The sequence below is a fragment of the Phyllobates terribilis genome, unplaced genomic scaffold (genome assembly GCF_046119375.1).
Source record: "Phyllobates terribilis strain yellow unplaced genomic scaffold, ASM4611937v1 Scaffold_7__3_contigs__length_470593459, whole genome shotgun sequence".
Lineage (NCBI taxonomy): Eukaryota > Metazoa > Chordata > Amphibia > Anura > Dendrobatidae > Phyllobates > Phyllobates terribilis.
Window position 1 is genome coordinate 30105754 of NW_027362767.1, and position 288358 is coordinate 30394111.

General features: G+C 44.1%; 3 protein-coding genes and 1 non-coding gene across 14 annotated transcripts; 1 reads left to right on the plus strand and 3 right to left on the minus strand.

The window, feature by feature from the left end:
• Positions 1-22362: 22362 nt before the first annotated feature.
• Positions 22363-27573, minus strand: LOC141153495 (uncharacterized). 3 transcript variants are annotated; one of them, XM_073638349.1, is made up of 3 exons: positions 26561-27573; positions 26461-26502; positions 22363-26367 (listed from the first exon to the last, which is right to left on the minus strand). In XM_073638349.1, exons 1-3 carry the CDS (start codon positions 27571-27573, stop codon positions 26277-26279), a joined length of 1146 nt encoding a protein of 381 aa, XP_073494450.1. In that variant the 3' UTR covers positions 22363-26276. The 3 variants fall into 3 exon arrangements, with proteins under 3 accessions (XP_073494450.1, XP_073494451.1, XP_073494449.1); XM_073638350.1 differs by lacking the exon at positions 26461-26502 and having other exon boundaries at positions 22363-26385; positions 26569-27573; XM_073638348.1 differs by having other exon boundaries at positions 22363-26502.
• Positions 27574-28083: 510 nt separating this feature from the next.
• On the minus strand, positions 28084-134546 carry SYNE3 (spectrin repeat containing nuclear envelope family member 3). 9 transcript variants are annotated; one of them, XM_073638343.1, is made up of 45 exons: positions 124810-125024; positions 113502-113627; positions 102937-103093; positions 98293-98465; positions 97838-98147; positions 96144-96302; positions 94817-95161; positions 94602-94738; positions 89823-90000; positions 89426-89608; positions 89067-89210; positions 88619-88753; positions 88367-88516; positions 85643-85815; positions 85356-85439; positions 84927-85001; positions 84470-84565; positions 84303-84395; positions 84123-84221; positions 83920-84018; positions 83735-83839; positions 83568-83660; positions 83382-83480; positions 83171-83269; positions 82977-83081; positions 82784-82888; positions 82582-82677; positions 82386-82490; positions 82195-82299; positions 82013-82111; positions 81819-81923; positions 81627-81725; positions 81436-81534; positions 81264-81359; positions 80681-80764; positions 57814-57888; positions 57646-57699; positions 57143-57229; positions 56905-56994; positions 52887-52970; positions 52548-52686; positions 49632-49766; positions 30209-30364; positions 30026-30064; positions 28084-28279 (listed from the first exon to the last, which is right to left on the minus strand). In XM_073638343.1, the coding sequence occupies exons 3-45, from the start codon at positions 103078-103080 to the stop codon at positions 28085-28087; spliced, it is 5325 nt and encodes a 1774-aa protein (XP_073494444.1). In that variant the 5' UTR covers positions 103081-103093; positions 113502-113627; positions 124810-125024; the 3' UTR covers position 28084. The 9 variants fall into 9 exon arrangements, with proteins under 9 accessions (XP_073494444.1, XP_073494440.1, XP_073494442.1 ...); XM_073638339.1 differs by lacking the exons at positions 113502-113627; positions 124810-125024 and adding an exon at positions 134330-134546 and having other exon boundaries at positions 82784-82882; XM_073638341.1 differs by lacking the exons at positions 113502-113627; positions 124810-125024 and adding an exon at positions 134330-134546 and having other exon boundaries at positions 57143-57208.
• LOC141155683 (small Cajal body-specific RNA 13) lies at positions 134224-134478 on the minus strand. Its single transcript, XR_012247587.1, has one exon.
• Positions 134547-134723: 177 nt separating the features above from the next.
• GLRX5 (glutaredoxin 5) lies at positions 134724-140055 on the plus strand. The gene is made up of 2 exons (XM_073637496.1): positions 134724-135047; positions 139627-140055. Exons 1-2 carry the CDS (start codon positions 134798-134800, stop codon positions 139803-139805), a joined length of 429 nt encoding a protein of 142 aa, XP_073493597.1. The 5' UTR covers positions 134724-134797; the 3' UTR covers positions 139806-140055.
• Positions 140056-288358: the final 148303 nt, after the last annotated feature.

The window sequence follows — 288358 nt, forward strand, 5'->3', positions numbered from 1 at the left end:
TACTGCTTCTATATGCAAGAATATAACTACTATAATACTGCTCCTATGTACAAGAATATAACTACTATAATACTGCTCCTATGTACAAGAATATAGCTACTATAATACTGCCCCCTATGTACAAGGATATAACTACTATAATACTGCCCCTATGTACAAGAATATAACTACTATAATACTGCCCCTATGTACAAGAATATAACTACTATAATACTGCCCCCTATGTACAAGTATATAACTACTATAATACTGCTCCTATGTACAAGAATATAACTACTATAATACTGCTCCTATGTACAAGAATATAACTACTATAATACTGTTCCTATGTACAAGAATATAACTACTATAATACTGCCCCCTATATACAAGAATATAAATACTATAATACTGCTCCCTATAAACAAGAATATAACTACTATAATACTGCTTCTATATGCAAGAATATAACTACCATAATACTGCTCTTATGTACAAGAATATAACTACTATAATACTGCTCTTATGTACGAGAATATAACTACTATAATACTGCCCCTATGTATAAGAATATAACTACTATAATACTGCCCCTATGTGCAAGAATATAACTACTATAATACTGCACCTATGTACAAGAATGTAACTACTATAATACTGCTTATATATACAAGAATATAACTACTATAATACTGCCCCCTATGTACAAGAATATAACTACTATAATACTGTCCCCTATGTACAAGAATATAACTACTATAATACTGCCCCTATATACAAGAATATAACTACTATAATACTGCCCCTATATACAAGAATATAACTACTATAATACTGTCCCCTATGTACAAGAATATAACTACTATAATACTGCTCCTATGTACAAGAATATAACTACTATAATACTGCCCCCTATGTACAAGAATATAACTACTATAATGCTGCCCCTATGTACAAGAATATAACTACTATAATACTGTCCCCTATGAACAAGAATATAACTACTATAATACTGTCCCCTATGTACAAGAATATAACTACTATAATACTGCTCATATATACAAGAATATAACTACTATAATACTTGTCAGGCAAAAGGTATTTCTGCCTGAGTTTTTAAAAATGAGATATGTCTCAAAGAAAAAAAAAAACCCACCCCCTATCCGTTTGTAAGAGAAGACATAGAACTCACTTTTGCTTTCCCCAAACCAGGAATCTTTATGACCCGCCATAAAACCTCAGTCCAGAGCAAGCACTGGTACGAACCAGAAAATCCCTCCAAAAAATCCCATTGTTTAATTGTACAAACGATTTATGTCAATTTTAATCACGCACAGGTCTGACAGAAACATCGGGACCACTTTTTTTGGAATGCTCACCTTTTTCCCATTACAATAGTATAACTTGCATAACTGAGGAATGACCGGCAGCTGAGATAATGAATTCTGAGCTTCTGAGCGTCATAGCAATTTCATATTTGATATCTATCTGCATGAATATTGGTGACGGCCAAGCTGATGTCTCCCTCTTGGATGTGGGACCCCCCCACACCAAGAAATGAAATCTGAAGGATTTTTTAGGTCTTCTGCAACTGGGTGGGCTCGCAAAGCCGAGCCCCCTTGTGAGGTAAATAATGGGTGTCTCCCAGAGTTTTGGCTGCTTGCTAAAAACCAGATCGGCCATTTTTCAAGTCATTCCAACCAGGGACGCCAGACGCATGCACTACACGCTGCGTGAAGGAATCACATCTACTTTCCGGGGAGCCGTCCCCCCCCACAGAATCTGAGACCATCACCTTGTGAAGCAGGTTTTGCTATTACTTATCCCTTTTATTTTAAGAACTGTTTATGCATACATGTAAATTGTCTCCTTTATAATATCTTGTATATATTTTGTAAACACTGCCCCCCTTTGGGAGTAAATCATTATTATTTACCAGTTTCTTTCTTCTTGTCCTATGTCGAGCAAACACGTTCCTCACCCGCTAATTCACGTTACCTAACGGGTACCCGATCCACCTGTTAAGCGATCGGTGGTGGCAGTATACCAGTATTTATGTGATATTGTGGTTTGAGGGTGGCTGGTCGGAGGTATATATACGTTCCTGGAAGGAACTGGTGGTATATATACGTCCTGTCACATCACGTGCCGCAACAGTCGACATAAATTAGAGCAGCTGGACCCGTGCTTATCCTCGGTCAATACCGTGTGTGACCAGCAGGATAAGGGGCGCCAGAGAGCTGCAAGGTCTGACCCAAAAGTGGGTGTCGTTTTCCTGACAATACTGCCCCTATGTACAAGAATATAACTACTATAATACTGCCCCTATATACAAGAATATAACTACTATAATACTGCCCCTATATACAAGAATATAACTACTATAATACTGCTCATATATACAAGAATATAACTACTATAATACTGCCCCCTATGTACAAGAATATAACTACTATAATACTGCTCCTATGTACAAGAATATAACTACTATAATACTGCTCCTATGTACAAGAATATAACTACTATAATACTGCTCCTATGTACAGGAATATAACTACTATAATACTGTTCCTATGTACAAGAATATAACTACTATAATACTGCCTCTATGTACAGGAATATAACTACTATAATACTGTTACTATTTACAAGAATATAACTACTATAATACTGCTCCTATGTACAAGAATATAACTACTATAATACTGCCCCCTATGTACAAGAATATAACTACTATAATACTGCCCCTATGTACAAGAATATAACTACTATAATACTGCCCCTATGTACAAGAATATAACTACTATAATACTGTTCCTATGTACAAGAATATAACTACTATAATACTGCCCCCTATGTATAAGAATATAACTACTATAATACTGCTCCTATGTACAAGAATATAACTACTATAATACTGCCCCCTATGTACAAGAATATAACTACTATAATACTGCTCCTATATACAAGAATATAACTAATATAATACTGCCCCTATATACAAGAATATAACTACTATAATACTGCTCCTATGTACAAGAAAATAACTACTATAATACTGCCCCTATATACAAGAATATAACTACTATAATACTGCTCCTATGTACAAGAATATAACTACTATAATACTGCCCCTATATACAAGAATATAACTACTATAATACTGCTCCTATGTACAGGAATATAACTACTATAATACTGCCCCTATGTACAAGAATATAACTACTATAATACTGCCCCTATGTACAAGAATATAACTACTATAATACTGTTCCTATGTGCAAGAATATAACTACTATAATACTGCCCCCTATGTATAAGAATATAACTACTATAATACTGCCCCTATGTACAAGAATATAACTACTATAATGCTGCCCCTATGTACAAGAATATAACTACTATAATACTGCCCCTATGTACAAGAATATAACTACTATAATACTGCTCCTATGTACAAGATTATAACTACTATAATACTGCCCCTTATGTACAAGAATATAACTACTATAATACTGCTCCTATGTACAAGAATATAACTACTATAATACTGCCCCCTATGTACAAGAATATAACTACTATAATACTGCCCCTTTATACAAGAATATAACTACTATAATACTGCTCCTATGTACAAGAATATAACTACTATAATACTGCCCCTATATACAAGAATATAACTACTATAATACTGCTCCCTATGTACAACAATATAACTACTATAATACTGCCCCTATATACAAGAATATAACTACTATAATACTGCTCCCTATGTACAAGAATATAAATACTATAATACTGCACTTATGTACAAGAATATAACTACTATAATACTGCCCCTATATACAAGAATATAACTACTATAATACTGTTCCTATGTGCAAGAATATAACTACTATAATACTGCCCCCTATGTACAAGAATATAACTACTATGATACTGCTCCTATGTACAAGAATATAACTACTATAATACTGTTCCTATGTGCAAGAATATAACTACTATAATACTGCCCCCTATGTACAAGAATATAACTACTATGATACTGCTCCTATGTACAAGAATATAACTACTATAATACTGCCCCTATGTATAAGAATATAACTACTATAATACTGCCCCTAAGTACAAGAATATAACTACTATATACTGCTCCTATGTACAAGAATATAACTACTATAATACTGCTCCTATATACAAGAATATAACTACTATAATACTGCTCCCTATGTACAAGAATATAACTACTATAATACTGCTCCTATGTACAAGAATATAACTACTACAATACTGCTCATATGTACAAGAATATAACTACTATAATACTGCCCCCTGTGTGCAAGAATATAACTACTATAATACTGCCTCCTTTGTACAAGAATATAACTACTATAATACTGCACTTATGTACAAGAATATAACTACTATAATACTGCCCCCTATGTATAAAAATATAACTATTATAATACTGCTCCTATGTACAAGAATATAACTACTATAATACTGCCCCCTATGTACAAGATTATAACTACTATAATACTGCCCCTTATGTACAAGAATATAACTACTATAATACTGCTCCTATATACAAGAATATAACTACTATAATACTGCCCCCTATGTACAAGAATATAACTACTATAATACTGCCCCTTTATACAAGAATATAACTACTATAATACTGCTCCTATGTACAAGAATATAACTACTATAATACTGCCCCTATATACAAGAATATAACTACTATAATACTGCTCCCTATGTGCAAGAATATAACTACTATAATACTGCCCCTATATACAAGAATTTAACTACTATAATACTGCTCCCTATGTACAAGAATATAAATACTATAATACTGCACTTATGTACAAGAATATAACTACTATAATACTGCCCCTATGTACAAGAATATAACTACAATACTGTTCCTATGTGTAAGAATATAAATACTATAATACTGCCCCATATGTACAAGAATATAACTACTATGATACTGCCCCTATGTACAAGAATATAACTACTATAATACTGCCCCTATGTACAAGAATATAACTACTATAATACTGTTCCTATGTACAAGAATATAACTACTATAATACTGCCCCCTATGTATAAGAATATAACTTCTATAATACTGCTCCTATGTACAAGAATATAACTACTATAATACTGCCCCTATATACAAGAATATAACTACTATAATACTGCTCCTATGTACAAGAATATAACTACTATAATACTGCCCCTATATACAAGAATATAACTACTATAATACTGCTCCCTATGTACAAGAATATAACTACTATAATACTGCACTTATGTACAAGAATATAACTACTATAATACTGCTCCTATGTACAGGAATATAACTACTATAATACTGCCCCTATGTACAAGAATATAACTACTATAATACTGTTCCTATGTGCAAGAATATAACTACTATAATACTGCCCCCTATGTATAAGAATATAACTACTATAATACTGCCCCTATGTACAAGAATATAACTACTATAATGCTGCCCCTATGTACAAGAATATAACTACTATAATACTGTCCCTATGTACAAGAATATAACTACTATAATACTGCCCCTATGTACAAGATTATAAGTACTATAATACTGTCCCTTATGTACAAGAATATAACTACTATAATACTGCTCCTATGTACAAGAATATAACTACTATAATACTGCCCCCTATGTACAAGAATATAACAACTATAATACTGCCCCTTTATACAAGAATATAACTACTATGATACTGCTCCTATGTACAAGAATATAACTACTATAATACTGCCCCTATGTATAAGAATATAACTACTATAATACTGCCCCTATGTACAAGAATATAACTACTATAATACTGCCCCTATGTACAAGAATATAACTACTATAATACTGCCCCCTATGTAGAAGAATATAACTACTATAATACTGCTCCTATGTACAAGATTATAACTACTATAATACTGTCCCTATGTACAAGAATATAACTACTATAATACTGCTCATATGTACAAGAATACAACTACTATAATACTGCCCCCTATGTACAAGAATATAACTACTATATACTGCTCCTATGTACAAGAATATAACTACTATAATACTGCTCCTATATACAAGAATATAACTACTATAATACTGCTCCCTATGTACAAGAATATAACTACTATAATACTGCTCCTATGTACAAGAATATAACTACTATAATACTGCCCCCTGTGTACAAGAATATAACTACTATAATACTGCTAATATGTACAAGAATATAACTACTATAATACTGCCCCCTGTGTACAAGAATATAACTACTATAATATTGCCCCCTATGTACAAGAATATAACTACTATAATACTGCACTTATGTACAAGAATATAACTACTGTAATACTGCCCCCTATGTATGAGAATATAACTACTATAATACTGCTCCTATGTACAAGAATATAACTACTATAATACTGCCCCCTATGTAGAAGAATATAACTACTATAAAACTGCTCCTATGTACAAGATTATAACTACTATAATACTGCCCCTTATGTAAAAGAATATAACTACTATAATACTGCTCCTATGTACAAGAATATAACTACTATAATACTGCCCCCTATGTACAAGAATATAACTACTATAATACTGCCCCTTTATACAAGAATATAACTACTATAATACTGCTCCTATGTACAAGAATATAACTACTATAATACTGCCCCTATGTACAAGAATGTAACTACTATAACACTGCTCCTATATACAAGAATATAACTACTATAATACTGCTCCCTATGTACAAGAATATAACTACTATAATACTGCTCCTATGTACAAGAATATAACTACTATAATACTGCTCCCTATGTACAAGAATATAACTACTATAATACTGCTCCTATGTACAAGAATATAACTACTATAATACTGCTCATATGTACAAGAATATAACTACTATAATACTGCCCCCTGTGTATAAGAATATAACTACTATAATACTGCCCCCTATGTACAAGAATATAACTACTATAATACTGCACTTATGTACAAGAATATAACTACTGTAATACTGCCCCCTATGTATAAGAATATAACTACTATAATACTGCTCCTATGTACAAGAATATAACTACTATAATACTGCCCCCTATGTACAAGAAAATAACTACTATAATACTGCTCCTATGTACAAGATTATAACTACTATAATACTGCCCCTTATGTACAAGAATATAACTACTATAATACTGCTCTTATGTACAAGAATATAACTACTATAATACTGCCCCCTATGTACAAGAATATAACTACTATAATACTGCCCCTTTATACAAGAATATAACTACTATAATACTGCTCCTATGTACAAGAATATAACTACTATAATACTGCCCCTACATACAAGAATATAACTACTATAATACTGCTCCCTATGTACAAGAATATAACTACTATAATACTGCCCCTATGTACAAGAATATAACTACTATAATACTGCTCCTATGTACAAGAATATAACTACTATAATACTGCCCCTATGTACAAGAATATAACTACTATAATATTGCTCATATGTACAAGAATATAAATACTATAATACTGCCCCTATGTAAAAGAATATAACTACGATAATACTGTTCCTATGTGCAAGAATATAACTACTATAATACTGCCACCTATGTACAAGAATATAACTACTATGATACTGCTCCTATGTACAAGAATATAACTACTATAATACTGCCCCTATGTATAAGAATATAACTACTATAATACTGCCCCTATGTACAAGAATATAACTACTATAATACTGCCCCTATGTACAAGAATATAACTACTATAATACTGCTCCTATATACAAGAATATAACTACTATAATACTGCTCCCTATGTACAAGAATATAACTACTATAAAACTGCTCCTATGTACAAGAATATAACTACTATAATACTGCTCATATGTACAAGAATATAACTACTATAATACTGCCCCCTGTGTACAAGAATATAACTACTATAATACTGCCCCCTATGTACAAGAATATAACTACTATAATACTGCACTTATGTACAAGAATATAACTACTATAATACTGCACTTATGTACAAGAATAAAACTACTATAATACTGCCCCCTATGTATAAGAATATAACTACTATAATACTGCCCCTATGTACAAGAATATAACTACTATAATACTGCTCCTATGTACAAGAATATCAATACTATAATACTGCACTTATGTACAAGAATATAACTACTATAATACTGCCCCCTATGTACAAGAATATAACTACTATAATACTGTTCCTATGTGCAAGAATATAACTACTATAATACTGCTCCTATGTACAAGAATATAACTACTATAATACTGCCCCTATGTATAAGAATATAACTACTATAATACTGCCCCTATGTATAAGAATATAACTACTATAATACTGCCCCTATGTACAAGAATATAACTACTATAATACTGCACTTATGTACAAGAATATAACTACTATAATACTGCCCCCTATGTACAAGAATATAACTATTATAATACTGGCCTCTATGTGCAAGAATATAACTACTATAATACTGACCGTGTGTACAAGAATATAACTACTATAATACTGACCCTGTGTACAAGAATATAACTACTATAATACTGCACTTATGTACAAGAATATAACTACTATAATACTGCCCCCTATGTACAAGAATATAACTATTATAATACTGCCCTCTATGTGCAAGAATATAACTACTATAATACTGCCCTCTATGTACAAGAATATAACTTCTATAATACTGCTCCTATGTACAAGAATATAACTACTATAAAACTGCCCCTGTGTACAAGAATATAACTACTATAATACTGACCCTGTGTACAAGAATATAACTACTATAATACTGCACTTATGTACAAGAATATAACTACTATAATACTGCCCCCTATGTACAAGAATATAACTATTATAATACTGCCCTCTATGTGCAAGAATATAACTACTATAATACTGCCCTCTATGTACAAGAATATAACTTCTATAATACTGCTCCTATGTACAAGAATATATCAACTATAATACTGCTCCTATGTACAAGAATATAACTACTATAATACTGCTCATATGTACAAGAATATAATTACTATAATACTGCTCCTTTGTACAAGAATATAACTACTATAATACTGCCCCTATGTACAAGAATATAACTACTATAATACTGCCCCTATGTACAAGAATATAACTTCTATACTTCTCCTATGTACAAGAATATATCTACTATAATACTGCCCCCTATGTAGAATATAACTACTATATACTGCTCCTATGTACAAGAATATAACTACTATAATACTGCTCCTATATACAAGAATATAACTACTATAATACTGCTCCCTATGTACAAGAATATAACTACTATAATACTGTCCCTATGTACAAGAATATAACTACTATAATACTGCTCCTATGTACAAGAATATAACTACTATAATACTGCCCCCTATGTACAAGAATATAACTACTATAATACTGCTCCCTATGTACAAGAATATAACTACTATAATACTGCTCCTATGTACAAGAATATAACTACTATAATACTGCTCATATGTACAAGAATATAACTACTACTATAATACTGCCCCCTGTGTACAAGAATATAACTACTATAATACTGCCCCCTATGTACAAGAATATAACTACTATAATACTGCACTTATGTACAAGAATATAACTACTATAATACTGCCCCCTATGTACAAGAATATAACTACTATAATACTGCCCCCTATGTGCAAGAATATAACTACTATAATACTGCACTTATGTACAAGAATATAACTACTATAATACTGCCCCCTATGTACAAGAATATAACTATTATAATACTTGCCTCTATGTGCAAGAATATAACTACTGTAATACTGCTCCTATGTACAAGAATATAAGTACTATAATACTGCCCCTGTGTACAAGAATATAACTACTATAATACTGCCCCTGTGTACAAGAATATACCTACTATAATACTGCCCCTATGTACAAGAATATAACTACTATAATACTGCACTTATGTACAAGAATATAACTACTATAATACTGCCCCTATGTACAAGAATATAACTATTATAATACTGCCCTCTATGTGCAAGAATATAACTACTATAATACTGCCCTCTATGTACAAGAATATAACTTCTATAATACTGCTCCTATGTACAAGAATATATCAACTATAATACTGCCCCCTATGTACAAGAATATAACTACTATATACTGCTCCTATGTACAAGAATATAACTACTATAATACTGCTCCTATGTACAAGAATATAACTACTATAATACTGCTCCTATGTACAAGAATATAACTACTATAATACTGCTCCTATGTACAAGAATATAACTACTATAATACTGCTCCTATGTACAAGAATATAACTACTATAATACTGCTCCTATGTACAAGAATATAACTACTATAATACTGCTCCTATGTACAAGAATATAACTACTATAATACTGCTCCTATGTACAAGAATATAACTACTATAATACTGCCCCTATGTACAAGAATATAACTACTATAATACTGCCCCCTATGTACAAGAATATAACTACTATAATACTGCCCCTTTATACAAGAATATAACTACTATAATACTGCTCCTATGTACAAGAATATAACTACTATAATACTGCCCCTTTATACAAGAATATAACTACTATTATACTGCTCCTATGTACAAGAATATAACTACTATAATACTGCTCCTATGTACAAGAATATAACTACTATAATACTGCTCCTATGTACAAGAATATAACTACTATAATACTGCCCCTTTATACAAGAATATAACTACTATAATACTGCCCCTATGTACAAGAATATAACTACTATAATACTCCTCCTATTTACAAGAATATAACTACTATAATACTGCTCCTATGTACAAGAATATAACTACTATAATACTGCCCCTTTATACAAGAATATAACTACTATAATACTGCCCCTATGTACAAGAATATAACTACTATAATACTGCCCCTTTATACAAGAATATAACTACTATAATACTGCCCCTTTATACAAGAATATAACTACTATAATACTGCTCCTATGTAGAAGAATATAACTACTATAATACTGCTCCTATGTACAAGAATATAACTACTATAACACTGCCCCTATGTAGAAGAATATAACTACTATAATACTGCCCCCTATGTACAAGAATATAACTACTATAATACTGCCCCTTTATACAAGAATATAACTACTATAATACTGCTCCTATGTAGAAGAATATAACTACTATAATACTGCCCCCCGTGTACAAGAATATAACTACTATAATACTGCCCCTTTATACAAGAATATAACTACTATAATACTGCCCCTTTATACAAGAATATAACTACTATAATACTGCTCCTATTTACAAGAATATAACTACTATAATACTGCCCCTATGTACAAGAATATAACTACTATAATACTGCTCCTATGTACAAGAATATAACTACTATAATACTGCCCTCTATGTACAAGAATATAACTACTATAATACTGCCCCTATGTACAATAATATAACTACTATAATACTGCCCCCTATGTACAAGAATATAACTACTATAATACTGCTCCTATTTACAAGAATATAACTACTATAATACTGCCCCTATGTACAAGAATATAACTACTATAATACTGCTCCTATGTACAAGAATATAACTACTATAATACTGCTCCTATGTACAAGAATATAACTACTATAATACTGCTCCCTATGTATAAGAATATAATTACTATAATACTGCTCCTATTTACAAGAATATAACTACTATAATACTGCCCCTATGTACAAGAATATAACTACTATAATACTGCCCCCTATGTACAAGAATATAACTACTATAATACTGCTCCTATGTACAAGAATATAACTACTATAATACTGCTCCTATGTACAAGAATATAACTACTATAATACTGCTCCCTATGTATAAGAATATAATTACTATAATACTGCTCCTATTTACAAGAATATAACTACTATAATACTGCCCCTATGTACAAGAATATAACTACTATAATACTGCCCCCTATGTACAAGAATATAACTACTATAATACTGCCCCTATGTACAAGAATATAACTACTATAATACTGCCCCCTATGTACAAGAATATAACTACTATAATACTGCTCCTATTTACAAGAATATAACTACTATAATACTGCCCCTATGTACAAGAATATAACTACTATAATACTGCTCCTATGTACAAGAATATAACTACTATAATACTGCTCCTATTTACAAGAATATAACTACTATAATACTGCCCCTATGTACAAGAATATAACTACTATAATACTGCCCCTATGTACAAGAATATAACTACTATAATACTGCTCCTATGTACAAGAATATAACTACTATAATACTGCTCCTATGTACAAGAATATAACTACTATAATACTGCTCCTATTTACAAGAATATAACTACTTTAATACTGCCCCCTATGTACAAGAATATAACTACTATAATACTGACCCCTATGTATAAGAATATAACTACTATAATACTGCCCCCAATGTATAAGAATATAACTACTATAATACTGCTCCTATTTACAAGAATATAACTACTATAATACTGCCCCTATGTACAAGAATATAACTACTATAATACTGCTCCTATGTACAAGAATATAACTACTATAATACTGCTCCATGTAGTATAATCCTCTTGTGCAGTAGAATTTGAGTGCAGATGGTTGCGTCTTCTCGTGGACGGTCAGGCTTCCGGATACTTTCGGTCGCGGTGCCGATCGCTGTGTTTGGTGTGCACTCAGTTTCCAGTAGGACGGGTTGTGTAGATTTTCGGCTCCTGCTGTTTATATTGTGTTGTTTAATCCTCTATTATCATTTTACTGAGAAAACTAAATAAATGAAGCGCTGGAGGGGAAGATAACCTCTGCAGACGAGTTCTTCCTGTACTGACTGAATACTGATTATTTAAGTTCTTTTCTATTGGAATGTGTCGCTTTACTTCTCTGAATCAGTTTGCCGTGTTAGAATTATATAAAATAATATATGATTCTTCCCAGGGTCGTCTAATGCTCCACCCCACACTGACCACCCGGGACCATGTATGTATTATCAATAGTGTCAATCAGTAGGGGCCATACACGTACATAGCACTGATCAGTACCGTAACTTGAAAGTTGTGGGATCCAATGCAAAATCTCCAGTAGGGCCCCCAACTATTGCAAGTTTTTAATATTCATAGTCTTTTTCTAAGGCCAAAGGGACCTTTAGGGGTCCTTAGACTCCATGGCCCTGGTGCAATTGCAACCCCTGCACCTTTTACAGTTATGCGTCTGGTATTGATCACCAAAGACCATTCATTACATACCACTGACCACCAGGGACCATGCATAAACTGCATAGCACAAATCACATGGACCTTTCAGGACTCCAGGATAATCTGCCAGCCATGACTGTCACAGACAGCAGAAAGCATTATAGGCCATGGAGCAGCAGGGAATACTCTGTATAGGAGCCAATGAATTCAATAGCTCATTAATGCTGCCATCTAATGGTGAATCTATAAATTGCACCCTGTGCACCCAGCACAATCTTTGTTTCACTCTTCTGTTATTTCTATTCCTAGTATCCTACAACTCCCATCATCCTCCAGACTTCCAACCTCCTTCTGATAAACTAGAACTGCATTTTCACGTCTTTAACTGGTTTTCTGTTTTATATATATAAAAAAAATCTAAATGTATTTAAAAATTAAAAGTTTTTTAACTTTCTAAAAAAAACCTTATGAATATGTTTGCTGTCAGTGTATGAAAACACTTGTTTATATCCAGAGGCAGTAAACGCTGAGCTCAGCTAGTCCTGTTCTTACCCGGGTAGTGGATACAGTACAGTCTATGAATTAAAGCGGAACTCCAGACTGATACATTGTAGCCAGATCTCCGCAGCTCCTCAGCTGAGAGCAGGACTAGCTGAATACAGGCCCAACTTTTTCAGGAATTGAAGAACCATGAGTGTTCAAGGAGAAACCGCTTCAGAAAACTCCTTTTTTTGTGAGGTTTTTGTAGGAGTTTTTTCTTTTTCCTGATGCTGTTTTGGGCTATGTGCACACTGAGTGTTTTGGAGAAGAATCTGAGTTGAAACTCTCCAGATCCACTTCAAAAACTCAAAGCACATAAAAAATTTGGAGATTTTGCTCAGTTTCCCGTTTCAAAAAAATAAATCAGCAAAAAGTCTCAGTTTGCACATTGACTTAAAGACTTTTGGAAGAGTTTCTTTTTCTTTAAGAAGTTTTTGCAGCCTTTTGATTGGACGGTGCTTAGTTTGGAGAGGAGTATCTTTCAAAGATGTGACATGCGATCTCTTTCCCCTCTAGAAGTTTTTCTAAACCTAAAAAAAAAGCCTCAATTTGGAAACTTTTTGAAGCAAGTTTTGTGGAGGATTTTGAAGAGTTTATTCTACATAAAAAGACCCTCAGCGAGAACCGTTTTACCGTTTCTTAATGTGAACAAGGCTGTTCTCATTCACTGACGGCAAGCAAAGATCTTATTTTTTTAAATGACGTCCTTTGGAATATAATTTTTTGGCAATACCCTCCCGTGTTGCCCTCTCTGCTCACAGACATCAAATATCTAGTAATGTTTTATTGTATTCACCATTCTTCTATGTTTCAGGTGGAGATTATGGGCCCTCCAAAACAAGGGGCCCGACAGTGGCTGCAACATTTGCCTCTCTGGCACTGCAGAGGTTAAGCTCGGCCCGTAGTCGGTGGCTCCGCACATGTGTGCCGTATTTGGTACCTTACATTTGTGCTCCATCCCGCTAGTATTGTCACCTTTTACAGGATTGTGCCGGGGGTCCTGTAAAAGTTTTAGTGCGGGCGTGATGACTTCCCCTGGTGCGGCTCCTCTGCGCAGGCTTTATGTCAGCTCTCAGTCCTCTCCTTCCTGCTCATTGTAGATGTCGGATTTTTGGTTCCCTGCGCCTCCCAGGTGACGCGTCGCCCGCTTTACGGGCGTGAGTGCGGACTCGCTCCGGCTCTTTTGGTCTTGATGTTTACTTTTCTCGGGGACTAAGCCCCTCGCTTGTCCCCTTCCCAACAGATTGGTGCAGCCTTTTATTGGCCCCTGGGAGCCCCCACTATTTGTTCTCAGACTTTTATTGGATTTCCTATAAATTTGGGGGCTCCCGGGGGTTTCCCGATGTGTTTTTCCAGCCTGTTTTATTGCACTGCTGCCTCGCTCTGTATGGATATGCTAAGAGGTTAACGTTTCATTTTCCTCGGGCAATCTGGTGCTGCTTAGGAAACTCCTCGGGGCTCGCTGACGTCTTTTATTTGGCCTGGATGAGTCTTTTTCATCAGATTTCGGACAGTTATTATTACCTCTGGCATCAATGAGACCAAGGTGTTGCCGGATTATCAGATATTCTTTATTATTACACGACCGTATTTCCAATCCAAGCGCTATCAGTTAAAAAACAGACATCACTCGGACCGATGTTTTGTGGTGTGAACGTTCCCTATCAGTGAGACCAGCGTGGTGCCGGATTGACAGACATCATTATTACCCCGGCTACGTTCACACTGCGTCCTGCGCTGCCCCCCCCCCCCCCCCGTCTATTCAGGTCTGCCGGCACATACAGAGGTTTACATTAGAGATAGGACTATCCTCATCGGGGGGCACCTTGTCGTGGTAGGAGGGCTTGTACGCCATGTGAAGGTGGTTTAAATAGGACCTGGATTATCAGATATTCTGGATTATTAAACTATAGATAAGAGCAAACAGGTGCAAGATGATCAAATATTCTGGATTATTAGGCTATGTTGCCACAATGCTATTTATTCAAAAAAAAAAAAAAAAAAAAGCAAATAGACAATTTTACTTAATTGGTGCAACAAATCTGCAACATCAAAACCTCCCCATGGTGGGAACATGGCCTTACACTATCAGTGGGAGCAGGTTGGTTTGCGGATTATGAGCTTCTCTGGATTACACTATGGGTGGAGGTCACACCATCCTCTTCTCCACATTTGAGAAAAACTAATATTCTGATCAGAGCGGCATCAGTTTTTCTCTGAGGTCGGAGAGATAAAAAAAAAAAAAACTTCCTCCACCTTCTTCAATCTGTCAATCCGTGAAAATCCGAGCGCACGATTCTGAAGCGACACTTGGACGTTTCCAATTTTTTTTCGCGGACGTGCGCGGCCTGATATCACAGTGCAATATGTGAAAACCATGGAAAGCGCTCACCCGAGAAAATCTGTCGTGTGCACGAGCCCCTATAAATGGTACAGGGTGGTGCCGGATTGTCAGACATGATTAATTACTATAAATAGGAGCAGGATGCTGATTGATTATCAGATATTCTGGATTATTACACGATTAGTTGGGCCAGCGTGATGCCGGATTATCAGAGATTATGGATTATTAGACTATAAATAGGACCAGGAAGGTGCTAGATTATCAGATATTCTGGATTATTACACGATTAGTTGGCCAGCGTGATGCCGTATTATCAGATATTATGGATTATTAGACTATAAGTAGGACCAGGATGGTGCTAGATTATCAGATATTCTGGATTATTGGACTATAAGTAGGACGAGGATGGTGCTAGATTATCAGATATTCTGGATTATTACACGATTAGTTGGCCCAGTGTGATGTCGGATTATCAGATATTCTGGATTATTGGACTATAAGTAGGACGAGGATGGTGCTAGATTATCAGATATTCTGGATTATTACACGATTAGTTGGGCCAGCGTGATGTCGGATTATCAGATATTATGGAATATTAGACTATAAATAGGACCAGGAAGGTGCTAGATTATCAGATATTCTGGATTATTACACGATTAGTTGGCCAGTGTGATGCCGTATTATCAGATATTATGGATTATTAGACTATAAGTAGGACCAGGATGGTGCTAGATTATCAGATATTCTGGATTATTGGACTATAAGAAGGACGAGGATGGTGCTAGATTATCAGATATTCTGGATTATTACACGATTAGTTGGCCCAGTGTGGTGCTGGATTATCAAATATAATGATTCATTAGACTATAGATAGGACCAAATAAGTGCCAGATTATAAGACATTATAGAGTATTAAACTGAATCAAAAATGATAGAAATATTTTTATTTCAAATCAATCCATTTAAAAATAATAAGAACAGATATTCAAAAATGGAAAGAAGTGATACATTTGGAATAATCAGCTATTTTGAATTACTGAACTGTTTTAGTGCTGGATGATCGGTCTTTCTGGATTATCAGATGCTGATTAAGAGAATGGATCTGGTCGGGGGGCTTGTGTCCACCTTTGCGTGGATTATTATTATTTTTCCTTAATTACAAGTATTTGGAGCTAGTCATCATTTTTGCACTTGGATTTCATTACAAATGTTGCGCTCTTCTCTTTCTTTCTCGGCCCACGAATCGGCTGATGAATGTGCTGAGAGGAGCTCAGAAAAAGACAGATAATAGAGATGGACACGCTCCTGTCAGAGCTCACTGTCAAACTCTCAGTTAACTCATTCTGCAGCCACTGACAGTGCAATACGGAGGTTATAGAAGGCAAAGGGTGTAATGTAAGACAACTGGAAAAATTATTGATTTTTCTAGCCCAAAATAAATGTATTTAAGTAGAAAAATAAATCAAAACTGTCTCCAAATGTGGATGACGCCGACCCCGGGAGATCCAACCTATAGTCTTCATCCACTGCGAGCTCTGTGCCTCCCCCTTCTGGTCAAATCTTGCACAGTGAGGGGTTATAACGGCTCATTTCTAGGTTTATAAGCAGATGCAGCAGTGCAGAAAGTGTCAATGTGGCAGAGCTGAGTTTGTCCTTTGGAGAGATGTCCCTTACATAGGACTGCAGGTTGGAATCACCAGTTCAGCTCTGCTACATGAGATCTGTGGGTACAATACACCTTGATAAGCCAAGTATAATAAATGGGGAAATCTCTGATTTTGGGGGTCACAGGTTGCCCCTCACAACCTTTTAGGGTTTGGTGACGTGCACATTCCAGATGTCCGCCCATCTGTGAATCGCCATATTGCATTAGCGCCGGAGACCGATAACGTGGATTATTTTTACAATTCTCTTCCTGTTACTAAAATAATATCAAGAGTTCCTGGGCAGAATTAAGACTCTGTCTCTTTAAATAAATACAGGTCTGTGATGGGGGGCTATGGAGGGGCACGCATGGGTTCATGGGCCATTATCTGGCTTTCCATGAACCTTTGTCATGGACCCCATATCTTTCTTTACATTTGCCGTTCAGGAGTCCGGGAAAGCTGGGTGACTTCTTCTGCAGATGCTATGACAGGCATAATAATTTGTACAGACCTTACTATGCTGGGGGTACAACTCAAGGCCGTCTGCTTGGGGGCTGCAGACATGAAATCCTAATATATGGGCCTGGGAAAGCTGGGTGACAACTATGATCGCCTTTAAAGAGACAGTAACCCAATAATGCCTCTCATTCAGGAGCCTGGGTAACTTGCTGACAATCCCTAGCGGGGGCTTATATTGTCTGTCACCCAGCTTTTCCAGAAACAGATATAATTAGGATTCTTTTAGCAGAGGGCAGGAATTTGGGGCGTATTTGGTTTTAGGTTAGTAAATCGGGGCGTTTTTGTGAGACCGGAGCGATGGTGTCGCCTGATTGTGGGTCTACGATGGCCAATATAATTGCATTTGGAATTATTGTCACCCAGCTTTCCCAACCAATCTCCTAAGTGTAGGGGATGGGAGTATCTATGCATATCTGGTTAGCATTGAAATTCAGGAGTCTAGGAAAGCTGGGTGACAACAAAGATGGCCACTGATATTGCTTTTGCTTAGTAGATATCACCTTTACCAGCAAATCTGCTTAGTATTTAGCTACATGAGATCATTGTGCTATTGCATATCTGGTCAACATTGCCACGCAGGAGTCTAGGAAAGCTGGGTGACAACTAATATGGCTACTGAAATTGCATTTGCTAAATAGATACCTCCTTTCCCAGCAAATCTGTATAGCATTCAGATGTATGGGATTATTGTGTTGCAGAATGTCTAGGTAGCCTTGCTACTCAGGAGTTTAGAAAAGCTGGGTGACAAGTAATATGGCCACAATTATTGCATTTGTAAATGTCACATCTTTCCCAGAAAATGGGCGTAGTTACATAGCGATATGGATATACTGGATGATAGGATCACTATATCGGGGCAGCTTTGCCATTCAGAAATCTAGGAAAGCTGGGTGACAACCAATATGGCCTCCGTTACTGCATTTACATAAGTTGTCACCCAGCTTTCCCGGTAAATCTGTCTGGTTCTGTAGCTTTGTGACCGTATGGGATGATACAATTACTGCACATCTGGGCAGCTTTGCCATACTGGTAGTCACCCAACTTTCCCAGGCTCGGATATAACTAAAGCATTTTCCGAATCACTTCTCAAGTCATACAGGATATAAAGGGGTTAAAACAAGATTGGCGCAAGGCCCCGTGTGCCCGCCCTGAGCCGTCATGCAAACTGACAGGTCATAATAAGGAACATCACCCGCGGACGGCGGCGGCGGTCTTCATCCCGCAGTTTTGTGCAGATTACAGACGTGTGACGCGCGGCTGTATATTTATTCCGCACAGATATGTCCGTCAGGCCGCGTACGGCGCGGAGATTAGCGGCGCTGGTGTTTGCTTTTCTAAGGAAGCCGACGGCGCAGAGAACGGAGAAGTAATGCGTTACAGATGTGCGCGCAGACGGCTGGCGATTTATAGACTGACGCCCCCCGGGGGGCGCTGTATGCAGAGGTCCGCCGCCCGATAACATCTGCTAGGATCGTTCCATGGAGGGGATTAGGGGCCAATCCGCGGTAATTCTGCGAACGGCGGAGTAAAACCGGATGAAGCGGCGGAGGACGCAGCGCCGGGACGGAGGGTTTATCGCTGTGTCTGGGAGCTGGAATGTCACAGATTATAAAGACTCCGTCCTCGGGGTCAACGCGCCAAAGTATGTGGGAATGAACACGACCACCATCGTCCAGCCCGGCTCTGCCACCATTGCCTGGCTGGGAAGATACGGGAATATAGGCACCCAGCTTTCCTAGGCACAGAGAAGGCAGAATAGACACAAGTGTCCATTATACTCGTCCTCTGATTCTTCCAAATACTGATGTAAAATACTGACCAAATACTGAGTGTGTGAACGCAGCCTAATGATTATTATCTGCCGGGGAGATTATCACCCAGGGTGTAATAACTGCACAGACGTGGCGTGGAAATCAGGGGTCACCTCCCCCACCGCACAGGCTCAGGCCATCGCCGGAGTGCGGCATCAATCTTACACCGTTACCTAATGTACAATATGGAAAAGTATTTGTACAGTCTGTAAAATATAATGACCGGGGGGATATATAAGTGCGAGGCCGCGAGCGATCGCCAGATTTACAAGGCTCTGGTACCGAAAGTGGAAGTCTGCGCCCCCCGGGGGGAGAATGGGGGGTTTCTTATTTACCTGCAGTGTAATATTTTGGGAGCCGGAGACCTGAGTTAAGGAAACAACATGTAGAATTTAATTTGCTGCCCGGATGATGGACGGTGGGGAGCGCGGGGAGCGGCCATCATGGACGGCGAGGGCCGGGATTTATCGCTGCTATTCCCATCAGGAGCCAATGACAGATAACAATAACTTCACCTCCCAGTTCTGGATTTGCTGTCAATGAATTAAAACATCTAAAAGCTGCAAACTTGTACAGACCTGATATTTTACACAGCTGAAGTTTTGCTACAATTGTATCCAGTCTAGACAGTCCTCAGTGAGAGGAACACACAGCACAATGTATCATCGCAGGCAGAATGTAACAAAGTATCAGCCGGTAATCCCAGCTGTTTAGCTCCCAGAGGATCATTGTCTAGGCAGGATACAATTGTAGCAAACTCTCAGCTGTGAGAAGGATTAGAGGTTGTAAAAAAACTGCTCCAATTCACTGCCAGCAAGCAGAGGTTATTCCAACCTTCAGAGAAGATACAATTATTATTTTAGATCTCTGAGTTAAAACTGTTCTGTCAAGATGAGATGATGACAACCAGTATGGTCATCATCAAAGCTTTTATAGGGGTTGTCACCCAGCTTTCCTGGGCTCGGCCTCGAGAGCCCGGCTTTCCTGGGCTCGGCCTCGAGAGCCCGGCCTTCCTGGGCTCGGCCTCGAGAGCCCGGCCTTCCTGGGCTCGGCCTCGAGAGCCCGGCCTTCCTGGGCTCGGCCTCGAGAGCCCGGCCTTCCTGGGCTCGGCCTCGAGAGCCCGGCTTTCCTGGGCTCGGCCTCGAGAGCCCGGCTTTCCTGGGCTCGGCCACGAGAGCCCGGCCTTCCTGGGCTCGGCCTCGAGAGCCCGGCCTTCCTGGGCTCGGCCTCGAGAGCCCGGCCTTCCTGGGCTCGGCCACGAGAGCCCGGCCTTCCTGGGCTCGGCCTCGAGAGCCCGGCCTTCCTGGGCTCGGCCACGAGAGCCCGGCCTTCCTGGGCTCGGCCTCGAGAGCCCGGCCTTCCTGGGCTCGGCCTCGAGAGCCCGGCCTTCCTGGGCTCGGCCTCGAGAGCCCGGCCTTCCTGGGCTCGGCCTCGAGAGCCCGGCCTTCCTGGGCTCGGCCTCGAGAGCCCGGCCTTCCTGGGCTCGGCCACGAGAGCCCGGCCTTCCTGGGCTCGGCCTCGAGAGCCCGGCCTTCCTGGGCTCGGCCTCGAGAGCCCGGCCTTCCTGGGCTCGGCCTCGAGAGCCCGGCCTTCCTGGGCTCGGCCTCGAGAGCCCGGCCTTCCTGGGCTCGGCCTCGAGAGCCCGGCCTTCCTGGGCTCGGCCTCGAGAGCCCGGCCTTCCTGGGCTCGGCCTCGAGAGCCCGGCCTTCCTGGGCTCGGCCTCGAGAGCCCGGCCTTCCTGGGCTCGGCATCTGGGGCCCGAGTTTCCTAGGATCGGCATCTGTAGCTGAATTACTAGGGAAGTCTAGCATTTGATATTCTTCTATAGGAAAGGGCGACAACTCCCATGTGAGCTATAATAGTAGCTATACAGGTTGTCATCCAGTCTTCCCATTAGTGACAGTGCAGCACCTTGTGTAGTGGCCGTGAGTGGTACTGCATGCTTCCTAGTTTTCACTTGTATTATGGAAGAACATGCAGTACCCTTCATGGCCATTACACAATGAATGGCGCTGTGCCACTTGTGATATCCAGGGCCCCCTTTGAGGTTGTGTAGAAAAATGTAATATATGACCGTGCAGTGATCACACAGACAAAATGGGAAGCATTAAAGACCAAAGAGCAGATCTAATATTTTCAGGTATCTTTATTTATACCTTCTCCATGTAAAAAGTCAATTTACAAAGAAAATAGATGAGAATAGAGAAGAGCGTGGAACATGAGCCGCTGATCCACAGAGCTTGCACTCTACTTCATAGACTTGTGTGTGTCCGGAGGTTGTGTGGTGGAGGAGTTATTGAGGGCTGAGAACATAGATGGGGTTAGATGTGGGTGATGGCAACATTGCGACAGAATTCTAAATAATATTCAGATTTTGTGTATTTCGGGGTGCACAGATGAGTATATTTAGGAAATATCCGACCCTCTTGGGATGTTCTTTGATGCACCCCTCCCCTCCCCCTTCCTTGGACTTGTTTTTCCTTCACTTGTTTTCTAGAATTTTAGATTGATTTGAGAGTCCTCAGTGGTTGATACCTTTTAATGGCTAACTGAAAAGATGGTAACAAGTTGCAAGCTTTCCAGACTACTCAGGTCTCTTCTTCAGGCATAGTATAACCCAATATCTGAAGAGTCACATATTTATACACAACAGGGCACAAGAATAATGCAATAGATGAGACAAGTGACGTGAAGCAGACATTTTGGTATTTACATTTTACGATCACATCTTTTAGTATCAGACTAGAGATGGGGGCGCTGTTTCATTGGTGTCAATGGAAAATGTTTGCTAATGACAGTGGTGAAAAGTGGTATTGCAAGTTACAAATGTAATACATTGTAGCAAGATTTAAAGGGGAAGTTTATCTGACATTAATCAGTAAGAAGAAATATAAACTGTAAAGAATATTCAGCTGACATTATATTATCTCTCACACCATTTACAAACTACAGTACCAGAATAAAACTCCCAGCTGAGATCTTTTCCATTTACTCCTCGATGGTCTCCAAACATAAGTTTATATTTATCAGCAGCTGAGCCGTCGCCAAACTACAATCTCACTTTTCAGACCAAGAACTTTCTGTACTTAAAATTCTCTATTACATCCTGAACGCTCTCATTCTGAACTCCTCTTAACTGTCTCTATCGTGTCTAAACCGATCTCAAACTCTCAGACCCACGACTGCTCATCAGACGTCTCATTGTCCTCAGATCTAGAACGGTCTCTAACAGACGTCTCCATCCTCCTCAGATCTAGAACTGTCTCTAGCAGACGTCTCCATCCTTCTCAGATCTAGAACTGTCTCTAGCAGACGTCTCCATCCTCCTCAGATCTAGAACGGTCTCTAGCAGACGTCTCCATCCTCCTCAGATCTAGAACGGTCTCTAGCAGACGTCTCCATCCTCCTCAGATCTAGAACTGTCTCTAGCACACGTCTCCATCCTTCTCAGATCTAGAACGGTCTCTAGCAGACGTCTCCATCCTCCTCAGATCTAGAACTGTCTCTTTCAGATGTCTCCATGCTTCTCAGATCTAGAACGGTCTCTTTCAGATGTCTTCATCCTTCTCAGATCTAGAACGGTCTCTATTAGACATCCCCATAAGCCTCAGATCTAGAACTGTCTCAAGTTCTCAGCAGTCGTCATCTCCTTCACATTCCAAACTGTCTCATAACTACATCCCACCTCCCTCCTTAGCTGTCTCTTTTACACTCTGACTGTCTCTATCTGGAAACATCTCCAGTTTAACCCCTCACATCGCGCATTATACAGCGACCTCAGACTGACGTCTGCATGGGAACAAATTTATTAAAAGCAATTTCCTGAATGAATTTTTAATTTCTTCCCCGACCTCACGGATCAGCGACAGGAAACACTGAACTCATCTGTGCGGCCCACGGACATCGCACCAAAGTCTGCTCATTTAAAGGGGTCGCACGTAATAATTCTGCACACAGATATGCTGTAGACTCCTGAGTACTGATTACACATAGGTGTCTGATCTGTCAGGGAGACTGTTCAGTACAAAGATATTGCATTCGAAGGATCGGGGATATGATGGAGATAGATGTACGAGTGGGGGCGCTGTTGCATAATCACTTATGAGAAATTAGTGCCAACAATAGTGGTGAAAAATGGTACTGCATGGTTTTAAGTCAAGATGTCACGTTTCTCTTTTAGGTCATTTTAGGGGAACATGCGGAGCTCGGGGAATAAGCCGCCAGCTGTAATTAAATTTCCAGGACGCGTCGTGCATGCAGAATTTTTTTTTTCCTAGGTAGTTACTCGTGTTACCTGAAATAATAAAGTCAGACTATTCTCCATCCCGGCAGCAGTTACTTGTCTTACAAGTGAGCAAACTTTTATCTCACTTCTCCGCCCTCCCCAAAACTACTCTGGAATTATTTCTACCGCTGGCTATTAAATACGCTAACGCCGCAATAACCGGCGCATTAATCCGCAGCTTCATATCCGTGCGCGGATTATGTGGCCTAAAAAGTTTCATCAGACAAAACATAAAGTAACAAAGAGACTTCTGCTACTTTACAGGTGAAAGGAACTCTGGAAACTCTGCACCAAGGAAAGCTGGCGGGCAGCAGTATGGCTGCCAACACAGCTCCGATGGGGGTTATCCTCCAGCCTTACTACAACTCAGGTGGCAAGAAAAAGTGTAAAGAAACTACGGTAAAAGGGGCCGTCTGCTAAAAAAAAAAGGAGTTAAATGTCCTAAAATTAGAAACTTCATAATATATTTCAGGTCTGATCTTTCTGAAAAAAAGCTACGCGTGAAGGGGGCCGTCTGACTGCCGATTTCAATGTTAGCCAGCCCCCTTCTCTGTCAATCACAGGCGAGCAGTCAGCCAGCCCCCTTCTCCATCTACGCATCAATCATTTCAGAGAATGGGGCTGGCGGACAGCTCATTTCAATAGCTAAATCAGCCCCTTCTATATCCTTGCATGGCCAGGACAGGAGGGGTTTGGCTCAGTTTTATAAACGAGCAGTCAGCCAGCCTCCTTTCACATACAGCATGGTCATGTCCTGACATAAACCAGAAGTGGACCTGCTGGCACCTGTGACTGGACCTTATAGCCAAAGATTAGTGCAGGACAGGAACGTGTGTTCATTTTGATGGGTAAGCCGACCTCCTTCCACGTTTATGTACAAACCATGACAGAGAAGGGGGCTGGCTTATTACTGGAAGGACTGGTCAGTAAGTCCCTGATGACACAAACCAGAACAGGGCCTGCTGAGACCCAGACCTTATAGCTGAAGATCGGGGAAGTCCAGAGCAGTATGTGAGGGGGGCTGGCTGACTGCTTATTTCAGACCCTAAGCCTGCCACCTTCTCCATGAATTCATCGACCATAGCAGAGAAGGGGGCTGTCTAATAGCTCGATTCAACAGGTAAGCCAGCTCTCTCCATCTGTGCTTCAACCATAGCAGAAAAGGGGGCTGGCTGACAGCTCATTTTAATAACTAAGCCAAGCTGCTTCTCCATCAATATTGCAACCATGACATAGAAGGGGGCTGGCTGACAGCTCATTTCATAGGCAAGCCAGACCACTTCTCCATTTGTTCATTAACCATGACCGGGAAGGAGGCTGGCCTGATTATTGAAACGAGTAGTCATACATTACTCTGGACATACACTGACACAGGACAGAGCACAGGAGCAGTCGTGGACCTGACAGGACCCGGGGCCACTGCCGATTTCTCAAACTTGACATTAAATTACAAATATGCCAATATATTTAATTTTGCTACATTTTGTTTTTGGCTGAACAATCCCTTTAAATGTAAGGTTGCAAAGCATCATGGTCCCTAATATATGTACCACGGTCCATGCTGTATTGACCCAATGCATTGTGGGTAGAGTTGAATTTCATAGGCCACCACTGAGTAGCAGTAACCCTACAGAGGCCGACAACATGCTGGGAGTTGTACTACATGTGAAATTAATGACAGCGTACAAATATTATGGGGTAAGAATGAGAGGGAGCCAAGGCACCGGGACTTGCTAAGATTACAACTCTCATCATTCTTAGTATCTGGATGGAAGCAGTGACCTACGGCGAGGCTTCTGGGTAACAGGAAGCATTAATACAAAATTACAATTTCTGCTAAAAATATTAAAAGTAACAAAGTCTCCCTCCACATCTGTAGAAAGTAACAAAGTCTCCCCTCCACATCTGTAGAAAGTAACAGTTTCCTCTCCACATCTGTAGAAAGTAACAAAGTCTCCCCTCCACATCTGTAGAAAGTAACAAAGTCTCCCTCCACATCTGTAGAAAGTAACAGTCTCCCTCCACATCTGTAGAAAGTAACAGTCTCCTCTCCACATCTGTAGAAAGTAACAAAGTCTCCTCTCCACATCTGCAGAAAGTAACAGTTTCCTCTCCACATCCGTAGAAAGTAACAAAGTCTCCCTCCACATCCGTAGAAAGAAACAAAGTCTCCCTCCACATCTGTAGAAAGTAACAGTCTCCCCTCCACATCTGTAGAAAGTAACAGTCTCCTCTCCACATCTGTAGAAAGTAACAAAGTCTCCTCTCCACATCCGTAGAAAGTAACAGTCTCCTCTCCACATCTGTAGAAAGTAACAAAGTCTCCCCTCCACATCTGTAGAAAGTAACAAAGTCTCCTCTCCACATCTGTAGAAAGTAACTAAGTCTCCCTCCACATCCGTAGAAAGAAACAAAGTCTCCCTCCACATCTGTAGAAAGTAACAGTTTCCTCTCCACATCTGTAGAAAGTAACAAAGTCTCCTCTCCACATCTGTAGAAAGTAACAAAGTCTCCTCTCCACATCTGTAGAAAGTAAAGTCTCCTCTCCACATCCGTAGAAAGTAACAAAGTCTCCCTCCACATCCGTAGAAAGTAACAAAGTCTCCCTCCACATCCGTAGAAAGAAACAAAGTCTCCCTCCACATCTGTAGAAAGTAAGTTTCCTCTCCACATCTGTAGAAAGTAACAAAGTCTCCTCTCCACATCTGTAGAAAGTAACAGTTTCCTCTCCACATCTGTAGAAAGTAACAAAGTCTCCTCTCCACATCTGTAGAAAGTAACAAAGTCTCCTCTCCACATCTGTAGAAAGTAACAAAGTCTCCCTCCACATCTGTAGAAAGTAACAAAGTCTCCCCTCCACATCTGTAGAAAGTAACAAAGTCTCCCTCCACATCTGTAGAAAGTAACAAAGTCTCCCTCCACATCTGTAGAAAGTAACAAAGTCTCCCTCCACATCTGTAGAAAGTAACAAAGTCTCCTCTCCACATCTGTATTGTGTCTCGTGGACAAATAGAAAAGGGAAAACTGGCCATAAAAATGCAAAAAACATTTCATAGAAAAATCCAACTCTTGCTCATTTGCATAAGAAGGTGGAGCTACAATGTAACAAAATAAGCAGGGGTGGTCCTTCAAAAATCTTAAAGGGAAACTTCATCTAAAATGTAAAATATCTTATATCATATTTAAAAAAAAATATTAAAAAGTGGAGACGGCGCCATCTATGGAAGGACGCGGCCATGTGTCTCTGATCCTGGACACCCCCTTCATGTCAGATTTTCCCACAGTCATTTGTGATTGTCAATAGCAGAAAAAAAAGACAATATTCAGAAACAGACATTTACATAAAAAAGCGCATTACCGGGTGTATAAACCATAAATACAATGTATAAAATATAGAACACGCTCCTGCGCCATTCTATTATATATACAACCGCAGCTATATACAGGGAACCTTAACCCCATCATTGCTGGTCAGGATTGGCTAAAAACGCTATGTACAAGACGGAGGAGCAGCTGCCATAATATAGAGATTACAGTATATACTGGACCCTCAGGAGCCGGGGCCCTAAGTGGGAGGGGGCCCGTCATACTTCAGCATCAGGTTAAAGGAACGCGCAAAATTGTTGGACAGGGCGCAGGTCTTGGCTTCTTGTAGAAGAGGGAGAAGAAACGCCAAAAGGAGGAGGAGGAGCAGGAGGAACTGCAGAGGAAGAGCGGCACAGCACACCCGATGCAGGAACGAGCAGAGTCCCCCCGGCACCTGCAAGAAAGAACAGGATACACATCAGGTAATGGATAGGCGGCATTCTCAGTGATGTCACCGCTGATCTCTGGTGATGGATAGGCGGCATTCTCAGTGATGTCACTGCTGATCTCTGGTGATGAATAGGCGGCATTCTCAGTGATGTCACCGCTGATCTCTGGTGATGGATAGGCGGCATTCTCAGTGATGTCACCGCTGATCTCTGGTGATGGATAGGCGGCATTCTCAGTGATGTCACCGCTGATCTCTAGTGATGGATAGGCGGCATTCTCAGTGATGTCACCGCTGATCTCTGGTGATGGATAGGCGGCATTCTCAGTGATGTCACCGCTGATCTCTGGTGATGGATAGGAGGCATTCTCAGTGATGTCACCGCTGATCTCTGGTGATGGATAGGCGGCATTCTCAGTGATGTCACCGCTGATCTCTGGTGATGGATAGGCAGCATTCTCAGTGATGTCACCGCTGATCACTGGTGATGGATAGGCGGCATTCTCAGTGATGTCACCGCTGATCTCTAGTGATGGATAGGCGGCATTCTCAGTGATGTCACCGCTGATCTCTGGTGATGGATAGGCGGCATTCTCAGTGATGTCACCGCTGATCTCTGGTGATGGATAGGAGGCATTCTCAGTGATGTCACCGCTGATCTCTGGTGATGGATAGGCGGCATTCTCAGTGATGTCACCGCTGATCTCTGGTGATGGATAGGCGGCATTCTCAGTGATGTCACCGCTGATCTCTGGTGATGGATAGGCGGCATTCTCAGTGATGTCACCGCTGATCTCTGGTGATGGATAGGCGGCATTCTCAGTGATGTCACCGCTGATCTCTGGTGATGGATAGATGGCATTCTCAGTGATGTCACCGCTGATCTCTACTGATGGATAGGCGGCATTCTCAGTGATGTCACCGCTGATCTGTACTGATGGATAGGCGGCATTCTCAGTGATGTCACCGCTGATCTCTAGTGATGGATAGGCGGCATTCTCAGTGATGTCACCGCTGATCTCTGGTGATGGATAGGAGGCATTCTCAGTGATGTCACCGCTGATCTCTAGTGATGGATAGGCGGCATTCTCAGTGATGTCACCGCTGATCTCTGGTGATGGATAGGCGGCATTCTCAGTGATGTCACCGCTGATCTCGGGTGATGGATAGGCGGCATTCTCAGTGATGTCACCGCTGATCTCTAGTGATGGATAGGCGGCATTCTCAGTGATGTCACCGCTGATCTCTGGTGATGGATAGGCGGCATTCTCAGTGATGTCACCGCTGATCTCTGGTGATGGATAGGCGGCATTCTCAGTGATGTCACCGCTGATCTCTGGTGATAGATAGGCGGCATTCTCAGTGATGTCATCACTGATCTCTGGTGATGGATAGGCGGCATTCCCAGTGAAGTCACCACTGATCTCTGGTGATGGATAGGCAGCATTCTCAGTGATGTCATCGCTGATCTCTGGTGACGGATAGGCGGCATTCTCAGTGATGTCACCGCTGATCTCTAGTGATGGATAGGCGGCATTCTCAGTGATGTCACCGCTGATCTCTGGTGATGGATAGGCGGCATTCTCAGTGATGTCACCGCTGATCTCTAGTGATAGATAGGCGGCATTCTCAGTGATGTCATCACTGATCTCTAGTGATGGATAGGCGGCATTCTCAGTGATGTCACCGCTGATCTCAGGTGACAGACAGGCTCTAACTTTTGATGTACCCAGCTGTTCTTACCCTTCTTACCTTGGTTATTCCTCTGGGCTCTTCGGCTACTTTCATGTTCTGTGAAGAATATATACAAATACTTCATCAGCACAAAGAACATCAGTAAATTCTAAGTGTGAACTTTTCCATTAAGACAAACAAGACAATAGGAAATTCCCAGTAAAGTTCCAATGTCCCAATGAAAATCCACGGATCTCTCACCGTGTGTTTCCCAGAATCTCGGAGCTTGGACTTGTACAACATCCACTGGTAGCGGAGATCCTCCAGCTTCAGCTCCTCCGTCACCGCCATCGACGATCTGCTGCGCAGAACAGACTCAAAGAGATTTTGGCCTTGAGGGACCCGAAGCTGTAAATTCTATAGAAAGAGAAATGATGAAGTATATTATTTATAAGTCACCCAAATAACAAGCAGAAAGCTGAAAGCGCAGCTCTGGAGTATAATATAGGATGTAACTCAGGATCAGTAATGTAATGTATGTACACAGTGACTGCACCAGCAGAATAGTGAGTGCAGCTCTGGAGTATAATACAGGATGTAACTCAGGATCAGTAATGTAATGTATGCACACAGTGACTGCACCAGCAGAATAGTGAGTGCAGCTCTGGAGGATAATACAGGATGTAACTCAGGATCACTACAGGATCAGTAATGTAATGTATGTACACAGTGACTGCACAAGCAGCATACTGGGTGCAGCTCTGATCAGCTGCTAGTCAGTGTGGTGATTGCGGGTGTGGTGGCTGCAGATCCTGCTGTGTGCTCCTGATCTCTGAGAAACCAACACCTCTCCACCTGGGGACCTGCTCGCTCGCTTACCCAGGGAGGGAGCGGGTTTCTGGAATGAGTGAAGGAGCCAAGCCCCAGGCTTCTGCTTCCCGAACCAGGCCGGCGGGGGGGCAGAAGAAACCAGCAACCGGCCTGCACATCAGAGGACTCGGGGGTGAGACGCTCCACCAGGAGTCGCAGCAATGTGGCTCCTACTCCCCCCGGGATTGTGGAGACCCCTAGAAGCCGCAAGGCTTCGAGCATGGAGGAAAAGCCTGACAGCGGCATGCATGATGGCGCTCCTTCCGGAGGAAAGCTGAGTGCTCACGGAGGTGAGGCCGACCTCCCTGAGGGGGGTTGGGCGCTGCAGGGACCACGGGAGTCTGTGTCCACCTATGCCTCCCGGGTCATGATCCACCTCCGTGAGTATGAAGATGCCAGTAAGCTGGTCAGGAGACTTCGGAAGGAGCAGCGCTGCACAAGCGCAAAAGCTGCAGGTGCCTCCAAACCAAGGAAGGCCAAGCTCCAAGCGGAGATAAAAAGACTGACCAGTGAAATTCATCTCCTGGAACTTAGGAAAGCCACCATCTTAGAGCAGAGTGGTCCTTTCAAAGAAAAACGTATAAATGAAGACCGCTTTAGAGAAATGGCTGATACCAGAGAGCAAAGGCAGATGGGGCTGCAGCCTGAGAGCCAGGTGGATGATGAGAGTGATGATGACCAGCAGGAAGCCCCACCTGGCAGCCTGCAAAGTCACCCGCAGGCCACGTGCAGCGAGCTCCCTGCAGGACAGGCGACAGTGACATCCGGTCGCAGTTCTGCCGGCTCTGGGGAGGACAGTGACAGCAGCGGCCAGGGAGGGGCGCTAATGGCAGAGATTAAGCTCCTGGAGTCCCCAGTGTGCCTCCAAAACTTCCATCTTGGTGACGATCTACCAGAAGAGGCACCTGGGGGCCACAAAAAGGCAAAGAAGACCAAGCCAAAGCTGCAGGAAGCGGTAAGCTATGTCTATGCCCCCCTCCCTGTACCCTCTGAGCTCGCTGTATAAGCCCCGTTGCCCAGCCCAGCCCGGGTTCTGATGTGGATCCGATGCAAAGGCGCGAGGAGATTGCACAGCACGGTAGTGAGGTGTAGAGCTCCGTCTCTGCTTGTAGTAGCGGGGACGTAGCAGGAGGTGCATCAGCCGAGAGGCTGGACAGTGAGGGCGGCCCGGCGGCGGGCGTTCCATCAGGCCACGATGCTGTGGTGCGCTCCTCAGTGGGAGGGGGAGCAGCCCGGTGTCGGGGGCAGCTCCGGTAGCCTCGGCGCCTCTGAATGCTGTTGCCGCTGATCACTTAGTTGAGAAGCGGCGGCAGTGTGAGGGGGCTGTCGGGGCTGAGCGTTCTGGTCCTCCCACGAAAGTGCTATTTTGTGTTGGCGTCGCTGGTCTGGAAGATCCTGATGCTAAAGATCAGCGGCGCCTAACAGCAGCTAAAGATCAGCGGCACATTATTCCGAATGCCAAACAGCGGAAATTACCGACGGATGATGTGGAGGGCACACATAAGACCGGGGGTCAGGTCGTCTCCAGTTCCATGGAGGTGACTGAGCCCCTTGTGCCTGATGCGGAGGTCAAAATGTCATTCGCCATTGTTACTGGTCCAGCAGGAATGAATGTGGTGGTGGAGGTGAATGAGGATAATTCATTGTCTAGTGGTGTGGTTGCTGGTTTGGTGGAGGGTGAGATGGAGGTGGGTAATGGTGATGCTGTTGGAGCTGATGTGGTCACTGGTCCGGTTGCCCCCCCGGGGGTGGCAACGCCTGTCCAGAGTTATGCCAGTGTCACCTCCGGGGCAAATAGGGCATCCTCCTCGTCTCCGGGCTTTGGGGACGGCATGTTGCAATGGCGCCTTCTGGAGGCTCTAAAGAAGGGCGAGAGATCAATAATGGTAGAGGGTCGAGAGGTTGATCTATCCTTCTGGATAGAGAGGCATGGCCTCGGGGCCTTCCGAGAGCAAAAAGGGGGGATACAGTGTGGTCCCTCCCAACAGCCGGGCCAGGCAGTGTGCGTAGGAATGTGGTTCGTCTTCGGTGGAGGGGCAGTGATGCATGTCCTCCAAGGTCTAAGGTTGTGGAGTTCCTGCTGAGGATGGGCTTCAAGGCGATTGACATCTACGCCTTGATACATCCCTATTCCATGCCTGAATTTGATGTCAGCTTTGTTCGGCCAGAGGGGCTTGAGCTCTTCTGGGCGAATTAGGAGTTGGCAAAAAATGAGCCCGGCTTGCGAGACTTTGCCATTCAGGCAGTGTCTCGCCAAAACCAGATCAAGAAAGTGACCGTGATGACTCGTAACGAGTCGCTTTCTAGCTATGACATCATGACGTGGCTTGGTCGGTATGGAGAGGTGGTGGAGATGCCAAAGAAAAACCGCGACGAGTTTGGTATCTGGTCAGGGGCCTGGACGTTTATGGTAAAACTTAAGCGTTCAGGTGGTACGGTTGCCCACATTCCATCGTCTGCCTTCCTGGGTAGGGATCGTATCCTGGTCTTCTACCAGGGGCAACCGAAGCTCTGTCACAGGTGCGGCGACCCCACACACTTCAGTGCAAACTGCACTGTGCAGAAATGCGCGTTGTGTGGGGGTGTCGGCCATCTTGCTGCCTCTTGTGTGGAGATTAGGTGCCACCTGTGTGGTGAGTTAGGTCACCCATTCAGCCGTTGTCCTCGCTCCTTCGCTAATGCAGTCGAGACCCCGGTGGGAGAAAGCCATGAGGCCGATTCTGCTGTGGAGGGGACTAGCAGGGGTGGGGGAGCCGAGGGGCCAGGGAAGAAAAGCAATAAAAAGACGCCTGCCCAGCTGTGGCGTCTAGACAAGCGCAGACAGGAGAGGGAGCGGGGCGAGCCCCAGACTACCGGGGCAGCCCCTGTCCTGGATGCCAGTCTTGCTGCTGAGGCCCCGAGGGATGATGAGTTGGATGAGGAGGTCAGGAGGATCCACAGGGAGGAAACTGCCTCTGCTTCAGAATCCTCCCATTATGAAAGTATGGATGAGGATAATAAGCGGTGGCTAGAGAACAAGCGTGAGCTCGGCACCAAAAAGAAGAAAAAGAAGGGAGATAAAACATCTTCTCCCGCTCTGACCAAGGTACCTAAGGAAGGTAAAACTGACTCCCCTCTGGTTGGTCTTTCTAACCGGTTCCAAGCCCTTGATAACATCTCTTCCTCTGAGGAGGAGGCCGAGGGTGAGGTTCCGGCTTCAGCGGAGCTTACAGGGGGCGCCGAGTCTCCTTCTCCTGGGGATGCAGGGTCCTTGGGGGGAGGGACTGGCCCAGAGTCCGGAGACGAGGACAAGAAAAGAAGGAAAAATGTGGGAATGGACACCTCTGTGTCATTAAAGAGGGGGAAGGATTCCTCCTCTGAGGCAGAGGGTAAGGGGAGTAGGAAGAAGAAAGCCATCTAACTCAATCACCAATGATGGCGGTACCCACTCCGTTGACGCTGGCGTCCATTAATGTCGCCAGCATTAAGTCAAATATGGCTAGATTTGCGGCCTTTGATTTTCTCAGCCGGGTTGAAGCTGACATTTTCTTTTTGCAAGAGACCAGGCTGCCAAATATGGCAGAGGTGTTTATAGCTAAGAGGGAGTGGAGACTCGGGCCCTCCTATTGGTCTCTTGCGGCCGAGCCGTATAGCGGAGTGGCGGTCCTTTTTACCGCACCGGTAGAATGCCGACGGGTTATTGAGTTAGAAATGGGGAGGTGCCTGATATTAGATGTCCTCATGAAGGGACAGGAGCTTCGGCTCATTAACATCTATGGTCCCCAATCTAAGTGGGACCGGAAGTGTCTCTTTACGAGGATCAAGTCCTACCTTTTTACGAGTCGGCAGGTCGTCTTTGGAGGGGACTTCAACACTGTCACGAGGCCCCGGGATAGAGGAGGTTCCAGAGACAAGCTGACTTATGATAGCATCGCCCTTAATAGTATAGCTAGTGAGGCTCGCCTGGTGGATGTCCACATCCGGCACACCGCAGGCCACGAGGGGTTCACCTATCATAGAGGTAACTGTAGGTCCAGGATAGACAGGTTTTATTTAAAGGAGGAAGCCGTCTCTTCAGCAGTATCTGTTGTTGAGGTGGAGTTCTCCGATCACTGTTTGATTTTGTTTTCCCTGAATGTTACAGAGACCCCCCGGATGGGAAGAGGCTTTTGGAGGCTCAATTCGTCTCTCTTGGAAGAAGCGGCGATAAGACAGTCCTTTGAGGATTTTCTTCAGAGCCAGGTACCCTTACTGGATCTTTGTAGTAGTAAGTCAGAGTGGTGGGAGATGTTTAAGAAAAGGGTGGCGAGATTCTTCCGCCAGCTCTCGAGCCTCAGGAGCCTGGACAGGTACCGCCTGTATCAGGGCCTGAGGAGGAAACTCGAGCATTTCGTCTCAACTGGAGGTAGCCGCGAGGAGATCTGCAGAGTGAAATCTTTGCTAATGAGGTGTCAGTATGATAGACACGCATCTTTGGTTTTTGAGAGGGATTACGGGAAGTACCGCTCACCCGACCCTTACAGAAACTGCAAGATGTCAGTGAATAGTAAAGTTGTTACAGGACTGGTTGACACTGCGGGGTCCCTGAAAAGATCCAGATCAGGGATCCTGGAGGTCGTCAGATCCTTCTACTCGCACCTCTTGGGGAAGAGGGATCTGGATTGGGATGAGATGTCGGCTTTTCTGGCAGAAGCCGTCCCCGAACCAGGGGTAGATCCCTCTCTTGGCGTTTTGACAGAGATGATCAGGGAAGAGGAAGTTAAGTTGGCGATTGAAGGGCTCGCCCTAAAGAAATCTCCCGGTCCAGATAGCTTAACATCTGAATTCTATAAGACCTTTAAAGGACGCCTTGGTTCCCCTCTTGACTGAGGTATTCAACGAGTGTCTTTCCTCGGGCACTCTGCCAAAGTCAATGAGGAGGTCTGCCCTGATCATCTTGTCAAAGGGTAAGGACCCATCTTGCATTGAGAATTGGCGTCCCATAGCGCTTCTCAATGCAGACAGGAAGGTTTTGGCAAAGGTGCTGTTTAATCGGCTGGTGACATTTGCACCCCGGCTTCTTTCGGGGGCCCAGCATTGCTCTGTTCCGGGCCGCAGTACAATTAGTGCTGTACTCTGTGTCCGAGAGGCGGTGGAGCAGGGTAGGGCTGGTCACTGGAAGGGGTACATGCTGTCATTGGACCAGGCAAAAGCGTTTGATCGGGTTAACCATGAGTACCTCTGGTCTGTCCTTCTGAGGTATGGCCTGCCGGGGGGGTTTGTTGATTGGTTTAAGACCTTGTACGCTGGGGCAGAGAGTTTCCCGCTTGTGAACGGTTGGATTGGCAGCTCTTTTGAGGTTGGGTGTGGTGTTCACCAGGGTTGTCCCTTGAGCCCGCTACTGTTCGTGTTTGCGATTGACCTACTTCTTAGGAGGGTGGAGCGTGGACCGTTGGCTGGGATCGGGATGGACCGGGCAGCACCGGAAGCCACTCTGAGAGTGGTGGCGTATGCCGATGACGTCACCGTTTTTGTTTCCTCTGATGAGGAGGCAGAATGGCTGATGTCAGAGGTAAATCGCTACTCGGAGGCATCCGGGTCTAAGATCAACCGGGATAAGTGTGAGAGTCTCTGGCTGGGAGGAGGAGATCCTGGTTTTGATCTCCCGGACACCCTTCCAAAACCCAAAGTCTCTGCAAAAGTTCTTGGCATCGAATTTGGCCAGGGGGATTACCCCAAACAAAATTGGGACAGCAGGCTAGAGATCGCCACTCAGAAGGTGAACCAATGGAAGAGTTGGTCTTTGACCCTAAGGGAAAGGGTAAACCTGATCAAAACTTACCTGCTCCCTTAGCTGATCTATCTGGGCAGTGTGTGCATCTTGCCAGAGCCTCTCTGGACTCGGGTCTACAGTTTGTTCTTCCAACTGTTATGGGGGAATAGACTGAACCTGGTTAAGAGGGAGGTTACTTACCGTACGAGGAGACTAGGAGGGTTGGGTATGGTCAACCCTGTGGTATTCCTTGTGAATACCTTTATTAAGATAAAGGAAGCTCCTTGACAAAAGGGTTCTGTTGACCCATTTTCAGAGGCCTCTGGCGCTCAGGGATTGCCCAAGTCGGGATCTTGGGGTGGGTCTGCATCTTTTGAATTCTATCAGGATCCCCTCAAAGTTTTGGGACTTGGCTTGGCGCTGCATCCATGGGAAACTGTGTGTGAGGGACAATCTGAAGTGTAGGAACTGTCCTCGGGAGCATTGTGGTACCATGCTTGAAAGTATGGACCACTTCCTGCTTCGTTGTCCCTTTAACACAGAGGTGTACAACAGGGTGGGCGCCTCCATTGGCTGGCCCCGGCTGGCCGGTCTCTCTTATGCGGAATGGGCCTATGGAGCATTCGGGGACCTGGGTGGTCAGGACCGCTGCACCTTATTTCTAGTTAGCGCAGTGGTTAGGTATCACACGTGGAACGCACGGTGCTTAGTATCGACGCAGCGGAAAATCCTCCCAGTGGACGATGTGTTTAGGACCATACTCGGAGACCTGGTGAAGGTGCGTTCTCTGGAGTATGAGAGACTGGGTACACGAAGGACCGCTCTCCTCTGGAGGGGCTTTTCTTTTAGTGTGCCCTAGTCTGGTCATCTCCTCTCCTGGTGGTGGGCTGCTGCTGACACCATAGATTTTTGTTTTTGATCAGTAGACAGTGATGTAGGGCTGCAGGCGCCGAACTTGGGCTTTGTCAGTTGTAGTTATTGTATTGTTTGTTATTCTATTGTTTGTTTCTGTATATATTGTATATATGGATTTGGGTGTAGGTGTTAGGTTGGGTGGTGGGAAAAGGGGGGAGGTGGGTTCATCTTGTGGGACACTGGTTATTTGGGTGAAAAACTGGCACTGCCTGATCTGTCCTATGGACGTTGGACATGGACTGAGGCATGAGGCGCAGGACCAGCTCTCAGGTCAGTGCCGGGGAGGGACTGGTGGGCTCGAGTGTGGGGGGTTTTGTTTTGTCTTGTATATATTTGTATACTAGTATTTATTTTATTAAAAAAAAAAAAAAAGTATATATTAGTTTGTATATAATTTGTCGGTTATTGTTTATTATATTGTTATTATTTGTTTGGTAACCGGACCAGATGTCATGGTGTAGGTAGTTATTATTGTGTATATATGTATAATATGTGTGTGAGGAGAGAGGGAGCGGCTGGACCAGTTCATTACATTGTTTATTTTCTGGGTATTAATTTTGTTATGTTTCTGTTATTATTATTGGTATGTTTTTCATTTTTATAATAAAAGATCTACAGGATGTAATTCAGGATCACTACAGGATCAGTAATGTAATGTATGTACACAGTGACTGCACCAGCAGACTAGTGAGTGCAGCTCTGGATCAGCTGCTGCTCAGTGTGCTGATTGCGGGTGTGGTGGCTGCAGATCCTGCTGTGGGCTCCTGATCTCTGAGAATCAACACCTCTCCACCTGGGGATCTGCTCCCTTTCCTACCCAGGGAGGGAGTGGGTTTCCTGGGATGAGTGATGGAGCCAAGTCCCAGGCTTCTGCTTCCCGAACCAGGCCGGCGGGGAGCAGGAGAAACCAGCAACCGGCCTGCACATCTGAGGACTCGGGGGTGAGACGCTCCACCAGGAGTCGCAGCAATGTGGCTCCTACTCCCCCCAGGACTGTGGAGACTCCTATAAGCCGCAAGGCTTCCAGCATGGAGGAAAAGACTGACAGCGGCGTGCATGATGGCGCTCCTTCCGGAGGAAAGCTGAGTGCTCACGGAGGTGAGGCCGACCTCACTGAGCGGGGTTGGGGGCTGCAGGGACCCCGGGAGTCTGTGTCCACCTATGCCTCCCGGGTCATGATCCACCTCCGTGAGTATGAAGATGCAAGTAAGCTGGTCAGGAGACTTCGGGAGGAGCTGCGCTGCACAAGTGCCAAAGCTGCGGGGGCCTCCAAATTGAGGAAGATAAAACTCCAAGCGGAGGTAAAGAGGCTCACCAGTGAAATTCATCTGCTGGAACTAAGAAAAGCCACCATCAGAGAGCAGAGTGGTTCATTTAAGGAAAAGCTGATAAATGAAGACCGCTTCAGAGAAATGGCTGATAACAGAGAGCAAAGGCAGATGGGGCTGCAGCCTGAGAGCCAGGTGGATAATGAGAGTGATGATGACCAACAGGAAGCCCCACCTGGCAGCCTGCAAAGTCACCCGCAGGCCACGTGCAGCGAGCTCCCTGCAGGACAGGCGACAGTGACATCCGGTCGCAGTTCTGCCGGCTCTGGGGAGGACAGTGACAGCAGCGGCCAGGGAGGGGCGCTAATGGCGGAGATAAAGCTCCTGGAGTCCCCAGTGTGCCTCCAAAACTTCCATCTTGGTGACGATCTACCAGAAGAGGCACCTGGGGGCCACAAAAAGGCTAAGAAGACCAAGCCAAAGCTGCAGGAAGCGGTAAGATACGTATATGCCCCCCTCCCTGGACCCCCTGAGTCGGCGGCAGGCTCAGCTCGCTGCATAAGCCCCGTTGCCCAGCCCAGCCCGGGTTCTGCTGTGGATCCGGTGCAAAGGCGCGGGGAGATTACAGAGCGCGGTAGTGAGGCGCAGAGCTCCGTCTCTGCTTGTAGTAGCGGGGATGTAGCAGGAGGTGCATCAGCCGAGAGGCTGGACAGTGAGGGCGGCCGGGCGGCGGGCGTTCGGTCAGGCCACGATGCTGTGGTGCGCTCCTCAGTGGGAGGGGGGAGCAGCCCGGTGTCGGGGGCAGCTCCGGTAGCCTCGGCGCCTCTAAATACTGTTGCCGCTGATCACTTAGTTGAGAAGCGGCGGCAGTGTGAGGGGGCTGTTGGGGCTGAGCGTTCCGGTCCTCCCCCGAAAGTGCTATTTTGTGTTGGCGTCGCTGGTCCGGAAGATCCTGATGCTAAAGATCAGCGGCGTCTCACAGCAGCTAAAGATCAGCGGCGCATTATACCGAATGCCAAACAGAAATTACTGACTGATGATGTGGAAGACACACATCAGAGACCAGGGGTGAGGTCACCTCCAGTTCTATGTAGTTGGCTGAGCCCCTTGTGCCTGATGATGCAGAGGTCAAAAGGTCATCCACCATTGTTACTGGTCCAGCAGGAATGAATGTGGTGGTGGGTGTGAATGGGGCCAATTCATTGCCTAGTGGTGTGGTTGCTGGTTTGGTGGAGGGTGAGATGGAGGTGGGTAATGGTGATGCTGTTGGGACTGATGTAGTCACTGGTCCGGTTGCCCCACCGATGGTGGCAACGCCTGTCCAGAGTTATGCCAGTGTCACCTCCGGGTCAAATAGGGCATCCTCCTCGTCTCTGGGCTTTGGGGACGGCATGTTGCAACGGCGCCTTCTGGAGGCTCTAAAGAAGGGGGAGAGATCACTAATGGTAGAGGGTCGATAGGTTGATCTATCCTTCTGGATAGAGAGGCATGGCCTCGGGGCCTTCCAAGAGCAAAAAGGGGGGGATACAGTGTGGTCCCTCCCAACAGCCGGGCCAGGCAGTGTGCGTAGGAATGTGGTCCGTCTTCGGTGGAGGGGCAGTGATGCATGTCCGCCAAGGTCTAAAGTTGTGGAGCTCCTGCTGAGGATGGGCTTCAAGGCGATTGACATCTACGCCTTGATACATCCCTATTCCATGCCTGAATTTGATGTCAGCTTTGTTCGGCCAGAGGGGCTTGAGCTCTTCTGGGCGAATTATGAGTTGGCAAAAAATGAGCCCGGCTGGCGAGACTTTGCTGTTCAGGCAGCGTCTCGCCAAAACCAGATCAAGAAAGTGACCGTGATGACTCGTAACGAGTCGCTTTCTTGTTATGACATCATGACGTGGCTTGGTTGGTATGGAGAGGTGGTGGAGATGCCAAAGAAAAACTGCGACGAGTTTGGTATCTGGTCAGGGGCCTGGACGTTTATGGTAAAACTTAAGAGTTCAGGTGGTACAGTTGCCCACATTCCATCATCTGCATTCCTGGGTAGGGATCGTATCCTGGTCTTCTACCAGGGGCAACCGCAGCTTTGTCACAGGTGCGGCGACCCCACACACTTCAGTGCAAACTGCACTGTGCAGAAATGTGCATTGTGTGGGGGTGTCGGCCATCTTGCTGCCTCTTGTGTGGAGGTTAGGTGCCACCTGTGTGGTGAGTTAGGTCACCCATTCAGCCGTTGTCCTCGCTCCTTCGCTAATGCAGTCGAGACCCCGGTGGGAGTAAGCCGTGAGGCCGATTCTGCTGGAGAGGGGACTAGCAGGGGTGGGGGAGCTGAGGGGCCAGGGAAGAAATGCAATAAAAAGACGCCTGCCCAGCTGAGGCGTCTAGACAAGCGCAGACAGGAGAGGGAGCGGGGCGAGCACCAGACTACCGGGGCAGCCCCTGTCCTGGATGCCAGTCTTGCTGCTGAGGCCCCGAGGGATGATGAGTTGGATGAGGAGGTCAGGAGGATCCACAGGGAGGAAACTGCCTCTGCCTCAGAATCCTCCCATTATGAAAGTATGGATGAGGATAATAAGCGGTGGCTAGAGAACAAGCGTAAGCTCGGCACCAAAAAGAAGAGAAAGAAGGGAGATAAAACATCTTCTCCCGCTCTGACCAAGGTACCTAAGGAAGGTAAAACTGACTCCCCTCTAGTTGGTCTTTCTAACCGGTTCCAAGCCCTTGATAACATCTCTTCCTCAGAAGAGGAGGCTGAGGGTGAGGTTCCTGCTTCAGCAGAGCTTACAGGGGGCACCGAGTCTCCTTCTCCTGGGGATGCAAGGTCCTTGGGGGGAGGGACTGGCCCAGAGTCCGGAGACGAGGACAAGAAAAGAAGGAAAAATGTGGGAATGGACACCTCTGTGTCATTAAAGAGGGGGAAGGATTCCTCCTCTGAGGCAGAGGGTAAGGGGAGTAGGAAGAAGAAAGCCATCTAACTCAATCACCAATGATGGCGGTACCCACTCCGTTGACGCTGGCGTCCAGTAATGTCGCCAGCATTAAGTCAAACATGGCTAGATTTGCGGCCTTTGATTTTCTCAGCCGGGTTGAAGCTGACATTTTCTTTTTGCAAGAGACCAGGCTGCCAAATATGGCAGAGGTGTTTAAAGCTAAGAGGGAGTGGAGACTCGGGTCCTCCTATTGGTCTCTTGCGGCCGAGCCGTATAGCGGAGTGGCGGTCCTTTTTACCGCACCGGTTGAATGCCGACGGGTTATTGAGTTAGAAATGGGGAGGTGCCTGATATTAGATGTCCTCATGAAGGGACAAGAGCTCCGGCTCATTAACATCTATGGTCCCCAATCTAAGTGGGACCGGAAGTGTCTCTTTATGAGGATCAAGCCCTACATTTTTACGAGTTGGTTTTGGAGGGGACTTCAACACTGTCACGAGGCCCCAGGATAGAGGAGGTTCCAGAGACAAGCTGACTTATGATAGCGAGTCGCCCTTAATAGTATAGCTAGTGAGGCTCGCCTGGTGGATGTCCACATCCGGCACACCGCAGGCCACGAGGGGTTCACCTATCATAGAGGTAACTGTAGGTCCAGGATAGACAGGTTTTATTTAAAGGAGGAAGCCGTCTCTTCAGCAGTATCTGTTGTTGAGGTGGAGTTCTCCGATCACTGTTTGATTTTGTTTTCCCTGAATGTTACAGAGAGCCCCCGGATGGGAAGAGGCTTTTGGAGGCTCAATTCGTCTCTCTTGGAAGAAGCGGAGATAAGACAGTCCTTTGAGGATTTTCTTCAGAGCCAGGTACCCTTACTGGATCTTTGTAGTAGTAAGTCAGAGTGGTGGGAGATGTTTAAGAAAAGGGTGGCGAGATTCTTCCGCCAGCTCTCGAGCCTCAGGAGCCTGGACAGGTATTGCCTGTATCAGGGCCTGAGGAGGAAACTCGAGCATCTTGTCTCAACTAGAGGTAGCCGCGAGGAGATCTCCAGAGTGAAATCTTTGCTAATGAGGTGTCAGTATGATAGACACGCATCTTTGGTTTTTGAGAGGGATTATGGGAAGTACCGCTCGCCCGACCCTTACAGAAACTGCAAGATGTCAGTGAATAGTAAAGTTGTCACAGGACTGGTTGACACTGCGGGGTCCCTGAAAAGATCCAGATCAGGGATCCTGGAGGTCGTCAGATCCTTCTACTCGCACCTCTTGGGGAAGAGGGATCTGGATTGGGATGAGATGTCGGCTTTTCTGGCTGAAGCCGTCCCCGAACCAGGGGTAGATCCCTCTCTTGGCGTTTTGACAGAGATGATCAGGGAAGAGGAAGTTATGTTGGCGATTGAAGGGCTTGCCCTAAAGAAATCTCCCGGTCCAGATAGCTTAACATCTGAATTCTATAAGACCTTTAAAGGACGCCTTGGTTCCCCTCTTGACTGAGGTATTCAATGAGTGTCTTTCCTCGGGCACTCTGCCAAAGTCAATGACGAGGTCTGCCCTGATCATCTTGTCAAAGGATAAGGACTCATCTTGCATTGAGAATTGGCGTCCCATAGCGCTTCTCAATGCAGACAGGAAGGTTTTGGCAAAGGTGCTGTTTAATCAGCTGGTGAAATTTGTGCCCCGACTCCTTTCGGGGGCCCAGCATTGCTCTGTTCCGGGCCGCAGTACAATTAGTGCTGTACTCTGTGTCCGAGAGGCGGTGGAGCAGGGTAGGGCTGGTCACTGGAAGGGGTACATGCTGTCATTGGACCAGGCAAAAGCGTTTGATCGGGTTAATCATAAGTACCTCTGGTCTGTCCTTCTGAGGTATGGCCTTCCGGGGGGGGTTTGTTGATTGGCTTAAGACCTTGTACGCTGGGGCAGAGTTTCCCGCTTGTGAACGGTTGGATTGGCAGCTCTTTTGAGGTTGGGTGTGGTGTTCGCCAGGGTTGTCCCTTGAGCCCGCTGCTGTACGTGTTTGCGATTGACCTGCTTCTTAGGAGGGTGGAGCGTGGACCGTTGGCTGGGATCGGGATGGACCAGGCAGCACCGGAAGCCACTATGAGAGTGGTGGCGTATGCCGATGACGTCACCGTTTTTGTTTCCTCTGATGGGGAGGCAGAATGGCTGATGTCAGAGGTAAATCGCTACTCGGAGGCATCCGGGTCCAAGATCAACCAGGATAAGTGTGAGAGTCTCTGGTTGGGAGGAGGAGATCCTGGTTTTGATCTCCCGGACACCCTTCCAGGACCCAAAGTCTCTGCAAAAGTTCTTGGCATCGAATTTGGCCAGGGGGATTACCCCAAACAAAATTGGGACAGCAGGCTAGAGATCGCCACTCAGAAGGTGAACCAATGGAAGGGTTGGTCTTTGACCCTAAGGGAAAGGATAAACCTGATCAAAACTTACCTGCTCCCTTTGCTGATCTATCTGGGCAGTGTGTGCATCTTGCCGGAGCCTCTCTGGACTTGGGTCTACAGTTTGTTCTTCCAACTGTTATGGGGGAATAGACTGAACCTGGTCAAGAGGGAGGTTACTTACCATATGAGGAGACTAGGAGGGTTGGGTATGGTCAACCCTGTGGTATTCCTTGTGAATACCTTCATTAAGATCAATATTGCAAACCTCTGGAAAGAGAGGGCAAGTGAAGGATCTACGCACATGGACATCTCCCGGCTTACGCTACCCTGGTTCTGAAGGTAATTCGCCGGTGGGGTCTGGGAATGTGGGAGGTCAGGACTCTGCCAAGGAAGCTCCTTGACAAGAGGGTTCTGTTGACCCATTTTCAGAGGCCTCTGGCGCTCAGGGATTGCCCAAGTCGGGATCTTGGGGTGGGTCTGCATCTTTTGAATTCTATCAGGATCCCCTCGAAGGTTTGGGACTTGGCTTGGCGCTGCATCCATGGGAAACTGTGTGTGAGGGACAATCTGAAGTGTAGGAGCTCTGAGGACAGGAACTGTCCTCGGGAGCATTGTGGTACCATGCTGGAAAGCATGGACCACTTCCTGCTTCCGTTGTCCCTTTAACACAGAGGTGTACAACAGGGTGGGCGCCTCCATTGGCTGGCCCCGGCTGGCCGGTCTCTCTTATGCGGAATGGGCCTATGGAGCATTCGGAGACCTGGGTGGTCGGGACCACTGCACCTTATTTCTAGTTAGCGCAGTGGTTAGGTATCACACGTGGAACGCACGGTGCTTAGTGTCGACGCAACGGAAAATCCTCCCAGTGGACGATGTGTTTAGGACCATACTCGGTGACCTGGTGAAGGTGCGTTCTCTGGAGTATGAGAGACTGGGTACACGGAGGGCCGCTCTCCTCTGGAGGGGCTTTTCTTTTAGTGTGCCCTAGTCTGGTCATCTCCTCTCCTGGTGGTGGGCTGCTGCTGACACCATAGATTTTTGTTTTATTGATCAGTAGACAGTGATGTAGGGCTGCAGGCACCGAACTTGGGCTTTGTCAGTTGTGGTTATTCTATTGTTTGTTTCTGTATATATTGTATATATGGGTTTGGGTGTAGGTGTTAGGTTGGGTGGTGGGATAAGGGGGGAGGTGGGTTCATCTTGAGGGACACTGGTTATTTGGGTGAAAAACTGGCACTGCTTGATCTGGCCTATGGACGTTGGACATGGACTGAGGCATGAGGCGCAGGACCAGCTCTCAGGTCAGTGCCGGCGAGGGACTGGTGGGCTCGAGTGTGGGGGGTTTTGTTTAGCATTGTATATATTTGTATAGTTAGTATTTATTTTATATTAATTAAAAAAAAAAAAAGTTTGTATATATTTGTCAGCTATTGTTTATATTGTTTATGTTTATTTTATTTATTGTTTATGGTTATTATTTTCTTTGGTAACCGGACCAGAAGTCTCTAGTGTAAGTAGTTATTATTGTGTATATATGTATAATATGTGTGTGAGGAGAGAGGGAGCGGCTGGACCAGTTCATTACATTGTTTATTTTCTGGTTATTAATTTTGTTATGTTTCTGTTATTATTATTGTTATGTTTTTCATTTTTATAATAAAAGATCTACAGGATGTAACTCAGGATCAGTAATGTAATGTATGTACACAGTGACTGCACCAGCAGAATAGTGAGTGCAGCTCTGGAGTATAATACAGGATGTAACTCAGGATCAGTAATGTAATGTATGTACACAGTGACTGCACCAGCAGAATAGTGAGTGCAGCTCTGGAGTATAATACAGGATGTAACTCAGGATCAGTAATGTAATGTATGTACACAGTGACTGCATCAGCAGAATAGTGAGTGCAGCTCTGGGGTATAATACAGGATGTAACTCAGGATCAGTAATGTAATGTATGTACACAGTGACTGCACAAGCAGAATAGTGAGTGCAGCTCTGGAGTATAATACAGGAGGTAACTCAGGATCAGTAATGTAATGTATGTACACAGTGACTTCATCAGCAGAATAGTGAGTGCAGCTCTGGAGGATAATACAGGATGTAACTCAGGATCAGTAATGTAATGTATGTACACAGTGACAGCACCAGCAGAATAGTGAGCGCAGCTCTGGAGGATAATACAGGATGTAACTCAGGATCAGTAATGTATGTACACAGCGACTGCACCAGCAGAATAGTGAGTGCAGCTCTGGAGTATAATACAGGATGTAACTCAGGATCAGTACAGGATCAGTAATGTAATGTATGTACACAGTGACTGCACCAGCAGAATAGTGAGTGCAGCTCTGGAGTATAATACAGGAGGTAACTCAGGATCAGTAATGTGATGTATGTACACAGTGACTGCACCAGCAGAATAGTGAGTGCAGCTCTGGAGTATAATACAGGAGGCAACTCAGGATTAGTAATGTAATGTATGTACACAGTGACTGCACCAGCAGAATAGTGAGTGCAGCTCTGGAGTATAATACAGGATGTAACTCAGGATCAGTAATGTAATGTATGTACACAGTGACTGCACCAGCAGAATAGTGAGTGCAGCTCTGGAGTATAATACAGGATGTAACTCAGGATCAGTAATGTAATGTATGTACACAGTGACTGCACCAGCAGAATAGTGAGCGCAGCTCTGGAGTATAATACAGGATGTAACTCAGGATCAGTAATGTAATGTATGTACACAGTGACTGCACCAGCAGAATAGTGAGTGCAGCTCTGGAGTATAATACAGGATGTAACTCAGGATCAGTAATGTAATGTATGTACACAGTGACTGCATCAGCAGAATAGTGAGTGCAGCTCTGGAGGATAATACAGGATGTAACTCAGGATCAGTAATGTAATGTATGTACACAGTGACTGCACAAGCAGAATAGTGAGTGCAGCTCTGGAGTATAATACAGGAGGTAACTCAGGATCAGTAATGTAATGTATGTACACAGTGACAGCACCAGCAGAATAGTGAGCGCAGCTCTGGAGTATAATACAGGAGGTAACTCAGGATCAGTAATGTAATGTATGTACACAGTGACTGCATCAGCAGAATAGTGAGTGCAGCTCTGGAGGATAATACAGGATGTAACTCAGGATCAGTAATGTATGTACACAGCGACTGCACCAGCAGAATAGTGAGTGCAGCTCTGGAGTATAATACAGGAGGCAACTCAGGATTAGTAATGTAATGTATGTACACAGTGACTGCACCAGCAGAATAGTGAGTGCAGCTCTGGAGTATAATACAGGAGGTAACTCAGGATCAGTAATGTATGTACACAGCAACTGCACCAGCAGAATAGTGAGCGCAGCTCTGGAGTATAATACAGGAGGTAATTCAGGATCAGTAATGTAAGGTATGTACACAGTGACTGCATCAGCAGAATAGTGAGTGCAGCTCTGGAGGATAATACAGGATGTAACTCAGGATCAGTACAGGATCAGTAATGTAATGTATGTACACAGTGACTGCACCAGCAGAATAGTGAGTGCAGCTCTGGAGTATAATACAGGATGTAACTCAGGATCAGTAATGTAATGTATGTACACAGTGACTCCACCAGCAGAATAGTGAGCGCAGCTCTGGAGTATAATACAGGAGGTAGCTCAGGATCAGTAATGTAATGTATGTACACAGTTGCTGCATCAGCAGAATAGTGAGTGCAGCTCTGGAGGATAATACAGGATGTAACTCAGGATCAGTAATGTAATGTATGTACACAGCGACTGCACCAGCAGAATAGTGAGTGCAGCTCTGGAATATAATACAGGATGTAACTCAGGCTCAGTACAGGATCAGTAATGTAATGTATGTACACAGTGACTGCACCAGCAGAATAGTGAGTGCAGCTCTGGAGTATAATACAGGAGGTAACTCAGGATCAGTAATGTGATGTATGTACACAGTGACTGCACCAGCAGAATAGTGAGTGCAGCTCTGGAGTATAATACAGGAGGTAACTCAGGATTAGTAATGTAATGTATGTACACAGTGACTCCACCAGCAGAATAGTGGGTGCAGCTCTGGAGTATAATACAGGATGTAACTCAGGATCAGTAATGTAATGTATGTACACAGTGACTGCACCAGCAGAATAGTGAGTGCAGCTCTGGAGTATAATACAGGATGTAACTCAGGATCAGTACAGGATCAGTAATGTAATGTATGTACACAGTGACTGCACCAGCTGAATAGTGAGAGCAGCTCTGGAGTATAATACAGGATGTAACTCAGGATCAGTAATGTAATGTATGTACACAGTGACTGCACCAGCAGAATAGTGAGTGCAGCTCTGGAGTATAATACAGGAGGTAACTCAGGATCAGTAATGTAATGTATGTACACAGTGACTGTACCAGCAGAATAGTGAGTGCAGCTCTGGAGTATAATACAGGATGTAACTCAGGATCAGTAATGTAATGTATGTACACAGTGACTGCACCAGCAGAATAGTGAGTGCAGCTCTGGGGTATAATACAGGATGTAACTCAGGATCAGTAATGTACTGTATGTACACAGTGACTGCACCAGCAGAATAGTGAGTGCAGCTCTGGGGTATAATACAGGATGTAACTCAGGATCAGTAATGTAATGTATGTACACAGTGACTGCACAAGCAGAATAGTGAGTGCAGCTCTGGAGTATAATACAGGATGTAACTCAGGATCAGTAATGTAATGTATGTACCCAGTGACTGCACCAGCAGAATAGTGAGTGCAGCTCTGGGGTATAATACAGGATGTAACTCAGGATCAGTAATGTAATGTATGTACACAGTGACAGCACCAGCAGAATAGTGAGCGCAGCTCTGGAGTATAATACAGGAGGTAACTCAGGATCAGTAATGTAATGTATGTACACAGTGACTGCATCAGCAGAATAGTGAGTGCAGCTCTGGAGGATAATACAGGATGTAACTCAGGATCAGTAATGTATGTACACAGTGACTGCACCAGCAGAATAGTGAGCGCAGCTCTGGAGTATAATACAGGAGGTAACTCAGGATCAGCAATGTAATGTATGTACACAGTGACTGCATCAGCAGAATAGTGAGTGCAGCTCTGGAGTATAATACAGGAGGTAACTCAGGATCAGTAATGTATGTACACAGCGACTGCACCAGCAGAATAGTGAGTGCAGCTCTGCAGTATAATACAGGATGTAACTCAGGATCAGTAATGTAATGTATGTACACAGCGACTGCACCAGCAGAATAGTGAGTGCAGCTCTGCAGTATAATACAGGATGTAACTCAGGATCAGTAATGTAATGTGTGTACACAGTGACTGCACCAGTAGAATAGTGAGTGCAGCTCTGGAGTATAATACAGGATGTAACTCAGTATCAGTAATGTAATGTGTGTACACAGTGACTGCACCAGTAGAATAGTGAGTGCAGCTCTGGGGTATAATACAGGATGTAACTCAGGATCAGTAATGTAATGTATGTACACAGTGACTGCACCAGCAGAATAGTGAGTGCAGCTCTGGAGTATAACATTAGTCTGCGGGCTTTGTGCGCTGTACTATATATTATACCTGTAGTTGACTCTGCCGCCTTTCTATCCCGTCGCTGCCGGCCACAGGAGCTGCACAGATCCGTTTCAGTTTGGAGCTTTCCGCCTGCAGCCAGAGATCGAACTCCAGGAGCAGAGTCTTGTGATCGTTTCCTGCCTGGAGGACAAGACAAGGAGTCAGGAAGCTGCGACTGCAAGTGTCATTGTCTTGTAACATATAATAAAGGAAAGAAGGAAAAACGGAGGGAAAAAAAAAAAAAGATGAGAAAGATCAAAGAATGTGATAAATATAAATGATATAAAATATAACTTCTCCGTATTCAGTTACTCGTTACTATATAAGAGAATTCTCTTCCTAATGAATAAACCTATTACTGATCAAGAAGGACCCAAAACGTATTTTGAGATTGAAAAAAGGAGAAGTGAATCCAGACTGGGGGTCCACAATGTGTCACCAGATCTCCAGCCTGTAACACATGTGCGGGGGGGTCACAGATACTGAACCCATCTCCACACGGTACGGCACTGATACCGTGGTAAGAGGCTCAGACAGGTCTCATCTCTGGGCTCCCGAGGATACAAGGACACATTGCACTCTGCTACATCGTGTCCCCAACATGTCAGCTATACACAGACGGCAGCGCGGTCAGACGCCGCATCCGCCTCACTCATAATAATAGATAACACGCTCATACATCGCTTCTGATGGATCGCCGTCTGTGACGCTCCGCGTGGAGATGGCTCGCCGTCTGTGACACACTGACCACACGAGGACGTCGCACGGCTCAGAGTCTGCGGATCGTCTCTCTCTCTCTATAGAAGTCGCTGGTGACGTTCAGTTCTGGCCCCGACTGCAGATCTAGTAACAGATCATGGTTTGGGTTCTTCTTCCTCAGGATCAGTTATAGGTTTTATTTATTAAAAAGACAATTCTTCTTTATACAGTGACGTGTAACTGAGCGCGGAGAAGAGCCATCATATATAATTTATATTTACTCACATTTTTTGATCTTTGTCGTCTTCTTTCCTCATCTTCCTTCAGTGCAGATTATAGTGATGTACGATGTACGAGAATTACGTTTAGCAGCTATATGGTAATCATCCTCCTCCGCCCCAGCGTCATCGTCCTGTATCCCAGCGTCTTCCTCCTGCGCCCCGGCGTCATCCTCCTGCGCCATCCTCCTGCGCCCCAGCGTCATCCTCCTGCGCCCCAGCGTCATCCTCCTGCGCCCCAGCGTCATCCTCCTGCGCCCCAGCGTCATCATCCTGTATCCCAGCGTCATCATCCTGCGCCCCAGCGCCATCATCCTGCGCCCCAGCGCCATCATCCTGCATCCCAGCGTCATCATCCTGCGCCCCAGCGTCATCCTCCTGCGCCCCAGCGTCATCCTCCTGCGCCCCAGCGTCATCCTCCTGCGCCCCAGCGTCATCCTCCTGCGCCCCAGCGTCATCCTCCTGCGTCCCAGCGTCATCCTCCTGCGTCCCAGCGTCATCCTCCTGCGTCCCAGCGTCATCCTCCTGCTCCCCAGCGTCATCCTCCTGCGCCCCAGCGTCATCCTCCTGCGCCCCAGCGTCATCCTCCTGCGCCCCAGCGTCATCCTCCTGCATCCCAGCGTCATCCTCCTGCGCCCCAGCGTCATCCTCCTGCGCCCCAGCGTCATCCTCCTGCGCCCCAGCGTCATCATTCTGTATCCCAGCGTCATCCTCCTGCACCCCAGCGTCATCATCCTGTATCCCAGTGTCATCATCCTGTATCCCAGTGTCATCATCCTGCGCCCCAGCGTCATCATCCTGTATCCCAGTGTCATCATCCTGTATCCCAGCGTCATCCTCCTGCACCCCAGCGTCATCATCCTGTATCCCAGTGTCATCCTCCTGTATCCCAGTGTCATCCTCCTGCGCCCCAGCGTCATCCTCCTGCTCCCCAGCGTCATCATCCTGCGCCCCAGCGTCATCCTCCTGCGCCCCAGCGTCATCCTCCTGCGCCCCAGCGTCATCCTCCTGCATCCCAGCGTCATCCTCCTGCGCCCCAGCGTCATCCTCCTGCGCCCCAGCGTCATCCTCCTGCGCCCCAGCGTCATCATTCTGTATCCCAGCGTCATCCTCCTGCACCCCAGCGTCATCATCCTGTATCCCAGCGTCATCATCCTGTATCCCAGCGTCATCCTCCTGCGCCCCAGCGTCATCATCCTGTATCCCAGCGTCATCCTCCTGCGCCCCAGCGTCATCATCCTGTATCCCAGCGTCATCATCCTGCGCCCCAGCGTCATCGTCCTGCATCCCAGCGTCATCCTCCTGCGCCCCAGCGTCATTATCCTGCGCCCCGGCCTCTTGTACCCCAGCGTCATCGTCCTGTGCCCCAGTGTCTTAAACCCCCAGGGTCTTGTACCCCAGCGTCATTGTCCTGTATCCCAGTGTCTTATACCCCCAGGGTCTTGTACCCCAGCGTCATCGTCTTGTACCCCAGTGTCTTATACCCCCAGGGTCTTGTACCCCAGCGTCATCGTCCTGTGCCCCAGTGTCTTATACCCCCGGGGTCTTGTACCCCAGCGTCATCGTCCTGTGCCCCCGTGTCTTATACCCCCAGGGTCTTGTACCCCAGCGTCATCATCCTGTGCCCCAGTGTCTTATACCCCAGCATCATCGTCCTGTGCCCCAGTGTCTTATACCCCCAGGGTCTTGTACCCCAGCGTCATCATCCTGTGCCCCAGTGTCTTATACCCCAGCATCATCGTCCTGTGCCCCAGTGTCTTATACCCCCAGGGTCTTGTACACCAGCATCATCGTCCTGTGCCCCAGTGTCTTATACCCCCAGTGTCTTGTACCCCAGCGTCATCGTCCTGTGCCCCAGTGTCTTATACCCCCCAGGGTCTTGTATCCCAGCGTCCTGCACCCCCGGTGTCTGTGCGGCTCCATTACATGCCATATGAGTTCTTACCTTCCTTCCCGTCCCCTCTGCACTTGGAGAATCCACGAGATCCACAGACTCCGCCAGGGACACGAACCTCCGATTCCTCCGGGAGGCGCTGGGATTACTGGGAGATTTTTCTTTTTTCATATTTTCTTCTGTAATAAAACTTTCCAGCAGAGAAGACGCCGTCACTCATCATGTGTGGAGTAATGTAAGGGTTAATTCACATTAGCTGCAGTACTGTGTGAAATCTCCCGTTCCTGCAGATCTCACTCCGACATATGAGACGGAAACTTCTATAAGAAATCTGTGTTGTGTGAATTCACCACCGATCTGTGCTGCACCCGACCCCGGGCCTCCACTCACCTAGAAGTGATCTGTAGATGAGCCGGACTAATCTCAGGTCCAGCTCTGAGCCGCCGCCGCTCCTCCTCCTGGAGACCGCTGGTCCTGGGGAGAGGAAAGAACCATCAGATGCTGGAACCAAAGAATGTACACCAGTACAGACCAGCATAGACCAATAGAGATCATTATAGACCAATACAGACCAATATAAACCAATATAGACCAGAATAAACCAGTACAGACTAGTATAGACCAGAATAAACAAGTACAGACCAGTCTAAACCAGTATAGACCCATATAGACCAGAATAAACCAGTACAGACCAGTATAAACCAATACAGACCAGAATAAACCATTATAGATCAGTATAAACCAATATAGACCAGTACAGACCAGTATAAGCTAATATAGACCAGAATACACCAGTATAAACCAGTACAGACCAGTATAAACCAATATAGACCAATATAAGCTAATATAGACCAGAATAAACCAATATAGACCAGTATAAGCCAATATAGACCAGAATAAACCAATAAGACCAGTATAAACCAATACAGACCAGTATAGACCAGTATAAGCTAATATAGACCAGAATAAACCAATATAGACCAGTATAAACCAGTACAGACCAGTATAAGCCAATATAGACCAGAATAAGCCAATATAGACCAGAATAAGCCAATATAGACCAGAATAAACCAATACAGACCAGAATAAAGCAATATAGACCAGTGTAAACCAGTACAGACCAGTATAAGCCAATATAAACCAATATAGACCAGAATAAGCCAATATAGACCAGAATAAGCCAATATAGACCAGAATAAGCTAATATAGACCAGAACAAACCAGTACAAACCAATATAGACCAGAATAAACCAGTACAGACCAGCATAGACCAATACAGACCAGTATAGACCAGAGTAAACCACTACAGACCAGAATAAACCAATATAGACCAGTATAAGCTAATATAGACCAGAATAAACCAATATAGACCAGAATAAACCAATATAGACCAGAATAAACCAATATAGGTCAGAATAAACCAGTACAGATCAGAATAAACCAGTACAGACCAGCATTAACCAGTATAAACCAGTATAAACCAATACAGACCAGAATAAACTATAGACCAATATAGACCAGTATAAGCTAATATAGACCAGAATAGACCAATATAGACCAGTATAAACCAATATAGACCAATATAAGCTAATATAGACCAGAATAAACCAATATAGACCAGTATAAACCAGTACAGACCAGTATAAACCAATACAGACCAATATAAGCTAATATACACCAGAATAAACCAATATAGACCAGTATAAGCCAATATAAACCAGAATAAAACAATATAGACCAGTATAAACCAATACAGACCAGTATAAACCAATATAGACCAGTATAAACCAATATAGACCAGAATAAGCCAATACATACCAGAATGAACCAATACATACCAGAATAAACCAATATAGACCAGAATAAACCAATATAGACCAGAATAAACCAATATAGACCAGTATAAACCAATATAGACCAGTATAAACCAATATAGACCAGAATAAACCAATATAGACCAGTATAAACCAGTACAGACCAGTATAAACCAGTACAGACCAGTATAAACCAATATAAGCTAATATAGACCAGAATAAACCAATATAGACCAGTATAAACCAATACAGACCAGTATAAGCTAATATAGACCAGAATAAACCAATATACACCAGAATAAACCAATATAGACCATAACAAACCAGTACAGATCAGTATTAACCAGTACAGACCAGCATTAACCAGTATAAACCAGTATAAACCAATACAGACCAGAATGAACCACTATAGACCAATATAGACCAGTATAAGCTAATATAGACCAGAATAGACGAATATAGACCAGTATAAACCAGTACAGACCAGTATAAGCCAATATAGACCAGGATAAACCCAATATAGACCAGAATAAGCCAATATAGACCAGAATAAGCCAATATAGACCAATATAGACCAGTATAAGCCAATATAGACCAGTATACACCAATATAGACCAGTATACACCAATATAGACCAGTATACACCAATATAGACCAGTATACACCAATATAGACCAGTATACACCAATATAGACCAGTATACACCAATATAGACCAGAATAAGCCAATATAGACATAGACCAGAATAAGCCAATATAGACCAGAATAAATCAGTACAAACCAATATAGACCAGAATAAACCAGTACAGACCAGCATAGACCAATACAGACCAGTATAAACCAGAATAAACCAGTACAGACCAGTATAAACCAATATAGACCAGAATAAACCAATATACACCAGAATAAACCAATATACACCAGAATAAACCAATATACACCAGAATAAACCAATATACACCAGAATAAACCAGTACAGATCAGTATTAACCAGTACAGATCAGTATTAACCAGTACAGACTAGCATTAACCAGTATAAACCAATACAGACCAGAATAAACCACTATAGACCAATATAGACCAGTATAAGCTAATATAGACCAGAATAGACTAATATAGACCAGTATAAACCAATATAGACCGGTATAAACCAGTACAGACCAGAATAAACCAATATAGACCATTATAAACCAATACAGACCAGTATAAGCTAATATAGACCAGAATAAACCAATATAGACCTGTATAAACCAGTACAGACCAGTATAAACCAGTACACACCAATATAAGCCAATATAGACCAGAATAAACCAATAAAGACCAGTATAACCCAGTGTAAGCTAATATAGACCAGAATAGACCAATATAGACCAGTATAAACCAGTACAGACCAGTATAAACCAGTACAGACCAGAATAAACCAATATAGACCAAAATAAGCTAATACAGACCAGTATAAGCCAATATAGACCAGAATAAACCAAAATAGACCAGTATAAACCAATATAGACCAGAATAAACCAATATAGACCAGTATAAACCAGTACAGACCAGTATAAACCAGTACAGACCAGTATAAACAAGTACAGACCAATATAAGCTAATATAGACCAGAATAAACCAATATAGACCAGTATAAGCCAATATAGACCAGAATGAACCAATACAGACCAGAATAAGTCAATATAGACCAGAATAGGCCAATATAGACCAGAATAAGCCAATATAGAGCAGAATAAGCTAATATAGACCAGAACAAACCAGTACAAACCAATATAGACCAGAATAAACCAGTACAGACCAGCATAGACCAATACAGACCAGTATAGACCAGAATAAACCACTACAGACCAGAATAAACCAATATAGACCAGTATAAGCTAATATAGATCAGAATAAACCAGTACAGATCAGTATTAACCAGTACAGACCAGCATTAACCAGTATAAACCAGTATAAACCAATACAGACCAGAACAAACTATAGACCAATATAGACCAGTATAAGCTAATATAGACCAGAAGAGACCAATATAGACCAGTATAAACCAGTACAGACCAGTATAAACCAGTACAGACCAGAATAAACCAGTACAGACCAGAATAAACCAGTACAGACCAGAATAAACCAATATAGACCAGAATAAACCAGTACAGATCAGTATTAACCAGTACAGATCAGTATTAACCAGTACAGACCAGCATTAACCAGTATAAACCAATACAGACCAGAATAAACTATAGACCAATATAGACCAGTATAAGCTAATATAGACCAGAATAGACCAATATAGACCAGTATAAACCAGTACAGACTAGTATAAACCAGTACAGACAAATATAAACCAATATAGACCAAAATAAGCTAATATAGACCAGTATAAGCCAATATAGACCAGAATAAACCAAAATAGACCAGTATAAACCAATACAGACCAGTATAAGCTAATATAGACCAGTATAAGCCAATATAGACCAGAATAAACCAAAATAGACCAGTATAAACCAATACAGACCAGTATAAGCTAATATAGACCAGAATAAACCAATACAGACCAGAATAAACCAATATAGACCAGTGTAAATACCAGTAACCTGAATGTCAGCTCCCCGGCCGCGGTTGGGGTCCTGCCAGATGTTACTGGTGGGGGGGACGGACTCGTTCTTTGGGTCGGACGTGAAACCCTGAGGGGTAAAATACGAGGGTCTCGTTCTCATCCGCCACAGACTTACATTAGAGAAATCCCCGGGAGCTCAGAGCCCCACCATCTTCACCTGCTAATAGCCGGGTCACTACGGAGACCCCCAGACACTGAGATCGCACATGACATACCTGCCCCAGCCACAGTTTGTTCCGTGTCCTTGAGGGCCACCGAGTCCATTAACCTCTTCATTACCACTGACAATACAGATATCGAGGCTTTAGAAGACATAATGCGGAGGCTTTACAGCAGCAGACGGGCACTGAGCGCACAGCCGCACCCCACGTGTTGTACCAAGACCGGGGAGCCCTGACCTCCGACCTTCACTAATTCTAGGATCTACCCGGCACCGACCCCTTGTGAAGAATTCCCCTCTTATCCTTCACCTTCCCCGACAATCGTTGTACCCAGCCCCTCCATCTCCTATAGCAGCCCCCCCCAAATGTTCCTGTCCCTGGACACATTGGATATACACCAGTGATAAGGGGCCGGCAGGTCTAATACTCCCCCCCCACCCCCACATTCATCCCACTGGAGAACTTTACAGCCAAGAGCTTTTATCCAGCGTGAGTGGCAGATAACAGGGAGTAATAGCTTGCAACGAGTCTACGTCACTCTGATCATTCAGAATTACCTTCCCGGAGCTGCGGAGGTTTCATCTTCTTGGTCGATTACTCTGAATTCGTAGCTGAAAGACACAAGAAAGATCAATGGGCGAATACAGAAGTTGCCCCAAGTGCGGAGAATCACGTCGCCCTATGGGGTCATTACACGGCCGGTGCCCCCACACCCCGACACTGACCTGGACGCCCCCGACGTCCTCTTGTCTCTGCGTTTGTTTGATCTCCTGGGAGAATTCGATCCATTACCAGAGATCCTGCCGGACACGGAGGATCAGATCACAGGACGTCATATTACAATGCAGGAATAGAGGAGGTCACAGTACATGGTATATACAGTATATACTCACATGTAGAGCGCCAGGGAATTATTGGCATTATAATAATATATATTACACGTCTTTATATCAGGTTATAGGATATTACAGGTTACACAATATTATATTCCACGTCATTATACTGAGTGACACATTATAGACACAATGTAACACATCATATATCTCTGTATGACGCTCATTACAGAACATTATATTGTTACATCATCAGTGACATTACAGGGCAGTATATTATATTATTATATTGTTACATCATCACTGACATTACCGGGCAGTATATTATATTATTATATTGTTACATCTTCAGTGACATTACCGGGCAGTATATTACATTATTATATTGTTACATCATCAGTGACATTACCGGGCAGTATATTATATTATTATATTGTTACATCATCAGTGACATTACCGGGCAGTATATTATATTATTATATTGTTACATCATCAATGACATTACCGGGCAGTATATTATATTATTATATTGTTACATCATCAGTGACATTACCGGGCAGTATATTATATTATTATATTGTTACATCATCAGTGACATTACCGGGCAGTATATTATATTATTATATTGTTACATCATCAGTGACATTACCGGGCAGTATATTATATTATTATATTGTTACATCAGTGACATTACCGGGCTGTATATTATATTATTACATCAGTGACATTACCGGGCAGTATATTATATTATTATATTGTTACATCATCAGTGACATTACCGGGCAGTATATTATATTATTATATTGTTACATCATCAATGACATTACCGGGCAGTATATTATATTATTATATTGTTACATCATCAGTGACATTACCGGGCAGTATATTATATTATTATATTGTTACATCTTCAGTGACATTACCGGGCAGTATATTACATTATTATATTGTTACATCATCAGTGACATTACCGGGCAGTATATTATATTATTATATTGTTACATCATCAGTGACATTACCGGGCAGTATATTATATTATTATATTGTTACATCATCAGTGACATTACCGGGCAGTATATTATATTATTATATTGTTACATCATCAGTGACATTACCGGGCAGTATATTATATTATTATATTGTTACATCATCAGTGACATTACCGGGCAGTATATTATATTATTATATTGTTACATCAGTGACATTACCGGGCAGTATATTATATTATTATATTGTTACATCATCAGTGACATTACCGGGCAGTATATTATATTATTATATTGTTACATCATCAGTGACATTACCGGGCAGTATATTATATTATTATACTGTTACATCATCAGTGACATTACCGGGCAGTATATTATATTATTATATTGTTACATCATCAGTGACATTACCGGGCAGTATATTATATTATTATATTGTTACATCATCAGTGACATTACCGGGCAGTATATTATATTATTATACTGTTACATCATCAGTGACATTACCGGGCAGTATATTATATTATTATATTGTTACATCATCAATGACATTACCGGGCAGTATATTATATTATTATATTGTTACATCATCAGTGACATTACCGGGCAGTATATTATATTATTATATTGTTACATCAGTGACATTACCGGGCAGTATATTGTATTATTATATTGTTACATCATCAGTGACATTACCGGGCAGTATATTATATTATTATGTTGTTACATCATCAGTGACATTACCGGGCAGTATATTATATTATTATATTGTTACATCATCAGTGACATTACCGGGCAGTATATTATATTATTATATTGTTACATCAGTGACATTACCGGGCAGTATATTATATTATTATATTGTTACATCAGTGACATTACCGGGCAGTATATTATATTATTATATTGTTACATCATCAGTGACATTACCGGGCAGTATATTATATTATTATATTGTTACATCAGTGACATTACCGGGCAGTATATTATATTATTATATTGTTACATCATCAGTGACATTACCGGGCAGTATATTATATTATTATATTGTTACATCAGTGACATTACCGGGCTGTATATTATATTGTTACATCATCAGTGATATTACCGGGCAGTATATTATATTATTATATTGTTACATCATCAGTGACATTACCGGGCAGTATATTATATTATTATATTGTTACATCAGTGACATTACCGGGCTGTATATTATATTGTTACATCATCAGTGATATTACCGGGCAGTATATTATATTATTATATTGTTACATCATCAGTGACATTACCGGGCAGTATATTATATTATTATATTGTTACATCATCATCAGTGACATTACCGGGCAGTATATTATATTATTATATTGTTACATCAGTGACATTACCGGGCAGTATATTATATTATTATATTGTTACATCAGTGACATTACCGGGCAGTATATTATATTGTTACATCATCAGTGACATTACCGGGCAGTATATTATATTATTATATTGTTACATCAGTGACATTACCGGGCAGTATATTATATTATTATATTGTTACATCAGTGACATTACCGGGCAGTATATTATATTATTATATTGTTACATCAGTGACATTACCGGGCTGTATATTATATTGTTACATCATCAGTGATATTACCGGGCAGTATATTATATTATTATATTGTTACATCATCAGTGACATTACCGGGCAGTATATTATATTATTATATTGTTACATCATCATCAGTGACATTACCGGGCAGTATATTATATTATTATATTGTTACATCAGTGACATTACCGGGCAGTATATTATATTATTATATTGTTACATCAGTGACATTACCGGGCAGTATATTATATTGTTACATCATCAGTGACATTACCGGGCAGTATATTATATTATTATATTGTTACATCATCAGTGACATTACCGGGCAGTATATTATATTATTATATTGTTACATCAGTGACATTACCGGGCAGTATATTATATTATTATATTGTTACATCATCAGTGACATTACCGGGCAGTATATTATATTATTATATTGTTACATCATCAGTGACATTACCGGGCAGTATATTATATTATTATATTGTTACATCATCAGTGACATTACCGGGCAGTATATTATATTATTATATTGTTACATCATCAGTGACATTACCGGGCAGTATATTATATTATTATATTGTTACATCAGTGACATTACCGGGCAGTATATTATATTATTATATTGTTACATCATCGGTGACATTACCGGGCAGTATATTATATTATTATATTGTTACATCATCGGTGACATTACCGGGCAGTATATTATATTATTATATTTTTACATCATCAGTGACATTACCGGGCAGTATATTATATTATTATATTTTTACATCATCAGTGACATTACCGGGCAGTATATTATATTGTTACATCATCAGTGACATTACCGGGCAGTATATTATATTATTATATTGTTACATCATCAGTGACATTACCGGGCAGTATATTATATTATTATATTGTTACATCATCAGTGACATTACCGGGCAGTATATTATATTATTATATTGTTACATCTTCAGTGACATTACCGGGCAGTATATTACATTATTATATTGTTACATCATCAGTGACATTACCGGGCAGTATATTATATTATTATATTGTTACATCATCAGTGACATTACCGGGCAGTATATTATATTATTATATTGTTACATCATCAGTGACATTACCGGGCAGTATATTATATTATTATATTGTTACATCAGTGACATTACCGGGCAGTATATTATATTATTATATTGTTACATCAGTGACATTACCGGGCAGTATATTATATTATTATATTGTTACATCAGTGACATTACCGGGCAGTATATTATATTATTATATTGTTACATCATCAGTGACATTACCGGGCAGTATATTATATTATTATATTGTTACATCAGTGACATTACCGGGCAGTATATTATATTATTATATTGTTACATCATCAGTGAGATTACCGGGCAGTATATTATATTATTATATTGTTACATCATCAGTGACATTACCGGGCAGTATATTATATTATTACATCATCAGAGACATTACCGGGCAGTATATTATATTATTATATTGTTACATCAGTGACATTACCGGGCAATATATTATATTATTATATTGTTACATCAGTGACATTACCGGGCAGTATATTATATTATTATATTGTTACATCAGTGACATTACCGGGCAGTATATTATATTATTATATTGTTACATCATCAGTGACATTACCGGGCAGTATATTATATTATTATATTGTTACATCATCAGTGACATTACCGGGCAGTATATTATGTTGTTACATCATCAGTGACATTACTGGGCAGTATATTATATTATTATATTGTTACATCATCAGTGACATTACCGGGCAGTATATTATATTATTATATTGTTACATCATCAGTGACATTACAGGGCAGTATATTATATTATTATATTGTTACATCATCATCAGTGACATTACCGGGCAGTATATTATATTATTATATTGTTACATCATCAGTGACATTACAGGGCAGTATATTATATTATTATATTGTTACATCATCAGTGACATTACCGGGCAGTATATTATATTATTACATTGTTACATCATCAATGACATTACCGGGCAGTATATTATATTATTATATTGTTACATCAGTGACATTACCGGGCAGTATATTATATTATTATATTGTTACATCATCAGTGACATTACCGGGCAGTATATTATATTATTATATTGTTACATCATCAGTGACATTACCGGGCAGTATATTATATTATTATATTGTTACATCATCGGTGACATTACCGGGCAGTATATTATATTATTATATTGTTACATCATCAGTGACATTACCGGGCAGTATATTATATTATTATATTTTTACATCATCAGTGACATTACCGGGCAGTATATTATATTATTATATTGTTACATCATCAGAGACATTACCGGGCAGTATATTATATTATTATATTGTTACATCATCAGAGACATTACCGGGCAGTATATTATATTATTATATTGTTACATCAGTGACATTACCGGGCAGTATATTATATTATTATATTGTTACATCATTAGTGACATTACCGGGCAGTATATTATATTATTATATTGTTATTTGTTACATCTTCAGTGACATTACCGGGCAGTATATTATATTATTATATTGTTACATCATCAGTGACATTACCGGGCAGTATATTATATTATTATATTGTTACATCATTAGTGACATTACCGGGCAGTATATTATATTATTATATTGTTATTTGTTACATCTTCAGTGACATTACCGGGCAGTATATTATATTATTATATTGTTACATCAGTGACATTACCGGGCAGTATATTATATTATTATATTGTTACATCATCAGTGACATTACCGGGCAGTATATTATATTATTATATTGTTACATCATCAGTGACATTACCGGGCAGTATATTATATTATTATATTGTTACATCATCAGTGACATTACCGGGCAGTATATTATATTATTATATTGTTACATCAGTGACATTACCGGGCAGTATATTATATTATTATATTGTTACATCATCAATGACATTACCGGGCAGTATATTATATTATTATATTGTTACATCAGTGACATTACCGGGCAGTATATTATATTATTATATTGTTACATCATCAATGACATTACCGGGCAGTATATTATATTATTATATTGTTACATCATCAGTGACATTACCGGGCAGTATATTATATTATTATATTGTTACATCAGTGACATTACCGGGCAGTATATTATATTATTATATTGTTACATCATCAATGACATTACAGGGCAGTATATTATATTGTTACATCAGTGACATTACCGGGCAGTATATTATATTATTATATTGTTACATCATCAATGACATTACCGGGCAGTATATTATATTATTATATTGTTACATCAGTGACATTACAGGGCAGTATATTATATTATTATACTGTTACATCAGTGACATTACCGGGCAGTATATTATATTATTATATTGTTACATCATCAATGACATTACCGGGCAGTATATTATATTATTATATTGTTACATCATCCGTGACATTACCGGGCAGTATATTATATTATTATATTGTTACATCATCAGTGACATTACCGGGCAGTATATTATATTATTATATTGTTACATCATCAATGACATTACCGGGCAGTATATTATATTATTATATTGTTACATCAGTGACATTACAGGGCAGTATATTATATTATTATACTGTTACATCAGTGACATTACCGGGCAGTATATTATATTATTATATTGTTACATCATCAGTGACATTACCGGGCAGTATATTATATTATTATATTGTTACATCAGTGACATTACCGGGCAGTATATTATATTATTATATTGTTACATCATCAGTGACATTACCGGGCAGTATATTATATTATTATATTGTTACATCATCAGTGACATTACCGGGCAGTATATTATATTATTATATTGTTACATCATCAGTGACATTACAGGGAAGTATATTATTGTATTGTTACATCAGTGACATTACCGGGCAGTATATTATATTATTATATTGTTACATCATCAGTGACATTACAGGGAAGTATATTATTGTATTGTTACATCAGTGACATTACCGGGCAGTATATTATATTATTATATTGTTACATCAGTGACATTACCGGGCAGTATATTATATTATTATATTGTTACATCATCAGTGATATTACCGGGCAGTATATTATATTATTATATTGTTACATCATCAGTGACATTACCGGGCAGTATATTATATTATTATATTGTTACATCATCAGTGACATTACCGGGCAGTATATTATATTATTATATTGTTACATCATCAGTGACATTACCGGGCAGCATATTATAGTATTATATTGTTACATCATCAGTGACATTACCGGGCAGTATATTATATTATTATATTGTTACATCATCAGTGACATTACAGGGAAGTATATTATTGTATTGTTACATCAGTGACATTACCGGGCAGTATATTATATTATTATATTGTTACATCAGTGACATTACCGGGCAGTATATTATATTATTATATTGTTACATCATCAGTGATATTACCGGGCAGTATATTATATTATTATATTGTTACATCATCAGTGACATTACCGGGCAGTATATTATATTATTATATTGTTACATCATCAGTGACATTACCGGGCAGCATATTATAGTATTATATTGTTACATCATCAGTGACATTACCGGGCAGTATATTATATTATTATATTGTTACATCATCAGTGACATTACCGGGCAGTATATTATATTATTATATTGTTACATCATCAGTGACATTACCGGGCAGTATATTATATTATTATATTGTTACATCAGTGACATTACCGGGCAGTATATTATATTATTATATTGTTACATCAGTGACATTACCGGGCAGTATATTATATTATTATATTGTTACATCAGTGACATTACCGGGCAGTATATTATATTATTATATTGTTACATCATCAGTGACATTATCGGGCAGTATATTATATTATTATATTGTTACATCATCAGTGACATTATCGGGCAGTATATTATATTGTTACATCATCAGTGACATTACCGGGCAGTATATTATATTATTATATTGTTACATCATCAGTGACATTACCGGGCAGTATATTATATTATTATATTGTTACATCAGTGACATTACCGGGCAGTATATTATATTATTATATTGTTACATCATCATCAGTGACATTACCGGGCAGTATATTATATTATTATATTGTTACATCATCAGTGACATTACCGGGCAGTATATTATATTATTATATTGTTACATCATCAGTGACATTACCGGGCAGTATATTATATTATTATATTGTTACATCATCAGTGACATTACCGGGCAGTATATTATATTATTATATTGTTACATCATCAGTGACATTACCGGGCAGTATATTATATTATTATATTGTTACATCATCAGTGATATTACCGGGCAGTATATTATATTATTATATTGTTACATCAGTGACATTACCGGGCAGTATATTATATTATTATATTGTTACATCATCATCAGTGACATTACCGGGCAGTATATTATATTATTATATTGTTACATCATCAGTGACATTACCGGGCAGTATATTATATTATTATATTGTTACATCATCAGTGACATTACCGGGCAGTATATTATATTATTATATTGTTACATCATCAGTGACATTACCGGGCAGTATATTATATTATTATATTGTTACATCATCAGTGACATTACCGGGCAGTATATTATATTATTATATTGTTACATCATCAGTGATATTACCGGGCAGTATATTATATTATTATATTGTTACATCAGTGACATTATCGGGCAGTATATTATATTATTATATTGTTACATCATCAGTGACATTACCGGGCAGTATATTATATTATTATATTGTTACATCATCAGTGACATTACCGGGCAGTATATTATATTATTATATTGTTACATCATCAGTGACATTACAGGGCAGTATATTATATTACTATATTATTACATCATCAGTGACATTACCGGGCAGTATATTATATTATTATATTGTTACATCATCAGTGACATTACCGGGCAGTATATTATATTATTATATTGTTACATCATCAGTGACATTACCGGGCAGTATATTATATTATTATATTATTACATCATCAGTGACATTACCGGGCAGTATATTATATTATTATATTGTTACATCATCAGTGACATTACCGGGCAGTATATTATATTATTATATTGTTACATCATCAGTGACATTACCGGGCAGTATATTATATTGTTACATCATCAGTGACATTACCGGGCAGTATATTATATTATTATATTGTTACATCATCAGTGACATTACCGGGCAGTATATTATATTATTATATTGTTACATCATCAGTGACATTACCGGGCAGTATATTATATTATTATATTGTTACATCATCAGTGACATTACAGGGCAGTATATTATATTACTATATTGTTACATCAGTGACATTACCGGGCAGTATATTATATTATTATATTGTTACATCATCAGTGACATTACCGGGCAGTATATTATATTATTATATTGTTACATCATCAGTGACATTACCGGGCAGTATATTATATTATTATATTGTTACATCATCAGTGACATTACCGGGCAGTATATTATATTATTATATTGTTACATCATCAGTGACATTACCGGGCAGTATATTATATTATTATATTGTTACATCATCAGTGACATTACCGGGCAGCATATTATAGTATTATATTGTTACATCATCAGTGACATTACCGGGCAGTATATTATATTATTATATTGTTACATCATCAGTGACATTACCGGGCAGTATATTATATTATTATATTGTTACATCATCAGTGACATTACCGGGCAGTATATTATATTATTATATTGTTACATCAGTGACATTACCGGGCAGTATATTATATTATTATATTGTTACATCAGTGACATTACCGGGCAGTATATTATATTATTATATTGTTACATCAGTGACATTACCGGGCAGTATATTATATTATTACATCATCAGTGACATTATCGGGCAGTATATTATATTGTTACATCATCAGTGACATTATCGGGCAGTATATTATATTATTATATTGTTACATCATCAGTGACATTATCGGGCAGTATATTATATTGTTACATCATCAGTGACATTACCGGGCAGTATATTATATTATTATATTGTTACATCATCAGTGACATTACCGGGCAGTATATTATATTATTATATTGTTACATCAGTGACATTACCGGGCAGTATATTATATTATTATATTGTTACATCAGTGACATTACAAGGCAGTATATTATATTATTATATTGTTACATCTTCAGTGACATTACCGGGCAGTATATTATATTATTATATTTTTACATCATCAGTGACATTACCGGGCAGTATATTATATTATTATATTGTTACATCAGTGACATTACCGGGCAGTATATTATATTATTATATTGTTACATCAGTGACATTACCGGGCAGTATATTATATTATTATATTGTTACATCATCAGTGACATTATCGGGCAGTATATTATATTATTATATTGTTACATCATCAGTGACATTATCGGGCAGTATATTATATTATTATATTGTTACATCATCAGTGACATTACCGGGCAGTATATTATATTATTATATTGTTACATCATCAGTGACATTATCGGGCAGTATATTATATTATTATATTGTTACATCATCAGTGACATTACCGGGCAGTATATTATATTATTATATTGTTACATCATCAGTGACATTACCGGGCAGTATATTATATTATTATATTGTTACATCATCAGTGACATTACCGGGCAGTATATTATATTATTATATTGTTACATCATCAGTGACATTACCGGGCAGTATATTATATTATTATATTGTTACATCATCAGTGACATTACCGGGCAGTATATTATATTATTATATTGTTACATCATCAGTGACATTACCGGGCAGTATATTATATTATTATATTGTTACATCATCAGTGATATTACCGGGCAGTATATTATATTTTTATATTGTTACATCAGTGACATTACCGGGCAGTATATTATATTATTATATTGTTACATCATCAGTGACATTACCGGGCAGTATATTATATTATTATATTGTTACATCATCAGTGACATTACCGGGCAGTATATTATATTATTATATTGTTACATCAGTGACATTACCGGGCAGTATATTATATTGTTACATCAGTGACATTACCGGGCAGTATATTATATTATTATATTGTTACATCATCAATGACATTACCGGGCAGTATATTATATTATTATATTGTTACATCAGTGACATTACAGGGCAGTATATTATATTATTATACTGTTACATCAGTGACATTACCGGGCAGTATATTATATTATTATATTGTTACATCTTCAGTGACATTACCGGGCAGTATATTATATTATTATATTGTTACATCATCAGTGATATTACCGGGCAGTATATTATATTATTATATTGTTACATCATCAGTGACATTACCGGGCAGTATATTATATTATTATATTGTTACATCAGTGACATTACCGGGCAGTATATTATATTATTATATTGTTACATCATCAATGACATTACAGGGCAGTATATTATATTGTTACATCAGTGACATTACCGGGCAGTATATTATATTATTATATTGTTACATCATCAATGACATTACAGGGCAGTATATTATATTGTTACATCAGTGACATTACCGGGCAGTATATTATATTATTATATTGTTACATCATCAATGACATTACCGGGCAGTATATTATATTATTATATTGTTACATCAGTGACATTACCGGGCAGTATATTATATTATTATATTGTTACATCATCAATGACATTACCGGGCAGTATATTATATTATTATATTGTTACATCAGTGACATTACCGGGCAGTATATTATATTATTATATTGTTACATCATCAGTGATATTACCGGGCAGTATATTATATTATTATACTGTTACATCAGTGACATTACCGGGCAGTATATTATATTATTATATTGTTACATCATCAATGACATTACCGGGCAGTATATTATATTGTTATATTGTTACATCATCAGTGACATTATCGGGCAGTATATTATATTGTTACATCATCAGTGACATTATCGGGCAGTATATTATATTATTATATTGTTACATCATCAGTGACATTACCGGGCAGTATATTATATTGTTACATCAGTGACATTACCGGGCAGTATATTATATTATTATATTGTTACATCATCAATGACATTACCGGGCAGTATATTATATTATTATATTGTTACATCAGTGACATTACAGGGCAGTATATTATATTATTATATTGTTACATCAGTGACATTACCGGGCAGTATATTATATTATTATATTGTTACATCATCAGTGATATTACCGGGCAGTATATTATATTATTATATTGTTACATCATCAGTGACATTACCGGGCAGTATATTATATTATTATATTGTTACATCATCAGTGACATTACCGGGCAGTATATTATATTATTATATTGTTACATCATCAGTGACATTACCGGGCAGCATATTATAGTATTATATTGTTACATCATCAGTGACATTACCGGGCAGTATATTATATTATTATATTGTTACATCATCAGTGACATTACCGGGCAGTATATTATATTATTATATTGTTACATCATCAGTGACATTACCGGGCAGTATATTATATTATTATATTGTTACATCATCAGTGACATTACCGGGCAGTATATTATATTATTATATTGTTACATCAGTGACATTACCGGGCAGTATATTATATTATTATATTGTTACATCAGTGACATTACCGGGCAGTATATTATATTATTATATTGTTACATCATCAGTGACATTATCGGGCAGTATATTATATTGTTACATCATCAGTGACATTATCGGGCAGTATATTATATTATTATATTGTTACATCATCAGTGACATTACCGGGCAGTATATTATATTATTATATTGTTACATCATCAATGACATTACCGGGCAGTATATTATATTATTATATTGTTACATCATCAGTGACATTACCGGGCAGTATATTATATTATTATATTGTTACATCATCAGTGACATTACCGGGCAGTATATTATATTATTATATTGTTACATCAGTGACATTACCGGGCAGTATATTATATTATTATATTGTTACATCAGTGACATTACAAGGCAGTATATTATATTATTATATTGTTACATCTTCAGTGACATTACCGGGCAGTATATTATATTATTATATTTTTACATCATCAGTGACATTACCGGGCAGTATATTATATTATTATATTGTTACATCAGTGACATTACCGGGCAGTATATTATATTATTATATTGTTACATCAGTGACATTACCGGGCAGTATATTATATTATTATATTGTTACATCATCAGTGACATTATCGGGCAGTATATTATATTGTTACATCATCAGTGACATTATCGGGCAGTATATTATATTATTATATTGTTACATCATCAGTGACATTATCGGGCAGTATATTATATTGTTACATCATCAGTGACATTACCGGGCAGTATATTATATTATTATATTGTTACATCATCAGTGACATTACCGGGCAGTATATTATATTATTATATTGTTACATCAGTGACATTACCGGGCAGTATATTATATTATTATATTGTTACATCATCAGTGACATTACCGGGCAGTATATTATATTATTATATTGTTACATCATCAGTGATATTACCGGGCAGTATATTATATTATTATATTGTTACATCATCAGTGACATTACCGGGCAGTATATTATATTATTATATTGTTACATCATCAGTGACATTACCGGGCAGTATATTATATTATTATATTGTTACATCATCAGTGACATTACCGGGCAGTATATTATATTATTATATTGTTACATCATCAGTGACATTACCGGGCAGTATATTATATTATTATATTGTTACATCAGTGACATTACCGGGCAGTATATTATATTATTATACTGTTACATCATCAGTGACATTACCGGGCAGTATATTATATTATTATATTGTTACATCATCAGTGACATTACCGGGCAGTATATTATATTATTATATTGTTACATCATCAGTGACATTACCGGGCAGTATATTATATTTTTATATTGTTACATCAGTGACATTACCGGGCAGTATATTATATTATTATATTGTTACATCAGTGACATTACCGGGCAGTATATTATATTATTATATTGTTACATCTTCAGTGACATTACCGGGCAGTATATTATATTATTATATTGTTACATCATCAGTGACATTACCGGGCAGTATATTATATTATTATATTGTTACATCTTCAGTGACATTACCGGGCAGTATATTATATTATTATATTGTTACATCATCAGTGACATTACCGGGCAATATATTATATTATTATATTGTTACATCAGTGACATTACCGGGCAGTATATTATATTATTATATTGTTACATCATCAGTGACATTACCGGGCAGTATATTATATTATTATATTGTTACATCATCAGTGACATTACCGGGCAGTATATTATATTATTATATTGTTACATCAGTGACATTACCGGGCAGTATATTATATTATTATACTGTTACATCATCAGTGACATTACCGGGCAGTATATTATATTATTATATTGTTACATCATCAGTGACATTACCGGGCAGTATATTATATTATTATATTGTTACATCATCAGTGACATTACCGGGCAGTATATTATATTATTATATTGTTACATCATCATCAGTGACATTACCGGGCAGTATATTATATTATTATATTGTTACATCAGTGACATTACCGGGCAGTATATTATATTATTATATTGTTACATCATCATCAGTGACATTACCGGGCAGTATATTATATTATTATATTGTTATATCAGTGACATTACCGGGCAGTATATTATATTATTATATTGTTACATCATCATCAGTGACATTACCGGGCAGTATATTATATTATTATATTGTTACATCAGTGACATTACCGGGCAGTATATTATATTATTATATTATTACATCATCAGTGACATTACTGGGCAGTATATTATATTATTATATTGTTACATCAGTGACATTACCGGGCAGTATATTATATTATTATATTGTTACATCAGTGACATTACCGGGCAGTATATTATATTATTATATTGTTACATCATCAGTGACATTACCGGGCAGTATATTATATTATTATATTGTTACATCATCAGTGACATTACCGGGCAGTATATTATATTATTATATTATTACATCATCAGTGACATTACTGGGCAGTATATTATATTATTATATTGTTACATCAGTGACATTACCGGGCAGTATATTATATTATTATATTGTTACATCATCAGTGACATTACCGGGCAGTATATTATATTATTATATTGTTACATCATCAGTGACATTACCGGGCAGTATATTATATTATTATATTGTTACATCAGTGACATTACCGGGCAGTATATTATATTATTATATTGTTACATCATCAGTGATATTACCGGGCAGTATATTATATTGTTACATCATCAGTGATATTACCGGGCAGTATATTATATTATTATATTGTTACATCATCAGTGACATTACCGGGCAGTATATTATATTATTATATTATTACATCATCAGTGACATTACCGGGCAGTATATTATATTATTATATTGTTACATCATCAGTGACATTACCGGGCAGTATATTATATTATTATATTGTTACATCATCAGTGACATTACCGGGCAGTATATTATATTATTATATTGTTACATCATCAGTGACATTACTGGGCAGTATATTATATTATTATATTGTTACATCATCAGTGACATTACCGGGCAGTATATTATATTATTATATTGTTACATCATCAGTGACATTACTGGGCAGTATATTATATTATTATATTGTTACATCATCAGTGACATTACCGGGCAGTATATTATATTATTATATTGTTACATCAGTGACATTACCGGGCAGTATATTATATTATTATATTGTTACATCATCAGTGATATTACCGGGCAGTATATTATATTGTTACATCATCAGTGACATTACCGGGCAGTATATTATATTATTATATTGTTACATCATCAGTGACATTACCGGGCAGTATATTATATTATTATATTGTTACATCATCAGTGACATTACCGGGCAGTATATTATACTATTATATTGTTACATCTTCAGTGACATTACCGGGCAGTATATTATATTGTTACATCATCAGTGATATTACCGGGCAGTATATTATATTATTATATTGTTACATCAGTGACATTACCGGGCAGTATATTATATTATTATATTGTTACATCTTCAGTGACATTACCGGGCAGTATATTATATTATTATATTGTTACATCATCAGTGACATTACCGGGCAATATATTATATTATTATATTGTTACATCAGTGACATTACCGGGCAGTATATTATATTATTATATTGTTACATCATCAGTGACATTACCGGGCAGTATATTATATTATTATATTGTTACACCATCAGTGACATTACCGGGCAGTATATTATATTATTATATTGTTACATCATCAGTGACATTACCGGGCAGTATATTATATTATTATATTGTTACATCATCAGTGACATTACCGGGCAGTATATTATATTATTATATTGTTACATCATCAGTGACATTACCGGGCAGTATATTATATTATTATATTGTTACATCATCAGTGACATTACCGGGCAGTATATTATATTATTATATTGTTACATCATCAGTGACATTACCGGGCAGTATATTATATTATTATATTGTTACATCATCAGTGACATTACCGGGCAGTATATTATATTATTATATTGTTACATCATCAGTGACATTACCGGGCAGTATATTATATTATTATATTGTTACATCATCAGTGACATTACCGGGCAGTATATTATATTATTATATTGTTACATCATCAGTGACATTACCGGGCAGTATATTATATTATTATATTGTTACATCAGTGACATTACCGGGCAGTATATTATATTATTATACTGTTACATCATCAGTGACATTACCGGGCAGTATATTATATTATTATATTGTTACATCATCAGTGACATTACCGGGCAGTATATTATATTATTATATTGTTACATCATCATCAGTGACATTACCGGGCAGTATATTATATTATTATATTGTTACATCATCATCAGTGACATTACCGGGCAGTATATTATATTATTATATTGTTACATCAGTGACATTACCGGGCAGTATATTATATTATTATATTGTTACATCATCATCAGTGACATTACCGGGCAGTATATTATATTATTATATTGTTACATCAGTGACATTACCGGGCAGTATATTATATTATTATATTGTTACATCATCATCAGTGACATTACCGGGCAGTATATTATATTATTATATTGTTACATCAGTGACATTACCGGGCAGTATATTATATTATTATATTGTTACATCATCAGTGACATTACCGGGCAGTATATTATATTATTATATTATTACATCATCAGTGACATTACCGGGCAGTATATTATATTATTATATTGTTACATCATCAGTGACATTACTGGGCAGTATATTATATTATTATATTGTTACATCATCAGTGACATTACCGGGCAGTATATTATATTATTATATTGTTACATCATCAGTGACATTACCGGGCAGTATATTATATTATTATATTGTTACATCATCAGTGACATTACCGGGCAGTATATTATATTATTATATTGTTACATCATCAGTGACATTACCGGGCAGTATATTATATTATTATATTGTTACATCATCAGTGACATTACCGGGCAGTATATTATATTATTATATTGTTACATCATCAGTGACATTACCGGGCAGTATATTATATTATTATATTGTTACATCATCAGTGACATTACCGGGCAGTATATTATATTATTATATTGTTACATCATCAGTGACATTACCGGGCAGTATATTATATTATTATATTGTTACATCATCAGTGACATTACCGGGCAGTATATTATATTATTATATTGTTACATCATCAGTGACATTACCGGGCAGTATATTATATTATTATATTGTTACATCAGTGACATTACCGGGCAGTATATTATATTATTATATTGTTACATCATCAGTGACATTACAGGGCAGTATATTATATTATTATATTGTTACATCATCAGTGACATTACCGGGCAGTATATTATATTATTATATTGTTACATCATCAGTGACATTACCGGGCAGTATATTATATTATTATATTGTTACATCAGTGACATTACCGGGCAGTATATTATATTATTATATTGTTACATCATCAGTGACATTACCGGGCAGTATATTATATTATTATATGGTTACATCATCAGTGACATTACCGGGCAGTATAGTATATTATTATATTGTTACATCATCAGTGACATTACCGGGCAGTATATTATATTATTATATTGTTACATCATCATCAGTGACATTACCGGGCAGTATATTATATTATTATATTGTTACATCAGTGACATTACCGGGCAGTATATTATATTATTATATTGTTACATCATCAGTGACATTACCGGGCAGTATATTATATTATTATATTGTTACATCATCAGTGACATTACCGGGCAGTATATTATATTATTATATTGTTACATCAGTGACATTACCGGGCAGTATATTATATTATTATATTGTTACATCATCAGTGACATTACCGGGCAGTATATTATATTATTATATTGTTACATCAGTGACATTATCGGGCAGTATATTATATAGTTACATCATCAGTGACATTACCGGGCAGTATATTATATTATTATATTGTTACATCATCATCAGTGACATTACCGGGCAGTATATTATATTATTATATTGTTACATCATCATCAGTGACATTACCGGGCAGTATATTATATTATTATATTGTTACATCATCAGTGACATTACCGGGCAGTATATTATATTATTATATTGTTACATCATCAGTGACATTACCGGGCAGTATATTATATTATTATATTGTTACATCATCAGTGACATTACCGGGCAGTATATTATATTATTATATTGTTACATCATCAGTGACATTACCGGGCAGTATATTATATTATTATATTGTTACATCATCAGTGATATTACCGGGCAGTATATTATATTATTATATTGTTACATCAGTGACATTATCGGGCAGTATATTATATTATTATATTGTTACATCATCAGTGACATTACCGGGCAGTATATTATATTATTATATTGTTACATCATCAGTGACATTACCGGGCAGTATATTATATTATTATATTGTTACATCATCAGTGACATTACAGGGCAGTATATTATATTACTATATTATTACATCATCAGTGACATTACCGGGCAGTATATTATATTATTATATTGTTACATCATCAGTGACATTACCGGGCAGTATATTATATTATTATATTGTTACATCATCAGTGACATTACCGGGCAGTATATTATATTATTATATTATTACATCATCAGTGACATTACCGGGCAGTATATTATATTATTATATTGTTACATCATCAGTGACATTACCGGGCAGTATATTATATTATTATATTGTTACATCATCAGTGACATTACCGGGCAGTATATTATATTATTATATTGTTACATCATCAGTGACATTACCGGGCAGTATATTATATTATTATATTGTTACATCATCAGTGACATTACCGGGCAGTATATTATATTATTATATTGTTACATCATCAGTGACATTACCGGGCAGTATATTATATTATTATATTGTTACATCATCAGTGACATTACAGGGCAGTATATTATATTACTATATTGTTACATCAGTGACATTACCGGGCAGTATATTATATTATTATATTGTTACATCATCAGTGACATTACCGGGCAGTATATTATATTATTATATTGTTACATCAGTGACATTACCGGGCAGTATATTATATTATTATATTGTTACATCATCAGTGACATTACAGGGCAGTATATTATATTATTATATTGTTACATCAGTGACATTACCGGGCAGTATATTATATTATTATATTGTTACATCATCAGTGACATTACCGGGCAGTATATTGTATTATTATATTGTTACATCAGTGACATTACCGGGCAGTATATTATATTATTATATTGTTACATCAGTGACATTACCGGGCAGTATATTATATTATTATATTGTTACATCAGTGACATTACCGGGCAGTATATTATATTATTATATTGTTACATCATCAGTGACATTACCGGGCAGTATAGTATATTATTATATTGTTACATCATCAGTGACATTACCGGGCAGTATATTATATTATTATATTGTTACATCATCAGTGACATTACCGGGCAGTATATTATATTATTATATTGTTACATCAGTGACATTACCGGGCAGTATATTATATTATTATACTGTTACATCAGTGACATTACCGGGCAGTATATTATATTATTATATTGTTACATCATCAATGACATTACAGGGCAGTATATTATATTATTATATTGTTACATCATCAATGACATTACAGGGCAGTATATTATATAATTATATTGTTACATCATCAGTGACATTACCGGGCAGTATATTATATTATTATATTGTTACATCATCAGTGACATTACCGGGCAGTATATTATATTATTATATTGTTACATCATCAATGACATTACAGGGCAGTATATTATATTATTATATTGTTACATCATCAGTGACATTACCGGGCAGTATATTATATTATTATATTGTTACATCATCAGTGACATTACCGGGCAGTATATTATATTATTATATTGTTACATCATCAGTGACATTACCGGGCAGTATATTATATTATTATATTGTTACATCATCAGTGACATTACCGGGCAGTATATTATATTATTATATTGTTACATCATCAATGACATTACCGGGCAGTATATTATATTATTATATTGTTACATCATCAGTGACATTACCGGGCAGTATATTATATTATTATATTGTTACATCATCAATGACATTACAGGGCAGTATATTATATTATTATATTGTTACATCATCAGTGACATTACCGGGCAGTATATTATATTATTATATTGTTACATCATCAGTGACATTACCGGGCAGTATAGTATATTATTATATTGTTACATCATCAGTGACATTACCGGGCAGTATATTATATTATTATATTGTTACATCATCAGTGACATTACCGGGCAGTATATTATATTATTATATTGTTACATCATCATCAGTGACATTACCGGGCAGTATATTATATTATTATATTGTTACACTGTATGACGTTCCATGTATCATTGTCGTTATAGAATCTCACATTACAGAATATTATACTATAATCTCATGGAACATATTATACTGTGGTGTATAACAATGACAGGTAATATGATATAGGGGCGTATAAAGTCATCCTCTAATGTAACGTTATACAGTAAAGTGATTTATAACAGACACCTGATATAATGTGACATCAAACGTTATCCAGTGTGACGTGTATATAGGACGAGCTGAGGGGAAAGTGCACACAACAGGGTGACCCCATGTAAGGAGGAGGACATCGCATGGTATTGCTCACCTAGGGGATGCTGCGGAGCCCCTATAGTAAAATCCCACCTGCTGCCGCCTCGTGGCTGGGGAGAGACCCCAGGTAAAAATGGGCAAAAAAAAAAGGAGAAAAAAAAAACACTTGAAAAAAAGAATCCTATTTTATAAGGAGGGACGATTGTGGTTCTTTTATAGAGACGACGCGTTTCTGTCGTTTTTTTCTTAAACTTGATAAAAAAAAGCCTGTTCAGCGGCGAAACGCGTTGTCACAGTAAACGAGCCACAATCGTCCCTCCTTGCAATATATGACTCTTTTTTCATCAAGTGTTTTTTTTATCTTTTTTTTTTGGACATCCACTATGACGTGATACATTATAATATAATTACATGTTGTGCAATGTAAGAAAATATAACGAATGGAATATTCTATAAACGTACAGTGACGCAGTCCAACAGATCAGTACGGGTCTACCCAAGCAATAGAAATCGGTGAATAAATGATATAATAAAGAAATAAATGTGTCGTCCATGAAATGTAGAAGATCCGGAATCTGCATCCGCCGGAATCAGATATGAATACGGGAAGACGATGTGCGACCTCAGCGCTGACACCTGGAGACGATCCCCCCACACAGAACCAGTAACAATGGGGGCTAAATAGCAAGTGACGAGAATACAAAGAAGCGACTCTCGGGGTCTTATTCCGGCGGCTGCAGACTCCTGATCTGCTACATCTCATGGACGAGACATTTATTTTATCATTTCTATTTCTTGGGTAGATCGGTACTGATCTGTGGGTAGATCGGTACTGATCTGTGGGTAGATCTGTACTAATCTGCGGGTAGATCTGTACTGATCTGTGGGTAGATCGGTACTGATCTGTGGGTAGATCGGTACTGATCTGTGGGTAGATCGGTACTGATCTGTGGGTAGATGTGTACTAATCTGCGGGTAGATCTGTACTAATCTGCGGGTAGATCTGTACTAATCTGCGGGTAGATCTGTATTGATCTGCGGGTAGATCGGTACTGATCTGTGGGTAGATCGGTACTGATCTGTGGGTAGATCGGTACTGATCTGTGGGTAGATCGGTACTGATCTGTGGGTAGATCGGTACTGATCTGCGGGTAGATCTGTACTGATCTGCGGGTAGATCTGTATTGATCTGCGGGTAGATTGGTACTGATCTGTGGGTAGATCGGTACTGATCTGTGGGTAGATCGGTACTGATCTGTCGGACTGCGCTGCCGGGGGTTCATAGAATATTATATTCCATTTATTACATTTTAGAATATTACACAACATGTAATTATGTTATAGTGTGTTCCATTATATTACATGTTACATTATATCAAGTGTGGGTGATAAATCACATTACTGTATAGTATAATAGGTTACAGTACAGAGTATTCCTTTATAAGCTTCTATATTATATTACATTCCATGTTATAATAGGTTATAAATACTAAGGTCATATTATGTCATTGTCCAGAATGTTATTATTATTCTATATGCCATATTCACCTGAATGAGCCGTTGTTATCCTGACTCTCTGGCGCTCGATCTCCGTCTGTCTTCTCCTTAGTGCTGATACGAACGACATTGTTACTGTTGTAGATGATATAATATAAGGTTATTACAGTCTGGCATCAATTATATCACATGAATATATTATACTGCAGCTGTGGGGAACTACATCAGGTAATGGTGACACTTCAGGAGCCATTCTCCGAATATCCATTCAAGGCCACGTTCACACGTTCAGTATTCGGTCAGTATTTTACATCAGTATTTGTAAGCCAAAACCAGGAGTGGGCGATAATACAGAAGTGGTGACGAGTTTCTATTATACTTTTCCTCTGATTGTTCCACTCCTGGTTTTGCCTTACAAATACTGCTGATGTAAAGTACTGAACGTGTGAACGTGGCCTTAGAATTACACCTGTTCTGAGGGCAGCTGGGGAGACTATTACATGGCCAGTAATGTCGCTCCTGTAGGGCAACTCCACGATACATCTCCTTGGGTTTCAGGAGAGTGTGTGAGAACCATTATAGATATTTAGTTTTTATTATTTTATCCCGCATATCAGAGGCAGATTGTGGTCACCTTTGTGCGTGTTCCTCATGTCGGGGTGGTTTATTATATCGGGGGCGCGCGTCGGGCAGTCCTGTATTACTGTTCATCACGACATTATAGCAGCTTCTACAAAGAGAAAAATGTATCAGTTTGTGTTGTATGGATAAAACCAAATGTTACAATATCAAGATTTTTTTTTTACCCGGACGAGCCCCCAATTTGTTGAAATCCTTCCTTCCTTGGAGAGCCACTGGTACTGACGTCATCTAAAGAATTGGTATAGAGGCCTTGCCCGTCTTGGCTGATACAGTAATTAATGAATAATGGATATTAATAAAAGGTCTGTGAGGGCATCTTGTGATTTTTACTGAAAATATAAAACATTTTTTTTACCCAGACAAGCCCCCAATTTGTCGAAATCCTTCCGTCCTTGGAGAGCTACTGGTACTGATGTCATCTAGTAAATTCATATGGATGACTTGCCCATCTTGGCTGATAGTTTCCAACAGAAGAAATCCATAATTAATAAATGTTTCTGAGGGTATGCCATGAAGCCCTTAGAAACAACCAAGATTTTTTTTTTACCCAAATGAGCCACCAATTTGTTGAAATCCTCCCTGTCTTGTAGTGCTACCGGTACTGAGGTCATCTAGAGAATCCTTATGGATGACCTGCCCGTCTTGGCTGATACTGGTACAGGAAGTAATCAATAATGGATATTAATAAAGATCTGTGAGGGCATTTTGTGACTTTCACTGAAAATATAACTTTTTTTTTACCTGGACGAGCCTCCAAATTGTCGTAATCCTTCCTTTCTTAAAGAGCTATCAGTACTGATGTCATCTGAAGAATTCATATGGAGGCCTTGCCCGTCTTGGCTGATACAGGAAGTAATGGATATTAATAAAGGCTTTTGAGGGCATCTTGTAATTTGTACTGAAAATATATATTTTTTTTTTACCCAGACAAGCCCCAAATTTGTCGAAATCCTTCCTTTCTTGGAGTGCTACCGGCACTGATGTCATCTAGACAATCCCTATGGATGACCTGCCCGTCTTGGCTGAAACTGGTACAGGAAGTAATCAATGGATATAAATTAATGTCTGTGGGGCTATGATATGAATCCAACTGAAAATATAAAAATTGTTTTACCTGTATGATCCCTCAATTTGTTGAATTCCTTCCTTTCTTGGAGTGGCACTGGTATTGACGTTATTTGGAGAAACTCCATGGATAGCCTGCTCGTCTTGGCTTGTACTTGTACAGGAAAAAATATATACACAGTGAACATTAATAAATGTCCGTGAGGCTATTTGATGATGATCATGAAAATATAAATTTATTTTACCCAGATGAACCCCCAATTTGTCGAAATCCTTCCATTCTAAAGCTATAGGTACTGATGTCATCTAAAGAATCCTTATGGATGATTTGCCCGTCTTGGCTGAAAATGGTACAGGAAACAAACAAAAAAAAATTAATAGATATTAGTAACTGTCTTCGAGGGAATCTTATGATGGTCAATAAAAATATCAACTTTTTTTTTTTACCTGGATGGGTCCCGAATTTGTGGAATTCTTTCCTTTCTTGAAGAGCCTCTGGCGTTGATGTCATCTGGTGAATTCATATGGATGACTTGCCTGTCTTGGCTGATACTTTCCAACAGAAAGAAGTTAATAATTAGTAAATGTCTATGAGACTTTGTTATGAAGCCCATAAATAATATCAAACTTTTTTTTTTACCTGGACGAGTCACCAATTTGTTGAAATCCTCCTTTTCTCAGTAAGCCACCGGAGCTGATGTCATCTAGTGAATTTACATGTTTGACTTGCCCATCTTGGCCGATACTGAAGAAATCAAATAATGGATATTAATAAAAAGGCTATGAAAGCAACTTATGATCTTAATTAAAATATCAAGATTTTTTTTTTTATACCCGGACGCATCCCCAACTTGTCTAAATCCTTCCTTTCTCGTAGGGATTTTGGTACTGATGTTATCTGAAGAATCCTTCTGGATGATTTGCCCGTCTTGGCTGAAAATGGCACAGGAAAAATAAATAAATCAAATACTAGATATTATTAACTTTCTGGGGGGAGGGGGGGGGGATCTTATAATGGGCAATGAAAATGTCAGTATTTCTGTACCTGGATGGGCCCCGAGTTTGTCGAATTCTTTCCTTTCTTGACGAGCCTCTGGCATTGATGTCGTCTGGTGAATCCATATGGATGACTTGCCTGTCTTGGCTGATGCAAGAAGTAATGAATAATGGATATTAATAAATGTCTGTGAGGGCATTGTATGAGGGTCACTGAAAATATATATATATTTACCCGGCTGAGCTCCCAATTTGTTGAAATCCTTCCTTCCTTGGACAGCCACTGACGTCATCAAGAGAATTCATATAGAGGACTTGCCCGTCTTGGCTGATACAGGAAATAATCGATTAATGTCTGTTAGGTTGTTATGGAGCCTCCTGAAAATTAGAAAATTGCTTTACCCGGACAAGTCCCCAATTTGTTGAAATCCTTCCTTTGTCGGAGATCCACTGGTACTGACGTCATCTGAAGAATTTAAATGGATGACTTGCCCGTCTTGGCCGATACTGTTCAAATAATGAATATTAATAAAAGGCTGTGAAAGTATCTATGAAAGTCAACAAAATAACAAGGTTTATTTTTATACCCAGACGAGTCCCCAGTTTGTTGAAATCTTTCCTTTCTCGTAGAGGTTTTGGTACTGATGTCATCTAAAGAATCCTTATGGACGATTTGCCTGTCTTGGCTGAAAATGGCACAAGAAAAAAAACAAAAAACAAATAATAGATATTAGTAACCATCTTTGAGTGGGATCTTAAAATGGTCAATGAAAATATCAATTTTTTTTACCTGGGTGGGACCCGAATTTGTCGAATTCCTTCCTTTCTTGAAGAGCCTTTGGCGTTGATGTCATCTGGTGAATCTATATGGATGACTTGCCTGTCTTGGCTGATGCAAGAAGTAATGAATAATGGATTAAAAAAAATGTCTGTGAGGGCATCGTATGAGGGTCACCGAAAATATATTTACCCAGACGAGCCCCCGATTTGTAGTAATCCTTCCTTTGTCTGAGAGCCACTGACGTCATCAAGAGAATTGATATAGAGGACTTGCCCATCTTGGCTGATACAAGAAGTAATCGATTAATGTCTGTTCGGCTGTTATGGAGCCTATTACAAATATCAAAACTGCTTTACCCGGACGAGCCCCTGAATCCTTCCTCTCTGGGAGGGCCACTGGTACTGATGTCACCTGAAGAATTTATATTGACGACTTGCCCGTCTTGGCTGATACTGGTGCAGGAAGTAATCAATAATGGATATTAATAAATGTGAGATAATACATTTACATAAAGAGGAAGGATACATTAAATAATTAAATGACTATTTAAAGGGATTGTCCGGGATTAGAAAAAAACTTGTCTGTCTTCTTCCAAAAAACACCACCCTCCCAGTCTGCAGGCCGTGTCTGGTTCCACAGGTCACCTTTTTTTAAGTGAATGGCGCAGAGCTGTAATACCACAAACAAACTGTAGACAGAGGGGGCGCTGTTTTTTTTATTTATTTTATTTACAAAAGGCAACCATGATTTTCTAATCCAAAACAACTCCTTAAAGGGGTATTCCAAACAAATGTGTGCATGAAAAACACGGACCTCATAGTCTTCTTTTTGGAGGTAAAGGTCCCGTCTTTCTGCCGGACGTCATCTGAGTCCATGTATGAGACGAGGCTGAGAGAATACAAAATCTATTACATCGGGCAAACTTCCAGATACATAAAATAACACAGAGACGGAGGAGTCTACTACTGCTCTCTGGAGTCAGCCAATCCATTGAACAATATGGTTGGTAGGAATAAAGAGTCTAGAGAGTTGTCAGACAGAAGGTCCCGAGCAGCTGGGTTGTCAGATCTGACTATTGGGATCTGATGCAAAACTTACAAAAAAGGGGTCAGGAGGCTGGAGGCGCTCATATCAGCCTTAAAGGGATATTCCAGCCTCGTCACCTACCCCCATGGACCCCCACAATCGCAGGAACATGAGACTAGCACCCCCGCTCTTTTCTGGTGACAATACACAATGTACCTGGATGTCTGATATCCTGGGACCGCCGGGGGTCTCTGCACAGATTTGGGTCTTGATTTTTGCCGTTCTTTGTCTTCCTCGACGCTGTAAAACGAGACAATCACATTCTGGTTACAGACAGGACACCGAGTGCGGCAGAGCTGAGGACTACATCTGCCACGGAAAAACTGGGAGTTGTAGTTCTAAATCATCAGTGAAGTCTCAGGATGCTGAGAGAGGTACAAAGGAGGAGTCTGCAGCCCCCCGATGTCCCCCTTAACTCCATGGTCACAGCCAGGACCCCTCACCTGCACATCTGCTCATACAGCAGCTGTAAGGATTTCCAGGACTCAATCAGCTGCTTGATTTCCTGCAGGATGAGCGCGGCGCCCTCTGGCGAGGAGGAGTCTATCACCGTCTGTCCTCGAGTCTCCACCAGATGGCGCAGGATTTCCTTTTCTGACAATTCAGCACTCAGCGCCTGGAGATCAGAAGGCAGAAGAGACGCCATCAGTACTGGACCACATATAAGAGGGTATAACAAGAGACACAAACAAACAGTGCATGGAATCCTTCACAGCTGCAATCACAATTCTGCTGGATGAACTCCAATAACGAAACAAGGCGATTAGTTTTACCCTAAACAAATGATTGTACAGAATATGGGGATTTCAGCTCTGGAGTATAATACAGGATGTAACTCAGGATCAGTAATGTAATGTATGTACACAGTGACTGCACCAGCAGAATAGTGAGTGCAGCTCTGGAGTATAATACAGGATGTAACCCAGGATCAGTAATGTAATGTATGTACACAGTGACTGCACCAGCAGAATAGTGAGTGCAGCTCTGGAGTATAATACAGGAGGTAACTCAGGATCAGTAATGTAATGTATGTACACAGTGACTGCACCAGCAGAATAGTGAGTGCAGCTCTGGAGTATAATACAGGAGGTGACTCAGAATCAGTAATGTAATGTATGTACACAGTGACTGCACCAGCAGAATAGTGAGTGCAGCTCTGGAGTATAATACAGGATATAACTCAGGATCAGTAATGTAATGTATGTACACAGTGACTGCACCAGCAGAACAGTGAGTGCAGCTCTGGAGTATAATACAGGATGTAACTCAGGATCAGTAATGTAATGTATGTACACAGTGACTGCACCAGCAGAATAGTGAGTGCAGCTCTGGAGTATAATATAGGATGTAACTCAGGATCAGTAATGTAATGTATGTACACAGTGACTGCACCAGCAGAATAGTGAGCGCAGCTCTGGAGTATAATATAGGATGTAACTCAGGATCAGTAATGTAATGTATGTACACAGTGACTGCACCAGCAGAATAGTGAGTGCAGCTCTGGAGTATAATACAGGATGTAACTCAGGATCAGTAATGTAATGTATGTACACAGTGACTGCACCAGCAGAATAGTGAGTGCAGCTCTGGAGTATAATACAGGATATAACTCAGGATCAGTAATGTAATGTATGTACACAGTGACTGCACCAGCAGAATAGTGAGTGCAGCTCTGGAGTATAATACAGGATATAACTCAGAATCAGTAATGTAATGTATGTACACAGCGACTGCACCAGCAGAATAGTGAGTGCAGCTCTGGAGTATAATACAGGATGTAACTCAGGATCAGTAATGTAATGTATGTACACAGTGACTGCACCAGCAGAATAGTGAGTGCAGCTCTGGAGTATAATACAGGATATAACTCAGGATCAGTAATGTAATGTATGTACACAGTGACTGCACCAGCAGAATAGCGAGTGCAGCTCTGGAGTATAATACAGGATGTAACTCAGGATCAGTAATGTAATGTATGTACACAGTGACTGCACCAGCAGAATAGTGAGCGCAGCTCTGGAGTATAATATAGGATGTAACTCAGGATCAGTAATGTAATGTATGTACACAGTGACTGCACCAGCAGAATAGTGAGTGCAGCTCTGGAGTATAATACAGGATGTAACTCAGGATCAGTAATGTAATGTATGTACACAGTGACTGCACCAGCAGAATAGGGAGTGCAGCTCTGGAGTATAATACAGGATGTAACTCAGGATCAGTAATGTAATGTATGTACACAGTGACTCCACCAGCAGAATAGTGAGTGCAGCTCTGGAGTATAATACAGGATGTAACTCAGGATCAGTAATGTAATGTATGTACACAGTGACTCCACCAGCAGAATAGTGAGTGCAGCTCTGGAGTATAATACAGGATGTAACTCAGGATCAGTAATGTAATATATGTACACAGTGACTCCACCAGCAGAATAGTGAGTGCAGCTCTGGAGTATAATACAGGATGTAACTCAGGATCAGTAATGTAATGTATGTACACAGTGACTCCACCAGCAGAATAGTGAGTGCAGCTCTGGAGTATAATACAGAATGTAACTCAGGATCAGTAATGTAATGTATGTACACAGTGACTGCACCAGCAGAATAGTGAGTGCAGCTCTGGAGTATAATACAGGATGTAACTCAGGATCAGTAATGTAATGTATGTACACAGTGACTGCACCAGCAGAATAGTGAGTGCAGCTCTGGAGTATAATACAGGATGTAACTCAGGATCAGTAATGTAATGTAATGTATGTACACAGTGACTGCACCAGCAGAATAGTGAGTGCAGCTCTGGAGTATAATACAGGAGGTAACTCAGGAGCAGTAATGTAATGTATGTACACAGTGACTGCACCAGCAGAATAGTGAGTGCAGCTCTGGAGTATAATACAGGATGTAACTCAGGATCAGTAATGTAATGTAATGTATGTACACAGTGACTGCACCAGCAGAATAGTGAGTGCAGCTCTGGAGTATAATACAGGATGTAACTCAGGAGCAGTAATGTAATGTATGTACACAGTGACTGCACCAGCAGAATAGTGAGTGCAGCTCTGGAGTATAATACAGGATGTAACTCAGGATCAGTACAGGATATTGTGTGCTCCCATCAACCATGAGATAGCCATTTTCCACCTGCCAGTATTTTAGCATCGCCCCTACCTGATTATCCCTCTCGCCCCAGTTCTTGCCACTGTTTTGGTGTAATTCCAGCTTCTGGCGAGTGACCATGATCCAGTGCTGGAGATTGCGGAGATTATGACTGAACAGCCGGTGGTTGTTTATATTCTCTTTGCTGCTCCGGATCTTGTTCTGATAGGAGGATGACAATGATGAGCAGATCACCTTTATTCCTACAGATCTATGACTGTAGCAGATCCCTCCTATTCTCCCCCTGTGATCGGCAGAGATTACCTCCAGAGACCTCTGTAACTTCAGATAATCCGAGTTCAGCTGCTCGGCTCTGAGCGCGTGGGGCGAGTGGGACTTTGTCGTGGAAATTAACTCTTGGATGGGGGCATGTAGGCGCATTAATTTTTCTACTAATATCTGAAAAAAAACAGCCATAAATCAATATATTATAATGGAATGGCTGCAATGTCTGGACGGCATACGGCAGATTCACTAATCCTAATTCACATCTAGACAGTGCACATGTGACAGATTAATCTCTGTGGCTTCTGCTTGATGTCGCCACTTTTTGGTCCATGTCGGGCCACATTTCTAGCACATTTATCTTAGTAAATCCCCCCTAACGAGTTATTCCTATATCATAGCAATCTCATGTTCTCACAACAGGGGGCGCTGTCATATTGATTTCTATGGAACGTTTCCCAGCAGTCCTATGAACACAAAAACTCACCTGCAGTCTCTGAACCTGCGCCTCCTTCCCAATAATATCCGGCTGCGGCTCATTTTCCTTCAGGCTTTTTACTCGGATGGCGGATATCTTATGATGTAAAGTTTTTAAGGCAGAATCAAACTCTTTTCTCAGCTCAGACAAACCCTGAAATAGAGAGAAGAATCACATTTCATGGTAAAAAGAGAAACTATCATTATATTCATTAGATAAAACACATAATAGACAGAATGTTACAGAAAGAAACATTTTGTGTAAATATTTACCAAACTGTAGCAAGTATTTATGCTGCTAATTCTGCCCATGACCACCAGGGGTCAGTGTTACATTGTCAGGACACAAAATACAAAGTTTGGAAGTACCTGTAAACTTTTCTTCCTCTCTAGAAGATCCCTGTGAAGTGCTTCTCTGTCCTGTTCAGCTGCAGCAATATCCTGCAGGAGCGTCTTGGTTTTCTGGTCACCCAGGACAAGATGGACGCGCTCCTTCTTTTTTCCTAGAGCCGCCAGCTTATCTTGAATTGTGCAGCTTTCTCCAAGTAACTTCTACAGAAAAGAAAATTGTGAGTAGGTCACAGCCTGAAAAAATAGTTACCTGTAGCTGAACAGCGGCTGGGGAACTACAACTCCCAGCGTGCTATCCTAGGATACATAAGGACAAACTGAGAATCAGCAGCTGGAGCCCCACAGGATGGAGACAACTGATCTGTATGTACTATATACGCTCCTCATCTCAGTACAAGGGGCCCTAACATCTCACCTCGATATTGTCCAGGGCATCGCGATTCATGGCGCCATCATTCACAGGGACGGCAGTGGCGTCCAGGACGCTCTCAGCGATCGGTTTCCAGTAGAGGAATTCACGTAGAGGGTTCTGGAAAAGCTGCTTCAGCTCCGACTCCGTGTCAGTGCTCAGCTTGAAGGCCTTACTCTTAGCCCTGGGGAAAAGAGTCATCACAAAGCACAAGAAAGAACAAGAAATCATCACCAGAAGGGTCACTGAAGTCATACGAGCAGTATTATAGTAGTTATATTCTTGTACATAGGGGCAGTATTATAGTAGTTATATTCTTGTACATAGGAGCAGTATTATAGTAGTTATATTCTTGTACATAGGGGCAATATTATAGTAGTTATATTCTTATACATAGGGGCAGTATTATAGTAGTTATATTCTTGTACATTGGGGCAGTATTATAGTAGTTATATTCTTGTACATTAGGGCAGTATGATAGTAGTTATATTCTTACACATAGGGGGCAGTATTATAGTAGTTATATTCTTGTACATAGGGGCAGTATTATAGTAGTTATATTCTTGTACATAGGCGCAGTATTATAGTAGATATATTCTTGTACATAGGAGCAGTATTATAGTAGTTATATTCTTGTACATAGGGGCAGTATTATAGTAGTTATATTCTTGTACATAGGGGCAGTATTATAGTAGTTATATTCTTGTACATAGGGGCAGTATTATAGTAGTTATATTCTTGTACATAGGGAGCAGTATTATATTAGTTATATTCTTGCACATAGGAGCAGTATTATAGTAGTTATATTCTTGTACATATGGGCAGTATTATAGTAGTTATATTCTTATACATAGGAGCAGTATTATAGTAGTTATATTCTTGTACATATGAGCAGTATTATAGTAGTTATATTCTTGTACATATGGGCAGTATTATAGTAGTTATATTCTTATACATAGGAGCTGTATTATAGTAGTTATATTCTTGTACATAGGAGCAGTATTATAGTAGTTATATTCTTATACATAGGGGGCAGTATTATAGTAGTTATATTCTTGTACATAGGGGCAGTATTATAGTAGTTATATTCTTATACATAGGAGCTGTATTATAGTAGTTATATTCTTGTACATAGGAGCAGTATTATAGTAGTTATATTCTTGTACATAGGAGCAGTATTATAGTAGTTATATTCTTGTACATATGGGCAGTATTATAGTAGTTATATTCTTATACATAGGAGCAGTATTATAGTAGTTATATTCTTATACATAGGGGGCAGTATTATAGTAGTTATATTCTTGTACATAGGAGCAGTATTATAGTAGTTATATTCTTATACATAGGGGGCAGTATTATAGTAGTTATATTCTTGTACATAGGGGCAGTATTATAGTAGTTATATTCTTATACATAGGAGCTGTATTATAGTAGTTATATTCTTGTACATAGGAGCAGTATTATAGTAGTTATATTCTTGTACATAGGGGCAGTATTATAGTAGTTATATTCTTGTACATAGGGGCAGTATTATAGTAGTTATATTCTTATACATAGGAGCTGTATTATAGTAGTTATATTCTTGTACATAGGAGCAGTATTATAGTAGTTATATTCTTGTACATAGGAGCAGTATTATAGTAGTTATATTCTTGTACATATGAGCAGTATTATAGTAGTTATATTCTTGTACATATGAGCAGTATTATAGTAGTTATATTCTTGTACATATGAGCAGTATTATAGTAGTTATATTCTTGTACATAGGAGCAGTATTATAGTAGTTATATTCTTATACATAGGGGGCAGTATTATAGTAGTTATATTCTTGTACATAGGGGCAGTATTATAGTAGTTATATTCTTATACATAGGGGGCAGTATTATAGTAGTTATATTATTGTACATAGGGGGCAGTATTATAGTAGTTATATTCCTGTACAAGAGCAGTATTATAGTAGTTATATTCCTGTACATAGGAGCAGTATTATAGTAGTTATATTCTTGTACATAGGAGCAGTATTATAGTAGTTATATTCTTATACATAGGGGGCAGTATTATAGTAGTTATATTCTTGTACATAGGGGGCAGTATTATAGTAGTTATATTCTTATACATAGAGGGCAGTATTATAGTAGTTATATTATTGTACATAGGAGCAGTATTATAGTAGTTATATTCTTGCACATAGGGGGCAGTATTATAGTAGTTATATTCTTGTACATAGGAGCAGTATTATAGTAGTTATATTCTTGTACATAGGAGCAGTATTATAGTAGTTATATTATTGTACATAGGGGGCAGTATTATAGTAGTTATATTCCTGTACAAGAGCAGTATTATAGTAGTTATATTCCTGTACATAGGAGCAGTATTATAGTAGTTATATTCCTGTACATAGGAATAGGAGCAGTATTATAGTAGTTATATTCTTGTACATAGGAGCAGTATTATAGCAGTTATATTCTTATACATAGGGGGCAGTATTATAGTAGTTATATTCTTGTACATAGGGGGCAGTATTATAGTAGTTATATTCTTGTACATAGGGGCAGTATTATAGTAGTTATATTCTTATACATAGGGGCAGTATTATAGTAGTTTTATTCTTGTACTTAGGGGGCAGTATTATAGTAGTTTTATTCTTGTACATAGGGGGCAGTATTATAGTAGTTATATTCTTGTACATAGGGGCAGTATTATAGTAGTTATATTCTTATACATAGGGGCAGTATTATAGTAGTTTTATTCTTGTACTTAGGGGGCAGTATTATAGTAGTTTTATTCTTGTACATAGGGGGCAGTATTATAGTAGTTATATTCTTGTACATAGGGGGCAGTATTATAGTAGTTATATTCTTGTACATAGGGGGCAGTATTATAGTAGTTATATTCTTATACATAGGGGCAGTATTATAGTAGTTATATTCTTGTACATAGGGGGCAGTATTATAGTAGTTATATTCTTATACATTGGGGCAGTATTATAGTAGTTATATTCTTGTACATAGGAGCAGTATTATAGTAGTTATATTCTTGTACATAGGAGCAGTATTATAGTAGTTATATTCTTGTACATAGGAGCAGTATTATAGTAGTTATATTCTTGTACATAGGAGCAGTATTATAGTAGTTATATTCTTGTACATAGGAGCAGTATTATAGTAGTTATATTCTTGTACATGGGGGCAGTATTATAGTAGTTATATTCTTGTACATAGGAGCAGTATTATAGTAGTTATATTCTTGTACATAGGGGGCAGTATTATAGTAGTTATATTCTGATACATAGGAGCAGTATTATATTAGTTATATTCTTGTACATAGGAGCAGCATTATAGTAGTTATATTCTTGTACATAGGGGCAGTATTATAGTAGTTATATTCTTGTACATAGGAGCAGTATTATAGTAGTTATATTCTTGTATATAGGGGCAGTATTATAGTAGTTATATTCTTGTACATTGGGGCAGTATTATAGTAGTTATATTCTTATACATAGGAGCAGTATTATAGTAGTTATATTCTTATACATAGGAGCAGTATTATAGTAGTTATATTCTTGTACATTGGGGCAGTATTATAGTAGTTATATTCTTGTACATAGGAGCAGTATTATAGTAGTTATATTCTTGTACATAGGGGCAGTATTATAGTAGTTATATTCTTGTACATAGGGGCAGTATTATAGTAGTTATATTCTTGGACATAGGGGCAGTATTATAATAGTTATATTCTTGTACATAGGAGCAGTATTATAGTAGTTATATTCTTATACATAGGGGCAGTATTATAGTAGTTATATTCTTATACATAGGGGCAGTATTATAGTAGTTATATTCTTGTACATAGGGGGCAGTATTATAGTAGTTATATTCTTGTACATTGGGGCAGTATTATAGTAGTTATATTCTTATACATAGGAGCAGTATTATAGTAGTTATATTCTTGTACATAGGGGGCAGTATTATAGTTGATATATTCTTGTACATAGGAGCAGTATTATAGTAGTTATATTCTTGTACATAGGAGCAATATTATAGTAGTTATATTCTTGTACATAGGAGCAGTATTATAGTAGTTATATTCTTGTACATAGGAGCAGTATTATAGTAGTTATATTCTTGTACATAGGAGCAGTATTATAGTAGTTATATTCTTGTACATAGGGGCAGTATTATAGTAGTTATATTCTTGTACATAGGAGCAGTATTATAGTAGTTATATTCTTGTACATAGGGGGCAGTATTATAGTAGTTATATTCTGATATATAGGAGCAGTATTATATTAGTTATATTCTTGTACATAGGAGCAGCATTATAGTAGTTATATTCTTGTACATAGGGGCAGTATTATAGTAGTTATATTCTTGTACATAGGGGGCAGTATTATAGTAGTTATATTCTTGTACATAGGGGCAGTATTATAGTAGTTATATTCTTGTACATAGGAGCTGTATTATAGTAGTTATATTCTTGTACATAGGGGAAGTATTATAGTAGTTATATTCTTGTACATAGGGGCAGTATTATAGTAGTTATATTCTTGTACATAGGGGGCAGTATTATAGTAGTTATATTCTTGTACATAGGGGCAGTATTATAGTAGTTATATTCTTGTACATAGGAGCTGTATTATAGTAGTTATATTCTTGTACATAGGGGCAGTATTATAGTAGTTATATTCTTGTACATAGGAGCAGTATTATAGTAGTTATATTCTTGTACATAGGGGTCAGTATTATAGTAGTTGAGTCTTTATTATGTGGTGACGTGTGTAGATACCTCTGATAGTCGCGCATGGCTGAGATGACTCCATCGGACAGCGGCTGGACATCCTTGGAGAATTTGAAGAGATCTTTTAGTTGCACCTTCACCCTCTCGGCTTTGGCTTCTTCTGCGGCCAGTGCAGACTTGGTGGCCTGTGGATGTGGAGACGGCCCGTTAGTCTGTATTACGACCTATGAGCTGCAGTAAATGATATTAACCCTTTCTCTCACATTCAGCGTTTTCCATAGGGCTATTAATTCATCCTCGCTCTTGACCCGCTCCCCGGACTCCAGACTCTCCTCCAGCCTCTGGGTGGCCTTACGAAACTCATTGATGTTGGCCTCCAGTTGTCGGGCGAGGAGGAGGAAGGTGTTGTCCGTGTTGTGAGTCTTCAGAAGCGTCTCCTCCTCTTCGTCATTCATCTGCTTTAACTCTTTCAGGGTTTTGCGCAATTCCTCCAGCTCCCGGCAGATCTTCTCAGCCCCCAGGGGTGACGTGCTCTTAATCACCTCGGCCGACTTCTCCTCCAGGACTCCGAGCTGTTTATTACCGCTCTCCACATCTTTACTGATCTCCTGCAATAGAGAAGACTCTGAAGGAGACAGAGCAGGACCACCTGCCCCCCCCCACAACAAATATGGCTCCTGCAACCGATCGTAATGGGACAATGATTGGTTAGCACACAGAGATCCTCGGGGGCGGGCGACGTGAAGTCCAGCCCCCGCCGACCGTGCAGCAGGTACAGACTTGTTTTATTGAGGGCTCTGATTTGATTTCGCTGTCGTTTATCCGGATCTTAGGAAACAGATGGCGGGAAATGTATGAAGGGAACATAAAGAACGTATAACCCGGGAGGCTCCAATATCCTCTCGTCCTAGTGCAGATATAGGCAAAATAGTCAGGACACGTCTACAGAACATAATTAATCACTGTCACTTTAAAGGGAAAACAAAAATGTGAAATGTAAATTGTCGGAGCTCAGGAATGTTTCACAATGGCAGGAAGCGAGCGGAGGCGACGGCCGGGCGTGACATCGTACAAGAAGTCAGATCTGACATACCTGTCATTATACAACCTGTCACCGCGGACCAGGCATTCCAGGGGTCAGAGATAAGAATGCGGGAGGTTATTACACCGGGAAATCTCATACCTAACCAGGTCCCATCAGTATCTGGTGACCCCCAGATACTGATGATGGGGGTGACGGGAGGGTCACCATATACTGATGATGGAGGGGACGGGCGGTCACCAGATACTGATGATGGAGGGGACGGGCGGTCACCAGATACTGATGATGGAGGGGACGGGCGGTCACCAGATTCTGATGATGGGGGTGACGGGCGGTCACCAGATATTGATGATGGAGGTGACGGGCGGTCACCAGATACTGATGATGGAGGTGACGGGCGGTCACCAGATACTGATGGGATTTACATTTCTCTTTTCTTCACTTTGCAGTTTGTTGATACATAAACTATTATCACTTGTATTTTGGAATCTTCTCCCTTTATTGTTGTTTCCCTCTGGACATTTTCTCCGTCTGTAGAGATCTTTTACCTGCAGGATGTGCAGCCGGTTTTCTGTACAGTCGGACGTTGCTCCTACATAAACCTTCAGCTTCTCAATGACGCCGTTCAGCCAGGTTTTGAAGCCGCTGACGTCGCCCTCGTAGGCCTCGTGATCCTTCCAGATCTTCTCCAGACGTTCCACCCGCTCCTGAAATCACAGAAACCCGATATTTGCTTGTAACACAAGATGAGACTGCGTAAAGGGTTAACCTCGGCCACGTCGCCTGCGGTTCGGTGGATTGCGGTGAACGATGTGAACAAGATTCTCTTAAGTCACTAAACTAAATGCAAACAGACGTGAAACTGAGCAAACAGCCGACAGGAGACTGATCCCAGCCAAAGACGAGCAGCGGCTGGAGACGGGCAGAAGCTGCTGCAGAGCTGAAATCAGAGGGAGAAGCGGCAGACGCTGATCACAGAGCAGAGATCACCAGATCTCCTGGATCCAGGACACGGCCGCATATCCAGCCACCGTCACTATCAGAGATCTCAGTCACTTCTACGGGGGTTGTGCAAATGGTCACTAACCCCAAGTGTCAGAAACCAGATAGGTCACCATGTAATCAGCTACAGGTCACCAGATCACTAATTATAGGTCACTGTTTAATCAGCTATACGTCGCCAGATCGCTAATTATAGGTCACCAGATCACTAATTATAGGTCACTATTTAATCAGCTATACGTCACCAGATCATTATCTACAGGTCACCAGATCATTACCTACAGGTCCGTAAATCACTAAGTAATCAGCTATAGGTCACCAGATCACTGCCTACAGGTCCCCAGATCACTACATGATCAGCTATACGTTATCAGATCACTACCTTATAGATCACCACATAATGACAATAAAATCAGTTAAAGGTCACTAGATCACTATCTTAGAGGTCACCATATCACTACCTAGAGATTATCATAATTTCATGTCTATTTCACCAGATCACCTTCCTCAGGTTAATCCAGGTGATGATATTTTCATACAGGACATCAGATCATCATGCTTTGTTAGTGATCAGATCAGGATCTATAGATCAGCAGATGATCACCCATAGTTTGTCAGATAATCATCCAGGTCACCATCAGTCTGTAGATGTTGGGGAGGTTTTCCACTTTCACCGCATCGCTCCTCAATGACCGCAGCACATAAAACCACCATGTCAGACGGATCTGGGTCTCCTCCGTCCGGGGTCAGGTCTCCATCGCTGCTCTGAACTCTGTGTCCTGGCTGCAGTGGGGACATCACGACTCCAGCGCACATCACCGCTGCAGACAATCACTGAGCTTAACTGCTGTAGATGCATGCCACACTGAGCACAGTGATTGGCTGCAGCGGTGGAGAGCCGTCTCTGGATGTTGGGATGACGAGCTCTCTCTCCGCTCGTTTACATGCCTATTTGAGGAGAACTTCTGTGAAAGTGCAAAACTCCTTTAAGCAAAATCATGTTTTATCCTCCAGTTGCAACCAGAGATGCGTTCACACTTGGCCTACGTTAGCTGAGCTGCTCTTTCAAAGGCGCAACATTAGACATGTATAGATGTGATCCCGGCTCCCACAATGCACTGCTCCCTGACAAACAACTAGGAGAATTCTGGATGCAGCTTTGGATGTGACTGGAGAATTAACAAAGTTTGTATAAAGTTACCGGAGCCCGACACCCCGTTCCCATGCAGCGAGCACAGACCTGCGCCTTCTTCTTTATCTGTATGTACTCGGCCATCATGGCGCTCTGCACGCTTTCCTCCACGCTGGGGTCCCCGATCCGGTTGTACAGGGAGGAGGCCTCCTCCAGCAGCCGGTCCACCAGCCTCGACTGGTGCAGGACGTCCTTCATGAGCACCAGGGCCTGCTCGTACTGCCAGCGCTTCTCCTTCAGGCCGAGCTGCAGCTCCACGTCCGGCTCCAGGGTCAGCGACACGTTGTGAACCCAAAGCGTGAACTCGTCCCGTGCCCGCAGGTACTCGTTCCAGTGCAGCCAGACCCACTCGATTCGGCTGTGGAAGAAGGGGAACGTTGACATTGAGAGATCCAATGCTCCTCGGGGTGTAAAGAACAATGTTCCTATTCACTGACAGCAAGCAGAGGTCCTGAAAGTGCCGAGAAATGGGGGGCGAAGTATAAGGGGTCCACAAGTCTCACCTGTGACAGTGGGTCATGTACGTGGTGGTTTCCTCCAATGAGCCCTTGATTTTGGCCAACTTCAGCTGCACCTCGTGCTTCTCCTCCTCGCTGCTGTCACCCAGCAGGACCTCGGCCTTCATCAGGACCTTCTCCACCAGCAGCTTCCCGTCTCCTTCCAAGGAGCAGATATTCTACCCAGAAGGTAACAAGTTACTCAGAGACATTGTAATATGATACAATGTATAAATGTAAAATGTAAAGCAATGTAAATATGGAACATAAATGTGATACATTATATTTATGTTACTTATATCACATTGTATCATAAATAATATGATGATAAAATATGGTGTAATACATAATGATGCAGAACTGTGATGTCTCAGAATGTAATATAATACGATGTAACATTTTAGAACGTAACAACATAATGTAATAAAAATATAGCCCGATGCTGAGAAGTTATATAAGCTATGGAATAGAAGACAATGTAACATTTTCTAATGCAATTTCAAATAATGTAATATAATATGATACAAGGAGGTTTTATAAGGTAATATACGATATAACTGGTTACACCCTATAATCTCATGTTGTATAATGCCGCATTACTATGATAATAGAATGTAACAGTTTAGAATAGAATTCTGCCGTGGTTTATACTTTACTGCAATGTATCATTTTATAATGTATCGCAAACTTAGAAAAAGTCCAGTAATGCAGCGCGAACCCCATAAGATTTGGGGCTCATGCGGACGAGCGCTGACTGATTTGGGTGCGTAAAATAAAAATATTGGATCCCAAACGGAACATCCGATATTTACGGATACAGGAAACTATATGTGATCATGTACGTTGTTAGGGTAGATGTATGAATGTAAACATCGGACACCAGGACGGCGACCAGAAGAAAAGTAGGAAAACTTGGAGGATTTCTCATACGCTCGTCTGCAGGGGCCTAATTCCATCATGGCTAAAATAGGGAGCCAAAAAATATATAATGGCGCCCTTGATCTCCTACATGTTTCACCAGGTTCTGTCTTCTTCATGGCCAACAGACGGGTTCTGTCTTTCTTTGCAGCCTTCTGAGACCTCACTCCGATGTCTGAGCTTTCTCGTGTGTAAAAACATGACTGAGCAAGGATTGCACACAACACACGGACTGCACACAACAGGCATACGGACTGCACACGACACACGGACTGCACACGGCACGCGGACTGCACACGACACGCGGACTGCACACGACACGCGGACTGCACACGACACGCGGACTGCACACGGCACGCGGACTGCACACGGCACGCGGACTGCACACGGCACGCGGACTGCACACGGCACGCGGACTGCACACGGCACGCGGACTGCACACGGCACGCGGACTGCACACGGCACGCGGACTGCACACGGCACGCGGACTGCACACGGCACGCGGACTGCACACGGCACGCGGGACTGCACACGACACGCGGGACTGCACACGACACGCGGGACTGCACACGACACGCGGGACTGCACACGACACGCGGGACTGCACACGACCGGCACGCGGACTGCACACGACCGGCACGCGGACTGCACACGACCGGCACGCGGACTGCACACGACCGGCACGCGGACTGCACACGACCGGCACGCGGACTGCACACGACCGGCACGCGGACTGCACACGACACGCGGGACTGCACACGACACGCGGGACTGCACACGACCGGCACGCGGACTGCACACGACCGGCACGCGGACTGCACACGACCGGCACGCGGACTGCACACGACCGGCACGCGGACTGCACACGACCGGCACGCGGACTGCACACGACACGCGGGACTGCACACGACACGCGGGACTGCACACGACACGCGGGACTGCACACGACACGCGGGACTGCACACGACACACGGCACACTTTCTCTGTGATTTTCCTCTATGGGTAATTTTGATCAATGACTTAGGTCACAGACAGACGAGTCTCTATGATTTTTAGAGACCACTCGATCCGAAAAATAACAGTGACATGCAGCTCCAGTCTATAATGGATGTGTATGATGTGTCTGGATCCACCGACTTTTCACCCTTAGACATAGAAAAGCCCAAAGATGCAGAGACGATCCCATCAGACCCAACGAATCTACTTCCAATGTGACATCATCCTGCTGAATGATCTGACCGGTGACGTGTAGTGTGAACGGGCGCCTGTCATGTGCTCTGGGGTTTCTGCTCTTTGGTGATTATCTTTATTTATCTCTATAAGGTGTAACTATATATTTTATGTAATTTTATATATTTGTTATTGTTTTTAAGTGTTTCTCGCCCTGTGACATAATTGATCATGAGACATTCAGGTGTGTGGGGGAGGGTGTTCTCATCTCCCATATCGCTCCATCAGAGAGGGGCTGACACCTGCCGCTGGCCATGACGGGCGGACCTGGGCAGACATGTCGGCAGGTCGTGGGCGCCTGGAGTTTTTTGCCATTTTATTATGGGTCCCCTGGGATCGTCTCTGCATTGTTGGACTTTTTCTATGTTTGCGGTGGATCCGGGCAGACGTCTGTGCAACCTGCGCGTCCGGAGCCTGCGAGCGCTGAGCGGAGCCGGGTACACGCTCATTATATGTTGTGGTGACCCTGCGATGTTTTATTATAGGACAGAAAAATATTAACCCGTTTGTAAAATAATAAACTGCGGAATAAAATAACTCGGCAGTATGGGAGGTAAATGCGCCAGATTTTGTAATTTCCGCCAAATAACCGTTTCCTGACCGGCGGCAGACTTATGTGCATTAGACACTCTGTGCCGGATTCATTAAGACTGGCACATTTCATCCTCCAATCAATAATATGTTCCAAAATACTAAAAAGACGCACGCCATTTAATGAGTCAGGCGCATCTCGGCGGTCTGCACCTCCCAGCGCCTGGAGGACATTTCTAGCGTAAGTTACACGTGAGCTTTGATTTGTCGGGCGACCTTCATCACACCCTGTTCCTTCCATTCTTTGCCCAGTTCGGCAGAGACTATCAGGACTGGTGTGAAAATGCCAAAAGTTGGTAAACTTTTGAGTAACCTTGAGTTGTGTAAAAGTTTTCTTATAGAAGTGTGGTGAAAACTTTGATGAATAGCGGCCACCGTGCGCCCCGGCCGACAGGGTGGAAGGGCCCCTCCAAAAAGGGTTTGGATAAGATGTGACAATGTATCAGAATCGTGCCGCACATTTCCACATTTCTGACACAATATCAGCCAACTACAAACGTGGTGTGAACTTAGACCGGTCAGTCTTACACTACTCGAGTTATCGAGCCGCTGTGATTAACTGGCGCGTTTTAGGACTGTGTAAGAACTGTCAGAACTGGTAACTCTGCCCCATTGTGATACAATGTAACATGTTATAATGGGATATAATACGCTGCACTAGATGCTAAAATCAAGGGGCTATCAACAGGATACTGTACTTTGTTGCCTCTGATATTGGGGGGGCCAGGACCCCCTGAGATTGTGCAGTCCCCCCAGTGTTGGCTGCTCTTTAGCTCTGCTCTCTGGACTCCGCGGCTCCAGCTCGGCTGCGCTGTCGGCTCTACCTGGCGGGGTGGGCTGACAGTCTAATGTGTATGGGGCCGAGCGACTCCAGTGATGTCAGGGAAGAGAAGGATTCAGGACGTTGGATTTCTGACCTTCAGGAAGCCGAGCGTTCCTATGTATAGGGGGACTCAGTAGTGATAGCTGTCAGCCATCTATTCTAAATGGGTAAGGGGGCTTTAGGTTGCTGATCAGTTCCTTCCCCATGCTTTACACTGCATTAGTGCTCCAGTAGGGTAGCTGTATGATCAATGAGTCCCACTTCAGCTGCATAGGTAGTGCTAGTTCCATTTTCACACCTCAGAGGCTGTCCCTCCTCCTGCTTTACACTGCAGCTCTGTCCATTCACACTAGCCGGACGCTAATGTTAAATGATTTCTGATTGGCTATTGTTTATCTCCCGTTTAGATAGCCTGACTGCGCACAGAACAATCTGTAATACGAATATCATTGCTCTCGGCAGCCCATCCTGATTACACGATGTGCTGCCAAGAAAGGTATGTTTTTGCTCCTGCAAGCTGCTTACTCTGCACTGACATTGTAGAACGTCAGTGCAGAGTAAAGTGTGGATTGTCCGGACGTTTATATTCAATGGGTAGCAGAACTTCAGCCGGACATACACGATGTGACAGACAATGGATCAGTCTGTCCTGGCAGCCTGCGGACACCCGGCTGCCATGTAAGCATTGATCATCGGATGCTGGGATTTCTGACCTTTGGTTCCTGTATGTCTGTGCCCGGCGAATCCTGCACAGGGCGACCTGGAATGTGAGGAATCCCAGCTGCCTCTCAGATAGTGATGACCAAATCAATGAGCATGCAAAGGGCACAAATCATGGAGGAGCCCCTCTGCTGCTCCTCCTGTCAATATAGTAACGTTTATATTAAGCTCAATGTCATACTTATGCCTAGCAAACTTGTGTGATGACCAATATGGCTGCCATTATAACACCCATCGGTCGTACCCCTGTACTAATTTTGCAGCTGACTGCGCTCTCCTGCAACATGAGCGCCAGAAGCCACCTATGGCGAAACACCAGAACTGACCGAATATAGCACTGATCAGGAGAGGCTGACTCCGTCCTCACCTCTGTCTCCCTGAGCCTGGACTCCAGTGCTGACCGCGGGCCCTGGGTGTTGTCATTCTCTTTCAGCCGCTTGTGGATCTCCTTCATCCAGGCTTCTGCCTTTTCCAGGGACGTCTCAAACTCATCATGTGGCAGCTGCGTCATCGCATGAGAGAAGCTGCAAGACAAGGACACCATGAATCCCAAATAGTGGAATATTCACAAGGCCCGCCCCCGAGGAACACCTGGATTGTGTTTATTTGCATAAACTCCGCCCCTTTTATTTAGTTCACTGGCCAGTAAGCACATTTACAGGAAAAGCCTTTAATGGGGTACGGTGGTTCCTGGATTATCCGATATTCCGGACTAACGGAAGGTGATGGAAAAAGCCTTTTCAAACAGGGGAACCGTGATGGTTTGTTGCAAGGTTCCACAATTAAAGCGGACGTGCACATTTTACTGTCACTCAAATGCATCGAATATACAAAATGAAGCACTTTTATAAAGCGTGTCAATGGAAAATCTTCTACCGTTTTGCGTATGCAGCTCCAATGCAGAGCTATGGGTGTTCATAGCTAAAGTCTGATCCTGCAGTCGTGTGCAGCCTGATAAACTAACCACAATATAGAAGTGAGATGAGGTGGAGAGATGCAGCTGAAGGATCAGACAACGCAAGGATTGGTCACCAAGGAGACACACAGGTTGGTATCGGAGCTGTATACAAGAAACGGTCAGAGGGTTTGTTTTTTTAATCAAGACTTTGCAAAATGGCTTCTATTTATATTTTAGATACATTTGGGCAATAAAAAAATAAAGTTGCAAAAGTATTAACACCCCTTAAGGGAAGGTAGATGGTATTTTACTAAAGCACAGTAGATATTCTTCTGAATTTTGCAGCAGCCAGGCACAGAAGAGGTTAAAAACTCCCCCCTACAGATTTTCTTCCCCCCAGAATTACTCAGAACTCACATCCAAAAACAAGGAAAATCTCTTCTGGAGTGCGACCATGGCGAGAGAGGGGACACCGCCAATAATTAATGTTTTCATTACGCCTCGTTCTGGATTTACCAAAACATTCCCCAGGGATCCTCGTTCTGCCGCTGTGCCTCGCCGCCCCCCCTAATTGACCTCTAGGAATATGAAGGTCATCCCGGTGCCAGTCGGGGGCACCACGGCCTGTTCCTGGCACTGGGATTTGTGCAGATCCTTGGCCGATGCCCCCTCGGAGCGCGGCGCCGCCTGCAGCTCGGCCCCCAGATGCGGCTTCTCGGGACTTTACTCCTATTAGTTCTCACTTTTTCCATCTTGTGCTCAGGGATTTCTTGGAGGTTCAATGAAACTTGTAAAAGAAACATTGAAGATATTAAAATACTTGTTCTTTGAGTCAGAGAATGAGATTCGGAGCCACAAAGCACTTTCCTTACAGGACGTGTAAACTTCTGCAACTGCTCTTGTTGTTACAATGTATCGAATATAAACAGAACTGCGGCTCAGGATCGGGACAGATCTTGTTCTGCTGTTTTGTGTTTACAGCGACCTTGCAATGGAAACTAAGGGAAGAAGAAAGTCGTTGGAGGGGAAAGGTTTAACCTCTTCTGTGCTGTGGAGAGTGCAATCCCCAGCTGAGGGGGTAGAGTGCCCCCTCCATTCCCTTCCTGTGGAATATGTTAATAATATAAAAACAAAAAAATTACTATTCCCTCAAAGGGATCCTGCCAGCAACATTTTTTGCAATGCAAAGCAACAATAGCAATGATCCCTATTTTGTCACAACCCATTTCATCCATGTGCACTGGAAGGCGAATTGATGCACTTGCAGCCTACGCCTCCTCTTCACTTCTTCCCACCTGGTGCCGCCCTCTTCTGCTTGATTGACAGCGGAGTCTCTGCTGCGTGACAAAACCGCTGCTCTTAGATGAAATCTTGTGCAAGTGCCACTCTTGTCTTTGGTCGGCGCATGCAAAACACGAGACTAAAAATTTTGGCAGCACATATCAGTGCATTGCGCATGCACCAGCCGAAAGACGAGCGAGCGCATGCACCTGCTGAGACAAGCGCGCATGCACCAGCCAAGAGACGAGTGAGCGCATGCACCGGCCAAGAGACGAGTGAGCGCATGCACCGGCCAAGAGACGAGTGAGCGCATGCACCGGCCAAGAGACGAGTGAGCGCATGCACCGGCCAAGAGACGAGTGAGCGCATGCACCGGCCAAGAGACGAGTGAGCGCATGCACCGGCCAAGAGACGAGTGAGCGCATGCACAAGATTTCAGCTGGGAGCAGAAGTGACATCAAGCAGTAGAGACTCCACTGTCAGTCAAGTAGCAGACGGTGGCGCAGGAGGAGGAGCCAAGGACAGCGAGAGCCTCTGATTCGCTCACCAGAGCACTTGAGATTCATTTGCATATAGACAAATTTCTTCTTAGAGCAACAGATTGCAATGAAAAGGGTCTCGCTGCAATTGTAGCACAAACTGCTTAGCAAAAATGTTGCGGACAGGTTACCTTTCAGGGGTGTGCATACTTTTGCAACCAATTTACTATTGCTGTGATGTATCCAAGCTAAAACAAATGCAGCAATATGCAACAAGGCGCTAAGATCTCAACCATTTATAAAAGGTATAAAGGTAAACTGTCTACAGCTCCTGCGCAGATTAATACATCTCCATGGTTACAGACAACTAATATTCCCATGTAGTCGTCCGCTATAGTCATCTGTCTATAGAGGAGAAAAGCAAGAAGCATGGCAGCACTCCAGGATCTGACTACTGTGGTACTGTAGTCTGTAACCAAGGAAACACATAGGTCTACACTGGAACTGGGAACACAAAATGGGAGATTTTTAATGTATTTGCAAAATCTTTTTTCTTTTTGTTTAAACACAATGGAACAATAAAAATAATTGCAAATGTCTACACGCCTTTTATAGGGGTGAAACGTGACGAGTCATGGATGTGGACACCTTTGTATCCGCCCGTGCACGTTTTGTATTTATTAACATGTCAGTGTACAGACATATATGAAGTCACCCAGTGGCGAACACAAGTGAGGGCCCCAGTGCAGGAACAGTATATGGGCCCCAGTGCAAAAACAGTATATGGGCCCCAGTGCAAAAACAGTATATGGGCCCCAGTGCAAAAACAGTATATGGGCCCCAGTGCAAAAACAGTATATGGGCCCCAGTGCAAAAACAGTATATGGGCCCCAGTGCAAAAACAGTATATGGGCCCCAGTGCAAAAACAGTATATGGGCCCCAGTGCAAAAACAGTATATGGGCCCCAGTGCAAAAACAGTATATGGGCCCCAGTGCAAAAACAGTATATGGGCCCCAGTGCAAAAACAGTATATGGGCCCCAGTGCAAAAACAGTATATGGGCCCCAGTGCAAAAACAGTATATGGGCCCCAGTGCAAAAACAGTATATGGGCCCCAGTGCAAAAACAGTATATGGGCCCCAGTGCAAAAACAGTATATGGGCCCCAGTGCAAAAACAGTATATGGGCCCCAGTGCAAAAACAGTATATGGGCCCCAGTGCAAAAACAGTATATGGGCCCCAGTGCAAAAACAGTATATGGGCCCCAGTGCAAAAACAGTATATGGGCCCCAGTGCAAAAACAGTATATGGGCCCCAGTGCAAAAACAGTATATGGGCCCCTGTGTATGAACAGTATATGGGCCCCTGTGTATGAACAGTATATGGGCCCCTGTGTATGAACAGTATATGGGCCCCTGTGTATGAACAGTATATGGGCCCCTGTGTAAGAACAGTATATGGGCCCCTGTGTAAGAACAGTATATGGGCCCCTGTGTAAGAACAGTATATGGGCCCCAGTGTAAGAACAGTATATGGGCCCCTGTGTAAGAACAGTATATGGGCCCCTGTGTAAGAACAGTATATGGGCCCCTGTGTAAGAACAATATATGGGCCCCTGTGTATGAACAATATATGGGCCCCTGTGTATGAACAATATATGGGCCCCTGTGTAAGAACAATATATGGGCCCCTGTGTAAGAACAATATATGGGCCCCTGTGTAAGAACAATATATGGGCCCCTGTGTAAGAACAATATATGGGCCCCTGTGTAAGAACAATATATGGGCCCCTGTGTAAGAACAATATATGGGCCCCTGTGTAAGAACAGTATATGGGCCCTGTGTAAGAACAATATATGGGCCTCTGTGTAAGAACAATATATGGGCCCCTGTGTAAGAACAGTATATGGGCCCCTGTGTAAGAACAGTATATGGGCCTCTGTGTATGAACAGTATATGGGCCCCGGTGTAAGAGGAGTATATGGGCCCCTGTGTAAGAACAGTATATGGGCCCCTGTGTAAGAACAGTATATGGGCCCCAGTGTAAGAACAGTATATGGGCCCCAGTGTAAGAACAGTATATGGGCCCCTGTGTAAGAACAGTATATGGGCCCCTGTGTATGAACAATATATGGGCCCCTGTGTATGAACAATATATGGGCCCCTGTGTATGAACAATATATGGGCCCCTGTGTATGAACAATATATGGGCCCCTGTGTAAGAACAATATATGGGCCCCTGTGTAAGAACAATATATGGGCCCCTGTGTAAGAACAATATATGGGCCCCTGTGTAAGAACAGTATATGGGCCCCTGTGTAAGAACAATATATGGGCCCCTGTGTAAGAACAATATATGGGCCCCTGTGTAAGAACAATATATGGGCCCCTGTGTAAGAACAGTATATGGGCCCCTGTGTAAGAACAGTATATGGGCCCCTGTGTATGAACAGTATATGGGCCCCGGTGTAAGAGGAGTATATGGGCCCCTGTGCACGAACAGTCATTTATCATAATTCCCCCTGCATTGGCGCTGGATGTGGCCCCTGACTTTTTGAGCCCCTGTGCGGCCGCACAAGTTGCACCACCTGTATTTCCGCCCTGTAGTGACCCCTCACCACCAGGACCCTCGCAGTCACAGGGGAGGATCCGTTACCACAACACCCTGCGCTCGGAGATAGAGGGAATCCCTCCCGCCAGCGCAGCTTCCTGTGACTCAGTCGTGCCGCGCAGCAGCGGTTTCCTCTCGTTAGTCACAGGCATCAGGACGTCGTTATAAATACATCTGGGCCTCATTAGCAGCAGAGGAGGAAATCTTATTATATCCAGAAAGTAAATGTTCACAAGAACAGTGAAAATGCATCAGATGTCAGAAAAACATAGCATATCTGTCTGTCCGCTTTTCATTTTAAGATAAAAATGATCACAAGTTGGGACCCCGGCAATCAGGTCTTTAGGGGACCTGAATGCAAAAGTGCATTTCCTCTGCATCGCCCCCCATAGTTCTATTGTATGTATGGGATTTGCGGGGTCCTCCCAAATGAGGGACGATCTTGTTGTCTCTCCACTTCTGGACGGAGACCCCCTCCCTCTTCCATGTCCCAGGATTCCCCAGTAGGTTATTTGTTGTATAAAATTCTTTAACCCAGAATAAAAACCTTTTAAAAGAATTTACTAAGATCCAGAATGTTATCAATACCGGAGCGATGAGGGTCCCAGGATCAAAGGGGTCCAGATATTGTGCATGGTACGATCAGCAGACCCCCACCAATCTGATATCAATCACCTATTCTAATGAGAGGACAAAGATATGAAAGTCCTGGGGAAAGCTGTAGTAACCCATCTTTCCAGGTCCGAGTCCTTACTTCTTTATAGCGGCTCCTCTCCAAATCAGGCACCCCAAAAAAAAAAGCTGCAGGAAACAAAAAAAACTTCTCCAAAAAAGCAAGAACGCCTGCGCTGGCGAGGTTTCCACTACAGCATTTATCGTTATTGACCACTTCAAAAAAAAAAACCTCCTGTGTGCCCATAGCCTTAAAGGACAATGAGTCTCACAGCGGCACGTGGCCGGACAGCTGCCAGGAGGAATAATCTCAGCTGTCGGGGGATCACCTGTCAATCACAACCCCGCAGGATGGCACTATGCATTAAAATCACTCAGCAGGATCCGGTCTGGTTCTCATGATGTTCCGCAGCAGCTGCAGGCTATCAGAGGACATGTGTCGTCACACCCGGAGCAGCCTGTCACATGTGCCACCAGATAGTACAACAAGCACGGAGGACAAATTCTCAGCAGGCCCCACAGATGGCGGCCGCAGGCAGAGGGAAAACAGAGCGGCGATCCAGCCCCTCGATACAGATGTCACATTGATTTCTGAAGTGTTAGCTCTATGCGAGCCACAATGCTCCACTCACTGTCAGCAAGCATTGACCACCGGGAAAAGAACCCAAAGCACAAGAGGGATCTGGCCCTTAAATTTGAACACAAATTCATTGTCTATAGGAAAACCTCCAATACAAATAAGATATAATCCTAATCCTGGGACCCCTCCACAATCTGGAACCCCCCACTACACAATCAGGACCCATGACAGTCTGGAACCCCCTACAGCCAGGATAGCCCCCGCATCCATTCCACAATCTGGAGAGCCCCTCACCCCAACAGTCTGGACACACACTGCCCCTACCTCCAAAGATCAAACCCCCCCCCAGCACAACCTGGACCCCATCTGTTCCTAGCATGATCCAAATGCTAGTGATGGGCGGTCGGCCGGGAGCTCATCATATCATTAACCTGCACATAAACAATGTATCTCAGAGGTTGTTACATTGTATCATCAGCCCGGAGACTCTTCCTCCCTTTATCGCACATTTCCTCCTCCTCCTCCTCCTCCCAGGATCTGCGCCATTTCTTATGACAGAATCAATTAGGGCTTTATCATAATCAGGGGGATTACAGCAGCTTTTTCTAGGATGTAGGCGAGACCAGACAACCAGGGCTTAAGACTGGTTAACGCCGTCCCAGGGGGGGATACGATGATGCGGGCGGCATCTGGGCGACAGAACAAGAGAACACCAGCACAATAGACATAAAAATATACATAAAAAACACACAACCAATAAGAATAGATACAACACGTCAATCCAATGTAAACAGGCCGATAATACCAGTATCATTTCCCGATTATCAGTCGGTGTGAACAGGATGATAATCGGCTGATGTAAGAACAAAACGCTCCTTCATTTCGGGAGAAAGGATTTATAAATTTGCTTTAAAATGATCTTCTTGACAGCACGTCGATTTGTGTAACCAGCACATGTGCTGCCGAGAACAATGTTTTTCTGTGCACACAGCAGTGCGGTCTACCTGTCACCTCTCATGTATGGATCTGGTGGTCGTTTATTCGCTGCTGCCGGCCCTTCTAAATAAACCCATACACAAGACATGCAAATAGATACACACGAACGATACAAAATAAATGCGACACAAAACACGTACGAAAAACAGGCGCAAAATAGAAACAAAACAGAAGAAACTAACAAGAAACATAACAGATAAACAGTGGATACAAGACGCAAACACAATTCCCTACACATCAGATACACAAACAAGCAACACATACAAAACTAGATACAAAGAGATAAACACAAGATACAAAACATAAATAATAACGCCCAGCCAGAGCAGGAATTGCACTGCGCCGCTGCTCCGTCACCGGTCAGCAAGGATAGCACAGTGATTTGTTTTGTCACCATGGGTTACATAATGGGGATTGTATTTTTACAAAAAAATGTTGCTGTAAAGTAATAATAATACCTGCAATCCACCTGACAGGTTAATATGTAACTCCAGACGGTACAGAGCTCGCTGCCGCTCTCACCTGCTGCAGTCACTGGCCGCTCGCCAGCTGCACTCCGTAAAATACGATACTTTGTGGCTTTCCAAAGAACAATTAATTTCTAAGGAAATACCCTATCTGTACTTATACAGGGTTACATCATCCAGAGCTGCACTCATAATTCTGGAGACACTGGAGCCGAATCTCAGCATACCCTGCTTGCTCATGCTCTGGTGCTTTACGTTCTGTGAAGGGTCTTCTGTACATCAGATTCAATAAAGTCATCAGATATAGGAAGAACTGATTGTCTGCCAGCTTTATAGGAGCAGAATAGTGAGTGCAGCTCTGGAATATTACACACGATGTCAAGGGGCATTTACACAGAAAGATCATTGTGAATGAAAGCTCCTAGAATCATTCATTTCACGATAATTTTGCAGTGTAAACAGACTGGCGATAATTTCACCCGATGAACAAGCATTTTACTCATCAATTGGATGATCCTTAGTGCAGCACAAAACATCATTCTTCTCAGAGCACATTGTTCTGTGTAAACAGGAATCACCCTGCAGAGAACAACCTACCACAGATCACTCACTGCAGCAAGCACAGAGGAACTGCGAAATAGTTACCTATCCGCTCATCTGAGAATGGCCGATCAGTGGTTAACGCTGCCAGTCTGATCATATAAAATAATATTTACTCAGGATCAGTAATGTAATGTATGTACACAGTGACTGCACCAGCAGAATAGTGAGTGCAGCTCTGGGGTATAATACAGGAGGTAACTCAGGATCAGTAATGTAATGTATGTACACAGTGACTGCACCAGCAGAATAGTGAGTGCAGCTCTGGAGTATAATACAGGATGTAACTCAGGATCAGTAATGTAATGTATGTACAAAGTGACTGCACCAGCAGAATAGCGAGTGCAGCTCTGGAGTATAATACAGGAGGTAACTCAGGATCAGTAATGTAATGTATGTACACAGTGACTGCACCAGCAGAATAGTGAGTGCAGCTCTGGAGTATAATACAGGATGTAACTCAGGATCAGTAATGTAATGTATGTACACAGTGACTGCACCAGCAGAATAGTGAGTGCAGCTCTGGAGTATAATACAGGATGTAACTCAGGATCAGTAATGTAATGTATGTACACAGTGACTGCACCAGCAGAATAGTGAGTGCAGCTCTGGAGTATAATACAGGATGTAACTCAGGATCAGTAATGTAATGTATGTACACAGTGACTGCACCAGCAGAATAGTGAGTGCAGCTCTGGAGTATAATACAGGAGGTAACTCAGGATCAGTAATGTAATGTATGTACACAGTGACTGCACCAGCAGAATAGTGAGTGCAGCTCTGGAGTATAATACAGGATGTAACTCAGGATCAGTAATGTAATGTATGTACACAGTGACTGCACCAGCAGAATAGTGAGTGCAGCTCTGGAGTATAATACAGGATGTAACTCAGGATCAGTACAGGATCAGTAATGTAATGTATGTACACAGTGACTGCACCAGCAGAATAGTGAGTGCAGCTCTGGAGTATAATACAGGAGGTAACTCAGGATCAGTAATGTAATGTATGTACACAGTGACTGCACCAGCAGAATAGTGAGTGCAGCTCTGGAGTATAATACAGGATGTAACTCAGGATCAGTACAGGATCAGTAATGTATGTACACAGTGACTGCACCAGCAGAATAGTGAGTGCAGCTCTGGAGTATAATACAGGATGTAACTCAGGATCAGTAATGTAATGTATGTACACAGTGACTGCACCAGCAGAATAGTGAGTGCAGCTCTGGAGTATAATACAGGATGTAACTCAGGATCAGTACAGGATCAGTAATGTAATGTATGTACACAGTGACTGCACCAGCAGAATAGTGAGTGCAGCTCTGGAGTATAATACAGGATGTAACTCAGGATCAGTACAGGATCAGTAATGTAATGTATGTACATAGTGACTGCACCAGCAGAATAGTGAGTGCAGCTCTGGAGTATAATACAGGATGTAACTCAGGATCAGTAATGTAATGTATGTACACAGTGACTCCACCAGCAGAATAGTGAGTGCAGCTCTGGAGTATAATACAGGATGTAACTCAGGATCAGTAATGTAATGTATGTACACAGTGACTGCACCAGCAGAATAGTGAGTGCAGCTCTGGAGTATAATACAGGATGTGATTCAGGATCAGTACAGGATCAGTAATGTAATGTATGTACACAGTGACTGTACCAGCAGAATAGTGAGTGCAGCTCTGGAGTATAATACAGGATGTAACTCAGGATCAGTAATGTAATGTATGTACACAGTGACTGCACCAGCAGAATAGTGAGTGCAGCTCTGGAGTATAATACAGGATGTGATTCAGGATCAGTACAGGATCAGTAATGTAATGTATGTACACAGTGACTGTACCAGCAGAATAGTGAGTGCAGCTCTGGAGTATAATACAGGATGTAACTCAGGATCAGTAATGTAATGTATGTACACAGTGACTGCACCAGCAGAAGAGTGAGTGCAGCTCTGGAGTATAATACAGGATGTGACTCAGGATCAGTACAGGATCAGATATGTACTTTATGTGACAGTGCTGGGAGGTTTGCAGCGCTGAGTGTGAATACATACTGTACCACTACAATCTAAGTGCAGTCTTTCCTCTCATCATGAGAAGGTGCAGGAACCTACAGACGATGTAACAGTCCGCTGCACAGTACAGACATTGACGGCTCGGTACAGTTATTATGGAGCTGTATTCACGTCGTGCGGCTTCCGGCCCCCATCAGTAATGGTGACATCAGATACAGACGCCCATAACTCCGACATCGCATGAAATAATCACATGAAACAAGTCTCTAGACTTAATGAAAGTTTCCTATTACTGACGCCATTGGCCATGTACAGGGGACATTACCGTTGTTTTCGGGCAGAGATGCTTTACCCTTCCCCTCCAGCCACAGATATGACGTGCTGCGCTGCAGAGCGTGTGCTGCAGAGCGTGTGCTGCAGACTCCGCGTCTTCCTCTTCCCCGACCACTTCCTGTGTTATTTCACAGTAGAGCGAAGCAGAGAAACGTTTTATCATCACAGAAACAGATGCAAAAATCTGAAGACGTTACAGCAACAAAATTGCAAAAATGTTTAATTAAGGATCAATAATAAAAAAAAAAATCCTAAATAATGATTATTCTAGAATTGTTTCCCCTCCCCCCTCCAACGTGCAAAATATAAATCATCCGCACGATTTGCATCTCCGGCTGACACCTGCAAATACAGCAAGGTGGCGGCTCGCCGCGCCCCTGTGCACACACGGATTACACCTCATCTGCATTCATCCCCTATATAATGTGTTTGCAAAGTGAGTATATAGAGAGGGAGGGGAACAAAAAATCTTGAAAAACAAGACGGAGAATTTCATTAACTGCTGAATGAAAACACACGCCACGTGACAGCTGCGGGTATTTCAGGCACGTCCCTCGTAAAATAACTAAAATTCATTACAAAAAAAATAATATGAATAGTCAAAGCAGGAATATTTCAGCAATTTTTTTTTCTTCTTCCAGTGCTGAACAATAGATGAGGCCAATAAACCCCCCCAGCGAGCGCAGGGCGTTCCCGAGGCATTTTGGGCATCGAAGATAATGGCAGCGGATGAAATACCAAACCGCCTACTAAAACCCACAGTAAAAAGGCGGAACGTCGCAGCCCCAGACAAAAACATCCCGGCTGCCAGCTCGTGCTCCGGACTGGATTTAAAGGGACAGTACAACATATTGATACCACATCTGTCACCAATAAATGAGCAGAGGTCAGACTAACAATGTTAAAATGTTTAAACCCAAAATAGACACTATGTGCACAGAGTTTTTTGGAGGGGTTTTTTTTTTTTTTTTTAGTGGCTCTGAAGAATTCCTGGGACGACTCTTCCCTATTCATTTCAATTGTAAAATCACTTTCCTGTTCATGTTCTATGCTTTTTTTTTTCCCCACTTCAGGTGTTGGGAAAAAAAGTCCATGCAACTTTAAGGCACTGCCCAATAAAAAGGCTGCAAAAATGTTCCAGGAACAGAAAAAATCCTCCAAAAATTCACAGAAAGAAGGAGCGATTTCTGAAGCGGTGTTCACTTAAAAACTTGTCATTTTGTATTGGCCCAAAAAAGCCCTTCTAACCTAAGGCGTTGTTCACATGGAGGTCTCTGGAGTGGAGTTTCTCCAAAATTCTTGAAAAACTCTTTTCATTTTCAGACTGATTTATATGGGAAATCCACTTTTGAGCATTTCTTTCCGTTTTGGGGAAATGTTCTCACCTCTTTAGACCCCATTAAGACATCTGATTTTCACGTACGAGTGTTATCCATGGTTTTCAGTGATAGGACTCAGACCTGGGATCGTCTATGGGGCCATTCACAGGTCCATGATTTTTCGTGAACAGAGTTATCTGCAGAAAAGCTCGGAGACGTCAGATTTTGATCCGAGTATTGGATAAAATTTGGCAATGCAAATCTATGGGTCCATGAAAAGTCGGACCACACCTGGACGACATCTGACTGCTGTCTGATTTTCACATAGGAGACGGTGAAGAAACTTTTTTTCTCCATGTATAAGAAAGCGGATGACATTCGGTCCACACTCTGATCAAAATAATTCAGTCCGTTTTTCTCGTACGTGAGAGAATTGGATATCTGAATGAAGCCTTAAAGTGAATCCTGATCGGAGACCTCTCGAAACTACGCACCGTCCAATCAACAGACAAAAAGAAAGAAAAACTCTTCCAGGAGTCTTGAAAAACATTTCAGGAAAAGAAAAACCCTCTAAAACTTCTCTAAGGTTCTGTGAATATGGAGTTTCTGCTCTGAAAACTCTGCAAGACAACTCCAAGTTTTGAGGAGTTTGGAGACTTGGAGGAGGATCGGGACAGTTTTCTTGCCCCCTTTACATGGCGTCTTGAGGACGCCGCTGCAGTCACTGGAGTTTTATCTCCGAAAGCCGCTTTTCCTTAAGAGAATCTGGCAGCATTTCTTACGTCGTTTTCCCGGCAGCTCATCCGCCGGCGTCATTTTACTATATGTCCTATTAAGAAGCCGCCCGAAGAATAAACATGATAATACTTTAGGGATTCCGAACACTGAAGTGTATAAAAGAAGTAACAAAAGACGGAACGTGCGCAGAGAAAGGTGCTTTTTTCATATGTTCATTCTTTCGGATGTAAAGACTTTTCACGCGGCTTCAATGGTGGAAAAAGACGCTGTGTGCACAGAGACCAAGTCTGCTCCAAAAACTCCGTGTGCAAATACTCCATAAGGGGAACGTTTCCTAAACTCATTGTTCTTCTCCGCTTCAAAAAACCTTGGTCTGTGCATCTCCTTATAACTGGAACCTTTAAGTCGTAGGGGTGATGCAACATAGACATAATCAGAGATTTTAAGAGGCAGTTTGGGATTTTTATTAGTCTGGCAACTTTTACAGGTAATGAAACAGAAGGTGGAAAAAAAAAAAAGTTAAACCAGTTGTGTGTGCAGCTATAGGAGGAAGGTGACCATCGCACCGATTCCCGTGATAGGTGACATAAACAGCAGTATTCCTCATGTATGATTGGGGCCGGGCTCCTGCCGCCTCCAGATGCCTCACAGACAGGATAGGAGGACGGATTGTTCTGGGCTCATCACACGCGTGGATCCTTCACTCCCCGGCCACGAGTCACCAGCTTCATAAAGGACCCCGGAGTTTACGGCCAATTGAAGCAGAATAGATGATAATTATAGCGTGCAAACAATGGCTGAGAAATGACGGGACTCGTGGCCGCGGCTCGCAGTGTTGTGACGGGATCTAAGCGGTGACAGCTGCTCCTTACATGACTAATTAAATGCACAATGAATTATTAATACACCTGCAATCAGGACAGATGCAGGAGGCGAAACGCAGACGGTGAGCAGCTCTCGACGCTGCGCGCTTATATGATGATCGGGGTGACAGGCAAAATATTTAGTGCTTCCAGAAGAATGGACCAAGATCTCAGGTCAAATATATGGTGACAACACACAAATATGGGGAAAATACATAATATACAGCCAATGGGGGTTGACCATGTACTGCTGTAAGAGACCGGATAATAGCTGGAGTAAAATACATTTTTCGATCCTTTATGGACCGGAGATTTATAAGGATTTTCACTGGTGGCTTCTATAATGTGTGTGCAGGTTGTGCCTGATAAGAAGGAGCAGGAGACTGTAGGACAGCACGGCTTCTCCAGAGTAAAATACCTGATAACAGAGAGCAATAAAAGTAATATTCATCTGTCCAGCAAATGCTGATTGGATAGAATTCTTAATAGTTGGCTAACCCTGCTGATTTACGTGTGTGGAGGCTCCCGGATCCTTATGCTCCTGCAGGATAAGCTGGAAACAGAGTGTCTGGGTGCAGAGGAGTCCGGAGGAGCACGTGGGGACAGAGCAGTGTGGAGGACCGAGAAGGGGGGACAGGAGACTGGAAGAGTGCGGACAGAGAAGCCCAGAGGGGACTGAGGAAGTGGGGTGGGGGATAGAGTAGACGGTCAGAGCGGGGAAAAGGGGACAGAGGAGTCTGGAGAAGTGGGAGGGGGACAGAGACGTCTGGAGGTGCAAGTGGGGGGGAAGAAGAGTGCAGAGGAGTGAAGGGGGATGGAGGAGACCGGAGTAACGGGGAAGTGGGATGGAGAGGGGGTCAGAAGACTGGAGGAGCAAAGAGGGGGGGACAGAGTCTGAAGCAGCAGAGGTGGGTGGGGTGCAGAGGAGCCCAGAGGTCAGAGGAGACTGGAGTAATGGGGGGGGGGGGGGGTTGGGAGGAAGAGGAATGTGGAGGAAGGAGGACAAAGGAGACTGGAGGAGTCAGGAGGAGTGTGTGGGGGGATAGAGGAGTCAGGAGGAGTGTGTGGGGGGATAGAGGAGTCTGGAGGAGTGTGTGGGGGGATAGAGGAGTCAGGAGGAGTGTGTGGGGGGATAGAGGAGTCTGGAGGAGTGTGTGGGGGGATAGAGGAGTCTGGAGGAGTGTGTGGGGGGATAGAGGAGTCTGGAGGAGTGTGTGGGGGGATAGAGGAGTCAGGAGGAGTGTGTGGGGGGGATAGAGGAGTCAGGAGGAGTGTAAGTGTGGGGTGGATAGAGGAATCTGGTGGTGACTTACTTGTCCTCTCTCCATAGAGGCTAAGACGAGCATGCATGTCAGATTCCAGCATTCTGGGGTGTGCGGCCCTAGAGCAGCATTGTCACCATCCCCAGGAGTGACACATTGTTATTGATTATTGCTGTATATTGGGCATTGGTTACATTGTTGCAGGTGATCCTCTCTGCTTTCTGAACCCGTTTGCTCAGTGTCTCATCCTCATTCTTCATCACTTTGGATGTAAATCTATCAGACTTGTCTTTCTGTGACATTTCCTCATTATAAGGACACATTCACCCCCGGAGGAGGACATTCCTCATCTAGAGGATCCACCCTGTACCCAGTGGCCTGACCACCATGATGGACCCATGTTACATTTTCCCATTGACTTATAAGGGGTTAAACATTAACCATTCAGGGACTTTCTTACATAAGTCACATTCCTCTAGTTTCTCTTATTTACAGATCATTAACGTTTCCATGCAGTGGATACAATTTGGCAATGAGCGACTTCGCCCCCCCAGTTTTCCCAGTGGTCTCGTCCTCGGCGTCAGTCGCTGACAGAGATGAAAAGATCTTTGTTTCGCAGAACTCGTGTTTCTTGTTAGCAATTTTGGTTTCTGTAGCAATTGATATGCGGAATGGATGAAAGGAGCATCTTATCCTAATAGAAGGACCCCCGGAGGAGGAGGGGCGGTGGGTGCAAAATAATCCAAACCGGGGAACTGGGCGACTGATTAATTACGTAAACGCCCTTTATTGCTTCATATCAGAATATTCTGCATCCATGTAGCAATAGGGAAAGTCATTTACAAATAAAAAACGCCTTTGTTCCATTGCCCTCCAGAGCTGTCTTCAAAATTCTGCTGTCAAACATGTGACCTAACGGATCAGCTCCAACTATGTAACTCTCTGGTGGGTTTGGACGGTCACAACATATTATGGACGGTCACATGAGGGTATGGATTATTACAGCGGGTGTATACGTTACAGGATGCCATCATGAGGGCAGGTGAGCCGGGAGCGTCTGAAGTATCCAACACTGGGGCAGATAAATGCTCTACGGACGTCTTCAGATAACATGAGATATCCAGGAGCCGTGATGAGAACTTTCCTCCAAGCAGCAGGTTTCTGGGTGCATTGTCCTCGGGTCTCATCCACTTCCCCATAGAGCACAGCGGGCAACGCTCCAAAGGCAAAGCTCCAGCAGATTCACTGCACATCGATCCATTCAGTATATAACAATTATAAATGCCCCCGGGTCTCGCAGGGATGAGCATCTAATCATGGCGGCTTACGTGACTCAGTACAGCCGTCACGTCACCGCACTGAGTCACCAAATTGTATCTCATTGGGTGTTGTGTACAAGTTGGCACTGGCAGCATTATCACTGATATATCTGGTGGTACTACAAGTCTCAGCACGACTTTGCAGCACGATGAAGATAGTGATTTACTACATCCATTCTGGGCTGCAGGGTCCAGGTTGTGTCTTACACCTGTTTTCGTTGATGATTGTTCAGGTTGGATTGTACAGATATGGTGTGAATTTTGATCTGCAGATACAATCTGCCTACAACTCATAAACAGGAGCACAACTCCCAGCTGACATGAGCACAGGAATGCTGTCTATTTTGCCCAGAGCATGGTAGACATCCCTCCCTGTATAGCGGAGGGGGAGCAAGGAGACCGCGGGATTCCTCCACATCACCATGAAGCCACAATGTCCCTGCAGACGGCTACAATTACACATGGCCGACAGTCAGCGAGCCCCAATACCCCACAGACACGGCAGGGACCCTCTGTACAGTCAGCGAGCCCCCATACCCCACAGACACGGCAGGGACCCCCTGTACAGTCAGCGAGCCCCCATACCCCCCAGACACGGCAGGGACCCCCTGTACAGTCAGCGAGCCCCCATACCCCACAGATACGGCAGTGACCCTCTTTACAGTCAGCAAGCCCCCAAACCCCACAGAACCATCAGGGACCCTCTGTACAGTCAGCGAGCCCCCATACTCCACAGACACGGCAGGGACCCTCTGTACAGTCAGCGAGCCCCCAAACCCCACAGATACGGCAGTGACCCTCTTTACAGTCAGCAAGCCCCCAAACCCCACAGAACCATCAGGGACCCTCTGTACAGTCAGCGAGCCCCCAAACCCCACAAACATGGCAGGGACCCTCTGTACAGTCAGCGAGCCCCCAAACCCCACAGATACGGCAGGGACCCTCTGTACAGACATTGAACCCCCATACCCCACAGACATGGCAGGGACCCTCTGTACAGTCAGCGAGCCCCCAAACCCCACAGATACGGCAGGGACCCTCTGTACAGACATTGAACCCCCATACCCCACAGACATGGCAGGGACCCTCTGTACAGTCAGCGAGCCCCCAAACCCCACAGATACGGCAGGGACCCTCTCTACAGACATTGAACCCCCATACCCCACAGACATGGCAGGGACCCTCTGTACAGTCAGCGAGCCCCCAAACCCCACAGACACGGCAGGGACCATCCACCCTCTGTAAAGCGACACCAGACACAACACAATAAATTATTAAAATGTACTGAATTATTCACACAGACTCAGGTGCTGATACCAGGGAGGCATCACAGACACAGGTGTAAAGCAGGATGAAGAGGTTCTGCAGCAGCTTCAAATTGTAACATTGTATAGAACAAAAATAAATGCCTCATCTCTTCCCATTGTGAATAAAGACAACAGGTCCAATAAAGGTGAAGATATCAAGTTGAGGGTCCCGAGTCCACCCCAAATATCCCCCTAATAATAATCTACATATACTTGTATAACAGCGCCGTATACCTATAATACAGCCCAGGACCCCCCAGCCTACATACACCTATAATACAGACCCTCATGCCACATACACCTTATATACACCTGTACCACAGTCCAGAACCCCCCAGCCTATACCCTATATACACCTGTACCACAGCCCAGGACCCCCTAGACTGCACCCACCCAGCGTACATCTCCATAGACCACTGCTGTATTCAGTACATTTGCCCCTGCACATCCCATTCAATACCCCCTATACCCACACAATGGTCCCAGCACTGCACGCCACATGTACAGTTACGTCCAGAAATATTTGGCCAGTGCCGGATCTCTGTGATTTCAGCTCTGCAGGCCACTATTTTGCTATTCTTGATTTAAAATGAAACAACTGAGCAGAGATCTCGATCTGCGCATGCGCAGCCTCCGGCGCCATTTAATTGACATCCTGCGCAGAAGACAGACTCACACTGCGAACATGCTGCCCACACAATGATGGCGGTGGCGCGGAATTTTAAAAAGGAGGCTGGTCACTGAATAATCAATGACCTGTACAAGAAGCAGAGGAGGCTGGTGGGGGGAGCGGAGAACAAGAAGAAGACCCTGCCCCCATGTCCCACCGCGAAGCATACTGAAGCACAAAAGACTTTTATGAAAACTTCATAAGGTGAGTATTCAACAACCACTGATCGGATCCCTTCACATCAGGTATTAGATTAATCAGCATCACAGCGCCATTATGACCATGCTTTTAGTTTATAGGGTTAAATCCTGATGATGGGTTCGCTTTAAAGGGGTTGAACAAAAATCTCCTGTGAAACGCTTAGGAATTGCAGCCATTTTTCTACAAATCCTCATTTCAGGGGTTCAAAAGTAATTGGACAAATTCACTTTCTGATAAAATGTTCATTTTAAGTCCCTTGTAGAGAATGCTTTGCAGCAACGACGACCTGGAGTCTAGAGCCATGGATGTCACCATCGCTGGTCTCCTCCGGTGTGAGGCTTTGCAGCAACGACGACCTGGAGTCTAGAGCCATGGATGTCACCATCGCTGGTCTCCTCCGGTGTGAGACTTTGCAGCAATCACAACCTGAAGTCTGGAACCATGGATGTCACCATTGCTGGTCTCCTCCGGTGTGAGGCTTTGCAGCAACGACGACCTGGAGTCTAGAACCATGGATGTCACCATCGCTGGTCTCCTCCGGTGTGAGGCTTTGCAGCAACAACGACCTGGAGTCTAGAGCCATGGATGTCACCTTCACTGGTCTCCTCCGGTGTGAGGCTTTGCAGCAATGACGACCTGAAGTCTGGAACCATGGATGTCACCATCGCTGGTCTCCTCCGGTGTGAGGCTTTGCAGAAATGACGACTGAAGTCTGGAACCATGGACGTCACCATCGCTGGTGTCCTCCAGTGTGAGACTTTGCAACAATCACAACCTGAAGTCTGGAGCCATGGATGTCACCATCGCTGGTGTCCTCCAGTGTGAGACTTTGCAACAATCACAACCTGAAGTCTGGAGCCATGGATGTCACCTTCGCTGGTGTCCTCCAGTGTGAGGCTTTGCAGCAATCACAACCTGAAGTCTGGAGGCCATGGATATCACCATCGCTGGTCTCCTCTGGTGTGAGGCTTTGCAGCAATGACGACCTGAAGTCTGGGGCCATGGATGTCACCATCACTGGTCTCCTCCGGTGTGAGGCTTTGCAGCAATGACGACCTGAAGTTTGGGGCCATGGATATCACCATCACTGGTCTCCTCCGGTGTGAGGCTTTGCAGCAATGACGACCTGAAGTCTGAAGCCATGGATGTCACCTTCGCTGGTGTCCTCCGGTGTGAGGCTTTGCAGCAATGACAACCTGAAGTCTGGGGCCATGGATGTCACCTCACTGGGCATCACGTGACCCCGGCTGCAGCCGGCTCCGACATCTATTGATGTCACGTCAAGTTCCAGGAACCCAGCGGCGTGACCCAGTGAAGCGCACCCCCCTGATTGATGGACTGCGGGCAGCGTTCCACCGCACGTCACAGCCCAGCATCCAGCACACTCTTTCCCTCTCCTCAGCACTCATTGGCTGCATGCGCAGGCTGGATGCTGGGCTGTGATACGCCACGCACAGGCACTTCTAACAACGGAAGGTAATTACAAAAAAACTTCTTTCCAAAGTTTAAATTGATGGGGATATTATTTATAGTAGTGGACAACTTCTAAGTTTTGTTTTCAGCCTGTGAAATGCGGCTCGATGGGCTGAGATCTGGTGAGGACTCGGCCATTACAGAATATTCCACTTCTTTGCTTTCGCAGGATGTTTTGGGTCATTGTCCGTCTGTCCTGTGAAGCACCGTCCAATCAACCCTGCTGCACTTGGTTGAATCGGAGCAGAAAGTATCGCCCTGAACACACAGGATTCATCCGGCTGCTTCTGTCTTCAGTCACATCATCAATAACCACTAGTGATCTGGTGTCATTGGCAGCCATGCATGCCCGCGCCATCATACCACCTCCACAATATGTTACACAGGATGTGCTGAGGATCAGGAGCCGCTCCAAGCCTTCTCTAGACAGCATGTTGTGGGTTCACAGCAACAGCTTCCAAATGCAAATACTGCACCTGGAATCAGCTCCAGACCTTTTACCTGCTTCATAGATGATGGATTAACGATGGAATAACCCATTCATCCCATTGAAGAGCTTCGGAGATAATGGTCCAATTACTTTTGGTCACTTTAAAAAGAGGCAGCAACATATTAAAGAGCTGTAATTCCTAAACCCTTCCTCCAATCAGGATTATTATTATTATTTATTATTATAGCGCCATTAATTCCATGGCACTTTACATGTTTAAAAGGGGGTATACATAGCAAACAAGTACAATAATTTGAACAAAAACGAGACACCGACTGGTACAGGAGGAGAGAGGATGTGAATCCCCTCAAATTAAAGCTGAGAGTCGGCACTTTAAGCTCAGATTGATTATAGAACTGGATCAGGAATATGTTTTGGTAAACAGCTAAAATGCCAAAACTTGTGTCACTGGCCAAATATTAAAGCCCCCAAGGTGTCACCCACCATATATCCAATGTAATGTATTCTTGTGTATACTCTTTATACTGAACCCATTATACCCCCCCCCCATTATCACCTTCACTCTCTATATACCCACTGTACCGCATGTGTATGTTCTATATACTGCATCCACAGTGCATCTAATACATCACCATGTACAGCCATTAGTAATGCCCCAGTATTGCTCTAGTACTACAGGCAGTGAAATGCCCCATATACAGTGCAGCCTGAAAAGAGCTAACATGCATCCAAGGCACCACCATAGATCACAGCAGCCCCCAGCCCTGCACCCCCTAGATCACAGCAGCCCCCAGCCCTGCACCCCCTAGATCACAGCAGCCCCCAGCCCTGCACCCCCATAGATCACAGCAGCCCCCAGCCCTGCACCCCCATAGATCACAGCAGCCCCCAGATCACAGCAGCATTCAGCCCTGCACCCCCTAGATCACAGCAGCATTCAGCCCTGCACCCCCTAGATCACAGCAGCATTCAGCCCTGCACCCCCTAGATCACAGCAGCCCCCAGCCCTGCACCCCCTAGATCACAGCAGCCCCCAGCCCTGCACCCCCTAGATCACAGCAGCATTCAGCCCTGCACCCCCATAGATCACAGCAGCATTCAGCCCTGCACCCCCATAGATCACAGCAGCATTCAGCCCTGCACCCCCTAGATCACAGCAGCATTCAGCCCTGCACCCCCATAGATCACAGCAGCATTCAGCCCTGCACCCCCTAGATCACAGCAGCCCCCAGCCCTGCACCCCCTAGATCACAGCAGCCCCCAGCCCTGCACCCCCTAGATCACAGCAGCATTCAGCCCTGCACCCCCATAGATCACAGCAGCATTCAGCCCTGCACCCCCATAGATCACAGCAGCATTCAGCCCTGCACCCCCTAGATCACAGCAGCATTCAGCCCTGCACCCCCATAGATCACAGCAGCATTCAGCCCTGCACCCCCATAGATCACAGCAGCATTCAGCCCTGCACCCCCATAGATCACAGCAGCATTCAGCCCTGCACCCCCATAGATCACAGCAGCATTCTGCCCTGCACCCCCATAGATCACAGCAGCCCCCAGCCCTGCACCCCAATAGATCACAGCAGCCCCCAGCCCTGCACCCCCATAGATCACAGCAGCCCCCAGCCCTGCACCCCCTAGATCACAGCAGGGGGTCTCTGGCCGGTTCCGCACGCTGCAGTCCCGGGGGTCACATACCTTGAGGCTCCGGGCTGGGGGCAGCGGGACCGGATTTGAGCGGCGGCGCAGACAGGAACCTCCCGTCCTCCTGACACTGAGCGGACTGGAGGCGGTGACTGCGCGGCGGCTATATAGGGGAACAGTGGCGCCGGCGGCGGAGGGCAGGGGCAGCACGTGATCACAGGGCACCGGCTGCCGGCACCGTCCTGCACATCGCTGGTGCCGCTGCTCCACCGGCCGAGCTCAGCTTATGGAGGATCTCCTGCCATGTTACACTGTACAGACCGAGCGTTATCTCCTGGCTCCTCTGCACACAGGCAGGCTGAGAGCGTTATCAGTGGGAAGAAAGCTGCTGCCAGACCTGACTGACACATTTCAGACCCCTCTGTGCCTCCAGACTCTTCTGCTCCCCTCTAAACCTTTGTCCCCCCCCAGACTCCTCTGCTCTTCTCCAGCCCCTTGGCTCCACTCCCCCAAACTTCTCTGTCGTCCCCCCTAGACTATGCTGCTTCCCTCCAGACCCCTCTGACCACCCCCCCAGAATCTTCTGCTCCCCTCCAGACCTCTGTGCCACCCCAGACTCTACTAATCCCCTCCAAATCTCACTGCCCCACCCCCCAAACTGCTGCTTCCCTCCAGACTCCTCTGCCCCCCAGACTCTTCTGATTTTCCCCAGACCTCTTTGCTCCTCCTCAAACTGTGCTGCTTCCCTCTGACACCCCAAGACTCTTCTGCTCCCCTCCAAACCCTCTTTGCACCCCACCCCCCCAGACTCTTCTGCTCCCCTCCAAACCCTCTTTGCCCCCCCCCCCCCAGACTCTTCTGATCCCCTCCAAACCCCCTTGGCCACCCCAGACTCTTCTGATCCCCTCCAACCTCTTTGCCCCTCCCCAAACTGTGCTGCTTCCCTCTGACACCCCAAGACTCTTCTGCTCCCCTCCAAACCCTCTTTGCCCCCCCCCCCCCCAGACTCTTCTGATCCCCTCCAAACCCCCTTGGCCACCCCAGACTCTTCTGATCCCCTCCAACCTCTTTGCCCCTCCCCAAACTGTGCTGCTCCTCTCCAGACTCTTCTGCTCCCCTCCAAACCCCTGTCCCCCCAGACTGTGCTCCCTTCCAGACCCCTCTACACACTCCACTACACCTCTTTAAACACCTCTGATCCCCTCCAAACTAATCTCAGTCCAAACAAAAGGTGGCAAAACCAGCTTCAGGGGAGAATCTCTTCCAAAACCATTTCAAGAAGGAAAATCTCCCGAAAGAGATAACGTTCCTGGAGCGATTTCCACTTGAAAACAGTTTTTGACCACCTCTTAAACGACGGGCAGAGTCCTGCTGCACCCAGGCATTTGTTCAGAGAAATTATAGTTAGAAGATCCAGCCGGAAACCATAACCAGAGACTAGTCGGACGGTGCCCCAGGCCGGCTCTTCCCAGCACTGCTGCAGCTGATTGACAGGTCACCTCCGCCTTGTGCAGATAGAGATGTGAGAGACCACCTGCAGCAGCTCTAGGGAGAGTCGGCCTGGGGCACCGCCGGACTAGTCCAGGATGGACAGCGTGGAACGGCTGACAGTTCCCTTAAAGGATTTTTTCATCTTCAAATATGGATAAAATAGCAAAATGTTTTTGAACACAAGAAACCTGGTGATTTTACCTCATTAGAAATCCATCTCATTCTCAAGAACAGGGATTTTTAAGTTTTTTAGTGTACAGCTCATTGCCTGGGCTACCAGTCACCTAAAAGTGGCCGGTCACTGAGGAAGGAACTGTCACTCTCTCTGTTTTAGAGCCTTCGCTCTGAAGCTGCACGGATCCTAAAAAAAATGAGACAACCCCTTTAATCAGCGATCCTAGACGTGTACCACATCCCTTTTATTTTCCCAGTGTAGTCATTTTCTGGATGACCTATCCAAAGAAGGAGCAAACCTTTAAAAGAAATCTGTGACTGGGGCAGAAAGTTTGCATTTGGTGACTGGTCCAGGAGGCTGATGGCCGTGAGTAGAGCTGCCACGTCCAGTGTCCTGGAGGCCAGGGGCACAGTGCAGAAGACAAGACTATGGATGGCACGGGACAGCTGGCAGTCCTGTCAGTCTACGAGGCCCCGACGCTCTGCCAGCATCACCAGGGGCTTCATCTAGAGCGTCTCCTGCCCTTTAAGCTGTTGCTCTCTATAAATAACAAGGCAATAAACGCTGGAGCTCAGAATGCATAAAGCGTCAGGTGTCACAGGGTCTAGAGTGGTAGTAATGGCCCCCGGGCACAACCATGGCAGATGCTGACCAACAGCACCCACCATGTACGAGATTCTGGAGGCCTCCTCTGGTCTAAACTATCCACATCCTTCACGTCGCACTGAGGATGGAGGCATCTGTAATAACCTTAAAGCAGCACTACGGCGTTCTGTGCTTTTTATTTCACCCCCATAGTATCACTAATGTATGTGCCCTTCCCCCAGTAATATATTCACTAGAAGCCGTATTCTGTTCTCAGTGCCGCTCCGGTCGTCTTGTGCCGTTTGTGATATGCCAGATCGCTCTAGTGTTTGCTGGGCGAGCTGGAGGTCACTTCTTAATGTAAGACTATGAGGCAGAACGATACCCTCATAGAATACGATACCCTCAACTAATAGATCACAGACTGCACATGAGTCAGCATTGTGATGCAGCAGCAAAAAAGGCAAACACAGTTCTGGGATGTATTAACAGAAGCATACAGTCTAGATCACGTGAAGTCATTATCCCCCTCTACTCCTCTTTGGTTAGACCTCATCAGGAATACTGTGTCCAGTTCTGGGCACCACATTTTTAAAAAGACATAGAAAAACTGGAGCAGGTTCAGAGAAGAGCGACCAGGATGGTGAGCGGACTGCAAACAATGTCCTACGAGGAACGGTTAGAGGATCTGGGAATGTTTAGCTTACAAAAGAGAAGACAGAGGAGATTTAATTGCAGTCTACAAATATCTGAAGGGCTGTCACAGTGTAAAGGGATCAGCTTTATTCTCATTTACACAAAGAAAGACTAGAAGTAATGGGATGAAACTGAAAGGGAGAAGATAGATTAGAAAAAAACTTTTTGACAGTGAGGTGGTCAATGAGTGGAACAGGCGGCCACGAGAGGTGGTGAGTTCTCCTTCAATGGAAGTCTTCAGAGGCTGGACAGACATCTGAGATGATTTAATGAATCCTGCATTGGGCCGGGGTTTGGACACGAGGACCCTGGAAGTTCCCTCCAACTGTAACATTCTAGGATTCTGTTTGTTGAGACTTACACTGAGATCTTGTGCCGTTATCTCTGACTGGTCAGTCCGAAGCTGCGATCAAAGGATGGCAGAGTGGCGCCAGAAAGAGCAGAAGACGGTGGCTGGTGAATCTATTAGGGTATGTGCACACGATCCTTTTTGGCAGTGCTTTGAATGTAGCATACTTGTGCTACGTCCAAAGCACTGCATGCATGTGAATCCGCATCCTATACATTGCACTGATAGCGTCTCTGCAAGAGAAATTGACATGCTGCGGTCCGTGAAGACGCGCCGCATGTCCATGGGTGAGCCGCAGGAGCACGGAGACGCATAGTGGGCATGGGATTTCTAGAAATCCCATCCACTATGCTCTAACATCTGGCCGCTACAGATTGCACGCAGTGCAAGTGTTCTGCGTCAAATCTGCAGCGTTTACTGACCGTGTGCATGCACCCTTACTAGGGGGCCAGGAACGTGCATTGTTTTCTTTCACCAGGGAGCGGTGGTGAATCTATCAGGGCTGCTGCTTTAATAATTTATTGGAAGCTCAAGATTGAAAACTGCCCAAGAGAAGCTACGAGTAAGACCTGACAGAAAAGAGCAACGTTTATTTACAAATCAAATCTGTAAATACATATATATATATATATGTGTGTGTGTGTATTTGCTAGTATTAGATATTGACTTTAATAGCAGTCAGTATTTATCAAAATATTTTTCTCTATATCCCAATAAACGTTCATCTTGTGGACGTCGCGGCTTCTCATTGATCCTGTGCACGCTTCTAATGCACATACGAGGGCAGAAGAAACAGGAGGCGCAGCGTCCGGGGCCACCGTGCAGAGTGTCAGAAGAGTTTTCCCTGCTCCTCTGCCCTGATCAGAGAACTCATGGACAGTGAAGCAACGTCTCCAGCGGCAGGGCGTACCATCTGTCCCCTGTATATATCTCATGAACGTCCTTTGCATTTTGGCAGCTTAACCTAGAGATTGTTTTCATTATGTTTAGGCCACGCTCAGTATTTTACATCAGTATCTGTAAGTCAAAACCAGGAGTGTGTGATAATACGGAAGGGGTGACGTGTTTCCATTATACTATTCCTCTCCTGGCTTACAAATACTGATGTAAAATACTGAGCAAATACTGAGCATGGCCTTAGAAAGCTTTTTATCTGCAGTATATGAGTGTAAGGCAACTTGCTGATTGGCCTCCTCTGTGGTGACCTCCCTCCTCTGACTACGAGCAGAATGTACCGGATATTATTTTTGCAGTGATGCTTCGGCCGCTAGCGATTTTCTCTCCCTGTACTGACGTCCTCCACAGCTTGTGTTTCTTCACCACCGCCAATCAGTAAAAAGAAAAGCTGCAGTGTAAAGCAATCTCTAACAAGACCAGAAATACATTTCGGACTACGCCTGCCTCCAACAAAGCATCCAAGCCAGCGTCCAGGAACATGACTTTATTTAATGGAGGGGTAATTTCTTCTAAGTGACCCAGAATACCTGCATATAGCAGCGGCAGAGCACGAGCGCGTGGACAGAGTAGAAGATACAGGAGCCGTAGTGCTGCACACCATCACTCTGCCATTCGGGATTCTTGGAAAGCTGGGTGACCGCTGATACTTAAGCTGGTGGAGCACGACGTCGGCTGCGGTATAAACACAGGAACGAGACTATGCGCTCCAGCTGCAATCAAGTAGCGGGTGAAAGTGACGAGTGTGACAGATGACAGATGTCCTCCCCTCTGGATCCTGGCACATGAATAATACGGCGAGACGTCCATATGGTTAATGGGATCACAGAAGATTTCCGTTATTTTTTCCTATTTGATTTGCATTTTAAGACAACTGCGTGCTGTCAATGAACGAGGCCTACCATTTTAGCCCAGCTCATAGCTGAGGCTTTGTTATACTTGGATCCGGTCCAGATATGGTACAAATATCACAAATCTATGTCCTGATACATTATAGCAACCCATCAGCTCCAGAACAGATATCCCAGCACACCCACCAAGGTCCCCTCATCCAGAGTGCCCTCTCCTGACCGATCAGTGTAGCAAGTCAGCGACTATTTACCTTTTCAATAATGCAGGCGTAGACAGAGCGCCACCTGGTGGTCAATGTATAAAACTGCAGAGACCACAGCCACCAGGAGGCAGAAAAAAAAACAAAACAAAACAAAAAATCCGTTCAACGGTCGGGAAACTGCTCAGGTCTGTCACAGAAGCCTGCCGTGGAATATTAATAGGGTGAGGATAACCACACATGGGGATAAATGTTAGTAAAGGCTGTCAGCACAGCAGATATGAGACAGCACTGTCATACTAAATGACTGAACGATTAGAAAGCCAGTATTTGACATGGGTGTAGTGTCCTACCATCAAACAAGGGCAAGAAATGGGTGCACAAATCACTCAATTTCCTCAGTGACTTGTGGAGTCACATCCCACCCCCCCTGTCCAGTACCTCCAGACCCCACAAAAACAACGGACCACAGCATCTAAGTGGTTAAAGCTATAGCAATCCTCCAGTAGTGTAGTAGGAACCTGCAGGGTCACCATGACATGTATATAGCCACACAGATGTAATGAAGAGGGTAAGATTCAATGGAGAAACTGCACCAATCTGCAGAGGTTGAGCAGGGACCACCACTGACCAGGTCTGACTGAGGGCGGCACAGACACAAAGTCAATGTGATCAGACACCAGGAAAAAGAAAAAAACATAAGAGACGACAAATTCACAGTCACAAAAAAAAGAAAAAGTTGCTTTATTTTAGGCTGTACACAAGAGATTACACCAGAGCTGCACTCACTATTCTGCTGGTGCAGTCACTGTGTAAATACATTACATTACTTATCCTGTACTGATCCTGAGTTACATCCTGTATTATACTCCAGAGCTGCACTCACTATTCTGCTGGTGCAGTCACTGTGTACATACATTACTGATCCTGAGTTACATCCTGTATTATACTCCAGAGCTGCACTCACTATTCTGCTGGTGCAGTTACGGTGTACATACATTACATTACTGATCCTGAGTTACATCCTGTATTATACCCCAGAGCTGCACTCGCTATTCTGCTGGTACAGTCACTGTGTACATACATTACTGATCCTGAGTTACATCCTGTATTATACTCCAGAGTTGCACTCACTATTCTGCTGGTGCAGTCACTGTGTACATACATTACATTACTGATCCCGAGTTACATCCTGTATTATACTCCAGAGCTGCACTCACTATTCTGCTGGTGCAGTCACTGCTGTACATACATTACATTACTGATCCTGAGTTACATCCTGTATTATACTCCAGAGCTGCACTCACTATTCTGCTGGTGCAGTCACTGTGTACATACATTACATTACTGATACTGAGTTACCTCCTGTATTATACTCCAGAGCTGCACTCACTATTCTGCTGGTGCAGTTACGGTGTACATACATTACATTACTGATCCTGAGTTACATCCTGTATTATACCCCAGAGCTGCACTCACTATTCTGCTGGTGCAGTCACTGTGTACATACATTACATTACTGATCCTGAGTTACATCCTGTATTATACCCCAGAGCTGCACTCACTATTCTGCTTGTGCAGTCACTGTGTACATACATTACATTACTGATCCTGAGTTACATCCTGTATTATACTCCAGAGCTGCACTCACTATTCTGCTGGTGCAGTCACTGTGTACATACATTACTGATCCTGAGTTACATCCTGTATTATACTCCAGAGCTGCACTCACTATTCTGCTGGTGCAGTCACTGTGTACATACATTACATTGCTGATCCTGAGTTACATCCTGTATTATACCCCAGAGCTGCACTCGCTATTCTGCTGGTACAGTCACTGTGTACATACATTACTGATCCTGAGTTACATCCTGTATTATACTCCAGAGTTGCACTCACTATTCTGCTGGTGCAGTCACTGTGTACATACATTACATTACTGATCCCGAGTTACATCCTGTATTATACTCCAGAGCTGCACTCACTATTCTGCTGGTGCAGTCACTGCTGTACATACATTACATTACTGATCCTGAGTTACATCCTGTATTATACTCCAGAGCTGCACTCACTATTCTGCTGGTGCAGTCACTGTGTACATACATTACATTACTGATACTGAGTTACCTCCTGTATTATACTCCAGAGCTGCACTCACTATTCTGCTGGTGCAGTTACGGTGTACATACATTACATTACTGATCCTGAGTTACATCCTGTATTATACCCCAGAGCTGCACTCACTATTCTGCTGGTGCAGTCACTGTGTACATACATTACATTACTGATCCTGAGTTACATCCTGTATTATACCCCAGAGCTGCACTCACTATTCTGCTTGTGCAGTCACTGTGTACATACATTACATTACTGATCCTGAGTTACATCCTGTATTATACTCCAGAGCTGCACTCACTATTCTGCTGGTGCAGTCACTGTGTACATACATTACTGATCCTGAGTTACATCCTGTATTATACTCCAGAGCTGCACTCACTATTCTGCTGGTGCAGTCACTGTGTACATACATTACATTGCTGATCCTGAGTTACATCCTGTATTATACCCCAGAGCTGCACTCGCTATTCTGCTGGTACAGTCACTGTGTACATACATTACTGATCCTGAGTTACATCCTGTATTATACTCCAGAGTTGCACTCACTATTCTGCTGGTGCAGTCACTGTGTACATACATTACATTACTGATCCCGAGTTACATCCTGTATTATACTCCAGAGCTGCACTCACTATTCTGCTGGTGCAGTCACTGCTGTACATACATTACATTACTGATCCTGAGTTACATCCTGTATTATACTCCAGAGCTGCACTCACTATTCTGCTGGTGCAGTCACTGTGTACATACATTACATTACTGATACTGAGTTACCTCCTGTATTATACTCCAGAGCTGCACTCACTATTCTGCTGGTGCAGTCACTGTGTACATACATTACATTACTGATCCTGAGTTACATCCTGTATTATACTCCAGAGCTGCACTCACTATTCTGCTGGTGGAGTCACTGTGTACATACATTACATTACTGATCCTGAGTTACATCCTGTATTGTACTCCAGAGCTGCACTCACTATTCTGCTGGTGCAGTCACTGTGTACATACATTACTGATACTTTATTATACTCCAGAGCTGCTCTCACTATTCTTCTCTTGGATTAGCGGCTCCCTGGATTCCTGTAATAGAATATGACAGTCAACAGTCTTACATAGTAGCAACATATACAACATTACAGTTATAAGTTTTACTATCCCAACTAACGCCACCACTCTTGATGCTCTTCTGCATGCCACAGAGGATTCCATTGCCTCCGGACTCCCCCTGTTCACCTCAATTATACCATTTGGTTTGGTCCCACGCTGTATTTAAAAGAGGCTAGTCCGGTCCGATGGGAGTCCTCCTTGCAGCATCTGATCCTCCTCTCTGCTAGTAAAAGCCACCCCCCAGCTCTGATGTGGACCCCTTTAAAGCCTGGGACGTAATAGTAAGCACCAGGCTATCACCCCTGGTTCAGTTCAGTGAGGGCACTGAGCGGGTGGAATCGTGATCCACCCATGGCTGTTAACTAGTTAAATGCCGCTGTCAATCTCTGACAGCGGCATTTAACAGCGCCGCGAGGGCATCACTTACCCCGCCCATCAGTGACCCAGTCACATGATCACAGGTCACTGATGGGTGGGGACGACAACCCTGGGTCTGCAGCAGACCCCAGTGGTTGTCATGTACTGATCGCTATGAGCGCCACCTAATGGTCGGCGCTCATAGCACAGGAGAATTTCTGCTACATAGAGGTGATCGGACAGTTGCTGCTTCTAGTCTCCTATATAGACTATAGAAGCAAGCAAAAAGTGTAAAAAATGTTGCAATTTCACCACACCTGGAATTTTTTCCCCGTACAAGATATGGTAAAACCAGTGATGTTGTTCAAAAGTACAACGCGTCCTGCAAAAAATAAGCCCTGACATGGCCATATTGACCAAAAAATATAAACGCTATGGCTCTGGGAACAAGGGGAGCAAAAATGCAAAAACTGAAAATCCCAGGGTCCTAAGGGGTTAAATACAGCATGGGACCAAACCAAATGGTATATCTGAGGTGAACAGGGGGGAGTCAGGAGTCACGGGGCCCGTATCACACCCGTATCTCGGTGTCGCAGGGTCAGTGTTTATCAGGCCTCCTCGCCCTGTAAATAACATCTGGCTGCGTTGCTCTGCCTGTCGGCGGATGGATAATAACACGGCTCGTCATTACCTCCGTGGCCACAGACGCTGCTGTGTGAGGAGCATGGCGCACCGCCGGCCGCTCTCTCGCCGGGGTGTCTCGGCCTCATCACATGTTGCTCTATGCAGCTCCGGAGGCCCAGAGTACAAACAACGCGAGGCCGGAGAGGTGGCTGCAAGGCACGAAGAAGACACGGCCTCCACCAAGATGGCGGCACAGCCTCACTCACCGTCATGGCGCCCAGAATCCTACTGAAGCAGCTGGGCGCGCGTACAAGGCGTCCTCTGATAACCCCGCCCCGCGCGTGACGTATCGGTCACGTATTGGTCCCTTATAGTAACAGACAGCTGCTTTGTCCAATACACGCTCAAGATTCTTTCGACCAATGAAAATCACACGGTGGGCGGAGTTATTGTAGTAACGGAAGCCCGATAGGGCCAGAAAGCTTCTGTGAGAGGTTGTCGCGTGAGAGTGACGTGCGGGTGTCAGTCAGTAGTCATGAGCTGGTGCGTGTCCCGAGTGTCCGCTGCGCTTCGGAGCTCCGGGGTCCGCCGCCTGCTCAGCAGCAGCGTCTCCCGTGAGCACCTGGAGGGGCTGGTGAAGAAGGACAAGGTGGTGGTGTTCATGAAGGGGTCTCCGGCTCAGCCGCTGTGCGGCTTCAGTAACGCGGTTGTGCAGATCCTGCGGATGCACGGGGTGGACGAGTACGCGACCTATAACGTGCTGGAGGACCAGGACCTGAGGCAGGGTGAGTGCTGGAGGGCCAGGACCCGAGGCGGGGTGAGTGCTGGAGGGCCAGGACCCGAGGCGGGGTGAGTGCTGGAGGGCCAGGACCCGAGGCGGGGGCGAGCGCTGGAGGGCCAGGACCCGAGGCGGGGGCGAGCGCTGGAGGGCCAGGACCCGAGGCGGGGGCGAGCGCTGGAGGGCCAGGACCCGAGGCGGGGGCGAGCGCCGGAGGGCCAGGACCCGAGGCGGGGGCGAGCGCCGGAGGGCCAGGACCCGAGGCGGGGGCGAGCGCCGGAGGGCCAGGACCCGGGGCGGGGGCGAGCGCCGGAGGGCCAGGACCCGAGGCGGGGGCGAGCGCCGGAGGGCCAGGACCCGAGGCGGGGGCGAGCGCCGGAGGGCCAGGACCCGAGGCGGGGGCGAGCGCCGGAGGGCCAGGACCCGAGGCGGGGGCGAGCGCCGGAGGGCCAGGACCCGAGGCGGGGGCGAGCGCCGGAGGGCCAGGACCCGAGGCGGGGGCGAGCGCCGGAGGGCCAGGACCCGAGGCGGGGGCGAGCGCCGGAGGGCCAGGACCCGAGGCGGGGGCGAGCGCCGGAGGGCCAGGACCCGAGGCGGGGGCGAGCGCCGGGGGGCCAGGACCCGAGGCGGGGGCGAGCGCCGGGGGGCCAGGACCCGAGGCGGGGGCGAGCGCCGGGGGGCCAGGACCCGAGGCGGGGGCGAGCGCCGGAGATGTGGGGGAGGGGTTTGTGGGGGGGTGGGGCTTGAGTGCATTGTGGTATCTGTAAAGAAATATGGCGCCCTGTGTCTTCCATAGTGGCCTTGCCCTCCGCGCTATGTGCAGTTCGTCCAGGTGCTGGTGCGGCGCCGTGGCCAGGGCACCTGCACTGATCAGATACATAACAGTGAGATTTACCTGTCTTTCCAGTAGGAGGCGCGGGCTATTTTAAGATCCTAGTTTCTTTGAGGCTGCACCCACTGAGCAGGGTCCTGTGTGATCTCTTCCTTCTGACACCCCCTCCCCCCCAATATACAGCATGGAATTCACCCCTATAATCAGGGGAGGGCAATTAACTTTCTAAAGGGGCCACCTGAGACCCTGATTGTTGTGGAGGCCAAAGTTAATTCTGTTCATTATTTTATATTTTTATCACTTACTATTGAGCAGAATTCAGTCTGGTGACCGCTGCTGCTGCTCGTACAGGTTACTATAGGACTGATTGTAGCAACGGGTCACAACCATAGAATTATTATTATAGCGCCATTTATTCCATAGCGCTTTACATGTGAAAAGGGATATACATAGCACAATTACACTAATCTTGAACAAAACGAGTCAGCGACTGTGTACCAGGAGGAGGAGGGAGGACCCTGCCTGCGAGGGCTCACAGTCTACAAGGGAGGGGTGAGGAAACAGTAGGTGGGGGTGTGTGTATATATATATATATATATATATATATATATATATATATATATATATATATATATATATATATATACAGTACAGACCAAAAGTTTGGACACACCTCTTTTAAAGACTTTTCTGTATTTTCATGACTATGAAACTTGTACATTCACACTGAAGGCATCAAAACTATGAATTAACACATGTGGAATTATATACTTAACAAAAAAAGTGTGAAACAACTGAAAATATGTCTTATATTCTAGGTTCTTCAAAGTAGCCACCTTTTGCTTTGATGACTGCTTTGCACACTCTTGGCATTCTCTTGATGAGCTTCAAGAGGCAGTCACCGGAAATGGTCTTCCAACAATCTTGAAGGAGTTCCCAGAGATGCTTAGCACTTGTTGGCCCTTTTGCCTTCACTCTGCGGTCCAGCTCACCCCAAACCATCTCGATTGGGTTCAGGTCTGGTGACTGTGGAGGCCAGGTCATCTGGCGTAGCACCCCATCACTCTCCTTCTTGGTCAAATAGCCCTTACACAGAATATAAGACATATGTTCAGTTGTTTCACACTTTTTTGTTAAGTATATAATTCCACATGTGGTAATTCATAGTTTTGATGCCTTCAGTGTGAATGTACAATTTTCATAGCCATGAAAATACAGAAAAATCTTTAAATGAGAAGGTGTGTCCAAACTTTTGGACTGTACTGTGTGTGTGTATATATATATATATGTGTATGTATGTATGTATGTATGTATGTATGTATGTATGTATGTATGTGCAGCTTATAAGTTACACGACTCCTGTTCAGGCCTTGTAACGTCAGCAACAGCTCCCAACACAACATGCAGCCCCCACACAGTATGAAGCCCCCGCAGCACCCCACACTGTACAATGATCTCACAGAGTGCGGTGTCCCCGCATTCCTCCCTCACAGAAAAATTAAACTACTCCCCGCCCCCCGGTCCTCGCTGCTCCTGGTTTTTGCAGTGCGCTGTAGCGACACTCAGCCGGCGCGGTGTTGTGACATCATTGAGCCCGCGGAGCTCAGACACTGGCACAATGGTGGAAGAGGGAAGAGGGCGCCGTCGCCTCCTGTCGCTGCATTCATCTCTATCCCGAGGATGCAGCTATGATGATCAGATGTTGGGCAGGTGGTGGTCACATGGGCTGGAGGCCACTGTTTTCAGCTCTATGGCTGACTGTGGCCAGCTGGTCACATTTAGTCCAGGTCTGCCCATGAGGGTTGTAGTGTCCGTCCTGCAGGTGTTTCCCTTCTTTATTATCCATCATCATTATATGTACAGAAATCTATGGACTTTACATCAGTTCAGGAGCGTTAAAAGAGGGGCTGATATCAGTCGGCCGGCCCCCCATACATATCGGACCCATCGATATCAGCGGGTTCTTCATTAGCCTGTGTACAGGGCCTTATAGTGTCTGATAGCAGGGAGCAGTAGCCAGGAGATGTCGCTGGGCCACATGTCAGGTGCAGAGCTGTGTGCTGTCTGTGACTTTGTGCTGCCGGCTCCTAATCTCCCAGATCTGCACATAACGGTGACTGTGCAACTTTATCACTGGCAAAGCTGAAACGTCGTCCCCGAGACGTCACCACCGTCCGTATACAGGAGGCAAAAGGCCACCAGAATGGGAACAGCAGCTCTCTTCTCGCCTGTATCTGGGGGTCCCACACAGAGTCCTCCTCTCCGGTGCCCATATTTTTAGGAGCTCTTTTCTGGCTTGTATCTGGGGGTCCCACATAGAGTCCTCCTCTCCGGTGCCCATATTTTTAGGAGCTCTTTTCTGGCTTGTATGTGGAGGTCCCACGCAGTCCTCCTCTCCGGTGCCCATATTTGTAGGAGCTCTTTTCTGGCTTGTATCTGGGGGTCCCACATAGAGTCCTCCTCTCCGGTGCCCATATTTGTAGGAGCTCTTTTCTGGCTTGTATCTGGGGGTCCCACGCAGAGTCCTCCTCTCCGGTGCCCATATTTGTAGGAGCTCTTTTCTGGCTTGTATGTGGGGGTCCCACGCAGAGTCCTCCTCTCTGGTGCCCATATTTGTAGGAGCTCTTTTCTGGCTTGTATGTGGGGGTCCCACGCAGAGTCCTCCTCTCCGGTGCCCATATTTGTAGGAGCTCTTTTCTGGCTTGTATGTGGGGGTCCCACGCAGAGTCCTCCTCTCTGGTGCCCATATTTGTAGGAGCTCTTTTCTGGCTTGTATGTGGGGGTCCCACGCAGAGTCCTCCTCTCCGGTGCCCATATTTGTAGGAGCTCTTTTCTGGCTTGTATCTGGGGGTCCCACACAGAGTCCTCCTCTCCGGTGCCCATATTTGTAGGAGCTCTTTTCTGGCTTGTATCTGGGGGTCCCACACAGAGTCCTCCTCTCCGGTGCCCATATTTGTAGGAGCTCTTTTCTGGCTTGTATGTGGGGGTCCCACACAGAGTCCTCCTCTCCGGTGCCCGTATTTGTAGGAGCTCTTTTCTAACCCGTATCCGGGGGTCCCGAGCGGAGTCCTCTCCGGTGTCCATATTTATAGGGGCTCTTTTCTGGCCCGTATACAGGGGTCCCGCGCAGAGTCCATATCTGTAGGGGTTGTTCTCGTTTGTTAGGTGTTTTGCGCTCGTTGCTGTGATTATCGTGAATGTTATTACTAATTAGAAGCTCGCACTGATTGGCTGATATATGTGGGAACATTTCCATGACTCCGATCCTCTTTGGGAGGTGTCACCTTGTCTCTGCCCTTGACATTCTCCTACTTGTCTCCATGTAACACTGAATGGGTTCACATGATACAATGTAACAACACAGATCGTCCTTAAAGGGGACATGACCTGTAAATCTCCCTATGACTCCTTTCCAAGATCTCTGCTTGTTAGTGAATTATTGTTTGCGTCCAGATCTTGGCTCGTCTCTTCTTGTGCTGCTGATGGCGCAGAGCTGCAGTGCTGGTACTATAACGCTGCCCCAGTGACCATCCAGGTGGGGTGCACATGTTGCTATTGTGCCCACCCTGGATGGAGTGCAATGCTTCCTGGAAAGGGGGATGGGCCATGAGATGTAAGAGAGTAGAGCTATGGGATCTGGGAGGCATTGCCAGCTGTGGCTGATAGCAGAGAACAATAGGTTGCCTTAGCTTTTTGGATTTACAGAGCTTTTTAATATGGAATTTGTAAGCTGAACGTCTTCTTTCTGTCACAGGGGTGAAGAATTACTCCAACTGGCCCACCATCCCGCAGGTGTTCCTGAACGGAGAATTTGTGGGGGGCTGCGACATCCTCCTACAGATGCACCAGAACGGAGACCTGGTGGAGGAGCTGAAGAAGTTGGGGATCCGCTCCGCACTATTAGACGCAGAACCGAGCCAAGAAAAGAAGTAACGGGGGCGCTCCGCCCGCGCTGTGAACTATTTATATGGACCCTCCCCTGAGGCGGCGACCTGTCCCGTCCGCACCGGAGAAGCCTTATGTTTTATGAACTGTTCAGCCGTGGAGTCGGCAGGAGACAAAGCTCACGTTCTTACAGCTCCATCCTATATCTGTAGAGAAGGATTGTATGATTGTCCGGATACTGATCGGAGGGATGTAATGATCGCACTACAGTGCAAATAAATAGAATTATCTAGAATTATCCGCAGCCGCCCGGTGTCCTGTCTGCAGACATTGTCGTGTCATTGATTTCTATTGGAAGAGGAGAAGTTAGCTACTTCCTCCCACACTGAATTCACTATGAAACTACTCCTCCCATCGTTCTATACTACATTTTACAGAAAGATTTAACCAGATGTGTCCTGTATGGTCAGAGGTGTAAGGGGGGGTCTCGCTGTGAGAGGGAACGGGGGGCCACTGAGCCACAGGGTGACAAGACCGACTCCTGACAGTGATTATGGCTCACCGAGAAGCATGATTTTATTTCTCCGTCTCTCACTTTGTGACTTGATCTCGTGACCCTTTGATCGCTTCTGTCGGAGATTTCTGTATTAGCCTCTACAACTGCATAAGAGGTGTCCATGCATTGCTAACCTGAGGGCCACTATTAGGGGCCCCGACTACCCGTACACACTACTGATGGTGTTTAATCAGATTGATGGGGAGACACAGGGGCCCCATATATGTAACAGTGTTTGATGCCGTAGTCTTTACTGATTTTGGCATCTAAGGGGTAAAATGTCATTTACAGCTGCTGAGGGTATGGGCTCAGCGGGAAAGGGTTAATTACAGGGATTGTCCCCTGTTTGGGGTGTAAATATCTAATGGAGACTGGGACTGTCGCATCCTGAGAGTTATCCCCGTTGCTGCCGCTGTCTCTGCTGTGACCAGTATAATAATCGTCATATAGCGCCAACATATTCCACGGTGCAGGATCCTGACAAATGGGGGGGGTGGGGGGGATCAGGTTTTCAGGAAACATGGGCGTGAAGAAAGGAGGGGGATTAGGGGATGTGATGGAAGCCGTGCTTACAACGGAATCGGATTATACAGATTAGCGCATTCTAGGGAACTGGAGCAGCACGAGGAGAGAATGGAGGGGAGAGGACGGCTCCGATTAGCACAGTGCTGGCTGTAGACTGGACCAAGGCTAATATCAGGGGAGAGAAGGATCGGGCACCTCGCCTTCAGTATGACTCATCCTTAATGGTACTGTGGGAGATGAGACTGGTGCAAAGGGGTCTGCAGGGGGGAGCAGAGAATGGTGAAGGACGAGGGGGGGGCCTGAGTATGGTGGAGGGGGAGGGGGCCTGAGTATGGTGGAGGGGGAGGGGGCCTGAGTATGGGGGAGGGGGCCTGAGTATGGTGGAGGGGGAGGGGGCCTGAGTATGGGGGAGGGGGCCTGAGTATGGGGGAGGGGGCCTGAGTATGGGGGGGGGGGCCTGAGTATGGGGGAGGGGGCCTGAGTATGGGGGAGGGAGGGGGAGGGGGCCTGAGTATGGGGGGGGGCCTGAGTATGGGGGAGGACAGGGGGGCTGCGGTGTGGGCCTCTGGGGGGTTTTGCCTGCACTTGATCCGGGTACGTTCAGAGCATTTTCTGCACCAACCATTGATGAGATTCAGAGTTTTGTTGTTCTTTCAGACTCCTCGCGTTCAGTATATGACGGTGTTTGCTCCCATACTGGGGGGTTAAGGGGAAATATCTGCATTTATGTCTCTTGAATTTTTAAGTCCGGGACAGAAGCGATTGACTTGGTGATGACGGAGAGCTTTGGTCTCGTGGTCCCATTCCCCCTCCTCTGTTATCTGCCCCTGCACACTGGACGCTCGCCCTCGCTGCGCACAGGAGATAGCGATTCACTACGGAGATAACGGCGACTGCTCCGGAGGAAGCAGCTGAGAGCGGCGCCGGCCCACAAGGGGGGTACACCCAAACCGGAGCACATGAGCCCCTTACCTTCCCTGGGTCCTGCAAGAGGGATGATCACTCTGGAACCTTGTGTCTTGAAGTCCAGAGTACTGGAGCAGCTCCCACATTCTGGAGGTTCACAGTGTACACCCCTCCGGCTATTCTGACGTCGGCAGCATATACTGCCCGTATTCCATCGCTGTTGGTGCTGTCATATCCTTTTATATAAATGTAGACATTTTGGCAATATTCTTGCACCATCAGCCTTTTTTTTTTCTTTCAACCACGTCTGCTCTTCATTGATCCCCCCAGCAGATGGCGCTGCGGCTGCACGAGTTTAAGGAAAGGATTTGCTGCCACCTATGGTAAAAAGTGGTATAGCAGCTGATGAAAATTGTAATCTCAAACTTGTGACTATACAGATTTTAAAAACTATGACTCTCATCATGAATGCTGGAAGTTGTAGTATCGCAGTAGCTGGAATGTCCCAGGTGACGGCTTTGTATTTAATTAAAGCTAATGAAATCTCCCTGATCTGATATCGCTGAACTGATCAGGAGTCTGGCAAAGCTGGGTGACCAGCGCTGACCTCTCCGGCACTGCTGCACTCGCAGGGATTTACTGAAGATGCTGATGACCAGAGCTGGTCTCTGATCAATAGGTGAATAGATCCCAAGTCTCGCAGGATCGGCTGAATCCATAGAATTGATTGGGAAAATCTATTTAAAGTGACAGTGCGTTCACATATTGAAGAGTGACGGGATTAACCTCTTCACGTCTGGCCATTAATTATGTCTTATTGCAGACATGGAAGATAGTCGGTGTATGTATTTCTCACAGCTGACTGTTTGTTACACTTGTATCCAAGTCTATACAATCCTCTGTGAGAGCAGCCCATGTGATAAACCTGTACTGATACACTGTAACAAATGACCAGGAGCCAAGAAACATTTGTGCTTCTGCAGTGTGTGGTGTAGATTGGATACAAGTGTGACAAACCCTCAGCTAACGCTGGCGGGACGGAGTTTCTTAGGCATTGTCATTTGCTGACAGTAAACAGAGATCTTGAAAAGTAAAAAATCAAAGTGCTAAAACCTTGTCTGTGACGTCCAGAAGGGCCGGACGGGGCCGATCTGCAGATCCGCTCTGACTGATGGAAATGAGCAGAAGTGACGGATGAGTGACAGGCCGCAGCCTGGAGCTGACAGTGTACACCCGGCCGCTGCCACCAGTCATCCCCGGCCGCTGCCACCAGTCATCTCCGGCTCACAGAATATACAAATGTACTCAAAAATATTTTCATCCCCTGTCACACAGATCCTGGAGATTAACAGGAGCGTCACAATCCCTACGACTCCACTCCGCCTGTGATGCATCGGTTGCAGGGGAGATTCATCCTGTCCTTCTACAATTTATAGACCTTGTATCATTGTGTTATTACATATCCAAATAATAATGACACCTCAGTCATAGGTATACGGCGTATTTCCATCAGTGCTGTCTACAGCACATCGTGACCAAGAAACTGCCGTGCCGTACAGTGCCAAGTATACAGGAGCCGTACAATGCATAATAGCCCCACAATATATAATGTAATGTGACGGTGCCCTACACTGCTAAACTGCGATGCTCTGCATGTCCTGACACCTTTCTATCACAGCTGCAACGCTCTGCGTGTCCTGACCCCTTTCTATCATAGCTGCGATGCTCTGCATGTCCTGACACCTTTCTATCACAGCTGCGATGCTCTGCATGTCCTGACCCCTTTCTATCATAGCTGTGATGCTCTGCATGTCCTGACACCTTTCTATCACAGCTGCGACGCTCTGCGTGTCCTGACCCCTTTCATAGCTGCGATGCTCTGCATGTCCTGACACCTTTCTATCACAGCTGCGACGCTCTGCATGTCCTGACCCCTTTCTATCATAGCTGCGATGCTCTGCGTGTCCTGACCCCTTTCTATCATAGCTGTGATGCTCTGCATTTCCTTACTCCTTTCTAGCATAGCTGCGTTGCTCTGTGTCCTGACCCCTTTCTATCATAGGTGTGATGCTCTGCATTTCCTTACTCCTTTCTATCATAGCTGCGATACTCTGCATGTCCTGACACCTTTCTATCGTAGCTGCGATGCTCTGCATGTCCTGACCCCTTTCTATCGTAGCTGCGATGCTCTGCATGTCCTGACCCCTTTCTATCGTAGCTGCGATGCTCTGCATGTCCTGACCCCTTTCTATCGTAGCTGCGATGCTCTGCATGTCCTGACCCCTTGCTATCATAGCTGCGATGCTCTGCGTGTCCTGACCCCTTTCTATCATGGCTGCGATTCTCTGCTTGTCCTGACACCTTTCTGTCATAGCTGCGATGCTCTGCATGTCCTGACTCCTTTCTATCATGGCTGCAATGCTCTGCGTGTCCTGTGATGCTCTGCGTGTCCTGCCCCCTTTCTATCATAGCTGCGATGCTCTGCATTTCCTAACCCCTTTCTATCATAGCTGCGATGCTCTGCGCGTCCGGACCCCTTTCTCTCATTCCATCTCAGTGGTCTCATGTTGCGCTGTTCGCTCCCTCGACAGTGTCCCATAGTATACGAACAGTTAATCTTCAGGTATCGGCTCTGGCATTGACGGCTTTTTATCGCCGCCCAAATAACTTTTAGTCTGATTACAGATTGTGCGCAGCGCTTGTTACTTAATGAGCTTGTTCTGCAGCAGCGCACATAAAGCGATCAGATTGTAGACATTTATTTACACAGTCCCTGCTATTTGTGCAGGTATAAAATATGGCGCAATCACCTTCCCCCGCTCCATAAGTCGAGCGCTCGGTCTCTCCCTCCTCTTCAGGTGAGCGCTCGGTCTCTCCCTCCTCTTCAGGCGAGCGCTCGGTCTCTCCCTCCTCTTCAGGCGAGCGCTCGGTCTCTCCCTCCTCTTCAGGCGAGCGCTCGGTCTCTCCCTCCTCTTCAGGCGAGCGCTCGGTCTCTCCCTCCTCTTCAGGCGAGCGCTCGGTCTCTCCCTCCTCTTCAGGCGAGCGCTCGGTCTCTCCCTCCTCTTCAGGTGAGCGCTCGGTCTCTCCCTCCTCTTCAGGTGAGCGCTCGGTCTCTCCCTCCTCTTCAGGTGAGCGCTCGGTCTCTCCCTCCTCTTCAGGTGAGCGCTCGGTCTCTCCTCTTCAGGTGAGCGCTCGGTCTCTCCCTCCTCTTCAGGTGAGCGCTCGGTCTCTCCCTCCTCTTCAGGTGAGCGCTCGGTCTCTCCCTCTTCTTCAGGTGAGCGCTCGGTCTCTCCCTCTTCTTCAGGTGAGCGCTCGGTCTCTCCCTCCCGTCAGGTGAGCGCTCGGTCTCTCCCTCCCGTCAGGTGAGCGCTCGGTCTCTCCCTCCCGTCAGGTGAGAGCTCAGAAATCCCATTGTTTAGAGTGAGACATCGTGCAAATTCCCCTTCTAAGCTCTGTTCACACACAGTGTGTTTTTTATCTGCTGCAGGTTTTGTTGCATTTTTTGCTGGATTTTTTTGACCACTCATTACTTCCTATGGGTGAAAAAATGCTGCAAATACGCAGCAAAAACGCAGGTGCATTTCCTGCTGCAAAAACACTGAAAGAAGTGACACGCTCTATTTTCCAAAAACACAACCAAATCCCAAAATATGCAGCAAAAAAAACATGATGTGTGAACAGAGAATTCTGGTTTCTCATAGACTTTGCTGGTTCTGCAAAACGCAGCTGAAAATTTGCATAAAAATCTGCTGCAAAACCCAACGTGTGTGAACATAGCCTAAGTCTGTTTGCTGCCTGCAGTATTATTGAGGCAATATGAAATCTTGAATGTCCTGGGCTCATCGGTCACCAGCACGCAGCTCATTAGGGGGATGTGCGCAATGATATACACTTTGAACACCAGGTGGCGCCATACTGTGTGGGTAAATGGCAACCGCCCTTCATTATATTATCCTCTGTGTATTGGATGTGATGACCAATGATCCAGTGCATGTTCGTGCACGGTGTGGCGGTATTATTTGGTATTGTAGGCAAAGCTACTTAGCACCATGTGGAAGTATGTGTGGCAGAACTCCTGCATTTTCACCCTTTTAAATATATAAGAAAGTCCTTACTGCCCATGTCGTGCTCAATGCTCCGTGATCAGGTCAATAACCGCTGACACGGGGACCACCACGCAAACCCACCATACCCCCTCCCTACTGTATGGCGCTCGGGTGCATATACATACATCTAGTTCTATGTAATAGCAGAAGTACCACATAACTAACTTTTAGTCGGGGGGCTATGTCCTATGGGTATTAACCCTTTATAGATGACTAACCGAGACCCCTGTATCTATAGGGTCTGCTATGGTCCCTGTATAACCAGGACGGCCCGTCCTTATAGTGAAGGAGCCTGGGTGCAGATCACAGTTTGGAGCGGCAGTAGACGGATACATTGTCAGTGGCTGATACAGTGTTTCCTATGAGAAGGCTGCTGCAGCCGGAGATATGATTCTGCACCGTGGGGTCTTTCACATGCCAGTTATAGCACCGGCGCCTCCTTGTGGGGTATTTGGGCCGGTGCAGTCACATGGGTCCGCCTCATCCACATCTAACCTCTGACCAAGGAGCCATGAAAATATGATTGAATGTTGCCCCGTCATCTCCAGTGGGGGCGCTGCCTGCAGGCTCATCATTCCCAGCTCATGGATCAGGTTGCCCCCAGAGGCGCAGGCTCTAATCAGCCCAATTAGGAGGAGCTTGCGGGGAGCGGACCGCTGCTCGGTGTCGTTCTGCATCCGATGATTGACAGACTCGTGTCTATCCCAGAGATGACAGATCGCTGCAAGATAAATAAATGATGCGGATCACCCCAGGTCTGCCGCTTATTTGTCAGGATGACCCCAGAAAGCGGGTCCCGGGGGGCACCAGGAAACATTCACATTCACTACAGTAATTTGTAGGGAGTGATTAGCTCTGGAGATGGGAGGGTCGCGGTCAGCAGAGCGGAGACCACCAGGGTGTCACAACTCCACCTGGCCCCGCTCCAGCGATGTCTGACCAAGTCCTGCCACATTCATTCTATGGAGGAGTCATCCACAGCAGAAGCTCTGGGCGATGCAGGCTCAGTCCTGGTGTGGCTGGGACTTGTAGTGCTGCCCACTCTGGCAGTATGGACATATGTGCATACAGCTGGAGAAATCAGCTCCCAGCAGTGGCCAATGGGGAAGCACCACAGCCTCCCTCTGTCTGCAGGGAGTTGTTAGTTACTTGTGACCACCTTCTCAGGTCTGCTGTAGAGTTACACCCAGCTGCTTCACTTAGCGTCTGATCCCTGCTACTGACTGTTGTCGTCCTCCATCACTTGATGATTCTGCGTCTTACTCCGGCCTCCAGTTTTTGATCTTTGCTTCTGAATTGGTCCCTCAGTGCTGATTTTATTCTGTCTCTGCCCTCCCTGGTTTTGATCCATTAAACTAACCTATGCTACCTCGCTCCACCAGCCAGCAGTCGCTCCATAGATGTAACACATGGGGCCGGCGCCAGTTCAGATCAACAAAAGGCAGCGGTTCCACCGGGAACAGCCAAACGGTAGGGCTCTGATTAACCCTTACACAGGGACAAAGCGCATTACACATCTCTCATCCCGTCCTCCTCACTTTATTATTATGTCTCCACTTGTAGTATAATACAGGAGGTAACTCAGGATCAGTAATGTAATGTATGTACACAGTGACTGCACCAGCAGAATAGTGAGTGCAGCTCTGGAGTATAATACAGGAGGTAACTCAGGATCAGTAATGTAATGTATGTACACAGTGACTCCACCAGCAGAATAGTGAGTGCAGCTCTGGAGTATAATACAGGAGGTAACTCAGGATCAGTAATGTAATGTATGTACACAGTGACTGCACCAGCAGAATAGTGAGTGCAGCTCTGGAGTATAATACAGGATATAACTCAGGATCTGTAATATAATGTATGTACACAGTGACTGCAGCAGCAGAATAGTGAGTGCAGCTCTGGAGTATAATATAGGATGTAACTCAGGATCAGTAATGTAATGTATGTACACAGTGACTGCACCAGCAGAATAGTGAGTGCAGCTCTGGAGTATAATACAGGAGGTAACTCAGGATCTGTAATATAATGTATGTACACAGTGACTGCACCAGCAGAATAGTGAGTGCAGCTCTGGAGTATAATACAGGAGGTAACTCAGGATCAGTAATGTAATGTATGTACACAGTGACTGCACCAGCAGAATAGTGAGTGCAGCTCTGGAGTATAATACAGGAGGTAACTCAGGATCTGTAATATAATGTATGTACACAGTGACTGCACCAGCAGAATAGTGAGTGCAGCTCTGGAGTATAATACAGGATGTAACTCAGGATCAGTAATGTAATGTATGTACACAGTGACTGCACCAGCAGAATAGTGAGTGCAGCTCTGGAGTATAATACAGGAGGTAACTCAGGATCAGTAATGTAATGTATGTACACAGTGACTGCACCAGCAGAATAGTGAGTGCAGCTCTGGAGTATAATACAGGATGTAACTCAGGATCAGTAATGTAATGTATGTACACAGTGACTGCACCAGCAGAATAGTGAGTGCAGCTCTGGAGTATAATACAGGATGTAACTCAGGATCAGTAATGTAATGTATGTACACAGTGACTGCACCAGCAGAATAGTGAGTGCAGCTCTGGAGTATAATACAGGAGGTAACTCAGGATCAGTAATGTAATGTATGTACACAGTGACTGCACCAGCAGAATAGTGAGTGCAGCTCTGGAGTATAATACAGGAGGTAACTCAGGATCAGTAATGTAATGTATGTACACAGTGACTGCACCAGCAAAATAGTGAGTGCAGCTCTGGAGTATAATACAGGAGGTAACTCAGGATCAGTAATGTAATGTATGTGCACAGTGACTGCACCAGCAGAATAGTGAGTGCAGCTCTGGGGTATAATACAGGATGTAACTCAGGATCAGTAATGTAATGTATGTACACAGTGACTGCACCAGCAGAATAGTGAGTGCAGCTCTGGAGTATAATACAGGAGGTAACTCAGGATCAGTAATGTAATGTATGTACACAGTGACTGCACCAGCAGAATAGTGAGTGCAGCTCTGGAGTATAATACAGGATGTAACTCAGGATCAGTAATGTAATGTATGTACACAGTGACTGCACCAGCAGAATAGTGAGTGCAGCTCTGGAGTATAATACAGGAGGTAACTCAGGATCAGTAATGTAATGTATGTACACAGTGACTGCACCAGCAAAATAGTGAGTGCAGCTCTGGAGTATAATACAGGAGGTAACTCAGGATCAGTAATGTAATGTATGTACACAGTGACTCCACCAGCAGAATAGTGAGTGCAGCTCTGAAGTATAATACAGGATGTGACTCAGGATCAGTACAGGATCAGTATTGTAATGTATGTACATAGTGACTGCACCAGCAGAATAGTGAGTGCAGCTCTGGAGTATAATACAGGAGGTAACTCAGGATCAGTAATGTAATGTATGTACACAGTGACTGCACCAGCAGAATAGTGAGTGCAGCTCTGGAGTATAATACAGGAGGTAACTCAGGATCAGTAATGTAATGTATGTACACAGTGACTGCACCAGCAGAATAGTGAGTGCAGCTCTGGAGTATAATACAGGAGGTAACTCAGGATCAGTAATGTAATGTATGTACACAGTGACTGCACCAGCAGAATAGTGAGTGCAGCTCTCGAGGATAATACAGGATGTAACTCAGGATCAGTAATGTAATGTATGTGCACAGTGACTGCACCTGCAGAATAGTGAGTGCAGCTCTGGAATATAATACAGGATGTAACTCAGGATCAGTAATGTAATGTATGTACACAGTGACTGCACCAGCAGAATAGTGAGTGCAGCTCTGGAGTATAATACAGGCGGTAACTCAGGATCAATAATGTAATGTATGTACACAGTGAGTGCACCAGCAGAATAGTGAGTGCAGCTCTGGGGTATAATACAGGAGGTAACTCAGGATCAGTATAGGATCAGTAATGTAATGTATGTACACAGTGACTGCACCAGCAGAATAGTGAGTGCTGCTCTGGAGTATAATACATGATGTAACTCAGGATCAGTAATGTAATGTATGTACACAGTGACTGCACCAGCAGAATAGTGAGTGCAGCTCTGGAGTATAATACGGGATGTAACTCAGGATCAGTAATGTAATGTATGTACACAGTGACTGCACCAGCAGAATAGTGAGTGCAGCTCTGGAGTATAATACAGGCAGTAACTCAGGATCAGTAATGTAATGTATGTACACAGTGAATGCACCAGCAGAATAGAGAGTGCAGCTCTGGAGTATAATACAGGAGGTAACTCAGGATCAGTAATGTAATGTATGTACACAGTGACTGCACCAGCAGAATAGTGAGCGCAGCTCTGGAGTATAATACAGGAGGTAACTCAGGATCAGTAATGTAATGTATGTACACAGTGAGTGTACCAGCAGACTAGTGAGTGCAGCTCTGGAGTATAATACAGGATGTAACTCAGGATCAGTACAGGATCAGTAATGTAATGTATGTACACAGTGACTGCACCAGCAGAATAGTGAGTGCAGCTCTGGGGTATAATACAGGATGGAACTCAGGATCAGTATTGTAATGTATGTACTCAGTGACTGCACCAGCAGAATAGTGAGTGCAGCTCTGGAGTATAATACAGGATGTAACTCAGGATCAGTACAAGATCAGTAATGTAATGTATGTACACAGTGACTGCACCAGCAGAATAGTGAGTGCAGCTCTAGAGTATAATACAGGATGTAACTCAGGATCAGTAATGTAATGTATGTACACAGTGACTGCACCAGCAGAATAGTGAGTGCAGCTCTGGAGGATAATACAGGATGTAACTCAGGATCAGTAATGTAATATAAGTACACAGTGACTCCACCAGCAGAATGGTGAGTGCAGCTCTAGAGTATAATACAGAATGTAACTCAGGATCAGTAATGTATGTACACAGTGACTGCACCAGCAGAATAGTGAGTGCAGCTCTGGAGTATAATACAGGATGTAACTCAGGATCAGTAATATAATTTATGTACACAGTGACTGCACCAGCAGAATAGTGAGTGCAGCTCTGGAGTATAATACAGGATGTAACTCAGGATCAGTAATGTAATGTATGTACACAATGACTCCACCAGCAGAATAGTGAGTGCAGCTCTGGAGGATAATACAGGATGTAACTCAGGATCAGTAATGTAATGTATGTACACAGTGACTCCACCAGCAGAATAGTGAGTGCAGCTCTGGAGTATAATACAGGATGTAACTCATGATCAGTAATGTAATGTATGTACACAGTGACTGCACCAGCAGAATAGTGAGTGCAGCTCTGGAGGATAATACAGGAGGTAACTCAGGATCAGTAATGTAATGTATGTACACAGTGACTGCACCAGCAGCATAGTGAGCGCAGCCCTGGAGTATAATGCAGGATGTAACTCAGGATCAGTAATGTAATGTATGTGCACAGTGACTGCACCTGCAGAATAGTGAGTGCAGCTCTGGAGTATAATACAGGATGTAACTCAGGATCAGTAATGTAATGTATGTACACAGTGACTGCACCAACAGAATAGTGAGTGCAGCTCTGGAGTATAATACAGGATGTAACTCAGGATCAGTAATGTAATGTATGTACACAGTGACTGCACCAACAGAATAGTGAGTGCAGCTCTGGAGTATAATACAGGATGTAACTCAGGATCAGTAATGTAATGTATGTACACAGTGACTGCACCAACAGAATACTGAGTGCAGCTCTGGAGTATAATACAGGATGTAACTCAGGATCAGTAATGTAATGTATGTACACAGTGACTGCACCAGCAGAATAGTGAGTGCAGCTCTGGAGTATAATACAGGATGTAACTGAGGATCAGTAATGTAATGTATGTACACAGTGACTGCACCAACAGAATAGTGAGTGCAGCTCTGGAGGATAATACAGGCGGTAACTCAGGATCAGTAATGTAATGTATGTACACAGTGACTGCACCAGCAGAATAGTGAGTGCTGCTCTGGAGTATAATACATGATGTAACTCAGGATCAGTAATGTAATGTATGTACACAGTGACTGCACCAGCAGAATAGTGAGTGCAGCTCTGGAGTATAATACAGGATGTAACTCAGGATCAGTAATGTAATGTATGTACACAGTGACTGCACCAGCAGAATAGTAAGTGCAGCTCTGGAGTATAATACAGGCGGTAACTCAGGATCAGTAATGTAATGTATGTACACAGTGAGTGCACCAGCAGAATAGTGAGTGCAGCTCTGGGGTATAATACAGGAGGTAACTCAGGATCAGTATAGGATCAGTAATGTAATGTATGTACACAGTGACTGCACCAGCAGAATAGTGAGTGCTGCTCTGGAGTATAATACAGGATGTAACTCAGGATCCGTAATGTAATGTATGTACACAGTGACTGCACCAGCAGAATAGTGAGTGCAGCTCTGGAGTATAATACAGGATGATGTAACTCAGGATCAGTAATGTAATGTATGTACACAGTGACTGCACCAGCAGAATAGTGAGTGCAGCTCTGGAGTATAATACAGGATGTAACTCAGGATCAGTACAGGATCAGTAATGTAATGTATGTACACAGTGACTGCACCAGCAGAATAGTGAGTGCAGCTCTGGAGTATAATACAGGATGTAACTCAGGATCAGTAATGTAATGTATGGACACAGTGACTGAACCAGCAGAATAGTGAGTGCAGCTCTGGAGTATAATACAGGATGTAACTCAGGATCAGTAATGTAATGTATGTACACAGTGACTGCACCAGCAGAATAGTGAGTGCAGCTCTGGAGTATAATACAGGATGTAACTCAGGATCAGTAATGTAATGAATGTACACAGTGACTGCACCAGCAGAATAGTGAGTGCAGCTCTGGAGTATAATACAGACGGTAACTCAGGATCAATAATGTAATGTATGTACACAGTGAGTGCACCAGCAGAATAGTGAGTGCAGCTCTGGAGCATAATACATGATGTAACTCAGGATCAGTAATGTAATGTATGTACACAGTGACTGCACCAGCAGAATAGTGAGTGCAGCTCTGGAGTATAATACAGGATGTAACTCAGGATCAGTAATGTAATGTATGTACACAGTGACTGCACCAGCAGAATAGTGAGTGCAGCTCTGGAGTATAATACAGGCGGTAACTCAGGATCAGTAATGTAATGTATGTACACAGTGAATGCACCAGCAGAATAGAGAGTGCAGCTCTGGAGTATAATACAGGAGGTAACTCAGGATCAGTAATGTAATGTATGTACACAGTGACTGCACCAGCAGAATAGTGAGCGCAGCTGTGGAGTATAATACAGGAGGTAACTCAGGATCAGTAATGTAATGTATGTACACAGTGACTGCACCAGCAGAATAGTGAGTGCAGCTCTGGAGTATAATACAGGATGTAACTCAGGATCAGTACAGGATCAGTAATGTAATGTATGTACACAGTGACTGCACCAGCAGAATAGTGAGTGCAGCTCTGGGGTATAATACAGGATGGAACTCAGGATCAGAATTGTAATGTATGTACTCAGTGACTGTACCAGCAGAATAGTGAGTGCAGCTCTGGAGTATAATACTGGATGTAACTCAGGATCAGTACAAGATCAGTAATGTAATGTATGTACACAGTGACTGCACCAGCAGAATAGTGAGTGCAGCTCTAGAGTATAATACAGGATGTAACTCAGGATCAGTAATGTAATGTATGTACACAGTGACTGCACCAGCAGAATAGTGAGTGCAGCTCTGGAGTGTAATATAGGATGTAACTCAGGATCAGTAATATAATTTATGTACACAGTGACTGCACCAGCAGAATAGTGAGTGCAGCTCTGGAGTATAATACAGGATGTAACTCAGGATCAGTAATGTAATGTATGTACACAATGACTCCACCAGCAGAATAGTGAGTGCAGCTCTGGAGGATAATACAGGATGTAACTCAGGATCAGTAATGTAATGTATGTACACAGTGACTCCACCAGCAGAATAGTGAGTGCAGCTCTGGAGTATACTACAGGAGGTAACTCAGGATCAGTACAGGGTCAGTAATGTAATGTCTGTACACAGTGACTGCACCAGCAGAATAGTGAGTGCAGCTCTGGAGGATAATACAGGAGGTAACTCAGGATCAGTAATGTAATGTATGTACACAGTGACTGCACCAGCAGAATAGTGAGTGCAGCTCTGGAGTATAATACAGGATGCAACTCAGGATCAGTAATGTAATGTAATGTATGTGCACAGTGACTGCACCTGCAGAATAGTGAGTGCAGCTCTGGAGTATAATACAGGATGCAACTCAGGATCAGTAATGTAATGTATGTACACAGTGACTGCACCAACAGAATAATGAGTGCAGCTCTGGAGTATAATACAGGATGTAACTCAGGATCAGTAATGTAATGTATGTACACAGTGACTGCACCAACAGAATAGTGAGTGCAGCTCTGGAGTATAATACAGGATGTAACTCAGGATCAGTAATGTAATGTATGTACACAGTGACTGCACCAACAGAATAGTGAGTGCAGCTCTGGAGGATAATACAGGATGTAACTCAGGATCAGTAATGTAATGTATGTACACAGTGACTGCACCAGCAGAATAGTGAGTGCAGCTCTGGAGTATAATACAGGAGGTAACTCAGTATCAGTAATGTAATGTATGTACACAGTGACTGCACCAGGAGAATAGTAAGTGCAGCTCTGGAGTATAATACAGGATGTACCTCAGGATCAGTACAGGATCAGTAATGTAATGTATATACAGAGTGACTGCACCAGCAGAATAGTGAGTGCAGCTCTGGAGTATAATACAGGAGGTAACTCAGGATCAGTAATGTAATGTATGTACACAGTGACTGCACCAGCAGAATAGTGAGTGCAGCTCTGGAGTATAATACAGGATGTAACTCAGGATCAGTAATGTAATGTATGTACACAGTGACTGCACCAGCAGAATAGTGAGTGCAGCTCTGGAGTATAATACAGGATGTAACTCGGGATCAGTAATGTAATGTATGTACACAGTGACTGCACCAGCAGAATAGTGAGTGCAGCTCTGGAGGATAATACAGGATGTAACTCAGGATCAGTAATGTAATGTATGTACACAGTGACTGCACCAGCAGAATAGTGAGTGCAGCTCTGGAGGATAATACAGGATGTAACTCAGGATCAGTAATGTAATGTATGTACACAGTGACTGCACCAGCAGAATAGTGAGTGCAGCTCTGGAGTATAATACAGGAGGTAACTCAGGGTCAGTAATGTAATATCTGTACACAGTGACTGCACCAGCAGAATAGTGAGTGCAGCTCTGGAGGATAATACAGGATGTAACTCAGGATCAGTAATGTAATGTATGTACACAGTGACTGCACCAGCAGAAAAGTGAGTGCAGCTCTGGAGTATAATACAGGATGTAACTCAGGATCAGTAATGTAATGTATGTACACAGTGACTGAACCAGCAGAATAGTGAGTGCAGCTCTGGAGTATAATACAGGATGTAACTCAGGATCAGTAATGTAATGTATGTACACAGTGACTGCACCAGCAGAATAGTGAGTGCAGCTCTGGAGTATAATACAGGATGTAACTCAGGATCAGTAATGTAATGAAAGTACACAGTGACTGCACCAGTAGAATAGTGAGTGCAGCTCTGGAGTATAATACAGACGGTAACTCAGGATCAATAATGTAATGTATGTACACAGTGAGTGCACCAGCAGAATAGTGAGTGCAGCTCTGGAGCATAATACATGATGTAACTCAGGATCAGTAATGTAATGTATGTACACAGTGACTGCACCAGCAGAATAGTGAGTGCAGCTCTGGAGTATAATACAGGATGTAACTCAGGATCAGTAATGTAATGTATGTACACAGTGACTGCACCAGCAGAATAGTGAGTGCAGCTCTGGAGTATAATACAGGCGGTAACTCAGGATCAGTAATGTAATGTATGTACACAGTGAATGCACCAGCAGAATAGAGAGTGCAGCTCTGGAGTATAATACAGGAGGTAACTCAGGATCAGTAATGTAATGTATGTACACAGTGACTGCACCAGCAGAATAGTGAGCGCAGCTCTGGAGTATAATACAGGAGGTAACTCAGGATCAGTAATGTAATGTATGTACACAGTGACTGCACCAGCAGAATAGTGAGTGCAGCTCTGGAGTATAATACAGGATGTAACTCAGGATCAGTACAGGATCAGTAATGTAATGTATGTACACAGTGACTGCACCAGCAGAATAGTGAGTGCAGCTCTGGGGTATAATACAGGATGGAACTCAGGATCAGTATTGTAATGTATGTACTCAGTGACTACACCAGCAGAATAGTGAGTGCAGCTCTGGAGTATAATACTGGATGTAACTCAGGATCAGTACAAGATCAGTAATGTAATGTATGTACACAGTGACTGCACCAGCAGAATAGTGAGTGCAGCTCTAGAGTATAATACAGGATGTAACTCAGGATCAGTAATGTAATGTATGTACACAGTGACTGCACCAGCAGAATAGTGAGTGCAGCTCTGGAGTATAATACAGGATTTAACTCAGGATCAGTAATATAATTTATGTACACAGTGACTGCACCAGCAGAATAGTGAGTGCAGCTCTGGAGTATAATACAGGATGTAACTCAGGATCAGTAATGTAATGTATGTACACAATGACTCCACCAGCAGAATAGTGAGTGCAGCTCTGGAGGATAATACAGGATGTAACTCAGGATCAGTAATGTAATGTATGTACACAGTGACTCCACCAGCAGAATAGTGAGTGCAGCTCTGGAGTATACTACAGGAGGTAACTCAGGATCAGTACAGGGTCAGTAATGTAATGTCTATACACAGTGACTGCACCAGCAGAATAGTGAGTGCAGCTCTGGAGGATAATACAGGAGGTAACTCAGGATCAGTAATGTAATGTATGTACACAGTGACTGCACCAGCAGCATAGTGAGCGCAGCTCTGGAGTATAATGCAGGATGTAACTTAGGATCAGTAATGTAATGTAATGTATGTGCACAGTGACTGCACCTGCAGAATAGTGAGTGCAGCTCTGGAGTATAATACAGGATGCAACTCAGGATCAGTAATGTAATGTATGTACACAGTGACTGCACCAACAGAATAGTGAGTGCAGCTCTGGAGTATAATACAGGATGTAACTCAGGATCAGTAATGTAATGTATGTACACAGTGACTGCACCAACAGAATAATGAGTGCAGCTCTGGAGTATAATACAGGATGTAACTCAGGATCAGTAATGTAATGTATGTACACAGTGACTGCACCAACAGAATAGTGAGTGCAGCTCTGGAGTATAATACAGGATGTAACTCAGGATCAGTAATGTAATGTATGTACACAGTGACTGCACCAGCAGAATAGTGAGTGCAGCTCTGGAGTATAATACAGGATGTAACTCAGGATCAGTAATGTAATGTATGTACACAGTGACTGCACCAACAGAATAGTGAGTGCAGCTCTGGAGGATAATACAGGATGTAACTCAGGATCAGTAATGTAATGTATGTACACAGTGACTGCACCAGCAGAATAGTGAGTGCAGCTCTGGAGTATAATACAGGAGGTAACTCAGTATCAGTAATGTAATGTATGTACACAGTGACTGCACCAGGAGAATAGTAAGTGCAGCTCTGGAGTATAATACAGGATGTACCTCAGGATCAGTAATGTAATGTATATACAGAGTGACTGCACCAGCAGAATAGTGAGTACAGCTCTGGAGGATAATACAGGATGTAATTCAGGATCAGTACAGGATCAGTAATGTAATGTATGTACACAATGACTGCACCTGCAGAATAGTGAGTGCAGCTCTGGAGTATAATACAGGATGTAACTCGGGATCAGTAATGTAATGTATGTACACAGTGACTGCACCAGCAGAATAGTGAGTGCAGCTCTGGAGGATAATACAGGATGTAACTCAGGATCAGTAATGTAATGTATGTACACAGTGACTCCACCAGCAGAATAGTGAGTGCAGCTCTGGAGGATAATACAGGATGTAATTCAGGATCAGTACAGGATCAGTAATGTAATGTATGTACACAATGACTGCACCTGCAGAATAGTGAGTGCAGCTCTGGAGTATAATACAGGATGTAACTCGGAATCAGTAATGTAATGTATGTACACAGTGACTCCACCAGCAGAATAGTGAGTGCAGCTCTGGAGGATAATACAGGATGTAACTCAGGATCAGTAATGTAATGTATGTACACAGTGACTGCACCAGCAGAATAGTGAGTGCAGCTCTGGAGTATAATACAGGATGTAACTCAGGATCAGTAATGTAATGTATGTACACAGTGACTCCACCAGCAGAATAGTGAGTGCAGCTCTGGAGTATTATACAGGATGTAACTCAGGATCAGTAATGTAATGTATGTACACAGTGACTGCACTAGCAGAATAGTGAGTGCAGCTCTGGAGTATAATACAGGATGTAACTCAGGATCAGTACAGGATCAGTAATGTAATGTATGTACACAGTGACTGCACCAGCAGAATAGTGAGTGCAGCTCTGGAGTATAATACAGGAGGTAACTCAGGGTCAGTAATGTAATATCTGTACACAGTGACTGCACCAGCAGAATAGTGAGTGCAGCTCTGGAGGATAATACAGGATGTAACTCAGGATCAGTAATGTAATGTATGTACACAGTGACTGCACCAGCAGAATAGTGAGTGCAGCTCTGGAGGATAATACAGGATGTAACTCAGGATCAGTAATGTAATGTATGTACACAGTGACTGCACCAGCAGAATAGTGAGTGCTGCTCTGGATAATAATGCAGGATTAGTAATGTATGTAATAACTTTACATCAGTAAATGTTTATTTTTGGTACAAAGAAAAACGGTAAGCTCCGACATGACATGAATGAGGCCGGGAAGGATGGGGTTGCTGTGTTGAGTCGATCTCTTCTTATTACTAGCTGGTCTTCTCTTTGAGTCCTGCAGAACAGAGCAAACAAGACGGATTTAAGTCTGGTCAGCGGTGACATCACGTCATCTCGATAATGGGGGAGAAGGATGAGAACTGTCAGTGCTTGAGAAGAAAATCCTCCTGCGCTGAGAACAGAAAAATCCCACTGATCCGTATACAGACGATGCGGCCGTCCCTACAGTCCTCATATGTTTATATGGCATCGATACAGTAAAGTTTACAGGAACCTCCAAAAAGCTGCTAAGTTGTAATAGACAGTGATGATAGAAAGGTGTCAGGGCACGCAGAGCATCGCAGCTATGATTGAAAGGTGTCAGGACATGCAGAGCATCGCAGCTATGATAGAAAAGGTGTCAGGGCACGCAGAGCATTGCAGCTATGATAGCAAGGTGTCAGGGCACGCAGAGCATCGCAGCTATGATAGCAAGGTGTCAGGGCACGCAGAGCATCGCAGCTATGATAGCAAGGTGTCAGGGCACGCAGAGCATCGCAGCTATGATAGAAAGGTGCCAGGGCACGCAGAGCATCACAGCTATGATAGAAAGGGGTCAGGACACGCAGAGCATCGCAGCTATGATAGAAAGGTATCAGGGCACGCAGAGCATCGCAGCTATGATAGAAAGGTGTCAGGGCACGCAGAGCATCGCAGCTATGATAGAAAGGGGTCAGGGCACGCAGAGCATCGCAGCTATGATAGAAAGGGGTCAGAGCACGCAGAGCATCACAGCTATGATAGAAAGGTGTCAGGGCACGCAGAGCATCGCAGCTATGATAGAAAGGTGTCAGGGCACGCAGAGCATCGCAGCTATGACAGAAAGGTGTCAGGGCTTGAAGAGCATCGCAGGTATGACAGAAAAGGGTCAGGGCACGCAGAGCATCGCAGCTATGATAGAAAAGGGTCAGGACACGCAGAGCATCGCAGTGATGATAGAAAGGTGTCAGGACACGCAGAGCATCGCAGCTCCGATAGAAAGGGGTCAGGACACGCAGAGCATCGCAGCTCCGATAGAAAGGCGTGTTCATACGGTCGCAGTTTCGTCTGCCCAATATTAGGCAGGTGATATTCGGTGCACATACCCTCTGTTGCCGTCTTCTCTTCATATGCCGCCCCCCTCCCCCGCCATCTTGCAGTGCGTACAGTATTTCTGGAAGTTTTTGCTGTCAGTGAATCATATATGAGAATACTTCTGGGTCCGGCAGGGTCCGCGCTCACGCTTGGGATTGTGTTATTATCGGGCAGATCATCGCTGCTCTCGGCTTTGACAGAATTTAGCATTTAGGGTTGAGTTGGAAATGAAGCATCCAGCGAGCGGCTGCCAGCTCCATCCTGCAGAGGCAGCAAAATACCCTCACCTGCTGCAACAAGCTTCTATTTCAGCTCATTGTCCTCTGAGGCAAAGGGAGAAGCCTGAGGGGTGACCTGGGGGTCTCGCTAAGAGACAGTGACATACATTGTAAGACACTGCATAGAGCGGATATATGGAGCACATGGGACGGGGGTGATGGGGGCCGCGCCATAAAGCAATGGGATTATCAGCCAACATCTACAGAGGCAATTGTCATGTTGGACGCATAGGCTGCTCGGTGTGTATGTATGGAGACATGGATGTGTATATATATATATATTCTGTACACTGCTCAAAAAAATAAAGGGAACACTCAAATAACACATCCTAGATCTGAATGAATGAAATATTCTCATTGAATACTTTGTTCTGTATAAAGTTGAATGTGCTGACAACAAAATCACACAAAAATCATCAATGGAAATCACATTTATTAACCAATGGAGGCCTGGATGTGGAGTCACCCCCAAAATTAAAGTGGAAAAACATACTACAGGCTGATCCAACTGTGATGTAATGTCCTTAAAACAAGTCAAAATGAGACTCAGTATTGTGTGTGGCCTCCACATGCCTGTATGACCTCCCTACAACGCCTGGGCATGCTCCTGATGAGGCTGAGTATTGTGTGTGGCCTCCACGTGCCTGTATGACCCCCCTACAACGCCTGGGCATGCTCCTGATGAGGCTGAGTATTGTGTGTGGCCTCCACGTGCCTGTATGACCTCCCTACAACGCCTGGGCATGCTCCTGATGAGGCTGAGTATTGTGTGTGGCCTCCACGTGCCTGTATGACCTCCCTACAACACCTGGGCATGCTCCTGATGAGGCTCAGTATTGTGTGTGGCCTCCTCGTGCCTGTATGACCTCCCTACAACGCCTGGGCATGCTCCTGATGAGGCTGAGTATTGTGTGTGGCCTCCTCGTGCCTGTATGACCTCCCTACAACGCCTGGGCATGCTCCTGATGAGGCTGAGTATTGTGTGTGGCCTCCACGTGCCTGTATGACCTCCCTACAACGCCTGGGCATGCTCCTGATGAGGCTGAGTATTGTGTGTGGTCTCCACGTGCCTGTATGACCTCCCTACAACGCCTGGGCATGCTCCTGATGAGGATGAGTATTGTGTGTGGCCTCCACGTGCCTGTATGACCTCCCTACAACGCCTGGGCATGCTCCTGATCAGGCTCAGTATTGTGTGTGGCCTCCACGTGCCCGTATGACCTCCCTACAACGCCTGGGCATGCTCCTGATGAGGCTGAGTATTGTGTGTGGCCTCCACGTGCCTGTATGACCTCCCTACAACGCCTGGGCATGCTCCTGATGAGGCTGAGTATTGTGTGTGGCCTCCACGTGCCTGTATGACCTCCCTACAACGCCTGGGCATGCTCCTGATGAGGCTGAGTATTGTGTGTGGCCTCCACATGCCTCTATGACCTCCCTACAACGCCTGGGCATGCTCCTGATGAGGCTGAGTATTGTGTATGACCTCCCTATAACGCCTGGGCATGCTCCTGATGAGGCTGAGTATTGTGTGTGGCCTCCACGTGCCTGTATGACCTCCCTACAACGCCTGGGTATGCTCCTGATGAGGCTGAGTATTGTGTGTGGCCTCCACGTGCCTGTATGACCTCCCTACAACGCCTGGGCATGCTCCTGATGAGGCTGAGTATTGTGTGTGGCCTCCACGTGCCTGTATGACCTCCCTACAACGCCTGGGCATGCTCCTGATGAGGCTGAGTATTGTGTGTGGCCTCCACGTGCCTGTATTGTGGGGGTCGTGATGACATTCCACTCGTCCTCCAGTCACTCCAAATTCAAACTATGAGCATGGGTCAACCATTCAAAGAATGAGTCAGACAACAAGCTGGTTCAAGCTCAGAGCATGCTCAGAAGACTACTACAGTCAACGTCCTCAGCATTGTTCTGCGTTTATTTTTACATACACAAATCTAAATACACTACATAATGGGAGGGAAAAGGGGTTGTCCGGGGCGGGTTAAACAATGAAAGTCCAGTGTCTGGCCACTCCTGATTGGTCCACATCTCCTTATCTCAGTCTCTGGGCAGATATTGCAGCCGTCAGCTTATAATCTTGTTTCGTTTCTCTGAAATGTCTTGGCAACACTGGAAATGTCTTAGTTTAAGTTTCGATTTGAGTAATTACGTAGCAAGGAAAGCTTATTGTTATATGACACAAAATGGTGGTTAGTACATTAGCAAAAAAGCGTATAAAAGTTACAAAAATATAAAAGTTACAAATATATATATTCTCTTTTACCCTGACATTCCCCCCTAAACACTAAGCTTTCCTTTGCTTCGGGGCCTTTGAGACTGTCCATGTGTGGGGAGAGGGGAGGTGGATTTCTTCACCCAATCATCTTAGAAGCTGCCCCCTTATGGGACGCCCCCAGACAATTGAGCCCTATCCTGGGTGACACATGGAGTTCTCCCAACTGATCCTAAACTGAATCTCTCAATTGGACTTTGTCATGGGGGGGCTGGTCAGACTTGTTCAAAGAAGTGTATTTCTCTATATAAGGGGACTATGCAGCACAGGACCACCAGGCCCAATACTAGTAGACCTCCCATTACTAGACAAACTTGTTGGAGGAATCCCTTGAGCCCTCCCAACCAACTTGAGAAGAAGGAGGTATCTACCCCTGTGTGGTAGCTGTCCACCCTGGGACAGACAGTAAGCATATGGAAAGGATATAGAAGAAGGTAGTCATCTTTTATAGACTCGTTCTGTCTCTCTTGCAGTGGGAGCCGTGAATCCAGGTGCTCTTGCCCTCAAGCTTCAGAGCCGTCGGGGTGGTGAGAAGCACAGTGTACGGTCCCTCGAACCGCGGCTGGAGGCAGTCTTTCCGGACAAACTTCTTCACATACACTAGATCGCCTGGGGTGAAATCATGTACTGCATCACCTGTAGATTCTGGGAGAGAAGCAGATACTGGAGAGCGGGTGTTAGTCAATTCTCTAGACAAAACAATCACAAATTTTACCACTCTATCATGTGTTTCAGACAACTCTTGGGGCCTAATCTCTCCTATCTTGGGTGGGGTCCTAAACAAAATTTTATAGGGAGTCAGCCCATGTTTGGCCTGAGGAGTGTGTGTGATATGATACAATACTATGGGGAGTAGGTCGGGCCAGGGGAGGGGATGATCTTAGGTCATTTTCAAGAGCTGGGTCTTGAGTGTGGAATTCATCCTTTCCACTTTGCCTGAACTGGCAGGATGGTATGGAGTGTGGAGGCCCAAATCTGTTCCCAACATGTTCCAGAGTTCTTCGTAGATATTTGCTGTGAAAGCTGGTCCTTGATCCGATTCTATGACTTGGGGAAACTCCAAATCTGCAGGCAATTTCGGTGATCAGTTTCCTGGCTGTGACTTTAGCAGTCATGTTGACGACCGGGTAGGCCTCGGGCCAGGCTGAGAACATATCCACGGCTACCAAAACGTACTCCTATTTTCTTGCTTTAGGCATTTGGATATGGTCGACTTGTATTCTCTGCCAAGGGTAGTCTGGTTTAGCCAGGTGTTGGAGAGGGACCCGTGCCGTACACGTTGGGTTGCAGGTAGCGCAGACAGAGCAGGATTTTGAGTACGAAGTCACAGTGGAAGAGATTCCGGGTGCAAAATACAGTTTCTTGATATATGCCAAGGCTTGATTCTTTCCTCTGTGTGTAGGCCCGTGAGCCCATGCTGCCACAGCTGAGTACATGCGTCTAGGCAAGCAAGGCTTCCCATCCACTTGGTAAAGAGTCGAGTTGACCTTTGAATCTTTGCGACCTGCCAGCACGGCTCCTGCCGCTTTCCATTGCTTGACTTCTTCAGTGGGGGTCTCCCTTTGTTCCTCACACAATTTTTCTTCAGGCATCCTGACCCCCCTGGATTCCATTCGTGTCTCCGCTGGACTTGTATGGTCTTCCGCCGGCTGTTCTTTGGCTCTTGCTCTAGTGAACGCCACAGCTACGGTTTGCAGGGTTTCTCCTATCTCTTCTTCCTTTTCCTGCCACTTTGATGACACATTCTCCACTGCTGCAGTCTTGGCTGCTTGGTCAGCTAGGTGGTTGCCCCTGGCTTCTCTGGATTCTAGTCTTCCATGAGCCTTGACCTTCATAACAGCAACCTGAATGGGTAGTTCCAGGGCCTTCATTAGGGCCTTAATCCATGAGGCATGTTTCACTGGTGTACCTGCAGCTGTGATGAATCCTCTAGACTTCCACAAAAGTCCAAAATCGTTGCAAATTCCATGTCCATACCTGGAATCGGTATATATATATATATATTCGCCTTTGTTCCTGCTGCCAGGTGGCAGGCCTCTGTGAGAGCCACAAGTTCAGCTTCTTGTGCAGACATGTATGGTGGTAGAGCTTCAGCCTTGAGGACTGTTAGGTCTGTTGTGACAGCATATCCCGTGTGGAACTTCCCTTGAGGGTCTGCGAGCGGATGTGCCACCATATTCTCTGGAGCAGAAGTCTCTTCATGCAAAATTTTTATACAATCATGAGGTTCCACCAATGGACCTTCACCCTCTTCACCTTCCCCCCTAGAAGGTGGAAGCAAAGTGGCAGGATTGATAGTCAGACATCTGGTAAATGTTATATTGGAGGGCAACAATAGGGAACACTGCAGACGCAGGTGTCTTTGGTTGGTGAGATGTTTCGGAAATGTTTGTTGCAGAACAGCTGAGAGATCATGACAGGCCTGTATAACTAGATCATGTCCAAGGACGATATCAGCTGACTTGTCAAGGAGGATGTGAGCAGCGTGGACCGCCTTAAGGCACATGGGGGCAGTTCGGGCGACAGGGTCCAGGCGGGCTGAGTAGTAGCCTAAAGGCCGATACTTATGATCATAGCGTTGTGCTAGAACTCCAGAGGCATGACCTTCCGATTCCGAGGCAAAAAGATGAAATGGCTGAGTATAGTCTAGTAAGCCCAAGGCCGGGGCAGAGACAACAGCCTGTTTAAGGCGGTCAAAACATAGTCTGTGTTGATGAGAAACACGTGGATCTTCAGCATGAAGCCAAACTGAGCCTTCATTCTTGAGACAGTCGTACAGAGGTTGCATGAGCTTTGAGGCATCAGGGATCCATTGCCTGCAGTAAGTGATGAGGCCAAGGAAAGTCTGCATAGCGGAGTAGGTGGTTGGGAAGGTGATATCCATGATGGCTTGTTTTCTTTCTTTAGTCAGATGTCTAGCACCTTGTGATATACAATGTCCGAGGAAAATGACCTTGGGCAGACACCATTGGACTTCGCCTTTCGAGACTTTACAGTTAGCTGAGTGAAGAAACCAGAGAAGGGATTCTGACATCTCTGGCAAATTTTCTTCAGTGCCACAGAGTAAAAGATCATCCACATACCGTAGAAGGGTGACCTGAGGGTTATCTTGAACCCATGGCTCCAGAATAGACTTCATAGAATGAGTGAATTGGTTAGGAGAGTTCTGGGCTCCTTGAAAGGTGAAGGCAAAAAGAAACCACGAATCTTCATGTAAGGGTATACTGAAGAAGGCGTTGGCTAGATCTAACACCGTAAACAAGGTGGCCGTTGGAGGCAGCTGAGACAAGAGGGTGTTTGAGTTGGGTACCACTGGAGTTTCTAAAATGGTAGCTGCATTGACGGCTCTGAGATCCTGAACCAACTGGTATCTTGGAGACTCTCCCGGAACGGTTTTCTTTTTTTACAGGAAAGAGGGGTGTATTGCATGGAGATACACATCTGACAAGGACTCCTGATTCCAGGAGGGAAACGATTTGGGTACCCAAGCTTTGTTCTTGTGCAGCCTTGAGGGGGTATTGTGGCAACCGTGGATACCTGTGTCCAGGCTTGAGGTGTACTCGGACCGGGGGAACCTGCAGGAGGCCGACGTCCTCTGGCCCACTGGACCACAGAGAGTGAGGGAACTGTGAGGTTGTATGGTCATCATCATGAGAGGGAAGGCTTTAAGAACACCGCGGTCTTCAGTCCCTTGTTTGGAATGAGGGTCCCGCAAAAGAAGCTCCATACCATGGTTTCCGAAGGTAATTATTGCCTTCATCCGCTCTAAGAGATCGGTTCCCAACAGATTGACAGGACAAGTTTCAGAGACCAAGAATCTTGTGAGTACTCCGGTGAACGGTCCTGCAGACACAGGGACTGTGGGTGGAGAGGAAATATGTTGGCCTTCCACCCCAACACAGGTGAGGGTATCCGGTGATAGGGATACAGAAGGAGGGAGCTGTGCAGAGGAAATGACAGATGTGGCCGCCCCAGTGTCCACCTGTAAAGTGACAGTCTCTGAGGATGTGGTCAAGGCTACCACACTCCCAACACAACATTCGTCCTTCAGAATCACGAGATTGTCTCCTGTTTCTAGATGATCCCTTGTCATCTCTTCTGTCTTGTTTTCTATATGTGGGAGGAGTATCATCACCTGTGCCTTTAACCATTACCCACTTGATTCCATGTTGGTTGCCAGGGGGTGGGTAGCTTTCTTGAGCTTGATATACCGTGGCAGAAGCGGCTTTCTTCCTTGGCTTAGTATCCTTTTCCATTTTTAGCATGGCTTTTTGGAAAGCTTTGACAATGTTCACTACGTCGTTGAAAGAAGAAGAACGAATCTCGGGCCGTACTCTCAGGACTTCATCTCTGAGAGCGTCTTGTAGGCCATCTACTAGGGCCTGAACCAACAGGGCGGCCTGCGTCTTGACATGAGGACTGTATCCAAGATCCTCAAAATGCATGCTGAGTCTTGCAGCATATCTTTCCACAGATTCATCAGGGTCTTGTTGAACATCTTGTACAGACCCAGCTTGATCTGACAAGCGATCCTGAGCCCAGGCTTTTAACTGTTTCATGTATTCTAGGCCGGATTCATACGTACTAAGGGATCCTGCTTTTGTGGAAACCATGGCCTTTTGAAAGCTCTCCGTTTTCGGCTAAGTGAGCCTGGCATTCTGCAGCCAGAGTAGAACCAGCAGCAAGGGCAATTTTACGAACCAATCCTCCAACATGGCTCATACAGGTGTTTGCAGGGTTGGCTATGGCCCCCACCCGATGTGTAAGGATGTCACCATAGCCTATTGACAGAGTGACAGGGTGTCCTGATGGGTCTACTAGATTCTGGGAACGGCAGGGGTCCCAGACTTCTGAGGGGCTGAGGGGTGGTGTTCTGTCAGCAGTTGCTTGGAGCAAGGGCCGGAATATGGGTAATGAATGTGGGGTGGAGGATGCCATAGGAGACGTATGGGGTAAAGGAGGGGGGGGGCTGGAGTATCTTGAGCCCATCCTTCATCTGGCTCCGTATCGTCTTGAGTAACAGTATGTTGGCGGAAGGAGAGCAGTCTGGCCTGAAATTCTGGGGAGTTGAGGAGGATATCCCCAGGGTTGTGGGTGACTCCCATAGGAAACAGGGGAAGCGTCTCAGCATCGTGAACTGGAGCAGAGGGTGTCACATTAGTTTCAGATGGGTACTCTGGGACTACGGGCTTTTCCACCTGTGCTGGTGGCTGGTAATATGCACCGGACGGATCTAGTAGTGGATATAGGCTGGATTGGGGCTTTACGGGCCTCCCACAACAAGTAAAAGGTGTAGTAAGATGGCCGTTGGAGGGAGGAGGGGGGAGTGGGGGTGGGATTGTTCTTGGGGGCAGGCTGGGCATCGTGCCATGGGCGGCCCGCCCAGAGTGGGTTTTGCTCTCCACACACCCGACACGTCCACCCCTCCGGTGATTTGTTGTTGGCACCATTATAGGGCGGTGGCTGAAGGCTCGGTGTAGTGACAGGCATCAACGGGGTTACGGCCAATTTAGGGTCACATAACAAATCACATTCTGTAGCTTTCATGTATCCGAACAAAGGCTCGGCATTCTCTGTCCCCTTCCTGCACCATCTACTCTAAGATGTGCTTGCAGAAATCCTCACCCAACTTTCCCAACTTCTGTGTAACACATTCATAAGCTTATCATATTCTACAAATTCCTAACATTCTTCTTGCCTTCTTGCCTTCCCGTAACTCCACTAATTGGCTTAACTCCTACAGCAGCATTCCGCAACTTACGAAATCTTTCAAATTTGAATATACACAACATTTTCTTATAGAATGCAATGATCTGTCGCGACTCAGATCACTGGTGCAGCCGACAGGTCGCCACTCCTCAGTGTAGAGACACCTCGATACACTGTTGAGATAGAGAGACACCTCAATCTAACTCCTTTCCTAGCCTTGAATGGCGACTTTACAGTGCGACTCACCACGGCACCCTGACTACAGGTCACCACCCGTCAGTGTAGAGACACCTCGATACACTGATGAGATAGAGAGACACCTCAATCTATCTCCTTTCCTACCACGGTACCACCCGACAGTGTAGAGACACCTCGATACACTGTTTAGATAGAGAGACACCTCAATCTATCTGCTTTCCTACCACGGTACCACCCGACAGTGTAGAGACACCTCAATACACTGTTTCCTAACCTTGACTTTACAGCAGTCTCTGTGTTAGACGAAGAGCACACCTCAATTCGTCACAGATTCTTTCTCCCTTACACTACAATTCAGGAATGCTTTGTAACCTTGACTATCAGTTACGGGAGGCAGCTATCTAAGAAAAGTACAGTGACCGGGGGAGGAGGAGGTGGTGTGCACACGAGCACGCGCAGGCATGCGACGTCACTCGTTTTAACACTTGCTGGTTCAGGACGTGGTGCGGGACGCCCAAGGTCTCACCACTCGACCGGTCACCCACCCAGATCCAACCTGACAACCCAACAGGAACTGCTGCGGCTGACACACAGGCAAGTGAGACATATAAAATACATCTCAACTTACCGTGTTCGATGGAGGTTGATCAGGCCTCAAATTCAGCCACCGCGGTCACCACCAGGGAAGTCAGCAATATGGGTCCGGGAGGGCGGCGTACCGCTAGCCACGCCGCACGTTGAGCGCCATTTGTGGGGGTCGTGATGACATTCCACTCGTCCTCCAGTCACTCCAAATTCAAACTATGAGCATGGGTCAACCATTCAAAGAATGAGTCAGACAACAAGCTGGTTCAAGCTCAGAGCATGCTCAGAAGACTACTACAGTCAACGTCCTCAGCATTGTTCTGCGTTTATTTTTACATACACAAATCTAAATACACTACATAATGGGAGGGAAAAGGGGTTGTCCGGGGCGGGTTAAACAATGAAAGTCCAGTGTCTGGCCACTCCTGATTGGTCCACATCTCCTTATCTCAGTCTCTGGGCAGATATTGCAGCCGTCAGCTTATAATCTTGTTTCGTTTCTCTGAAATGTCTTGGCAACACTGGAAATGTCTTAGTTTAAGTTTCGATTTGAGTAATTACGTAGCAAGGAAAGCTTATTGTTATATGACACAAAATGGTGGTTAGTACATTAGCAAAAAAGCGTATAAAAGTTACAAAAATATAAAAGTTACAAATATATATATTCTCTTTTACCCTGACAGTATGACCTCCCTACAACGCCTGGGCATGCTCCTGATGAGGCTCAGTATTGTGTGTGGCCTCCACGTGCCTGTATGACCTCCCTACAACGCCTGGGCATGCTCCTGATGAGGCTGAGTATTGTGTGTGGCCTCCACGTGCCTGTATGACCTCCCTACAATGCCTGGGCATGCTCCTGATGAGGCTGAGTATTGTGTGTGGCCTCCACGTGCCTGTATGACCTCCCTACAACGCCTGGGCATGCTCCTGATGAGGCTGAGTATTGTGTGTGGCCTCCACGTGCCTGTATGACCTCCCTACAACGCCTGGGCATGCTCCTGATGAGGCTGAGTATTGTGTGTGGCCTCCACGTGCCTGTATGACCTCCCTACAGCGCCTGGGCATGCTCCTGATGAGGCTGAGTATTGTGTGTGGCCTCCACGTGCCTGTATGACCTCCCTACAACGCCTGGGCATGCTCCTGATGAGGCTGAGTATTGTGTGTGGCCTCCACGTGCCTGTATGACCTCCCTACAACGCCTGGGCATGCTCCTGATGAGGCTCAGTATTGTGTGTGGCCTCCACGTGCCTGTATGACCTCCCTACAACGCCTGGGCATGCTCCTGATGAGGCTCAGTATTGTGTGTGGCCTCCACGTGCCTGTATGACCTCCCTACAACGCCTGGGCATGCTCCTGATGAGGCTGAGTATTGTGTGTGGCCTCCACGTGCCTGTATGACCTCCCTACAATGCCTGGGCATGCTCCTGATGAGGCTGAGTATTGTGTGTGGCCTCCACGTGCCTGTATGACCTCCCTACAACGCCTGGGCATGCTCCTGATGAGGCTGAGTATTGTGTGTGGCCTCCACGTGCCTGTATGACCTCCCTACAACGCCTGGGCATGCTCCTGATGAGGCTGAGTATTGTGTGTGGCCTCCACGTGCCTGTATGACCTCCCTACAACGCCTGGGCATGCTCCTGATGAGGCTGAGTATTGTGTGTGGCCTCCACGTGCCTGTATGACCTCCCTACAACGCCTGGGCATGCTCCTGATGAGGCTGAGTATTGTGTGTGGCCTCCACGTGCCTCTATGACCTCCCTACAACGCCAGGGCATGCTCCTGATGAGGCTGAGTATTGTGTGTGGCCTCCACGTGCCTGTATGACCTCCCTACAACGCCTGGGCATGCTCCTGATGAGGCTGAGTATTGTGTGTGGCCTCCACGTGCCTGTATGACCTCCCTACAACGCCTGGGCATGCTCCTGATGAGGCTGAGTATTGTGTGTGGCCTCCACGTGCCTGTATGACCTCCCTACAACGCCTGGGCATGCTCCTGATGAGGCTGAGTATTGTGTGTGGCCTCCACGTGCCTGTATGACCTCCCTACAACGCCTGGGCATGCTCCTGATGAGGCTGAGTATTGTGTGTGGCCTCCACGTGCCTGTATGACCTCCCTACAACGCCTGGGCATGCTCCTGATGAGGCTGAGTATTGTGTGTGGCCTCCACGTGCCTCTATGACCTCCCTACAACGCCAGGGCATGCTCCTGATGAGGCTGAGTATTGTGTGTGGCCTCCACGTGCCTGTATGACCTCCCTACAACGCCTGGGCATGCTCCTGATGAGGCTGAGTATTGTGTGTGGCCTCCACGTGCCTGTATGACCTCCCTACAACGCCTGGGCATGCTCCTGATGAGGCTGAGTATTGTGTGTGGCCTCCACGTGCCTGTATGACCTCCCTACAACGCCTGGGCATGCTCCTGATGAGGCTGAGTATTGTGTGTGGCCTCCACGTGCCTGTATGACCTCCCTACAACGCCTGGGCATGCTCCTGATGAGGCTGAGTATTGTGTGTGGCCTCCACGTGCCTGTATGACCTCCCTACAACGCCTGGGCATGCTCCTGATGAGGCTGAGTATTGTGTGTGGCCTCCACGTGCCTGTATGACCTCCCTACAACGCCTGGGCATGCTCCTGATGAGGCTCAGTATTGTGTGTGGCCTCCACGTGCCTGTATGACCTCCCTACAACGCCTGGGCATGCTCCTGATGAGGCTCAGTATTGTGTGTGGCCTCCACGTGTCTGTATGACCTCCCTACAACGCCTGGGCATGCTCCTGATGAGGCTGAGTATTGTGTGTGGCCTCCACGTGCCTGTATGACCTCCCTACAATGCCTGGGCATGCTCCTGATGAGGCTGAGTATTGTGTGTGCCCTCCACGTGCCTGTATGACCTCCCTACAATGCCTAGGCATGCTCCTGATGAGGCTGAGTATTGTGTGTGGCCTCATCAGGAGCACGCCCAGGCGTTGTAGGGAGGTCATACAGGCACATGGAGGCCACACACAATACTCAGCCTCATCAGGAGCATGCCCGGGCGTTGTAGGGAGGTCATACAGGCACGTGGAGGCCACACACAATACTCAGCCTCATCAGGAGCATGCCCAGGCGTTGTAGGGAGGTCATACAGGCACGTGGAGGCCACATACAATACTCAGCCTCATCAGGAGCATGCCCAGGCGTTGTAGGGAGGTCATACAGGCACGTGGAGGCCACACACAATACTGAGCCTCATCAGGAGCATGCCCAGGCGTTGTAGGGAGGTCATACAGGCATGTGGAGCCCACACACAATACTCAGCCTCATCAGGAGCATGCCCAGGCGTTGTAGGGAGGTCATACAGGCACGTGGAGGCCACATACAATACTCAGCCTCATCAGGAGCATGCCCAGGCGTTGTAGGGAGGTCATACAGGCACGTGGAGGCCACACACAATACTGAGCCTCATCAGGAGCATGCCCAGGCGTTGTAGGGAGGTCATACAGGCATGTGGAGCCCACACACAATACTCAGCCTCATCAGGAGCATGCCCAGGCGTTGTAGGGAGGTCATACAGGCACATGGAGGCCACAAACAATACTCAGCCTCATCAGGAGCATGCCCAGGCGTTGTAGGGAGGTCATACAGGCACGTGGAGGCCACACACAATACTCAGCCTCATCAGGAGCATGCCCAGGCGTTGTAGGGAGGTCATACTGGCACGTGAAGGCCACACACAATACTGAGCCTCATCAGGAGCATGCCCAGGCGTTGTAGGGAGGTCATACTGGCACGTGGAGGCCACACACAATACTCAGCCTCATCAGGAGCATGCCCAGGCGTTGTAGGGAGGTCATACAGGCACATGGAGGCCACACACAATACTCAGCCTCATCAGGAGCATGCCCAGGCGTTGTAGGGAGGTCACACAGGCACGTGGAGGCCACACACAATACTGAGCCTCATCAGGAGCATGCCCAGGCGTTGTAGGGAGGTCATACAGGCACGTGGAGGCCACACACAATGCTCAGCCTCATCAGGAGCATGCCCAGGCGTTGTAGGGAGGTCATACAGGCACGTGGAGGCCACACACAATACTCAGCCTCATCAGGAGCATGCCCAGGCGTTGTAGGGAGGTCATACAGGCAAGTGGAGGCCACACACAATACTGAGCCTCATCAGGAGCATGCCCAGGCGTTGTAGGGAGGTCATACAGGCACGTGGAGGCCACACACAATACTCAGCCTCATCAGGAGCATGCCCAGGCATTGTAGGGAGGTCATACAGGCACGTGGAGGCCACACACAATACTCAGCCTCATCAGGAGCATGCCCAGGCGTTGTAGGGAGGTCATACAGGCACGTGGAGGCCACACACAATACTCAGCCTCATCAGGAGCATGCCCAGGCGTTGTAGGGAGGTCACACAGGCACGTGGAGGCCACACACAATACTGAGCCTCATCAGGAGCATGCCCAGGCGTTGTAGGGAGGTCATACAGGCACGTGGAGGCCACACACAATACTCAGCCTCATCAGGAGCATGCCCAGGCGTTGTAGGGAGGTCATACAGGCACGTGGAGGCCACACACAATACTCAGCCTCATCAGGAGCATGCCCGGGCGTTGTAGGGAGGTCATACAGGCACGTGGAGGCCACACACAATACTGAGCCTCATCAGGAGCATGCCCAGGCGTTGTAGGGAGGTCATACAGGCACGTGGAGGCCACACACAATACTCAGCCTCATCAGGAGCATGCCCAGGCGTTGTAGGGAGGTCATACAGGCATGTGGAGGCCACACACAATACTCAGCCTCATCAGGAGCATGCCCAGGCATTGTAGGGAGGTCATACAGGCACGTGGAGGCCACACACAATACTCAGCCTCATCAGGAGCATGCCCAGGCGTTGTAGGGAGGTCATACAGGCACGTGGAGGCCACACACAATACTCAGCCTCATCAGGAGCATGCCCAGGCATTGTAGGGAGGACATACAGGCACGTGGAGGCCACACACAATACTCAGCCTCATCAGGAGCATGCCCAGGCGTTGTAGGGAGGTCATACAGGCACGTGGAGGCCACACACAATACTCAGCCTCATCAGGAGCATGCCCAGGCGTTGTAGGGAGGTCATACAGGCACGTGGAGGCCACACACAATACTCAGCCTCATCAGGAGCATGCCCAGGCGTTGTAGGGAGGTCATACAGGCACGTGGAGGCCACACACAATACTGAGCCTCATCAGGAGCATGCCCAGGCGTTGTAGGGAGGTCATACAGGCACGTGGAGGCCACACACAATACTCAGCCTCATCAGGAGCATGCCCAGGCATTGTAGGGAGGTCATACAGGCACGTGGAGGCCACACACAATACTCAGCCTCATCAGGAGCATGCCCAGGCGTTGTAGGGAGGTCATACAGGCACGTGGAGGCCACACACAATACTCAGCCTCATCAGGAGCATGCCCAGGCGTTGTAGGGAGGTCACACAGGCACGTGGAGGCCACACACAATACTGAGCCTCATCAGGAGCATGCCCAGGCGTTGTAGGGAGGTCATACAGGCACGTGGAGGCCACACACAATACTCAGCCTCATCAGGAGCATGCCCAGGCGTTGTAGGGAGGTCATACAGGCACGTGGAGGCCACACACAATACTCAGCCTCATCAGGAGCATGCCCGGGCGTTGTAGGGAGGTCATACAGGCACGTGGAGGCCACACACAATACTGAGCCTCATCAGGAGCATGCCCAGGCGTTGTAGGGAGGTCATACAGGCACGTGGAGGCCACACACAATACTCAGCCTCATCAGGAGCATGCCCAGGCGTTGTAGGGAGGTCATACAGGCACGTGGAGGCCACACACAATACTGAGCCTCATCAGGAGCATGCCCAGGTGTTGTAGGGAGGTCATACAGGCACGTGGAGCCCACACACAATACTCAGCCTCATCAGGAGCATGCCCAGGCATTGTAGGGAGGTCATACAGGCACGTGGAGGCCACACACAATACTCAGCCTCATCAGGAGCATGCCCAGGCATTGTAGGGAGGTCATACAGGCACGTGGAGGCCACACACAATACTCAGCCTCATCAGGAGCATGCCCAGGCGTTGTAGGGAGGTCATACAGGCACGTGGAGGCCACACACAATACTCAGCCTCATCAGGAGCATGCCCAGGCGTTGTAGGGAGGTCATACAGGCACGTGGAGGCCACACACAATACTCAGCCTCATCAGGAGCATGCCCAGGCATTGTAGGGAGGACATACAGGCACGTGGAGGCCACACACAATACTCAGCCTCATCAGGAGCATGCCCAGGCGTTGTAGGGAGGTCATACAGGCACGTGGAGGCCACACACAATACTCAGCCTCATCAGGAGCATGCCCAGGCGTTGTAGGGAGGTCATACAGGCACGTGGAGGCCACACACAATACTCAGCCTCATCAGGAGCATGCCCAGGCGTTATAGGGAGGTCATACAGGCACGTGGAGGCCACACACAATACTGAGCCTCATTGTGACTTGTTTTAAGGACATTACATCAAAGTTGGATCAGCCTGTAGTGTGTTTTTCCACTTTAAGTTTGGGGGTGACTCCAAATCCAGGCCTCCATTGGTAAGTTGACGCGCCCCTGGGCCTGTGTCGCGCTGCGTTGCGCACGCGGGAGCTTACCCGGAGCCGGATCTGTTTAGGGTTGTAGTCTCGTGGCGGTGACCCGGTCCGTGCCCAGGGAGTCAAACTGGACGGCAGTCTGTTAGCGGTAGAAAATGGTTGATGACTACGCCACCCGTTGAATGCAGCCAGGGGGCTGCTGCTGCAGGGCAGACCGCTGAGGCCGGTGGAAGGATGGTGCAGCGTGATAGTATAACCCCCAACGGGAGGGGTATGGCCTCAGGGCAGCCGACGTGGATGATGGGGGTAGCAGGAACCACTCAGAGACGGTATGGTAGCGTTCAGGGTCTTTACTGGTAACAACGATAGACCCTCCCGGAGTACTTGCTAGCGAACGGGGCCTGGTCAGTCCTTGAGCAGATGGGATCTCCCCTGGCCAGGCGTAGTTGTAGGCCTCCCAAGCTGACTGTACTCTTCTGGCTACCTTGCTAGAAGCTGATGTAAGTAGCCCACGTCCCTGAGTGTACCGTGTGGTGCTCACCCGTATGGCCGGTGACTCGGGGCCTTCTAATGGCTTCCGCTCCACGATGGCGGTGCTGGTCCCACGCGTGTGACCGGGCCTTCGGGCTTCTGGGCCAGGGGACCTGAAATCCCCTGCCTGACGGATTCTGCTGCTGGGTAGAAGTTAGTCCCCACAGCCTCGGACTCCGGGTCCGGTAAAGAATCTTCTTAGTCAGGGTGAGCTCTTTAGCTGCCAGCCCCTGACTCCTTGTGACTCTGCTGCTTCCTATGCTGCTCTTGTCTCTACTCTTCCTGGACTCACTAACCCTGCCTCAGCCCCGGGTTTATACAGGGGAAGTTCTTCCCCTCCCAAGGCTGGGCAGGAGGTGTGGCATGCACAGGATCCCTGACCAAAGGACCTCCCACCTGCTCTCAGACGTAATATCTCTATCACTGTGACAACCAGACCCCTGGGGTGTCACACTCCCCCCTAGTGAAATTTAGTACTCCGGGACTAAACACTTTTTAGAAAAATATAACAAGGTATATCAAAGAACAATAAAATACAATAAGGAAACACAATAAGATGGTCACGGATGTCCGCAACCGGGTGCAGTCTTTGAAGAAAAGCAAAGGTGTCCATTTCACCAACACAGGGAGACGTAACCAGGTAGGGGTCTGTCCTACCCCGAGTCCTTAACAGTCTCTAGTCCATCCTGGGTTACGCTCCAACTATATACAAAGGATTCCCGGTAAATCCACCGAAGACTCCTAAAAACAACTAGAAACACAAAATTACACACAAGCAACAATAAACAGGTAAACATTGTAAAACAACTTAAACATTTAGATCCTCCAACGTGCGGGTAACTGGCCTCTAGTGGCCCTAGTGGACCTACGGAGCTGACTGTCTGGCCCTGAACTACAGGGTGTAGGAGCTGTCAAGGGTAAACTGGGCAGCTGTCTACCGGCTCTTTGTCTCACTAGGGGTACGGCAGGCTCACTATAAGCAGAGGGTGGATTCTCCTGTTCCGCTTGGGTGGAGTCTTCTGCCTCCTGGACCGGCTGCTCTTCCAGCTCTACCCGTTGCTCCGTAGGTTCTTGGGATGATGGTTGGAGGAAGGTGAGTACGGGTACCACAACTGCACCATTGACTTGAGTCCAAGACCGAGGGAAGTCCCCGAGCACGGTACTAACCATATCTTCCCTTTCTTCCACGGGTCGATGGTCTTCCTGTTCCTCCTCAGGGTTCCTCAGTTGTTCGGGGCACTTCTTCAGGTGGTCCCGGGATACAATGGCTGTGGTTTCCCCTCCGTCTTTACTGATGGTACAGACCTTCGGGTTCTCGTGGCTTGAGGGCAGTACGGTGTACGGGTCCTTCTCCCACTGGTCGTCCAACTTGTGGAGCCGTCTCTTCCTCTTCAAGACCTGCTCTCCGGGTACCAGGGGAACAGCGGGAGCATACTGGTTGTAAGTCTTCTCTTGTCTTTCCCTAGCCTGACAGAGACTTCGCTCCACGCTCTCCTGTACTTTCCGGTACTGCTGCTGCCTCTCTGTGTCCCAGTCCGTTTCTGGTGAAGTGTCCTCGGGCGTCAGGACTCCCATTTCCAGGTCAACAGGTAACTTACCAGGTCTTGCCCTCATTAGGTAAGCCGGGGTACAGTTGGTGGAACCTACCGGGATGTGGTTGTATAGGTCCACCAGATCGGGCAACTTCTCAGGCCACAGACTGCGTTCTTCCAGGGGCAACGTTTTTAGAAGATCCATTACCACCTGGTTCATTTTCTCACAAAGTCCATTAGTTTGCGGATGGTAGGGTGTCGTCCTTATCTTCCGGCAGCCATACAGATTGCAGAATTCCTGGAAGACCTCCGCTTCAAAGGCAGGTCCCTGGTCCGTCAGCACTTGGTCCGGGTACCCGTGTGGACGGCAAAAGTGCTGCTGGAAGGCTCTAGCTGCTGTTCGAGCCGTTAAGTCCTTGACGGGGACGACAACCAGAAACCGGGAGTAATGATCCACGATGGTTAACGCGTAGACGTAGCCACTTCTGCTGGGGGTCAGTTTTACATGATCCAAGGCTACCAGTTCCAACGGTTGCCGGGTGACGATGGACTGCAGGGGAGTCTTCTGGCTGGCCCGGTCCTTCCTTCTCAGATTGCACGGGCCACAGTCTCTGCACCACTTCTCGATGGTTCCCCTCATGCCTACCCAGTGGAACCGCTCGCGCAGCAGGAACTCCAGCTTTTTCCACCCGAAGTGTCCAGCTCCGTCGTGGTATGCCTCCATCACCATGGCTGCGTCTCTTCGTGGCACCACTACTTGCCAGAGTAGTTCATGCGTCCTGGAGTTAACCATTCTGCGGCACAACTTCCCCTTGTAAAGGAACAGTCGACTCTTCTCTGCCCATAGTTGTTTGGCTTCCTCTGGAGCGTCTGATTCCAGGCTAGCCTCCGGGCGAGTCAGCATCTCCTTCACCAGTCGGACGGCAGGGTCGCTGTCTTGCGTTTCCGCCCAGTTGTAGTGAGGTAAGGGGTTCAACGTAGCAGCCTGCTTACTCCTTACCCGGTGGGAATACTGGATAGTCCCATGACGGTGGAACGCAGGGAGTTCAACTTCTTCCAGTCCCTCCGGATCTTCTCCTCCGTCCGGCAGGTTGGGCATCCTGGACAGGGCGTCCGCGTTGGTATTGGAGCGCCCTGCCCGGTATTTAATTGTGAACTCGTAGTTGGACAGACGGGCCATCCACCTCTGCTCCAGGGCACCGAGTCTTGCCGTGTCCAGGTGTGTCAGCGGGTTGTTATCCGTGTATACGGTGAACCGGGAAGAAGCGAGGTAATGCCTAAAGCGCTCGGTGACTGCCCATACCACGGCCAGGAACTCTAACTTAAATGAGCTGTAATTTTCGGGGTTCCTTTCGGTGGGTCGCAGTTTTCGGCTGGCATAGGAGATTACTCGTTCTCTCCCCTGCTGAATCTGGGACAGTACGGCTCCTAGCCCGATGTTACTGGCGTCGGTGTAGAGGATGAAGGGCTGGCTATAGTCCGGGTACGCCAAGATTTCATCCCCCGTGAGGGCCATCTTCAGCTGGCGGAAGGACTCTTCTTCTAGCTTTTCCCATTTGAAGGGCGGCTTCTGGTTCTTGGCCTTCCGGGACTGGCCTATCAGGAGGTCCTGCATAGGTGCTGCCTTTTTGGTGAAACCGGGAATAAACCTTCGGTAGTAGCCTACCAACCCTAGGAACTGCCGCACTTCTTTTACGCTGGAGGGGCTTGGCCATCCCTTAATTGCGGTGATCTTATCGGGGTCGGGAGCCACTCCGTCAGCGCTCACCACGTGTCCCAGGTATTGCACCTTTGGTTTCAGGAGGTGACACTTGGAGGGTTTCACCTTTAGGCCGTAACTCGCCAGAGCTTCGAACACCTCCGCCAGGTGTTTCAGGTGGTCCTCATAAGTTTTGGAGTATACGATGACATCGTCCAGGTACAACAGGACCGTCTCGAAGTTTCTGTGGCCCAGACAGCACTCCATTAATCGTTGGAAGGTTCCTGGGGCGTTGCAGAGTCCGAACGGCATGCAGGTGAACTCGCTAAGTCCCATCGGGGTGGTGAATGCGGTCTTCTCCCGGTCCGCCTCTGCTACAGGAACCTGCCAGTACCCGCTAGTGAGATCCAAGGTAGAGAAGAAGTTAGCAGATCTTAAAGCAGCCAATGACTCCTCTATCCTTGGTAAGGGGTACGCATCCTTGTGTGTGATACGGTTGATTTTCCGGTAATCTACACACATCCTCATGGTGTTGTCTTTCTTTTTGACTAAAACTAGTGGGGCTGCCCAGGGGCTACAGCTATCCCGGATTACCCCAGCCTCCTTCATGTCTCTAAGCATCCCCTTGGCGTGTTGGTAATGTGCAGGGGGTACGGGTCGATACCTCTCTTTTATGGGAGGATGATCTCCCGTGGGGATGCGGTGTTCTACCCCCTTGACTCGCCCGAAGTCTAACGGGTGTTTACTAAACACTCTCTCATACTCTTGAACCACCCGATAGACTCCTTGTTTCTGGTGTGAGGGAGTGGAGTCAGTACCCAGATGTAGTTGCTGACACCAGTCCTCCATGTCTTTCTTAGAGCCGTTACCTTCCTCCGGGTGAGATGGAGGCAAGGGTTCCACAGATTGTATAGAATTTTGATTAGTGGTATATAATTTGGCTAGCGTGGCATACCGGGGCAGGTACACTTCCCTCTCCCCGATATTTATTATGCGAACGGGCACCCTCCCATGGCGTACATTGACCACCCCCCGTGCTGTCAAAATGGTGGGCCTACTGTCTGAGTAAACTGGTTCTACCATTGCCTGGTAATCTCTACCTCTCAGACCAATAGCTGCCCGGCACCAAATCATCATTTCACTTTTTGGGGGCATGGCAATAGGAAAAGGGTCACACATTCTTACGCTACCAATCTCACCGCCGGAGAGTTCCACTTGTTGCCGTTGCATCAGTGCCCGGATCTCTTTCTGGAGCACCCGCTGCTCGCCGGAGCTGGCATTCTTGGCAACCTGCTGTAAAAGGAAAATCACCTCTGCAAGACAATTTTCAATTACATTAGTTCCTAGAGTTATTTTTGGGTGACTCTCATGTTTGTCAATATCTACAATGATCAGTCCCTGTGCGGCCAGTTCGACTCTACCAATTTTGATGGTCACCTCTTTAAATCCGATCTGTGGCACGGGCTGACCATTGCTGGCGATGATACTCAAGTCGTCGTCAGGGTAGCGGGTAATATCCGAGTCATTCCAGTACTGCTTGAAGAGCACGTACGGGATGGTGGTGACCTGTGACCCGGTGTCCAGTAGGGCACTCATGGGAATGCCATCCAGTACCACAGGCAAGACTGGACGTCCTCCCACATATCTGTCGCGCCAGTTCGATGGGCCTGGTGATCTTTTTCCTGGGGGTTGGCCCTCTACCCCAGGTTGTGCCCGTTTAAAGAACAGTACCTTTCCATATGTCCGGGTTGATTGCAGCGGCGGCAGATGGGTCGTCCGTCCTCGCTGTATCGGTCACTGGGTCTTCCTCTGGCCGGTGGGGTCCTCCTTGGTCGACGCCACGGGATGTCCTCCGGTCCGGATGCCAGCTGGATCTTCCCTGGAGTGGAAACCTGTAAAGACTGCACAGTTCGGGTTAGCGCAGCAACGCTTTTAGCTAGCTCTTGGACCTGATGGTGTAGGTCTGGAGCCGGGTCATTGTCCAAAGCCTGCGCATCAGCTCCCACAGGCCCTGCTGACAAGGGCGCCGCCTCCTGGTAGTAAGTGGTAGTGGGGCGTCTGTGGGTCACAACGCCACCTGGTGCCGGTTCTCGGAGCACCCGGATGGCTCTGTCCTTGAACTGTGCAAATTCTAGATGAGGGTCCTGTAAGGCCATTGCCCGCAACTGGGTGCGGTGGGCATTGCAATATAAACCCTCTATAAATTGTTCGGTCAACAGCCTGTCCTCGTTTCCCACTCCATTAGGGTCGGTCTGCTTAATGGCCCTCAGGGCCTCTTGTAGGTTGAGTGCATAGTCCCTTATACTCTCATGCGCTCGCTGCTTGCACCCGTAGAATCTAAGTTTAATCTCGGCTGAGGTGCGGGTATCAAAGGTGTCCTTCAGCCGGGTTAGTATCCCTGCGACAGTCTTCCTCCCAGGTGGCCAGGATTTTACTTCCCTTTTGGCTGCCCCAGTTAGTTGGGCCACCAGGATGCTCACTTTTTGCTCTTCTGTGAGGGGGTACACCTGGAAGAGGCTATCCAGCTTTTCTCTAAAGTCATGCAGGGTATGTGACTCCCCTGAGTACTGGGGTAGCCAAGCTGCTCCCGGGATATAGGGCATGGTGAAGGGCATAACTGCAACAGCGGTAGCGCTGGCGGGGGTTGAGGCAGTGGAGCTCTCCTCCGTATCCGACATCTTCCTCCCCCCTAGTGGACCGTGGCCTACCTTGCGATGATCCTGTTCCGTAGGCCGCGGCTCCGCAGTGGATCGTCAGGGTTGAGGACCTTCCGTCGCGCTCCTGTGACGTCGGCGTCTGCTGGGCTCCTTCCAGGACCTTACGCAACGTCCGGAAGTGAGGCGGGGCTTCAGTTCTCGCGCGCTTTCGGAGTCCACGCCCCTCTTCTTGCCGCGCGGCGTCCTCAAGATGGCGTCCAATGGCGGGAAAACTCCACGGATGGCGGGAAGAAGGCTGAAGATGGCGCCGGATGGCGGGAAACTTCACCGATGGCGGGAAGAAGGCTGAAGATGGCGCCGGATGGCGGGAATCTTCACCGATGGCGGGAATCTTCACCACTGGTAAGTTTGAACAGTCTTTGCTTTTCAGGCACGCAGTACCCGGTGGTTGCGGGCACGTGATCCTGCCGACTACGCCAAAGTTGACGCGCCCCTGGGCCTGTGTCGCGCTGCGTTGCGCACGCGGGAGCTTACCCGGAGCCGGATCTGTTTAGGGTTGTAGTCTCGTGGCGGTGACCCGGTCCGTGCCCAGGGAGTCAAACTGGACGGCAGTCTGTTAGCGGTAGAAAATGGTTGATGACTACGCCACCCGTTGAATGCAGCCAGGGGGCTGCTGCTGCAGGGCAGACCGCTGAGGCCGGTGGAAGGATGGTGCAGCGTGATAGTATAACCCCCAACGGGAGGGGTATGGCCTCAGGGCAGCCGACGTGGATGATGGGGGTAGCAGGAACCACTCAGAGACGGTATGGTAGCGTTCAGGGTCTTTACTGGTAACAACGATAGACCCTCCCGGAGTACTTGCTAGCGAACGGGGCCTGGTCAGTCCTTGAGCAGATGGGATCTCCCCTGGCCAGGCGTAGTTGTAGGCCTCCCAAGCTGACTGTACTCTTCTGGCTACCTTGCTAGAAGCTGATGTAAGTAGCCCACGTCCCTGAGTGTACCGTGTGGTGCTCACCCGTATGGCCGGTGACTCGGGGCCTTCTAATGGCTTCCGCTCCACGATGGCGGTGCTGGTCCCACGCGTGTGACCGGGCCTTCGGGCTTCTGGGCCAGGGGACCTGAAATCCCCTGCCTGACGGATTCTGCTGCTGGGTAGAAGTTAGTCCCCACAGCCTCGGACTCCGGGTCCGGTAAAGAATCTTCTTAGTCAGGGCGAGCTCTTTAGCTGCCAGCCCCTGACTCCTTGTGACTCTGCTGCTTCCTATGCTGCTCTTGTCTCTACTCTTCCTGGACTCACTAACCCTGCCTCAGCCCCGGGTTTATACAGGGGAAGTTCTTCCCCTCCCAAGGCTGGGCAGGAGGTGTGGCATGCACAGGATCCCTGACCAAAGGACCTCCCACCTGCTCTCAGACGTAATATCTCTATCACTGTGACAACCAGACCCCTGGGGTGTCACATAATAAATGTGATTTCCATTGATGGTTTTTGTGTGATTTTGTTGTCAGCACATTCAGCTTTCTACAGAACAAAGTATTCAATGAGAAGATTTCATTCATTCAGATCTAGGAGGGGGGATTTCAGTGTTCCCTTTATTTTTTTTTGAGCAGTGTATATATATATATATAGTGGGGAAAGTTTTCCCACCTACACAGAATGGAGAGGGCTGTAATTTTTATCGTCGGTCACTTCACCTGTGAGAGACAGAATCTAAAAATAAATCCAGAAAATCACATTGTAGGATTTTTACATAATTAATTTGCATTTTATTGCATGAATAAGTATTTGATACTATAGAAAAAGAGAACTTAATATTTGGTCCAGAAACCTTTGTTACAATTACAGAGGTCAGACGTTTCCTTTAGTTCTTGACCAGGTTTGCACACTCTGCAGCAGGGATTTTGGCCGCCTCCTCCATACAGATCTTCTCCAGATCTTTCAGGTTTCGGGGCTGTCACTGGGCAACATTGAGCTTCAGCTCCTTCCAAAAATGTTCTCACATGAGCTGCCGGTGTCAGGAGGCACAGATCTGGCCAAGGTTATAAAAGAATTTCTGCATTACTCAAGGTTCCTAAGAGCACAGTGGCCTCCATAATCCTTAAATGGAAGAAGTTTGGGACCACCAGATGTCATCCTAGACCTGGCCGTCCAGCCAAACTGAGCAATCCTGGAAGAAAAGCTTTGGTGAGAGAGGTAAAGAAGATCTGTTGTTGCTTTCTGGTAAACATTTTATCTCATGAAGAGTTCTATTCACAGCTACTCGGCTCAGGACTGCTGTATAACGTCCTTTGTGCTGTTGCTGCTTCCTGATAAGTGTTTTGTCTCACCCTAGAGCTGGAGTCACAGCAGCACTGCTCAGTACTGCTGTACAATGTTCCTTTTGCTGCTGCTGTTGGGTAATTTTTTATCTCATCCAAGAGTTGTATTCACAGCTACTCGGCTCAGGACTGCTGTATAACGTCCTTTGTGCTGTTGCTGCTTCCTGATAAGTGTTTTGTCTCACCCTAGAGCTGGAGTCACAGCTGCACTGCTCAGGACCGCTGTGTGATGTTCTCCATGCTGTTGCTTGTGGTCATATACTACATGGGCAGGACAGGAGAGCTGGTGAAAAATGCAAGAAAGGCACTAAGAATAGTCTGCACAGACCTACATACAGAAATCTGCAATGCTCTGCTTGTTCTGACAACTCTCCATCATAGTCGCGATGTTCTGCATGCTCTACATCTGTCATCTTTTCCTCTAGTTATTTTGGCAGGGGCATTATAGAGTCCGTCCGGTTACGGAACAGATCCTGGTGTGTGGCAGTGTGTGAGGGTGTGCAGTGTTGCTGGCGCTGGTTGTAAGCGATCTCTTTGGATCACTGTGCCTCATGGACGCCTGATATACTCCCGCACCACTTTTCAGGCAAAATTACAAATATTTCCTACATGTGAGATTATTGTCTGTCGCGTGCAATTCATTGAGAAACCATGATGGGTTCACACCGCAGCGCCGCCTGTGACTTCTGCTGGGAATAGCAGACATTGGTGGGTGAGTCATACATGGCCGTGTTATTGAGCAGTGGCCCAAATGATGTGACAAGACTCTGCTGATACTAAGGCCAATGAGCCATGAAGACAAAACCATGAAACCCGTGCCGGAGCCTCCTGGAGAGTCAGAAGACTAAAGCGTCACAGCCAGAGATGCACAGTCTGCACATGCTCACACCTTGCAATCGTTGCATCCTCTTCAGTTACATCAGTTCTTTATCTGCGTCTTTTTATCCCTTCTTCCTGCAATGCATTGTGGGAGCTGTAACGATTACACCACGCACTGGACATTAGAAACACCTGCAGCTCCCATAATGCAGTGCAGCAAAATATTATTGTATCTCATCAAACCATGGAAAATTAAAAATCGCATTTGGCAGAATTTTGATTGCAGCTCTGGAGTACTGGAGACCATATATATGTAAGTTTTCCACGGCACCTTTTTTTGCTCAAATACATCCAGCCGGGGGCGACAATTTAACCTCTTTCCATTTCAGAAAAAAAAATTGCATAAATTAATAGTACAAATGAATTTAAGAAACTGTAATATATCTTATCGCAGAAATCTGCTTCTTTCTCCACTTTTGAGCCCTTTCTTCTCATACTCAATTCTGTCTTCACTGAAGCGGAGTGAGAGCAGCAGAGCTACAGAGAGACTCACAGAGATGCCTGTTTGCTGCTTTCTGTCCACAGGGCGAAATTCACAGCTGCATTGCTGAGTACTGTTGTATAATGTTCTTCGTGCTCCTGCTTTCTTGTAAGTGTTTTTACCCACTCCAGAGCTGGACTCACAGTTCTGCAGCTGTATTGCTGTATAATGTCCACTGTGCAGCTGCTGAGCTCTAGTAATTTTTTTTTATCTCACTCCTGAGCTGGAATCACATATACACTGCTCAGTACTGATGGGCAATATCCTCCATGCAGCTGCTTCTTTTTAGCAAGTGTTTTATCTTCCCTGGAGCTGGACTCACAGGTAAACTGCTCAATGCTATTTTGTAATGTTTCCCAATGCTGCTGCTGCTGCTTTCTAGTAAATGGTTTATCTGACCTAAGGGTTGTATTCACAGCTACACTGCTCAGTACTGCTACACAATGTTCATTGTGTGGCTGCTGCTTTGTAGTAAATGTTTTATCTCATCCTAGAGCTGGATTCACAGATACACTGCTCAGTACTGCTGTATAATGTCCTTTGTGCTGATGCTTATTTCTAGCAACTGTTACCTGCATCTAGAGCTGGATTCAAATACAGTTGTGTAATGTTCTTTACGTTGTTGCTACTTTCTAGTAGGTGTTTCATATCACCCTAGAGCTGGTTTCACAGCTACACTGCTCAGTACTGCTGTGTTCTCCATGCTGTTGCTCCTGGTCATGCACTAAATAGAGATAGGACAGCTAGTGAAAAATGCAGGATACAAATCATATAATGGTCAGAAATAGTGTCACCCCGCATGTGCACACACGACTGCTTATTGTGGACACACCGGAAATGACAGGTACGATTTCCATTCTTTTGTACCACACTTACGACATTCTGTGCACTCCAGGGTTATAAGTGCAGCATCCATTGAGCCGACACCTCAGCTCTGCTTCCAGCGGGGAGACGTTAACGGATGAAGGATGTGATAAGCGTTTACAAATAACATTGTAACAATCGTTTTGCTTGTTGCTCGGCAGCAATCATTCTCCGTTACTTCCATTTAGGTTTGATGAAATTTGGAGTGGGATTCAATCCAGCGCGTTGTACTCAGCCGGGCCCATCAGATAATAATAATAATTACAGCGAGATGATATCTCCAGTCAGAGGGAAGACACAGAGCACAAGGCAATACCAGACTAATTGCTTTTTTAAAAAAATAATTAGCGCTGGAATGTAGTGTAGGAAGATAAAAGTTTATTAAAACTGGGGGTCAATGATAAATCAAAATCAAGATTAAGAGGAATCTAATCATAGGGATACAGCACGAAAACAAGTGGAAAAGTTCTGCAACTTGTCTTCAAAGGGTTAAAAGAGAGGGTCGTTACATGTCCGCATTAAAGAGACAGGCACAGGGGTACTGTGACATCACTGTGTGTATTATCCCTGTGCTGTGACATCACTATGTGCATTATCTCTGTGCTGTGACATCACTGTGTGTATTACCCCTGTGCTGTGACATTACTGTGTGTATTATCTTTATACTATGACATCACTGTGTGCATTATCCCTGTACTGTGATATCACTGTGTGCATTATCCCTGTACTGTGACATCACTGTGTGTATTATCCCTGTAATGTGACATCACTGTGTGTATTATCCATGTACTGTGACATCGCTGTGTGTATTATCCCTGTACTGTGACATCACTGTGTGTATTATCCCTGTACTGTGACATCACTGTGTGTATTATCCCTGTACTGTGACATCACTGTGTGTATTATCCCTGTACTGTGATATCACTGTGTGCATTATCCATGTACTGTGACATCACTGTGTGTATTATCCCTGTAATGTGACATCACTGTGTGTATTATCCATGTACTGTGACATCACTGTGTGTATTATCCCTGTACTGTGACATCGCTGTGTATATTATCCCTGTACTGTGACATCACTGTGTGTATTATCCCTGTACTGTGACATCACTGTGTGTATTATCCCTGTACTGTGACATCACTGTGTGTATTATCCCTGTACTGTGATATCACTGTGTGCATTATCCCTGTGCTGTGACATCACTGTGTGTATTATCACTGTGCTGTGACATCACTGTGTGTATTATCTCTGCACTATGACATCACTGTGTGTATTATCTCTGTGCTGTCACATCACTGTGTGCATTATTACTGTATTGTGACATCACTTTGTGCATTACCCCTGTGCTGTGACATCACTTTGTGCATTATCTCTGTGCTGTGACATCACTGTGTGTATTATCCCTGTGCTGTGACATCACTGTGTGTATTATCCCTGTGCTGTGACATCACTGTGTTTATTATCTATGTACTATGACATCACTGTGTGTATTATCTCTGTGCTGTGACATCACTGTGTGCATTATCTCTGTGCTCTGACATTACTGTGTGCATTGTTCCTGTATTGTGACATCATTTTGTGCATTACCGCTGTGCTGTGACATCACTTTGTGCATTATCTCTGTGCTGTGACATCACTGTGTGTATTATCCCTGTGCTGTGACATCACTGTGTGTATTATCCCTGTACTGTGACATCAATGTGTGTATTATCCCTGTACTATGTCATCACTATGTGTATTATCAATGTGCTGTGACATCACTGTGTGTATTATCACTGTGCTGTGACATCATTGTGTGTATTATCCCTATACTGTGACATCACTTTGTGCATTATCTCTGTGCTGTGACATCACTGTGTGTATTATCCCTGTACTATAACATCACTGTGTGTATTATCTCTGTACTATGACATCACTGAGTGTATTATCTCTGTGCTGTGACATCACTGTGTGCATTATCTCTGTGCTCTGACATCACTGTATGCATTACTCCTGTATTATGACATCACTTTGTGCATTACCCCAGTGCTGTGATATCACTCTGTGCATTATCTCTGTGCTGTGACATCACTGTGTGTATTATCCCTGTGCTGTGACATCACTGTGTGTATTATCCCTGTACTGTGACATCACTGTGTGTATTATCCCTGTACTGTGACATCACTGTGTTTATTATCCCTGTACTATGACATCACTATGTGTATTATCAATGCGCTGTGACATCACTGTGTATATTATCCCTGTACTATGACATCACTGTGTGTATTATCCCTGTACTGTGACATCGCTGTGTGTATTATCTCTGTACTGTGACATCACTGTGTGTATTATCTCTGTACTGTGACATCACTGTGTGTATTATCCCTGTACTGTGACATCACTGTGTGTATTATCCCTGTACTATGACATCACTATGTGTATTATCAATGTGCTGTGACATCACTGTGTGTATTATCTCTGTGCTGTGACATCACTGTGTGTATTATCACTATACTGTGACATCACTTTGTGCATTATCTCTGTGCTGTGACATCGCTGTGTGTATTATCACTGTGCTGTGACATCACTCTGTGTATTATCTCTGTACTATGATATCACTGTCTGTATTATCTCTGTGCTCTGACATCACTGTGTGCATTATTCCTGTATTGAGACATCACTTTGTGCATTACCCCTGTGTTGTGACATCACTTTGTGCATTATCTCTGTGCTGTTACATCACTGTGTGTATTATTCCTGTGCTGTGACATCACTGTGTGCATTATCCCTGTACTGTGACATCACTGTGTGTATTATCACTGTGCTGTGACATCACTGTGTGCATTATTCCTGTTTTGTGACATCACTTTATGCATTACCCCTGTGCTGTGACATCACTTTGTGCATTATCTCTGTGCTGTGACATCACTGTGTGTATTATCTATGTACTGTGACAACACTGTGTGAATTATCCCTGTACTGTGACATCACTGTGTGTATTATCCCTGTGCTGTGACATCACTGTGTGTATTATCCCTGTACTGTGACATCACTGTGTGTATTATCCCTGTACTGTGTCATCACTGTGCTTATTATCCCTGTACTATGACATCACTATGTGTATTATCAATGTGCTGTGACATCACTCTGTGTACTATTCCTGTGCTGTGACATCACTGTGTGTATTATCCCTATACTGTGACATCACTTTGTGCATTATCTTTGTGCTGTGACATCGCTGTGTGTATTATCACTGTGCTGTGACATCACTTTGTGTATTATCCCTGTACTGTGACATCACTGTGTGTATTATCTCTGTTCTATGACATCACTGTGTGTATTATCTCTGTGCTGTGACATCACTGTGTGCATTATCTCTGTGCTCTGACATCACTGTGTGCATTATTCCTGTACTGTGACATCACTGTGTGTATTATCCCTGTACTGTGGCATCACTGTGTGTATTATCCCTGTACTATGACATCACTGTGTGTATTATCTCTGTTCTATGACATCACTGTGTGCATTATCCCTGTACTGTGACATCACTTTGTGCATTATCGCTGTGCTGTGACATCACTATGTGTATTATCCCTGTACTATGACATCACTGTGTATATTATCCCTGTGCTGTGACATCACTGTGTGTATTATCCCTGTACTGTGGCATCACTGTGTGTATTATCCCTGTACTATGACATCACTGTGTGTATTATCTCTGTTCTATGACATCACTGTGTGTATTATCTCTGTGCTCTGACATCACTGTGTGCATTATCTCTGTGCTCTGACATCACTGTGTGCATTATTCCTGTACTGTGACATCACTTTGTGCATTACCCCTGTGCTGTGACATCACTTTGTGCATTATCTCTGTGCTGTGACATCACTGTGTATATTATCCCTGTGCTGTGACATCACTGTGTGCATTATCCCTGTACTGTGACATCACTGTGTGTATTATCCCTGTACTGTGACATCACTGTGTGCATTATTCCTGTGTTGTGACATCACTGTGTGTATTATCCCTGTACTATGACATCACTATGTGTATTATCAATGTGCTGTGACATCACTGTGTGTAATATACCTGTACTGTGACATCACTGTGTGTATTATCCCTGTGCTATGACATCACTGTGTGTATTATCCCTGTATTGTGACATCGCTGTGTGTACTATCTCTGTACTGTGACATCACTGTGTGTATTATCTCTGTACTGTGACATCACTGTTTGTTTTATCCCTGTACTGTGACATCACTGTGTGTATTATCCCTGTACTATGACTTCACTATGTGTATTATCAATGTGCTGTGACATCACTGTGTGTATTGTCACTGTGCTGTGACATCAATGTGTTTATTATCCCTATACTGTGACATCACATTGGGCATTATCTCTGTGCTGTGACATTTCTGTGTGTATTATCACTATGCTGTGACATCACTGTGTGTATAATCCCTGTACTATGACATCACTATGTGTATTATCCCTGTGCTGTGACATCACTGTGTGTATTATCCCTGTACTGTGACATCACTGTGTGTATTATCCCTGTGCTGTGACATCACTGTATGTATTATCCATGTACTGTGACATCGCTGTGTGTATTATCTCTGTACTGTGACATCACTGTGTGCATTATCCCTGGACTGTGACATCGCTGTGTGTATTATCTCTGTACTGTGACATCACTGTGTGTATTACCCCTGTGCTGTGACATCACTGTGTGTATTATCTCTGTGCTGTGACATCTCTGTGTGTATTATCCCTGTACTGTGACATCACTATGTGTGTTATCCCTGTGCTGTGACATCACTGTATGTATTATCCCTATGTTGTGACATCACTGTGTGTATTATCCTTTGCTGTGACATCACTGTGTGTGTTATCTCTGTACTGTGACATCACTGTGTGTATTATCCCTGTGCTGTGACATCACTGTGTGTATTATCCCTGTGCTGTGACATCACTGTGTGTATTATCTCTGTACTATGACATCACTGTGTGTATTATCCCTGTACTGTGACATCACTGTGTGTATTATCCCTGTACTGTGACATCACTGTGTGAATTATCCCTGTACTGTGACATCACTGTGTGTATTATCCCTGTACTGTGACATCACTGTGTGTATTATCCCTGTACTGTGACATCACTGTATTATCACTGTGCTGTGACATCACTGTGTGTATTATCTCTGTGCTGTGACATCTGTGTGCATTAACCTGTACTATGACATCACTATGTGTGTTATCCCTGTGCTGTGACATCACTGTGTGTATTATCCCTATACTGTGACATCACTGTGTGTATTATCCCTGTGCTGTGACATTACTGTGTGTATTATCTCTGTACTGTGACATCACTGTGTGTATTATCTCTGTACTGTGACATCACTGTGTGTATAATCCCTGTGCTGTGACATCACTGTGTGTATTATCTCTGTACTATGACATCACTGTGTGCATTATCTCTGTGCTCTGACATCACTGTGTGCATTATTCCTGTTTTGTGACATCACTTTGTGCATTACCCCTGTGCTGTGACATCACTTTGTGCATTATCTCTGTGCTGTGACATCACTGTGTGTATTATCCCTGTGCTGTGACATCACTGTGTGTATTATCCCTGTACTGTGACATCACTGTGTGTATTATCCCTGTACTGTGACATCACTGTGTGTATTATCCCTGTGCTGTGACATCACTGTGTGTATTATCCCTGTGCTGTGACATCACTTTGTGTATTATCCCTATACTGTGACATCACTGTGTGTATTATCCCTGTACTGTGACATCACTGTGTGCATTATCCCTGTGCTGTGACATCACTGTGTGTATTATCCCTATACTGTGACATCGCTGTGTGTATTATCCCTGTACTGTGACATCACTGTGTGTATTATCCCTGTACTGTGACATCACTGTGTGTAATACCTCTGTGCTGTGACATCACTGTGTGTATTATCCCTATACTGTGACATCACTGTGTGTATTATCCCTATACTGTGACATCACTGTGTGTATTATCCCTGTACTGTGACATCTCTGTGTGCATTATCCTTGTGCTGTGACATCACTGTGTGTATTATCCCTATACTGTGACATCGCTGTGTGTATTATCCCTGTACTGTGACACCACTGTGTATATTATCCCTGTGCTATGACATCACTGTGTGTATTATCCCTATACTGTGACATAACTGTGTGTATTATCCCTGTACTGTGACATCACTGTGTGTATTATCCCTGTGCTGTGACATCACTGTATGTATTATCCCTGTACTGTGACATCGCTGTGTGTATTATCCCTGTGCTGTGACATCACTGTATGTATTATCCCTGTACAGTGACATCGCTGTGTGTATTATCCCTGTACTGTGACATCACTGTGTGTATTATCCCTGTACTGTGACATCGCTGTGTGTATTATCTCTGCACTGTGACATCACTGTGTATTATCCCTGTACTGTGACATCACTGTGTGTATTATCCCTGTACTGTGACATCACTGTGTGTATTACCCCTGTGCTGTGACATCACTGTGTGTATTATCTCTGTGCTGTGACATCTCTGTGTGTATTATCCCTGTACTATGACATCACTATGTGTGTTATCCCTGTGCTGTGACATCACTGTATGTATTATCTCTATGTTGTGACATCACTGTGTGTATTATCCCTGTACAGTGACATCGCTGTGTGTATTATCCCTGTACTGTGACATCACTGTGTGTATTATCCCTGTACTGTGACATCACTATGTGTATTATCCCTGTGCTGTGACATCACTGTGTGTATTATCCCTGTACTATGACATCACTGTGTGTATTATCTCTATGCTGTGACATCACTGTGTGCATTATCTCTGTACTGTAACTTTACTGTCTGTATTATCTCTGTACTGTGACATCACTGTGTGTATTATCCCTGTGCTGTGACATCACTGTGTGTATTATCTCTGTACTGTGACATCACTGTGTGTATTATCCCTGTACTATGACATCACTGTGTGTATTATCCCTGTGCTGTGACATCACTGTGTGTATTATCTCTGTACTGTGGCATCTCTGTGTGTATTATCTCTGTACTGTGACATCACTGTGTGTATTATCCCTGTACTGTGACATCACTGTGTGTATTATCCCTGTGCTATAACATCACTGTGTGTATTATCCTTGTACTGTGACATCACTGTGTGTATTATCCCTGTGCTGTGACATCACTGTGTGTATTATCCCTATACTGTGACATCACTGTGTGTATTATCCCTGTACTGTGACATCACTGTGTGTATTATCCCTGTGCTATGACATCACTGTGTGTATTATCCCTTTTCTGTGACATCACTGTGTGTATTATCCCTATACTGTAACATCACTGCATGTATAATCCCTGTATTGTGACATCACTGTGTGTATTATCACTGTGCTATGTGTGTATTATCCCTATACTGTGACCTCACTGTTTGTATTATCCCTGTGCTGTGACATCACTGTGTGTATTATCCCTATAATGTGACATCACTGTGTGTATTATCCCTGTGCTGTGAGATCACTGTGTGTATTATCTCTGTACTGTGACATCACTGTGTGTATTATCCCTTTACTGTGACATCACTGTGTCTGTTATCCCTGCGCTGTGACATCACTGTGTGTATTATCCCTGTACTACGACATCACTATGTGTATTATCCCTGTACTACGACATCACTATGTGTATTATCTCTATGCTGTGACATCACTGTGTGCATTATCTCTGTGCTCTGGCATCACTGTGTGCATTATTCCTTTATTGTGACATCACTTTGTGCATTACCCCTGTGCTGTGACATCACTGTTGTGTATTATCCCTGTAATGTGACATCACTATGTGTATTATCCCTATAGTGTGACATCGCTGTGTGTATTATCACTGTGCTGTGACATCACTGTGTGTATTATCACTGTGCTGTGACATCACTGTTGTGTATTATCCCTGTACTGTGACATCACTGTGTGTATTATCCCTATACTGTGACATCGCTGTGTGTATTATCACTGTGCTGTGACATCACTGTGTATTATCACTGTGCTGTGACATCACTGTGTGTATTATCTCTGTACTGTGACATCACTGTGTGTATTATCCCTGTGCTGTGACATCACTGTGTGTATTATCTCTGTTCTGTGACATCACTGTGTATATTATCCCTGTACTGTGACATCACTGTGTGTATTATCCCTGTACTGTGACATCACTGTGTGTATTATCCCTGTGCTGTGACCTCACTGTGTGTATTATCTCTGTACTGTGACATCACTGTGTGTATTATCCCTATACTGTGACATCACTGTATTATCACTGTGCTGGGACATCACTGTGTGTATTATCCCTATACTGTGACATCACTGTATGTATTATCCCTGTGCTGAGACATCACTGTGAGTATTATCTCTGTACTGTGACATCAGTGTGTGTATTATCTCTGTAGTGTGACATCACTGTGTGTATTATCCCTGTGCTGTGTCATCACTGTGTGTATTATCTCTGTACTATGACATCACTTTGTGCATTATCTCTGTGCTCTGACATCACTGTGTGCATTATTCCTGTTTTGTGACATCACTTTGTGCATTACCCCTGTGCTGTGACATCACTTTGTGCATTATCTCTGTGCTGTGACATCACTGTGTGTATTATCCCTATACTGTGACATCACTGTGTGTATTATCCCTGTACTGTGACATCACTGTGTATATTATCCCTGTACTGTGACATCACTATGTGTATTAACCCTGTACTGTGACATCACTGTGTGTATTATCCCTGTACTGTGACATCACTGTGTGTATTATCCCTATTCTTTGACATCGCTGTGTGTATTATCCCTGTACTGTTGCTTCACTGTGTGTATTATCCCTATACTGTGACCTCACTGTTTGTATTATCCTTGTGCTGTGACATCACTGTGTGTATTTTCCCTATACTGTGACATCACTGTGTGTATTATCTCTGCACTGTGACATCACTGTGTGTATTATCACTGTGCTGTGACATCACTGTGTGTATTATCCCTGTACTGTGACATCACTGTGTGTATTATCCCTGTGCTGTGACATCACTGTGTTTATTATCCCTTTACTATGACATCACTATGTGTACTATCCCTGTGCTGTGACATCACTGTGTGTATTATTCCTGTACTGTGACATCACTGTGTGTATTATCCCTTTCCTGTGACATAACTGTGTCTATTATCCCTGTGCTGTGACATCACTGTGTGTATTATCCCTGTACTATGACATCACTATGTGTATTATCCCTGTGCTGTGACATCATTGTGTGTATTATCTCTGTACTAGGACATCACTATGTGTATTATCCCTGTGCTGTGACATCACTGTGTGTATTATCCCTGTACTATGACATCACTGTGTGTATTATCTCTATGCTGTGACATCACTGTGTGCATTATCTCTATGCTCTGGCATCACTGTGTGCATTATTCCTGTATTGTGACATCACTTTGTGCATTACCCCTGTGCTGTGACATCACTGTTGTGTATTATCCCTGTAATGTGACATCACTGTGTGTATTATCCCTATACTGTGACATTGCTGTGTGTATTGTCACTGTGCTGTGACATCACTGTGTGTATTATCTATGTACTGTGACATCACTGTGTGTATTATCCCTATACTGTGACCTCACTGTTTGTATTATCCCTGTGCTGTGACATCACTGTGTGTATTATCCCTATACTGTGACATCACTGTGTGTATTATCCCTGTACTGTGACATCACTGTGTGTATTATCCCTGTGCTGTGACATCACTGTGTGTATTATCTCTGTACTGTGGCATCTCTGTGTGTATTATCTCTGTACTGTGACATCACTGTGTGTATTATCCCTGTACTGTGACATCACTGTGTGTATTATCCCTGTGCTATAACATCACTGTGTGTATTATCCCTGTACTGTGACATCACTGTGTGTATTATCCCTGTGCTGTGACATCACTGTGTGTATTATCCCTATACTGTGACATCACTGTGTGTATTATCCCTGTACTGTGACATCACTGTGTGCATTATCCCTGTGCTGTGACATCACTGTGTGTATTATCCCTATACTGTGACATCGCTGTGTGTATTATCCCTGCACTGTGACATCACTGTGTGTATTATCCCTGTGCTATGACATCACTGTGTGTATTATCCCTTTTCTGTGACATCACTGTGTGTATTATCCCTATACTGTAACATCACTGCATGTATAATCCCTGTATTGTGACATCACTGTGTGTATTATCACTGTGCTATGCCATCACTGTGTGTATTATCCCTATACTGTGACCTCACTGTTTGTATTATCCCTGTGCTGTGACATCACTGTGTGTATTATCCCTATACTGTGACATCACTGTGTGTATTATCTCTGCACTGTGAGATCACTGTGTGTATTATCACTGTGCTGTGACATCACTGTGTGTATTATCAATGTACTGTGACATCACTGTGTGTATTATCCCTGTGCTGTGACATCACTGTGTGTATTATCCCTGTACTATGACATCACTATGTGTACTATCCCTGTGCTGTGACATCACTGTGTGTATTATTCCTGTACTGTGACATCACTGTGTGTATTATCCCTGTACTGTGACATCACTGTGTGTATTATCTCTGCGCTGTGACATCACTGTGTGTATTATCACTGTGCTGTGACATCACTGTGTGTATTATCCCTGTACTGTGACATCACTGTGTGTATTATCCCTGTGCTGTGACATCACTGTGTGTATTATCCATGTACTACGACATCACTATGTGTATTATCCCTGTACTATGACATCACTATGTGTATTATCTCTATGCTGTGACATCACTGTGTGCATTATCTCTGTGCTCTGGCATCACTGTGTGCATTATTCCTGTATTGTGACATCACTTTGTGCATTACCCCTGCGCTGTGACATCACTGTTGTGTATTATCCCTATACTGTGACATCGCTGTGTGTATTATCACTGTGCTGTGACATCACTGTGTGTATTATCACTGTGCTGTGACATCACTGTTTTGTATTATCCCTATACTGTGACATCGCTGTGTGTATTATCACTGTGCTGTGACATCACTGTGTATTATCACTGTGTTGTGACATCACTGTGTGTATTATCTCTGTACTGTGACATCACTGTGTGTATTATCCCTGTACTGTGACATCACTGTGTGTATTATCCCTGTACTGTGACATCACTTTGTGTATTATCCTTGTACTGTGACATCACTGTGTGTATTGTCCCTGTGCTGTGACATCACTGTGTGTATTATCTCTGTACTGTGACATCACTGTGTGTATTTTCCCTATACTGTGACATCATTGTATTACCTCTGTGCTGGGACATCACTGTGTGTATTATCCCTGTGCTGTGACATCACTGTGAGTATTATCCCTGTACTGTGACATCACTGTGTGTATTATCCCTATACTGTGACATCACTGTGTTTATTATCCCTGTACTGTGACATCACTGTTTGTATTATCCCTATTCTTTGACATCGCTGTGTGTATTATCCCTATACTGTGACCTCACTGTTTGTTTTATCCTTGTGCTGTGACATCACTGTGTGTATTTTCCCTATACTGTGACATCACTGTGTGTATTATCTCTGCACTGTGACATCACTGTGTGTTTTATCACTGTGCTGTGACATCACTGTGTGTATTATCCCTGTACTGTGACATCACTGTGTGTATTATCCCTGTGTTGTGACATCACTGTGTGTATTATCCCTTTACTATGACATCACTATGTGTACTATCCCTGTGCTGTGACATCTCTGTGTGTATTATTCCTGTACTGTGACATCACTGTGTGTATTATTTATTTCCTGTGACATCACTGTGTCTATTATCCCTGTGCTGTGACATCACTGTTGTGTATTATCCCTGTAATGTGACATCACTATGTGTATTATCCCTATAGTGTGACATCGCTGTGTGTATTATCACTGTGCTGTGACATCACTGTGTGTATTATCACTGTGCTGTGACATCACTGTTGTGTATTATCCCTGTACTGTGACATCACTGTGTGTATTATCCCTATACTGTGACATCGCTGTGTGTATTATCACTGTGCTGTGACATCACTGTGTATTATCACTGTGCTGTGACATCACTGTGTGTATTATCTCTGTACTGTGACATCACTGTGTGTATTATCCCTGTGCTGTGACATCACTGTGTGTATTATCTCTGTTCTGTGACATCACTGTGTATATTATCCCTGTACTGTGACATCACTGTGTGTATTATCCCTGTACTGTGACATCACTGTGTGTATTATCCCTGTGCTGTGACATCACTGTGTGTATTATCTCTGTACTGTGACATCACTGTGTGTATTATCCCTATACTGTGACATCACTGTATTATCACTGTGCTGGGACATCACTGTGTGTATTATCCCTATACTGTGACATCACTGTGTGTATTATCCCTGTGCTGTGACATCACTGTGAGTATTATCTCTGTACTGTGACATCAGTGTGTGTATTATCTCTGTAGTGTGACATCACTGTGTGTATTATCCCTGTGCTGTGTCATCACTGTGTGTATTATCTCTGTACTATGACATCACTTTGTGCATTATCTCTGTGCTCTGACATCACTGTGTGCATTATTCCTGTTTTGTGACATCACTTTGTGCATTACCCCTGTGCTGTGACATCACTTTGTGCATTATCTCTGTGCTGTGACATCACTGTGTGTATTATCCCTATACTGTGACATCACTGTGTGTATTATCCCTGTACTGTGACATCACTGTGTGTATTATCCCTGTACTGTGACATCACTATGTGTATTAACCCTGTACTGTGACATCACTGTGTGTATTATCCCTGTACTGTGACATCACTGTGTGTATTATCCCTATTCTTTGACATCGCTGTGTGTATTATCCCTGTACTGTTGCTTCACTGTGTGTATTATCCCTATACTGTGACCTCACTGTTTGTATTATCCTTGTGCTGTGACATCACTGTGTGTATTTTCCCTATACTGTAACATCACTGTGTGTATTATCTCTGTACTGTGACATCACTGTGTGTATTATCACTGTGCTGTGACATCACTGTGTGTATTATCCCTGTACTGTGACATCACTGTGTGTATTATCCCTGTGCTGTGACATCACTGTGTTTATTATCCCTTTACTATGACATCACTATGTGTATTATCCCTGTGCTGTGACATCACTGTGTGTATTATCCCTGTACTATGACATCACTATGTGTATTATCCCTGTGCTGTGACATCACTGTGTGTATTATCCCTGTACTATGACATCACTGTGTGTATTATCTCTATGCTGTGACATCACTGTGTGTATTATCTCTGTACTAGGACATCACTATGTGTATTATCCCTGTGCTGTGACATCACTGTGTGTATTATCCCTGTACTATGACATCACTGTGTGTATTATCTCTATGCTGTGACATCACTGTGTGCATTATCTCTATGCTCTGGCATCACTGTGTGCATTATTCCTGTATTGTGACATCACTTTGTACATTACCCCTGTGCTGTGACATCACTGTTGTGTATTATCCCTGTAATGTGACATCACTGTGTGTATTATCCCTATACTGTGACATTGCTGTGTGTATTGTCACTGTGCTGTGACATCACTGTGTGTATTATCTATGTACTGTGACATCACTGTGTGTATTATCCCTATACTGTGACCTCACTGTTTGTATTATCCCTGTGCTGTGACATCACTGTGTGTATTATCCCTATACTGTGACATCACTGTGTGTATTATCCCTGTACTGTGACATCACTGTGTGTATTATCCCTGTGCTGTGACATCACTGTGTGTATTATCTCTGTACTGTGGCATCTCTGTGTGTATTATCTCTGTACTGTGACATCACTGTGTGTATTATCCCTGTACTGTGACATCACTGTGTGTATTATCCCTGTGCTATAGCATCACTGTGTGTATTATCCCTGTACTGTGACATCACTGTGTGTATTATCCCTGTGCTGTGACATCACTGTGTGTATTATCCCTATACTGTGACATCACTGTGTGTATTATCCCTGTACTGTGACATCACTGTGTGCATTATCCCTGTGCTGTGACATCACTGTGTGTATTATCCCTATACTGTGACATCGCTGTGTGTATTATCCCTGCACTGTGTGTATTATCCCTGTGCTATGACATCACTGTGTGTATTATCCCTTTTCTGTGACATCACCGTGTGTATTATCCCTATACTGTAACATCACTGCATGTATAATCCCTGTATTGTGACATCACTGTGTGTATTATCACTGTGCTATGCCATCACTGTGTGTATTATCCCTATACTGTGACCTCACTGTTTGTATTATCCCTGTGCTGTGACATCACTGTGTGTATTATCCCTATACTGTGACATCACTGTGTGTATTATCTCTGCACTGTGAGATCACTGTGTGTATTATCACTGTGCTGTGACATCACTGTGTGTATTATCAATGTACTGTGACATCACTGTGTGTATTATCCCTGTACTGTGACATCACTGTGTGTATTATCCCTGTACTGTGACATCACTGTGTGTATTACCCTGTACTGTGACATCACTGTGTGTATTATCCCTGTACTATGACATCACTATGTGTACTATCCCTGTGCTGTGACATCACTGTGTGTATTATTCCTGTACTGTGACATCACTGTGTGTATTATCCCTTTACTGTGACATCACTGTGTCTGTTATCCCTGTGCTGTGACATCACTGTGTGTATTATCCATGTACTACGACATCACTATGTGTATTATCCCTGTACTACGACATCACTATGTGTATTATCTCTATGCTGTGACATCACTGTGTGCATTATCTCTGTGCTCTGGCATCACTGTGTGCATTATTCCTGTATTGTGACATCACTTTGTGCATTACCCCTGTGCTGTGACATCACTGTTGTGTATTATCCCTATAATGTGACATCACGGTGTGTATTATCACTGTGCTGTGACATCACTGTGCGTATTATCCCTATACTGTGACATCGCTGTGTGTATTATCACTGTGCTGTGACATCACTGTGTGTATTATCACTGTGCTGTGACATCACTGTTTTGTATTATCCCTATACTGTGACATCGCTGTGTGTATTATCACTGTGCTGTGACATCACTGTGTATTATCACTGTTTTGTGACATCACTGTGTGTATTATCTCTGTACTGTGACATCACTGTGTGTATTATCCCTGTACTGTGACATCACTGTGTGTATTATCCTTGTACTGTGACATCACTGTGTATTATCACTGTTTTGTGACATCACTGTGTGTATTATCCCTGTACTGTGACATCACTGTGTGTATTATCCTTGTACTGTGACATCACTGTGTGTATTGTCCCTGTGCTGTGACATCACTGTGTGTATTATCTCTGTACTGTGACATCACTGTGTGTATTATCCCTATACTGTGACATCATTGTATTATCTCTGTGCTGGGACATCACTGTGTGTATTATCCCTGTGCTGTGACATCACTGTGAGTATTATCTCTGTACTGTGACATCAGTGTGTGTATTATCTCTGTAGTGTGACATCACTGTGTGTATTATCCCTGTGCTGTGTCATCACTGTGTGTATTATGTCTGTACTATGACATCACTGTGTGCATTATCTCTGTGCTCTGACATCACTGTGGGCATTATTCCTCTTTTGTGACATCACTTTGTGCATTACCCCTGTGCTGTGACATCACTTTGTGCATTATCTCTGTGCTGTGACATCACTGTGTGTATTATCCCTATACTGTGACATCACTGTGTGTATTATCCCTGTACTGTGACATCACTGTGTATATTATCCCTGTACTGTGACATCACTATGTGTATTAACCCTGTACTGTGACATCACTGTGTGTATTATCCCTATACTGTGACATCACTGTGTTTATTATCCCTGTACTGTGACATCACTGTTTGTATTATCCCTATTCTTTGACATCGCTGTGTGTATTATCCCTGTACTGTGGCTTCACTGTGTGTATTATCCCTATACTGTGACCTCACTGTTTGTTTTATCCTTGTGCTGTGACATCACTGTGTGTATTTTCCCTATACTGTGACATCACTGTGTGTATTATCTCTGCACTGTGACATCACTGTGTGTTTTATCACTGTGCTGTGACATCACTGTGTGTATTATCCCTGTCCTGTGACATCACTGTGTGTATTATCCCTGTGCTGTGACATCACTGTGTGTATTATCCCTTTACTATGACATCACTATGTGTACTATCCCTGTGCTGTGACATCTCTGTGTGTATTATTCCTGTACTGTGACATCACTGTGTGTATTATTTATTTCCTGTGACATCACTGTGTCTATTATCCCTGTACTGTGACATCACTGTTGTGTATTATCCCTGTAATGTGACATCACTGTGTGTATTATCCCTATACTGTGACATCACTGTGTGTATTATCCCTATACTGTAACATCACTGCATGTATAATCCCTGTATTGTGACATCACTGTGTGTATTATCCCTGTGCTGTGACATCACTGTGTGTATTATCTCTGTACTGTGGCATCTCTGTGTGTATTATCTCTGTACTGTGACATCACTGTGTGTATTATCCCTGTACTGTGACATCACTGTGTGTATTATCCCTCTGCTATAACATCACTGTGTGTATTATCCCTGTACTGTGACATCACTGTGTGTATTATCTCTGTGCTGTGACATCACTGTGTGTATTATCCCTATACTGTGACATCGCTGTGTGTATTATCCCTGCACTGTGACATCACTGTGTGTATTATCCCTGTGCTATGACATCACTGTGTGTATTATCCCTTTTCTGTGACATCACTGTGTGTATTATCCCTATACTGTAACATCACTGCATGTATAATCCCTGTATTGTGACATCACTGTGTGTATTATCAATGTGCTATGCCATCACTGTGTGTATTATCCCTATACTGTGACCTCACTGTTTGTATTATCCCTGTGCTGTGACATCACTGTGTGTATTATCCCTATACTGTGACATCACTGTGTGTATTATCTCTGCACTGTGAGATCACTGTGTGTATTATCACTGTGCTGTGACATCACTGTGTGTATTATCAATGTACTGTGACATCACTGTGTGTATTATCCCTGTACTGTGACATCACTGTGTGTATTATCCCTGTACTGTGACATCACTGTGTGTATTATCCCTGTACTGTGACATCACTGTGTGTATTATCCCTGTACTATGACATCACTATGTGTACTATCCCTGTGCTGTGACATCACTGTGTGTATTATTCCTGTACTGTGACATCACTGTGTGTATTATCCCTTTACTGTGACATCACTGTGTCTGTTATCCCTGTGCTGTGACATCACTGTGTGTATTATCCATGTACTACGACATCACTATGTGTATTATCCCTGTACTACGACATCACTATGTGTATTATTTCTATGCTGTGACATCACTGTGTGCATTATCTCTGTGCTCTGGCATCACTGTGTGCATTATTCCTGTATTGTGACATCACTTTGTGCATTACCCCTGTGCTGTGACATCACTGTTGTGTATTATCCCTATAATGTGACATCACGGTGTGTATTATCACTGTGCTGTGACATCACTGTGCGTATTATCCCTATACTGTGACATCGCTGTGTGTATTATCACTGTGCTGTGACATCACTGTGTGTATTATCACTGTGCTGTGACATCACTGTTTTGTATTATCCCTATACTGTGACATCGCTGTGTGTATTATCACTGTGCTGTGACATCACTGTGTATTATCACTGTTTTGTGACATCACTGTGTGTATTATCTCTGTACTGTGACATCACTGTGTGTATTATCCCTGTACTGTGACATCTCTGTGTGTATTATCCTTGTACTGTGACATCACTGTGTATTATCACTGTTTTGTGACATCACTGTGTGTATTATCCCTGTACTGTGACATCACTGTGTGTATTATCCTTGTACTGTGACATCACTGTGTGTATTGTCCCTGTGCTGTGACATCACTGTGTGTATTATCTCTGTACTGTGACATCACTGTGTGTATTATCCCTATACTGTGACATCATTGTATTATCTCTGTGCTGGGACATCACTGTGTGTATTATCCCTGTGCTGTGACATCACTGTGAGTATTATCTCTGTACTGTGACATCAGTGTGTGTATTATCTCTGTAGTGTGACATCACTGTGTTTATTATCCCTGTGCTGTGTCATCACTGTGTGTATTATGTCTGTACTATGACATCACTGTGTGCATTATCTCTGTGCTCTGACATCACTGTGGGCATTATTCCTCTTTTGTGACATCACTTTGTGCATTACCCCTGTGCTGTGACATCACTTTGTGCATTATCTCTGTGCTGTGACATCACTGTGTGTATTATCCCTATACTGTGACATCACTGTGTGTATTATCCCTGTACTGTGACATCACTGTGTATATTATCCCTGTACTGTGACATCACTATGTGTATTAACCCTGTACTGTGACATCACTGTGTGTATTATCCCTATACTGTGACATCACTGTGTTTATTATCCCTGTACTGTGACATCACTGTTTGTATTATCCCTATTCTTTGACATCGCTGTGTGTATTATCCCTGTACTGTGGCTTCACTGTGTGTATTATCCCTATACTGTGACCTCACTGTTTGTTTTATCCTTGTGCTGTGACATCACTGTGTGTATTTTCCCTATACTGTGACATCACTGTGTGTATTATCTCTGCACTGTGACATCACTGTGTGTTTTATCACTGTGCTGTGACATCACTGTGTGTATTATCCCTGTCCTGTGACATCACTGTGTGTATTATCCCTGTGCTGTGACATCACTGTGTGTATTATCCCTTTACTATGACATCACTATGTGTACTATCCCTGTGCTGTGACATCTCTGTGTGTATTATTCCTGTACTGTGACATCACTGTGTGTATTATTTATTTCCTGTGACATCACTGTGTCTATTATCCCTGTACTGTGACATCACTGTTGTGTATTATCCCTGTAATGTGACATCACTGTGTGTATTATCCCTGTAATGTGACATCACTGTGTGTATTATCCCTGTACTGTGACATCACTGTGTGCATTACCCCTGTACTGTGACATCACTGTTTGTATTATCACTGTGCTGTGACATCACTGTGTGTATTATCTCTGTACTGTGACATCACTGTGTGTATTATCCCTATACTGTGACCTCACTGTTTGTATTATCCTTGTGCTGTGACATCACTGTGTATTATCTCTATGCTGTGAGATCACTGTGTGCATTATCTCTATGCTCTGGCATCACTGTGTGCATTATTCCTGTACTGTGACATCACTATGTGTATTATCCCTGTGCTGTGACATCACTGTGTGTATTATCCCTTTACTATGACATCACTGTGTGTATTATCCGTGTACTGTGACATCACTGTTGTGTATTATCCCTGTAATGTGACATCACTGTGTGTATTATCCCTATACTGTGACATTGCTGTGTGTATTATCACTGTGCTGTGACATCACTGTTTGTATTATCACTGTGCTGTGACATCACTGTGTGTATTATCTCTGTACTGTGACATCACTGTGTGTATTATCCCTATACTGTGACCTCACTGTTTGTATTATCCCTGTGCTGTGACATCACTGTGTGTATTATCTCTGCACTGTGACATCACTGTGTGTATTATCACTGTGTTTTGACATCACTGTGTGTATTATCACTGTACTGTGACATCGCTGTGTGTATTATCCCTGTGCTGTGACATCACTGTGTGTATTATCCCTTTACTATGACATCACTATGTGTACTATCCCTGTGCTGTGACATCACTGTGTGTATTATTCCTGTACTGTGACATCACTGTGTGTATTATCCCTTTCCTGTGACATCACTGTGTCTATTATCCCTGTGCTGTGACATCACTGTGTGTATTATCCCTGTACTATGACATCACTATGTGTATTATCCCTGTGCTGTGACATCACTGTTGTGTATTATCCCTGTAATGTGACATCACTGTGTGTATTATCCCTATACTGTGACATCGCTGTGTCTATTATCCCTGTGCTGTGACATCACTGTGTGTATTATCCCTTTACTATGACATCACTATGTGTACTATCCCTGTGCTGTGACATCACTGTGTGTATTATCCCTATACTGTGACATCACTGTGTGTATTATCTCTGCATTGTGACATCACTGTGTGTATTTTCACTGTGCTGTGACATCACTGTGTGTATTATCCCTGTACTGTGACATCGCTGTGTGTATTATCCCTGTGCTGTGACATCACTGTGTGCATTATCTCTGTGCTGTGACATCACTGTGTGTATTATCACTGTACTGTGACATCACTGTGTGTATTATCCCTTTCCTGTGACATCACTGTGTCTATTATCCCTGTGCTGTGACATCACTGTGTGTATTATCTCTGTACTGTGACATCACTGTGTGTATTATCCCTGTACTATGACATCACTATGTGTATTATCCCTGTGCTGTGACATCACTGTGTGTATTATCCCTGTACTATGACATCACTATGTGTATTATCCCTGTGCTGTGACGTCACTGTGTGTATTATCCTTGTACTGTGACATCACTGTGTGTATTGTCCCTGTGCTGTGACATCACTGTGTGTATTATCTCTGTACTGTGACATCACTGTGTGTATTATCCCTATACTGTGACATCATTGTATTATCTCTGTGCTGGGACATCACTGTGTGTATTATCCCTATACTGTGACATCACTGTGTGTATTATCCCTGTGCTGTGACATCACTGTGTGTATTATGTCTGTACTATGACATCACTGTGAGTATTATCTCTGTACTGTGACATCAGTGTGTGTATTATCTCTGTAGTGTGACATCACTGTGTGTATTATCCCTGTGCTGTGTCATCACTGTGTGTATTATGTCTGTACTATGACATCACTGTGTGCATTATCTCTGTGCTCTGACATCACTGTGTGCATTATTCCTGTTTTGTGACATCACTTTGTGCATTACCCCTGTGCTGTGACATCACTTTGTGCATTATCTCTGTGCTGTGACATCACTGTGTGTATTATCCCTATACTGTGACATCACTGTGTGTATTATCCCTGTACTGTGACATCACTGTGTATATTATCCCTGTACTGTGACATCACTATGTGTATTAACCCTGTACTGTGACATCACTGTGTGTATTATCCCTATACTGTGACATCACTGTGTGTATTATCCCTGTACTGTGACATCACTGTGTGTATTATCCCTATTCTTTGACATCGCTGTGTGTATTATCCCTGTACTGTGGCTTCACTGTGTGTATTATCCCTATACTGTGACCTCACTGTTTGTTTTATCCTTGTGCTGTGACATCACTGTGTGTATTTTCACTGTACTGTGACATCACTGTGTGTATTATCTCTGCGCTGTGACATCACTGTGTGTATTATCACTGTGCTGTGACATCACTGTGTGTATTATCCCTGTACTGTGACATCACTGTGTGTATTATCCCTGTGCTGTGACATCACTGTGTGTATTATCCCTTTACTATGACATCACTATGTGTACTATCCCTGTGCTGTGACATCTCTGTGTGTATTATTTCTGTACTGTGACATCACTGTGTGTATTATTTATTTCCTGTGACATCACTGTCTATTATCCCTGTGCTGTGACATCACTGTGTGTATTATCCCTGTACTATGACATCACTATGTGTATTATCCCTGTGCTGTGACATCACTGTGTGTATTATCCCTGTGCTGTGACATCACTGTGTGTATTATCCCTGTACTGTGACATCACTGTGTGTATTATCCTTGTACTGTGACATCACTATGTGTATTATCCCTGTGCTGTGACATCACTGTGTGTATTATCCCTGTACTATGACATCACTGTGTGTATTATCTCTATGCTGTGAGATCACTGTGTGCATTATCTCTATGCTCTGGCATCACTGTGTGCATTATTCCTGTACTGTGACATCACTATGTGTATTATCCCTGTGCTGTGACATCACTGTGTGTATTATCCCTGTACTATGACATCACTGTGTGTATTATCCCTGTACTGTGACATCACTGTTGTGTATTATCCCTGTAATGTGACATCACTGTGTGTATTATCCCTATACTGTGACATTGCTGTGTGTATTATCCCTGTGCTGTGACATCACTGTTTGTATTATCACTGTGCTGTGACATCACTGTGTGTATTATCTCTGTACTGTGACATCACTGTGTGTATTATCCCTATACTGTGACCTCACTGTTTGTATTATCCCTGTGCTGTGACATCACTGTGTGTATTATCCCTATACTGTGACATCACTGTGTGTATTATCTCTGCACTGTGACATCACTGTGTGTATTATCACTGTGCTGTGACATCACTGTGTGTATTATCCCTGTACTGTGACATCGCTGTGTGTATTATCCCTGTGCTGTGACATCACTGTGTGTATTATCCCTTTACTTTGACATCACTATGTGTACTATCCCTGTGCTGTGACATCACTGTGTGTATTATTCCTGTACTGTGACATCACTGTGTGTATTATCCCTTTCCTGTGACATCACTGTGTCTATTATCCCTGTGCTGTGACATCACTGTGTGTATTATCCCTGTACTATGACATCACTATGTGTATTATCCCTGTGCTGTGACATCATTGTGTGTATTATCCCAGTACTATGACATAACTGTGTGTATTATCTCTATGCTGTGACATCACTGTGTGCATTATCTCTATGCTCTGGCATCACTGTGTGCATTATTCCTGTATTGTGACATCACTTTGTGCATTACCCCTGTGCTGTGACATCACTGTTGTGTATTATCCCTGTAATGTGACATCACTGTGTGTATTATCCCTATACTGTGACATCGCTGTGTGTATTATCACTGTGCTGTGACATCACTGTTTGTATTATCACTGTGCTGTGACATCACTGTGTGTATTATCTCTGTACTGTGACATCACTGTTGGTATTATCCCTATACTGTGACCTCACTGTTTGTATTATCCCTGTGCTGTGACATCACTGTGTGTATTATCCCTATACTGTGACATCACTGTGTGTATTATCTCTGCACTGTGACTTCACTGTGTGTATTTTCACTGTGCTGTGACATCACTGTGTGTATTATCCCTGTACTGTGACATCGCTGTGTGTATTATCCCTGTGCTGTGACATCACTGTGTGTATTATCCCTTTACTATGACATCACTATGTGTACTATCCCTGTGCTGTGACGTCACTGTGTGTATTATCCCTGTACTGTGACATCACTGTGTGTATTATCCCTTTCCTGTGACATCACTGTGTCTATTATCCCTGTGCTGTGACATCACTGTGTGTATTATCTCTGTACTGTGACATCACTGTGTGTATTATCTCTGTACTGTGACATCACTGTGTGTATTATCTCTGTGCTGTGACATCACTGTGTGTATTATCCCTGTACTATGACATCACTATGTGTATTATCCCTGTGCTGTGACATCATTGTGTGTATTATCTCTGTACTAGGACATCACTATGTGTATTATCCCTGTGCTGTGACGTCACTGTGTGTATTATCCCTGTACTATGACATCACTGTGTATTATCTCTATGCTGTGACATCACTGTGTGCATTATCTCTATGCTCTGGCATCACTGTGTGCATTATTCCTGTATTGTGACATCACTTTGTTGATTACCCCTGTGCTGTGACATCACTGTTGTGTATTATCCCTGTAATGTGACATCACTGTGTGTATTATCCCTATTCTGTGACATCGCTGTGTGTATTATCACTGTGCTGTGACATCACTGTTTGTATTATCACTGTGCTGTGACATCACTGTGTGTATTATCTCTGTACTGTGTCATCTCTGTGTGTATTATCTCTGTACTGTGACATCACTGTGTATTATCCCTGTACTGTGACATCACTGTGTGTATTATCCCTGTGCTATAACATCACTGTGTGTATTATCCCTATACTGTGACATCACTGTGTGTATTATCGCTGTACTGTGACATCACTGTGTGCATTATCCCTGTACTGTGACATCACTGTGTGTATTATCCCTATACTGTGACATCGCTGTGTGTATTATCCCTGTGCTGTGACATCACTGTGTGTTATCCCTGTCCTATGACATCACTGTGTGTATTATCTCTATACTGTGACATCACTGTGTGTATTATCCCTATACTGTAACATCACTGCGTGTATTATCCCTGTACTGTGACATCACTGTGTGTATTATCCCTGTGCTATGACATCACTGTGTGTATTATCCCTATACTGTGACCTCACTGTTTGTATTATCCCTGTGCTGTGACATCACTGTGTGTATTATCCCTGTACTGTGACATCACTATGTGTATTATCTCTGCACTGTGACATCACTGTGTGTATTATCACTGTGCTGTGACATCACTGTGTGTATTATTCCTGTACTGTGACATCACTGTGTGTATTATCCCTGTGCTGTGACATCACTGTGTGTATTATCCCTGTACTGTGACATCACTGTGTGTATTATCCCTTTACTGTGACATCACTGTGTCTATTATCCCTGTGCTGTGACATCACTGTGTGTATTATCCCTGTACTATGACATCACTATCTGTATTATCCCTGTGCTGTGACATCACTGTGTGTATTATCCCTGTACTATGACATCACTGTGTGTATTATTTCTATGCTGTGACATTACTGTGTGCATTATCTCTGTGCTCTGTCATCACTGTGTGCATTATTCCTGTATTGTGACATCACTTTATGCATTACCCCTGTGCTGTGACATCACTGTTGTGTATTATCCCTGTAATGTGACATCACTGTGTGTATTATCCCTATACTGTGACATCACTGTGTGTATTATCTCTGTACTGTGACATCACTGTGTGTATTATCCCTGTATTGTGACATCACTGTGTGCATTATCCCTGTGCTGTGACATCACTGTGTGCATTATTCCTGTATTGTGACATCACTTTGTGCATTACCCCTGTGCTGTGACATCACTGTGTGTATTATCACTGTGCTGTGACATCACTGTGTATATTATCTCTGTACTGTGACATCACTGTATGTATTATCTCTGTACTGTGACATCACTGTGTGTATTATCCCTGTACTGTGACATCATTGTGTGTATTATCCCTGTACTGTGACATCACTGTGTGCATTATTCCTGCATTGTGACTTCACTTTTGCATTACCCCTGTGCTGTGACATCACTTTGTGCATTACTTCCGTGCTGTGACATCACTGTGTGTATTATCACTGTGCTGTGACATCACTGTGTGTATTATCACTGTGCTGTGACATCACTGTGTGTATTATCTCTTTACTGTGACATCACTGTGTGTATTATCCCTGTACTGTGACATCACTGTGTGCATTATCCCTGTGCTGTGACATCTCTGTGTGCATTATTCCTGTATTGTGACATCACTTTTGCATTACCCCTGTGCTGTGACATCACTTTGTGCATTATCTCCGTGCTGTGACATCACTGTGTGTATTATCCCTGTACTGTGACATCACTGTGTGTATTATCCCTGTACTGTGACATCACTGTGTGCATTATTCCTGCATTGTGACATCACTTTTGCATTACCCCTGTGCTGTGACATCACTTTGTGCATTACTTCCGTGCTGTGACATCACTGTGTGTATTATCACTGTGCTGTGACATCACTGTGTGTATTATCACTGTGCTGTGACATCGCTGTGTGTATTATCTCTTTACTGTGACATCACTGTGTGTATTATCCCTGTACTGTGACATCACTGTGTGCATTATCCCTGTACTGTGACATCACTGTGTGCATTATGCTTGTGCTGTGACATCACTGTGTGTATTATTCCTGTACTGTGACATCACTGTGTGTATTATCCCTTTCCTGTGACATCACTGTGTCTATTATCCCTGTGCTGTGACATCACTGTGTGTATTATCCCTGTACTATGACATCACTATGTGTATTATCCCTGTGCTGTGACATCATTGTGTGTATTATCCCAGTACTATGACATAACTGTGTGTATTATCTCTATGCTGTGACATCACTGTGTGCATTATCTCTATGCTCTGGCATCACTGTGTGCATTATTCCTGTATTGTGACATCACTTTGTGCATTACCCCTGTGCTGTGACATCACTGTTGTGTATTATCCCTGTAATGTGACATCACTGTGTGTATTATCCCTATACTGTGACATCGCTGTGTGTATTATCACTGTGCTGTGACATCACTGTTTATATTATCACTGTGCTGTGACATCACTGTGTGTATTATCTCTGTACTGTGACATCACTGTGTGTATTATCCCTATACTGTGACCTCACTGTTTGTATTATCCCTGTGCTGTGACATCACTGTGTGTATTATCCCTATACTGTGACATCACTGTGTGTATTATCTCTGCACTGTGACATCACTGTGTGTATTTTCACTGTGCTGTGACATCACTGTGTGTATTATCCCTGTACTGTGACATCGCTGTGTGTATTATCCCTGTGCTGTGACATCACTGTGTGTATTATCCCTTTACTATGACATCACTATGTGTACTATCCCTGTGCTGTGACATCACTGTGTGTATTATCCCTGTACTGTGACATCACTGTGTCTATTATCCCTGTGCTGTGACATCACTGTGTGTATTATCTCTGTACTGTGACATCACTGTGTGTATTATCTCTGTGCTGTGACATCACTGTGTGTATTATCCCTGTACTATGACATCACTATGTGTATTATCCCTGTGCTGTGACATCATTGTGTGTATTATCTCTGTACTAGGACATCACTATGTGTATTATCCCTGTGCTGTGACGTCACTGTGTGTATTATCCCTGTACTATGACATCACTGTGTGCATTATCTCTATGCTCTGGCATCACTGTGTGCATTATTCCTGTATTGTGACATCACTTTGTTGATTACCCCTGTGCTGTGACATCACTGTTGTGTATTATCCCTGTAATGTGACATCACTGTGTGTATTATCCCTATTCTGTGACATCGCTGTGTGTATTATCACTGTGCTGTGACATCACTGTTTGTATTATCACTGTTTGTGACATCACTGTGTGTATTATCTCTGTACTGTGGCATCTCTGTGTGTATTATCTCTGTACTGTGACATCACTGTGTATTATCCCTGTACTGTGACATCACTGTGTTTATTATCCCTGTGCTATAACATCACTGTGTGTATTATCCCTATACTGTGACATCACTGTGTGTATTATCGCTGTACTGTGACATCACTGTGTGCATTATCCCTGTACTGTGACATCACTGTGTGTATTATCCCTGTGCTGTGACATCACTGTGTGTTATCCCTGTCCTATGACATCACTGTGTGTATTATCGCTGTACTGTGACATCACTGTGTGCATTATCCCTGTACTGTGACATCGCTGTGTGTATTATCCCTGTGCTGTGACATCACTGTGTGTTATCCCTGTCCTATGACATCACTGTGTGTATTATCTCTATACTGTGACATCACTGTGTGTATTATCCCTATACTGTAACATCACTGCGTGTATTATCCCTGTACTGTGACATCACTTTGTGTATTATCCCTGTGCTATGACATCACTGTGTGTATTATCCCTATACTGTGACCTCACTGTTTGTATTATCCCTGTGCTGTGACATCACTGTGTGTATTATCCCTATACTGTGACATCACTGTGTGTATTATCACTGTGCTGTGACATCACTGTGTGTATTATCTCTTTACTGTGACATCACTGTGTGTATTATCCCTGTACTGTGACATCACTGTGTGCATTATCCCTGTGCTGTGACATCTCTGTGTGCATTATTCCTGTTTTGTGACATCACTTTTGCATTACCCCTGTGCTGTGACATCACTTTGTGCATTATCTCCGTGCTGTGACATCACTGTGTGTATTATCACTGTGCTGTGACATCACTGTGTGTATTATCCCTGTACTGTGAAATCGCTGTGTGTACTATCTCTGTGCTGTGACATCACTGTGTGTATTATCTCTGTACTGTGACATCACTGTGTGTATTATCCCTGTACTGTGACATCACTGTGTGCATTATGCCTGTGCTGTGACATCACTGTGTGCATTAATACTGTACTGTGACATCACTGTGTGTATTATCCCTGTACTGTGACATCTCTGTGTGTATTATCACTGTGCTGTGACATCACTGTTGTGTATTATCCCTGTACTGTGATATCACTGTGTGTATTATCCCTATACTGTGACATCACTGTGTGTATTATCCCTGTATTGTGACATCACTGTGTCTATTATCCCTGTGCTGTGACATCACTGTGTGTATTATCTCTGTACTGTGACATCACTGTGTGTATTATCTCTGTGCTGTGACATCACTGTGTGTATTATCCCTGTACTATGACATCACTATGTGTATTATCCCTGTGCTGTGACATCATTGTGTGTATTATCTCTGTACTAGGACATCACTATGTGTATTATCCCTGTGCTGTGACGTCACTGTGTGTATTATCCCTGTACTATGACATCACTGTGTGCATTATCTCTATGCTCTGGCATCACTGTGTGCATTATTCCTGTATTGTGACATCACTTTGTTGATTACCCCTGTGCTGTGACATCACTGTTGTGTATTATCCCTGTACTGTGACATCACTGTGTGCATTATCCCTGTGCTGTGACATCACTGTGTGTATTATCTCTGTACTGTGGCATCTCTGTGTGTATTATCTCTGTACTGTGACATCACTGTGTATTATCCCTGTACTGTGACATCACTGTGTTTATTATCCCTGTGCTATAACATCACTGTGTGTATTATCCCTATACTGTGACATCACTGTGTGTATTATCGCTGTACTGTGACATCACTGTGTGCATTATCCCTGTACTGTGACATCACTGTGTGTATTATCCCTATTCTGTGACATCGCTGTGTGTATTATCCCTGTGCTGTGACATCACTGTGTGTTATCCCTGTCCTATGACATCACTGTGTGTATTATCTCTATACTGTGACATCACTGTGTGTATTATCCCTATACTGTAACATCACTGCGTGTATTATCCCTGTACTGTGACATCACTTTGTGTATTATCCCTGTGCTATGACATCACTGTGTGTATTATCCCTATACTGTGACCTCACTGTTTGTATTATCCCTGTGCTGTGACATCACTGTGTGTATTATCCCTATACTGTGACATCACTGTGTGTATTATCACTGTGCTGTGACATCACTGTGTGTATTATCTCTTTACTGTGACATCACTGTGTGTATTATCCCTGTACTGTGACATCACTGTGTGCATTATCCCTGTGCTGTGACATCTCTGTGTGCATTATTCCTGTATTGTGACATCACTTTTGCATTACCCCTGTGCTGTGACATCACTTTGTGCATTATCTCCGTGCTGTGACATCACTGTGTGTATTATCACTGTGCTGTGACATCACTGTGTGTATTATCCCTGTACTGTGAAATCGCTGTGTGTACTATCTCTGTGCTGTGACATCACTGTGTGTATTATCTCTGTACTGTGACATCACTGTGTGTATTATCCCTGTACTGTGACATCACTATGTGCATTATGCCTGTGCTGTGACATCACTGTGTGCATTAATACTGTACTGTGACATCACTGTGTGCATTATCCCTGTGCTGTGACATCACTGTTGTGTATTATCCCTGTACTGTGATATCACTGTGTGTATTATCCCTATACTGTGACATCACTGTGTGTATTATCTCTCTGCTGTGACATCACTGTGTGCATTATCTCTCTGCTGTGACATCACTGTGTGCATTATATCTGTGCTGTGACATCACTGTGTGCATTATCCATGTGCTGTTGCATCACAGTGTGCATTATCCATGTGCTGTTACATCACTGTGTGCATTATCCATGTGCTGTGACATCACTGTGTGCATTATCCATGTGCTGTTACATCACTGTGTGCATTATCCATGTGCTGTGACTGCATTGCATTTTATCCTTCCTATATCATATTGTCCGTTGATTAGGAGCTCGGAGATCTTTCTGTCCTGGAACGTTTGTTGCTCTCAGGACTCAGCCGTCCGTGTGGCCGGGATAATGCAGCCGCCGGGGACGTTGTTTGCTGACATTTCACTGTTCTTTAGCCTCAGCGGTTGCAGGACGGAGTCAGACATCTCACATCCTCTGGACGTCCTATTGAGCACGTTGGTGATGGAGCTGCAGATAATACATCATGCTGACTGTCTCCCGGTCTTTTCTTACCGATTTTTCATGGATCCATATTTTCTTTTTGCTTCACTGTAGATTTCCAGGCTGAATTCATGTGTTTTCCTGAGTGCAGTCGTGGATTCTTAACTCAAAGTCATGAGGCTGCAGATCCTTCTAGAAGATGGACATTCTGCCATACTGGTTACTAATAATGTATGTGCGATAAGAGAGAGAGGAGGATTTATGGCAGAAAAATATATAAATTATTTTTATTAAGTAGAAAATATACATAGAGAAACATAGATAAAAAAGGGATGACAAAGAACCAAATTCCCTTCTGACAGGGGATATCACATGGTAAAGAAAGCGCAATAGTGCAGATATAGAATTGTATTTCACACCAAAAGATGAGGAAAAGAGACACATTCACATTGCCTGGTACTGATCAAGAAAGTGCATACAAATATATCATCATAGTTGCCACAATAGCCATAGAAAGCACATCTTGATCATTGTATCAGCAAACAATTATAAAGGCAATGCATCCGATTCCTTATCCATAACATGAGGTGGTGGTAACAGAGGGAATAAATAACCCCAACGCGCGTTTCACGTGTGGTATGTAATGGCTTCTTTGGGGGATATGATCCATTGATCAGTACCAGGCAATGTGAATTTGTCTCTTTTCCTCATCTTTTGGTGTGAAATACAATTATATATCTGCACTATAGTACTTTCTTTACCATGTGATATTACTTGTTTCTCTATGTATATTTTCTACTTAATAAAAATAATTTACATATTTTTCTGCCACAAATCCTCCTCTCTCTCTTATCGCACATATGTGATTCTTGGAGTGATAGTTCACATCTATTTCCATGTATTATACACATAATCTTGTATGTCTATAATTATGTACCTAATGAAACTGTTATATACTGGTTACTGACACTGATATGTACCGGTTACTGACACTGGTATACAACCCCTGGCAAAAATTATGGAATCACCGGGCTCGGAGGATGTTCATTCAGTTGTTTAATGTTGTTGAAAAAAAGCAGATCACAGACATGGCACAAAACTAAAGTCATTTCAAATGGCAACTTTTTGGCTTTAAGAAACACTAAAAGAAATCACGATAAAAAATGTGGTACTCAGTAAGGGTAATTTTTTTCAGACCAAGCAGAGGGAAAAAAATATGGAATCACTCAATTCTGAGGAAAAAATTATGGAATCACCCTGTAAATTTTAATTTCCAAAACTAACACCTGCATCAAATTAGATCTGCTCGTTAGTCTGCATCTAAAAAGGAGTGATCACACCTTGGAGAGCTGTTGCACCAAGTGGACTGACATGAATCATGGCTCCAACACGAGAGATGTCAATTGAAACAAAGGAGAGGATTATCAAACTCTTAAAAGAAGGTAAATCATCACGCAATGTTGCAAAAGATGTTGGTTGTTCACAGTCAGCTGTATCTAAAATCTGGACCAAATACAAACAACATGGGAAGGTTGTTAAAGGGAAACATACTGGCAGACCAAGGAAGACATCAAAGCGTCAAGACCGGAAACTTAAAGCAATATGTCTCCAAAACAGGAAATGCACAACAAAACAAATGAGGAATGAATGGGAGGAAACTGGAGTCAATGTCTGTGACCGAACTGTAAGAAAACCGCCTAAAGGAAATGGGATTTACATACAGAAAAGCTAAACATAAGCCATCATTATCACCTAAACAGAAAAAAAAAGGTTACAATGGGCTAAGGAAAAGCAATCGTGGACTGTGGATGACTGGATGAAAGTCATATTCAGTGATGAATCGCGAATCTGCATTGGGCAAGGTGATAATGCTGGAACTTTTGTTTGATGCCGTTCCAATGAGATTTATAAAGATGACTGCATGAAGAGAACATGCAAATTTCCACAGTCATTGATGATATGGGGCTGCATGTCAGGTAAAGGCACTGGGGAGATGGCTGTCATTACATCTTCAATAAATGCCCAAGTTTACATTGATATTTTGGACAGTTTTCTTATCCCATCAATTGAAAGGATGTTTGGGGATGATTACATCATTTTTCAAGATGATATTGCATCCTGCCATAGAGCAAAAACTGTGAAAATATTCCTTGAAAGAAGACACATAAGGTCAATGTCATGACCTGCAAATAGTCCGGATCTCAATCCAATTGAAAATCTTTGTTGGAAGTTGAACAAAATGGTCCATGACAAGGCTCCAACCTGCAAAGCTGATCTGGCAACAGCAATCAGAGAAAGTTGGAGCCAGATTGAAGAGTACTGTTTGTCACTCATTAAGTCCATGCCTCAGAGACTGCAAGCTGTTATTAAAGCCAGAGGTGGTACAACAAAATACTAGTGATGTATTGGAGTGTTCTTTTGTGTATTTGTTTTTCATGATTCCATAATTTTTTCCTCATAATTGAGTGATTCCATAATTTTTTCCCTCTGCTTGGTCTGAAAAAAATAACCCTTACTGAGTACCACATTTTTAATCTTGATTTCTTTTAGTGTTTCTTAAAGCCCTAAAGTTGCCATTTGAAATGACTTTAGTTTTGTGCCATGTCTGTGATCTGCTTTTTTTTCAACAACATTAAACAACTGAATGAACATCCTCCGAGCCCGATAATTCCATAATTTTTGACAGGGGTTGTATACTGGTTACTGATACTGGTATATACTGGTTACTGATACTTGTATATACTGGTTACTGATACTGGTATATACTGGTTACTGATACTGGTATATACTGGTTACTGACACTGGTATATACCGGTTACTGACACTGGTATATACCGGTTACTGACACTGGTATATACCGGTTACTGACACTGGTATATACCGGTTACTGACACTGGTATATACCGGTTACTCACACTGGTATATACCGGTTACTGACACTGGTATATACCGGTTACTGACACTAATATATACCGGTTACTGACACTGGTATATACTGGTTACTGACACTGGTATATACTGGTTACTGACACTGTTAAACACATCCTGTTCAAAAGTTGAATACACATATATAATAAGATCATATGAAAAAAATGCGTGTATGAAGGAACCTTCTCTTGCAACGTCAAAATATCACCACAAAAACTGCAGTAAATTATTACACTTCATCTTTATTGAAAAAAATTAATTAAAAACAACACACAGTTAAAAAATAGGAGAAACCACCAAATGGCACCATGACCCACATAACCATAAATACCCCATATTATCCCAGCAGTAACTCACAATATAATAAAGCCCATTGAACTGAGGCCTTAATACTGTACATATCGGTGTATAACATTGCCAAAATTACCATAAGTAACACGTATTGTCCCCACAGTGGCTCACAACCTTATTAGGCCCCTTTAGAATGGGAGACAATACTATACTTGTGAGAGCACAGAAATAGCCCCTGATAGAGGGGACAACATACACAGATCACCAGTGCACACTATACCTGCTGTAGATCACACTACACCTAGTGTAGATCACCAGTGCACACTACACCTGCTGTAGATTACACTACACCTGCTGTAGATCACCAGTGCACACTACAGCTGCTGTAGATCACCAGTGCACACTACACCTGCTGTAGATTACACTACACCTGCTGTAGATCACCAGTGCACACTACACCTGCTGTAGATCACACTACACCTAGTGTAGATCACCAGTGCACACTACACCTGCTGTAGATCACACTACACCTAGTGTAGATCACCAGTGCACACTACACCTGCTGTAGATTACACTACACCTGCTGTAGATCACCAGTGCACACTACAGCTGCTGTAGATCACCAGTGCACACTACACCTGCTGTAGATCACACTACACCTAGTGTAGATCACCAGTGCACACTACAGCTGCTGTAGATCACCAGTGCACACTATACCTGCTGTAGATCACACTACACCTAGTGTAGATCACCAGTGCACACTACACCTGCTGTAGATTACACTACACCTGCTGTAGATCACCAGTGCACACTACAGCTGCTGTAGATCACCAGTGCACACTACACCTGCTGTAGATTACACTACACCTGCTGTAGATCACCAGTGCACACTACACCTGCTGTAGATCACACTACACCTAGTGTAGATCACCAGTGCACACTACACCTGCTGTAGATCACACTACACCTAGTGTAGATCACCAGTGCACACTACACCTGCTGTAGATTACACTACACCTGCTGTAGATCACCAGTGCACACTACAGCTGCTGTAGATCACCAGTGCACACTACACCTGCTGTAGATCACACTACACCTAGTGTAGATCACCAGTGCACACTACACCTGCTGTAGATTACACTACACCTGCTGTAGATCACCAGTGCACACTACAGCTGCTGTAGATCACCAGTGCACACTACACCTGCTGTAGATCACACTACACCTGCTGAAGATCACCAGTGCACACTACACCTGCTGTAGATCACCAGTGCACACTACACCTGCTGTAGATCACCAGTGCACTCTACACCTGCTGTAGATCACCAGTGCACACTATACCTGCTGTAGATCACCAGTGCACACTACACCTGATGTAGATCACACTACACCTACTGTAGATCACCAGTGCACACTATACCTGCTTTAGATCACCTGTGCACACTATACCTGCTGTAGATCACCAGTGCACACAACACCTGCTGTAGATCACCAGTGCACACTACACCTGCTGTAGATCACCAGTGCACACTACACCTGCTGTAGATCACCAGTGCACGCTACACCTGCTGTAGATCACACTACACCTGCTGTAGATCACCAGTGCACACTACACCTGCTGTAGATCACACTACTCCTGCTGTAGATCACCAGTGCACACTACACCTGCTGTATATCACACTACACCTGCTGTAGATCACCAGTGCACACTACACCTGCTGTAGATCACCAGTGCACACTACACCTGCTGTAGATCACCAGTGCACACTACACCTGCTATAGATCACCAGTGCACACTACACCTGCTGTAGATCACCAGTGCACACTACACCTGCTGTAGATCACCAGTGCACACTATACCTGCTGTAGATCACCAGTGCACACTACACCTGATGTAGATCACACTACACCTACTGTAGATCATCAGTGCACACTACACCTGCTGTAGATCACCAGTGCACACTATACCTGCTGTAGATCACGCTACACCTGCTGTAGATCACCAGTGCACACTACACCTGCTGTAGATCACACTACACGTACTATAGATCACCAGTGCATACTACACCTGCTGTAGATCCCCAGTGCACTCTACACCTGATGTAGATCACCAGTGCACACTACACCTGCTATAGATCACCAGTGCACACTACACCTGCTGTAGATCACCAGTGCACACTATACCTGCTGTAGATCACCAGTGCACACTACACCTGATGTAGATCACACTACACCTACTGTAGATCATCAGTGCACACTACACCTGCTGTAGATCACCAGTGCACACTATACCTGCTGTAGATCACACTACACCTGCTGTAGATCACCAGTGCACACTACACCTGCTGTAGATCACACTACACGAACTGTAGATCACCAGTGCATACTACACCTGCTGTAGATCACCAGTGCACTCTACACCTGCTGTAGATCACCAGTGCACACTATACCTGCTGTAGATCACCAGTGCACACTATACCTGCTGTAGATCACCAGTGCACACTACACCTGCTGTAGATCATCAGTGCACACTACACCTGCTGTAGATCACCAGTGCACACTATACCTGCTGTAGATCACACTACACCAACTGTAGATCACCAGTGCACACTACACCTGCTGTAGATCACACTACACGTACTGTAGATCACCAGTGCATACTACACCTGCTGTAGATCACCAGTGCACTCTACACCTGCTGTAGATCACCAGTGCACACTATACCTGCTGTAGATCACCAGTGCACACTATACCTGCTGTAGATCGCCAGTGCACACTATACCTGCTGTAGATCATCAGTGCACACTACACCTGCTGTAGATCACCAGTGCACACTATACCTGTTGTAGATCACACTACACCTACTGTAGATCACCAGTGCACACTACACCTGCTGTAGATCACCAGTGCACACTACACCTGCTGTAGATCACCAGTGCACACTATACCTGCTGTAGATCACCAGTGCGCACTACACCTGCTGTAGATCACACTACACCTACTGTAGATCACCAGTGCACACTACACCTGCTGTAGATCACCAGTGCACACTACACCTGCTGTAGATCACCAGTGCACACTATACCTGCTGTAGATCACCAGTGCGCACTACACCTGCTGTAGATCACCAGTGCACACTATACCTGCTGTAGATCACCAGTGCACACTACACCTGATGTAGATCACACTACACCTACTGTAGATCATCAGTGCACACTACACCTGCTGTAGATCACCAGTGCACACTATACCTGCTGTAGATCACACTACACCTGCTGTAGATCACCAGTGCACACTACACCTGCTGTAGATCACACTACACGTACTATAGATCACCAGTGCATACTACACCTGCTGTAGATCCCCAGTGCACTCTACACCTGATGTAGATCACCAGTGCACACTACACCTGCTATAGATCACCAGTGCACACTACACCTGCTGTAGATCACCAGTGCACACTACACCTGCTGTAGATCACCAGTGCACACTACACCTGATGTAGATCACACTACACCTACTGTAGATCATCAGTGCACACTACACCTGCTGTAGATCACCAGTGCACACTATACCTGCTGTAGATCACACTACACCTGCTGTAGATCACCAGTGCACACTACACCTGATGTAGATCACACTACACCTACTGTAGATCACCAGTGCACACTATACCTGCTTTAGATCACCTGTGCACACTATACCTGCTGTAGATCACCAGTGCACACAACACCTGCTGTAGATCACCAGTGCACACTACACCTGCTGTAGATCACCAGTGCACACTACACCTGCTGTAGATCACCAGTGCACGCTACACCTGCTGTAGATCACACTACACCTGCTGTAGATCACCAGTGCACACTACACCTGCTGTAGATCACACTACTCCTGCTGTAGATCACCAGTGCACACTACACCTGCTGTATATCACACTACACCTGCTGTAGATCACCAGTGCACACTACACCTGCTGTAGATCACCAGTGCACACTACACCTGCTGTAGATCACCAGTGCACACTACACCTGCTATAGATCACCAGTGCACACTACACCTGCTATAGATCACCAGTGCACACTACACCTGCTGTAGATCACCAGTGCACACTATACCTGCTGTAGATCACCAGTGCACACTACACCTGATGTAGATCACACTACACCTACTGTAGATCATCAGTGCACACTACACCTGCTGTAGATCACCAGTGCACACTATACCTGCTGTAGATCACCAGTGCACACTATACCTGCTGTAGATCACACTACACCTGCTGTAGATCACCAGTGCACACTACACCTGCTGTAGATCACACTACACGTACTATAGATCACCAGTGCATACTACACCTGCTGTAGATCCCCAGTGCACTCTACACCTGATGTAGATGACCAGTGCACACTACACCTGCTATAGATCACCAGTGCACACTACACCTGCTGTAGATCACCAGTGCACACTATACCTGCTGTAGATCACCAGTGCACACTACACCTGATGTAGATCACACTACACCTACTGTAGATCATCAGTGCACACTACACCTGCTGTAGATCACCAGTGCACACTATACCTGCTGTAGATCACACTACACCTGCTGTAGATCACCAGTGCACACTACACCTGCTGTAGATCACACTACACGAACTGTAGATCACCAGTGCATACTACACCTGCTGTAGATCACCAGTGCACTCTACACCTGCTGTAGATCACCAGTGCACACTATACCTGCTGTAGATCACCAGTGCACACTATACCTGCTGTAGATCACCAGTGCACACTACACCTGCTGTAGATCATCAGTGCACACTACACCTGCTGTAGATCACCAGTGCACACTATACCTGCTGTAGATCACACTACACCAACTGTAGATCACCAGTGCACACTACACCTGCTGTAGATCACACTACACGTACTGTAGATCACCAGTGCATACTACACCTGCTGTAGATCACCAGTGCACACTATACCTGCTGTAGATCACCAGTGCACACTATACCTGCTGTAGATCACCAGTGCACACTCCACCTGCTGTAGATCACCAGTGCACATTACACCTGCTGTAGATCATCAGTGCACACTACACCTGCTGTAGATCACCAGTGCACACTATACCTGTTGTAGATCACACTACACCTACTGTAGATCACCAGTGCACAGTACACCTGCTGTAGATCACACTACACCTACTGTAGATCACCAGTGCACAATACACCTGCTGTAGATCACCAGTGCACACTATACCTGCTGTAGATCACCAGTGCACACTATACCTGCTGTACATCATCAGTGCACACTACACCTGCTGTAGATCATCAGTGCACACTACACCTGCTGTAGATCATCAGTGCACACTACACCTGCTGTAGATCACCAGTGCACACTATACCTGTTGTAGATCACACTACACCTACTGTAGATCACCAGTGCACACTACACCTGCTGTAGATCACCAGTGCGCAGTACACCTGCTGTAGATCATCAGTGCACACTATACCTGCTGTAGATCACCAGTGCACACTATACCTGTGTTATGCACACGCCCGGGCTGAGCGGCGTGTGCGTGTGATTGTAGTGATTCCACTGGACCATAAACCGGAGAGTGCCTGGAGGGGCATGACTAAGTATCTGGCCGATCCGACCAAGATGGCACGACGGCATACGACGCCAGTGCACCAGGGAGAAACCGGGCAGAGGAACCAGGTGCTACTCCAGGTCAAACTCCGGACACGGGGGTTGACCCACGCAGGGATTACTGGATCAGGCTGGTTAGGCTGGCGCACAGACTGGAGGGTATAGGCAGGCACGACTGGTATGCAGGCAGGCGGGTAAAGGCAAGCGCAGCTAGAGTGCAGACAGGGAGGCACTAGCAGGTAGGAACACAGGCGGGATAGGACCCAGTACACACTGGGACTCAGGAACAATACAGGTAGAGGGGTACAGGCAAGCACAGCTAGAGTGCAGACAGGGAGGCACTAGCAGGTAGGAACACAGGCGGGATAGGACCCAGTACACACTGGGACTCAGGAACAGGCAGGTTAGGCTGGCACAGACTGGTGGATATAAGCAAACACGGCAGGTATGCAGATGGGTGGATACAGGCGAGTATGCAGGCAGGGAGGTACTGGCCGAAAGGACGGGCTGGAGCACAGAAAGGTTAAGACCCAGTACAGACTGGGTCACAGAACCGCAGATGCGGTAGACAACCACAGCAGAGAGGGAACGCCCGAAGCAGTGGGCAAGAACAGAGCAGGACGGGGCTGCAGGAGCAGCGAGCACAAGCAGGGCAGGACAGGACTGCCAGAGCAGCGGGCAGAAGCAGGGCAGGACAGGACTGCCGGAGCAGCGGGCAGAAGCAGGGCAGGACAGTACTGCTGGAGCAGCGGGCAGAAGCAGGGCAGGACAGGACTGCCGGAGCAGCGGGCAGAAGCAGGGCAGGACAGGACTGCCGGAGCAGCGGGCAGAAGCAGGGCAGGACAGGACTGCCGGAGCAGCGGGCAGAAGCAGGGCAGGACAGGACTGCCGGAGCAGCGGGCAGAAGCAGGGCAGGACAGGACTGCCGGAGCAGCGGGCAGAAGCAGGGCAGGACAGGACTGCCGAGCAGTGGGCAGAAGCAGGGCAGGCTAGAACCGCCGGAGCAGTGGGCAAAGGAGTCAGAGCAGTCTACAACCGCCGGAGCGGTGAGCAAGGCAGAGCAGGGGGGACAGGGCTCTGTTCACACGGAACAGACAGGAAGAGAAAGGCAGAGCCAGATACCAACAGGGTACTTGCAGTGAAGTAGCGAGTGGACCACAAACTCACAAACGGGAGTACAGAGACAACAAGCAGGAGTTAGGTACGAGTTCAGACTCTGCAGAAAAAGGAAGGGAACGGACATCGGACATAGAGGCAAAACAGGTAAAGGATAGGAGAGAGTTCAGACTGGAACTGAGTGTACGGAGGAGACCGACACTGCAGAGGGATACAGGAGCGGGTCTGGGAATACGGCCCCCAGAGAGGCGGGACGAACAGGCAAGGAGCGTGTTCAGACAGGACAGACAAGATACAGGAGCGGGTCTAGGTAATCGGCGCGTAGAAGGCGGGAGGAACAGGCTAGGAGCGTGTTCAGACAGGACAGACAAGATACAGGAGCGGGTCTAGGTAATCGGCCCCTAGAAGGCGGGAGGAACAGGCTAGGAGCGTGTTCAGACAGGACAGACAAGATACAGGAGCGGGTCTAGGTAATCGGCCCCTAGAAGGCGGGAGGAACAGGCTAGGAGCGTGTTCAGACAGGCCTGGAAATACAGCCTCCAGGAAAGGCAGACAAGAGAACACAGAACGGGACCTGGCACCTTCAGAGTGCAAGCACACACTGAAAGAAACACTATGCTCAGGCAGGGATAGATGGGCGCAGCTGAGCTATATACCAGGTGACAGACAGCAATAGGCTGAGGACGCACAAGGGGTGTGACCCACAGCAGGTACAAAAAGCAGGAAGTGATCGGGCGCCGCCCTTAAGCAGCAGAAACAGACACAAACAGACAGCATGGAGGGAAGCCAGAGAGACATTCTGGACAGGAGATCAAGTGCGCGCTCTTGCACAGTGGGAGATGGACCACTATGCAAGGACGCCGCCAGGTATGTTACAACCTGCTGTAGATCACCAGTGCACACTATACCTGCTGTGGGCCAGGGAAGGTGTCAGATACCCTATGTATGTTTCGGCATCCGCAGCCTTCTTCCAGGGTACTGCCAATCAATCCATTCATGCACACCTGTCATTCATCCACATTCACGGAGATCCGGAAACTAGAGAGAGTAAACTCCACATTTACACCCATACAAAGGTCCACGTCCGTGTACCCCAGAAAGATGGAGGACGGAAAGTGATTATCCACCCTGATACATTCACACAGATCCGGAAACTAGAGAGAATGAACTCCCCATTTACACCCACGTAAAGGTCCATGTCCGTGTACCCCAGAAAAATGGAGAACGGAAGGTGATTATCCACGGGGGGGGGGGGGAGGGAGAGCACACAGAAGAAAACATACAACCTCGTCCCCACCACTCATCCCTAAGCATAGTCATTCTAAACAGCGCCAGACAGCGAGGCACGCCCGCCCATCCGCCCAGAGGGGGGCATCCACGGGTCGCGTCAAGGGAGGCGGTCCGACGACACGACCCGGCACCATCGCCCCGAAGGGATGTGGTCCGGATTGCGCCATCGGAGCACGGCCCCAGGAGACACCCCCCGGATGTATGCATTGGAGCGGCAGGAGGCGAGCACAGACACCAACGAAGGTCCCAAGCCAGAGTATTCATAAGTGGATCATAATCAGCCTCATATGTTTGACAAAAAATAAAGAAATATATATATCATTGTGACAACCACAAAAACAAAAATCCAGTTGCATGGATTTACAGTATATAGTGTGACCAAGTTGACAAGCACTTTCCAAGTGATGCTAAAATCGCTTGGAAAGCGCTTGTGAACCCGCATGCGGAAATGCATGTGAAGAACGCTTCACATCCGCTTGTTCCTGGCAGGAAAAACGCACGTACAATCCGCATGTACAATCCGCATGTACGATCCGCATGCACAATCCGCATGTACAATCCGCATGTACGATCCGCATGTACGATCCGCATGTACGATCCGCATGTACGATCCGCATGTACGATCCGCATGTACGATCCGCATGTACGATCCGCATGTACGATCCGCATGTACGATCCGCATGTACGATCCGCATGTACAATCCGCATGTACAATCCGCATGTACAATCCGCATGTCCAATCCGCATGTGTTTTTTCTGCCAGGAAGATGCAGAAACGCTCAGGAAAAATCCGGAGCATTTCTGCATCGTGGGCACATAGCTTAAACAACAAGGATAAAAAAGTGTGGTTAAAAATTAGATGGGAACAGTTTAGAGCAGTGTTTCCCAAACCCCGTCCTCACGGCCCCCCATAGGTCATGTTCTCAGGATTTCCATAGTGTTGCACAGGTGAGAGAATTCCTGATGCCTTGATGATACTTCAATCACCTGTGTAACACTAAGGAGATCCTGAAAACATGACCTGTGGGGGGCCGTGAGGACGGGGTTTGGGAAACACTGGTTTAGAGGAATGAAGCGAAACTCAAGTTTTCATTTAGTCCTTGGGGACACATGGATTGCAAGGTCCAGATCCACTTAGTCTCTAATTGAGTGGGCATACGAGTCACTGGGCCACCACGAATACCCAGCACTATACAGTCAATGCCTTTCACTATCAGACCCTTAGGGTCACAATTACATAATAACATAGTTTTTAAGATTGAAGGAAGACTAAGTCCATCTAGTTCAACCCATAGCCTAACATGTTGATCCAGAGGAAGGCAAAAAAAACCCATGTGGCAAACACTAAGCTCCACATTGGGGAAAAAAATTCCGTCCTGACTCCATACGACAATCAGACTAGTTCCCTGGATCAACGCCCTATCAAGGAATCTAGTATATATAACCTGTAATATTATACTTTTCAAGAAAGGCATCCATGCCCTTCTTAAATGTTAGTAGTGAATCCCTCATTACAACATCATGCGGCAGAGAGCTCCATAGTCTCACTGCTCTTACAGTAAAGAATCCGCGTCTGTGATTATGTTTAAACCTTCTTTCCTCCAGACGTAGAAGATGCCCCCTTGTCCCCGTCTCAGGCCTCAGAGTAAAAAGATCAGTAGAAAGGTCTTTGTACTGTCCCCTTATATACTTGTACATAGTAATAACATCACCCCTAAGCCTTCTTTTTTCCACAGTAAATAACCCCAAGTGTAATACCCTGTCTTGGTATTGCAGACCCCCCAGTCCTCTAATAACCTGTCTTGGTATTGCAGACCCCCCAGTCCTCTAATAACCTTGGTCGCTCTTCTCTGCACCCGCTCTAGTTCAGCTATGTCTTATACACCGGAGACCAGAACTGTACACAGTATTCTAAGTGTGGTCGCACTAATGACTTGTATAGAGGTAAAATTATCTTCTCCTCATGAGCAACTATGCCTCTTTTAATGCTTCCCATTATTTTATTTGCCTTTGCAGCAGCTGCCTGACACTGGCCACTAAACGTGAGATTGTCGTCCACCAATACACCCAGGTCTTTTTCAGTTACAGTTTTGCCCGGTGATTTACAATTAAGCATATAATTAAACATTTTATTTCCTCTGCCCAAGTGCATTACCTTACATTTATCCCCATTAAAGCTCATTTGCCATTTATCAGCCCAAGCTTCTAGTTTATATAGATCCTCCTGTAATATAAAATTGTCCTCCTCTGTATTGATTACCCTGCAGAGTTTAGTGTCATCTGCAAATATTGAAGTATTACTCTGTATGCCCCCTACAAGGTCATTAATAAATATGTTAAAAAGAAGTGGGCCCAATACTGACCCCTGTGGTACCCCACTGTTAACTGAGACCCAGTCTGAGTGTTTTCCATTAATAACCACCCTTTGTTTCCTATCACTGAGCCAGTTCTTAACCCACTTACATATATTTTCCCCTATCCCCATTGTTCTCATTTTATATATCAACCTTTTGTGTGGAGCCGTATCAAAAGCTTCTGAAAAGTCCATATACACAACATCCACTGCATTTCCTTGGTCCAGTCCAGAACTTTCCTCCTCATAAAAGCTGATCAGATTAGTTTGACAGGAACGGTCCCTCGTAAACCCATGCTGATATTGGGTCATGAGGTTATTCTTCTTCAGATACTCTATTATAGCATCTCTTAGGAAACCCTCCAGGATTTTACCCATAGTAGAGGTTAAGCTTACCGGCCTAGAATTTCCAAGTTCAGTTTTTGTTCCCTTTTTGAATATTGGCACCACATTTGCTATACGCCAGTCCTGTGGTACAGACCCCGTTATTATGGAATCTTTAAAGATTAAAAATAATGGTCTATCTATGACATTACTTAATTCCTGCAGTACTCACAGGTGTATCCCATCCGGGCCCGGGGATTTGTCAACTTTAGTGATTTTTAGAAGCCGCCGTACTTCCTGCTGGGTTAAGCAAGTGACATTTACTGGAGAATTTTTGTTATCACTAATCATGTTTTCTGTCATGTGATTTTCTTGTGTAAATGCGGTTGAAAAAAAATCATTTAGCATATTGGCTTTTTCCTCATCCTCATCCACCATTTCTCCCAGAATATTTTTAAGGGGCCAACACTATCATTTTTTAGTTTTTTACTATTTATGTAGTTAAAGAATATTTTGGGGTTATTTTCACTTTCTCTGGCAATGAGTCTCTCTGTCTCAATCTTTGCTGCCTTGATTTGGTTTTTACAGAATTTATTTCATTTTCTAGATTTATTTAATGCCTCATCACTACCTACTTGCTTTAGTTCTCTAAATGCTTCTTTTTTGTCACTTATTGCGCCCCTTACAGCTCTATTTAGCCATAGTGGTTTCCTCCTATTTCTAGCATGTTTATTCCCATGGGGTATATATTGTGCACAGGTCCTATTCAGGATACAAATAAATGTTTCCCATTTGCTTTGTGTAGCTTTATGTCTCAGGATATCGTCCCAGTTTATTGCACTAAGTTCATCTCTCAACCGTTGGAAATTTGCCTTCCTTAAGTTTAGTGTCCTTGTAACCCCTCTACTACACATCTTATTAAAGGTTACATGAAAACATATTATTTTGTGATCACTATTACCCAAGTGACCCCCAACTCGTATATTTGACATGCGGTCTGGCCTGTTCGTTATTATTAGGTCTAGCAGTGCCCACCTTTTTGTTGGGTCCTGAACCAGTTGTGAAAGGTAATTGTCTCTCAAAGTTGTCAAAAACCTATTACCTTTGTTGGAACTACAGGTTTCTGTTCCCCAATGTATTTCAGGGCAGTTGAAGTCCCCCATAATAATGACTTCTCCTTGAGTCGCTGCTTCATCTATTTGCTTTACGAGGATATTCTTTGCTGCTTCCATTATTTTTGGAGACGTATAACAAACCCCTATCAGTAATTTATTATTTTTTCTCCCTCCCCTTATCTCCACCTACAGGGACTCTACATTTTCATTAGATTCACATATATTGTCACGCAAGATGGGTTTTATGGATGATTTTACATATAAACACACCCCCCCCACTCGCTTGTTTGTACGGTCATTTCTGAACAGACTATATCCCTGTACATTAACTGCCCAGTCATGGCTCTCATTCAGCCATGTCTCAGATATCCCCACCATGTCATAATTATTTTCCAACAAAATTTATTCTAATTCGTCCATTTTGTTGGTGAGGCTTCTGGCATTAGTGTACATGCATTTTATGTATTTCTCTGTACCTCTATTCCTTCTTACTATATTGACTGTTCTAACCTCACCCTCAATTTCTTTATTTGTGCCCAGGTCACTATCTGCACTATCTTCCCCACCTATAAAATGAATACCCTCCCCCCCCCAATCCCTAGTTTAAACACTCCACCAACCTTCTAGCCATTTTGTCCCCCAGCACAGCTATACCCTCCCCATTGAGGTGCAGCCCGTCCCTAGCGTAGAATCTGTAGCCAACTGAGAAGTCAGCCCAGTTCTCCAGGAACCCAAACCCCTCCTTCCTACACCAGTTCCTGAGCCACTTATTTATTTCCCTAATCTTCGTTGCCTCTCTGGCGTGGCACGTGTTACAGGTAGTATTTCAGAGAATACCACCTTGGAGGTCCTTGCTTTAAGTTTGCAGCCTAATTTCCTGAAATCATCTTTAAGGACCTTCCACCTACCTCTAACTTTGTCATTTGTGCCAATGTGCACCATGACCGCTGGGTCCTCACCAGCCCCTCCCAGTAATCTGTAAACCCTTCAGCGATGTGCCGAACTCGAGTGCCAGGTAGGCAGCACACTGTTCGACGATCCCTGACTTTGTGACAGATTGCCCTATCTGTTCCCCTAATAATTGAGTCCCCCACTACCAGCACCTGCCTGGCCTGCCCTGATCTCCTATTTCCCCCCTTACTGGAGCTGACACTCCTCCGGCTTTCAGAGGACATGCCTTGCTGCAGCAGTGCTACCTCTGTACCGACACCCCCCGAATTGTGGCACTTCCTGAAGTGTCTGGGTATGGTCCGCAATCTTCCACCTCTCCTGCTCCCAAGATATCCCGTACATGTTCATGGACCCTAACTTTGAGGGCCCGTGTGGTCAAGCCCACGTATATCTTGGAGCAGGGGCAGGTGGCACAGTACACCACTGCCTGTGTAGAATATGTGATTGTCTGAGTAATCATATATTCTTTGGAGCCATCTGAGGAATGGAAATGTGTGGCCCGTTCGATATTAGGACAGGCCACACAGCCACCACAAGGTGAACATCCCCATTTCTTTCTCCTCACCTGTCCAAAGGGCAATGTCTTTTGATCTTTAACCTCATGGTGACTAAAATATCGCGTAAGCATCTCCCCCGCCTTGCTATAGCACTAGATCTCTCTGGGAGAACCTGTCAAAGTCTTATCAGCCAATAAAATCGGCCAATTTTTATCCATATCTGCCATCATTCGGCCCCACTGTGAGTGGTATTCTGTGATCATGTGGACCTTTATTTCAATTGGTCATTCCTTTGGTTTGTACATCAAGTCATGGTGTTTAGAATTTCTTGCCCTATCATAGGCATGCTTTATTGACCGGTTACTATAACCGCGCTCCTTAAACCGGTCCTGCAGCTCCGCCACTTTTTTTTCCTATCGGAACAGACTTAATCACATGGTATGGGTGTGACGATGTCTCTTTCCGAAACAAATCTGTTTGTAACATATCCAAAGGATCACGCCTCACCGTCACATCCAAAAAACTCACTGTGTCCCCTTCTGTGCTATATGTCAGGTGAAGATTGAGTTCGTTCTCATTCAATCTTGCGAAGAATTGCTTCAACTCATCATTATTACCCTGCCAGATCATGCATACATCATCAATGTACCGTGCCCAAAAAAGGACGTGGTCCATCGATGAGTCGGGATCTAACAGGAACAGGTTGCTCTCCCACAGCCCCAGGAACAGATTAGCATAGGACGGTTCAAATGCCGCCCCCATAGCTGTTCCCTGGAGCTGGAGGTAGAGGGACCTGCCAAAAAAGAAAAAATTATGCTTAACTGCAAATTCCAAAAGGTTGAGAACGAAGTCGATCTTCCCCGCGATCATCCTTGTCATTGTCAAGTAGCATGACACGGTCCGTTGTCCATCTTGGTGGCGAATATTCGTGTACAGCAACTCAACGTCACATGTTACCAAGATTGTCCACTCATCAATTTGCAGGAGATCAATATTTTGCAAAAAGTCAGCTGTATCACGAATATATGATGGTAAATTTTCCACCAAGGGCTTCAGGACCGAATCAATATACTTACAAACTCTTTCGAAAAAATTCCCAACCCCCAACACAATCGGCCTTCCCGGAGGTATCTGGTTGTTTTTATGTACCTTTGGAAGAAGTTACAAAGTTGGAATTTTAGGTTCATGCACAATAAGTGCATCTCTCAGATATTTGGAAATAATCCCCCCATCATATGCTGCATCTGTGGCGCCCCGAGGGTTCGGTTGCCACAGGGGTATTGCACCTCAACCAGAGGTGTGATATTCCACTCCCAGGTAAGGATGGAGTGTGGACCAGGGCTCAGTTAGCTGCATACACACACTCACCCCATTTCAGGGGGACAGCTCGACGGCGCTCCCATTTATGCAGGCACAACTGACCATGTCCCTGGCTGGAGTGGGGAGGGGGTAGAGAACCCTGTGGTGTAGGAGCAGAAGGGGACGGTTTCTGGAGCATAGGAAGGAGCTCATTGGGTGCAGGTCACCTGAGCTCAGACACAGAGAAGCAGATAAAAGGTGGGAGCCATCTTTAGAGTTCAGAACAGTGCAGAGCAGAGCAGCAGCTCAGTAAGAGCTGGCAGGGAGCTGTGCCTCAGGCTGAGCTCAGCTCCACGAGGCAGGCCTGGAGAGAAGGCCAGGGCCAGAGAGGAGAAGAGGAGAAGGAGAAGGAAGGAAAGAGGAGAGACAGAGGAGTAGAAAGGCTCCAGAAACAAGAAGGCAGAAGGGACCCTAAGAGAGCAGAACGGACATCAACCGTTGCAAGCCCGCGTTATATCGGGTGAAGGGTCAGGCCGTGGAAGGGTACCGGATTCCCAAGTTGGTGGAGGTAAATCATCCCTCAGCCAAGAACCGGAGGTCATGATCATTTATTGGTGCGACCTCTCGCTACACCCGCTAGGAAGACACCACATAGGGTCAGGGAAACTGGCGCCAAGTTTTACCAGAGAAGGCCCAAGGCAGCCGGACAGAAGCGTGGTCACTGGTGGGGCACGAGAGGCCAGAGAAAGGATAGAAGGGGGTCCTGTGCCACACTCCTGAGTTGCCTGGGGGTTGACCGAGCCCCTCACCTGGTGGACGCAGCACGGCTTGGGCAGTCATTGCTGACAGAGGTGACTTGGATATCAACTGTGAGTAAAAGGCCTGAACTGCACCATTGGACTCTGTGTGATTTATGCTGCGCCAGCACCATCACCCCCAGCATCCTATTACACTGCCCTGAGGCTACACTCTTCCCGTGGGGAGTCATCCTACCCCTGTGCTGCACACCAACACCAGCCTCAGCGGTCTGCCCTGCAGCGGCAGTTATCTCTGACCGCAATCCACGGGTGGCGTAGTCGGACATTCCAAATCTATAAATAGACTGCACAGCATTTGGTCTGACCACCCTGAACCACGGGATCGGGTTGCCACTACTACTCCCAGCATTGCACTGAAGCCCGGTTCCAGGTGCCCCACGGCCCAGGGGGCGAGTCACATCCAGAATCTTCAAAAGTGAATCACAGTATGTGGTGAGGGGATTGAAAGTGAGTTTACGGTAACAACATTTGTTATGTTGTTGACGATACACTTCTTGCTCATACATATCAATCGGCCAGATAATAATGTTTCCACCTTTGTCCGCCGGTTCAAATACCACATCGTTCATTTTTCTAAGTCTATTGAGGCCTGTACGTTCCTCACTAGTTAGATTATCCCTATAGATGTTAGTAGGTATTTTCTCAAATTCGGTGAATACCAATTGAACAAAAAGTTCCACATTGGCACAAGCGGACAAGGGTGGAAACCTATGTCCTGCGGTAAATACAAGGTGGTACTTTACCAAAAGATCTATGGTCATTTTCCTCAGATAGCTCCTCTAGAATCTGCAAGGACGACTGTTCCATGGGGGTCGGGAATAACTGTTGAAGTTCTTCGCTGTGATATAATTTTTTCAGGATCAAACATCTTGCACAGATATGTAGGTCTTTTATTGGTAGGAAAGGATTGAAGCGGGAACAAGGTGAGAAAGAGAGACCACGTGACAGTAAGGTCATATCAGTTTCAGACAAATCGTGCTTAGATAAACTGATTACCTTTAGAGTCCCGGGTACAGTATGACTCTTGGATTGTTTACATCTATTACCAGTCTCCTTCTTTTCCCAGGCACGTCTCTGATATACTGGTTACTGATACTGGTATATACTGTCTACTGATACTGGTATATACTGGTTACTGATACTGGTATATACTGGCTACTGTTACTGGTATATACTGGCTACTGATACTGGTATATACTGGTTACTGATACTGGTATATACTGGCTGCTGATACTGGTATATACTGGTTACTGATACTGGTATATACTGGCTACTGATACTGGTATATACTGGCTGCTGATACTGGTATATACTGGTTACTGATACTGGTATATACTGGCTACTGATACTGGTATATACTGGTTACTGATACTGGTATATACTGGCTGCTGATACTGGTATATACTGGTTACTGATACTGGTATATTCTGGCTACTGATACTGGTATATACTGGCTACTGATACTGGTATATACTGGTTACTGACACTGGTATACACTGCTTACTGACACTGGTATATACTGGTTACTGATACTGGTATATACTGGTTACTCATACTGGTATATACTGGTTACTTACACTGGTACACACTGGTTACTGATACTGGTACATACTGGTTACTGATACTGGTATATACTGGTTACTCATACTGGTATATACTGGTTACTGATACTGGTATATACTGGTTACTCATACTGGTATATACTGGTTACTTACACTGGTACACACTGGTTACTGATACTGGTATACACTGGTTACTGATACTGGTATATACTGGTTACTGATACTGGTACACACTGGTTACTGACACTGGTACATACTGGTTACTGATACTGGTATATACTGGTTATTGATACTGGTATATACTGGTCACTGACACTGGTATACACTGGTTACTGACACTGGTATACACTGGCTACTGATACTGGTATATACTGGTTACTAATACTGGTATATACTGGTTACTGATTCTGGTATATACTGGTTACTGATACTGGTATATAATGGCTACTGATACTGGTATATAATGGCTACTGATACTGGTATACACTGGTTACTGATACTGGTATATACTGGTGACTGACACTGGTATATACTGGTTACTGACACTGTATATACCGGTTACTGATACTGGTATATACCGGTTACTGACACTGGTATACACTGGTTACTGATACTGGTATACACTGGTTACTGATACTGGTATATACTGATTACTGATACTGGTATATACTGGTTACTGATTCTGGTATATACTGGTTACTGATACTGGTATATAATGGCTACTGATACTGGTATAAACTGGTTACTGATACTGGTATATACTGGCTACTGATACTGGTATACACTGGTTACTGATACTGGTATATACTGGTTACTGATACTGGTATATACTGGTTACTGATACTGGTATATACTGGCTACTGTTACTGGTATATACTGGCTACTGATACTGGTATATACTGGTTACTGATACTGGTATATACTGGCTGCTGATACTGGTATATACTGGTTACTGATACTGGTATATACTGGCTACTGATACTGGTATATACTGGCTGCTGATACTGGTATATACTGGTTACTGATACTGGTATATACTGGCTACTGATACTGGTATATACTGGTTACTGATACTGGTATATACTGGCTGCTGATACTGGTATATACTGGTTACTGATACTGGTATATTCTGGCTACTGATACTGGTATATACTGGCTACTGATACTGGTATATACTGGTTACTGACACTGGTATACACTGCTTACTGACACTGGTATATACTGGTTACTGATACTGGTATATACTGGCTACTGATACTGGTATATACTGGTTACTGATACTGGTATATACTGGCTGCTGATACTGGTATATACTGGTTACTGATACTGGTATATTCTGGCTACTGATACTGGTATATACTGGCTACTGATACTGGTATATACTGGTTACTGACACTGGTATACACTGCTTACTGACACTGGTATATACTGGTTACTGATACTGGTATATACTGGTTACTCATACTGGTATATACTGGTTACTTACACTGGTACACACTGGTTACTGATACTGGTACATACTGGTTACTGATACTGGTATATACTGGTTACTCATACTGGTATATACTGGTTACTGATACTGGTATATACTGGTTACTCATACTGGTATATACTGGTTACTTACACTGGTACACACTGGTTACTGATACTGGTATACACTGGTTACTGATACTGGTATATACTGGTTACTCATACTGGTATATACTGGTTACTGATACTGGTATATACTGGTTACTCATACTGGTATATACTGGTTACTTACACTGGTACACACTGGTTACTGATACTGGTATACACTGGTTACTGATACTGGTATATACTGGTTACTGATACTGGTACACACTGGTTACTGACACTGGTACATACTGGTTACTGATACTGGTATATACTGGTTATTGATACTGGTATATACTGGTTACTGACACTGGTATACACTGGTTACTGACACTGGTATACACTGGCTACTGATACTGGTATATACTGGTTACTAATACTGGTATATACTGGTTACTGATTCTGGTATATACTGGTTACTGATACTGGTATATAATGGCTACTGATACTGGTATATAATGGCTACTGATACTGGTATACACTGGTTACTGATACTGGTATATACTGGTGACTGACACTGGTATATACTGGTTACTGACACTGTATATACCGGTTACTGATACTGGTATATACGGGTTACTGACACTGGTATACACTGGTTACTGATACTGGTATACACTGGTTACTGATACTGGTATATACTGATTACTGATACTGGTATATACTGGTTACTGATTCTGGTATATACTGGTTACTGATACTGGTATATAATGGCTACTGATACTGGTATAAACTGGTTACTGATACTGGTATATACTGGCTACTGATACTGGTATACACTGGTTACTGATACTGGTATATACTGGTTAATGACACTGGTATATACTGGTTACTGATACTGGTATATACTGTTTACTGATACTGGTATATACTGGTTACTGACACTGGTATACACTGCTTACTGACAGTGGTATATACTGGTTACTGATACTGGTATATACTGGTTACTCATACCGGTATATACTGGTTACTTACACTGGTACACACTGGTTACTGATACTGGTATATACTGGTTACTGATACTGGTATATACTGGTTACTCATACTGGTATATACTGGTTACTGACACTGGTATATACTGGTTACTGATACTGGTATATACTGGTTACTCATACTGGTATATACTGGTTACTTACACTGGTACACACTGGTTACTGATACTGGTATACACCGGTTACTGATACTGGTATATACTGGTTACTGATACTGGTACACACTGGTTACTGACACTGGTACATACTGGTTACTGATACTGGTATATACTGGTTACTGATACTGGTATTTACTGGTTATTGATACTGGTATATACTGGTTACTGACACTGGTATACACTGGTTACTGACACTGGTATACACTGGTTACTGATACTGGTATATACCGGTTACTGATACTGGTATATACCGGTTACTGATACTGGTATATACCGGTTACTGATACTGGTATATACCGGTTACTGATACTGGTATACACCGGTTACTGATACTGGTATACACTGGCTACTGGTACTGGTATATACTGGTTACTGATACTGGTATATACTGGTTACTGATTCTGGTATATACTGGTTACTGATTCTAGTATATACTGGTTTCTGATACTGGTATATACTGGCTACTGATACTGGTATATACTGGCTACTGATACTGGTATATACTGGTTACTGATACTGGTATATACTTGCTACTGATACTGGTATATACTGGCTACTGATACTGGTATATACTGGTTACTGATACTGGTATATACTTGCTACTGATACTGGTATATACTGGCTACTGACACTGGTATATACTGGTTACTGACACTGGTATATACTGGTTACTGATACTGGTATATACTGGTTATTGATACTGGTATATACTGGTTACTGATACTGGTATATACTGGTTACTGATTCTGGTATATACTCGTTACTCATACTGGTATATACTGGTTACTTACACTGGTACACACTGGTTACTGATACTGGTATATACTGGTTACTGATACTGGTATATACTGGCTACTGACACTGGTATATACTGGTTACTGATACTGGTATATACTGGCTACTGATACTGGTATATACTGGCTACTGACACTGGTATATGCTGGTTACTGATACTGGTATATACTGGCTACTGATACTGGTATATACTGGTTACTGATACTGGTATATACTGGCTACTGATACTGGTATATACTGGTTACTGATACTGGTATATACTGGTTACTGATTCTGGTATATACTGGTTACTGATACTGGTATATAATGGCTACTGATACTGGTATACACTGGTTACTGATACTGGTATACACTGGCTACTGATACTGGTATATACTGGTTACTGATACTGGTATATACTGGTTACTGATACTGGTATATACTTGCTACTGATACTGGTATATACTGGTTACTGATACTGGTATATACTGGCTACTGATACTGGTATATACTGGTTACTGATACTGGTATATACTGGCTACTGATACTGGTATATACTGGTTACTCATACTGGTATATACTGGTTACTTACACTGGTACACACTGGTTACTGATACTGGTAGATACTGGTTACTGATACTGGTATATACTGGTTACTGATACTGGTATATACTGGCTACTGACACTGGTATATACTGGTTACTGATACTGGTATATACTGGTTACTGATACTGGTATATACTGGTTACTGATACTAGTATATACTGGCTACTGACAATGGTATATACTGGTTACTGATACTGGTATATACTGGCTACTGATACTGGTATATACTGGTTACTGATACTGGTATATACTGGTTACTGATTCTGGTATATACTGGTTACTGATACTGGTATATAATGGCTACTAATACTGGTATATACTGGTTACTGATACTGGTATATACTGGCTACTGATACTGGTATACACTGGTTACTGATACTGGTATATACTGGTTAATGACACTGGTATATACTGGTTACTGATACTGGTATATACTGTTTACTGATACTGGTATATACTGGTTACTGACACTGGTATACACTGCTTACTGACACTGGTATATACTGGTTACTGATACTGGTATATACTGGTTACTCATACTGGTATATACTGGTTACTTACACTGGTATACACTGGTTACTGATACTGGTACATACTGGTTACTGATACTGGTATATACTGGTTACTCATACTGGTATATACTGGTTACTGACACTGGTATATACTGGTTACTGATACTGGTATATACTGGTTACTCATACTGGTATATACTGGTTACTTACACTGGTACACACTGGTTACTGATACTGGTATACACTGGTTACTGATACTGGTATATACTGGTTACTGATAATGGTACACACTGGTTACTGACACTGGTACATACTGGTTACTGATACTGGTATATACTGGTTACTGATACTGGTATATACTGGTTATTGATACTGGTATATACTGGTTACTGACACTGGCATACACTGGTTACTGACACTGGTATACACTGGTTACTGATACTGGTATATACTGGCTACTGATACTGGTATATACTGGTTACTGATACTGGTATATACTGGTTACTGATTCTGGTATATACTGGTTAATGATACTGGTATATAATGGCTACTGATACTGGTATATAATGGCTACTGATACTGGTATACACTGGTTACTGATACTGGTATATACTGGTTACTGACACTGGTATATACTGGTTACTGACACTGTATATACCGGTTACTGATACTGGTATATACCGGTTACTGACACTGGTATACACTGGTTACTGATACTGGTATACACTGGTTACTGATACTGGTATATACTGGTTACTGATACTGGTATATACTGGTTACTGATTCTGGTATATACTGGTTACTGATACTGGTATATAATGGCTACTGATACTGGTATATACTGGTTACTGATACTGGTATATACTGGCTATTGATACTGGTATACACTGGTTACTGATACTGGTATATACTGGTTAATGACACTGGTATATACTGGTTACTGATACTGGTATATACTGTTTACTGATACTGGTATATACTGGTTACTGACACTGGTATACACTGCTTACTGACACTGGTATATACTGGTTACTGATACTGGTATATACTGGTTACTCATACTGGTATATACTGGTTACTTACACTGGTACACACTGGTTACTGATACTGGTATATACTGGTTACTGATACTGGTATATACTGGTTACTCATACTGGTATATACTGGTTACTGACAATGGTATATACTGGTTACTGATACTGGTATATAGTGGTTAATCATACTGGTATATACTGGTTACTTACACTGGTACACACTGGTTACTGATACTGGTATACACTGGTTACTGATTCTGGTATATACTGGTTACTGATACTGGTACACACTGGTTACTGACACTGGTACATACTGGTTACTGATACTGGTATATACTGGTTACTGATACTGGTATTTACTGGTTATTGATACTGGTATATACTGGTTACTGACACTGGTATACACTGGTTACTGACACTGGTATACACTGCTTACTGATACTGGTATATACCGGTTACTGATACTGGTATATACCGGTTACTGATACTGGTATATACCGGTTACTGATACTGGTATACACCGGTTACTGATACTGGTATACACTGGCTACTGATACTGGTATATACTGGTTACTGATACTGGTATATACTGGTTACTGATTCTGGTATATACTGGTTACTGATTCTAGTATATACTGGTTTCTGATACTGGTATATACTGGCTACTGATACTGGTATATACTGGCTACTGATACTGGTATATACTGGTTACTGATACTGGTATATACTTGCTACTGATACTGGTATATACTGGTTACTGATACTGGTATATACTGGCTACTGATACTGGTATATACTGGCTACTGATACTGGTATATACTGGTTACTGATACTGGCATATACTTGCTACTGATACTGGTATATACTGGCTACTGACACTGGTATATACTGGTTACTGACACTGGTATATACTGGTTACTGATACTGGTATATACTGGTTACTGATACTGGTATATACTGGCTACTGATACTGGTATATACTGGTTACTGATACTGGTATATACTGGTTACTGATACTGGTATATACTCGTTACTCATACTGGTATATACTGGTTACTTACACTGGTACACACTGGTTACTGATACTGGTATATACTGGTTACTGATACTGGTATATACTGGCTACTGACACTGGTATATACTGGTTACTGATACTGGTATATACTGGCTACTGATACTGGTATATACTGGCTACTTACACTGGTATATGCTGGTTACTGATACTGGTATATACTGGCTACTGATACTGGTATATACTGGTTACTGATACTGGTATATACTGGCTACTGATACTGGTATATACTGGTTACTGATACTGGTATATACTGGCTACTGATACTGGTATATACTGGTTACTCATACTGGTATATACTGGCTACTGATACTGGTATATACTGGTTACTGATACTGGTATATACTGGCTACTGATACTGGTATATACTGGTTACTCATACTGGTATATACTGGCTACTGATACTGGTATACACTGGTTACTGATACTGGTATATACTGGTTAATGACACTGGTATATACTGGTTACTGATAATGGTATATACTGTTTACTGATACTGGTATACACTGGTTACTGACACTGGTATACACTGCTTACTGACACTGGTATATACTGGTTACTGATTCTGGTATATACTGGTTACTCATACTGGTATATACTGGTTACTTACACTGGTACACACTGGTTACTGATACTGGTATATACTGGTTACTCATACTGGTATATACTGGTTACTGACACTGGTATATACTGGTTACTGATACTGGTATATACTGGTTACTCATACTGGTATATACTGGTTACTTACACTGGTACACACTGGTTACTGATACTGGTATATACTGGTTACTGATACTGGTATATACTGGTTACTGATCCTGGTATACACTGGTTACTGATACTGGTATACACTGGTTACTGATACTGGTACACACTGGTTACTGACACTGGTACATACTGGTTACTGATGCTGGTATATACTGGTTACTGATACTGGTATATACTGGTTATTGATACTGGTATATACTGGTTACTGACACTGGTATACACTGGTTACTGACACTGGTATACACTGGTTACTGACACTGGTATACACTGGTTACTGATACTGGTATATACCGGTTACTGATACTGGTATATACCGGTTACTGATACTGGTATATACTGGTTACTGATACTGGTATACGCTGGTTACTGATACTGGTATACACTGGCTACTGATACTGGTATATACTGGTTACTGATACTGGTATATACTGGTTACTGATTCTAGTATATACTGGTTACTGATACTGGTATATACTGGCTACTGATACTGGTATATACTGGTTACTGATACTGGTATATACTGGCTACTGATACTGGTATATACTGGTTACTCATACTGGTATATACTGGTTACTTACACTGGTTACTGATACTGGTATATACTGGTTACTGATACTGGTATATACTGGCTACTGACACTGGTATTTACTGGTTACTGATACTGGTATATACTGGCTACTGATACTGGTATATACTGGCTACTGACACTGGTATATACTGGTTACTGATACTGGTATATACTGGCTACTGATACTGGTATATACTGGTTACTGATACTGGTATATACTTGCTACTGATACTGGTATATACTGGTTACTGATACTGGTATATACTGGCTACTGATACTGGTATATACTGGTTACTCATACTGGTATATACTGGTTACTTACACTGGTACACACTGGTTACTGATACTGGTATATACTGGTTACTGATACTGGTATATACTGGTTACTGATACTGGTATATACTGGCTTCTGACACTGGTATATACTGGTTACTGATACTGGTATATACTGGTTACTGATACTGGTATATACTGGTTACTGATACTAGTATATACTGGCTACTGACACTGGTATATACTGGTTACTGATACTGGTATATACTGGCTGCTGATACTGGTATATACTGGTTACTGATACTGGTATATAGTGGTTACTGATTCTGGTATATACTGGTTACTGATACTGGTATATAATGGCTACTGATACTGGTATACACTGGTTACTGATACTGGTATATTCTGGCTACTGATACTGGTATACACTGGTTACTGATACTGGTATATACTGGTTAATGACACTGGTATGTACTGGTTACTGATACTGGTATATACTGTTTACTGATACTGGTATACACTGGTTACTGACACCGGTATACACTGCTTACTGACACTGGTATATACTGGTTACTGATACTGGTATATACTGGTTACTCATACTGGTATATACTGGTTACTTACACTGGTACACACTGGTTACTGATACTGGTATATACTGGTTACTGATACTGGTATATACTGGTTACTCATACTGGTATATACTGGTTACTGACACTGGTATATACTGGTTACTGATACTGGTATATACTGGTTACTCATACTGGTATATACTGGTTACTTACACTGGTACACACTGGTTACTGATACTGGTATACACTGGTTACTGATACTGGTATATACTGGTTACTGATACTGGTACACACTGGTTACTGACACTGGTACATACTGGTTACTGATGCTGGTATATACTAATTATTGATACTGGTATATACTGGTTACTGACACTGGTATACACTGGTTACTGACACTGGTATACACTGGTTACTGACACTGGTATACACTGGTTACTGATACTGGTATATACCGGTTACTGATACTGGTGTATACCGGTTACTGATACTGGTATATACCGGTTACTGATACTGGTATACACTGGTTACTGATACTGGTATACACTGGCTACTGATACTGGTATATACTGGTTACTGATACTGGTATATACTGGTTACTGATTCTAGTATATACTGGTTACTGATACTGGTATATACTGGCTACTGATACTGGTTACTGATACTGGTATATACTGGCTACTGATACTGGTATATACTGGCTACTGACACTGGTATTTACTGGTTACTGATACTGGTATATACTGGCTACTGATACTGGTATATACTGGCTACTGACACTGGTATTTACTGGTTACTGATACTGGTATATACTGGCTACTGATACTGGTATATACTGGCTACTGACACTGGTATATACTGGTTACTGATACTGGTATATACTGGTTACTCATACTGGTATATACTGGTTACTTACACTGGTACACACTGGTTACTGATACTGGTATATACTGGTTACTGATACTGGTATATACTGGTTACTCATACTGGTATATACTGGTTACTGACAATGGTATATACTGGTTACTGATACTGGTATATAGTGGTTAATCATACTGGTATATACTGGTTACTTACACTGGTACACACTGGTTACTGATACTGGTATACACTGGTTACTGATTCTGGTATATACTGGTTACTGATACTGGTACACACTGGTTACTGACACTGGTACATACTGGTTACTGATACTGGTATATACTGGTTACTGATACTGGTATTTACTGGTTATTGATACTGGTATATACTGGTTACTGACACTGGTATACACTGGTTACTGACACTGGTATACACTGCTTACTGATACTGGTATATACCGGTTACTGATACTGGTATATACCGGTTACTGATACTGGTATATACCGGTTACTGATACTGGTATACACCGGTTACTGATACTGGTATACACTGGCTACTGATACTGGTATATACTGGTTACTGATACTGGTATATACTGGTTACTGATTCTGGTATATACTGGTTACTGATTCTAGTATATACTGGTTTCTGATACTGGTATATACTGGCTACTGATACTGGTATATACTGGCTACTGATACTGGTATATACTGGTTACTGATACTGGTATATACTTGCTACTGATACTGGTATATACTGGTTACTGATACTGGTATATACTGGCTACTGATACTGGTATATACTGGCTACTGATACTGGTATATACTGGTTACTGATACTGGCATATACTTGCTACTGATACTGGTATATACTGGCTACTGACACTGGTATATACTGGTTACTGACACTGGTATATACTGGTTACTGATACTGGTATATACTGGTTACTGATACTGGTATATACTGGCTACTGATACTGGTATATACTGGTTACTGATACTGGTATATACTGGTTACTGATACTGGTATATACTCGTTACTCATACTGGTATGTACTGGTTACTTACACTGGTACACACTGGTTACTGATACTGGTATATACTGGTTACTGATACTGGTATATACTGGCTACTGACACTGGTATATACTGGTTACTGATACTGGTATATACTGGCTACTGATACTGGTATATACTGGCTACTTACACTGGTATATGCTGGTTACTGATACTGGTATATACTGGCTACTGATACTGGTATATACTGGTTACTGATACTGGTATATACTGGCTACTGATACTGGTATATACTGGTTACTGATACTGGTATATACTGGTTACTGATTCTGGTATATACTGGTTACTGATACTGGTATATAATGGCTACTGATACTGGCATACACTGGTTACTGATACTGGTATACACTGGCTACTGATACTGGTATATACTGGTTACTGATACTGGTATATACTGGTTACTGATACTGGTATATACTGGTTACTGATACTGGTATATACTTGCTACTGATACTGGTATATACTGGTTACTGATACTGGTATATACTGGCTACTGATACTGGTATATACTGGTTACTCATACTGGTATATACTGGCTACTGATACTGGTATACACTGGTTTCTGATACTGGTATATACTGGCTACTGATACTGGTATACACTGGTTACTGATACTGGTATATACTGGTTAATGACACTGGTATATACTGGTTACTGATACTGGTATATACTGTTTACTGATACTGGTATACACTGGTTACTGACACTGGTATACACTGCTTACTGACACTGGTATATACTGGTTACTGATACTGGTATATACTGGTTACTCATACTGGTATATACAGGTTACTTACACTGGTACACACTGGTTACTGATACTGGTATATACTGGTTACTCATACTGGTATATACTGGTTACTGACACTGGTATATACTGGTTACTGATACTGGTATATACTGGTTACTCATACTGGTATATACTGGTTACTTACACTGGTACACACTGGTTACTGATACTGGTATATACTGGTTACTGATACTGGTATATACTGGTTACTGATCCTGGTATACACTGGTTACTGATACTGGTATACACTGGTTACTGATACTGGTACACACTGGTTACTGACACTGGTACATACTGGTTACTGATGCTGGTATATACTGGTTACTGATACTGGTATATACTGGTTATTGATACTGGTATATACTGGTTACTGACACTGGTATACACTGGTTACTGACACTGGTATACACTGGTTACTGACACTGGTATACACTGGTTACTGATACTGGTATATACCGGTTACTGATACTGGTATATACTGGTTACTGATACTGGTATACGCTGGTTACTGATACTGGTATACACTGGCTACTGATACTGGTATATACTGGTTACTGATACTGGTATATACTGGTTACTGATTCTAGTATATACTGGTTACTGATACTGGTATATACTGGCTACTGATACTGGTATATACTGGTTACTGATACTGGTATATACTGGCTACTGATACTGGTATATACTGGTTACTCATACTGGTATATACTGGTTACTTACACTGGTTACTGATACTGGTATATACTGGTTACTGATACTGGTATATACTGGCTACTGACACTGGTATTTACTGGTTACTGATACTGGTATATACTGGCTACTGATACTGGTATATACTGGCTACTGACACTGGTATATACTGGTTACTGATACTGGTATATACTGGCTACTGATACTGGTATATACTGGTTACTGATACTGGTATATACTTGCTACTGATACTGGTATATACTGGTTACTGATACTGGTATATACTGGCTACTGATACTGGTATATACTGGTTACTCATACTGGTATATACTGGTTACTTACACTGGTACACACTGGTTACTGATACTGGTATATACTGGTTACTGATACTGGTATATACTGGTTACTGATACTGGTATATACTGGCTTCTGACACTGGTATATACTGGTTACTGATACTGGTATATACTGGTTACTGATACTGGTATATACTGGTTACTGATACTAGTATATACTGGCTACTGACACGTATATACTGGTTACTGATACTGGTATATACTGGCTGCTGATACTGGTATATACTGGTTACTGATACTGGTATATAGTGGTTACTGATTCTGGTATATACTGGTTACTGATACTGGTATATAATGGCTACTGATACTGGTATACACTGGTTACTGATACTGGTATATTCTGGCTACTGATACTGGTATACACTGGTTACTGATACTGGTATATAGTGGTTAATGACACTGGTATGTACTGGTTACTGATACTGGTATATACTGTTTACTGATACTGGTATACACTGGTTACTGACACTGGTATACACTGCTTACTGACACTGGTATATACTGGTTACTGATACTGGTATATACTGGTTACTCATACTGGTATATACTGGTTACTTACACTGGTACACACTGGTTACTGATACTGGTATATACTGGTTACTGATACTGGTATATACTGGTTACTCATACTGGTATATACTGGTTACTGACACTGGTATATACTGGTTACTGATACTGGTATATACTGGTTACTCATACTGGTATATACTGGTTACTTACACTGGTACACACTGGTTACTTATACTGGTATACACTGGTTACTGATACTGGTATATACTGGTTACTGATACTGGTACACACTGGTTACTGACACTGGTACATACTGGTTACTGATGCTGGTATATACTAATTATTGATACTGGTATATACTGGTTACTGACACTGGTATACACTGGTTACTGACACTGGTATACACTGGTTACTGACACTGGTATACACTGGTTACTGATACTGGTATATACCGGTTACTGATACTGGTATATACCGGTTACTGATACTGGTATATACCGGTTACTGATACTGGTATACACTGGTTACTGATACTGGTATACACTGGCTACTGATACTGGTATATACTGGTTACTGATACTGGTATATACTGGTTACTGATTCTAGTATATACTGGTTACTGATACTGGTATATACTGGCTACTGATACTGGTTACTGATACTGGTATATACTGGCTACTGATACTGGTATATACTGGTTACTCATACTGGTATATACTGGTTACTTACACTGGTTACTGATACTGGTATATACTGGTTACTGATACTGGTATATACTGGCTACTGACACTGGTATTTACTGGTTACTGATACTGGTATATACTGGCTACTGATACTGGTATATACTGGCTACTGACACTGGTATATACTGGTTACTGATACTGGTATATACTGGCTACTGATACTGGTATATACTGGTTACTGATACTGGTATATACTGGCTACTGATACTGGTATATACTGGTTACTGATACTGGTATATAATGGCTACTGATACTGGTATATAATGGCTACTGATACTGGTATACACTGATTACTGATACTGGTATACACTGGCTACTGATACTGGTATATACTGGTTACTGATACTGGTATATACTGGCATATACTGGTTACTGATACTGGTATATACTGGTTACTGATACTGGTATATACTTGCTACTGATACTGGTATATACTGGTTACTGATACTGGTATATACTGGCTACTGATACTGGTATATACTGGTTACTCATACTGGTATATACTGGTTACTTACACTGGTACACACTGGTTACTGATACTGGTATATACTGGTTACTGATACTGGTATATACTGGTTACTTACACTGGTACACACTGGTTACTGATACTGGTATATACTCGTTACTGATACTGGTATATACTGGCTACTGACACTGGTATATACTGGTTACTGATACTGGTATATACTGGTTACTCATACTGGTATATACTGGTTACTTACACTGGTACACACTGGTTACTGATACTGGTATATACTCGTTACTGATACTGGTATATACTGGCTACTGACACTGGTATATACTGGTTACTGATACTGGTATATACTGGATACTGATACTAGTATATACTGGCTACTGACACTGGTATATACTGGTTACTGATACTGGTGTATACTGGCTACTGATACTGGTATATACTGGTTACTGATACTGGTATATACTGGTTACTGATACTGGTATATAATGGCTACTGATACTGGTATATACTGGTTACTGATACTGGTATATACTGGCTACTGATACTGGTATACACCGGTTACTGATACTGGTATATACTGGTTACTGATACTGGTATATACTGTTTAATGATACTGGTATATACTGGTTACTGACACTGGTATACACTGGTTACTGACACTGGTATATACTGGTTACTGATACTGGTATATACTGGTTACTCATACTGGTATATACTGGTTACTTACACTGGTACACACTGGTTACTGATACTGGTATATACTGGTTACTGATACTGGTATATACTGGTTACTCATACTGGTATATACTGGTTACTTACACTGGTATATACTGGTTACTGATACTCGTATATACTGGTTACTCATACTGGTATATACTGGTTACTTACACTGGTACACACTGGTTGCTGATACTGGTATATACTGGTTACTGATACTGGTATATACTGGTTACTCATACTGGTATATACTGGTTACTTACACTGGTACACACTGGTTACTGATACTGGTATACACTGGCTACTGATACTGGTATATACTGGTTACTGATACTGGTATATACTGGTTACTGATTCTAGTATATACTGGTTACTGATACTGGTATATACTGGCTACTGATACTGGTATATACTGGTTACTCATACTGGTATATACTGGTTACTTACACTGGTTACTGATACTGGTATATACTGGTTACTGATACTGGTATATACTGGCTACTGACACTGGTATTTACTGGTTACTGATACTGGTATATACTGGCTACTGATACTGGTATATACTGGCTACTGACACTGGTATATACTGGTTACTGATACTGGTATATACTGGCTACTGATACTGGTATATACTGGTTACTGATACTGGTATATACTGGCTACTGATACTGGTATATACTGGTTACTGATTCTGGTATATACTGGTTACTGATACTGGTATATAATGGCTACTGATACTGGTATATAATGGCTACTGATACTGGTATACACTGATTACTGATACTGGTATACACTGGCTACTGATACTGGTATATACTGGTTACTGATACTGGTATATACTGGCATATACTGGTTACTGATACTGGTATATACTGGTTACTGATACTGGTATATACTTGCTACTGATACTGGTATATACTGGCTACTGACACTGGTATATACTGGTTACTGATACTGGTATATACTGGCTACTGATACTGGTATATACTGGCTACTTACACTGGTATATGCTGGTTACTGATACTGGTATATACTGGCTACTGATACTGGTATATACTGGTTACTGATACTGGTATATACTGGCTACTGATACTGGTATATACTGGTTACTGATACTGGTATATACTGGTTACTGATTCTGGTATATACTGGTTACTGATACTGGTATATAATGGCTACTGATACTGGCATACACTGGTTACTGATACTGGTATACACTGGCTACTGATACTGGTATATACTGGTTACTGATACTGGTATATACTGGTTACTGATACTGGTATATACTGGTTACTGATACTGGTATATACTTGCTACTGATACTGGTATATACTGGTTACTGATACTGGTATATACTGGCTACTGATACTGGTATATACTGGTTACTCATACTGGTATATACTGGCTACTGATACTGGTATACACTGGTTTCTGATACTGGTATATACTGGCTACTGATACTGGTATACACTGGTTACTGATACTGGTATATACTGGTTAATGACACTGGTATATACTGGTTACTGATACTGGTATATACTGTTTACTGATACTGGTATACACTGGTTACTGACACTGGTATACACTGCTTACTGACACTGGTATATACTGGTTACTGATACTGGTATATACTGGTTACTCATACTGGTATATACAGGTTACTTACACTGGTACACACTGGTTACTGATACTGGTATATACTGGTTACTCATACTGGTATATACTGGTTACTGACACTGGTATATACTGGTTACTGATACTGGTATATACTGGTTACTCATACTGGTATATACTGGTTACTTACACTGGTACACACTGGTTACTGATACTGGTATATACTGGTTACTGATACTGGTATATACTGGTTACTGATCCTGGTATACACTGGTTACTGATACTGGTATACACTGGTTACTGATACTGGTACACACTGGTTACTGACACTGGTACATACTGGTTACTGATGCTGGTATATACTGGTTACTGATACTGGTATATACTGGTTATTGATACTGGTATATACTGGTTACTGACACTGGTATACACTGGTTACTGACACTGGTATACACTGGTTACTGACACTGGTATACACTGGTTACTGATACTGGTATATACCGGTTACTGATACTGGTATATACTGGTTACTGATACTGGTATACGCTGGTTACTGATACTGGTATACACTGGCTACTGATACTGGTATATACTGGTTACTGATACTGGTATATACTGGTTACTGATTCTAGTATATACTGGTTACTGATACTGGTATATACTGGCTACTGATACTGGTATATACTGGTTACTGATACTGGTATATACTGGCTACTGATACTGGTATATACTGGTTACTCATACTGGTATATACTGGTTACTTACACTGGTTACTGATACTGGTATATACTGGTTACTGATACTGGTATATACTGGCTACTGACACTGGTATTTACTGGTTACTGATACTGGTATATACTGGCTACTGATACTGGTATATACTGGCTACTGACACTGGTATATACTGGTTACTGATACTGGTATATACTGGCTACTGATACTGGTATATACTGGTTACTGATACTGGTATATACTTGCTACTGATACTGGTATATACTGGTTACTGATACTGGTATATACTGGCTACTGATACTGGTATATACTGGTTACTCATACTGGTATATACTGGTTACTTACACTGGTACACACTGGTTACTGATACTGGTATATACTGGTTACTGATACTGGTATATACTGGTTACTGATACTGGTATATACTGGCTTCTGACACTGGTATATACTGGTTACTGATACTGGTATATACTGGTTACTGATACTGGTATATACTGGTTACTGATACTAGTATATACTGGCTACTGACACTGGTATATACTGGTTACTGATACTGGTATATACTGGCTGCTGATACTGGTATATACTGGTTACTGATACTGGTATATAGTGGTTACTGATTCTGGTATATACTGGTTACTGATACTGGTATATAATGGCTACTGATACTGGTATACACTGGTTACTGATACTGGTATATTCTGGCTACTGATACTGGTATACACTGGTTACTGATACTGGTATATAGTGGTTAATGACACTGGTATGTACTGGTTACTGATACTGGTATATACTGTTTACTGATACTGGTATACACTGGTTACTGACACTGGTATACACTGCTTACTGACACTGGTATATACTGGTTACTGATACTGGTATATACTGGTTACTCATACTGGTATATACTGGTTACTTACACTGGTACACACTGGTTACTGATACTGGTATATACTGGTTACTGATACTGGTATATACTGGTTACTCATACTGGTATATACTGGTTACTGACACTGGTATATACTGGTTACTGATACTGGTATATACTGGTTACTCATACTGGTATATACTGGTTACTTACACTGGTACACACTGGTTACTTATACTGGTATACACTGGTTACTGATACTGGTATATACTGGTTACTGATACTGGTACACACTGGTTACTGACACTGGTACATACTGGTTACTGATGCTGGTATATACTAATTATTGATACTGGTATATACTGGTTACTGACACTGGTATACACTGGTTACTGACACTGGTATACACTGGTTACTGACACTGGTATACACTGGTTACTGATACTGGTATATACCGGTTACTGATACTGGTATATACCGGTTACTGATACTGGTATATACCGGTTACTGATACTGGTATACACTGGTTACTGATACTGGTATACACTGGCTACTGATACTGGTATATACTGGTTACTGATACTGGTATATACTGGTTACTGATTCTAGTATATACTGGTTACTGATACTGGTATATACTGGCTACTGATACTGGTTACTGATACTGGTATATACTGGCTACTGATACTGGTATATACTGGTTACTCATACTGGTATATACTGGTTACTTACACTGGTTACTGATACTGGTATATACTGGTTACTGATACTGGTATATACTGGCTACTGACACTGGTATTTACTGGTTACTGATACTGGTATATACTGGCTACTGATACTGGTATATACTGGCTACTGACACTGGTATATACTGGTTACTGATACTGGTATATACTGGCTACTGATACTGGTATATACTGGTTACTGATACTGGTATATACTGGCTACTGATACTGGTATATACTGGTTACTGATACTGGTATATAATGGCTACTGATACTGGTATATAATGGCTACTGATACTGGTATACACTGATTACTGATACTGGTATACACTGGCTACTGATACTGGTATATACTGGTTACTGATACTGGTATATACTGGCATATACTGGTTACTGATACTGGTATATACTGGTTACTGATACTGGTATATACTTGCTACTGATACTGGTATATACTGGTTACTGATACTGGTATATACTGGCTACTGATACTGGTATATACTGGTTACTCATACTGGTATATACTGGTTACTTACACTGGTACACACTGGTTACTGATACTGGTATATACTGGTTACTGATACTGGTATATACTGGTTACTTACACTGGTACACACTGGTTACTGATACTGGTATATACTCGTTACTGATACTGGTATATACTGGCTACTGACACTGGTATATACTGGTTACTGATACTGGTATATACTGGTTACTCATACTGGTATATACTGGTTACTTACACTGGTACACACTGGTTACTGATACTGGTATATACTCGTTACTGATACTGGTATATACTGGCTACTGACACTGGTATATACTGGTTACTGATACTGGTATATACTGGATACTGATACTAGTATATACTGGCTACTGACACTGGTATATACTGGTTACTGATACTGGTGTATACTGGCTACTGATACTGGTATATACTGGTTACTGATACTGGTATATACTGGTTACTGATACTGGTATATAATGGCTACTGATACTGGTATATACTGGTTACTGATACTGGTATATACTGGCTACTGATACTGGTATACACCGGTTACTGATACTGGTATATACTGGTTACTGATACTGGTATATACTGTTTAATGATACTGGTATATACTGGTTACTGACACTGGTATACACTGGTTACTGACACTGGTATATACTGGTTACTGATACTGGTATATACTGGTTACTCATACTGGTATATACTGGTTACTTACACTGGTACACACTGGTTACTGATACTGGTATATACTGGTTACTGATACTGGTATATACTGGTTACTCATACTGGTATATACTGGTTACTTACACTGGTATATACTGGTTACTGATACTCGTATATACTGGTTACTCATACTGGTATATACTGGTTACTTACACTGGTACACACTGGTTGCTGATACTGGTATATACTGGTTACTGATACTGGTATATACTGGTTACTCATACTGGTATATACTGGTTACTTACACTGGTACACACTGGTTACTGATACTGGTATACACTGGCTACTGATACTGGTATATACTGGTTACTGATACTGGTATATACTGGTTACTGATTCTAGTATATACTGGTTACTGATACTGGTATATACTGGCTACTGATACTGGTATATACTGGTTACTCATACTGGTATATACTGGTTACTTACACTGGTTACTGATACTGGTATATACTGGTTACTGATACTGGTATATACTGGCTACTGACACTGGTATTTACTGGTTACTGATACTGGTATATACTGGCTACTGATACTGGTATATACTGGCTACTGACACTGGTATATACTGGTTACTGATACTGGTATATACTGGCTACTGATACTGGTATATACTGGTTACTGATACTGGTATATACTGGCTACTGATACTGGTATATACTGGTTACTGATTCTGGTATATACTGGTTACTGATACTGGTATATAATGGCTACTGATACTGGTATATAATGGCTACTGATACTGGTATACACTGATTACTGATACTGGTATACACTGGCTACTGATACTGGTATATACTGGTTACTGATACTGGTATATACTGGCATATACTGGTTACTGATACTGGTATATACTGGTTACTGATACTGGTATATACTTGCTACTGATACTGGTATATACTGGTTACTGATACTGGTATATACTGGCTACTGATACTGGTATATACTGGTTACTCATACTGGTATATACTGGTTACTTACACTGGTACACACTGGTTACTGATACTGGTATATACTGGTTACTGATACTGGTATATACTCGTTACTGATACTGGTATATACTGGCTACTGACACTGGTATATACTGGTTACTGATACTGGTATATACTGGTTACTGATACTAGTATATACTGGCTACTGACACTGGTATATACTGGTTACTGATACTGGTGTATACTGGCTACTGATACTGGTATATACTGGTTACTGATACTGGTATATACTGGTTACTGATACTGGTATATAATGGCTACTGATACTGGTATATACTGGTTACTGATACTGGTATATACTGGCTACTGATACTGGTATACACCGGTTACTGATACTGGTATATACTGGTTACTGATACTGGTATATACTGTTTAATGATACTGGTATATACTGGTTACTGACACTGGTATACACTGGTTACTGACACTGGTATATACTGGTTACTGATACTGGTATATACTGGTTACTCATACTGGTATATACTGGTTACTTACACTGGTACACACTGGTTACTGATACTGGTATATACTGGTTACTGATACTGGTATATTCTGGTTACTCATACTGGTATATACTGGTTACTTACACTGGTATATACTGGTTACTGATACTCGTATATACTGGTTACTCATACTGGTATATACTGGTTACTTACACTGGTACACACTGGTTGCTGATACTGGTATATACTGGTTACTGATACTGGTATATACTGGTTACTCATACTGGTATATACTGGTTACTTACAGTGGTACACACTGGTTACTGATACTGGTATACACTGGTTACTGATCCTGGTATATACTGGTTACTGATACTAGTACACACTGGTTACTGACACTGGTACATACTGGTTACTGATGCTGGTATATACTGGTTACTGATACTGGTATATACTGGTTATTGATACTGGTATATACTGGTTACTGACACTTGTATACACTGGTTACTGACACTGGTATACACTGGTTACTGATACTGGTATATACCGGTTACTGATACTGGTATATACCGGTTACTGATACTGGTATATACCGGTTACTGATACTGGTATATACTGGCTACTGATACTGGTATATACTGGTTACTGATACTGGTATATACTGGTTACTGATTCTAGTATATACTGGTTACTGATACTGGTATATACTGGCTACTGATACTGGTATATACTGGTTACTGACACTGGTATACACTGGTTACTGACACTGGTATACACTGGTTACTGATACTGGTATATACCGGTTACTGATACTGGTATATACCGGTTACTGATACTGGTATATACCGGTTACTGATACTGGTATACACTGGTTACTGATACTGGTATACACTGGCTACTGATACTGGTATATACTGGTTACTGATACTGGTATATACTGGTTACTGATTCTAGTATATACTGGTTACTGATACTGGTATATACTGGCTACTGATACTGGTATATACTGGTTACTGATACTGGTATATACTGGTTACTGATACTGGTATATACTGGCTACTGATACTGGTATATACTGGTTACTCATACTGGTATATACTGGTTACTTACACTGGTTACTGATACTGGTATATACTGGTTACTGATACTGGTATATACTGGCTACTGACACTGGTATTTACTGGTTACTGATACTGGTATATACTGGCTACTGATACTGGTATATACTGGCTACTGACACTGGTATATACTGGTTACTGATACTGGTATATACTGGCTACTGATACTTGTATATACTGGTTACTGATACTGGTATATACTGGCTACTGATACTGGTATATACTGGTTACTGATTCTGGTATATACTGGTTACTGATACTGGTATATAATGGCTACTGATACTGGTATATAATGGCTACTGATACTGGTATATACTGGTTACTGATACTGATATATACTGGCTACTGACACTGGTATATACTGGCTACTGACACTGGTATATTTTGGTTACTGACACTGGTATATACTGGTTTCTGACACTGGTATATTCTGGTTACTGACACTGGTATATACTGGTTACTGACACTGGTATGTATATACTGGTTACCGACACTGGTATATACTGGTTACTGATATTGGTATATACCAATCCACAAGCTTCTCACAATAGTTGGTCAGAATTTGGGCCGATTCCTCCTGACAAAACTGGTGTAACTGATCCAGGTTTGTAGGTCACCTTGCTCGCAGCCTTTTCAGCTTTGCCCATAAATTTTCAATAGGATTGAGATCAGTGCTTTGTGATGGCCTCTCCAAAACATTGACTTTGTTATCCTTAAGCCACTTTGTTGCCATTTTGGCAGTATGCTTCGGGTCATTGTCCATTTGGAAGACCCATTTCCGCCCAAGCTTTATCTTCCTGGCTGATGTCTTGTGATGTTGCTTCAGTATTGCCACATAATCTTCTTTTCTCATGATGCCATCTACTTTGTGAAGTGCACCAGTCCCTCCTGCTGCAAAACAACCGCACAACATGATGCTGCCACCCCTTTGCTTCACAGTTGGGATGGTGTTCTTAGGCTTCCAAGCTTCTCCCTTTTTCCTTCAAATGGAAGAATGGTCATTATGCCCAAAATGCCCAATTTTAGTGTCATCAGACCACAGGAGATGTCTCCAAAAGTTAAGGTCTCTGTTCCTGTGTGAATTGGCAAACATTAATCTGGATTTTTTTATGTTTCTTTTGGAGGAATGGCTTCTTCCTGGCAGAGTGGACTTTCAGCCCATGTTGATGCAGTACTCGTATCACTGTGGATACTGACACAATCTTACCAGGTTCCGCCATCATCTTCACAAGGGCTTTTGCTTTTGTCTCTCTTTCATTATTCTATCATTTGGCAAATATTAAAAATTATGGTAATCTTAATTGACCTAAAACGGGAAAGGTTTATTCTGATTTCATGTCAGATATTGAGAAAAACATTCATGTGTCTTTTTATATAGTGAATGTAAACTTCTGGTTTCAACTGTATCTATCTATCTATCTATCTATCTATCTATCTATCTATCTATCTATCTATCTATCTATCTATCATCTACCTATCCCTCCAGATTTTGCAGTACATATTGAAGCCTATAGCTGGCGGCAAGAACACAATAATTAGCTCCTAGTTGTGCACTGTTCTTCCCCTGTAATCAGTAACCCTGCCCCTCGCAGAGCTCCCAGGGCGTCCATGAGTCGGGAAGGTCTTAGCCAGCAGATTTTAAATGAACTCTGCCAGTTCTCCTGGTCCCAGGGTTCAGGTAAAATGAGAATGATTGACTGCACTGACATCATTAACCTCAGAAATGCTAAATAGGAAGAAAATCCGCGAGTCGAGAGTCGATACCCACTTACTGCTCCCGCACGAGGTGGACGCCAGATCCACGGCTATTTGGTATCATTTGTACTGGGACATGTCCTACAGTGTTCATCAATGTATCCAAGAGAATAGTCACTGACGAAAACTTCACAAAAAAAATGACCACTTTGCATTTGACATTACATCTCTGCTCTATTGAAGTGAATAAGGATGAGCTGCAATACAGCACAAAAACTGTGGATGGTGCCGTGCTGTACTTGGAAGAAATAAGCTATGTTTTTCATTACCTGCACAACCCCTTTAAACAGGCAGTTCAGAGAGATATGAAGTGAAAATCAAATAAGGAAGAAGCAGAATTATAAATTCAGCTCTGGATGTGACTGGTATATAAAGGGGCTGTGAGATAAACTCTCCATCTATAGCCCCTATTGCAGTACATCTTCCTCTGTATTAAAGGATAGCCATAGCCCCTTTTGAAGAACATATGGCTTTCCATTGCAGAATATCCATAGTCCCTATTGCAGTTCATATATATTGCTCAACTGTAGCACATCTTATTTTTCGGCAGCACTTCCTTCTCCCTTTGCAGCACTTCTTTCTCTTTGCAACACCATCCTCTCCCTTTGCAGCACTTCCTTTCCCCTTTGCAGCACTTCTTTCCCCCTTAGCACCACTTCCTTCTCCCTTTGCAGCACTTCATCCTCCCTTAGCAGCACTTCCTTCCCCCTTTGTAGCACTTCCTTCTCCCTTTGCAGCACTTCCTTCATCATTTCCAGCACTTCCTTCTATTTGCTCACTTCCTTCCCCCTTTGCAGCACTTCCTTCCCCCTTAGCACAATTCCTTCTCCCTTTACAGCACTTCTTTCCCCCTTTGCAGCACTTCCTTCTCCCTTAGCACACTTCCTTCTCCATTTGAAGCACCTTCTTCTCCCTTTACAGCACTTCCTTCACTTTGCAGCCCTTCCTTCCCCCTTAGCACACTTCCTTCTTCTTTTGCAGCACTTCCTTCTCCCTTTACAGAACTTCATCCCCCTTTTGCAGCACTTCCTTCCCTCTTTGCAGGACTTCCTTCACCCTTTGCAGCACTTCCTTCACCCTTTACAGCACTTCTTTCCCCTTTGCAGCACTTCCTTCCCCAATTGAATCACTTACTGCCCCCTTAGCGCACTTCCTTCTCCCTTTTCAGCACTTCATTCTCCCCTTGCAGCACTTTATTCCCACTTTGCAGCACTTCCATCTGTCTTTGCAGCACTTCCTTCTCCTTTTGCAGCATTTCTTCCCCCTTAGCAGCACTTCTCTCTTTGCAGTACTTTCTTCCCCCTTAGCAGCACTTCTTCTCCCTTTGCAGCACTTTCTTCACCTTTTGTAGCAGTTCCTTCTCTCTTTGCAGTACTTCCTTCTCTTATTGCAGCACTTCCTTTCCTCTTTGCAGCACTTCCTTCCCCCTTTGCAGAACTTCCTTCTTCCTTTGCAGCACTTCCTTCACCCTTTACAGCACTTCCTCCCCACTTTGCAGCACTTCCTTCTCCCTTTGCAGCACTTCCTTTTCCCTTTGCATAACTTCCTTCCCCCTTAGCGCACTTTCTTCTCCCTTTGCAGCACTTCATTCTCCCTTGCAATACTTCCTTCCCCCTTTGCAACACTTCCTTCTGTCTTTGCAGCACTTCCTTCTCTCTTTGCGGCACTTCTTTCCCCCTTAGCAGCACTTCCTTTTCTATTTGCAGCACTTCCTTCCCCCTTTGCAGCACTTCCATCTGTCTTTGCAGCACTTCCTTCTCCTTTCGCAGCATTTCTTCCCCCTTAGCAGCACTTCTCCCTTTGCAGCACTTTCTTCACCCTTGATAGCACTTCCTTCTCTCTTTGCAGCACTTCCTCCCCTCTTTGCAGCACTTCCTTATCCCTTAGCACACTTCTTTCTCCATTTGAAGCACTTCTTTCTCCCTTTACAGCACTTCCTTCTCTTTGCAGCACTTCATCCTCCCTTTGCAGAATTTCTTCTCCCTTTGCAGCATTTCTTTCCTCCTTAGCAGCACTTACTTCTCTCTTTGCTGCACTTCATCCTCCCTTTGCAGAACTTCTTCTCCCTTTGCAGCACTTCTTTCCCCATTTTCAGCACTTCCTTCTCCCTTTGCAACACTTCCTTCTCCATTTGTAAGACTTTCTTCATCCTTTGCAGCACTTCCTTCCCTCTTTGCAGCACTTCCTTCCCCATTTTCAGCCCTTCCTTCTCCCTTTGCAGCACTTCCTTCTCCATTTGCAGCACTTTCTTCCCCCTTTGCAGCACTTCCTTCCCCCTTTGCAGCACTTCCTTCTCCCTTTGCAGCACTTCTTTTTCTCTTTGCAGCACTTTCTTCCCCCATTGTAGCAGTTTCTTCCCCCTTTTCCAGCACTTCTTTCTCCCTTTACAGCACTTTCTTACCCCTGTTAAGCACTTTCTTCCCCTTTGCAGCACTTCCTTCCCCATTTGCAGCACTTCCTTCTTCCCCCTTAAGAGCACTTCCTTCTCTTCCTTCTCCATTTGCAGCACTTTCTTCCCCCCTTTGCAGCACTTCCTTTTCCCTTTGTAGCACTTCTTTCTCTCTTTGCAGCACTTTCTTACCCCTTTGTAGCACTTCCTTAACCCTTTGCAGCACTTCCTTCTCCCTTTACAGCACTTCCTTCCTCTTTTGAAGCACTTCCTTCTCTCTTTGCAGCATTTCCTTCTCCCTTTGCAGCACTTCCTTCTCCCTTTGCAGCACTTCCTTCTCCCTTTACAGCACTTCCTTTTCCCTTTTACAGCACTTCATTCCTCTCTAGCAGTACTTCCTTCTCCCTTTGCAGCACTTCCTTCTCTCTTTGAAACACTTCCTTCCCCTTTGAAGCATTTCCTTCCCCCTTAGTAGCACTTCCTTCTCCCTTTACAGTACTTTCTTCCCCCTTTGCAGCATTTCCTTCTCCCTTTACAGCACTTCCATCTCCCTTTGCAGCACTTCTTTCTCCCTTTGCAGCACTTCCTTTTCCAATTTACAGCACTTCATTCCTCCCTAGCAGCACTTCCTTCTCCCTTTACAGCACTTCCTTTTCCCTTTTACAGCACTTCATTCCTCCCTAGCTGAACTTCCTTCTCCCTTTGCAGCACTTCCTTTTCCTTTTGTCGCACTTCCTTTCCCCTTTGGAGCACTTCCTTCTCCCTTTTACAGTACTTCATTCCTCCTTAGCAGCACTTCCTTCTCCCTTTGCAGCACTTATTTCTATCTTTGAAGCACTTCCTTCCCCCTTAGCAGCACTTACTTCTCCCTTTGCAGCACTTCCTTCCCCCGTAGCAGCACTTTCTTCTCCCTTTGCAGCACTTTCTTTCTCCTTAGCAGCACTTCTTTCTCCCTTTGCAGCACTTCCTTCCCCCTTTGCAGCACTTCCTTCTCCCTTTACAGCACTTCCTTCTCCATTTGAAGCACTTCTACAGCACTCCCTTTACAGCACTTCCTTCTCTTTGCAGCACTTCCTTCCCCATTTCCAGCACTTCCTTCCCCCCTTAGTGCACTTCCTTCTCCCTTTGCAGCACTTCATTCTCCCTTGCAACACTTCCTTCTGTCTTTGTAGCACTTCCTTCTCTCTTTGCGGCACTTCTTTCCCCCTTAGCAGCACTTCCTTTTCTTTTTGCAGCACTTCATTCTCCCATTGCAGCACTTCCTTCCCCCTTTGCAGCACTTCCATCTGTCTTTGCAGCACTTCCTTTTCCTTTCGCAGCATTTCTTCCCCCTTAGCAGCACTTCTCCCTTTGCAGCACTTTCTTCACCCTTGATAGCACTTCCTTCTCTCTTTGCAGCACTTCCTTCCCTCTTTGCAGCACTTCCTTATCCCTTAGCACACTTCTTTCTCCATTTGAAGCACTTCCTTCTCCCTTTACAGCACTTCCTTCTGTTTGCAGCACTTCCTTCCCTCTTTGCAGCACTTCCTTCTCCCTTTGCAACACTTCCTTCTACCTTTACAGCACTTCCTTCCCCCTTTGCAGCACTTCCTTCTCCCTTTGCAGCACTTCCTTCCCCCTTTGCATCACTTCCTTCCCCCTTAGCGCACTTCCTTCTCCCTTTGCAGCACTTTCTTCCCCCTTAGAAGCACTCTCTTCTCCCTTTGCAGCACTTCTTTCCCCCTTTTCAGCACTTCCTTCTCCATTTGCATCACTTCCTACCCCTTTAGCGCACTTCCTTCTCCCCTTGCAGCACTTACTTCTCCCTTTGCAGCACTTCCTTCCCCCGTAGCAGCACTTTCTTCTCCCTTTGCAGCACTTTCTTTCCCCTTAGCAGCACTTCTTTCTCCCTTTGCAGCACTTCCTTCCCCCTTTGCAGCACTTCCTTCTCCCTTTACAGCACTTCCTTCTCCATTTGAAGCACTTCTACAGCACTCCCTTTACAGCACTTCCTTCTCCCTTTGCAACACTTCCTTCCACTTTAGCCGCACTTGCTTCTCTCTTTGCAGCATTTCTTTCCTCCTTAGCAGCACTTACTTCTCTCTTTGCTGCACTTCATCCTCCCTTTGCAGAATTTCTTCTCCCTTTGCAGCACTTTCTTCACCCTTGATAGCACTTCCTTCCCTCTTTGCAGCACTTCCTTCCCTCTTTGCAGCACTTCCTTATCCCTTAGCACACTTCTTTCTCCATTTGAAGCACTTCCTTCTCCCTTTACAGCACTTCCTTCTCTTTGCAGCACTTCCTTCCCTCTTTGCAGCACTTCCTTCTCCCTTTGCAACACTTCCTTCTACCTTTACAGCACTTCCTTCTCCCTTTGCAGCACTTCCTTCTCCCTTTGCAGCACTTCCTTCCCCCTTTGCATCACTTCCTTCCCCCTTAGCGCACTTCCTTCTCCCTTTGCAGCACTTTCTTCCCCCTTAGAAGCACTCTCTTCTCCCTTTGCAGCACTTCTTTCCCCCTTTTCAGCACTTCCTTCTCCATTTGCATCACTTCCTACCCCTTTAGCGCACTTCCTTCTCCCCTTGCAGCACTTCCTTCCCCCTTTGCAGCACTTCCTTCTCCCTTTGCAACACTTCCTTCCACTTTAGCCGCACTTGCTTCTCTCTTTGCAGCATTTCTTTCCTCCTTAGCAGCACTTACTTCTCTCTTTGCTGCACTTCATCCTCCCTTTGCAGAATTTCTTCTCCCTTTGCAGCACTTTCTTCACCCTTGATAGCACTTCCTTCTCTCTTTGCAGCACTTCCTTCCCTCTTTGCAGCACTTCCTTATCCCTTAGCACACTTCTTTCTCCATTTGAAGCACTTCCTTCTCCCTTTACAGCACTTCCTTCTCTTTGCAGCACTTCCTTCCCTCTTTGCAGCACTTCCTTCTCCCTTTGCAACACTTCCTTCTACCTTTACAGCACTTCCTTCCCCCTTTTCAGCACTTCCTTCTCCCTTTGCAGCACTTCCTTCCCCCTTTGCATCACTTCCTTCCCCCTTAGCGCACTTCCTTCTCCCTTTGCAGCACTTTCTTCCCCCTTAGAAGCACTCTCTTCTCCCTTTGCAGCACTTCTTTCCCCCTTTTCAGCACTTCCTTCTCCATTTGCATCACTTCCTACCCCTTTAGCGCACTTCCTTCTCCCCTTGCAGCACTTCCTTCCCCCTTTGCAGCACTTCCTTCTCCCTTTGCAACACTTCCTTCCACTTTAGCCGCACTTGCTTCTCTCTTTGCAGCATTTCTTTCCTCCTTAGCAGCACTTACTTCTCTCTTTGCTGCACTTCATCCTCCCTTTGCAGAATTTCTTCTCCCTTTGCAGCACTTCTTTCCCCATTTTCAGCACTTCCTTCTCCCTTTGCAACACTTCCTTCTCCATTTGTAAGACTTTCTTCATCCTTTGCAGCACTTCCTTCCCTCTTTGCAGCACTTCCTTCCCCATTTTCAGCCCTTCCTTCTCCCTTTGCAGCACTTCCTTCTCCATTTGCAGCACTTTCTTCCCCCTTTGCAGCACTTCCTTCCCCCTTTGCAGCACTTCCTTCTCCCTTTGCAGCACTTCTTTTTCTCTTTGCAGAACTTTCTTCCCCCATTGTAGCAGTTTCTTCCCCCTTTGCAGCACTTCTTTCTCCCTTTACAGCACTTTCTTACCCCTGTTAAGCACTTTCTTCCCCTTTGCAGCACTTCCTTCCCCATTTGCAGCACTTCCTTCTTCCCCCTTAAGAGCACTTCCTTCTCTTCCTTCTCCATTTGCAGCACTTTCTTCCCCCTTTGCAGCACTTCCTTCTCCCTTTGTAGCACTTCTTTCTCTCTTTGCAGCACTTTCTTACCCCTTTGTAGCACTTCCTTAACCCTTTGCAGCACTTCCTTCTCCCTTTACAGCACTTCCTTCCTCTTTTGAAGCACTTCCTTCTCTCTTTGCAGCATTTCCTTCCCCCTTAGCAGCACTTCATTCTCCCTTTGCAGCACTTCCTTCTCCCTTTGCAGCACTTCTTTTTCTCTTTGCAGCACTTTCTTCCCCCATTGTAGCAGTTTCTTCCCCCTTTGCAGCACTTCTTTCTCCCTTTACAGCACTTTCTTACCCCTGTTAAGCACTTTCTTCCCCTTTGCAGCACTTCCTTCCCCATTTGCAGCACTTCCTTCTTCCCCCTTAAGAGCACTTCCTTCTCTTCCTTCTCCATTTGCAGCACTTTCTTCCCCCTTTGCAGCACTTCATTCTCCCTTTGTAGCACTTCTTTCTCTCTTTGCAGCACTTTCTTACCCCTTTGTAGCACTTCCTTAACCCTTTGCAGCACTTCCTTCTCCCTTTACAGCACTTCCTTCCTCTTTTGAAGCACTTCCTTCTCTCTTTGCAGCATTTCCTTCCCCCTTAGCAGTACTTCCTTCTCCCTTTGCAGCACTTCCTTCTCCCTTTACAGCAATTCCTTTTCCCTTTTACAGCACTTCATTCCTCTCTAGCAGTACTTCCTTCTCCCTTTGCAGCACTTCCTTCTCTCTTTGAAACACTTCCTTCCCCTTTGAAGCATTTCCTTCCCCCTTAGTAGCACTTCCTTCTCCCTTTACAGTACTTTCTTCCCCCTTTGCAGCATTTCCTTCTCCCTTTACAGCACTTCCATCTCCCTTTGCAGCACTTCCTTCTCCCTTTGCAGCACTTCCTTTTCCATTTTACAGCACTTCATTCCTCCCTAGCAGCACTTCCTTCTCCCTTTGCACCACTTCCTTCCCCCTTTGCAGCACTACTTTCCCCCTTTGCAGCACTTCCTTCACCCTTTGCAGCACTTCCTTCACCCTTTACAGCACTTCTTTCCCCTTTGCAGCACTTCCTTCCCCAATTGAATCACTTACTGCCCCCTTACGCACTTCCTTCTCCCTTTTCAGCACTTCATTCTCCCCTTGCAGCACTTTATTCCCACTTTGCAGCACTTCCATCTGTCTTTGCAGCACTTCCTTCTCCTTTTGCAGCATTTCTTCCCCCTTAGCAGCACTTCTCTCTTTGCAGTACTTTCTTCCCCCTTAGCAGCACTTCTTCTCCCTTTGCAGCACTTTCTTCACCTTTTGTAGCAGTTCCTTCTCTCTTTGCAGTACTTCCTTCTCTTATTGCAGCACTTCCTTTCCTCTTTGCAGCACTTCCTTCCCCCTTTGCAGAACTTCCTTCTTCCTTTGCAGCACTTCCTTCACCCTTTACAGCACTTCCTCCCCCCTTTGCAGCACTTCCTTCTCCCTTTGCAGCACTTCCTTTTCCCTTTGCATAACTTCCTTCCCCCTTAGCGCACTTTCTTCTCCCTTTGCAGCACTTCATTCTCCCTTGCAATACTTCCTTCCCCCTTTGCAATACTTCCTTCCCCCTTTGCAATACTTCCTTCCCCCTTTGCAACACTTCCTTCTGTCTTTGCAGCACTTCCTTCTCTCTTTGCGGCACTTCTTTGCCCCTTAGCAGCACTTCCTTTTCTATTTGCAGCACTTCATTCTCCCCTTGCAGCACTTCCTTCCCCCTTTGCAGCACTTCCATCTGTCTTTGCAGCACTTCCTTCTCCTTTCGCAGCATTTCTTCCCCCTTAGCAGCACTTCTCCCTTTGCAGCACTTTCTTCACCCTTGATAGCACTTCCTTCTCTCTTTGCAGCACTTCCTCCCCTCTTTGCAGCACTTCCTTATCCCTTAGCACACTTCTTTCTCCATTTGAAGCACTTCTTTCTCCCTTTACAGCACTTCCTTCTCTTTGCTGCACTTCATCCTCCCTTTGCAGAACTTCTTCTCCCTTTGCAGCACTTCTTTCCCCATTTTCAGCACTTCCTTCTCCCTTTGCAACACTTCCTTCTCCATTTGTAAGACTTTCTTCATCCTTTGCAGCACTTCCTTCCCTCTTTGCAGCACTTCCTTCCCATTTTCAGCCCTTCCTTCTCCCTTTGCAGCACTTCCTTCTCCATTTGCAGCACTTTCTTCCCCCTTTGCAGCACTTCCTTCCCCCTTTGCAGCACTTCCTTCTCCCTTTGCAGCACTTCTTTTTCTCTTTGCAGCACTTTCTTCCCGCATTGTAGCAGTTTCTTCCCCCTTTTCCAGCACTTCTTTCTCCCTTTACAGCACTTTCTTACCCCTGTTAAGCACTTTCTTCCCCTTTGCAGCACTTCCTTCCCCATTTGCAGCACTTCCTTCTTCCCCCTTAAGAGCACTTCCTTCTCTTCCTTCTCCATTTGCAGCACTTTCTTCCCCCCTTTGCAGCACTTCCTTTTCCCTTTGTAGCACTTCTTTCTCTCTTTGCAGCACTTTCTTACCCCTTTGTAGCACTTCCTTAACCCTTTGCAGCACTTCCTTCTCCCTTTACAGCACTTCCTTCCTCTTTTGAAGCACGTCCTTCTCTCTTTGCAGCATTTCCTTCCCCCTTTGCAGCACTTCCTTCTCCCTTTGCAGCACTTCCTTCTCCCTTTACAGCACTTCCTTTTCCCTTTTACAGCACTTCATTCCTCTCTAGCAGTACTTCCTTCTCCCTTTGCAGCACTTCCTTCTCTCTTTGAAACACTTCCTTCCCCTTTGAAGCATTTCCTTCCCCCTTAGTAGCACTTCCTTCTCCCTTTACAGTACTTTCTTCCCCCTTTGCAGCATTTCCTTCTCCCTTTACAGCACTTCCATCTACCTTTGCAGCACTTCCTTCTCCCTTTGCAGCACTTCCTTCCCCCTTTGCAGCACTTCCTTCTCTCTTTCTTTATTTCATGCCAAATGGGCAGTTCAAAGAACGATTTTAATGTAGAGTTGATTGATGATACGTGTGTGGTTTGCGAGTACTGAGCATCACTGTCATCGACGATCAATCAACAATGATTCCGCTTTGGAAGCTGTACTGATCTGTGTCCTTCGCGGCGCTCTGCCGCTTCATGGCTGTGTCCTGTTTTGGCCACACAGCAGTTGCTATGTCGGACCCTGCCCACACTGAATCTGCCTCATTCCCTCTGATTGTAACATCTGAGTTAAGCAGTTTATGAATCGGTTGGGAGGAAGCTATAAGGCAATTAGTGCAGAGATTAGACGGGTGCAGATTGACATGTACATGATCCCTACAGAACAATGCAGAATAAGACCCTCGAGATGTAAATGACCACCCAATGGCAAAGCTCCGAGTTACAATGAATTACAATGTGGGGGATATGGAAATCACAGAACTGTAATTAACTGTAACTAGAGGAGACTTTCATGTAGCAAATTGTTGCTCCTTTTTGGGAGACAGGATCCCTATAATTGACCCATCTCTAATGTAACTGTGCGCCTTTGCATGCAAAATATTAGGATTTCATATACCGACCCTGTAATACAAAGCACTGTGAAAATATTGAAGGTTGTGCAAAGTAAGAATACTTCTTAGGCTAAGTGCCCAAGATGCAGAAATGCTGTGGTGCATTTCTGCATCTCACTGGCAGAAAAAACGCATGTGGATTTTATATGTGGATTTTATATGTGGATTTTCCATGCGTTTTTCCCGCCAGGTAGAAGGGTTTGTGAAGCGTTTCGCATGCGGGTTGTCAAGCGCTTTTCCAGGCGATTTTAGCATCACTTGGAAAGTGCTTGACAACCTGGTCACACTATATAAATCCATGCAACCGGCATATATAATGTGACCAAGTTAAGATGGTGAAAATGCAGCATGGATAGTAAAAAAAAAGAATAAAAATGTTGAAAAATAAAAAAACCCATTATACTCACCTTCCGATGGCCCCCGGTCTCCTTCTCCGGTGCGTCCGGTGTCTTCGGCGGCTTGTGGTGCTCTAAAAGGGACCTTCCATGACGTCATTTAGTCATGTGACAGGTCACGCGACTGCCGATGTCAGCGGTCGCGTGACCTGTCACATGACTAAATGACGTCATGGAAGGTCCTTTTACACCACCGCGAGCAGCCGAAGACCAGCAGCGCCGCCGGGAGCAGTTGTTAAGCGCTCCAATGCAAGTCAATGGCGGCAATTTTGCCGCGATTCCGCAAATTAATGGACATGCTGTGGATTTTTCCGCAATGATAATCCGCAGCGGAAATTTCCGCAGCATGTGCACAGCACAATGCGGATTATCACTGGGAAACATGGCAGACAACTAACAAGCGTTTTTAATGCGTTTTCGCAGCGGAAATGGTGCCACGGAAACGCATTAAATCGGCATCGTGGGCACACAGCCTTACTTTTCTCAATGATACATAAATAAATAAGAAGTGTGATGCGGAATAATGTCAGCCGGTCTCTGGACTGAAGAGTCAAAATGGGCAATATTCGTCTGTTCAGAACAGACAGTTTCTTCCTGAAGGGCTGGAGAGCGGCACAATAATGAGGGTCTGCAGGAGCAGTGACGCACGGTGGAGGGTCCTGCAGGTTTGCTGTTGCATTTGAGTAAATGGAGTTGGGGATTTGGTCCGGATTAACGGTCTCCTCAATGCTGAGAAATCAGGAGATATGTATCCATCATGTAATCACTGTTCTACAGCCAAAATGGTTCAGGGACGAAAACAGTTGAACTTAAGTAATTTTGTTGTGCTGAAAACGAATCTGATGCTTAGAGTTGCTGATTAGCTCTAATTTTCCAGATCCAGAGGAGGTTGTAATTAATTATTATGACACCTTTCATGTCGCTTATAGAAACATTGTGTCTTATTTCCTCCTCATTATTGCATCGTTAGTGTCTCGTCTATTACATCATCTGTTTAGTCTATTGAGCCTTCAGTCTTCTATCATCTTAGGGCGACCAGTCAAAAAAACGTCAACTCAGCTCTGATGGTGAAATCCTGATTACAGCTGCATCACCTACTTTTATAAATGCTCTCCGTGTAAGGTATACAGTTTTATGATTTCTTAGCATATTGACATGTTTCTAAATGTTTTTTTTCAGATATGCCTCATTCTTGCATTAACAAGGCGGATAGTTATTGCTACATATGCGGAGAAGTCACTTTTGCGTTACAAAGGCGAAACTTGACTACCATGATAAGGAAAGCCTACAACCTGTATTTTGGTTGCAGAATAGGAGATCAAGACAAGAGTTGGGCTCCATACATATGCTGCAATAGATGTGCGTCATATCTTACCCAGTGGTTGCATCTGAAGAGGCAGTCTAAGCCTTTTGCAGTCGCAATGATCTGGAGAGAGCCAACCAATCTCATTACCAATTGCTATTTCAACATGGTGCCCCCATTAGAAAAGGAGTTTCAAGGAAGAAGAAAGGAAATTTACAGTCTCCAAACCTTCCATCTGCAATATGCACAGTACCACATACAGAAGAACTGCTGGGTCCAAAAGAACCAGAAACATTTTCAGTCAAGTCAAGAGAGGAAGATGAGGGCGCTTGGAGTCATGGAGCATCTTCCTCTCACGACCCAGACTTTTGTCTCAGCATTCTCATCTGAACCTTATAACACAAAGTGACCTGAACAATCTTGTTAGAGATTTGGATCTGCTCAAGAGTAAGCCTGAGCTCTCAGGTTCCCGGCTACAGCAGTGGAATATCCTTATTGGCGATGGTCGGATTTCTTTGTTCCAGAACCATAATAAAGATCTCGTCCAATACTTCTTCATGGAGGGCCATCTTGTGTCATGCAACAACATCAACAGTTTAATGGAAGCTTCGAAGATAAGTCATAATCCAGAGGAAGCCTAAAAGCCGTCTAGCTGCATAATGGCAATGCTCTACCTGGTTCTGCTGTCCATATGAAAGAAACCTATGACAACATGGAACCGCTGTGGAGGGGCCTGAACTATGACCAACATATGGCTCCTTTGTGATGACTTAAAGATGGTTGTCCTCTTACTTGGTCTCCAGGGTGGATGTACAAAGTCCAGCTGCTTTCTGTGTGAGTGGGATAGTCGTGCAAGAGAATATCACTACAATAAAAAAAAGACTGACTTCTCCGACATTGATTTCAGCCAGGAGTAACAATGTCCTGTCTCCATCACTTGTTCACCCACAGAAGATTTAGTTAACACCATTGCAGATCAAGTTGGGCCTAATGAAGAACTTTGTAAAGGCAATGGATAAAAATGCAAAAGCATCAAGTATCTCATTGATAAATTTCCAAGTTTGAGTGAAGTTAAGATAAGGAAAGATTCTTTATCGGACTCCGATTCCTAAGCTTCTTCCAGACGAGGAGTTTCTCCGTTTGTTGCAGGGCAAGGAAAAGGCTGCATGGGTCGCATTCACATTAGTGGGAACTCAAGAGCAGTTAACTATGATGAGTTGGTGGAAAATCCCCTCAAAACTTATAAGGATCTTGGCTGTATGTAACATGTCCTTAATGATAATTTTTTTACATTCGCATCTAGACTTTTTCTCCATCAAACTGTGGAGCGACGAGAACGGTGAGAGATTTCGCCAAGATATGGCGAATGGAGAAAATATAACAAGGAAAATGGAGTCCATGAATGCTGCAGATTACGGAGGACAATTATAAGAGATGATCAGATGCAGGAGTACAAGAGACAAGCGAAAAAAAGAGTCGTCAGTGAATGAGGAGCGAATGTTGTAGAGCGATTTCTGTAACTTTATAATTCACATTACTGTCTAGATTGTTCTACTTTACTTGACTTGTTGTTAAGTTTCCTCTAAATCAATATCAGAAAATTGTCATAAAATATTCTGCATCTTTATATTTGCAAAAATAATAATGTTTTGAAGTACTGAAACCTTTATGCATTAATTATATGTAGCAGCAAAAGGAAAACTCTGATATCATTGAAACAAGAGACAAGTAAAGATCGTCATTGTCACATTTGAATTCAGGAGGTGAAAATCATTAAGAAGCGGCTCCTTCATAACTGAACCTGACAACGTCTGAAAATATGTAGAACAGTGACATCATTAGGAGGCGTCTGATTGGCTCTGAATTTATCCTGCAGCCGGACAGCAACCCCCAACATCCAGCCAATGTCATTAAGAGCCAGGAATCCTGAGGGTGATGATCCGGACCCAGAGCCCTGATCTCACATCATCCCGTCTGTCTGGGATCACATGAAGAGACAGAAGGATCCGCACAAGCCTCATACACAGGAGATCGGGGGTCAGGTCTACAAGATGTTTGGGACATCCTCCCTGGATCATAACAGTATCAGTAATGTGATGTACTGTACAGTGACTGCACTGCTGTGTAGGTTGTCGCTCTTTCTCTCTCTGTATATATAGATATTATATAGACATAGGCAGATTATAATGAGGGGGGCCCCGAGCCTGCAGGGGGCCCGCGGCTCCAGGCGGGGTGTCTAATGCCGGATTGCCCTCATTATATGTGCGGGCCGCCGCGGCACATACCGGTAGCAGTGGCGGGAGGGGGGCCCCGGACCGCTCCCCCAGCAGCGGCCGCCGCTACTTCTTCATCGGCCGGGCCAGCACTGCAGCAGTTAACTTCCCTGTGCTGGCCCGGCCGCGTGTCACGGGTGTGTCGCCACGAAGATCGTCACGATTACACAGCCTGACTTCTCGCAGCTGACTTTTTGGTGCTTTGTGTTTTCGGCAGTGAGGGAGTTAATTCTCTCTCTCTCTGTGCTAGACGAGGTCCAGCCTCGCCCAGCTGCAATCAATGCTGCTGTAGTGAGACTCCTTCAAATGCCTGCTGGTCTGTTTGGGAAGTGTCGGTGAAAGCATTTCATACAGACTTACAGAGCGGATCGTGGTATTTGGAGTTTCTGCGATAAGTGTATTTGGAGTGTTTTTTCCCTTCCTTGCTTTATCATTTATCTCCTTTCCCGTTGGTGTTCCCTCTGTTGTAGTTGTGTAGTTTTTGTATGCAAGGTGGTTTTGGTTTTTCCCTTGTACAGTCTCGTTCGTCTTAGTACTGTGTGTGGGCATATTATTACTTGTCCTCTTTTGTTGTGATCGGGGTCCTTCTCAGGACTAGATTACTTAGGTGCAGGGATCCTCAGGAGGTAGGGGTTACGCTGGCGGCCTGGACCTCTGTACCTTTAACAGTACCTCCAGGTTGAGGGATTAGTCAGGGCCCCAGCTTAGGGTCAGCTTAGGCCCCCTACCTCCAGTATACACTGACAGCGTGACATTTTCACCGACCTACTTAGTTTTTCTCCAGCTACCATGGATCCAGTAGCCGGTCTAGCTCGGCAGTTGCAGAGTTTGTCCATGGAGCTGGCGGACGTTAGGTCCAAGGTTTTGCATCCTCAGGAGCAAGCCGGACCAGAACCTAAAGTAGCTCTCCCTGACAGGTTCACTGGGGGGCGGGACAAGTTTTTTGTTTTCCGAGAGGCATGCAAATTGTACTTTCGGCTGCGGCCTCGGTCATCGGGGAGTGAAGAACAAAGGGTGGGAATTGTCATCTCGCTCCTACAAGGGGACCCACAATCTTGGGCGTTCTCTCTTCCCCCGGGCTCCCCGGCTCTCCAGTCAGTGGATAGGTTTTTCGCTGCTCTGGGACTCGTATATGATGACCCAGATCGGATCTCCCTTGCTGAGTCTAAGTTACGTAGGATCCAGCAGGGAGATCGTCCGGCGGAGGAATTCTGTTCGGAGTTCCGTAGGTGGGCCACGGACACCCAGTGGAATGACCCGGCTCTTAGGAGCCAGTTTTGTCAAGGTTTATCCGACAAATTACAGGATGTGTTGGCACAGTATGACTCTCCCGCGTCACTGGAAGCCGCTATGGCCCTGGCTATTCGCGTTGACAGACGGCTTCGGGAGAGGTGCGGGATAACTCGACCCCCTGTGATGACTCCACCTCCTACAAGGTCCCCTCATATGGTGGTTCCCCTGGTCAGTCCAGAGGAGCCTATGCAATTAGGAGGGACATCATTTCGGGGGAGGGGACCGGTGGTGCGCCATAAGACAGGAAGGTGTTTCTTCTGCGGGAGAAAGGGACATTTTATTGGGGGGTGTCCATCCCGTCCCTTGCAGAGTGAAGAGTCGTCGGAAAACTGTTGATCCCAGGTTGTGTGGTGGACGGCAATCTGGGAGTAGGTATTTCGTCCCTAGGTTCGTCTCAGTTTCTCGTACCGGCGGAGGTGGTGGTGGGTACGAGAACTGAGAGGATATCTGTTCTTCTGGATAGTGGGGCCGGGGCTAATCTGGTTGATGCTCGGTTTGCCCGGGTTCAAGGTATGCGATTGAGTGAGTTGGCTAAACCCATCCCCATATTCTCGATCGATGCCAGGCCTCTCGGTCAGGGAAGTTTTTTGCAAGCTGTGCATGACGTAAAACTTCAAGTGGGGGCGATACATAAAGAACTGTTGTCTTGCTACGTGTTGGAGGGTCTTCCCACTCCTATAGTGTTGGGCCTTCCTTGGTTAACTAAGCATAACCCGGTTAATAATTGGCAAACCAGAGAGATAAGCCAATGGAGTAAATTCTGTAATAAAAACTGCATGAACACGGTCATCGGTGCGGTTACTCCTTGGGTCTTACCTCCATTTCTGGCGGACTTTGAGGATGTATTCTCGGAGAAAGGGTGTCAGGAACTACCTCCTCATCGCGAGTATAACTGTTCTGTAAAACTGCTCCCTGAGGCCAAGTTACCTAAAGCTAGGTTGTATAACCTTTCTGGTCCTGAGAGGCAGGCCATGAAGGATTATATTTCAGAAAGTCTGGCTAAGGGGCATATTAGACCTTCATCTTCACCGGTGGCTGCGGGGTTCTTCTTTGTTAAGAAGAAAGATGGAGGCCTACGCCCTTGCCTGGATTTCCGTGAACTTAATCGGATTACGGTCCGAGATCCGTATCCACTCCCACTTATTCCCGATCTCTTTAATCAGATCGTGGGCGCCAAATGGTTCTCTAAATTGGATCTCAGGGGGGCGTACAATCTGATTAGGATGAAGGAGGGGGATGAGTGGAAGACGGCGTTTAACACTCCGGAGGGGCATTATGAGAACCTTGTCATGCCATTCGGTCTGACTAATGCCCCGGCGGTGTTCCAACACTTTGTTAATGACATTTTTCGCCGCCTGGTGGGACAGTTTGTTGTCATATATCTGGATGATATCTTAATTTACTCACCGGATCTGGTGTCTCATCAGGAGCACATTAGGCAGGCGTTACAGATCTTGCGGGATAATAAACTGTATGCCAAATGGGAAAAGTGTGTGTTCGCCGTACAGGAACTCCAGTTTTTAGGCTTCCTGGTTTCAGCGTCCGGTTTTCGTATGGACCCTGGGAAAGTGCGGGCAGTTCTTGAGTGGGATCGGCCAGAGAATCTTAAGGCACTACAACGTTTCCTGGGGTTTGCTAATTATTACCGGAAGTTCATTCGTAATTTCTCGTCCATGGTTAAGCCTCTCACAGACATGACTAAAAAGGGGACGGATTTTTCTAGGTGGTCTGACAAGGCTTGTCAAGCATTCTCCTCCTTGAAAAAATGTTTTGCCTCGGCACCCATACTCATTCAACCTGATGCGTCACAGCCATTCATTGTAGAGGTAGACGCTTCCGAGGTAGGGGTGGGAGCAGTATTGTCACAGGGTTCGTCCCCTGGTAAGTGGCATCCGTGCGCCTTTTTCTCTAAAAAATTGTCGTCCGCTGAGAGGAATTACGATGTCGGCAATAGGGAACTCTTGGCCATTAAGTTAGCTTTTGAGGAGTGGCGCCATTTTTTGGAGGGGGCAGTCCATCCGGTCACCGTCATCACCGATCACAAGAACCTGCTATATCTGGAGTCCGCGAAACGTCTGAATCCCAGACAAGCTAGGTGGTCATTGTTTTTTACCAGGTTTAATTTTGTCGTTACATATCGTCCTGGGTCAAAAAATGTAAAGGCGGATGCCTTATCTCGTAGTTTCCCTGGGGCCGGGAATACGGACGACCCGATTCCTATCCTTCAGGAGGGGGTGGTGGTTTCGGCAGTATGCTCTGAGCTGGAGGAGGAGGTATTGGAGGCTCAGGGGGACGCCCCTGTTGGACCTCCGGGGAGACTGTTTGTTCCAGATCGGTTGCGACAAAAGGTGATCGAGGCACACCATAACTCAGTTTTGGCAGGACACCCGGGGAGTAAAGCAACTGTGGATCTCCTCTCGCGTCGGTTTTGGTGGCCTAACTTACATAAGGAGGTGGTAACTTTTGTCGCGTCCTGTGGGGTTTGTGCGCGCTCTAAGACCTCACATACCCGTCCGTCTGGGGCCCTCTTACCTTTGAAGATCCCGGAGCGTCCTTGGACTCATCTGTCTATGGACTTTATTACGGACCTCCCTCCGTCTTCGGGTAAAACGGTCATACTCGTTGTAGTGGACAGGTTCAGCAAGATGGCACATTTTATCGCTCTTCCGGCTCTCCCTAATGCTAAAACTCTTGCGCAGGTGTTCATTGGGGAGATTGTGAGGCTTCACGGGGTACCCTCCGATGTGGTGTCTGATCGGGGGTCTCAGTTTGTGTCCAAGTTCTGGAAGGCGTTTTGTGCACGGCGGGGGATGCATTTGTCATTCTCATCGGCTTTTCACCCTCAGACCAATGGTCAGACGGAACGTATGAACCAGAGCTTGGAGACATATCTCCGGTGTTTTGTGTCAGAGAACCAGGAGGACTGGGCTTCTTTCTTACCTCTGGCAGAGTTTGCTCTTAATAATAGGCGGAGCGAGTCCACTGGTAAGTCCCCGTTTTTTGGGGCATATGGTTTTCACCCCCAGTTTTGTACTTTCAGTAGGGGGGGCTCTTCGGGGGTTCCTGAGGAGGAACGATTTTCCTCATCACTCGCTTCAGTATGGAGAGGGGTGCTGAAGAATCTGAATACTATGGGGAACCGATACAAACATATGGCTGATAGGAGGAGAGTGTCTGGTCCGGACCTAAGTGTGAACGATCGGGTATGGTTGTCTACCAGGAATATTAAACTTAAGGTTCCCTCCTGGAAACTGGGTCCCAGGTTCATCGGGCCGTACAGAATCAGTTCTATTATTAATCCGGTGGCATTCCGTCTTGACCTCCCCCCTACGTTTAAAATTCACAACGTGTTCCACAGATCGTTGCTTAAGAGGTATGTGGCGCCGGTGGTACCGTCACCTTTACCTCCCCCTCCAGTGGTGGTCAATGGTAACTTGGAGTTCCAGGTATCAAGGGTCATCGATTCACGTTTTAATCGCCGGTCCCTTCAGTACCTGGTTCATTGGAAAGAGTATGGTCCTGAGGAGAGGATGTGGGTTCCTGCGTCGGATATTAACGCAGACCGATTAGTTCGGGCCTTCCACACGACTCACCCGGATAAACCTGGCCCTGAGGGTCCGGAGGCCCCTCGTAGAAGGGGGGGTACTGTCACGAGTGTGTCGCCACGAAGATCGTCACGATTACACAGCCTGACTTCTCGCAGCTGACTTTTTGGTGCTTTGTGTTTTCGGCAGTGAGGGAGTTAATTCTCTCTCTCTCTGTGCTAGATGAGGTCCAGCCTCGCCCAGCTGCAATCAATGCTGCTGTAGTGAGACTCCTTCAAATGCCTGCTGGTCTGTTTGGGAAGTGTCGGTGAAAGCATTTCATTCAGACTTACAGAGCGGATCGTGGTATTTGGAGTTTCTGAGATAAGTGTATTTGGAGTGTTTTTTCCCTTCCTCGCTTTATCATTTATCTCCTTTCCCGTTGGTGTTCCCTCTGTTGTAGTTGTGTAGTTTTTGTATGCAAGGTGGTTTTGGTTTTTCCCTTGTACTGTCTCGTTCGTCTTAGTACTGTGTGTGGGCATATTATTACTTGTCCTCTTTTGTTGTGATTGGGGTCCTTCTCAGGACTAGATTACTTAGGTGCAGGGATCCTCAGGAGGTAGGGGTTACGCTGGCGGCCTGGACCTCTGTACCTTTAACAGTACCTCCAGGTTGAGGGATTAGTCAGGGCCCCAGCTTAGGGTCAGCTTAGGCCCCCTACCTCCAGTATACACTGACAGCGTGACACCGCGTCACTGCTAGGAGACATGACCCTGTGCGCGGCCGTGTCTCCTAGCTGTGACGTCACGCAGTGCGCCCCGGCCTGCACTGCTACTTACCACCGGAGAGGAGAGAGAGTAGGCAGGAGGAATGGAGCCGGGGGATGGTGAGTGTGTGTGTGGGCAGATGTGTGTGTGTGTGGGCAGATGTGTGTGTGTGTAGGCAGGTGTGTGTGTGTGTGTGTGTGGGCAGGTGTGTGTGTGTGTGGGCAGATATGTGTGTGTGGGCAGATATGTGTGTGTGTGTGTGGGCAGGTGTGTGTGTGTGTGTGTGTGTCTGTGTGGGCAGATGTGTGTGTGTGTGTAGGCAGGTGTGTGTGTGTGTGTGGGCAGGTGTGTGTGTGGGCAGGTGTGTGTGCGTGTGGGCAGATATGTGTGTGTGGGCAGATATGTGTGTGGGCAGATATGTGTGTGTGTGTGGGCAGGTGTGTGTGTGTGTGTGTGTGGGTGTGTGTGTGGGCAGGTGTGTCTGTGTGGGCAGGTGTGTGTGTGTGTGTGGGCAGGTGTGTGTGTGTGTGGGCAGATATGTGTGTGTGGGCAGATATGTGTGTGTGTGTGTGGGCAGGTGTGTGTGTGTGTGGGCAGGTGTGTGTGTGTGTGTGTGTGTGTGGGCAGATGTCTGTGTGGGCAGGTGTGTGTGTGTGTGTGGGCAGGTGTGTGTGTGTGTGGGCAGGTGTGTGTGTGTGTGGGCAGATATGTGTGTGTGGGCAGATATGTGTGTGTGTGTGTGTGTGTGTGGGCAGGTGTGTGTGTGTGTGTGGGCAGGTGTGTCTGTGTGGGCAGATGTGTGTGTGTGTGTAGGCAGGTGTGTGTGTGTGTGGGCAGGTGTGTGTGTGGGCAGGTGTGTGTGTGTGTGGGCAGATATGTGTGTGTGGGCAGATATGTGTGTGTGTGTGTGTGGGCAGGTGTGTGTGTGTGGGGGCAGGTGTGTGTGTGTGGGTGTGTGTGTGGGCAGGTGTGTCTGTGTGGGCAGGTGTGTGTGTGTGTGTGTGGGCAGGTGTGTGTGTGTGTGGGCAGATATGTGTGTGTGGGCAGATATGTGTGTGTGTGTGGGCAGGTGTGTGTGTGTGTGTGTGTGTGGGCAGATGTCTGTGTGGGCAGGTGTGTGTGTGTGTGTGGGCAGGTGTGTGTGTGTGTGGGCAGGTGTGTGTGTGTGTGGGCATGTGTGTGTGTGTGCGCGGGTGTGTGTGTGTGCGGGTGTGTGTGTGCGGGTGTGTGTGGGCGGGTGTGTGTGTGTGGGCAGGTGTGTGTGTCTGTGTGTGTGTGTGTGTGTGGGCAGGTGTGTGTGTGTGTGGGCAGGTGTGTGTGTGTGTGTGGGCAGGTGTGTGTGTGTGGGCAGGTGTGTGTGTGTGTGGGCAGGTGTGTATGTGTGTGGGCAGGTGTGTGTGTATAGGTGTGTGTGTGTGTGGGCAGGTGTGTGTGTGTGGGCGGGTGTGTGTGTGGGCAGGTGTGTGTGTGTGGGCAGGTGTGTGTGTGTGGGCAGGTGTGTGTGTGTGTGGGCAGGTGTGTGTGTGTGGGCAGGTGTGTGTGTGTGTGTGGGCAGGTGTGTGTGTGTGTGTGTGGGCAGGTGTGTGTGTGGGCAGGTGTGTGTGTGTGTGTGTGGGCAGGTGTGTGTGTGTGTGTGTGGGCAGGTGTGTGTGTGTGTGTGTGTGGGCAGGTGTGTGTGTGTGTGGGCAGGTGTGTGTGTGTGTGTGTGGGCAGGTTAGAAAGTCTTGCCCTGTTGAACTTTACACCTGACTTGAGGCCACCACCTCTTGGTTGTCCAATGTTCTTGCTTCTCTAGGGCTCTTCTCAGATATTCATTATACCAGCTCCCCAGAATACCAAAGCTAGGGTGGGTGACCGCGAGCCCTGGTGGTGGTCATAACTGCGGCCACCCAGGGGCAATACTCCATAACAACAATCCCCTGAGGTGGTGTAGGATGTAAGGACCTATTCACACTACATCCAGCGCTGCATTCAGGTCTTTACACAAGGCTTACAACTGAATCCCTGAAATTCAGGATTGTGCTGTCTGAAATGAGACATCTGAAAGCCGAGCAAATGGAGCCTAAAGATTCAGACTTTAGCCTCGGTTTGCCTTTTGTTCAAATCAATGGCTATGTCAAGGCACATCTGAATGCCATTTTTCAGGGATTTAGATAAAAGCCTGGAAAGAGGAGATGAATGCATTGCAAAATTCAGTGTGAATAGGCCCTTATATCTGGAGTCTTGATATTGATGCCACATGCATTTTACTTGTTTTTAACTTAAAAAAAAATACACACACACAAATTATACACACACACTATACATACACACATACATACATACACACACACACTATACATACACACACACAGATGTGTGTGTGGTTGGGCAGGTGTGTGTGTGTGTGTGTGATGTCTGTCTGTGTATGTGTGTGTGTTTGTGTGTGTGTGGGCAGATGTCATTGTGTGATGTCTGTTTGTATGTATTTTTGTGTTTCAAATGTGTTTATGCGTGTCTGTATATGTTTGTGTGTGTGCATGACTGTATGCGGCCTCCTGCTGTGTATAGTTGGCGCCGTGCGGCCTCCTGATGTCTCTGGGGGGGGCGCCGTGCGGTCCCCCGCTGTGTATAGATGACTACGTGCGGCCCCCGCTGTGTATAGATGGCTACGTGCGGCCTCCCGCTGAGTATAGATGGCGCTGTGCGGCCTCCTGCTGTCTCTGGGGGGGGGGCGCCGTGCGGCCTCCCGCTGTGTATAGATGGCTACGTGCGGCCTCCCGCTGAGTATAGATGGCGCTGTGCGGCCTCCTGCTGTCTCTGGGCGGGGCGCCATGCGGCCTCCCGCTGTGTATAGATGGCTACGTGCGGCCTCCCGCTGAACATAGATGGCACTGTGCGGCCTCCTGCTGTCTCTGGGGGGGGCGCTGTGCGGCATCTATACTTAGCAGAAGGCCGCACGTAGCCATCTATACACGTATACTCAGCAGGAGGCCGCACGTAGCCATCTATACGGTGCCATCTATACACAGCAGGAGGCCGCACGTAGCCATCTATACACAGCGGGAGGCTGCACGTAGCTATCTATACACAGCGGGAGGCTGCACGTAGCCATCTATACACAGCGGGAGGCTGCACGTAGCCATCTATACACAGCGGGAGGCCGCACGGCGCCATCTATGCACAGCGGGAGGCCGCACGTAGCCATCTATACACAGCGGGAGGCCGCATGGCGCCATCTATACACAGCGGGAGGCCGCACGTAGCCATCTATACACAGCGGGAGGCCGCACGGCGCCATCTATACACAGCGGGAGGCCGCACGGCACCATCTATACACAGCGGGAGGCCGCGCAGCGCCATCTATACACAGCGGGAGGCCGCACGGCACCATCTATACACAGCGGGAGGCCGCACAGCGCCATCTATACACAGCGGGAGGCCGCGCAGCGCCATCTATACACAGCGGGAGGCCGCACGGCGCCATCTATACACAGCGGGAGGCCGCACGGCGCCATCTATACACAGCGGGAGTCTCAGTGCTTTGCAAGAGCAGTCAATAAATTCTGCTTGACTAATTCTGAGCACCATAAAGTCTGGTTCGCTTCTAACCTGCTGTCTTCATTTTCAGCTTGCTGAATTCTAACTCATTTACTGTCATTCGAGACGATGCCTTTGCTGGTCTCTTTCACCTTGAATACCTGTAAGTGCTCCACTTAATGTCATATTTTTGATTCTGTTCTTCTTCATCTACTGGCATGTGTAATTGTATGAGCAAGTATTCATATGAATTTATGACCTACTTAAACCTTCAAGGACCTTAAATTTTATTCAATCAAATTTTTTTCCAGTTTAAAACTATGGGACATATATGTGCCTTGGTCCTCAAAGGGTTTTTAAAGGGGCTGCAAACATAAATACGAAAAAAAATAATTCAATTAGTGCTTTTTGTGTTCATTTAACTTTTATTTGAAGTCCATTTTTTTATATACCTTGAAATTAAGCCCTACCCCATGGAATAAAGCCCTACCTACATGACATCTGAGAGCTACATGGATCCCGCTTGTGAGGTGCCTGTCCGTCACTACTATTCAGTTTTAGGGTCCACTCACTAAGCCATATATTCTCTCATGCAAGAGAATAGGGCCAATTATGCTAATGACACTCGGCTCAAACTCTGTCAGAGCTTCAACTGAGTGTGATCCGATTCTCTCGCAGCACAGATATGGAGAAGATGGAGAACTTAATTTCTCCATCTTCTCCATAGTCTCTGTGAGTGTTCATCGGACTGCACTTGGATGACATCCGAGTGCAGTCCAATGTTTTACGTGCACCCATAGACTTGTATGGGTGCACATGGTCCGAATATCGAATGAGATTATTTTCTCATGCCAATAATCGCAGATCTGCACTGTCCCATAGTATAACATAGGGCCGAGTCCTATCCGATAAAACATCACATAGCATTCGGCCGTGTTATACGACAGTGTGAGCGAGCCCTTAGAGTCAAGGAATATTTACATGCAGATGATGATATTACTCTCCCAGTGTATATTTTTTTAGGCGAGTTCATAGTAAATGCTTTGCCTTTTTGACATGTGATCAACTAAAGAACAAGAAAGATTTAGTACCTCCCCTATAGAGAAACGAAAAATAGTTTGGAGGACTTGCATGTCCTTTTTTATTTATTATGAGAAAATCATAAAAGATCCCGTTTTTTTAACCATGCTGTGACTTTCTGCTGAGGGAGAGGGAGAGAGCTGCCCTATTCAGAATCTGTAATAAGACCTGCTGACAAAAGTGTTGAAGATACAGTCTAATGTGAATTAACAATGAAAAAAAGTTATTTTCACAAATGGCTTGTATTTTTTTTAATACAAACTTTTTTGTGTTTACAGCTCCTTTAAAGGGAATCTGTCATCAGGTTTTTGCCACCTAATCTGAGAGCAGCATAATGTAGGGTTAGAGGCACTGATTCCAGTAATGTGTCACTTACTGGGCAGCTTAGTGTTGTTTTGATAAAATCATTGATTTGTCAGAAGGTAATTATCACTAGATGACTAGTAAGTTCTGTAGGACCCCACCCCCATCACTGATCAGTAGATTTCTGTGTACACTGAGCATGGGCAGAAAGCGGCCAATCAGTGGTGTGGGCGGGGCTATACAGAGCGCAGCACTCAGAGAGCTGCTAGATCTGCAGCAGATAAAACGCTGATTTTCTCAAAATGACAACAAGCAGCTGAAAAAGTGACACATCGCTGGAATCAGGGTATCTGCCCCAATATTGTGCTGCTCTCAGATGGGGCAGCACAATTAATATTGTGCCAAATTAATTTCCCGTGAACTATCACATGATCTATCACAGGGGACCATGTGACATGTCACGTGATAAATCAGGTGTGGGGGGGGGAGGCCCGCGCCTTCTAAACTGCCCGGGGCCCTTGCTACTCTTAATCCACCCCTGTATATATATATTTACTGTAATAAAGTTCTCAGATTGACAACTGCTGAATGAAAAATATTTGCTTTCTTTTCTTTGGTAAGTTATAATTTCCCACTCTGGGGCTGATTATATTGCAATTGCTGTTTCTTACCGGGAAAAACAATTTTAACTTTATTACTTTTTCTGAATCCTTAACAGGACTTCCCAAACACCTGAGCTCAACAAGTGGATCTTATCACGACTGCACAGTTTCCTCCAGTTCATCAACTTTTGCATCCTGTAATCTTGAGCTGCTATATAGAGTACGATACTGTTCCTGAGTTGTGTATCTAAGCCGCGCAGCACTACGATCCTCAGCACGTAATGTTGTTTGGTAGTTTCTACATGTACATGACTGCGGCTCCTCTCTACGTGACCGTGGCTCCTCTCTACGTGACCACGGCTCCTCTCTACATGACCGCGGCTCCTCTCTACATGACTGCGGCTCCTCTCTACATGACTGCGGCTCCTCTCTACGTGACCACGGCTCCTCTCTACGTGACCACGGCTCCTCTCTACATGACCGCGGCTCCTCTCTACATGACTGCGGCTCCTCTCTACATGCCTGTGTGACACCCCAGGGGTCTGGTTGTCACAGTGATAGAGATATTACGTCTGAGAGCAGGTGGGAGGTCCTTTGGTCAGGGATCCTGTGCATGCCACACCTCCTGCCCAGCCTTGGGAGGGGAAGAACTTCCCCTGTATAAACCCGGGGCTGAGGCAGGGTTAGTGAGTCCAGGAAGAGTAGAGACAAGAGCAGCATAGGAAGCAGCAGAGTCACAAGGAGTCAGGGGCTGGCAGCTAAAGAGCTCGCCCTGACTAAGAAGATTCTTTACCGGACCCGGAGTCCGAGGCTGTGGGGACTAACTTCTACCCAGCAGCAGAATCCGTCAGGCAGGGGATTTCAGGTCCCCTGGCCCAGAAGCCCGAAGGCCCGGTCACACGCGTGGGACCAGCACCGCCATCGTGGAGCGGAAGCCATTAGAAGGCCCCGAGTCACCGGCCATACGGGTGAGCACCACACGGTACACTCAGGGACGTGGGCTACTTACATCAGCTTCTAGCAAGGTAGCCAGAAGAGTACAGTCAGCTTGGGAGGCCTACAACTACGCCTGGCCAGGGGAGATCCCATCTGCTCAAGGACTGACCAGGCCCCGTTCGCTAGCAAGTACTCCGGGAGGGTCTATCGTTGTTACCAGTAAAGACCCTGAACGCTACCATACCGTCTCTGAGTGGTTCCTGCTACCCCCATCATCCACGTCGGCTGCCCTGAGGCCATACCCCTCCCGTTGGGGGTTATACTATCACGCTGCACCATCCTTCCACCGGCCTCAGCGGTCTGCCCTGCAGCAGCAGCCCCCTGGCTGCATTCAACGGGTGGCGTAGTCATCAACCATTTTCTACCGCTAACAGACTGCCGTCCAGTTTGACTCCCTGGGCACGGACCGGGTCACCGCCACGAGACTACAACCCTAAACAGATCCGGCTCCGGGTAAGCTCCCGCGTGCGCAACGCAGCGCGACACAGGCCCAGGGGCGCGTCAACTTTGGCGTAGTCGGCAGGATCACGTGCCCGCAACCACCGGGTACTGCGTGCCTGAAAAGCAAAGACTGTTCAAACTTACCAGTGGTGAAGATTCCCGCCATCGGTGAAGATTCCCGCCATCCGGCGCCATCTTCAGCCTTCTTCCCGCCATCGGTGAAGTTTCCCGCCATCCGGCGCCATCTTCAGCCTTCTTCCCGCCATCCGTGGAGTTTTCCCGCCATTGGACGCCATCTTGAGGACGCCGCGCGGGAAGAAGAGGGGCGTGGACTCCGAAAGCGCGCGAGAACTGAAGCCCCGCCTCACGTCCGGACGTTGCGTAAGGTCCTGGAAGGAGCCCAGCAGACGCCGACGTCACAGGAGCGCGACGGAAGGTCCTCAACCCTGACGATCCACTGCGGAGCCGCGGCCTACGGAACAGGATCATCGCAAGGTAGGCCACGGTCCACTAGGGGGGAGGAAGATGTCGGATACGGAGGAGAGCTCCACTGCCTCAACC

Coding starts and splice junctions, on each gene's coding strand:
- LOC141153495 (XM_073638348.1), bottom strand. CDS start 27,573: ATGAAATGTTTTTTGCATTTTTATGGCCAGTTTTCCCTTTTCTATTTG. Junction 26,503..26,560: donor ACAGATGTGGAGAGGAGACT/GTTACTTTCTAC, acceptor TGGAGGGAGACT/TTGTTACTTTCTACAGATGT.
- SYNE3 (XM_073638338.1), bottom strand. CDS start 134,364: ATGCTCCTCACACAGCAGCGTCTGTGGCCACGGAG. Junction 83,840..83,919: donor CAAACTGGGGACTCGTCTGG/GTATAAAAATAA, acceptor TTATTTGAACAG/TATCGGCCAAGACGGGCAAG. Junction 82,491..82,581: donor CAAATTGGGGGTTCATCTGG/GTAAAATAAATT, acceptor TTCCTGTACAAG/TACAAGCCAAGACGAGCAGG.
- GLRX5 (XM_073637496.1), top strand. CDS start 134,798: ATGAGCTGGTGCGTGTCCCGAGTGTCCGCTGCGCTTCGGAGCTCCGGG. Junction 135,048..139,626: donor GGACCAGGACCTGAGGCAGG/GTGAGTGCTGGA, acceptor TTTCTGTCACAG/GGGTGAAGAATTACTCCAAC.